This window comes from Vipera ursinii (assembly GCF_947247035.1).
Source record: "Vipera ursinii genome assembly, chromosome: 1".
NCBI lineage: Eukaryota > Metazoa > Chordata > Lepidosauria > Squamata > Viperidae > Vipera > Vipera ursinii.
The window spans coordinates 348,416,602-348,704,959 of NC_139512.1; the positions used below are offsets into that span (position 1 = coordinate 348,416,602).

Sequence of the window (288,358 nt, forward strand, 5' to 3'; positions counted from 1 at the left end):
CCTAAACTCATTCTGATTCAGTGTTTCACAATTTTCCCTCCAGAAATAGTCAGACCTGAAGAACTGAAGTCAGAATTGAAGAAGCTTCCTGGATGAGAAGCGAAAAGTCTTTAAGGAAAAACAGAGAGAGTCCAATTGCCTTTTGAAAAAACACTTTTGGGACAACCGTGATCTGGATGACCAAGAACCTCCATAGAGATTTCGGATGTCCCATTGTTTTAGAAAAAAATACAAGCCAGGAGGGATGGGTACATTTCCTTAATGGGCTACTGGTAGTCCTCAACTTATGACCACAATTGATTCCAACATTTCTGTTGTTAAGTGAAACATTTATTAAGTGAATTTTGCCCCATTTTACGATCTTTCTTGACACAGTTGTTAAGTGAATCACTGCAGTTGTTACATTAGTATTATGGTTGTTGGTATCTGTTCCCCACTGACATGTAAGATGATCTCAAAAAGGTGATCACATGACCTTGGACACTGCAAGCATCCTAAATATGAGCCAGTGGCCAAGCATCGGAATTTTGATCATGTGACCTATGAAGACGCTGCAATGTTAAGTGTAAAAAATGGTCGTACTTTTTTAGTGCCTTAACTCTGAATAGTCATTATATAAACTGTTGTTTAAGTCTAGGAGAGGGGTAGGCAACCTTGGCTCTTTTATGACTCGTGGACTTCAACTCCCAGAATTCCTGAGCCAGCCATGCTGAGGAGAAAGGGAGAGGTTTTCCATGCTGAGCCATGCTGGTTCAGGAATTCTGGGAGTTGAAGTCCACGAGTGATAAAAGAGCCAAGGTTGCCTACCCCTGACTCTAGGACTACCTGTAATGCAACTTTTGGAAAAGGACAGCACCCTTCAGGTCTAGCCTAAATCTTGAAGCAACTATAAACTTGCAACACCAAGCATTTACAATTAGAGTCCTCGACTTACAACAGTTCATTTAGTGACTGTTCAAAGTTACATCACTGAAAAAAGTGACCTGACCGTTTTTCACTTACGACCACTGCAGCATCCCCATGATCATGTGACCAAAATTCAGATGCTTGGCAGCTGGATTGTTCTTATGACAGGTTGCAGTGTCCCAGGGTCATGCGATCCCCTTTTGCGACCTTCTGACAAGCAAAATCAACGGGGAAGCCGGATTCACTTAAACAAGCCTGTTACTAGCTTAACAACTGCAATGAATTACTTAAAAATTATGGCAAGAAAGGTCTGAAATGGGGCAAAATTCATTTAACAATTGTCTCAGTGAGCAACAGAAATTTTGGGCTCAAGTGTGGTCGTAAGTCAAGGACTATCTGTTTCTTGCATCATTAGAAGCATGATTATTATGACTTGTGAACTCTGCTTACTGCAACAGCAAATACTGGATAAATGATTTCTGACGAGATATAAACTGGATGAGATATAAAGCAGATTTCCAGGGTCTCCTTGCAATCTTATTTTTCCTCTTACTGATACTACGTATGTACTGTATATAAATATCACCACAGACCTACTTTCGGAGGAAAATGTCGACTGAATTAGAAATATAGGCCAATTGGAATTCTCCCAGAGTCATAAATCATTCATCAACCTCTTTACTCTTCCAAATAGTTAGCTATTCCTTCCATAGATGCCCCATGTCTGCTACTTGTGCTAGGATTCAAGGCAGACAACGAAAGAAATAAGGAACTGAAAGGTTAATGCATACATTCAGATTAATGCTAATGAAAGTGGCCAGCCTGGCAAACACCTGTACAGATAGTCCTTGACCTACAACAGTTCACTTACTGACCGTTCAAAGCTACGACGGCGTTGGAAAAAGTGACTGATGACCATTTTTCACACTTACGACCGCCGCAGGATCCCCATGATCATGTGATCATAATTCAGCCTCTTGGCAACTAACTCATATTTATGATGTTTGCAGTGTCCCGGGGTCATGTGATCCCCCCCCCTTTTGCCACCGTCTGACAAGCAAAGTCAATGGGGAAGCCAGGTTCACTTAATATCTGGGTTATTAACAACAACTGCAGTGATTCACTTAACAACTGTGGCAAGAAAGGTTATAAAATGGGGCAAAATTCACTTAACAACTGCACCAGAAATTTTAGACTCAATTGTGGTTGTACGTTGAAGACTACCTGTAGTTACATGTCAGGAGCTTTGTTTCAATTAATGTTGTCAGTTGTATTAATATAGACTGGCAACTTTTAGACAAGCTTTGGGGCAGTTCACTATATCTAGGGGCAAAAACATATAGTTTAGAGCCAGCATGCCTGGCTGAGGAATTCTGGGAGTTGAAGTCCACAAGTCATAAAAGGGCCATGTTTGAAGAGCCCTGGTTTAGAGCCACAAGTTTACTATCCCCGTTCTACAGACATGGCCATTCCAGAAGAAATGGATTCTACATCTTAGAGGAGTTTCTATTTTGGTGAGATGGTGAGCCTTAAAAAAGCTACCTGTGTCAGAGAGTTGACGGCTGTGAGTAACCAGGTCACTTAGCTGTTAACTGAAGCAGAGCGATCCGGGTTCTGATGGATGGACCAGCTCAACAGCATCCTGTTTTGTAGAACTTGATGTACCTTTTCATTTTCTCACGGAAAAGTGAATTGTTAAACACAGGGGCTTAAAAGCAATCATATCAGGAAAGCAAGCAACTCAGTCAAATTTTCAAGAGGTATTATGAGCTTGCCTTTCTATTAAAGTCAAAAAAAAATCACATACTAATGAGAACTGCAAAGCTGACAAAAGAAAAATCAGAATCCATAAAGGAGTCCTTAAATATTTGTTAAGAATAACACTGGGAAAAGCTTTGCCCGCTCCCGATCGCTGAGAACATGGAAACTGCACCCAGGACGATAAAATAAATGCTTTAGGAATAACAATCTGCTATAGAAGCTTCCTGGCTAGGCTCTTACAATTTGGCATTATGCAAACCTATCTTTACCTGCAGCAGTTGGAAAGAACCAGGTGGAGGAAATTGAAAAAAATATATGAAACTGTTAATTTAAGAGCAATCAAAATGCTTCAATATGGGGAAAGATGAGGCTGATTTCAGCAGAATTCAATTAGATTCTTTCATTTTGTTTACTTAACACCTCTTCATCTAAAGGGCACAGAAGGCGATTTACAATCGAGCCCTTCCAAGAATAAAATATGCTTTTAAAAAAAGAAAGCAATTACACAGAAGTTTACAAAAAGGCTTCAAGAGATCAAAGTCTATTCTAGGTTTTACGAATGGAGGAGCAGACAGCGCTCACCAGCCATTTTCATTCCTTCCAATGCAAAATAGGTAGTCCTCAATTTATGAAAATTGGGGCCAGAATTTACATTGCTAAGCAAGGTGGATGTTAAGTGAGTCGCAACCGATTTTACACCTTTTTTTTTTACTACGGTTGTTAAGTGAAACACTGCAGCTGTTAAGTGGACTCTGCTGTCATGACATGAATCCGGATTCACCCATTGACTTTGTCCCAAAGTTGCTTTCTTTCTTCAGTCCTCCATTGACTTTGCTTGGCAGAAGCCAACTGGGACGGTGGATATTTTTGAAGTGCCTCCAGGATGCCCCCAAAGGTGCTTTTTTTCTCCAGAAGGCAACTGGATTTTCTTGGGGGGTTTTCTTTGAAAATATTTCGCTTCTCATCCAAGAAGCTTCTTTCAGTTTAGAACCTCTGTTCAAACCACTGACCTAGCACCGATTTAGAGCAGTGCCCCCCCCCAACCTTTTGGGCACCAGGGACTGGTTCCACGGAGGGAGGTTTTTCCACAGACCGGAGGGTGCGTGGTTTTGCGTGCTGCCTGCATCCCGCGGATGGGGCTTTGCTTGCTTGTGCGGACCGGTTGCTGGCGTGTTGCAGACCGGTGGCCTTCCACGGATCGAGAGTTGGGGACCCCTGATTTAGAGTGCCGATGTAACTCAGCTCCACAATAAAAACAACAACAACAACATGACAGTTACACCTAACCTTTCTGCTTGCATATAAACACCAAGCTTTGCCACCAAGGTCTGTCAGTTCCTTATGGTTATGAAACACTATACTCAGAAAAGCGTAGATTTATCATAGAGTCAGAGATTGTCTGACTGTAAAATTATATTGGTACTAAGAAAAGTTGATGTCATTTCCCACCCCAACCCCCTACACTAGAGATGTGAAACTCGCGATGTCACATGACGTCGCGCGATGTATCGGAGCTTTCTCTCCATTGTCGGCAATGGTGTGGATGCGGTTTCCTGATGACGCATCCGGCCCATGGGCCGGCAGTTTGACACCCTTGCTACACAGACACATGTCAAGTGCCGGGAAATCAGGAGATTCCGGCAGTTAAAATGAATATAAAGATTTATTGCAAGCTTTAAGCTCTCTAGAAGAATCTGAACTACTAATGGTCAAGGGAAATTAACAGGAGAGAAGAGTACATAGAATTCAAGGTGGTCTGGATTTACAGTAGATCTCTCTTGAGATCTCTCTTTTTGAAATATATTTTATTGATTTTTTAAAAAAACATAAATCACGTGATAATTGGTGAACAGTGTGTTGTGGGTTACATTTGTAAAACAATCATCAACAATTAATTTCTATAATGCATATTCCACATAATTTCAGTTGATTTCCTCTTTCCCCAAAATATTCTCTTTTGCAAACATTGAGTTAATACAATTCTTATTGTTTTGATAAATAACAATATATAATTTTTCCCCAATCTCTTTTATGACGCATTTGACCCCTCCCTCAGGCTCAGCCTGGTCATCTCCCTACACATACAGAAACACACACACACACACACACACACACACACAGACAGATACATACATATTGTCCCCATTTTTTTTACTTTTTAACCTTTTCCCCTCCCCTTTTTATTGGTATTTTATTTTTTTCTTGAAACTTAATAAATTTGTATAAAAAATGCATAGGCTTAAAAATCATTTGCATGTGTCTAGGGGAGATTTCATAGATTCCCTTTAAGGTAATGTTGATGCGCACAAAATAGTTGAAACGAATTAAGCAACTATAGGCAACTCCAAAATATTTCCCATATTTAATGATACCAGGTTGAAGTTCTGTGAAACCACCCTCACTTTGTTTATATTTTCAAAAAATGCTTATGTGGAAAACTACTGGTAGTTCTCAACTCACGACCCCAATTGGGATCAGAATCTCCGTTGCTAAGCAAACTAATTGTTAAACAATCCTTGCACTTGCAACTGATGAAGCATCCAAATGATCACGATCAAAATTTGGGTGATTGGCAACTGGCGTGGATCCCGGGGCAATTTGTCAACCTTCCCAGTCGGCTTCCAACAAGCAAAGTCCGTGGGGAAGCTGAATTTGCTTAACAACTGCAGTGATTCACTTAACCGTGGCAAAAAAGGTGGTAAAATCAAGCATGACTCACTTAACAACTGCCTCGCTTATTAACAGAAATTCTGGTGCCAATTGTTGTCATAAGTAGAGGATTATTTGTACACATACACAGAGAAAAGATGGAATACCTCTTCTACCATCTCTGCGGGCATCTCTCTCTCTCCCCCTTGCTCTCTCTCTCATGGATTCACATACAAATGTGGGATATGGCAGGGAAAGTATGTGGATAATACAGGTAGTCCTCGACTTATGACTACAACAGAGCCCAACATTTCTATTATTGAGTGAGATGTTTAAGTGAGCGTTGCCCCATTTTACATTTCTTGACACAGTTGTTAAGTGAATCACTGAAGTTGTTAGGTTAGTAATTCAGCTGTTAAGTGAATCTGGGTCTTCCCCATTGACTTTGCTTGTCAGGCGATCGGCACAAGCCCGGGACACTGCAACCGTCATCAATATGAACCAGTTGCCAAGCATCTGAATTTTGATCACATGAGCACGAGGACGCTACAAAGGTTGTAACTGTGCAAGATGAGCGTAAGTCACTTTATTCAGTGCCACTGCAACATTGGACGGTCACTAAATTAATTGTTGTAAGTCGAGGACTATCTGTATGGGGGTGGAGTGGGAGAAATTGCAAGGGGGGAGGGGAGATGTCTATCCAATACACAGCATATCTTTTAGAACAGATTCCAAATTCTTCTCCTTTTGACTAAAAAGGGAAGGCCTCTTTTGAGTCAACCACTGCTGGGACCCGGCAGTGTAAAGCAAAGAAATAATGAACTGGCTCTTCGAAGAACCATCAAAAAACCCGGATTTGTTCATACGCGGAGCTGCATGTTTTTAAAATCTGTTACTGGGTGAATTCACACTCCTGTGGTTAATCTACACAACCTGTTTGATCCTGGAAAGAGCAGGACTTAAACTGCATCGGTAACACAGAATGAGAGGGAAAGGTTTTAGTTTTTGAATGAATGTTGCTGCTCACTCTCTCTCTCTCTCTCCCACCCCCACCCCGCACCGCCCCTCCTGCCCAAAACACACATTCACAGTTGCAAGCAAGACAGTAGCATCTGCGTCATCAAGATCACAGCAACTGATGGGTGGGAGATAACGAAAGAAGATAGAGACAGAATAGTAAGATAAATCCCATAATTGCTCATCACTGTCCTTTTCATAGAAAATGGAGCAGAAAAATGCTTTAGCATCTTTTCTAAAAGATGCATTCGGTAGACATTCTGTTCTACTCTTTGCAACCCTCCCCTCTCCTGACACTGTCCAAGTCTACATAATCACATTTCTGCCAGCTAAAGATAACATTTCCAAATGCACCCAGCGAAATGATGAGAATCTAATGCACCGGTGGGCAATTCAGCCATACAAGATGCAAATGGATTTGGACTAAAAATTCTCCAGTTCGGCCAACCGGTCCTGATGCAAGAAAGATAGTTTTTTTAAAAAAAAAAATCTGAACAGAAGAATTTATTCAAAGTGGCAGCTCACTCCAGATTACCCCAAGCATCTTCCATGTCAAGAACAGGGACATAAATTATTTTGCTACTGCAGATTTGGAACAATAAGGGAAAATGAAAATTTCCTGCAGAGATTGATCGTTAAATTGCAATTTTCCTATTACAGTATAAAGGCTTCTGAAGCAACCACCTCTCAGCTTCTGAAGAGCCATTAATTAAACTCTCTGCTCTCTTAACTGCACCCTGGCACAGGAGCCAAGCATGTAGATGCCTGGCAGTTTAATTTTCTAGGTAAGAAATGACTTTTTCCAGGTGAAAGTAAAAACCACTACTAACCATAAGCATGTAACAGAGACTACAGAATTAAACTATACTAAGCTGATGTTTCTCAACCTTAGCAACTTTAAGATGTATGGACTTCAATTCCCAGAATTGGCTGGCTGGGGAATTCTGGGAATTGAAGTCCACATGTCTTAAAGTTGCCAAGGTTGAGAAGCACCATACTAAGCTTTTCCCCGAGTTTCCAAATGTACATGCTTACAGGCAGCAGTAGCTTTTACCTTCACCTGGAATATAATCTCCAAAATTCCTTGGCTGAGAATGTTGGGCTTTGTAGTCCTGACATACCCTGGAGGGCCCCAGCTACAAAATGGATTTCCAGCCCAATTAAGTGATACCCCTAATGGACTTTGATGGATCTTAGGAAAGCAAGTTTGAACTTGGTTGGTGCTTGGATGGAATACCACCAGGAAATTCCAGTGCTGAGATGCCCTAAAAATAACTTGAAAGGAAGCAGTAACAAATCAAATCATTTCATGCCAAGGAAACTGCATAGATGGATCTCTATGAAATCACCAGGAATTGGGTTCAAGTCAGAATCACGATTTTAGATGATTTTTTAAAAAATAAACTATGCCAAGATTTACAATGATGGGACTAGATGACCTCCAAGGTCCCTTCCAACATCATCATCATCATCATCATCATCATCATCATCATCATAATAATAATATTACTGTAAGATTTTATATGTATGATCCAGAGAACCTTGTTCCTTTGACCCCACAACCATCACACCAGTCCTAGGAAAATATCTATCAGCAACAGGTCCTTTGTGAGGCAATAATATTCTGCATGCCCTCAGAGGCACTGTTTGTATCAGTAGATACAAAGTTGACTGGACCTTATCTGCCCTAGTAGATTAAATATTCTGCCTAGTACAGTATTACATTCACTTCCCTTTCCGAGATCTTATTCATAAACAGTTCCTCTGCATCAGTTGATCCCTTTTGAACAAGACACGACAAGGATTAAACCATAAGTCTTTGGATGAAAAAAGAAACAGCCTTTAATAACAGTAATATGCTGTGTTTGAATTACCTGAAAATGGGGAGGGGGGGGGAAGAGAGACTGCACGATTCCAGAAGCTCTTACTATTAACCACCTGCATACACTTCAAAGGGAACCTGAAACCAGACTGGTTGCCAAGCTGAAGATGGGTAAAATGTGCTTGACTGGGTCACATCATAATCAAACACAGCTTGTGCCAAAGTAAATATGATTAGGAAAAGGGTAAGGGCTCCCCATCTGAATGTTTATCCTCCCTCATCTCACCTGGTTAGACAAGAGAGAGACAAAGGAGTCTCTGAGTTTGTATAGCAAGTATATTTGATCAAAACCAGGCAGAACTACTCAATTCGGGAATGACAAATTCTCCATCTCTCTCTCTCAAAGGTTTTGAAATTTTCCACGGGCTGCAGGTGGCCCGGGGCAGAGATGCCTCTCCACAAGTGATCTTTGTAAAGTTCAATCCTCACCCCCTTTTTGTGCCTGCCTGCACAAAATTCAGCTGTAGGCTCCCAATCTACATGCTGTGACTGGTTTCACCCAATCCACTGGTTCTCTTCAGACACGTCTCAGGGGTCTACCTATTGAATTAACTCATCATTTGGATTCACACAACACTCGGATCCAGGTCCATATATGCCAGACACTAAGCCAGGGAAAGAAAAAGAAAAAAAGAAAAGAAAAGATCAACCTGGAAGCCAGCTCCGTCGTCCGTTTCCGCTGGAACTTACTAGCTCCAGCAGCAGGTTGTGCGAAGGCAGCCACCGAGCCACGGTACAGCCAACTTCATTTCAACTTAGCGTTTGGAATGAGCCCGACCCGAGTGCTTCCTTGGCGGGTTAAAAAAGTCGCTTGCGAGAAGCAGAAACCAAATCGGTACCGGGAGGCAGGCCAAAAAAAAAAAGTCGTGCGAAGGCGAACGCGAAGATTCCCCCCCCCCAGTTCTTTAATTTCTTTTTAAGACCGGAGCAGCGTCCAACTCGTGGGAACGAGCCGCAAGGCGAGGAGACTCTCCCACTTAGCGACTACCTGCAGCCACCGCACAGTCCCCGCAGGATGCCAACCCCAAACTCCCAAATGCAACCCAACCTCGGCAAAAGAGAGAGCGAGAGAGGGGTGTTTGTGTGTGTGTGTGTGTGTGTGTGTGTGTGTGTGTGTGTGTGTGTGTGTGTGTGTGATGGTGATCTGGTTTCTCCTCTTTCCCCCCCCCCGCCTCCTCAAATCGGTTGAAAAATCAAGGCAAGGCAGGGCAAGGCAGGGTGGACCCCCCCACCCCCCAAAAAACCAACTGTACCGGGAGGCAGGCAAAAAAAAAAAGAGTCGTGCGAAGGCGAACGCGAAGATTTCCCCCGCCCCGGTTCTTTAATTTCTTTTTAAGACCGGAGCAGCGTCCAACTCGTGGGAACGAGCCGCAAGGCGAGGAGACTCTCCCACTTAGCGACTACCTGCAGCCACCGCACAGTCCCCGCAGGATGCCAACCCCAAACTCCCAAATGCAACCCAACCTCGGCAAAAGAGAGAGCGAGAGAGGGGTGTTTGTGTGTGTGTGTGTGTGTGTGTGTGTGTGTGTGTGTGTGTGTGTGTGATGGTGATCTGGTTTCTCCTCTTTCCCCCCCCCGCCTCCTCAAATCGGTTGAAAAATCAAGGCAAGGCAGGGCAAGGCAGGGTGGACCCCCCCACCCCCCAAAAAACCAACTGTACCGGGAGGCAGGCAAAAAAAAAAAGAGTCGTGCGAAGGCGAACGCGAAGATTTCCCCCGCCCCGGTTCTTTAATTTCTTTTTAAGACCGGAGCAGCGTCCAACTCGTGGGAACGAGCCGCAAGGCGAGGAGACTCTCCCACTTAGCGACTACCTGCAGCCACCGCACAGTCCCCGCAGGATGCCAACCCCAAACTCCCAAATGCAACCCAACCTCGGCAACAGAGAGAGAGAGAGAGGGGTGTGTGTGTGTGTGTGTGTGATGGTGATCTGGTTTCTCCTCTTCCCCCCCCTCCTCAAATCGGTTGAAAAATCAAGGCAAGGCAGGGCGAGGCAGGGTGGAGCCCCCCACCCACCCACCCACCCAAAAAAAATCCCCACAACCAACTGCCCCACGGCTTCCTTACCTCTTTCTTCACGTTCCAGAGCAATTTTTCCTTCGCGGCATCTTCCGAGCAACTCATGGCGCCGCGGGGGTGGGGGTGGGGGGACCAGGGGATCCGGGGCGATCGGAAGGAGAGCAAGCGAAGAAAGGGCGGCTAAGGCGGAGGCGAAGGCAGGGCGGGGGTCTCCCGCTGGCGCTGCGCTTTGGAGAGCTGGGACCCACCGGCCCCGGAGAGGCGAGCCAGCCAGGCGCCTTCGTCTTCGTCTTCCTCCTCCTCTTCCTCCTCCTCCTCTTCCTCCTCCTGCTGCTTCGCCGCCGCAGCCGCCCTGCGCTCGCTCTTGCAGCGGGCAACCCCTTCAGCCGCTGCCGCTGCAGCCATCTTCCGCGGCCTCCCCCACATTGACGTCACTCCAGCTGGCCCATCCTGGTTTCCCCCCTCCCGGGGGGGGGCAGGAGGAGGGAGGGAGGGAGGGAGGGAGGGAAGCGCCCGGAGAGGGGGGTGGGGGTGGTAATTATCTAGTAACAATACCCTTGTGTGATGGGGAGGGGCGCGCAGGCGGCTGGGAGTGTGTGTGTGTGTGTGGGGGGTGTCTCTTGACTGGGGCAGAAGGCACGGGGGAGGGCATCTGCAGACCGTGGAGAAAGGCAGAGGGCTCCAGAGCATGGACAGAACGCCCGGGGGGCGGGGGGGGTGGGTGTCAAGGTGTCTTGTAATTCTGCAATCCTTGTTACAACAAGGATCCTTCTGTCCTTCTTTGCCCCCCCCCACCCCCACCCCCGCCTCTTGAGTGCATTGGAAGATAGCCCTGCAAAGTAATTAATTAATTAATTAATTAATTAATTAATTTTATTTGTATACCGCCCTTCTCCCGAAGGACTCAGGGCGGTGAACAGGGCAATACATGTTAAAAAAAAAAACAGAATACAAAAATTAAAAAAAAAAGATTAAACAAGTGGCCAGAACTCTTAGATAGATTAAAACGCATTTAAAAGGAATAAAAACCCAACCCCCTCCCATCAGGCCAGGCCAGCTTGTTCAAAGTAGACTTAGAGGGGGCGGGAGTTGTGTTCCAGGTTGTAGGCTCCTGGTTTAGAAGTGCCCCAAGTTCGTCCTACCCGTGTTCTGGGTTCCCACGGGATCGAGGTGTGTTGGCAAACTCGTGGGATTAGTTTGGTGGTTCCCAGAGTGCTGGCCACCCAGACAACCGGACTGTGTAAGATTCTGCCTTTCTCCAGTTCCCGTATATAGGAAGCGTTGGTTTGAATCTACAGATGCGGATGCGGTAAATCAGGGGGTAATCCGGGTTTATGGATGTAAAAAAACCGCGCTAGGTAAGGTAACAGTCGTTTGATTTGCAAAGGCAACCTTTCAACGTTCATTGAGTGAACATGGCTACAAGGAGAGAGAAAGAGAGAGAGGTAAACACTCCAGTGTCAGTTGCAGTCTATCTTATTGATTGCATTGATATTCTACCTTTTCATTTAAGGAGCCAAGGCAGAATGTCAACTTCTTCCCTCCCCTTCTATGGGGCAATAAATATTGTCCCAAACAATTCTGCAGAGATAGGTTGCAGGAAGACAGCAGGATACTTCCTTGGCTGAGACTGGATGTGTCTCTGAATGTATGGTTTAGTAACTTAAGAGATTTGTGTTTTTTAGCAACTACCTTGAAGCTAGCTCCTGCCTGCAAGGAAATGAACAGTTAATTATTTTATCATTTCTTGAACACACATCATACCTGCACCTGTCATTCACTTGCCCAGTGGGTTCTGCATTAAAGCTGTAAAGTTCTCAAATTCAATCTCCAAAAAGTGTTTTATAGATAAGAGTAACGTTTAGCCTGCTGTGCTCTTTGGGGCCATTAAACCAAAATGCCAGACTGTTCTAATGGGTTGTTTTTGTTTTCTTTTAAAGAGGTTTAGAGTATTCGAAAACAGGAATGTTTTATTTCCCTGGGTTGAACGTTGGCCTGCGGATGATAAATTAGAAATATTAGATTTCAGCTGTAATTCAGCTCTCGGCTATAACAGACACAACTCTATGCAAACCTACTCAGCATTGTGGGAGCAAAGCAAACTTTTAGGGAATTAAATTAATTAAACGTTCATTTAGACAAAGTTGGGGATTTTCTCTATCCAGTCTTTCATTTTTGTATCACAAGGCTCATGAAAGCCCAACAAGATAGAAATAGAATATTAATTTAAAAGGACCAAGAAGAATATGGTGATACGCAGGGCTTTTTTTCTCATAGAACGCTCAGAACGGAGTTCCGGCACCTTTTTTGGATGGAACTTTGTAAGGTAGGCAAGGCGGGTTGTATGACATGTGTGAGTTCCAGCACCTTTTTCTTTTACAAAAAAAGCACTGGTGATACGATACTACAAAGGCTAATTTTAAAGAGGGACAGGATTAATATGCTTAATATGGAGGTATCACTGAACAATACCTTGAAAGCTGAAAAACAACAAATATTTTGGGCATGAGTAAAGTAGAGAAATGTGTACCCTTTGAATTGCACTTAGAGAACTCTTGGTGATGAATGTTGGGACACTAGAGCAGGGGTCTTCAAACTTGGCCCTTTTATGACTTGTGGACTTCAACTCCCAGAATACCTCAGCCAGCCTGGCTGAGGAATTATGGGAGTTGAAGTCCACAAGTCATAAAAGGGCCAAGTTTGAAGACCCCTGCACTAGAGGAAGCATTACATGGCTATAATGATTTTGATTTGTGAATATGCAGGTCACTGCATTTTGAATCAGTTGTAGTTTCTGAGTAGTCTTCAAGGGCAGCCCAAGGTAGAATGCATGGCAGAAATCTAGCTTTTTGTTTTATTTGTGTGTGTGTGTGTGTTCTGTTTCTATCATTCTTGTATTTTGTAATTTGGGGCCTTTGTTGTTTGCCACGCAGAGTTCATCAGGACTGGAGCAAACTATAAACATTGCAAAATCAACAAAATAAGTGTAAGTTGTGGGCTGAAATACTACTCCTTTGAAAGTCACCATTGGAGGTATAAATACTGCTGATTGGGGGATTCTGGGAATGGAAGTCTACATATTAAAGTTGCCATAGCTGATAAACACTGATTAGAACCTAGTTAGCCATAGATTAATACTCTTCAGTTCAGACACTACGCTAGATGGCGATTGACTATATAAACATTCTGCTGAAGTGCAAAAGATGTTTGAAGTACCATCTGACCAAATATCCAGGTTTGACCATTTTTACACACACACACACTACAGCACTTTCTTATTGCTACAAAGAAAACCCCATGAAGATGCATGAAACTACTAAACATTGAAGGAGATTTTCATTTAATCAAAAGTATGTCTTTGTGTTAGGAGTCTCAGCTCATGGAGTGGTTTAAAAAAACAACCAGTTTTTCATTAGTTTGATCTTGCCTTGCACAGCAGTCCTGGAATGGCATTCTAACCACTCCATTGCCTGAATAGTAAGCAAGCAAATAAGAAAGGAACAGTCTGGTGTAGTGGTTAAAGTACTGGCTTAGAAAGCAGAGTGTGGGTTCTAGTTCCGCCTTAGGCATGAAAACCAGCTGGGTGATTTTGGGCCAATCACCAGCAGAGTGAGAATTATAATCCCACTTTAGGCTTGAAAACCAGCTGGATGACTTTGGGGCCAATCATCAAGAGACTCAGAGTTCTAATCCCGCTTTAGGCATGAAAGCCAGCTGGGTGACTTTAGGCTAATCACTCTCAGCCCAACTCACCTTGAATTAGTTATAAAAATAATAAAGGTGGGATTAAAAAAAACTAAAAAAAGAAAAAGAAACTCTCATAATTCTTGATCTAGTATCATGGTTAAGATGCTGGCCTGGGAGTGGGGAAGCTCTTCCTCTGGACACAAAAACTATTATAGGAAGCAAATTTTTGCTCCTCTGGACCAGGATTGGTTGATCCTGCAGCTTTGTTGGCTGAGAGCCATATTGGGTATTGGAAGCAGCATTCCAAAAAAAAAAAAAATAGGTGGGACCAGGGCCAAACGGAAATTGATTCAATTAAATGTCGATTGGACTTTAATGAAGATGACATAAATGAAATCCAGGTAGTATTCCCCATGCACACATCATTGTCTCCCTGTGCCCACTTGGATAATTTCCTTGGACGAGCTCCAGAAAGCACCAATAAGTTTCATATCTGGTCAAATAGCTCTGAAGGAGACTAATTTCAGACTTTCCGATAAAGCTCCAATTACTGTTTGACCTGGACCAGGAATTGAATATGAATACAGGTTACAGCAGTTCATTTATGACCGTTACCAATGGCACTGAAAAAAAGTGACTTATGATGGTTTTTCACAATTAGGACATTTGCGACATCCCTATGGTCACGTGATTAAAATTTAGATGCTTAGCAACTGACCCTGATTTATGACGGTTGCAGTGTTCCGGGGTCATATGATACCTTTTGCAACCTTTTGACAAGCAAAATCAATGGGGAAGCCAGATTCACTTAACAATTCAATTCAGTTCAGAATAGTAACTACTTTGCTTAACAACCACTTTGCTTTAGCAAATAACCTTATAACCAAGTAATGTACCAACCGCATTGCTTAACAAAGGATATTCTGGTCTGAATTGTGATCATAAGCCGAAGACTAGTAGATCTGTGCTACAAAACTCTTCAAGGCCAATAGAGGACAGCAAAGAATTTTCAGTCTCTTTGTCGCCATCTACTGACCATCTCAAAGTCTGCATCTGAGATTTTCAGAATGTAGAGCCTAATTGTACCTCTTAGTGGTCACTAAAAAGACACACTTGCAATAAATTTAATCCCAGATTTCTCCCTGTCTTCTTCCAAATCTGCATACAGCCAAAGGAAGTTGGAACCTCTGGCTTGGAAAATTCCAGAAAATCCTGCTGGACAGTCTCAAGAGTGCATTTGATATAGTGCTTGACTTACAACCATTCGTTTAGCAACTGCTCAAAGTTACAACAGCTCTAAAAAAATGTAACTTAAAACCGGTTCTCACATTACGTTCATCACAGAATCACCACGGTCACGTGATTACAATTCAGATGCTTGACAAGCAGCATTATTTATAACAGTTGCAGCACCCTGGGATCACATGATCGCTGTTTGAAACTTCCCCCAGCAGGTTCCAATAAGTAAATTCAATGGGGGGGAGCTCTGTTTGCTTAATGATTGCATAAGTCACCTCACTGCAGCGATTCACTTAACAACTATGAGAAAAAGGTCATAAAATGAGCCTTGGTGGAGCAGTGGGCTAATGCCTCCTTAAGTAACACCAGCTGCCTGCAATTAGTGCAGGTTCGCATCCCACCAGGCTCAAGGTTGACTCAGGCTTCCATCCTTCCCAGGTAGGTAAAATGAGGACCCAGATTGTTGGGGGCAATAAGCCGACTTTGTAATAATGCCGCTTGGGGGGGGGAAGCCCTGATAAGCAGGCATATACATAGAATGAAGGCTATTGCTAAGCACATTGATTTGTGCTTTAGATTGTAAGCCACCCTGAGTCTCCTGAGAAGGGCGGGATATAAATGGGATTTTAAAAAAAAAGGAACCGTGGGGCTGTGGTTTACAGCAGGGGTCCCCAACCAGTGGGCCGCAGCCAATTGGCCACCGGGCAGTCTGACTGGTTGGCTGGTGTGTGCGTATGCATGTGCACACAGCCCCACTCGCGCCAGGATTGTGGTGAGCGTTATGGGTGTTCGCGGCCCCACTTGCATGAACGTTGTGGTGAGCATCACAGGTGTTCGCGGCCCCACTCGCGAGCAATGGATGTTCATGTGCTCGCACACATGCGCATGTATTAACAACCACACACAAAAACATCCCTTCTTTCCCCCCTCCCCCTGCTCTAGGCCGCCCACCCCAAAATGTTGAGGAACTCTGCTTTAGAGTACAGTATTGCAGGCAAACTCTACCCACAGCCTGCAGTTCGATCCTGATGGGGCTCAAGGTTGACTCAGCCTTCCATTCTTCAGAGGTCAGTAAAATGAGGACCCAGGATTGTTGGGGGCAATATGCTGACATTTGTAAACTGCTCAGAAAGTGCTGTAAAGCATTATGTAAGGTGGTATATAAGCTTAAGCACTATTGCTATTGTTAAAAGTTCAGAAGTCAAGGACTACCTGTAGCAGAAGGAATTTCCTGTTGTATTAGGTCAGGGGTCTGCAACCTTGACAGCCAGCTGAGGAATTCTGGGAGCCAAAGTCCACAAGTCTTAATGTTGTCAAGGTTGCAGACCCCTGTGTTAGGGGGTTCCTGTTTTCAAATCAGAACTGTTCTTGCCTGTTTGCAGAGTGATGGAAAGTCTCTTTTGCAATGTGATTGCCTGCACCATCTGTTCTCCAGCAACTTTATCTGAAGCTTGGAAACAAAACCATGGAGCCAGGGAATTTTCAAAGAAGCATTTTGACACTTCTTTTTTCTATGCTATCTAATTACAAGCTGGAAGGAGAGGCATCCAGGGATTAGCAAGCAGGCAGATTTTGAACTTCTACATGTTGCCGCTGAAAAACAACCAAATATTTACTAGTTGGAAGCATTCATGAATATAAAATTAACCAAATAAAAATAAAAATAAACATCCAAAGCAAGAGGAGGGAGGGGGCAAGACAATAGTCTATGAATTGCCTTTTCAAATAGCAAACTCAAGACCTCTAAAAAGATGGTGAGATCGGTGGAAAGTTTAATGAATAAATAAAAACAGAGACTTAGAATTCCTTTTTTGTGTCTGATAGGTGTTAAAAATAAGAAATATTAGTTTACATTAAGGGGGGAAAAGCTTTCCAGAATAAATGCAATTGTATTTAATCAGTGGAACAACCTGCCTCCAGAAGCTGTGAATTCTCCAACACTGGAAGTCTTTAAGAAGAGACTGGACAGCCATTTGTCTGAAATGGTATAAGGTTTCCTGCCTGAGCAAGGGTTGGACTAGATGACCTCCAAGGTCCCTTCCAACATCATCATCATCATTATCATTATTGTTGTTATATTATTTATCTAGGGATCACTCAAAACTCTGTTCCCGCTATTACAATTAAAATTATTTATTTGACCAATGACTTGCCTTCCAGTTCAGACTAAATTCATTAGAATAGAATAGAACATGTTATTTCCACCTAGAATTTGGTCCTTAGCTGATTTTGCAAAAAAAAATGTCATATTTTGTAGCCTCTATATTTTGTTCTGTCATATTATATAATATAGATATGCATTTATATTTTTTTCTGCAAGTGTCCTTGTAATCCTAGTGGACCTTGGAGTCCTAGTGGACAATCACTGGACTATGAGCCAGCAGTGTGCAGCTGCTGCCAAAAAGGCGAATATAATCCTGGGTTGTATAAACAGAGGCATAGAATCACGCGAAGCATTAGTACCACTTTATAAAACCCTAGTGGGACCGCACCTGGAATATGCAGCAAATTTTGGTCACCATGCTACAGAAAAAATGTTGAGACCTTGTGAAAAAGTTCAGAGAAGAGCAACTAAGATAATACAAAGACCTGGAGACTAAAACACATGAAGAACGGTTGCAGGACTTGGGTTTAGCTAGTCTAAAGAAAAGAAGAAATAGGGGTGACATGGTAGCAGTGTTCCAGTATTTGAGGGGCTGCCACAAAGAAGAGGGGAGTCAAAATATTCTCCAAAGCACCAGAGGGCAGGACAAGAAACAATGGTTGGAAACTGACCAAAGAGAGAAGCAACCTGCAATTAAGGAGAAACTTCCTAACAGTGAGGACAATTAACCAGTGGAAGCGCTTGCATCCAGAAATCGTGGGCGCTCCATCACTGGAGGTTTTTAAGAAGAGACTAATGGTATAGGTTCTCCTGCTTGAGCAGGGGGCTAGACTAGAAGACCTCCAAGGTCCCTTCCAGCTCTTTTCTGTTCTAATCATCCACGTTTAATAACATCTGTCTGCATTTCCTAGCTAAGGTTCATTACATACCAGAGGAAACAGGATCTAATCCACAAATTCTACCGTTCCAGGTTAGTCTGTAATATTGGTAATCCCCGACTGACAATCTGAGCCCAAAATTTCCATTGCTAAGCATGACAGTCGTGCTCACGAAAGCGTATGTCTTTTAATAAAATGTGTTACTCAGAAAAGTGGGTGTTTTGCTGCCACACACTAACCCAGTTCTCTTTCTACAGTGGCTTCAGCACACAAATTCACCGCTGCTAATGTACCTCCTGCCCATCCCCCCAAATTAGGTGATTTTGGAGGAAGAACTCATTTGTTAATCGAGTTTTTTTTCCCTAATGGAGCCTGTACAAAATAAGGGCCAGCTGTGCTGAAGGCCCCTGCCTGGAAGCTGACTGGGTTTGCCACGCTGAACCTGCAAGACTTCCTTTGCCATGATTTTAAAGAATGGAGCACTTCTTTTATTTTTAACCCCTTTTTTATTTTTTAATCACTGTTTATTCTTTTAACCACTTTTTATTTTTTAACCGCTTGCAAGCTTTAGGAAGCCACTGCTCTCCCCCAAAATCAATTTATGAAACTTCAAGAAAACTTGTACCTTCGTATGCATGTTTTTTGGGGGGGGGTCAGTTTTATTAATATTCCGCCTTTATTATTTTTGCAAATAACTCAAGGTGGCGAACATATCCAACATACCTTCCTCCTCCTACTTTCCCCACAACAACAACAACAACCCAGTGAGGTGGGTTGGGCTGGGAGAGAATAACTGGCCCAAAGTCACCCAGCTGGATTTCGTGGCTAAGGAATTATGGTTGTAAGATGTGACAGTTGTTAAGCAGGACACCCTGTGATCCTGCCTGATTTTACACCTTTTTTTTTTGCAACGGTCATCAAGCAAGCGCATCAGTTGTTAAGCAAACCAAGCAATTAAGCAAATGCAGTAGTTATTAAATGAATCGATTATATCAAATGGATGTATTTTGCCAGAAACTCAAAATAACCACTGGAGACCAGCAAAACAAAAAAAATGCTCCCAAATCACAGTCATGTGATTGCAGGATACTGCAAACAGCCATAAGTGCAAGTTGGTTGCCAAACACCCAAACATGATCATGTGACTATGGAGGCAGCTGTCGCAACTTCATAGCTAGCTTTGGGAGGACCATCATAACTTCAACAGTTGCTAAGTGACTGGTTGTTAAGTGAGGAGTGTGGATTTTATCCATGGCAATCTGTCCCTAACCTATCCTTTCAAGTCTTCCAATGGTGCACTCATTGCTACCAAAACTCAGTCCACCCACCTTGCTGTTCTTCCACATTTCCCAGCATGAGAGCCTTCTCCAGGGACCTGGGCCTTCACACACTGTGCCTGAAGTAGGATAATTTAAGCCTAGTTATGCATTCCTTGGAGGAGAGCTCTGGGTTAATTGATGATCTGCCGGTTTACCTTGTTGTCAGAATCCATTTATATCATATTCATAAATGGAATGTTTCAAACATATCCCATGGATTCTGCCATCTCCCGAAGAGAAGAGGATAGATGTGTATTGAACCGGCAATAGGCATTTCAAAGGAAAGGAGAAGCCTTTTGAACTGGGGAAACAAAAGGGGGGGCTAGCATCTGGCTTTTGTCACGGTAGACAGCAATAAACAAAAGGGTCCTAACTTCCTTTTTCCCACGAGATGGATGATACGAGAGGAAGGATGGGGGACTGAGCAAATGGGGATTAAGGGGGGGTTAAACCGGGAACTCTTTATAAGGGTTTACATCGTGGAACCATTAAGCCCTGTCTCATTTCCTACAACCAAGCATGTCATAGTAAAGATTCCTTTTGGACTAAAAATTTGACTCCAAGAGTTTTTGTCTTCCTAAGACGTGGTTTGGGGTGGGTCCTGACAATTGTTCCAATTCGCTTCTCTTTTTCCCCCATGGATTTTTCCCCCCCATTTACATCAGGGGTGCCCAACTCCCTCGCCCACCTGCTAGGAACAAGGCCGGGCAAGTGAGCAAAGTCCCATCCACGCATGTGTGGGATCCAAGCAGTGTGCAAAACCACGCTCTCCCCCCCCCCCCGATCTGTGGGAAAACCTCCAGGCCAACAGGCCCCTGGTGTTCAAAAGGCTGGGAGCCTCTGATTTGCATTTTTTTATTTTTGTTTGTTTTTCCCATTTATATTTATTTTAACTATATAAGTCAGAAACGCCAATATTCAGATCATAGCCCATCTTTCTTTGTGTGTGTATAAAGCAAAATTAGATACGTTCTTCATAGATTCAAGTACAAACAGTTAACTCTAAGCCCCATCCTTGATCTGGGGCAGAACTTACCAGACGAGCTTCTGAACCCGACAAAGTGGATATATCCCAAGTTGTGTTTTAAAGCAAACAGGCATCATCTTTGAGCAGCCACGGCATTAACTCTGATCCGCCGGAGGGCAGATTTAGCCATGATTATCCCATCACCACTCCCTTTTAATGTAATTTATCAGCTTCCCTAACCGTGCAAAGCGATCTTTGAAAATGCCAGCGGAACGGAACGTTACTGATGGATAAATGTCAGTAAATATCAGGTGAAGGTTAAACATTCTAGATCTGGCCTGGCATTTATCGAGCCGTGGGTGACATGGAGGTCTAGTCAGGCTGCCCTCTTTTTGACGGCCTTCTTATTTGGGGGGGGGGCAGAAATACTGGACAAATTTGAAGGAACCTAGCCAGAACCAATGGGATAATTCCTCAGATAATAAGGCTCTCCTTAACATGGTGCCATCAGCGATGGTAAGGTTTTCTGCAGCGTGCCAGCTGCTTTGGCTTCTGCGATTGCAGATTTTTGCCTGGCTTGTATTTAGCTATCAGACTGAACAGGAGGAGGAAAGGCAGCAAGCTCCTTCCAAGGTGTTCTAGTCCATGAGGACTAGAAACCTAACAAATCTATTTCAAAGGCAATCGAGTTTCTTAGAGACAACCTTATTTTTTGATGGTTAATATTCTTTAGCTGGATACTAAAGGACTGAATAGTTGTACTTGCTGGGAAAGAGATCTGGAACAGATGAAAATGCAAGAGTATGTTCCTTGATAACTAACCAAAGTATTAGGTGAGTGTCCATCAAAAACTGACGGACGGGGCTAAGGGTACTAGTAGTTCATGTGAGATAATCCAGTGGTGTTTTCAAAAGGCAGCTGGAGAGAAGACAAGATTCAGGCTCCACATGCTTTTGTGGCTTCACTAGCCCCGAGGGGCTTCCACTGTTATGTATGGACCCAGTGAGTGAGAATGTGAGATGCTTCTAATATTGGAATAATAATGCTAAATTCATACCTTCTATTCCAAGTGCGGAGAGAATCAGAGAGTTGGAAGGGACCTCGGAGGTCTTCTAGTCCAACTCCCTGCTCAGGCAGGAAACCAAATGCCAAGCGTAGGCGACCTTGGCTCTTTTATGACTTGTGGACTTCAAGTCCCAGAATTCCTGAACCAGCATGGCTCAGTATGGAAACCTCTCCCTTTCTCCTCAGCATGGCTGGCTCAGGAATTCTGGGAGTTGAAGTCCACGAGTCATAAAAGAGCCAAGGTTGCCTACCCCTGCGGCCTATACCATTCCAGACAAATGGTTGTCCAATCTCTTCCTTTGAAATTCCAGTGTTGGAGCAACCACAACTTCTGGAAGCAAGCTGGTCCACTGATTGTTCCCACTGTCAGGGAATTTCTTTTTAGTTCTAGGTGGCTTCTCTCCTTGATAAAGTTTTCATCCATTGCTTCTTGCCCTGCCCTCAGGCGCTTTGGAGAATAGGCTGGCCCCCTCTTCTCTGTGGCAGCCCCTCAAACATTGGAAGACTGCTGTCATGTCATGCTAGATGGACATTTCCCAGCTTGGCTCCCTATTAAGGAGAACCCCTTGGGATGACAGCCCATCCTGTAAAATCAGGCAGTTTTCATACTGCAAATCCATCACATGAAGCCATGCCATTCAATGGGATCCAGAAGGTGCATCTTCTCAGGCATAGCCCCTGCCCTCTGGACCCAAAAGAGCCCGCAGCCAGCTCTTTTTTTTTTTAGCTTCTTCCAGAGTCATTGGGCTAAAATATGGGAAGGACCCATTGCAGCAAGGGGTGTTTTTTACTATGCCTGTTGTCTCTCTGTTTGATCATCTTTTCCTTTTGTATTAAAAGATGCTTGCTCCTGGGGAGGAAAGCTATGGCAAATCTAGACAGCATACTAAAAAGCAGAGACATCACCCTGCCAACAAACGTGTGTATAGTCAAGGCCATGGTCTTCCCAGTTGCAATGTATGGCAGTGAAAGTTGGACCATAAAAAAGGCTGAGCGCCAAAGAATTGAGGCTTTTGAACTATGGTGCTGGAGAAGACTCGTGCGAGTCCCTTGGACTGCAAGGCGATCAAACCGGTCAGTCCTAGAGGAGATCAACCCTGACTGCTGTTTAGAAGGCCAGATCCTGAAGCTAAGACTCAAATACTTTGGCCACCTAATGAGAAGGAAGGACTCACTGGAGAAGAGCCTAATGCTGGGAAAGGTTGAGGGCAAGAGAAGAAGGGGACGACAGAGAAGGAGGTGGCTGGATGGAGTCACTGAAGCAGTAGGCGTGAGCTTAAATGGACTCCAGAAGATGGTAGAGGACAGGAAGGCCTGGAGGAACGTTGTCCATGGGGTCGCGGTGGGTCGGACACGACTTCGCAGCTAACAACAACAACAAATGCTTTTGCTCACTGTAATGACTTTTAAAGTTTTAATCCATATTAAAGCCTAGGGCCTTGCTGGAGGTCGAGGGGGGTTGACTTACAAATACAATTGTTGGGTTGTGTCTGTTTTTATTGGTTTCAGTTTAGTATTCTATTTTGTAAGCTGCCCTGTGTCGGCTAGAGTGGGCAGGCTATAATTACATTTAATGAAATACTGTAAATCAATACGCAAATCAATCAGTAAATCAGTAAGTATAATTAAGGCCAAGATTATACTTTGATCCATGGTAAAGGGTTATTTGTTTAATTAAATCCGTAGGGCTGCCCAACTCAACTCTTCAGGGACTCTTATACAGGTGGTCTTCAACTTACAACAGTTCATTTAATGACCATTCAAAGTTATAAGGGCACTGAAAAAAGTGACATCACTATTTTCCACAATTATTACCGTTACAGCATCCCCATGTCTGACAGATGTTTGACAACAGACTCACATTTATGACGGCTGCAGTGTCCTGGAGTCAAGTGATCCCCTTTTGCGACCTTCTGGCAAGCAAAGTCACTGGGGAAACCAGATTTGCTTAACAACTGTGTTATTGACAACTGCAGCGATTCACTTAACAAATGTGGCAAGAAATGTCATAAAACGGGGCAAAACTCACTTAACAAATTTTTCACTCAGCAAAATAAATTTGGGCCTCAATTGTGGTTGTAAGTTGAGGACTACCTACCTACATATCCTTTACCGCACATCAAAGCAACTTTTGGAGTTAAAAGGAGCTCCTATTGCCTTTTGAGCAGGTTGCTTTAGACTAGGGGTGTCAAACTGCCAGCCCGCAGGCCGGATGCGTCACGACGAAACCGCGCCCACCCCATTGCCGGCAATGGGGAAAAAGCTCCGATACGTCGCGTGACGTCACATGACGTCACGAGTTTGATGTGCCTGCTTTAGACCTTTAAAACAAAAAACAAGCCCAACGCTGTTTAAGGTTTACAGCATCTCCACGGGCAGAAAATGTATGCATGATGTTCCCTGAGAATTACATTCGGCACAGATGTATTTTGAATTTCTCTTCTGGCAAAATGTACTCTAAAATTATGGTGCAACGATAAAAAGGAAAAGCACGCCTCTAGAAGTTGGCTCAGCCTTTCTAAAATATGTCACAGATATCTCTATCTCAATCAATCTATCTATCTGTATATGCATATATGTATACTACTACTAAGGGACGCGGTGGCTCAGTGGGTTAGGACGCTGAGCTTGTCAGTCGGCAGTTTGACGGGTTGAATCCCGAGTGCTGCGTAACAGAGTGAGCGCCTGTTACTCGTCCCAGCTTCTGCCAACCTAGCAGTTCGAAAGCACGTAAAAATGCAAGTAGAAAAATAGGGACCACTACCATGGGAAGGTAACAGCGTTCCGTGCGCCTTTGGCGTCTAGTCATGCCGGCCACGTGACCACGGAGACGTCCTCCTTTGAAACGGAGATGAGCACCGGCCCCTAGAGTCGGAAACGACTAGCACGCATGTGTGGGGGAACCTTTACCTTTTATACTACTACTACTACTACTACTACTACTACTACTATAATGAAGTTGGAAGGGGCCTTGGAGGTCATCTAGTCCAAACTCCTGCTCAGGCAGGAAACCCTATACCATTTCAGACAAATGGCTGTCCAATCTTTGCTTAAAAACTTCCAGTGTTGGAGCATTCACATATATACGTATATGTATACATATATAGTGTGTCCCGGGTCTCATGATCTCCCTTTGTCACATGATCTCCCTTTGTGACCTTACCAGGTTACTAATTTAACAACTGTAGTGATTAACAACTGTGGCAAGAAAAGTTGTAAAATGGGGCAAAACTCACTTAGCAATATAAATTTTGGGCTCAATTGTGGTCGTAAGTTGAGGACTACCTGTAGCCAATTCTATGGATGACTCCATTTATTAGGAAAAAAATACAGGGGGAACTCTTGTCTCCCTGTTTCTTATGTCCAAACTAATCCACAAAAGTTTTCAACTAGACACAGCTGAAAATTAGTGCTACTCAACACAAAATGTCATTTTATTTGTTCAGTGCTAGGTACAGAGAGAAATCACCATCCAATTTCCAAAATACAAAACTCACAGCACTTGGAGCATCCAGCTTTCTTTCACCCAGCCAGATGCTTATTCTATGCAAAGCTTTTCATTCACAGAAAATCTGTTCCAGCATCTGGAATCAGGTTCCCCTCCAAGTTAAACAGAAAGAGGCTTTAAGATGGAAGGAAGAAGAATTTAAGGCTTCTACTACAGCACCAAGGATTGTCAGCAGGAACCCCCAAGCTCAAAACCTTTTGAATTCAGGGGCACTTGTCTCAGCCACCAGCTTACAGGTAGTCCTTGACTTATAATCATTTGTTTAGTGACCGTTCAGTTACAACGGCACTAAAAAAAAAATGACTTTGAGCCGTTTTCATACTTCTGCCCATTGCAGCATCCCCGTGGTTATATGCTCAAAATTCAGATGCTTGGCAACTGACTCATACTTATGACAGTTGCACTCTCCCAGGGTCATGCAATCACTTTTTCTGACCTGCTGATAAAGTCAGTGGGGGTGCCAGATTCTCTTTACAACCGTCTGCAGTGATTCACTTAACTGTGGCAAGAAAGGTTGTAAAATGGGACAAAACGTACCTTGTCTCGCTTATCAGCAGAAATTGTGGGCTCAATTGTGGTTGTAAATCGAGGACTACCTGTTATCAACCAGGGCTGTGGTTTACCCTGTCTCTTGAACCCTCTTCCTTTTGTCTTTCCCAATGCAACATTCCTCCGTCACCATATAAAAAGTGGATTTTCCCATGGCATCTTTCTACCCCCACGCGATGTACTTGCTCAGCTGATCTGCATACCCCCCCACACACATCCCCCTATTCCATTTTGCAATTAGTGTTCAATCCTCTTGAACCGTATTTGCTTTATGGGTCCCCCCCCCCGGCAGCATCTACTTCTGGGATCTTCCACAATCCTAAACAGACACGATGCCTCTGAAGCTCTCTAAAGGAGGCTGAATGTTCATATGCAGCACAGCTCGGGAAAAATCCCCACCGGCTGAGTCTGCTAAAACCCCAGTTAAATCTGAAAGGTTGCAGAATCTGTACTGGTAGTCTTCAACTTATAATTGTTCACTCAGCGACCACTCAAAGTTACAAGACACCTCCCTGGGGGTACTTATGACCTAGATTTTAAGTTCCGACAGCCAGCTGTCCCTGATCACGTGACCCCATTACATGTCAAAATTGCCATAAACTGTCATTTACTTCTGCTTTTCGTCACAACAAAGGCTGTAAAACCCTGTCGGTTACATGGGTGATCGGATGTAAAACTGCCACAAGTTATGACTGTGATGGGCAGGCTCCACTACAATCGTAAATTGAGGACTACCAGTATGCTGGATCTAAGGGAGAACACTGCCCAGTGCTATAGGCCTTTTCTGAAGTGGATACTCACAGCTAAATGGCCACAGAAATCAGCCTTTGGAATTTCACCTTTCCTAATTAATCCATATGTCTGTGGAGATGCTCAGTCATCCAGTTCATCTTTGTCCCAAAGGTGCTTTTTCAGGAGGCAACTGGACTTTGTTTTTCTTTGAAGATGTTTCGCTTCTCATCCAAGAAGCTTCTTCAACTCTGGCTGGATGGTGGGGGATGGAAGGATTCATATTCCTTGTAGATAGCTGGTCATTTGCATTCTTTTAGGGAGTCGTTGAAGCCGCCTGGAAGTTTGTGTCCTCAAGGTCACCTGAGTGGTGCAAATAAACCTCCAAGTGGCCTCAACGATTCTCTAAAACAGGTGTCTCCACCTGTGGGCCGCAGCCCGGTAATGGGCCGTGGCCTACTGGCCACCAGGCTGCAGGAAAGGCTGGACAGTGTGCGCGCATGGCCAGAGGGCGCAAAAAGGGCGCAAGAATGGGCTGCCGCTGAGCCTCAGGGTGCAAAAATCGGCTGCCACAGTGCTGCAAGGCACAAAAATGGATGCCACCGCGCCGCGGGGCACAGAAACAGATCACCGTCACGCCATAGGGTGCAAAAATGGGCCACCGCCATGCCGTAGCGCGCAGAAACAAAGCGCTGCGCCACGCAAGAACAGGGCAGGGCTAGAGTGTATCATGCGGGTGCTAGCCCCGCCTCATTTGTGGGGCGCGCATGCTTGCGGCCCCGTGTGCACAAGTGTGCACACACACATATAAAATGCTTCCCCCTCCCTTTTCCTCCGGTCCGCTAAACGACAAGGTTGGGGACCTCTGATCTAAAACAATGCAAACGACCAGCCGTCTGCGAGGAATATAAGTCTTTCCATTCCCCCAAAATCCAGTCAGAGCTGAAGAAGCTTCTTGGATGAGAAGCAAAACGTCTTGAAAGAAAAACGAGAAGGTCCAGTTGCCTCTTGAAAAAGCAGCCTTGGGACAATTATTATTATTATTATTATTATTAATTTAATTTGTATACCGCCCTTCTCCCTAGGGACTCAGGGCGGTGAACAGGGCAATACATAAAAATTAGATACATATGTCATGATTTTGGGCCAGGAAATTCTACTGGAGCAGTGTCTAAGGATGACACACACACAGCCCGACTTGAATTCATGAATTCAAGTCTTGCCAGTTGAATTAACGAATTAATCTGCCCGTTTCCTGCTCAAGCTTTCCGTTTTTGCCCCCCCAAAAAAACCTGCTTTTATAAAAGCAGAACGGTCTTTTTCCAGAAAGGTTTGCAGAAAGGCTGGGAGCTGTCCAGTCAATGACCTACTAAGATACAGCATTTTGAGTGGCTTTAATTTTACCACCTTTGGCTATTGTGCCTGCACCAGTAGCATTGTAAGATGAAAAGCTTACTGCAAATTTTAAAAATGTTGCCAGTGTTTCAATCCCACGTGGGAACTACCCAGAATTGCAGAAAGGAAAACGTTTGCCACTTGTCTTCTGCAGGAGGATTGTGTCCAGTTGAGACTGCTTGAGTGAGCTAGATAGAGCTGAAAAGTTTTAGAAAATTACGTTTGGACGGTGGGCTAGGTTTCTAGCTGCTGTGGATATTTAAGTTTTGAAGAAATATTCCAATCGTGGATGCTTTCTCAATGCTCCAAGATTGACTATCTCAATGAGATCTAGTCTCATGCAAGAGAATACAAGATGTAACTCATCTGTGACCAGTATTAACTGGGCTTCTTTTTAAGCAATTCCTTACAATTTTGCTTTTCGGTCTTTTTAGGAACATAGAAGCACCCCATTTTATATTACTATTTTTTCCTCTGGGAAATAGAAATTCTAGCTAGGAGACCACAATTGTGTTTGGAGCAGAAATGTGTCTTAACTGGACCCCCCCCCAAAAGGCACTAAGGGGGATATATCCTTCCCCCCGATACTGAGATATACTGCTGCTGGATAGGGAAGTTCCATTTAGAAGATGACACATTTTTTAGTACTGTGATGTTTTGCTGGTATTCATGATAAACTTTACCCCTAGGCGAAGCAGAAGCCACTGATCTACATCCTGCCAGCCAAAGTTTGTGTCTCAGTTCTGGACATACTACAAAAAAATTGTTTTGACAATCTTTCCTAAATCTCAAATAGTAACACGGTTTTTCTCCCATCTTCCCAGAATTGTTTGAAAAGCCTGACTTCATACAACCGGCTGTTCCACCCCCTGGGACTACAATTCTTAGCCAGCATGATGTAGTGACCAGGAACCAATGGGAGTTGTAATCTACTCATACAGAGATCACCCAGTTGGGAATGATGGCCTAAGGCTCAGGGCAATGCTTCTCAACCTTAGCTACTGTAGAATATGAAGATGTCAGCTCCCAGAATTCCCCAGCCAACATGGCCAGTTGGGGAATTCTGGGAGTGGAAGTCCTCATAACTTATTGAGAAGCACTGGCCTAGGGGGTTGTTGGGATACACCAAACCCCTTTACAATACATCAGCACTTTTATAGAGGTTAGCACTAAGGGGAGAAAAATCCCCAAAGATGCATCCAAGCGTTGAGCACCCCACTTCTAACATCCTACAGCTAGCTAATAAAGAGTTTGCCCAATATTATCCTGTGGGCAATTTTAGACCTCCCACCCATTGTTCTCCACAAATTAGACCAGGGGTGTCAAACTGCCGGCCTGTGGGCCGGATTCGTCATTTGGAAGCTACACCCTCCCCTTTGCCGGCAATGGCAAAACCATCCCGATACGTTGCGCGATGTCATGTGATGTCTGTCGCGAGTTTGACATCTCTGAACTAGACCGTGGGAATCAAAAGGAGGATCATTGGGGGGAAAAAATGTTCTGGAAGAATAATCAAATTCCAGCTTCTCCAGGCCATGTTACCTACCACCGAATGAGCAAGCGTCTCTGTCCGCAGACCTAGGGAATTGGGCCCTTCCCGCTTTTGGTTTGTTTCTTAATTTTCAGCAATCCCCACCTCCGCTCCAGCCTAAAAGGGCAGCCAGATACCAAGTGATCTGCAAGACCCAAAGCTGTTTGCAATACAAGTAGTCCTCCACTTAACCACCACTCATTTAGGGACCGTTTGAAGGCACTGGAAAAAAGTGTCTGTTTTTCACACAACCGTTGCAGCCTCCCGAGTCACGTGATCAAACTTCCGACACTTAGCGATTGGCTCCACACTTATTATGAACGTCCTGCAAAGTCCATGGGGAAGCCAGGTTGACTTAGCAACCGTGTGGCTAACTGAACAGCTGCAGCGATTGACTTAACAACTGTGGCAAGAAAGGTCGTAAAATGGAGCACAAGGCAATGCCAGTCTGGCTTAGCAAACAGGAATTCTGAGCTCTAGTTGTATCAGTGAAGGAGAATAGTTGTAGGTTCCGGGTTGAAAGGAGTCGTCCTTGGTAATCTCTCAGCTGGCTTGTTTTCCTGCAGATGCTTCATTATCCAAACTTTGTCAGCGCTAGTGACTAGTGAACCAGCTCAGAGAGAACCAAGGGCTCAACTGTGGTTGTAAGACGAGGACTGTGTGTACAAGATGCACACCGGCTACATCCCTTCCCTACAAATTTCTCCGCAAACGCATCGGTAAGAATCAGGAACTGGGACAGAGGTTTTTTTTTTTCAGGAGGAAGTTGATTTCCAGTTATTCCTAGCAACATTGCGCCCCGAGGATTCTAGCCGAGGTGGCATCCCGAAGTTCTCTCACTTCTTAGTTATGGCAATTTAAAAAAGGAAAAAAAAATCACATTCTGCTAAAGGAGGAAAAAAAAAGTGTCAGGGCTAGTCAGGGAAAGGGGACCAGCAGCTATATAAAACTGTAGTGTTTCATGGTCGCAATGTAGCGTTTAAGTGTGATTCTTTGGTCTCAGCATCTGGATTTCTGTTTTGAAGCTCGGAGGTCTTCACGAAGAGTCTCGAGGCAGAAGAGGAGCCCGTCAAATTCCACACAAAACCGCCAAGGGGTGGCTTCAAACCCACAAGGTTGCCCCCCCCACCAGCTGTAACTTGGCCTCGGGGAGTAAAAGTTTCACAAACCATATTGCAGTGTGGCTGAAATGCAAGTTGGCCTCCTGGAAGATTTGGGGCCCCAGCGAGGGGACCCCAGTGCTGAAGCTACGTGCCCTCCCCCCCACGTGGAAGGAGGGGCTCCGGTTGGCCCCCGGGGGCCCCTAATGGCCTATCTGCCGGTCATCGTAGGTGCTGTATCGCTTGACGTGAATGCGCCTGACTCGGTCGCGCGGCTCATAGTTGCCGTCCTCGTCTTCTCCGCGGGAGGCCTGGCTCGGATTTTGGCTTGTGGCCTCCAGCAGGGAATTGTCAGGCACCCGCGGAGTCTCGTATAACAGGATGTTAAGTGTTTCCTCGTAAATGCGGGCCTCAGGGAATTCGACCTGGAGGAAGAAGAAGAAGATGAAGCTTTGGAAATCGGAGCAGCAGTTCCATCCTGCCTGCCTCCCCCCCCCCGGACACACACTCATCATTTGTAACCCTAAGATCTCAGAAGAATCAGGGGCCTGAAAGCCATCAAGCTCCCAGCTGGGCCAGCCCTGAGCCCCCACAGGGGCCACTTGTCAGGAAGAAACCAGGTGCCAGGATAGGGTTCAAAAGTACTACAAGTTTATCTCATGCTACCTGAACTACTAACAGTGAAGGCAAACTGGTGCTAGATTAGAGTCAATGGAATTCACAGGCGGCTGGACTTGGGTCTCTTGTTGGGAGCGTAGGGATTCCAAACTGATGACACGTTTGATTCCGCCCTCGGGCTCAGCCTGGTCATCTCCTACATCACCAGAGGTATTTGGGGGAACATATGCGGTGGCTCAGTGGGTTAGGACGCTGAGCTTGTCGATCAGAAGGTTGGTAGTTTGGCGGGTCGAATCCCGAGTGCCGCGTAACAGAGTAAGCACCTGTTACTCGTCCCAGCTTCTGCCAACCTAGCAGTTCGAAAGCACGTAAAAATGCAAGTAGAAAAATAGGGACCACTACGGTGGGAAGGTAACAGCGTTCCGTGCACCTTTGGCGTCTAGTCATGCCGGCCGCATGACCACGGAGACGTCCTCGGACAAGCGCTGGCTCTTCGGCTTTGAAACGGAGATGAGCACCGGCCCCTAGAGTTGGAAACGACTAGCACGCATGTGCGGGGGAACCTTTACCTTTTTATGCACAGATAGATTACTTCCAGTATTGCCCTCTAATTAAGGATGTCCACAGGGGAGGCAGGCAAAAGAATTAAATCAATACAGGTAGTTCTCGACTTACAACCATTAGAGACTTGTTTGAAGTTAAAATGGCGCTGAAAAAAGTGGGTTACACTTATGACTGCGGTGCCATTCCTATGGTCGTATAATTGAAATTCAGACACTTGGCAACTCACTTGCATTTATGATGGTTGCAGTGTCCCAGGGTCATGTAATCGCTCTTTGCTGCGATCTTCTGACAAGCAAAATCAGTGGGCAAGCCAGATTCACTTAACAACTGTGTTACTCACTTAACAACTGCAGTGATTCACTCAGCAACGGTGACAAGAAAGGTCATAATATGGGGCCAAACTCACAATAACCTTGCTTAGCCACAGAAATATTGGGCTCCATTGCGGTCGTAAGTCAAGGGTGACCTGTAAATCCTCAAGATGGCACCTGTGACTTTTTTATGCACTGGATCAGCAACTGGATATAAAATCAAGAATTTTGATAGTTGATCAAGGCTGATTCAACGATAAGAGCAGCTGGGGCACTCAGATAATTTTCATGACATCTGGCGTCCCACCTAGGACCTCGCACGGTAATGTGCGGATGGCCTTGGGGAAAACGTGGGAAAATTGCTGCTTAGGAAACAATCAGACAAGAGAGGCAGGGACTCCAAGGGAGAGAGAGAAACTTAAGGAACGATGCAGCCTGGCAGCAGAAAGCTTCCGCCTTCTGAATTGCAAGTTTGTAGTTAATGCAGCCTTACAATAAAGTAGAATTGCTTCATCTAGTCTGGTTTCCTCTCTGATTTACCTGGAGGGCTGACACGCACCCAGCAAGTAGAGCGAAGAATAGAGCAACACCACTCTATTAGGGCCTCTTGCCAAGGAAAGGAGTGCATTTCTTAATGCGCAACAGCTGGCTGCAGCCTGGCTTAAGAAGCAGCTCTGACCCAGGTTCCCTTTATTGGAAGCAACATCTGACCTCCAGCTCTTGTGTGACATGACTGTCCGTGTAAGAAACCTTGAATCTCTGACCTATGAACCGGGCCGACAACCTGGGTAACCTGAGCTTTGGACTGACATTTCTCCTTGCTCCTATTTGAAAGCAATTCATTCAGGTAAGCATCTGAGAGGTGTTTTGGTTTTTTTTTAAGTTTGCATGCTACAATAGTTTGGCCTTGAATAAACTTGAGAGGTACCATAGCAACCGTCTGCGAGTCAGAAAAGGGGAAGCAGGATCCTGTCTGCGATATCTGGATTTAAGATCTGCTCTCTGCAAAAATTGAGGGTGTGTTCAACCGCAAACCAACAGCAGCCGCAACCGGTAGGCCACATCCTCCGAGAATCTGCCCAGCCTCCTTTCAATCTATCTAAATGGGAGGCCAGCCAAGCTACATCAACTCCAGGTAAAGTTAAAATTTCCTGGTGGATTCCCATCCAACTGAGTCAAGCCTTCTGCCAAACACTCCAACGCCGTCTTCGTTTCAGAGAGGGCCTGACCGTCCGTCCCTCCTATGACATGGATACTGGAGCAGTAAAAAAAAAAAAGCACATTGGAAGAGCCAGGCTCTGACAGATTCTGTCCAAGGATTTTAGAGTCAGTGATTTTATTTTCAGCCCCACCCACTCCAAAACGGCTATTTTAACCGGCTCACCGTGGTGGCCATTTCACAAGTAGGCAGCAGCCACTTGGAGAGCAGGCAGTACAGGCAGTCCTCCACTTACAGCCATTTGTTGGGTGACTATTTGAAGTTACAACGGCACCGGGAAAAGTGACTTAGGACCGGTTTTTCACACTTACGACCGTTGCAGCATCCCCGTGGTCGTATGATCAAAATTCGGACGCTTGGCCACGGGTTCACATTTTTAACACACGTGCAGTGCCCCAAGATCACGTGATCCCCTTTTGCGACCTTCCGACATGCAAAGCCAATGGGGAAGTGAGATTCGCTTAACAACTGTGTTACTAACTTAACCACTGCAGTGATTGCCTGCGGTTCACTTTCTGTGGCAAGAAAGGTGGCAAAAATGGGGGAAAATCATTTAACAAATGCCTCACTTAGGTGAGATTTTTCGACTCGCTTTTTGACTCAGTTGTGGTCGTTTAGTCAAGGACTACCTACACGAGGGTGCTTTTTGCCACACCAAATACATCACTTAACAACTGTCTAGCTTAGCGATGGAAAGTGTGGCCTAAATTGTGGTCTTAAGTCGAGGACCACCTGCTCAAGACTTTCCCAACTTCTGGAAGATGCTTCCCTTAACGATATGTAAAGAACGACCTTGGGATATGCGTGGAAGAAAGGCTGCTTGGAGAACTCTCAGATAAAGGAGGGAGCGAAGGAGCTTCATAACAGGCAGAAAAAGAAACTCAGAACTTCTCAAACCATAAAAAAAGACAGTGGGAGAATCTTACTTTCAGACTTCCAAGATTCTGTTAAGGGAGCCTTAGAACAAAGTAAAATTAGCTCATCTGGCTTTGTGAACTCTCAAGCTTCCTCTTTACGCTACCGTATTTTCCCGAAAATAAGACCTAACCGGAAAATAAGCCCTAATGCGGCTTTTGCAGCAAAAATTAATATAAGACGAGGTCTTATTTTCGGGGAAATACGGGTATGTATTCAAGATGGACAGTGATTAATATTTATATGCGTATGTAAGGGTGTAGGGATATACATATGTCTATATGTGTGTTATGTAGGTGTACTACTACTACTACTACTACTAGTTGGAAGGGACCTAGTCCAACCCCCTGCTCAGGCAAGAAACCCTATACCATTTTGGACAAATGGCTGTCCAGTCTCTTCTTAAAAACTTCCAATGTTGGAGCATTCAGAACTTCTGGAGGCAAGTTGTTCCACTGATTAATTGTTCTGTCAGGAAGTTTCTCCTTAGTTCTAGGTCAGTGATGGCGAACCTTTTAGAGACCGAGTGCCCAAACTGCAATCCAAAACTCACTTATTAATTGCCATGTGCCAGGTGGGACGTGGCCCACTGGGTGGGTGTGGCTGTGGTGGTCATGGCAGACTGTGTGGGTGTGGCCAAAGTGGGCATGGTCACCTCGATGTTGCTCATGGGGAGGGATGCCTGTGGGGACCGGGCAGGGTTGGGGGAGATCCAGAGGGTCTCTGGCAGGTGGGAAAGTGGGCAGGAGGCTCGTCCTGTGGGGTGAGGCGAGGTGAGGCAGGGTGGGGCTGCCATTGCCGCAAGGTAAGGCAAGGCAGGGGCCGGGGCAGCTGCTGCCTGACACCATCGGCCCCTGCACACAGAGGCCAGCGAGCGCATGGGGGCCGACGATGTCCGTCAGCAGCCACAGCCTGCTGGCTCCTCGACCGGCACACTCTGGGGCTCCGCAGCCCGCCACCAGCAGTTCAGAGAAGCTGCCTCTGAGCTGGATATCTGGCCGACAGCTGAGGAGGCGATGCAGTTGGTCGTGCCCAGGAAAAGGAGAGCATACAAGGCCAGGAGGGATGGGATTGGGGTGGGGAGGGAAACCAGCCGAGCCAGGAAGCATCCGGCCACGTGGGACCTCGGGCGGCTGGTTGAAGAGGGACGGGTGCCATCTCCAGGGCACGGCATGTATGCCCACAAAGTGGGCTCTGAGTGCCGCCTCTGGCATGCGTCCCATAGGTTCGCCACCACTGTTCTAGGTTGCTTCTCTCTTTGATTAATTTTCACTCGTTGCTTCTTGTTCTGCCTTCAGGTGCAGGCAACAGAATTTCATTTTTAACGTGTCCCAGTGTGCCCATAGTAAAAAAAATAAATGGCAATAAAGGTTATCTATCTATTAATCCTGAGACAATTCACAGAGGACTGTCAGCCCTGATCTCCGTCCCAGTGCCCGAAATCGCCAATACCTTCGTTTGCTTCTTTTCCGTGGCATAAACAATGGAGGTGCAGCAGACCTCGGCCAGTTTCCGCCCCTGTCCGAAGAAACTCCAGCAGCAGATCTCGTCTCCGATGACGTCCTTGATGAAAAGAACCCTCCTGTTGAATCGCAGCGACAGCTTGTCGAAGAGTTCGATGTTCTTCAGGAGATTGTCATCTGAGTTGCTGGGGCGGGAAAAGAAAAAAAGCAGCAAGACTGGCTTTATTTATTAAACAAAGAAGAAGGGATCAACCTAATCTCCAAAGCTTCTGTGGGCAGGGCAGGCTGCAATGGATGGAAACTAAGAACAGATTGGACAACATTTGTCTGAAATGGTATAGGGTCTCCTGCCTAAGCAGTGGGTTGGTCTAGAAGACCTCCAAGGTCCCTTCCAACTATTCTATTTCTATTCTATTCTATTCTATTCTTATTCCTTATTCTATTCTATTCCTATTCTATTTCTATTCTATTCTATTTCTATTCTATTCTATTTCTATTTCTATTCTATTCTATTCTATTCTATTCGATTCTTATTCCTTATTCGATTCTATTCCTATTCCTATTCTATTTCATTCTATTCTATTCTATTCTATTCTATTCTATTCTATTCTATTCTATTCTGTTCTAATTATCCTATTCTATTATCATTCCATTCTATTCTGTTCTGCTCTATTCTATTTTCTATTCTATTCTATTCTATTCTGTTATTCTATTCTATTCTAATTATCCTATTCTATTCTAATTATTCTATTCTCATTCTATTATTATTCTATTCTGCTCTATTCTATTTTCTATTCTATTCTGTTATCATTCTGTTATCATTCTATTCTATTCTATTCTATTCTATTCTATTCTAATTATCCTATTCTATTATCATTCTATTCTATTCTCATTCCATTCTATTCTGCTCTATTCTATTTTCTATTCTATTCTATTCTATTCTATTCTATTGTTATTCTATTCTAATTATCCTATCCTATTCTAATTATTCTATTCTCATTTTATTCTATTCTATTCTTATTCTATTCTTATTCTATTCTATTCTGTTCTATTCTGTTCTGCTCTATTCTATTTTCTATTCTATTCTATTCTATTCTATTCTGTTCTGTTCTGTTCTGTTCTGCTCTATTCTATTCTATTCTATTCTATTCTATTCTTTTCTATTCTATTCTATTCTATTATTTGTACACTGCCCTACTTGCCATCAAAAGTGACTCTAAGCTGTGGGAGGCTGGAAGGATTCCATATCTCTGCTATCCTCCAGCACCAAAAAGGTTGTGCCAAGGGATGTGTGGCTCCTTCCTAGCTCCAGCAGCTTTGCTGTGCAAGCAGAAGCATCTGGACATCCAGGTGGTCCTCATCTTACAACCACAATTGAGCCCCAAATTTCTGAGGCTTGGCGAGACAGTTGAGTCTTGCCCCATTTTGCGACCTTTCTTGCCACGGTTGTTAAGTGAGTCACTGCAGTTCTTAAGTTAGTAAAACAGCTGTTGAGTGGAGCTGGCTTCCCCGTTGACTTTGCTGGTCAGAGCATCGCAAAAAGTGATCACATGACCCTGGGACACCGCAACCATCCTAAATACAAACCGTCTATCAAGCGGTCAAAGTTTGATCACGTGACCTTGGGGATGCTGCAAGTCGCAAGTACGAAAAATGGCCATAAGTCCCCCCCCTTTTTTTGGGTGCTGTTGAACTTTGAAGCGTCACTAAACAAACAGTCGTAAGCCGAGGAATGCAGAGGCCCTCACGGGCTAAGTGCGCCAAGAGACAGACTCCCTTCACACAGCAGGTGATCGAGCTTCGCCTTTGCTTCTATTGCTGCGGCAACTCCAGCATTCGGCAGAACAGACTGGGGCAAAAGTCACAACTGTTTTGCTTAGCTTCGGAAATTTAGGACTCGTCTGTGTTCGTAAGTCAAGGACTACCAGTAGACAAACTAAAAGTAGCTACTCAGAGGTTGGCATAACAGAACTCCAGCCTCTGGCTCCATTGTTATTCCTGGGAAACATACTCCTGACCCAATAGAAAAGAAAAAAAAAAGATTTGGGGGAGTGGAGGTTGGACTAGATGACCTCCAAGGTCCCTTCCAATAACAACTACTTCTTCTTCTTCTTCATTATTATTATTATTATTATTATTATTATTATTATTATTATTATTATTATTAATAATAATAATTTATTTATTTTGGGAGGTGGGGTCCCAGCAGTTTACCTTGGAGCAAATTCCCCACATTTTAAGCATTCCAAATGTATCCACCAGACCAGGGTGCGAAAAATGGGCTTTCTGGTGAGTAGGACAACAGGAAATTCAATAATGACAAAAAAAAAAAAAGCGAGCCAGGAAAATGTTCACCCAAGTAGCTGCTGGCTGAATGTTTCTGCCTGCAGAGGAAGAGACGGCTCCTTTGGATATGCCTGGCTACCAAGCAGAAAACAGGTGGTCCTTGACTTAAGGCCACAGTTTGGATTGGGACTGCCATCGCTAAGTGATGCGCTTCATTAATTGAGCTGTCCAGCGACTGCACTGATTTTATGAGCTTTCTTGACCTGCTCCTTAAGCCAATCACGTCGTGATCCCATCCCTGAGGGATGGCAGTGAGCGATAATGCTGATTCCAAACTGGCTGGAAATGTTGCAAGCAATGATCGTGTGATCCCAGGGCATTGCAAAAAAATAAAGGCTGGTTGTCAAATGCCCAAATCACGATCAGGTGACTACGGGGACACCGTGGGGCCACTGTCATGGTCACTAAGGGCAAGGACTGGTGGTAAATAAATTTTTTTGTGCCAGCATTGACTTCAAATTACAGGTAGTCCTCGACTTACGACCATTCACTAAATGAATGGTCGTAGGTCAAGGACTACGTGGAATTTAGTCCCACAGTACAGTCCCACACATGGATTACAAAACAGGGGAAATTGTGTCCAAACACCAGTTAATCCTTAGCTCGGTAATTTCTCACGGCTACTGCAGCAATCTTGTTATTTACTTTAAACAACAGTAGCTGCATTTTTTTACTGCTACCATAATTAATAACTTTTTACCTTGTACTTTGACCAGACAATTGTCATGGACAGGTAGATAAGCCACACAATTGAATGCTTTTAAATGTTAGTCAGCGGCAAAATAATCTTGACTGCTGTTTTGAAAGATTGACTATATCTTAAAGCGTCTAGGATCTGCGCCTAGAATTAATTTGTCAAGTTCTGATTGAAGACTCTGAGTACAATTGCTTTGCTATAGTAACAGAACCTTTCTGTTTAATAACTGACTGCTAAGGGGGCTGAATCTGATAAATTCCTATTCTCCCCCCAGACGTCCTTTTGACTTAGAAAATGCAAAAACTATTTTACTGTTAAAATGCACACTTTATATTTTATATTGTAAATTATATCTATTTGCAATAAACGTTACATCCAATGCATGTAACAGGTCGTGTCCTCAAACTTATGACTAAGCCTGTAATTATGGTTGTAAGCCATACTGGTTGTAAACCAAGGTAACCATGTGACCACACCCAATTTTACAAGCCTTTTTGCGGCAGTTGTTAAGCAACTGCCATGGCTGTTCTGTTATATTTGCTACGGAGAGGTTTGGCTCAAAAATGGAAGTAAATACCAGCAATAAATGTCAGAAATCATGCTCATGTGACCATGGGAGGTTGCAAATGGCAGTAAAGGAAGGCTGGTTGCTGAACGCCCCCAAAATGCAGACATGTAACGGGTGTGTGTGTGGCTGTTGGAATTCCAGAACTGGGTCATAAGTACCTTTTCTTAGGTCCATTGTAACGATGAACAGTTGTTAAGAGACCAATCATAAGTGAAGACTATTTTATTATATCCCGTGTGTGTGTGTTACACACATATATACGTATGCATAGACACACAGAGACACACACACATACAGTCATGGCCGAAATTGTTGGCACCCCAGAAATTTTTCCAGAAAATCAAGTATTTCTCACAGAAAAGTATTGCAGGAACACATGTTTTGCTATACACAGGTTTATTCCCTTTGTGTGTATTGGAACACAACAAAAAAAGGGAGGAAAAAAGCAAATTGGACATAATGTCAAACAAAAATCTAAAAATGGGCTGGACAAAATTATGGCCACCCTTAATTTAATATTTGGTTGCACACCCTTTGGAAAAAATAACTGAAATCAGTCGCTTCCTATAACCATCAATAAGCTTCTTACACCTCTCACCCGGAATTTTGGACCACTCTTCCTTTGAAAACTGCTCCAGGTCTCTCTTATTGGAAGGGCGCCTTTTCCCAACAGCAATTTTAAGATCTCTCCACAGGTGTTCAATGGGATTCAGATTTGGACTCATTGCTGGCCACTTCAGAACTCTCCAGCGCTTTCTTGCCATCCATTTCTGGGTGATTTTTGACGTATGTTTGGGGTCATTGTCCTGCTGGAAGACCCAAGATCTCAGACGCAAACCCAGCTTTCTGACCCTGGGCTCTACAGTGCGACCCAAAATCCTTTGGTAATCCTCAGATTTCATGATGCCTTGCACACATTCAAGGCACCCAGTGCCAGAGGCAGCAAAACAACCCCAAAACATCATTGAACCTCCACCATATTTCACTGTAGGTACTGTGTTCTTTTCTTTGTAGGCCTCATTTCGTTTTCGGTAAACAGTAGAATGATGTGCTTTACCAAAAAGCTCTATATTGGTCTCATCTGTCCACAAGACGTTTTCCCAGAAGGATTTTGGCTTACTCAAGTACATTTTGGCAAACTGTAATCTTGCTTTTTTATGTCTCTGTGTCAGCAGTGGGGTCCTCCTGGGTCTCCTGCCATAGCGTTTCATTTCATTTAAATGTCGACGGATAGTTCGCGCTGACACTGATGCTCCCTGAGCCTGCAGGACAGCTTGCATTCCTTTGGAACTTGTTTGGGGCTGCTTATCCACCATCTGGACTATCCTGCATTGCAACCTTTCATCAATTTTTCTCTTCTGTCCACGACCAGGGAGATTCGCTACAGTGCCATGGGTTGCAAACTTCTTGATAATGTTGCACACTGTGGACAAAGGCAAATCTAGATCTCTGGAGATGGACTTGTGACCTTGAGATTGTTGATATTTGTCCACAATTTTGGTTCTCAAGTCCTCAGACAGTTCTCTTCTCCTCTTTCTGTTGTCCATGCTTAGTGTGGCACACACAGACACACAATGCAAAGACTGAAAACCTGGCTTTTCGATCTATCAGGCCTGGACTGAAGGGGTTTTAGCTTTTTAATATTGTTTTATTGTTAGGCTTTAATTAATTTAATTCATTTTAATTTTATATTATCTTTTTATATTGTCTTTTATATGCTGCCCTGTAAACCGCCCTGAGTCCTTCGGGAATAGGGCGGTATAGAAAACTAATTAAATAAATAAATAAGTAAATAAGTGAACTTCTCTCCTTTTTATCTGCTTTCAGGTGTGATTTTTATATTGCCCACACCTGTTACTTGCCCCAGGTGAGTTTAAAGGAGCATCACATGCTTGAAACAATCTTGTTTATCCACAATTTTGAAAGGGTGCCAATAATTTTGTCCAGCCCATTTTTGGAGTTTTGTTTGACATTATGTCCAATTTGCTTTTTTCCCTCCCTTTTTTTGTTGTGTTCCAATACACACAAAGGGAATAAACCTGTGTATAGCAAAACATGTGTTCCTGCAATACTTTTCTGTGAGAAATACTTGATTTTCTGGAAAAATTTCTCGGGTGCCAACAATTTCGGCCATGACACCAAAACCACCACAGCAGGGACCACCAACAAAACTGGGTTTTAATGCTTGGGGGAGGGGAAAGACCAGGTCTGGATAACTTAATGATAAAGAATGAGAAATTAAACAGTGAGAAATTAAACCAGGAACCTGCTGTTTTCTTCTGGCTGAAGGGTATTAATTAAGCGACAAGCTTTGTTGTGCATTCCACACAGTAGACTGAACCAGCATAAAGATTACGTAAATTTCCAGCGAACGTGAAAAACCAAAGTAATTATAACGAATAGGATTTTCTACAGATTTAACAATTGTCCCTTCTTTAAAAATACAGCATAGTGGCAAATTCTGGAGAAGCAATCCCAGACCTTCAAACTTTTTCCTTCTGAATTATAATTATGTAGAGAGATTGGTGGGTTCACATATTCCCTGACATACAACGCGGGTCTATTCAAACAGATATAAGGAATATGTTATCTTTCGGTATCTGTACAGTGTTACAAAGCTTTTAGGTCTGTTTGGGGGTCTTCCTAGATTCGACTGGTGGACTGGACCATCCTACGGCCAGCATTCCAAGCTTTGTCTTTTAAGTTTCACATTAGCACAGAGAAGAGAGGTGTTTACCTTGTATAGGAGTATTTGTTGTTACTTCGGTTATAAAGGAGCTTCACCACTGGCTGAAAAAAAGTGAGAGAAAAGGGGTATCAGTGCAGGCAGAAGATAGAACATCAAACTTTGTGCCGCTGGGTGTCAGCAGCGGCTTGTGGAGACTCATTGCAATGCTCTGGAAGCGGAAGTACTCAAGTGTTGCCAGGTCATTACGGAAACCTGAAACCCCCCATTCCTGACTCAGGTGCTTTGCACAGGCAAGGAGGAGAAAAACAAGCCTTGGAGGTAATCTTGCCAGGCCTCGATTTACGAACACAACTGAGGTCAGAACTTCTGCTATTAAGCAAAGCAGTGATTGAGTGCCACTTCATAGTATGACCTTCTTGCCAGGGTTAAGCAAACCACTGCTGCTGTTAAGTGAGTCACACGGTCATTAAGTGAATCTGGCTCCCCTCACTGCCAAAAGCCAGCTGGGAGAACGATCACATGAGCCGACGACACTGCAGCTGTTTTAGGTACATGCCAGTTGCCAAGCATCTGAATTTTGATCATGTGACCATGGGGAGGCTGCAAAGGTCGTAAGTGTGAAAAAAGCGTGGTCCTAAGTCACTTTTTTCAGTGCTCTTGTAAGCTCGAGCGGTCACTAAGTGAATGGTTATAACTCTGGCAGTCTATTTCTGGAAGCCAGAGACAAATCTGCTGGTAGCTTTATTTGCTTACACCCCGGCAGACAAAGGGAAGGGAACCTGCTCCTTTTCAGATGACCCTGAGATCAGCTTGGTCAATTGTCCTAGTGGACAATCACTTAGATATGAGCCAGCCGTGTGCTGCAGCTGCCAAAAAAGCCAACACAGTGCTGGGCTGCATTAACAGAGGGAATCAAGATCACGTGAAGTATTAATACCACTTTACAATGCCTTGATAAGGCTGCATTTGGAATACTGCATCCAGTTTTGGTCACCATGATGTAAAAAAGATGTTGAGACTCTAGAAAGAGCACAGAGAAGAGCAACAAAGATGATCAGGGGCTAAAACATATAAGGAACGGTTGCTGGAATTGGGTAGGTCTAGTTTAATGATGAGAAGGACAAGGGGGACATGACAGCAGTCTTCCAATATCTCAGGGGCTGCCACAAAGAAGAGGGAGTCAAGCTATTCTCCAAAGCACCTGAAGGCAGGATAAGAATTAATGGATTTGAAACTAATCAAAGAGAGAAGCAACCTAGAAGTAAGGAGAAACTTCCTGACAGTTAGAACAACTAACCAGTGGAACAACCTGCCTCCAGAGGTGGTGAATGCTCCAACACTGGAGGTTTTTAAGAAGAGACTGGACAGCCATTTGCCTGAAATGTTATAGGGTTTCCTCCCTGAGCAGAAGGTTGGACTAGATGACCTCCAAGGTCCCTCCCATCTTTATTATTATCATTAATGGTCAGAGGATGGGAAAACACTCGTCAAACACTGATGGCGAATGCAGATTCCCAAGACATGCATGGACCTTGGCCTCATTCCAAGAAAGCAATTCTGAACTTTCCTTTTGGGCCAGGACAGTTATCCAACCCAGGGAGATTGGAAACCATCTGATCACGAAGTGGGGGTGGGGTGGGGGGGAACAGAAGACAAAAAAGAGAACTGGAAACTGGAATTCTTTCTCGTGGCTTCTATTTCATAAAGGAAGATCTATCCAAAATTTGGTCTTCAACATCAAACAGGACCATTCAAGCATGGCCCATCTGAAGTAGGGGTAGTCCTTGAATTATGACCTACCAGAAAAGACCGAGTTATGACCCAGTTCTGAACTTCTGGGCGCTCAGCAACAAGGTTGCGTTTACAGCTGTTTGCAGCATCCCATAGTGACCGTGGTTTATGACATGTTTGATTGAAAAACAAAGTTACTTCCGGCTTTCAGCAACACCAGGCCATGGCGAACAATGGGTTGGTTTAACCACCACAGCATTCCTTTTACATCCGCTGCATGAAAGGTTGCAAAATCAGGTCGGTCGTGTGACTTACAACATCACAGCATAGGACGGTACACGGTGGGTCCGTTTGGGTGGTATAACTGAGGACTATCTGCAATTCAGCCCAGAAAAAGTTTAACCCTCTAATTCTTTTAAAAGCATATTAAACTCCTTTAGGAGGCCATTTGACATAGATGAGACTCAAAAAGTCTGTACAGCTTTCCACGCTGGGAATTTTTTTTTTTAAAAAAAAGTGCTGTGGAACAGCTCTGTGGCTTCTGCGGAGGGAGGAGACAAAGGCATAGATGCCATCTTGACTTTTTTGCCCTTCACGGGGATGTTCCCGGAGCACCTCCAAATAAACAATGTAACGATGTACTTTATCCTTGCAAACTGTCCAGAGTCACTGAGAGTGAGTTGGAGGAGCATGTAATTTTTTTTGAATGAACGAACGAACGAATGAATTAAAGAATGAAGAAACTAATGAAGGAAGGAAGGAAGGAAGGAAATTATTTCCTATATTGGGGAATCTTAATTGGAGCAGAAAGGGAAGAGGAACAATGGGGAACCCAGTCTACTTTGCACCATTAATTCTATCCACCTCCAACAAAAATCCGAAATCCGGATGGCCCCCGACCTCCGCACCTTCCGGCGAGAATTAAAAACTTACCTGTTCCAGCAGTCCGGCCTGGCCTGATAGCTCTTATTGGGGTCCCAGTTTGTATTTTACTAGTGTTTGTTTTTCATTACGGTTCATTCTGTATGCCTATCTTATTCTGTACACCGCCCTGAGTCCCTCGGGAGAAGGGCGGTTTATAAAAACAAATAAATAAATAAATAAATAAAAATAAATTCCCCCGCATTTATGACTTGCCAAACAGCAGAGTCCAAAAATAATAAGAGTGGTTTTATCTGCCAAAAGCTTGAAAACCTTGAGCTGAAGTGGGCAAACCACAGCGTTCATTCTTCAGATACTTATATCAGCTCTAGGAGGTGTGCAATTCCATGAAAAATGTTGATATTTAAAAGCTTAATGGAGCCTCCTTTTTCCCCCCTCTTCCTCATTCTTAATGAGCCATGACAAAGTTCAAATTCCCAGCCACTGACAAGACAGACCAGGTGGCTGAGACCTTGGCTGGCTTCACACGTGGCGCCAAATCGGGCTTGGTGTGACTCTGGCTTGGGGCAGGCGGTGCTTGCCCTCCACCATTAGATCAAGGACCACACCAAGCTGGAGGTGAAGATCCTTGGGTTAAGAGGTTTTGGGGTTTCTGAAAGGTTGAAATGCTGCTTTAAGTGACGCCTTGTGTCAAGCAATCCTAATAAATCTCCAGGTAGCCCACAACTTACAACCACAATTAGGAGCAGAATTTTAACAAGGCAGTTCAGTTAAGTGATTTTACAACCTTTTTTGTCATGGTTCTTAAATGAATCACTGCAGTTAAGCAAATTTTGCTTTTTAAAGATGATATATTAGAATTAGATAGTTTAGATTAGATAGATATAGATAGACACATAGACAGACAGATACACAGATAGACAGACAGACAGTCCTCAACTTATGACCACAACCGGACCAGATTTTCCACTTGTTAAACAAGGTGGTGGTGGAATGAGTTGCCCCCAATTTTATCAGCTTTCTGCCATGGTTGTTAACTGAAGCACCGCAGTTAAGTGAATCACACGGTCATTAAACAAATACAGTTTCCCCCCTGTGACTTTGCTTGCCGGAAGCTGGCTGGGAAGGTCACAAATGGCAATCACATGATCCCGGGACGCTGCAATTGTCATAAATACAATGCTGGTGCCTGAATTTTCATCCCATGACTGTGGGGCTGCTGCGACATTTCCAAGTGCGGGGACTGGATGCAAAGTCACTTTTTTCAGTGCCGTTGTGGCTTCCAACGGTCACTGCATGAATGGTTGTAAGTCAAGGACTAACAGCTGCATTAAAAAAAGGTCAGCCCACATGCTGAACCTTCTACGTTAGTGTAATGTCTGGATCGGCCCTTTTCGTCTGCTCATTCTCTCCTCGTCCCGTCCCCCCCGCAATACCTTCATGGCGGATTCAATGAGTCTCTCTTCCTCTTTTGGAGACGTGATGACAGGGATATTGCAGAGAGGATAGTAGGTCTCCTTCTTGTCCTGCAAAGAGAATTGCACACATCCGGACAGATTAAAGCAGGTTAGACTGCCACTGCCACTGGAATCCCTTTGTTCTGAACAGCAGAAATGAAGATTTAAGTTAGAAAGCACGTCTGGCTTTTCCTTTTTTGCCAAGGTGTGGAGAGGAGGCTATTGGAGGGCATAATTCATGTCTTAAGCCGGTGCAGAGAATTTTAATTTCTCTCTCTCTCTCACACACACACACATTTTTCAAAGAAGGCGTGAGAATGGCCCAAACAAATATCTGAGGAACCTCTTCAGAATTTTAAGAGAGTGAAGGCTTTAAAGATTGAAAACACAAAAACAGAATGCCTGTGTTAGGCATATGGTGTCAGCCTACAATGTTGGGTTGAAAATATATTAACCGTGATGTTATGTCTTTAAGATGTTAATTGGCCAATGGGTGTGTAAGTGTTCTCATGGCCATAAGAGGGAGCTAGTAACGTAGCTTCTCTCTCTCTCTCTCTGAATTCACTGCTCTCTACTATTACTGTTTTTGCTCTGTTACTGTTATAAACCTGAACTGTGTATTGACCTCTGGACCGGTAAGAAGACTTTGTATTTTGGATTACTTCTTGGACCATTGCTATTGTGTATGACCTGGACTGTGCATTTTTGTTTTTACACCACCTTAAACTACTTTTTGCTTTTACAACTCAGTGTACTCTTGTGTTTACTGTGTGACTCTTACTGCTCCCAGTACCCTTCCTTGTCTGTGCAACTCTTTGGTAGCACAAGGAGACCTCTGCACAACAAATTCCTTAACAGCCTGACATTTTTGTAGTCCATGGGGGGGAGGAGGAGGTTTGAAGCCCTCAAATTCAGACTGGGGGGGGGGAAACACACACAAGGGCCTCCGTCTCTAGAATAATAATCTACATGGGAGACTTCAGTCTGTCCTTACCCAAAGAACTTTAAATACACACTAGTCACCTATCAAGGACCTTTTTCGAGTAGGATTCTTGCCTTGGGCAAAAGGGTTGAGCTGGATGACCTCCAGGGTCCCTTCCTTCTCTTAAGCTTTTACCGTTCAGCGTGTCCAACTCTCTTACCTGCAAGGCAGCTTGACAGAGGTCCACCAAGCCCTGGATGAGGTAATATTTGGCTTCAGCCATCAGTTCCTTGATCTCCTGTCGGTTCTTGGGTAGAGTGACCGTGTTGTCCCGAAGGTAATTTAAGATGGTTCCAAAATGTTTCCCACAGCGGTCGATTAGGATCCAGCCTGGGAAAGAAACAGGAGACCTCGGGTTTTAAGCAAAGCAGGTGGAAAAATATGTAAGAATATTACCCCGCAGAGCTTTCTTTTCCACCTAGAAGACTCGCAGGAATATGAAAACTTGCCTAGTCTTGGGTGGTAATTCCGAGCAGGCCGCAAACAAATCTCAGAAGAGGCCAATTATAACTTTAATTAATTAGATTTACAGGCAGTCCTTGACTCTGGCAAGGAAGGTCATCAAAAAAATGGGGCAAAACTCACTCAATGTCTCACTTAAGCAACAGAAATTTTGGACTCAGTTGTGACTGTAAGCGGAGGACTACCTGTCCCAACGCCAACTAGAACTCAAAGAAAGAGGACAACCAACACAAAGCCGTATGTCCCATTCCCAAACTTTGGAACCAGCGCAGAGGAATGCCTGTGCTGGGAGATCAGAATGGATGCATCAGCCCATTTGGCTCCCACCAGAGGTGATCCACAAACATAACTGATCCTGTTTCCCAATAGAATATTTTACAAGAGCAGCCGGAGACACGTTTGCAAAAATGCAAAACCGTAAAGCCGGAATGTTTTCATTTTATCTTGAAACTAAAGTAAGTGACAAGTCAAGTTTACCACCCTGCTCTAATTATGCTTGCTATTCTAAAACAAATGGACACAAGGCAGGACAGGCGTCCTGAGTGCAAAACTTCTCAGAAAGCAGTACCCAATGTGCAGAGTCTGTTTTTATAGCCACTCAGAACCTCTCCATCATGTCGATTTAACACATGTCCATAAAAACATCTACCGAGGAAGACACATCTCAATTGCAGCCCTTATATATAACTTTTCCTGTTCAATTGTGTCCAATTCTAAGAGACTGCCTGAACAAGTCCCCACAGCTTTCTTGGCAAGGTCTTTCAGAAGCGGCTTGCCATTGTCTCCTTCCTAGGGCAGAGAGAAAGTGACTGGCTCAAGTTTCCCCCGGTTGGCTTTGTGCCTAGGGCAGGACTAGAATTCACGATCTCCTAGTTTCTAGCCCCGTGGTGGCGAACCTGTGGCACGCAGAGCCCTTTCTGTGGGGACGCATGCCGTCGCCCCAATCCTAGGCCTTCAGCTGAGTTTTATAAAACCTTTTTGCTTTAGGCCTCCGCCACCGTGTGCAAAAAAAAAAGGTTCAATCAATCAATTTCAACTTCTCACGGGGAAAGAAAAGATCTCGCAAAGTTGGAACTGATTGAACGAACTTTTTAGTCCTACCCAGTCTGCCGTTACCACCGCAGCCACGCCCACCTAGCACCCGATGATACATAAATGGATTTTGGGTTGCAGTTTGGGCAGTCGGTCTCTAAAAGGTTCGCCATCACTGTTCTAGCCTGATGCCTTAACCCAGCCCTGGAAGAGGTGTGGATTTCAATGAATATTCAGGAAAGGCCCAGCTGCCTTCCTTCTGGCTGACACCAAAGCCCATATTTATCCAATGCAAACATTCCCCTGCAGGTGAGTATAGGTAGTCCTCAACTTACGATGAGAAGTGGGAGCAAAACTTCAGTCACTGTATTGTGGACCTTAAGTGAGCCACACCCCATTTTATGACTATTTTGCTGTGGTTAACGAATCTGGCTTGCCCCACTGACTTTGCTAGTCAGAAGCCCACTGGGGAAGGCCTCAACTGGTGATCATGCGACCAGAAGACGAATGGCCAAGGTCAAAGGTTTCCAGTACTGTCGTAGGTTTGAATGGTTGTTAAACGAATGGTCGTAGGTTGAGGACTTCTTGTAAGGCTCAATGATCCTTGATCTATAACCAGATTAGAAAGGGAGCTGGTGACACGTTTTGAAGAACGGGCTTATAGGCTTTGCAGGTTTCTGTCAGCACCCACCTTCCTTGTCGGAGAGCACCTCCATTCTTCCGCTGAACATGGCTTTCAGCATGGTGTCATGGTGTGTCAACACCTGCACGGTGGTGTAATACAAGGAGCCCCCGACATTGAGCCGCACGTACTTATTGCCAAGAGTGCCGACTTTGGAGCTGCACCTCTTGGGCCGCGCTCCAGAAGCAGGGCAGAGGGTTGTTAAGCAGGTGTCGCCGGACATCTCCTTCTGCAAATAGATGACAACACGGCAGTGGGTGGGCTTGACCGACTCCGCCGTGGTTGGAGGGGAAAACCGTGGGGTCTCCAACTGGATTGAAGAACTGCTCGGAAGCTGCAAGCCCCAGAGCTGAGAGACTCTAAAAGCAGAGGAGAGAGAAAAGAGATTTGTTTAACTTATTGTCGGTTGAAATAACAACAACAACAACAATAATAATAATAAAAGTTGGAAGTCATCTAGTCCAATCCCCTGCTCAGGCAGGAAACCCTATACCAGGGATAGGCAACCTTGGCTGTTTTATGACTCGTGGACTTCAACTCCCAGAATTCCTGAGCCAGCCATGCTGAGGAGAAAGGGAGAGGTTTCCATGCTGAGCGATGCTGGCTCAGGAATTCTGGGAGTTGAAGTCCACGAGTCATAAAAGAGCCAAGGTTGCCTATACCATTTCAGACAAATTGCTGTCTAGTCTCTTCTTTAAAACTTCCAGTGTTAGAGCATTCACAACTTCTGGAGGCAGGTTGTTCCACTGATTAATTGTTTTAACGATCAGGAAATTTCTCCTTAGTTCTAGGTTGCTTCTCTCCTTGACTAGTTTCCATCCATTGCTTCTTGTCCTGCCTTCAGGTGCTTTGGAGAATAGCTTGACTGCCTCTTCTTTGTGGCAGCCCCTGAGATACTGGAACACTGCTATCATGTCCCCCCTCATCCTTCTCTTCATTAAACTACACATACCCAATTCCAGCAACCGTTCCTTATATGTTTTAGCCTCCAGTCCCCTGATCATCTTTGTTGCTCTTCTCTGTACTCTTTCTAGAATCTCGACATCTTTTTTACATCGTGGTGACCAAAACTGGATGCAGTTTTGGGTTGGACTGGGTTCCCACAACACGTTCATAGGCAAAGCCCGTTTTATCAGCCATCTCGTCTGGATCCTGTAACATTCTTCGCCAAAAACTATGAAACCACGTTATAGTTTAGCATGTTGTAAGAAGAGATCAGAAGCATTGCTACAAAAATAGAGCCAGATTTCTGATTATTGAAACCTGAGCATTCTTTATAACTGAGACCCGATGTAGACATTGGCCCATCTCCACGGGAGATCAGGAAAACAACTAGGAGCAGAGCTTTCCTGGTTGAGCTCCAGGTTCCTTTTAGAGCAGGTCAAGCAGTGTTTCCAGGAAATTGTTTTTTAGGATTTTTGAGTAGCTTGTACTGGCAGTCCTCGCTTAACGTCCTGTTGTTTAGTGATCCTTTAAAGTTCTGACGGACTTTCCCACTTACTTACAACCTGATTCTGGAGTTCCGATAGCCACACACACAGCTCCCCATGGTCATGAGTTCACATTTTGGGTGCTTGGCAGCCTGGCTCACCATTACAGCCATTTGCAGCATCCCACAAACACATGACTGCTATTTTTGGTATTTTTTCTGGGTTTCCGGCGTTTACTTCCAGTTTTCAGCAAAAAAAAAAAAAGTCCACTGAAGAAAACAGGTTCGCTTAACCACCACTGCGATACAGGTTGTAAAATTGGGCACGGTCATGTGGTGACTTGCTTAATGACCACCCTGATTTACTGCTGTAATTACGGTTGTTAAGTGGAGGACAACCTGTAAAGCCACAGAGCTGGAGTCATTTGAAATCAGCACAATGATTATTACAATTATTTGTCAGGAACAAATCTTAAAACATTCCGAAATCAGTTAAGTATGAACTGGATGGCAGACTGCCAAGTCTAGCCAATGCGAGACAGCTAATAAGAGTCAACCAACAAAGAAAATTCACAAGCATCTGGATTGTTTAGCAAAATGGGATGAAAACCACAGAGAAAATTGAGGGAAACCGACGCAGGATTCTCCTGAGGAAAAAGAAATTCAATGTACAGGTATAATGTAAGAACAAGTGGTCCTGAACTTATGACTGTTTGAAGTTATGACTTCTCCAGGTAACTTACAATCCACTTTCAAACTTCTGATGGACACACACACACACACACACACACACACCATATGCTAGGCAACCTGTCCTACTTTTACAACCATATACACTACAGCATCCCATGGTCACGTGACTATGATTTACTGTTTTTTCCAGAAACCAGCATTTACTTCCAGCTTCCGGCAAGCACGCCCATTGTTTATACGGGTAGTCCTAGACTTATGACCATAATTGAGCCCCAAATTTCTGTTGCTAAGCAGGACATTTGTTAAGTGACTTTTGCTCCATTTTACGACCTTTCTTGCCAAAGTTTGTAAGTGAATCCCTGTGGTTGTTAAGTTAGTAATATGGTTGTTAAGTGAATCTGCTTTCCTCATTGATTTTGTTTGTCAGAAGGGGATCACATGACCCTGGGACACTGCCACCGTCGTAAGTATGAGTTAGTCACATGGGGCCTGGGGATGCTGCAATGGTCTTAAGTATGAAAAACAGTCGTAAGTCACTTTTTTCAGTACCGCTGTAACTTTGAATGGTGACTAAATGAATTGTTGTATGTGGAGGCCTACCTATAATGGGTTTAGCAACCATCACAAAAAAGGTGGTAAAATCAGGCATGATCACATGGAGTTCTGCTTAACGACTGTCATGACTTATGACTGTAATTCCAGACTCAGTTATGGGAGTAAGTTGTGGACTTACCTGTATAGCATACAATAAGCCCAACTGGGGAACAGTTTATGTGAAAAAGATCTTAGACATTTACAGATCACAAGCTGAACACAGATCAGCAATATCACATACTAAAAAGGATAAATGCAGTTTAAGGCAGTGCCAATAAAAATACATTTTCCATCTTATGGAAAGTATTAGTTTAAAAATATCAAGAGCCGTTCAGACCGTCTTTTAACAATTTGGCCTAAGTCCACTACCTGAGTGGTATCATATAGAGAGTCAACTTCTTTTTCTCCCCGGTTGAAGAATATATAAAAAGGAGATTTAAATAGAAGACAGACACACATATATAATCCCTTGATCAGGCAAATTACCAAAGTTGTGAAGCTTTGAAAAAATAAACACACTAAGTTGATGATGAATTTAATTACGGCAGCGAGACTTTTAGTAGCGCAATATTGGAAGAAGGAAGAACTGCCGACTATAGAAGAATGGACTTTAAAAGTTTCCAATTTGGCGGAAATGGCAAAGATTTCAGCGTACTTGAAAGACCAGTCGCAACAGAGATATATTGTGGAGTGGAGAAGATGGATTGATTAAATCCAGAATAAATATGGGACTAAAAAGTTTCACCTAGCATTTGAATAAGTAATGGATTTATGTGATATATTAATTACTTGTAGTTATTTTAATAAGAGTTAAAGTGCGATAGAATTTAATATTTTATTGTTGTTTGCATATGGTAGATTATGATTGTTTGTATTTTTATACCCTGTATTTAGCTCTGGGAAGTCAGGGAGGGGGGAGGGGGAGGGGAGGGGAGGGAAGAGTTGGGGAGGTTTGGGGAGAGGGGAGGGGGTTGGGAGGGGTTTTGTCTTTTAAAAAATGTACTGTAAAACTTTTCAATAAAAAAAGAAAGAAAAAATAAACACACTTTCTGTTTTCAAGAAACGTTCAAGAGAGGTTCTCATTCAGATTGAAGACAAAGAGGAAGGGGCTTTCCCCCCCTTGTAAATGGCAATTAATCTTTGCTTAAATTTAATGGGATGTCACAATCTAGCCAGTCCATCTAAGAGCGTACCTGAGATACCAAAATGATCTTCAGAAACGAAGGAAAAGTACCTGTTGTTTAAGGCCGTATCCACAACCAAGGCAATCCTAAACTATCTTCTGGATAGGAAACCAAAGTCTAGGGCTCAATCACTGCATTTGAGAGGGGCAGCAGGAAAATGGGACACACAGACACACACACATGGTCCTGCCCTGAAGAATGACGCAATGGGACTGACTCAGCCTCTCTCGAACAATAGGAACATTTCCTTTCCTTCCTCCCCCTTGGACTTTGGTTTTTTTAAAACTTCTTTTTAATTGTCCTTTATAAAAAGTAATAAACTGGAAATACCCAGCGTCACAACCAATTTCTTTTTCCAACAGCACCAGCCCTGAGCTTGTCTCAAGTGCCAACTGGATGGCATTCAGGAAAGATCATGGCAGATCACCAAACTGAAAAAAATGGCCATAAAAACGACCGGATTTGAGCTGCAAAGACGGAGAGATGGGAATGTGGCACTTGTCACTAGTCCTCCACATACAACAGTTCATTTAGTGACCATTCAAAGTTACAATGGCACTGAAAAAAGTGACCTTTTTTTTCCACAATTACAACCTTTGTGGTATCCCCATGGTCATGTAATCAAAATTCAGACGCTTGGCAACTGGTTCATATTTATGACAGTCGCAGTGTCCCGGGGTCATGTGATCACCTTTTGTGATCTTCTGAGAAGCAAAGACCATGGGGAAGCCAGATTCACTTAACAACTGTGTTACTAATTGATCAACTGCAGTGATTCACTTAACAACTGAGGTAAATAAGGCTGTAAACTGGGGCAAAATTCACTTAATAAATGTCTCACTTAACAACATAACTTTGGGGCTCAATTGTGGTCATAAGTTGAGAACTACCTGTACTGACCATGCCAGCCAAGGTTTTATCCACAACTGGAGCCCCCTGGATTCACAGGTAGTCCTCGACTTACAACCATTCTTTTAGCATCCACTTGAAGTTACAACAGTACCAGGAAAAACGACTTATGACTGGTCTTCCCAATTTTGTGTCCTATTTTGATACACTGAGGATGACAGAGTGCGCCACGATCCAATGACTGTCCTGAAGCTACTTGTCTCAATTTGATACAGGTAGTCCTCATTTTGTGATAATTGGGACTGGCAACTTGGTCATTAAATGAAGAAGTTGCTAAGTGAAATATTGTGATTTTGCAATTTTATTTCAATTTTCCTTGGCTTTACAGACCTGCAAAGATCGTCAGTGCGAGGATTGGCCCCAAAGTTACTTTTTCCATCACCATCCTAATTGCAAATAGCGGCGTGTGAGGCAGTCGCTAAGCGAGGACTACCTGCGAGAGAGAATTCTAAGAGGTAGTAAAGGAGTGTTTGTTTCTTCCGTCGCTCAGCCCACAAAAGAGCCACCTCTCCACCAGAGGTCACAAACTCAAGTTTTTGTCCTGGCCATTTTCAGAGCAAAATGCTCCTTTGTCCCTTTCCTTCCCACAGAAAATCCTGCTTCAAGCCTCTGGTGAAAAAAAATTCTAGTTTAATAATTTTGCAACTCCAAAATTGGCTTCAACAGGGAAGGAAGAGCAGCCAGGAAGAGAATTAAACGTTTTATTACATTTTCATCCGGCAACAGATGAGGTCTTCGCCTGCGGCCTAGTTGCAGGACAGCTGAGCGAGAGACGTAGAGCCAAAGACATTCAAATAATTTCTTTGGCTGAGCCCCTTTGGATAGACTTGAATTCAGCTCTCCCCCATCTAAATCCAATGCTTCAGTCTTTCCTTAAGATACGCCATGGCTAAGCATGCTGGGCAGTTCTTGGTCACCAGTCCGTATACGCCATAGATGTAGCTGTCTTCTTCTGTGGCCCCACATGGCAGAAATGGGAGCCATACTGCAGTTTATGCTCTCAGCTTGCTTGCTCTGCAGCTCTTCCAGATCTCATTGCTGAAATTTGGCCTCATTTTTCAAAATTCAGTTACCAATCCTACCTATTCTCCATTTTGAAACTAATAAAATTGGTTCTCCATGCCTGCAAAAAAAGCCATCAATGCGCGCCTTAGCAAGCTACCCTTCTGATGTTTGTATGGTAATTCCTATCAGCAGCAATGGCTCAGCAAGATGGGCCATGTAATCCAAATACACCTGGAAACCCTCAAGTCAACCCTTTCCTTAGTGACTTTGATTCTGCTGTACAAAAACACACACCAAAACACCTCATGAATTTGTCTTCAGTCTCATGGAATATTTTAATAAGCGGTATAACAATTACTTTTCCAGTCCTGTTTTAAACTGGCAGTTTTTACAGGTAGTCTTCATTTAATGACTGCCTCATTTAGCAACTGCAGTTACAGCATTAATGGCAAAACTAACTTGGCAATCAATCCTCACGTTTACAACCTTCACAGGTCTGTAAAGCCAAGGAGAGCAGAAGTGAGGCCATCAAATCATGTTTCACTTAGTAATTGCTTTGCTCAATGACTGAGTTGGTCATCTCAATTCAAGTTGTTAAGTGGACTTCCTGTATAGCAATTTTAGGTTACCATTCACATTGCTGTCTGAACATGCTGGGACTCAGTTCGGAGGAGGGCAGGTTTCAAAAGGGCCAATTACTTTTGTACAGCTCCTGCTCAAGGCTCCTTTTGTTCTATTTAAATTTGATTTTCTGTTCACGCTTTTTCTTTTAGGGCAGGGGTCTTCAAACTTGGCCCTTTTATAACTTGTGGACTTCAACTCCCAGAATTCCTCAGCCAGGGTTTGGACTACAAGTAGTCCTTGACTTATGACCAGTTGCTCTGACAGATCTGATGACCTGGATTCAAAGTTCAGAAGGCCACCCGCTCCCCTGCAGGCATATGACAACCATTGCAAAAAAGGTCAATCATGTGGGTGACCCAATTTATGACTGCAATGGGCAGGTTCCCTTACTGTCATAATTTGAGGACTACCTGTATTTAGATTTCTATCTCACCTTCTTCCAGGTGGCTCCATTCCTTTAATTCCCAAAGAGTTCCCTCAACCCTGCCCGATACCTCTGGCTGAGCTACCCCTTCACTTCCATTGTTGCGTTTGGACTTCAACCCAAGCCTCCCCAGTTCTGATCCAATGCTTTAACCACTACACCATCTTGGCTATATTTACAGAAGGGTACCCAACTTTTTTCAAGCAAAGGAGCATCCTTGCTTCTGAATGCACATTGGGGGCTGTGTACCAAAGCTTTAAGAAAACCAAGACCAAGACCATGGCATCCGGCCCTCTCAATTCCTGGCAAATAGATGGGGAAGAAATGGAGGTAGTGACAGATTTTATTTTCCTAGGCTCCAAGATCACTGGAGATGGGGACTGTAGCCAAGAAATTAAAAGACGCTTGCTCCTCGGGAGGAAAGCCATGGCAAATCTAGACAGCACACTAAAAAGCAGAGACATCATCACCCTGCCAACAAAAGTGCGTATAGTCAAGGCTATGGTCTTCCCAGTTGCAATGTATGGCAGTGAAAGTTGGACCATAAAAAAGGCTGAGCACCAAAGAATTGAAGCGTTTGAACTATGGTGCTGGAGAAGACTCCTGCGAGTCCCTTGGACTGCAAGGCGATCAAACCGGTCAGTCCTAGAGGAGATCAACCCTGACTGCTCTTTAGAAGGCCAGATCCTGAAGTTGAAACTCAAATACTTTGGCCACCTAATGAGAAGGAAGGACTCACTGGAGAAGAGCCTAATGCTGGGAAAGGTTGAGGGCAAGAGAAGAAGGGGATGACAGAGAATGAGGTGGCTGGATGGAGTCACTGAAGCAGTAGGTGTGAGCTTAAATGGACTCCAGAAGATGGTAGAGGACAGGAAGGCCTGGAGGAACGTTGTCCATAGGGTCTCGATGGGTCGGACACGACTTCGCAACTAACAACAACAACCAAAGCTAGCATACTACTACCATATGATTTAGAGCGGTCTCACTTTAAGACTCAGTACATCCAACGTAACAGATATTCAGTAATTTCCCTCTTCAACCTTACTCAAAAGGACTAAGTGGCCCTACCATGATCCCCTCCTGGGTTTGAACTCTGGGCTGCCTTTCAACAGGTGCAGCGTCTCCCCACCTCCAGCCTGCTTAAAACGGCATGTGACTGGACTCCTACCCACCGACGCTGAAAGAGGCTGGGAGTCGTTGGGAGGGAGGGCTATAAATTATACAAATAAATCAAAAGGAAAGGAAAGGAAACTCTTGCACCCAGCCTGCCTTTACTCCCGCTTACCTCGCTTTTATCTCATACCTTTCGTCCTCAAGTACAGAATCAATTTCACTTCCCTTGTCTCTGCCCCAAACGGGCCCTCCCACCCCTGATTCGCCCCGCCAACCGCTGGCTCTTTCTTTACTTGCCTCCGAGCCGTTCCGCGCTACTCCCACACTAGGCCACCAATGGCTCCGCGGGACCCCCGAACGACGGCTAGGCGAAGGAGCGGAACTGACCTCAACCGGCTCCGAGCCACACGCCTCGCCTTCAGCGTCTCAATCCCGGCCAAACAGAGAAGCTCCAAGTTGGGGCTGCGGCAACAGGCTTCCCAATCGCGAGAACTCAAGCCTACAACTCCCGGCAAGCCCCGCGCGCCTGCGTCCATTCCCGATAGATATACGCTGTCGAAGGCCACCAGGACTACATCTCCCGACAAGCCACGGCAACGTCTTTCGCTATCCAGACAGGCACGCGTGCTGAAGCCGGAGCTATCGAGCGCATTCTGGCAGGAAATCATGGCAAAGGTATTAAAAAGAAATCGGTAAAAGCCGTATCGGTTGAGTTTCGACTCCTGTCATTACCAATCAACACGTCTGGATAATATATGGCAATTTTTTTAGGCCAATCGAGATAATAATGTGTAAGATTTCAACTTCTTTAATCTGGGGAAAAACTTTTTTTTTACCCGTGACTCTGTTTATCTTATTCAAAATTGAGCTGATTGGGGCTTGTTCCTGGGTTAAGAAAATATTCAGTTAGGACTCCAGACTTATATTCCTTGACTTGTTATCCAAAACTCGATAGGTTTAAACTACTGATTGAATGAAACCTTTTTTGGATTAACCCGGTCAGGAAAGAAAGTGGGCTTACATGCTTTAACATGCTAAGCTACAAACCAGTTTTATCATGTTGTGCAATTACAACTGCTAGGTTTTCAATTGACCAGGTTATTTGTGTTGTGCGAATTTTGTGATATGCATGTTTTCCTGTTGTGGCTTGAGAAAATGGCTCTATTGATGGGACTGGCACTCATGCTTACAGGGGTACCTGTATATGTCAAGAGCCCCATTTTTTGGCCTTACTGTTAGTTGGTACTCTATTTTGGCTGCTGTGTGGATTTTTTTTTTAATGTTTCTGCTCAGTGGCTTAGGACACTGAGCTTGTCGATCAGATGGTCGGCAGTTTGGCGGGTCGAATCCCGACTGCCGCATAACAGAGTGAGCGCCTGTTACTTGTCCCAGCTTCTGCCAACCTAGCAGTTCGAAAGCATGTAAAAATGCAAGTAGAAAAATAGGGACCACTACGGTGGGAAGGTAACAGCGTTCCGTGCGCCTTTGGCGTCTACTCATGCCAGCCAGATGACCACAGAGACGTCCTCGGACAAGGGCTGGCTCTTCGGCTTTGAAACGGAGATGAGCACCAGCCCCTAGAGTTGGAAACAACTAGCACGCATGTGGGGAACCTTTACCTTTATCTTATTGTTCTACTCTGTTTTAAATTGTTTTAACTGTTTTCTAGTTTTAGCTCCTGGCTGCCACAAGGAAGTGTGGGGGGGCTAATTTATTTACCAAAGCACCTGTAGGCAGGACAAGAAACAATGGATGGATACTAATCAAGGAGAGAAGCAACCTGGAACTAAGGAGAAACTTCCTAACTTTGAGAACAATTAAACAGTGGAATGGCTTGCCTTCGGAAGTTGTGGGTGCCTCCATCACTGGAGGTTTTTAAAAAGAGACTGCACAGCCACTTGCCTAGGGATAGGTAACCTTGGCTCTTTTATGACTTGTGGACTTCACTTCCCAGAATTCCTGAGCCAGCATGGCTGGTTCAGAAATTCTGGGAATTGAAGTCCAAGAGTCATAAAAGAGCCAAGCTTGCCTACCCCTGGTATAGGTTTTCCTGCTTGAGCAGGGGGTTGGACTAGATCAGCGTTTCCCAACCTTAGGAACTTGAAGATGTGTGGACTTCAACTCCCAGAATTCCCCAGCCAGCTATAGCTGGCTGGGGAATTCTGGGAGTTGAAGTCCACGCATCTTCAAGTTCCTAAGGTTGGGAAACGCTGGACTAGATGACCTCCAAGCTCCCTTGGAACTCTGTTACTCTTATACCACTGCTAGCCACCCAGAGTCATTTGGCTGAGATGGGAGGCTGTAGAAATCGAATAGATAAACAAATGAGTTCTGCCTGGGATCTTTGCGGTCGTAGATCGAAAGCCCTTCTCCGACATCGTCCCTCTCGTGCCCTCTCCGCTTCCTTGCGACCCCTACCGTTTCCTACGCTTTGGATTCTTCCCACCGAACTACGGTTCCCAGAATGCCAAGCGAAGCCGGCCCTCTCCTTCCCTCCTACTACGAGCGCATGGGATATGCCGTGTGGGCGGGGCAGAGGCGGCGCTAGCGGCGGCTGTTGCTGTTTCTTCTGTCGCCGTGGCAGCTGAAGGGGGCGGCGAGCTTGGGGCAGCGGGGAAACTTGTGGGGTCCCTGCAGGTAAGTAGGGAGGGCTTCAAGGGGGGGGGGGGAAAGGTGGGAAAGAAAAGGAGGAGGGGGTGGTGGAGGCTGCTTACTTGTATGTCCTAGTTATGGAACCTCCCGATGCAGGAGCAGCCATTAGATGCCAGCTGCAAGGGAGCGATAGTAGAGAATGACGTCGGGTGGCTCCTGGAAACAAAGAATTGTTTTGGGCAAGGTGTAATTGGCTAGGAATTGTGGGTCTCACATCTGGAGGGCATCAGGTTGGTGGGGTGGGGAAGCTGGAAGCACTGGTGTTTCCGGAACGAGAGCCCCGTTTTCCCCCATCTCTCTGATGCAGAGGTCTTCAAACTTGGCCCTTTTATGGTGGGAAGACTTGTGGACTTCAACTCCCAGAATTCCTCAGCCAGCGTGCCTGGCTGAGGAATTGTGGGAATTGAAGTCCACAAGTCATAAAAGGGCCAAGTTTGAAGACCCCTGCTCTGATGGGATGAAGGAAACTCCGTTTTTAAGAGTTTTCCATATTGTCTTCTCCAGTTTATGAAAAATTGCGGATATGAATAGTGAAACACTGTGGAACACCCACCCACCCCCAGGGAATAGCGATCCCCCTTCATCACAATAAATAAAGATTTAAAAATTTACCAGTTTGGGGTATCCCCTTGCCTCAATCCTCCCAACAAAAGGGGGTTTAAGCCCAGGGGAAAAAAAACTGTCTCGCAATATATTCCTTAGTGGTCCAGCTTGTGGTTTTCTCAGCATTAAACATCTGTCGGACCTGCCACAATTTAGAGGCATAAGGTGATAGATCACAACATCACTTTGTTCGTTGCCGGTTGTGTAGGATCACAATCCTCACAAATCAAGCCGCAGTCTTGAGCACATTTACTCTAGAATAAGCTTTGTGGCCAGACTTATTGAGAAAACCCAGAAAAATGGCACTTGCTAGGTTGCAAAAGAAAAGTATTCTTATGAATAATCATCTACATTAGTAAATATTATGAACAGTTATTTCAAAAAAAAGGGGATTAAAAGGGAGTTGGGAGGTATTGCTTGTTTCTTTATTTCCAGGAAGGTTTCTTACTTATTCTTACAAAATATGGAAGAACTCCTAAAATATCCTCATGTCTTGATTTTCAGAGATCTGCTCTTTCCTCCTCTCTGGAGCCAGGCCTTGATGTTTCTCGAACCTGATTCTTTTCTCCAGCCACTCGCAAAGAGTTCGTAATGGCCAAAGACATCCTAGGAGAGGCGGGTCTCCACTTTGATGAGCTGAACAAACTGAGGGTTTTGGATCCAGAGGTGGCCCAACAAACCACAGAGCTGAAAGAGGAATGCAGACTATTTGTAGACAGTAAGTCGTCTTGGCTGATTGCAGGGAGAGCTGTCTCTCCATAGCAGCATGACGTTGGGAGGCCTGGTTCACACAGATGTGGTTAGCAAGGGATAGTTGTGGAGTGACTTGTAACTTAGCCCATCTGGAAGATGCCGAAACTGGCCACATGTTTTAGTTTTCTTTCTGCCTGATCCATGCAGAAATGACTCATTTAGACCAGGACAGAGAAGAAGACCTCTGGGACCTGAGAATGTCATAGCCATTTGGATTTGGGACTAGGATTGAATATGTTCCCACCAACTGCTAACAGGCCCTTTCTGTCTTTCAGCTCTCACTTCTGCAAGTCCTAGCAGCCTGCCCATCAGACATTTGTTTCCCAATTTGAGAAGAGGATGATTCTTCTATGGGCAGGGATAGGGGTTCAGATTGTTGTGACCTGTGGGCCCTGCAAAAATGAGAGTTATCTTAATCTTGATCTCCAAAAGCAAGTTAAAGGGTTTCCTCTTAGGCAGAGCGACTGTTTTTGACAACTGTATGTTTCTGCTTGGATGTGTAGGCCTGTGTGCAGGAGAATATATTTGCGTCTGCACTGGTGGAGATTTATGTCTTTCTAAAAGTCCTTCTTTGACTGGATGAGCAAATTGTCAGAGGCACTTTTCTCTAAAGTGATTCCAAACAAGAGTGATTATTACTCAGCGCTCTAAAAATTATAATAGAAATTGCCATGTTAACTCTATGCTCCCTTGTCTTATGAGCTTGGATGTAAACTTTTTTTTTTACTGATTTCTTCCTTTACAGAAATTGCAGAATTTAAAAAAATAGTGGGCAACCTCATTGAACTTGTAGATCAGCTAGCAAAAGCCACAGAAAATGAGAAGATTAAGGTAAAGGAACATTATAAAGGAATATTTCCCTACATCTGATTTGAAGGACGTTCTCCCTCAATCTTCAGGAAAAAAGTCTTTGATTAGAAAGAGGTGAAAATGTTTTGAATGAAAGTGTTCTCATCCGTGGGCAGACATTCTAAATATCTTTGGACTCAACTGAGCCTCTGCCTTGGCCTAACTTTAAAAAATATTATGGGGGAATACAATTAAAAATGAGAACCTGCCAGATTGTAAATCAGAGGGACCAGCTTACAGCCTGTCTGTCTGATACTTGTGGAATAATGGTAGGCAGCGGTGGCTGGCAGGATTCTATGGGAAGAGGTTGAAGAATACATTTTATGAGTGTGCTTTGAAACCTCCAGGCACCTATCATGGTTTTTCAGGACTTTTGAACAATTACAATTTTGAACAATAACGGTGAGAGGGATCTCAGAGTCCTAGTAGACAATCACTGAAATATGAGCCAGCCGTGTGGTGCAGCTGCCAAAAAAGCCAACACAGTGCTAAGCTGCATTAACAGAGGGATAGAATTAAGATCACGTGAAGTATTAATACCACTTTACAATGCCTTGGTAAGGCCACACTTGGAATACTACATCCAGTTTTGGTCACCACAATAGAGTGCAGAGAAGAGCAACAGAGATGATCAGGGGACTGGAGGCTAAAAGATATAAGGAACGGTTGCTGGAATTGGGTATGTCTAGTTTAATGAAGAGAAGGACAAGGGGAGACATGATAACAGTGTTCCAATATCTCAGGGGCTGCCCCAAAGAAGTGGGAGTCAAGCTATTCTCCAAAGCGCCCAAAGGCAGGACAAAAAGCAACAGATGGAAACTAATCAAAGAGAGAAGCAACCTAGAACTGAGGAGAAACTTCCTGACAGAACAATTAATCAGTGGAACAACCTGCCTCCAGAATCGGTGAATGCTCCAACAGTGGAAGTTTTTAAGAAGAGACTGAACAGCCATTTGTCTGAAATGGTATAAGGTTTCCTGCCTGAGCAGGGGGTTGGACTAGAAGTCCTCAAAAGTCCCTTCCAACTCTATTATTGTTACTTTTTCCCATTTTTTAAAATAAGCACTGCTAGCAAGATAGCTGCTTCCAGATGTGGTATAAGAGTTGTAGTTTGACTTAGGACAGGGGTGTCAAACTGCTGACCCACAGGCCAGTTGCATCATGCAGAGGCCGTGCCCACCCCAGCTCCGGCAATGTGAAAAAAGTCGCAATATGTTGTGACACATCACGTGATGCAGCGAATTTGACACCCGTGACTTAGGATAAGAAGGACCTGATTTTGGTCCCTCTCCCCCAGCTCCAGAAGCTCCTGTTGAGTCAGTCTCTCTCTAGCCAGCCTACCTCACAGGGATGCTGGTGTGAGAGATGAAAATTGAAGGAGTGTGTGCTTAGTACACTGTCTTTGGATCCTGGAGAAAAACCAGATAGAGGTAGTCCTTGATTTACAACTATTTGGTTAGTGATTGTTCAAATTTATAATATAGCATTGAGAAAAGTAACCTTGCAACCCGTCCTCACACTTAACAACTGTCACAGTATCCCCATGGTTATATGATCAAAATTCAGGCACATGTATTTACAATGGTTGCAATGATTATTAAGTGAATTGTGCTTAATTTTATGCCAAAGCGTGCCGGGGTCATATACCAGTAATTGCCATTCACGACTTCCCAGCCAGCATCTGACGAGCAGTGTCAGTGGGGAGAGCTGGATTTGCTTAATGACTCTTGGATTCCCAATTTGCTTAACAACCACATGATTCATTTAACAACTGTAGTGATTAACAACTGCGGCAGTATGTAGGCAGGGATTGTTACTATATGACAACTGGTGTGTTGATACTATAATGGAGATTGCCTAACTTCAATTTCTCTCAATATGACTCACACCCTGGACGGTATCTCTTTACTCTCCTAGGAGATATAGGAATATAGCCAGCCGTACCAACAGGCTGAAAAATAGCTTTTATCCGTGGGCTATTAGGCTTTTAAATGAGACATAATCTTATGCAGAATTGACTTGGGAGGCCGGTATGTGGTGTAGTTGGTTCACATGGTGTGGTGGGATGGAGGGTTTGTTGTCACTGTGTGTTGGGGGGATAGAGCATGGGGGGGGGGGCTCAGCTAATCTCAATGTACACATGTTGTACTTTGACAATAAAGGTTTATTATTATTATTATTATTGTGATCTGTTGCAGCTAATTTGCCTTAAACCAGTGTTTACCAATCTTGGGAACTTTAAGATGTGTGGACTTCAATTCCCAGAATTCCCCAGACAGCAGCATGCAGAGTTCTGGGAGTTGAAGTCCAGAGATCTTAAAGTTCCCAAGATTGGACAGTCCTGGTGTAGCCTTCCTGCTTCAGATTTAGGAGTTTAAAAAGGTCTTTAGTTTTTTATTTCCCCTTTAGTCTTATAAGCTGCCTTGATGTCCTACCTGCATAGAAACAGGAAACATAAATATATTTTAATTAATTACTTTAACACTCCTTTGATGAATTCTATGTTTTAAACTGGTGTATCAGATTTTTAAAAACAAGTTTGATCTCTTTCTGTTTGTGTAGCCCTCCTTTAGAAGAGCAACATTCTAAAACTAAAAACATACTTTTTTTTAAAAAAAGGGAGCCTGTTGTTTGCTTTAAAAAAGTGGTAATTATGATTAAGGACTGGAATTATATGGTTTTTTAAAATAAGAATAACCCATATTAAAAAGGATATATTCCAAAGTACAATTATGTTCTCAAATTACAGCATTATCAAGAAGTAACCCCCTTTGTCCCTGCGAACTAAATGGGATTACTTCTCAAAAATAGCTCTGGGAGATTAATTGATCAACAAGGTGTCTGCTGTTTTTTTAAAAAGGGTTTTACTTTTTAATGTAATCAGTTGTAAAAATTAAAGAGGGCAAGAAGTATTCTGTGTCCTTTGCCATTGTGTATAGGTAATCCTCCCTTAATAATTGCCCTGTTTACAATGGTGCTAAAAAAGATAGAATTATCGCTTGTGTGTATGAGCAGCAGGGCTTTTTTTGTCATAGAACGCTCAGAACGGAGTTCCGGCACCTTTTTTGGATGGAACCTTGTAGGGTAGGCAAGATGGGTTGTATGACATGTGTGAGTTCCGGCACCTTTTTCTTTTACAAAAAAAGCACTGACGAGCAGTATAGCATCTCTCAGTCACTTAATCACCATTACAGTTTGCCCACTGTGTCCTGTACCTAATCTATTGTTTTTCCTTTCTCCCACCCCCTTGCAGAGTGAGTAGATTGGAGAGAAATGGATTAAAAATAGTACATAATAGGGAATATTCTGGGCTGTTTGCATAGCATGCTCACAGTTTCTGGCACCACCACATTGCTTTCGATGTGTATTCCCTATTGTGTGCCTGATTACTCTCTTGTAATCCCTTCCTCTTCAATGAATTAAGTACAAAACATTAATTCCCTTCTTTCTAATTACCCCAGTGCCAGAGTGAGCATTCTAAATTACCGGCAAGTGAGAAAAAGGAAAGCACAGTTGCAGTCACATGATTTCCCATTTAGTGGCCATTTCACTTAACGATGGAGTTGCCCATCCTAATTGTGTCACTAAAGGAGGACTACCTGTAATTAAAAATTGTCAGTTAAAGGTGGTATTCAGTTGGAGCACATCCATAGTACAGTGTCATTGCTTATCAGTGATTGGTAGACATTATTTGACCCATCAGGAGGAAGATGAAGCCCAATAAGGATAAAAACAGCACACTGCCTCCTGGTGGTCACATAATGTATAACTACCACTCAAATATATGCTAAAATAGTGTCCACCCACTTAGAAGGGAGACAAGAAACCCCCAACATGAAGTTTTCCTTATTTTATTTCACCTGCTGGCTGAGGAATTCTGGGAATTGAAGCCCACACATCTTAAAGTGGCTAAGATTGAGTAAAACTGGCCTAGACAGGTATTGTCATTGTGTCATGTGGGCATGGCATATCAACTCTTTCTCTCTGCTCAGTTCATTTAAAGGAGGTCTATACTGTACTATATATACTGTAGATCAGGGGTCTCAAACTCACAACGTGACGCGTCGCGATGTATCACTACTTTTTATTGTCATTGCCGGCAATGGGGTGGGCCCGGTTTTGCTATGATGCATCTTTTTTTTTTAATCCCATTTATATCCCGCCCTTCTCCGAAGACTCAGGGCGGCTTACAATTTAAAGCATCTGGCCCACCCCTGCTGTAGATGCTTACCAATGGATGATCCACAGATGTCTTTAGAGGTGAAGCAGCCCTAATTATTTAGCTCTATTTAAAACAAAAATACTTACTTTTAAAATAAAATAAAATAAAGACTTTTCCTTTTGCAGGCAATTGGGGCCCGTAACTTACTGAAATCCATAGCAAAGCAAAGAGAGGCGCAACAGCAACAACTCCAGGCATTAATCGCCGAGAAGAAGACACAGCTGGAAAGGTTAGAATGGACAAAGGAATTTGCAAATAGGTGCTGAGCTGGCCCTCGTTTTTCTGGCCACAAAAGCTGAAGCTTCAAAAGGTCTGCTGTCCTTTAAAACTTCTGATCCTTATTGTCAGGGAGGGATATTTTCCTTCTGTTCCCAACCTTCCCACCCACCCCAGTGATCTGAAATCATACAAGATTTTGGCAGTCTTGCTCCCCTGTTTGGTGCCGTATCACGAGATTTCTTATCCTATATTAGTGTTGATCAACCTTAGCTGAGGAATTCTGGGAGTTGAAGTCCACTCTTTTAAAGTTGCTGAGGTTGAGAAAAGCTATCCTAGATTCTCCTCTACTTAATTTTTTTTTTCCTATTGGAGTGGAGCAGTCACAAAAGATACTTCTGCAAAGGATGGATGCTGTGTGTTCCCCTTCTGCTGAGTGGTGTTTGCTTCCAAGTAAACCCCAGGAGGATCAAATGGGCCCTGATGGGAAAGGCTAATATAGAGAAGATGAGGTGACGTTTTAAATCCTTCCCTTGGGCTGACGTTCTCCATTTCAACCACAGCTCTGGGAATTCTGGCAGAAGCTTTTCCTAACCTGCTAGGGCTCCAAGTTAGAGAAAGTGGCTTGCTTAATTGCATTATTGTGATAGCTTCGGTTCCCCTCTTTCACCTGAATTGCGGAAATGGGGGAGAAGAGTTGCTTACATGGATGTGGTCACTATCTTGACTCTTTTGATCTTCTCCCTGTGGACACTTTGCTTGCCAGGTGGGAGAAAGCAGGAGTGCATCATAGATTTGCATTTGGGGAGGAGCAGGTTATTTAGCCCTTGAGTGGGGAGACCACACTGAGGCTAGTTAATCACTATTACAGAATTCTTGGTGCTCTCTGAGCTTGGCTGTTTGCTTGCAGATGTTTCATGACCCAACTAGGTAACGCCAGTGTTAATGAGTGTGGGGTTTGCACCCTGTTCAGCCCTCAGTAGACACTTAGAGATAAGCTACATTTACACACCGTTCAAAAGAGACAATAAAAAAAACCTAAAAAGGAAACTAAAAGACCAGAATGCATCCGCCCCAGCTGCCAACCTCCAGATAAGCAGGGATTAACACCAGACAAATAAGCAGAAAACAATACTGTAATCAAAAAGCTAACAAGGAAGAAAAAAATCACACTCCCACCTATGCTGGCAGGACAAGCTACCGTACTATATATAAATAGAGTGCACCAAGGGTTCCGTAGTTCAACCCTGAGCTACATATATTCTATTAGTATCCCAGTTATCTTTGGAGCTTTCTAAAGTGCTTGAATATAAATGTACACCAAATGCCAAATAGCACAGCCTCCTTTTTCCCGCAAAGGGACAATTAATTGCACGGCCTTCCAAATACTCCTAGGACACTTTTCTTCCTCCCTCCCTCCCTCATCTGCCCAGTGCAGCCTGATTGGCCATCCCCTGCATTCATCAGAGAGGGTTCTCCTCCATGTTCTTGGAGCCAGTTGTCACAAAACAGCTGCCAAAGAATTCAAAAGAATGCTGGAGGAGTTTTTACTCCCTAAAGCAGGGGTAGGCAACCTTGGCTCTTTTATGACTCGTGGACTTCAACTCCCAGAATTCCTGAGCCAGCATGGCTCAGCTTGAAAACCTCTCCCTTTCCCCTCAGCATGGCTGGCTCAGGAATTCTGGGAGTTGAAGTCCACGAGTCATAAAAGAGCCAAGGTTGCCTACCCCTGCCCTAAAGTGTTCTGATACAAACACATAGAAGCCATCAGCTTTTCTTCCTGTCCTGACTCTTCTTCCCAGCCGAAAAATCTTCCCCAATTGTTCATTCTTCAAGTTGTCTTCAGCCCAGCCAGCTCACGCTTTGCTTTCCTTGATCCTCAGATACCGAGTTGAGTATCAAACACTCTGCAAAATAGAAGCGGACCAGAATGAATTCATTGATCAGTTTATCTTCCAGAAGTAGACCAAGAACTGATGGCAACCAACAGACCAAGAGAACTTGACCCATTCCTGTTGTTCCAGAGCAGGCAACCTGAACAGGTTGTGGAAGCGTCAACTGAGGATACACCTTGCAAGATCCCCTGTCCAAGCCGGAGAGTTTTCATTGTCCCCAAGCAGCCTGTCCTGTAGTTGGGGACGATGGGAACCGCGGTTTGCAGGGTTCCCAGGGAAGATGTTTTGTGATTGGATACGCTTCCAAAGGAGGAAAAGGAAGGAGCAATTTTTTTTTAAGCAGCTGTTTTGTAATGAGAGTTTCAATCACTAAACTGTATTTCTCACTGGGCTTGTGCCCCTTCCCCACTTTTTAAGAAAATAAAAAAGAGCATGCTTTCCAGGAGCAATTAACTACCCTTGGAAATTCTGCATATCCTATTGCCCTGTATACCGCCCTGAGTCCTTCGGGAGAAGGGCGGTATAGAGATTAAACTATTATTATTATTATTATTATTATTATTATTATTATTATTATTATTATTATTATTATTATTATTATTATTTATTATTATTATTATTATTATTATTATTATTGTTTCACTACTGCACTTACATCAGACTGGTGCTGGATAGAGAGAAGAAAGCACGTCAGAAATTGATGAAACAGAAGCAGTGAGAGAGGAGGAACAGGAGAGGGAGGAGAAAGAGGGAGGCATCTGAATCAGCCTTTTAATCTTCCATCCGTGGGGGGTGTGGCCAAAAAGTCAAGATGGCATGTTCAGGTGGTCCTCGACTTACAACAGTTCATTTAGCGGCCGTTCAAAGTTACAACGGCACTGGAAAAAGTGACCTATGACCGTTTTTCACACAGCTGCTGCGGCGTCCCCCCTTGGTCGCGGGATCAAAATCCGGATGCTTGGCCACCGACTCACATTTATGACACTTTGCACTGTCCAGAGGTCATGCAGTCAGCTTTTGTGACCTCCTGACGAGCAAAGTTATTGGGGAAGCCCCATGTTACTAACTTGTACCTGCAACGATTCACTTAACAAGAAAGGTCATAAAATGGGGCGAAAACTCACTTTAACAAATATTTCAGCAACATAAATTTTGGGCTCAGTTGTCATAAGCGAAGGACTACCTGTAGCCGAAGCCCTGTTTTTTCTGCATGCACATCTGGGTGGGAGGCCGATTCAGAATTGGGAGGCTGGGACAGGATTGCATACCCTTCAAGTCCATCCTCCCTCCGAGTGTTGCCTGGAGACCCATTTTTTCCCCCCCAGAAATGATTGTCCTTTCCTTTTTTGAGAGGGAAGGACTGACCCAGAAGACCCAGGTGGTTTTGTGCCTAAAGGCAGAACTAACTTGTCGTCTCTTCTGATACACTGCAGGGGTGTCAAACTCAATTTCATTGAGGGCCGCATCAGCATTGTGGTTGCCCTCAAGGGGCCGGGTGGGTGTGGCTGGGGTGGGCGTGGCCTACTGGGTGGGCATGGCTACAGTACGTATGGCCTACTGGGTGGGCGTGGGTAGAGTGTATGGCCTACTGGGTGGGCATGGCCAGGCCTACATGGTTTGCATCAAGGGTGCCTATGGGGGGCCGGGCAGGAGTGGGACAGATCTGAGGGTCTCTGGCAGAAGGAGGGTCTCTGGGCCAGGGCCAAGGCAGTGGGGGCCATTCTCCTCACTGTTTCCAAGATGGCTTCGCAGGCCACATGAAACCACTTCACGGGCCGGATCTGGCCCCCGGGCCTTGTGTTTGACATGTCTGTGCTACAGGATTTCCTTTAAACACTATCAGATTCTCATATATTGCACTGAAGGGATTTGTAGGTCCTTTCTCATGCCATATTAAGCTACAGTACAGCTTTGACCTAGTACAGGGGTAGGCAACCTTGGCTCTTTTATGACTCGTGGACTTCAACTCCCAGAATTCCTGAGCCAGCATGGCTAAGCATGGAAACCTCTCCCTTTCCCCTCAGTATGGCTGGCTCAGGAATTCTGGGAGTTGAAGTCCACGAGTCATAAAAGAGCCAAGGTTGCCTACCCCTGACCTAGTAGTTACTGTTTGAAATTGGGCGGGATGGTGGTGGTGGTGGAATTTATATTAGCAAATATAATAACTAGGTTGCGGCATTCCAAATTAAATTGGTTGAAGTGCAAGTAATAAGCTTTTGCAGTCAGGTGGGAAAAACTGATTTCCATATGAGTAGAATAGAGCTGTATACTATAGGTCCTCCCGCCTGAGCAGGGGGCTGGACTAGAAGACCTCCAAGGTCCCTTCCAGCTTCTATTCTATTCTATTCTATTCTATTCTATTCTATTCTATTCTATTCTATTCTATTCTATTCTATTCTATTCTATTCTATTCTATTCTATTCTATTCTATTCTATTCTACTCCTTTCTGCCTCATCCCATATTAAGCTACATTAAAGCTTTGATGAAGTTAAGGTTTGAAATTGGGGTGGGGGTTGTAGAGAAATTTACATTAGCGAATTCCCTTGGAGGAACGTCTAGCTGACCTCTTCTGATTTCCAAAAGCAAAGCTCTGTAGATCTTGATTAGTAATTGGATGGGAGACCACCAGGAGACCTACGAGCAGGAGAGTAGAGCAGGAGAAATATTTCAGGATCCGTAACAATATAACAGAGTTGGAAGGGATCTTGGAGGTCTTCTAGTCCAACCCCCTGCTCAAGCAGGAAAACCTATGCCATTCCAGACATATGGCTGTCCAAACTCTTCTGATGGAGCACCCACAACGTCTGGAGATAAGCTGTTCCACTGATTAATTATTCTTCCTGTCAGGAAATTTTTTCTTAATTCTAGTTACTTCTTGTCCTGCCCTCCAGCACAGGACTTTAGATGAATAAGGTTGCACACGGTTTATTGTTGTTCAATACAGTAAAAGAATTCCTTCATTCCCCATTAAATTCTCAAACTAATTCAAAGCCAGCAAGCTAGCTTTGTTATACGTAACATCTTCCCGCTTCTGCTCTTGTTTTATGCTTATTTTAATGGATTTGTAAAATGTTTTAATTCTTGCTTTTATTGTTCATCATCCAGAGTCACTTGCTGGGAGATGGGGAGCCATAAGCATTTGATAACTAAGTAAAAAAATAAAGCCACAGGGTCTCTTCATGGGGTCACTGACGGTGGATTAACCTTACAGGAGTTTGTTTCCTTTCATGTTGGTTTAAAGGAACCATCCTCAGTTTTAGAGTCCACGTGGCCGGGGAAGCACAAATCATACTCTCAAACCCGTCAGGAGGGAAGTTCCAAAGTAATGTTGGAAAGTATGACTTCACAGAAAAGGGTCGTGGAAGCTTGGAACCCACCGAGCAGAGATAGTCTTCAAGGACTTGGGTTTAAATATGCTTGGGATAAAAATATGTCTTATCATCTGATAAAAATTTAAATAAATAATAAAATATTTAGGAAGGAAGGAAGGAAAAACAGGAAGGCAGGAAAGAAAAAGAAAGTCAGAAAGGAAGGAAGAAAAAGAGGGAGAGAGGGATGGAAGGAAGGAAGGAAAGTGGGAGATAAAGAAAAAGAAAGTAAAGAAAAGAAAAAAAGTCAAAGAACAGACTTGATGCACCGCTGGGTCTTTTGCGATGGTTCCTATGACTCGTCCCGAGGGCTGTGCTGGGTCCCGCAGCGGAGAGGGAAGAGACCCCGGCGGGACCTTTAGCGAAGACCCTTTTTCCCCCCCAACCCCACCCCAAAGATCTCTGCTGGAAGAAGTTGGCGGGGGCAGCGGGCCACAGCCCCTCGGGGAGAGCCACCAGGGAAGGAACAAAGCGACCCTTCCTTCCCACGGACGCGATGGCTGTGGGGCACGTTCTTGAGTGGACCTTCGTCTGCTACTTCCTCGCTCACATCCCGCTCCTTTTTCAATTCGTCGATCTGCACCCGTTGCTGCCTGGAGCTTATCTGCCCTCCGTAAGTAGAGAGGAAGCGCCAAGCTCCGGTGGCTTGTCCAGCCCAAAGAATCGGGGATCCGCTTTGTGCCAGAATCCGGACCTGGGAGTCTCGGTCCTGCCTGAAGAGGCTGAAGAACCGGGATTCTTTGGGGAACGGGGAAAGCTGCGGGGGTCACCAAGCTCTGGATGAGTCTGACTGGGGATGGGAGGATCTAGCACTCCCCTACCTGGGGCCTTCAGGTAGATTCCTGAAGGCAGCGATGGCGAACCTTTTAGAGACCGAGTGCCCAAACTGCAACCCAAAACCCACTTATGTATCGTCGGGTGTCGGGTGGGTGTGGGCCATTGGGTGGGCATGGCCCATTGGGTGGGCATGGCTGCATCTGAAACGGCAGACTGGGTGGACTAAAAAGTTCAATCAATTCCAGCTTTACGAGATCTTTTTTTCCGTGAGAAGTTGAAATAGATTGATTGAAACTTTTTTTTTTATTGCACACGGTGGCAGAGGCCTAAAGTGAAAAGGTTTTATAAAACCCAGCTGAAGGCCTTGAACAGGGGTAGGCAACCTCGGCTCTTTTATGACTCATGGACTTCAACTCCCAGAATTCCTGAGTCAGCTGACTCAGGAATTCTGGGAGTTTATTTATTTAATTAAATTTCTATACCGCCCTATTCCCGAAGGACTCAGGGCGGTTTACAGGGCAGCATAAAATACAATATAAAAATAATATAGAATTAAAATACATTAAATTAATTAAGCCCAATTAAAACAACATTTAAAAAGCTAAAACCCCTTCAGTCCAGGCCTGATAGATCGAAAAACCAGGTTTTCAGGTCCCGGCAAAACGAACGCAGATCGGGGGCGGTCCTAAGTTCCACAGGTAAATCATTCCAGAGGGCAGGCGCGCCCACAGAGAACGCTCTTCCCCTAGGAATAACCCGCCGGCATTCCTTAACCGGCGGTATCCTGAGAAAGCCCTCCCTGTGGGAGCGCACGGGACGAAGGGAGCTTGATGCCGGCAGCAGGTGTTCCCTCAGATAACCCGGACCCAAGCTATTGAAGTCCACGAGTCATAAAAGAGCCGAGGTTGCCTACACCTGGCCTAGGCCATGGCACGCATGCCCACAGAGAGGGCTCTGTGTGCCACCTGTGGCATGCGTGCCATAGGTTCGCCACCACAGCCCTACGGTCTCTGGAGAACATGGAGGCCGCTCTAAGAAGGGGCTTTCCCACCCTCTGGGACTAGGAAGCAAGTGTACTGGAGGCAGGCCGGACTTACGACCACAATGTCTATGGAGATGCTCAGTCATCCAGATCTGCTTTTCCCACAGGTGCTTTTCCAAAGGCAATTAGACTTTCTTGATTTCTTTCCTTGAAAACGTTTCACTTCTCGTTCAAGAAGCTTCTTCAGTTTTGAACTGAAGAAACCTCTTGGACGAGAAGTGAAAGGTGTTCAAGGAAAAAAAAAACCCAAAGAAAGTCCAGTTGCCTTTTGGAAAATAACTTTTGGGGCAACCAGGATTGAATTTCCGTTGCTAATTGAGTCTGTTAAGTGGGTTTTGCCCCATTTTATGCCCTTTCTTGCCACCCTGGTTACGTTAATCTGGCTTCCCCATTGACTTTGCTTGTCAGAAGGTCGCAAAAGGGGATCACATGACCCCGGGAGGCTGCAACCATCACATGATCCAGTTGCCATGTGTCTAGATTTTGATCACATGACTGTGGGGATGCTGCAATGGCAGCAAGTGTGAAAAATTGTCACAAGTCCCTTTTTTCAGTGTTTTTCTAACTTTGAACAGTCACTAAATGAAAGGTTGTAAGACGAGGGCTACCTGTATACTAAAAGCCAAGTTTTGCAAAACCTGGGCTTAATTCCAGCAATCTTGAAGCAAGTTGGGTGTATTGCAACGAAACATCTGGATCAAATGCTATGTAAACACCTTCCCTGCAAGCCCCCAGGCAGCATGGCAACACATCTTAAAGTTGCCAAAGTTGAGAAACATTGGTATAGAACTTGACCTTTTGGAAAGGGAATTTAAAGTGAAGGTCAAAATACTCAAGGTGACAGTTGCAACTATCCAGTCAAGCCCCACTCCCTTTTTTTTTAATTTACATTTATATCCCGCCCTTCTCCGAAGACTCAGGGCGGCTTACAAGCTTAGCAGTAGCCTTCATTCTATGTATATGCCTGCTTGTTAGGGCTTTCACACACACCCCCAAGCGGCATTATTACAAAGTCAGCTTAATTGCCCCCAACAATCTGGGTCCTCATTTTACCTACCTCGGAAGGATGGAAGGCTGAGTCAACCTTGAGCCTGGTGGGATGCGAACCTGCACTAATTGCAGGCAGCTGGTGTTACTTAAGGAGGCATTAGCCCAATGCTCCACCAAGGCTCTTTTTAACTTGCATCCGCCATCTTTACCCTCTCCCTCCAGGATTATTGGCCAGAGATGCTGGAATACCAACTCTGTACCACAGAGAAGAAATATTTCCTAACATAGAAACGACTATTAAACTTCCCCATGGTCTCTTTTCTGAGAGGAGAAGCATCAGCAAATTTTCATCTGGAATTTTTTCCTGCGGTTTAAGAAAGGTGGTGAGGGTAACCCATCAGCTTTCAATTATTCCCACACCGTCTGATGCTCTCTTCACCTCATATTGGTGAAACGACTCCTATTACGAGAAAAGCAGGTTTTATGGCATAACGCTGGTTCAGAGGGGTTTTCTAAGATCCCTCCGGAGAATATTTTCCATCTGACAGGGACACTGAGGCCTAGTCCCTACTCTGCTCCCCTAGGAACACAAACATACACTGTCCTTGATCAAACTGGCACATTTCCCTTCCCAAAGGAGAAGGGCCAAAGGTTTTATTTCTTCTTCTTTTTTTCAACTGGCTTATAAGCAGAGCTGAACAGTACAAAAAACAGCATCACAAGGGAGATTGCTAAGAAAGGAGCGTAAAAAGCAGACAAGATCAGGCGTTCCTGCAGGGTCTGTGGACCCGGGACTTTGGCATTGGAGAAATCAGCAAACAGAATGTGAGTCAGGCAGGCAACCACCATTGTGATTACGTGCGTTGTGTAGATAATTACAGGAGTGCGGATCCACTTGCAGTTCCCTGCATTAAAAAAAAACAGGTTTTTTTTTAATAACTGCAATCCTAGGTCAAAACTCAAGTGCTCATTTCCTAATTTGCATACATATGTAAATATTAGTAGTCCTCGACTTACAACAATTGGGACGAGAATTTCCCTTGCTAACAAGGTGGTTGTTAACCGAGTTAGGTCAGACGGCATCCCTTTACTCTCCTACCATCGGGTAGGAGATATAGGAGTATAGCCAGCCGTACCAACAGGCTGAAGAACAGCGTTTATCCATGGGCTGTTAGGCTTTTGAACGGGAAATAATTTTATAAACTTTATGCATAATTGTCTTGCGAGGCCGGTGTGTTGTGCAATTAGCTCACATGGTGTAATAAGATGGAGGGTTTGTGTCACTGTAAGTTGGGGGTGGAGGCACGAAGGGAGGCTCAGCCAATCTCAATGTATACATGGTTGTACTTTGATAATAAAGGTTCATTCACAATTTTATGATTTTTTTCCCATGGTTGGTAAGCAAAATCACTGCAGTTAAATAAATTACATGGCTGTTAAGTGAATTCAACTTTCCCTATTGACTTTGCTTGTTGGGAAGGTGCAAATGGTAATCACATGACTGCGGGATGCTGTAACAGTTAATAAATACATAAATGCAAAGACTGATCCTAAGTCGCTTTTTGCAATTCCATTGGAACTTAGAACGGTCACTAAACGAATGGTTGTAAGTCAAGGACTACTTCAAATTGTGCCATAAAAAGTTTTTTGTTTTTTCATTATTTCAGAAAAAAATAGATAAGCCTGTCCAGGCTGCCAACACAGCCTGTCCAATCCAGCATGAAAGCTTCGGAGTCCGATGGGTCTCATGAATGCTTCTTGACCTCCAAACTCCATTGGGAAATACCTGCATTCTTCTCTCCAAGAACAATTTATCACGGTTCTGTGCCCACCCCATGCCACGCTCACCTGCTTCACACAAATTTGCACACTTACCTTTCCAGAAGGCGTAAGCAGCAATGGGAAAGAAAAACAGTTCTAGAAAAGCTTCGAAGTAAAGGAAACTCTTGAACCAGGGTTCTGGGCTTGCCATTAACGAATCCTTGAAAGTAGTTTTGTACCAGGTCAATAAATCGGACAGCTTTAGGAACAGAGAAGATGGATGGTTGGTGAGTAAGGAGGAGGAGGAGGGGGCAGCACCTAAATCTTCCATCTATGGTGGGGTGGAGCAATAACATTCAATTGGCATTGCAACTGTGTGATATAAACCCTGCCCCATTTTCATGTTGGTTGGGATACTGACGCAAAGCATGTAGGTAGAACTTGGCACCAGTTGGTGTGGCCAGTTTTGTTAGCATGGGGGGGGGGATTTTTCTTATTTCTCAAACTATGTGATAGGTTCTGATTACAACTTTTGCAGGCCAATAGAAGAGGCCATCTGTTGGTGAAGATGTCCGTCGTGTTCTCTGAGCTTGAGTGTTTGCTTGCAGACATTTTATGACCAGACATGGTAACAGCATCGTGGAGTTTACCCCGTTTATATACAAGAGTTTGCCCTGACGATGTTTGCTTTTCTCCTTGGTAGTTGTTTGTTTAGGGCAGGGGTAGGCAACCTTGGCTCTTCTATGACTTGTGGCCTTCAACTCCCAGAATTCCTGAGTCGGCATGGATGGCTCAGGAATTCTGGGTATTGAAGTCCACAAGTCATAAAAGAGCCAAGGTTGCCTACCCCTGGTTTAGGGTATCAAGTACCTATGCTGAGTGACAAGGAGGGGGCTCCCTCACTAAGGGGCCTAGACACAACTTGAAGGAAACCCTTTTTAGTCTCTATCTCCATTTATGGCCCTCCTGGTCTCTCTCCTATTCCCTCCCCAGCTGTATTGTCAAAGCAGCCTTAAATAGGTCCGTTCTTGCCTTAACAGCAGAGTTCACACTACATATGGTTAATCCTGCCTTCTAGTCTGCTGGTGGCTTTAGCAGTTGCCTGAACCCAACCCATACTGAGTGAATTATGTGAAGCTTGAAAATGGGTTGATTCAGCAGCAACGTGCTTAGACTGTAAGCCGCCCTGAGTCTTCGGAGAAGGGCGGGATATAAATGGGATTAAAATAAAATAAAAACAAAAACGTTCAGTATGTTGGGAGAGCGAGACCCTTGTAATCTCTTCCTGTTGCACAGCCCCCTGCTTGGACCACGTTACTTTTTCTGCCTCTTTCCACCAACTCGTTATTTTCAAAATGAAGATAGAGGCTGTGACTACAGTTCAATTCTTCAAGGGGATCCACCACCTTTTAAGCGTGGACCCACTTGACCCCCAACCTTTTAAGCGTGGACCCACTGCTGTCACAGCCTCTATCTTCATTTTTTTCAGAAGGCCTTACTTGCAAACTCTGACCTTTGGTACATTAGTACAACGTATTTCCCAATCCCAGAGTGTTGAAAGCCTGTCTCAGAACAGCCCCCAATGGTAATCCAGTCAAGCCACATGGCTATTATCCCAGGTCGGAGACGCGCTGGATCCTCCCATCTCTTGTTAGACTCATCCAGAGCTGGATCCTCCCATCTCTTGTTAGACTCATCCAGAGCTAGATGGTCCATGCAGCTCTCCCCACCACCCCCGCCATTCCCCAAATAATCCCGGTTCTTCAGCGTCTTCGAGCAAGTTTTCCGCACTAGATACCGCAAAGGACCCGGTCCCAGATTCTTAAGCGAAGCCGATCCCCGGCGCTTTAGGTTGGAGCAGCCCCACAAGCTCGGCGGTTTCTCCTCTCTACTTACGGCGGAAGGGTAAACTCCAGGCATCAACGCCTGCAAATCGATGAATAAAGTGAGCGGGATGTGAGTGAGGAAGTAGAAGACGAAGGTCCACTCGAGGACGCGCGCCACCGCCATCGCCATCGCCCCTCCGGTGTGAAGTCGAGCTGGCAAGCGCCGGGAACGAACGATCGCTTTCCTCTGCACCCATTGGCTCTCCTTGGAGGGGGTGTGGCCTCTGGCCCAGCTGGCTACGCCCACTTTCCCAGGTTGTCCTTCGGGCCGGTAGGAAAGTTTTCGCCACCTAAATTTCGCCCCTGGATCCAACTGGACATTTTCCCACGTTCCGCCGAGTTTTGCTTTAAGACAGGGGTCTTCAAACTTGGCCCTTTTATGACTTGTGGACTTCAACTCCCAGAATTCCTCAGCCAGCTTTTCTGGGAGTTGAAGTCCACAAGTCATAAAAGGGCCAAGTTTGAAGACCCCTGCTTTAAGACATCAGCAAAGATTAGATGGGGCGGCTGCCGGAGCGGGGGAGGGAGGGAGGGAGGGAGGGGGAAAGCCTCGCGGTCTCTCTTAATCCAAGACTGAAATGGTCTAATAAGGTTTCCTGCCTGAGCAGGGGGCTGGACTAGATGACCTCCAAGGTCCCTTCCAACTTATTATTATTATTGTTAAGACCAGGGGTCTTCAAACTTGATCCTTTTAGGACTTGTGGACTTCAGCTCCCAGAATTCCTCAGCCAGTGTGCTTGGCTGAGGAATTCTGGGAGTTGAAGTCCACAAGTCATAAAAGGGCCAAGTTTGAAGACCCCTGGTTAAGACGGTTCCCAAGCAGAAATCAGGAAAATAGCAAAGCCTCGAGGGATGGAAGGACATCTAAGCAACATTGGGTGGGTCTGCGGTGATGCTTGGCCGAAATTTAATCGTGCCTTGCTTAATCAAAAGTACTCTTAAATAACCTGCGTAGGTTGGGTCCATGCAATCGCGTAGATCCGGGTGGTCCAATCTTGGCAACTTTTAAGACCTTGTGGACTTCAACTGGCAGACTTGGGGCGCCACAGATCTTAAAATTGCCAAAGTTCTGACACTCCGGTGTAGGTTAAAAAAAATGTGGTTTGGCGAGTTTGGGATGTCAGAAATTGACTTGCTCCTCAAAGCTAGTTGTAGATTCCAGAAGGTTGGACAGTGTTTCTCAACCCTAGCAAATGTCTATCTGAGCCAAGGGTCAACCTTGGCAAGTTTAAGAGATATGGACTTCATCTCTTCAGCATGCTGGCTGCAGAATTCTGGGAGTTAAAGTCCACATTTCTTAAACTCGCCAAAACTGGGAAACACTGGGCTTAGATCAGGAGTCTTCAAACTTGGCCCTTTTGACTTGTGGACTTCAAGGCCCAGAATTCCTCAGCCAGGCACACCTGGCTGAGGAATTCTGGGAGTCAAAGTCCACAAGTCATAAAATGTTCAAGTTTGAAGACCCCTGGCTTAGATGATGATGTTTACATTCTAGCCATCAGTTGAATGAATCTTCTTGGTGCAAGAGGCTTAATTGGGTCTCAATACATTACTGTTTTGTTCTTTCGTAGAGGATGCTTTGGAAAAGTCTAGAACATTCTGGATTCTGGAATTCAAACCACATGGAATATAGTGTGCCAAGTGAGCTGTGGCCATGCTGTTGGAGGAGTATCAAATTGGCAAGATTCAGTCTATACGGAAGCGCAATCAGAAAAATAAGATTTTCATCCGCTTTTTAAAATGTGCAAAGTCAACAATTAAGCAGTTGGGACAGCCACATCAGGAAGGTTATGATCAGAGTTCTAGTGCTTCTGTTAAACTCTGAGGCTGCATTATTTTAGAATATTGTAGTTTTGTTTAAATTATGACGGTTGCAGTGTCCTGGGGTCACGTGATTCTGATCTTCTGACATGCAGTCAATGGGAAAGCCAGATTCTCTTAACAAGTATATTACTAACTTAACAACCGCAGTGATTCACTTAACAACTGTGGCAAGGAAGATAGTAAAATGGGGTGTCTTGCTTAGTAACAGAAATTTTGGGTCCAATTGAGGTCGTAAGTCGAGGAATACCTGTAGTTCACATGATTCTCACTTGTCATTATTTAGCCTTACAAGCCAGTATTAGCATTCTACATGTTGCTACGTTAATAGTTTATCAATTGATGAAAGGTTACTGGCTCTACATTTCATAATTGTCCTCATTATTTAACATGCCACTTGCCTCCAGTGTAGCAAAGGGAAATGCCAATGTACTACTGCAGTATTACCTCTAATATGGTACAAATATATCTCTGTAGCTTATCTCCAGCAAAGTGTTGACAATATGTTAACAAGGAAATATCACATGCAGCTGAAAAAGTGTGAATATCACCCATCTCTGAGGTTCAGCCAAAATCTCAACAGTGCAGCAATGAGCTGCTGCAATGAAAAGATAAAATATAAGTCAACATAATCTTCTTTTCTCTTCATTTTGAGACTCAAGACCTTTATAGGAAATATACTCTGAGCCAGGGGTGTCAAACTGCTGGCCTACGGGCCGGAGCGTCACGGAGAAACCGCGCCCATCCCATTTTCGGCAATGGGAAAAAGTTCCAATACGTCACGTGACGTTGCGAGTTTGACATGCCTGCTCTAAGCCATTAATTTTACAGGACTGTTATAAAAGTTTTAAGGAACTACTATTGTTTTGTATGATTATTGCACAAAAATTTTTGAAGACAGCAAAAGATTAGTTTCCTAAATAAATAAAGATGTAAACTGTTGCTCTATGGTAGCCAAAAATCAGAAGGATAAGCTTATGTATTTTAATAAAAATTACTTGGAAAAAGTTTTGAAACTATTATTTTGGGTACAGTGGCAAGAATTCAGCACTTCCTCTCTTAGTTAAAATAAGTATATTTATTGGCTAAACTTTTGCCTCTTTACAAATGAGAGGTCCATGAAGAGGAAAATTTATTCAGGGCTAAACATCCCAGTTCCTTTATTTTATCTTTGAATTTAGCTTCCTGTTCCTTCATCATTCATGTTTATTTCTATGTCTTCTGCTTTGTCTGAATCCCTCTCAAAAGTGTGACGTCCGGCCCTTGAGGCAAGAACCTACTGCCCATGAGTGAAGAAAGTTCTAGAATTCTCACCCCAATTAATATGGAAAACCCAACCGTAGCCTCACTCCTGCAGTTACATTTAATTGCCAACCCTGGAATGTCAGTCATAATGTAAGTAATCAGAAGTTCCAGTTTTTCAACCAGCTCTCTGTGACCCCTCAATGGCCTTCTTTAAATGCAGCTTTATATAACAAATCTCTGGAAGTCCAAATCCCATTATTGAGTTGAATCAGCAAGAAAGTCACACATGCCCCAAATCAGTAGAAGGACAGAAAAACAACAACAAGAAGAACATAGTCACGGAAGTTTGTTTGCTTATTTGTTTCAAATGTCACATTTAATGTTTTCACCACTGTACTTCAAAATCTACATTGTACAAAGTGACCCGCAAGTGTGCCACATTTAACAGACCAACCTCTGAGATTTTACCTTTCATACCAGTGTCTTCATGGGCTCTTTTTACGTTAAAAACACAATTCTCATTCAAGTTCATTGACATGTTGCAGTTGGCTTTGTTTGCTTTAAATTCTCAGGAGCCACACAAAAAAACAAAGATATTTCAGCATCTTTGTTTGAGAAATTCAAAATTTGTCTTCTTTCCCCCAGCAAAATGACTACTTCATTGAAGTTAAAACTTCCAAAAACATAAACTAATAGAATCCAGTTCCAACTCAGATCACCCTTCCTGAAAATACTCTGCTAAATACAGATAACTTACAATAACTTTAACAGTTAATTGTCCATGACAAACACCAAGGTTTCTCTTAATTTTTTAATATCCCAGACCAACATTCAAAAATTCAAGACCATTTGTTATTTCTTTGTACAGTTGGAAAAACAGTCTTCAATTTTTCTTGCCTTTTTTAAATACAAAAGTTGGAAGGGACATTCAAGTTTCAAGTCTCCACACACTGGACTAAAAAAAAAAAAATCAGGTGGAGGTAAACAAGCCATGTTGTATACTTCCAGGAGGTAGAGGCCTTCAATTTGTGTTCATATATATATATACATATGCACAGAATAATTCAGTGTTTGAACAGAACACACACAAAAAGGAATTAGCCAAAAAGTAATAAAAGTTATTTACTACTGTGACATTTTAAGACTTCCACAGCTTTGCCTAATGACACAAATACAATTAACATAATTCCCTATGTGCTTTCCCCCACTATTTTTTTCATTTCTTTTTCATCCAACTGTCCAGTGCAGGATTTTTAAAAAAAGAAATCACCAAGTTTCACAGATCTAAAAATGTGTAAACTACTTTGTCATGCGCACTCTCTTTCTCTCTCTCTCTCTCTCTTTCTCTCCATGGCAATGGATATCAAGATTTATTTTTTTTAAATAGCCCCAAAATGGAATGCGTGCTGGGGCAGAGGGAAGGGAAGGGAAAGGGATGGTTCATGTAAGAAAAAGAGCAGAAAAAGCTTCTAATAAAAATAGATTAAATATATATATTTATATATATTTATTTATAACTCGGGAGGGGTTTAAAGGAAAAGACACTTTTTTCTTCTAGTCAAAACTCATTCTCTCTACTCACAAAATCAGACTGGAAAAACAGCACACAGGCATCACCACTTTGCTAGTGAGAAGCTATGGAGATGGATGCGACCACCAGGTGACGTTGCCCACTCACGCTTGGACACTGCCCTCTGATGAGGCTTTATGATTGGTCATGATTAAGCTTTGTATTCCCTGTTTTGTTTTTCAAGCAAAAGTCCCAATTCTTCAGGAATGGCTCAATATCAAAATAGCTTGTCCTTTTATACAATTTCACTTTTAAAACTGAAGGAAAAAAAACCTGGTTCAATCTTTTTCTTTTTGTTCCGAGCCAAGCAAGATTCACAGCTGCACTACAATTCATAAATTTTTTTTTAAAAAAAGGTGCAACCCTGGATAAAATATATACTTTTTTTTTCTAAAAGCACAACCCCACCTTTGACAGGATTTAAAAGCCTAGTTAACATTTTACTAACTCTTATTTGTATAACATACAAGGATAGTGGTTGTTAATTTAAAACTTCATTAGTAAAAGTACAGTACAAGCATGATTAAATCTCCAGAATTGCAAATCCCAGAATCCAGTGGAAAGCTACATTATGTCTTCAGTAGTATACTGTATCTTCCACTTTCATTCCCAGACCAGTGGAGATGGTGGCATCTCAGATGGCTGAGCAACAGTGGAACTGAAAAGCAATAAACAGAGAAGATCAACTTTCCCTCTCAAGAGGCTGGTGGGGCACAGAGAATGCTAAGAACTCACAAACACACATTTAATCATAAATCCAATTTTTAAAAAAATCACCATAAAACCGGAAGCCCTTCCAACCCAAGAGGATTAGAATTTCTAGCTTGCGAAAGAAAGACTTTTCGGCTTTGACCACAGGGGAGTGAAAGCAGAAGCTTTGGGGAGAATAAGGCATCTTGGGGCAAAGTTAAGGCTCCTCCCACTTTTCCTCCTAAGATTACTGCAATGTGCAGCAATATTTTAGATTACTGCAATGCGTTCTACATGAGGCTTCCCTTGAACAGCATTTGGAAACCGTGCGGGCAGTAAATGATGCTGGATACATGGCACAAGTAACACCACTTCTATAGGAGCTGCATTGGCTACTAGTATGCTCCTGGGTGAAATTCAAAGTCCTGGTTTTCACCTTTAAAGCCCTAACTGGATTACCTGACGGACTGTCTTTTTCAAAGTGTCTCTACCTATCCAGTTGGATTCAACAGACTGGGCACACTGCTGATCCTGTTAGCCAAAGAGGGCTGACTGGCAAAAAAAAAACCTTCTCTGCTGTAGCCCCTGCTTTGTAGAATCCTCTCCCCTCTGAGATTAGAATAGCCCTAACCCTGTAGGCTTTTTTTTTGTAAAGCTTTAAAAACTTGGCTATGTATCTGAGCCTGGGGTTTTGGAACGTGTTAAGGCCCCCGTTTGTTGGTTGGTTAACTATCTTGGCTGCTGTATGGTGTTTTTTTTTTGGTTGGATGTTTTATTCTTTTATTGTTTTTAATAGTTTTAATGGTTTTATACTTTTAGAATTATAAGTCGCCCAGAGTCACTTAGTTGAGATGCAACTATAGAAACTGAATAAATAGTAAATAATTTTTTTTTAAAAAAAACACTAAATTCATGGCTTCGTCATCTCCTGCCAAGATCATGACTACCGTATATACTTGAGTATAAGCCGAATTTTTCAGCCCACTTTTTGGGCTGAAAAATTCCACTTCGGCTTATACTCCAGTCAACAAAAAAAACTTACCGAGGACTTGTGCGCGGCCGAGGCTTTGGTGCTTCCGGGATCGCCCGCACCTCTCCCAAGCCACCGCCGTCCGAGACCTGCCGAAGTTTGGGGAGGTTTGGGGAGGTGCGCGCGCACCTCCCCAAACTCCGCGCCTTGCCTGCCTGCTTCTTTCCGCAGCGGAAAGAAGCAGGCAGGCAGGGCGCGGAGGAACGGAGACTTGCCGACGTTTGGGGAGGTTTGGGCGCCTCCCCAAACCTCGGCAGGTCTCCGTTCCTCCGCGCAGACCTGCCGACGTTTGGGGAGGTTTGGGCGCCTCCCCAAACCTCCCCAAACCTCGGCAGGTCTCCGTTCCTCCTGCCGACCTTTGGGGAGGTTTGGGCGCCTCCCCAAACCTCCCCAAACCTCGGCAGGTCTCCGTTCCTCCGCGCAGACCTGCCGACCTTTGGGGAGGTTTGGGCGCCTCCCCAAACGTCCCCAAACCTCGGCAGGTCTCCGTTCCTGTTTGGGGAGGTTTGGGCGCCTCCCCAAACCTCCCCAAACCTCGGCAGGTCTCCGTTCCTCCGCGCAGACCTGCCGACCTTTGGGGAGGTTTGGGCGCCTCCCCAAACGTCCCCAAACCTCGGCAGGTCTCCGTTCCTGTTTGGGGAGGTTTGGGCGCCTCCCCAAACCTCCCCAAACCTCGGCAGGTCTCCGTTCCTCCGTGCAGACCTGCCGACCTTTGGGGAGGTTTGGGCGCCTCCCCAAACGTCCCCAAACCTCGGCAGGTCTCCGTTCCTGTTTGGGGAGGTTTGGGCGCCTCCCCAAACCTCGGCAGGTCTCCGTTCCTCCGCGCAGACCTGCCGACGTTTGGGGAGGTTTGGGCGCCTCCCCAAACGTCCCCAAACCTCGGCAGGTCTCCGTTCCTGTTTGGGGAGGTTTGGGCGCCTCCCCAAACGTCCCCAAACCTCGGCAGGTCTCCGTTCCTCCGCGCAGACCTGCCGACCTTTGGGGAGGTTTGGGCGCCTCCCCAAACGTCCCCAAACCTCGGCAGGTCTCCGTTCTTCCTGCCGACCTTTGGGGAGGTTTGGGCGCCTCCCCAAACCTCCCCAAACCTCGGCAGGTCTGCGCGGAGGAACGGAGACCTGCCGAGGTTTGGGGAGGTTTGGGGAGGCGCCCAAACCTCCCCAAACAGGAACGGAGACCTGCCGAGGTTTGGGGACGTTTGGGGAGGCGCCCAAACCTCCCCAAAGGTCGGCAGGTCTGCGCGGAGGAACGGAGACCTGCCGAGGTTTGGGGACGTTTGGGGAGGCGCCCAAACCTCCCCAAACAGGAACGGAGACCTGCCGAGGTTTGGGAACGTTTGGGGAGGCGCCCAAACCTCCCCAAAGGTCGGCAGGTCTGCGCGGAGGAACGGAGACCTGCCGAGGTTTGGGGACGTTTGGGGAGGCGCCCAAACCTCCCCAAACAGGAACGGAGACCTGCCGAGGTTTGGGGACGTTTGGGGAGGCGCCCAAACCTCCCCAAACAGGAACGGAGACCTGCCGAGGTTTGGGGACGTTTGGGGAGGCGCCCAAACCTCCCCAAAGGTCGGCAGGTCTGCGCGGAGGAACGGAGACCTGCCGAGGTTTGGGGAGGTTTGGGGAGGCGCCCAAACCTCCCCAAACAGGAACGGAGACCTGCCGAGGTTTGGGGAGGTTTGGGGAGGCGCCCAAACCTCCCCAAAGGTCGGCAGGTCTGCGCGGAGGAACGGAGACCTGCCGAGGTTTGGGGAGGTTTGGGGAGGCGCCCAAAGCTCCCCAAACAGGAACGGAGACCTGCCGAGGTTTGGGGACGTTTGGGGAGGCGCCCAAACCTCCCCAAAGGTCGGCAGGTCTGCGCGGAGGAACGGAGACCTGCCGAGGTTTGGGGACGTTTGGGGAGGCGCCCAAACCTCCCCAAACGTCGGCAGGTCTGCGCGGAGGAACGGAGACCTGCCGAGGTTTGGGGACGTTTGGGGAGGCGCCCAAACCTCCCCAAACAGGAACGGAGACCTGCCGAGGTTTGGGGACGTTTGGGGAGGCGCCCAAACCTCCCCAAAGGTCGGCAGGTCTGCGCGGAGGAACGGAGACCTGCCGAGGTTTGGGGACGTTTGGGGAGGCGCCCAAACCTCCCCAAACAGGAACGGAGACCTGCCGAGGTTTGGGGACGTTTGGGGAGGCGCCCAAACCTCCCCAAAGGTCGGCAGGTCTGCGCGGAGGAACGGAGACCTGCCGAGGTTTGGGGACGTTTGGGGAGGCGCCCAAACCTCCCCAAACAGGAACGGAGACCTGCCGAGGTTTGGGGACGTTTGGGGAGGCGCCCAAACCTCCCCAAAGGTCGGCAGGTCTGCGCGGAGGAACGGAGACCTGCCGAGGTTTGGGGACGTTTGGGGAGGCGCCCAAACCTCCCCAAACAGGAACGGAGACCTGCCGAGGTTTGGGGACGTTTGGGGAGGCGCCCAAACCTCCCCAAAGGTCGGCAGGTCTGCGCGGAGGAACGGAGACCTGCCGAGGTTTGGGGAGGTTTGGGGAGGCGCCCAAACCTCCCCAAACAGGAACGGAGACCTGCCGAGGTTTGGGGAGGTTTGGGGAGGCGCCCAAACCTCCCCAAAGGTCGGCAGGTCTGCGCGGAGGAACGGAGACCTGCCGAGGTTTGGGGACGTTTGGGGAGGCGCCCAAACCTCCCCAAACAGGAACGGAGACCTGCCGAGGTTTGGGGACGTTTGGGGAGGCGCCCAAACCTCCCCAAAGGTCGGCAGGTCTGCGCGGAGGAACGGAGACCTGCCGAGGTTTGGGGAGGTTTGGGGAGGCGCCCAAACCTCCCCAAACAGGAACGGAGACCTGCCGAGGTTTGGGGAGGCGCCCAAACCTCCCCAAACAGGAACGGAGACCTGCCGAGGTTTGGGGAGGTTTGGGGAGGCTCCCAAACCTCCCCAAAGGTCGGCAGGTCTGCGCGGAGGAACGGAGACCTGCAGAGGTTTGGGGAGGTTTGGGGAGGCGCCCAAACCTCCCCAAAGGTCGGCAGGAGGAACGGAGACCTGCCGAGGTTTGGGGAGGCGCCCAAACCTCCCCAAAGGTCGGCAGGTCTGCGCGGAGGAACGGAGACCTGCCGAGGTTTGGGGAGGTTTGGGGAGGCGCCCAAACCTCCCCAAAGGTCGGCAGGAGGAACGGAGACCTGCCGAGGTTTGGGGAGGTTTGGGGAGGCGCCCAAACCTCCCCAAAGGTCGGCAGGAGGAACGGAGACCTGCCGACGAGCCGCGGCTACACAGGGTATTCCTGTGTATTCAGGCTTGCAAAATGGCGGATCGAGCCTCTGCTGGCGGCAGAGGCTTGCAGAACGGCGGATCGGCTTATACTCGAGTCAATAACTTTTTCCAGTTTTTGGGGGTGAAATTGGGGGTCTCGGCTTATACTCGAGTCGGCTTATACTCAAGTATATACGGTAGTTTCTCCCAGGTCTTTTTATTATTTATTTATTATTGGGACTTATATGCCGCCCTATCTCCTGAAGGACTCAGGGCGGCTTACAACAATAAAAACAACAATACAAAAATTAAAAAAGAATTAAATAACAGCCCCCAAATAAATTAACTACATTTAAAAATTAAAACATATTTAAAAACCCATCTTCAATCCAGGTCAGCCTGATGGAAGAGAAAAGTTTTGAGGTCGCGGCGAAAGGACCGGAGGTCCGGGGCCATCCGAAGCTCAAGGGGAAGTTGGTTCCAAAGGGCTGGTGCTCCCACAGAGAAGGCCTTCCCCCTGGGGGTCGCCAGCCGACATTGTCTGGCCAACGGCACCCTGAGGAGGCCCTCCCTGTGTGAGCGCACTGGGCGATGGGAAGTCGTCCCCGGTAGCAGACGGTCCTGCAAGTATCCCGGGCCTAAGCCATGTAGGGCTTTAAAGGTAAGTACCAGCACCTTTTTAATCACAGTTCAGTCCTCTTGTCTCTAATCAAAACTCAGTTTGTCCTCAATTTTTGTGGTTTAGGGCACGTAACGTCATCCATTTTATGTTCTTCTCTTCAGTATCTTTCCATATGTTCTATCTTAGGAAAACTCCCTCATGTCTCTGCCTACATTCTTTTGCTTCCCCCTCAGGAGAGAACTCTGATTTAAAGATTCTAAATTGAACCACTTTGGTTCTCGGTTATTTAAATAATTCTTCCCCCATTGGTTTTGTGAAGCTTTGCGCTTAGAGCTCAACAACAATTAATACTAAATATTATAATTAGGACTATGCCCCGTGTCCTCAGCTATTGTGAAAGGACCAACTGCTGACGGGATAGAGTACTTTAGAGTACACTTCTCTTATGTGTAATTTATTATAAGCCATCTAAATTAAACAAACTGTATTGTTACTTTACTTTCCTATGTTGATTTTTGCCTAAGTTTAAATTTCGACTCTAAACTTTAAGGGGATGAGTGTTTTCCCTTTGCTCACATCAAATTACCATATACAATGCACTATTCAACACCAATGCTGCAGAAGCTTGAATGCTCTTCCTCCCACAACTAGACAGGAGGATAATGGCTTGAATACCAGGCTGTGATCTGCTAAGTGATTGCTGGTTCCATGGGACGAAATAGCCACAATGGAGAATTCTTACTTCTTTATTCATCCAAAGGAGATTACAGACAGACAAAAAATTCCAAGGCAGCAACCTGTTTTAATTCTTTTTGTGCCGCATGTTGACTGCTTTTGGTTAACTTAAAAACTAGCAGTACAAGAGAACATTTGCAACTCAGGATTGTGAGTCCTTAGCGCTCTCTGTGCTTGATTGGTAATGAAACATCTGCAAGAAAACAAACTAGGTAACATCATCAGAACTTGTGGTCTAACATTGATGATGTTATCTGGTTTGGTAATGAAACATCTGCAAGAGAACAATCAAGCTCAGAGAGCACCAAGGATCCCACAAAAATCTATCATTCAAAATGTTAAAGCATTCTTAACAAATCAGGCATGCAGGTAATGTTACTGGAAGGGTCCTTAATTCAAAGAGGATTTTTTAAAAAAAGTTTCACCATTAAGGAAATAAAATGAATATCAGAAGTGATTACATACAGTTACCTAATAAAGCTCTTAAAAGCAGCAGATTGTGGATTGATGCATAAAGGTACTCTATTTCCTTTCTGCTGTTCCAAAATGAACTGATGGATTATTTCTGGAGAAAAAGGAGGAGAAAAACAAAACAAAATCCAAATTCATGCTTTCCAATGCAAATTGTACAAAACAGGATATTGTTTACTAGTGATTTGTGGCGAGGACACATTTTTATAGATTTATATTTAGCCTTTTGTAAATCACTGGGGATTCATTGTGGAGTACGGCATAAAAAATGCTGTAAACAAATTAATACCAACATATATACTGTGCATTTAGGAAATACATCTGCTATAAATTTGCAATAAAATTGTTCACATTCTAACATGTACTAATTCCTCCAGTGGATCCGTTTATTGTAATAAAATGCAAAAAGTTTAATTCACTTCAGGTTGAATTTTCCACAAGGATTGCACAAACTGGCTTTCTACTTCTTTCCTCTCATACCACATGTGTACAAATGATAATTGTCCTATGTTTAACAAAAAACAAAAGTTTTGTTTTGCATATTTATTTATTAGATTCACAACCTGCTTTGTTTTGCAGAATTCATTGTGACATACCTAGTGCTGTGTCCTATTTTCTCCACAGCAACAACCTAGTATGGTTGGTTGGGCTGAAAGAGACTAATCTAAAATATAAACTATTCGCAATCTTCTGTGATTGAAGAATTATGGGGGAAAAATCATTTCATAACTATCTCAAATTTCCCATCTAAAATATTCTTTCCATGCAAATACTGAAGAATGGATGTGCTACCCTTTTCCTGACTTGATGAGATACAAGTGTATTAAGCAAAAAATATGTATAAATATGTATAATGATAGAAATGTTTGTGTGTGTATATATATAATATATATATATCTCCCAAGTGTACATTTTTGGTAAATAATGCAAAGGATGGTATTTCCTAGTTTAAAATACTGACCTTTAACCTGCCGGACAGAACTGAGGTTCTTTTCAAAAGTATCATCAAATTTAGGATTTGTGATGGGTTCAAAATCACTGGTGTAAACTCTTCCAGTAGAAGTTGAAAAACAACATTTGCACATACAGGTGTGATATCGTAAACGCCCTTCGTCGAGATATGGATGAGCTAAGGCATCCTTAGCGGATATTCTTTTGGACTGAATACAGAAAAATACAAAAAATACAAATGATTGTTGCATATAGATTTTAGTTTGTATGTATGTATATGTGTGTATATATATATATATGTGTGTGTGTACACACACACACACACACACACACACACATATATATATAGAGAGAGAGGGGGGGGGAGAATACAAACTCTCGTGATAAATTTTTTCTAACTTTCACGTTTGACAAGTGAAACCATTAGGAGGCAGTGTTCACTTGAAAAAGTCAGCATTGTTGTAACTGCAGTATTTTTTACATGGCACGAGTGTATTTATTTATTTACATACCAGCAAACAGCACTAACCCTATTTACAGGATACGGCACTGATAATGTTTTATTTGCTGTCCCTCTCACCAGTACATGACTCCGAGCGTTGTTGCCATTTCCTTCCACCAAAGTCAATGAGAAAGCTGGCAAGGCTCTCTCCACCAACCTCTCTCTCCTTAACAAGGCTGGAGAAAGACAGTCGGGCTTAGCTATCTGTCAAAACTGGCTCGGCTTTGCTGCACGTGCTACACTCCCTCTGGCCTGCTTCACCAAACTACCCCTTGCTTCCAGTTGTGGTCAACTGCTGTTCAGGCAAATCCAGATCAGCTGAGGTACCTGGCAGATACAGAGGGAGAAGCAGGTATGACAGAAATGGATTCTCCTGTTGCTATTCCAAAAGGGGACTGAACAGTGAGAGAAGAAATAAAGCAGCCTCTTTTTCTACCTGCAGGTGCTGGGCAATTGATATGGAAATGCAATTTGGTGACGCTGCTAGAATTTTTATAGTGTTTTTTCTAACAGGGAGAGAAAGCTTGAAAGGAAGACATGCATTTTAGGAAGGGTGTGAACTGGGTTTCTCAGTCCTAGTTCCTCCTCCTCTCCCCCAATTTAAATCTGATAAACCCATCAGGATAGCAGCTGTATTTCAGAGCAGAACAAAATGTATTATTTTGCCATAGTCTAATGTATTTCAATAAGAAGCTATCCCTGCCTGCCCCAAACCTGTTTTAGATAGAACCAACTATTAAAAAGCCAAAACCTTTGTTGCCATTTTCAGAAATGAAGTTGACAACAGTATTCCTTTGGTCCCTGGCCCCTACAGCACAAATCACCAGCAAAGCTACAGCACGCGCGTGCGCATGCGCGCACACACACACGTGTCATTAAAGCAGTCTGTCTTTTCACAGGTTTCCATGCAAGCCTGGAAAAAAAAATTGGATCCGTTTTAAGAGTAACTGCATGAGTTGACATTAATGATTAGCAGAGAACTGCTGAATTCATGAGAAGGCCAAAGCGCTCTACTGAAATTATTTTTGAAGCACACATAGGCCTATCATCACTTAGAAAACCTTTTTATATTTAAATACTGCTAACTTAGAGGGTGTGATGGCTCAGTGTTTAAAGCGGATGAGCTTATGGACTGGAAAGCTGACAGCCTGGATTCAAGACCCGAATGCTGGGCAACGGAGTGAGCTCCCGTTACTTGCCCAGCTCTTGCCCACCTAGCAGTTTGAAAGCATGCCACTGCGAGTAGATAAATAGGTACCACTTCGGTGGGAAAAGAACAGCACTCTGTGCATGCTGATCGCATGGCCACAGGAATGACCTCGGGCAACACCGGCCACCCCTGGGCTAAGCAACAGAGATCAGCACCACCCTCTAGAGTCGGTCACAACTGGACAGGGGAAAACTTTCCCTTTAACTTAGTGGCAGTTGGATGGGAGTTGGGTCAGTGGCCTAGGGATCTTGATGGTGCTAAGAGCGAGAGCGAAAGCAAAGCAGCGGCTCAGTTGAACTGTTAGGAGGGTAGCTGAGATATATGAATGGATGGAGGGATCCCTAGCCAGGAGACCCCCAGAGGCTGGATTTGGTGGAAGGAAAGGAATGCACTGGAAAGCTTAGGGCAGGTCAGTACATTCAGATGGTAATAGGCATGGGATGTTTTGATGGGTGGGTGGGTTTTTTAGGGGAAGATGCCACCTGGTGTCTGGTACCAGTGTTCTGTTCAGTCCCTCTGGGCAGCACAGTTGAGGACCACCTGTATATTGTTATGCCCTTCTCTTTTAAAAAGATGAGGATTGGCATAACAGGAATTAACTTTGCTGCCTCCTGCATACAAAATATATGCTCTACCTCTTAACTGCGTTACTTCCTGCTCATTCTTGCAATCATGTATTCATGCTGTATTTGAGAAATCCCATCATGATTATCACTGGGGACACTATGTGGAGTCCAGGGAAAACTGGCTGTTAAGAGAACTTTATAATCGCCTGGCAGATCATCTACCATGAGGACCCAGATTTTTGGGGGCAATAAGCTGACTTTGTAAAAATGCCGCTTGGGGTGGTGGTGGCGAAAGCCCTAATAAGCAGGCATATACATAGAATGAAGGCTATTGCTAAGCACATTGATTTGTGCTTCTTAGATTGTAAGCCGCCCTGAGTCTTCGGAGAAGGGCGGGATATAAATGGGATTAAAAAAAAACAAAAAAAAACATGGTAAGTTGTTGAAATGTAAGCAGCCACAGCTTAAAGATACTCATGGAAAAATCAAGTTGTAGGATCTGGTCTTTGGTGGTCTCCAAAAAAATGCTACTGGCAAAAGACTAAAGCTCTGAAAAGGAATGTTTGTGCAAGACTTCTACCAATATGTAACACTTTGTGCAAAGCCTACGGCTGATGTGAATGTAGAAATGTAGTACAGTCTGCCGCACAAATAAAGGCATGGAATTATTCATTATGCTGAATACTGGGGATATAGATAAGAAAGTAGAATTCGGCTTTATAATAAGCCCTTTCTGCCCCAAAGATATAGTTCAGTTCTTCACTAGCTTTAAAACAGCCTTTATTCTGAAACATAAACCTAAGAGAGGCAGGAGAGACGAAGAAGATTCCCAATCTCTTTAAAGAGTTCACATCATCTCTTCCTTCCAGGGAAGGGAAACAGACATGACATTTTCTTTTCTAGATCTGCAGATGAAATGAGAGTTTTCAGAGAAGGAAAACAACTCCTCTCCTCTGAACTGCTCGTCCATGAGTATGGCAAAAGTGAAAGGATTCTCTCATGAGGGAAGATTGCTTAGTGTAATGAATGTTGATGCTTTTCAGCACGGCTGTTCAGAGTAGAAGTCTAAGGCATCTGAGGACAGCATGTTGGAGAAAGCTTCGCCGACAGAGAAAAAGGGAAGTCCAGTGCAAAGGTTTCAACACCAATAAAGAAGGCCTGGCATTCCCGCAAGAATCACAGGATGGGAAGTGAACTTGCTGCAACTTGGCAAGTGGCCACACCGGCAAACCAATGTGACAACACTGTTACCCTGTCAAAGTGACAAGGGATTCATGAGATGGGAGTCATCACACCTCTTCAGAAAATAGAAGCCTTCTTCCCTTTGAGGCCAGCTAGCTGGAAACGAGGACCAACCTGTCTTAAAAGAGATGCAGTTTTTGCTCAATCTTTGTGAGTATCTTAAAAGCGCATTCACTGGAGAAGTGCAGCTAACATTGGGGAGCTCACGAACAAGACCGTAAGAGGACACTGAAAATACAACGTCTCCAAACTCCAATAATGTAGAAGAGCTGAGTCAATTAAAAATCTTCCTTTTGCTACTAAAATAATAGTTCAGGTGTGACACACGCAAAAAGAGGGCTTCCTGTCTTTACTGCAGTAGTCTCTTTTTATTGCCAGAATAATAGGAGGCAAAGTATTGTGAGGCCCACTATATATTCTTACCTATAACCACTTCCTTGTCCCACAGGTCTGGACCTATATATCATCTGCTGTTGTCTATGCTAGTAAAGGTAAAGGTAAAGGTTCCCCCGCACATGCGTGCTAGTCGTTTCCGACTCTAGGGGCCGGTGCTCATCTCCGTTTCAAAGCCGAAGAGCCAGCGCTTGTCTGAGGATGTCTCCGTGGTCACATGGCCAGCATGACTAGACGCCAGAGGCGCACAGAACGCTGTTACCTTCCCACCGTAGTGGTCCTTATTTTTCTACTTGCATTTTTACGTGCCTTCGAACTGCTAGGTTGGCAGAAGCTGGGACGAGTAACAGGCGCTCACTCTGTCACGCAGCACTCGGGATTCGACCCGCCAAACTGCCGACCTTCTGATCGACAAGCTCAGCGTCCTAACCCACTGAGCCACCGTGTCCCTTCCCATCATAGTGGTCCTTATTTTTCTACTTGCATTTTTTACGTGCTTTTGAACTGCTAGGTTGGCAGAAGCTGGGACGAGTAACAGGCGCTCACTCTGTTACGCGGCACTCAGGATTCGACCTGCCAAACTGCCAACCTTCTGATCGACAAGCTCAGCGTCCTAACCCACTGAGCCACAGCGTCCCTATGCTAGTACACAACTGTAATTTTATCTTTCCAATTTTCATTCAGTAGAGCTAGATCTTAAATACTGCTGCAGGGAGACTTCTAATGAAGACAGGATCGGCTAGATTCCTTGAAGGAGTGGGGACAGTATTTATGGTGGAGATTGGAGGCTGGATGGACTGTGGCTGGCGAAATCGCTCCAGAGAAAGGTGAGATCGTCAGATTGCCACAAGTACTCCGCGTAGCTGCTCTTTGTGAGAAGGCTGCGGAAACCAAAGTTTTTTTTCCCCAGTCAGTTTATGAGTCGTGCAGCTGGACTCAAGGGATTCCATCTAAGCCCCCATTTGTAACGTAGCCTATATGGACACAAAGCTTGACCAAGCCTCATTTCTTGATCATTTTTTAAAAATTAATGTCATGCTTTTATCTCATTCACTGGGTGAGCCTCCTTCTTAGTGAAAGACGTTTCAAGTATAAGTTCAACAACTCAGATTTTTTTTAACTTTTTGGAACAGACAGCAGAAAGGTGTTTAGAGTGTTGATTCTGGAAAGTTAAAAACGGGCTAAGAGTCCAGATGGATCTGAAATAAGACTCTGAAATTAATCATAAGAATTAGAATTAATATATAATTGTAAGAATCTTTCCTGTGGGAATTTGCTGTTGGTTAAGATTCTTTAGGAAAAATAATGATTGGATCGTACACTAAAGCGAACTAGAAGAAATGAAAAGATCACAATTAAAGGAGAAGAATACTTAATGAGTCAACATAGAATGGAGCAAAATATTTCAGCGTTGGAATTTTTGAAGAATATTTGTGAACAATGGACACAGAAGTTAATTTTAAGAACGTCTGTCATCATAGATGATGTGTAAGTGATGTTATAGAAAAGGATAATACAGTCCTGAAACTGATTTGAATGTGGATTTAAAAATGACAAGCTACAAGAATGACATGAAAAAAGATAATACACTGCATATACACATTAAACTGGTTGATAATTTAATAATTAAAGGGAACATAAAATTAACAAACAAGAAGAGTGATTTGGATAACTTTTCTATACTGACTCTACAAAAGAAATTTTTTAAAGTTTTGAAGTATTTTCTGAGAAGGGGCAAAGAAAAAAATAAATCAAGTTCTAGGACAGGGGTGTCAAACTGCCAGAGCACGGGCTGGACGCGTCCTCAGGAAACCGTGCCCACCCCTTTGCCGGCGATGGAGAAAAAGCTCTGATATGTCACATGTCTGTTCTAGGACATTATTTGACATACCTATCAATGAGTTCAATATTCCCTTTCAAATTGTATCAAAATACAACTTCTCTGCCAACATGTGTCATTTTGCACATTCACTCAACTGCATTTGCCATTCTGAAGCCTATCAATCATATGTGGACACAATTCCTTTTTTAAAATTTTTCCCCTATCAGTTTGATAGTATCAGGAAATACCAAATAAGGCCAATTCCTTATTCACCCCTAACGTCTGATACTTAAAAAAACACTGGTCCTGATGTGAATTCTTAGGAACACCACTGCACATGTCATCATTTATTCCTCTTCTTTATTTCATATACAGTATAGAGCTCAGGGTTGAATCTAGAGTCTTTGATACTCTCTGAGCTTGGTTGTTTGCTTGCAGCCATGATGATCTTACCTAGTTGAGCAATGACACATACGCAAGCAAATAACCAAGCTCAGACAGCACCAAAGGCTCGACTATTTGTCTTATACCCTCAGCATTGACGACAGAACCAAGAATTCATTAACTTATTCTGCTTTTCTTCTATTTTCTATCTTCCTCTGACACATCTTTGGATATATATTTTTTGCCGTTATTTGCCGTGTTCTTAGCCACGTGCTTCTCAAGTCCGTGATATATATTTTGCTATATTTATCAGCAGGCCTCCCCTTTTTCTATTTTTAAATATATAACACAAAGCATCAACTCACTGGATCGAAGACCAACATCCTACAAAGGAGATGAACGGCTTCATGTGTAGCTTGGCTGGATAATGTATACAGGACAGGAAGGGATGGCTGTGAAAAGAAAAAGCACTGAGCCTCATACGCATAACTGAGATGCCAAAATGCAACGCTGTCTTTTTCTGAACCATAGCTAAAACTGCTGAATACATTCTGCTCAGGGTGGGGTTTTTTGGTTTTTTGTTTTAAATGATTATTTTTTTAAAAAAAAAACTGTTTTGGAAATAAATGAAGAGGACAAGTTAGTCTAGCAAGCTCTTCCAGCAAAACAGGTTAGCTTAAGTCCAGCAAGCATTTCCAGGCGAGCAGATTAAAAATAAAATTTAACTGTTCTAATTTTTGTAAATTTAATCCATTTTATATTTATAACTGTTATATGTTGTTTTATCTTGATATAAGCCAGTCAGAGTCACCTGAACCATGAAACGAGCAGCAAATAAATTCTTAAGAGCCTTGGTGGAGCAGTGGGCTAATGCCTCCTTAAGTAACACCAGCTGCCTGCAATTAGTGCAGGTTCGAGTCCCACCAGGCTCAAGGTTGACTCAGCCTTCCATCCTTCCGAGGTAGGTAAAATGAGGACCCAGATTGTTGGGGGCAATTAAGCTGACTTTGTAATAATGCCGCTTGGGGGGGGGGGGCGAAAGCCCTGACAAGCAGGCATATACATAGAATGAAGGCTATTGCTAAGCACATCTGATTTGTGCTTCTTAGATTGTAAGCCGCCCTGAGTCTTCGGAGAAGGGCGGGATATAAATGGGATTTAAAAAAAAACAACCATAGAGGAGGAACCTGAACCAAAGATAATGAATAGTGGACAGGGGGCCTCTGTCCTTTTCTAGCTGTTTGACCCCATGACACTCCTGGGGAGTAAGTGCATAGACAGATTAAGGCCTTACAGGGCTTGATGAACTTTACATTAGAACCAGAAGAGAGAAAAACATGACCTCCAAAATTCAAAAGGAATGTTCGTAACTAAAAACAGAGCTGACCTCCGTATGCAAATGTAAAATTTGTCTTGCTTCTTTTTGTTAGGAAAAAAAGCAAGCAAATTAAAATATATTGAGCTTAGAAGCCGGTTGTTCTCCATCACTTCCTACACTATTATTTTCTTAGTGTGTGGTGCTTCTAAAAAAAACCCTGCTTTCCTATGCAAATTCGAAAAAAAGGAAAGCCTTATAGATCTAACATGTGCACGGATTGGGGAAAAACCATTAGGAGCAAGAAAGAAACGATTACATAATTTTTCTCCTGTTATTGGCAGATGATTAATTGTTATTGGTACGTGGGAGGAATATGTTATACCTAACCCAGAACCGGCACATATTCCATTTCAAATAAGCAATCAAACTTTTGCCTTATCAATTTATGTAACAATATTAAGAGAAAAGGTTAGATGCTAATCAGCATTACAGGACAGAGTCGAGATTTATAATAGAGTTTCTCGGGATGCTTTCCATGTAAGGACACCATGGCTAATTTCTTACTCAGAATGAATATTACGGAATGATGATAGCAGGACCCCACTATGTTTCAGAAAAACACTACAGTTGTTCTATACCAGTTCTATGTCATATGAAGCTGTGTTAGGCCAAGGCTGTTGATTGTGACTAAGATTACAATAAATCTTTATTCGTACTACTTTTTAAATTGGAAAATCCATCAGCTGATCTTGGGACACTCTGCATGCAGTGATTTAAGGCTACATTTCCAGGAATTGCAAATCTGACCAGCTTATACAAGGTGATTATAACAAGACCTCAGAACAACTCTGAAATAGCATCGAATTTTGAAGGGAAAAAAAAGACTTTCTTTCCATCTCTCATTTCTTGCCCCTCCACTGTATTTCCATATACAAAGTACTCCATTCTGTTAAGAATAACTGAGCAAACCTTGAGTAAAGTTCCACATTTTACCTGTGGCCGTGCTGCACGCACCCAACTCTAAATAGAATTCAAGCTGCAGCAGGAGTTCATAGGCCTCTTCCAACACACCAAAAATCACTTTATTCCTTATACTTTTTTAAAGTTAGGTATACATATATACAGTGAAATTATTTTTATATAATGAAAACAGTATTTTTGCGCTGCAAATATTTTCAATTATTACACATCTGTTGAGAAGAAGTTGTATCAGAACAATGGTTACTCAAACAAAATAGGTGACATCCTAAAATAGATATTACACCTCTATTTTATTATCTCCAGCCATTATATTTGATTTCATACCTTTGGCTGAAACACCCAAAACAGAGATGATAAAAGAAATTGAGGCTATGGGCTAAAATTAGGTCCCTGGTAGCAGCTTTCCAAACTAAGATAAGTAGGTCATTTAAGTCTAATTTAGCCTCATTGTAATTGGTTCATAGGCTGTACTTAATGCCCAGGAATGCAAAAGATCTCTTTTGCTTAGCTTGTTTTTTTAGTATTACCTACAGCAGTTCCACTCTCCTTGGGCCAAAGAGCCACACCTACTCTCTGCATCAAAAATTTAACTTCCATAAAAAACTGAGAGCACGACGTATTAATTTTCAGTTCTGCATAGCTGAGATAAATTGCTTTGTGATTATCCCAGTACGAATCCCAATCTTTTATTGCTCTTAGACTGAAAATTAAAAGTCGTCATCACATAACCAAAAGGCTCTGGCATTACCAAATTCTCCAAATTAGAAAGTAATCACTTTACCTGTTTATGAGGACCCCTGAGTATGTGAGCCTTGGCGCCTTCACAAGCTGTCCTCATTGCTTCCAGTGACGGTGTCCCCAAAAGATCGGTGATCAAATCCAACTGTAGAAATGAAAAAATAAACCAGAACTCCAATTTTATTTTATACTGCGATAACCTCTGCCAATACAAAAGTATGACTACCCTGTCTTGTTTCCTCACTACTTGTAGGTATTCTTTGAAACTGGGCATGTGTGCGTGTGTGTGTGTGCGCGTGCATGCGTGTATAGGTTTTATATACAGGCAGCCCAAAATTTCTGTTGCTAAGCAAGACAGTTGTTAAGTAGGTTTTGCCCCATTTTACAACCTTTCTTATCACAGTTGTTAAGTGAACCACTGCAGTTGTTAAATGAATCTGGCTTCCCCATTGACTCTGCTTGTCAGAAAGTGGCAAAAGGGGATCACAAGACCCCATAACACTGCAACCATCATGAATGCATGCCAAACATCTGAATTTTGATTACGTGACCATGGGGATGCTGCAATGGTCGTTAAGTGTGAAAAACGGTCACAAGTCACTTTTTTCAGTGCCGCTGTAATTTCAAACAGTCACTAAACAAATAGTTGAAAGTCAAAGACTACCTGTGATAGCCTCTGACCTAAGTAATACCACAAGAAGCTTTACCATCTCTTTATACAGCAGCAACAAATGCAATAAAACCACAAAGATAATAGTAAAAGCAGTAGACAAACAAATAATTTTAGATATTATAAAAAACTCAAAAGACCACAACAAACTTCATACTTTATTATGCTTGAAGACAATTTGAAAGCTATAGCTAGTCCAGAATGCAGCCGCAAGACTGGTACACTGACGCACTAGTGACCAACTGACTTCCAAGTGCTAAGGGTCCACCTTCAAAGCCCTTCATGACCCAGGTCAAAATATTTGTAGGCCCATCTCTGCCTATCCAGCAAAACCATGATTGGCGTGCTTCAGATCCTAAGGGGCTGCTCCTCTGTCCTAGTCCTGTTAGATCTCTCAGCGGCTTTTGATACCATCGACCATGGTATCCTACTGCGGTGTCTCAGGGGGTTGGGAGTGGGGGGCACTGTTTTACAGTGCTTCTCCTCGTACCTCCTGGGCCACTCGCAGTCGGTGTTGACGTGAGGGCAGAGGTCCGCCCTGAGGTCTCTCGTTTGTGGAGTTCCTCAGGGGTCGGTTCTCTCTCCCCTCTTGTTCAACATCTACATGAAGCCGCTGGGCGAGCTCATTCGTGGTTTCGGGGTGAGGTATCATCAGTATGCTGATGATACCCAGTTTTTTCTTTCCACCCCGAACCAACCCAGTGATGCCCTCGACGTGATGTCCCGTTGCCTAGAGGCGGTCCGGGTTTGGATGGGGAGAAACAGGCTTCGACTCAATCCCGCCAACACTGAGTGGCTGTGCATACCGGCATCTCGGATGAACCAGTTTTGTCTATCTTTAACTATGGGGGGGGGGTGAGGTGTTACCCCCCGTTGATAGGGCTCGCAACTTGGGCGTCCTCCTGGACTCACGGCTCACCTTGGAAGATCATATAGGAGCCGTGACCAGGGGGGCTTTTGCCCAGGTCCGCCTGGTGCGCCATCTGGACCGAGATGCCCTACGCACAGTCACTCATGCACTCGTGACCTCCCGGTTAGACTACTGCAATGCTCTCTACATGGGGCTGCCCTTGAGGACCACTCGGAGGCTTCAGCTGGTGCAGAATGCGGCCGCGCAAGTTGTGATGGGAGTCTCCCGATACTCCCATGTAACACCTCTCCTCCGCGAGCTGCATTGGCTTCTGGTTGCTCTCCGGGTGAGATTCAAGGTGCTGGTGATGACCTATAAAGCCCTAAATGGCATGGGTCCGGATTATCTTAGGGAGCACCTGCTGCCAGCTTCAATTTCCCATCGTCCTGTGCACTCCCACAGGGAGGGCCTCCTTAGGGTACCGCCAGTCAGTGAGTGGCGGCGGGTGATCCCCAGGGGAAGGGCGTTCTCTGTGGGCGCACCTGCCTTGTGAAACAATCTGCCTGTGGAACTCCGGACCGCCCCCGACCTTCTTTCGTTTTGCCGGGACCTAAAAACTTGGTTATTTGATTTATCTGGCCTGGACTGAGGGGTTTTAATTTTTAAACTTTTAAATTTTTAAACTTTGGGCTACTACTTGTTATTTAATCTTATTTTAATTCTATTTTAACTTTTATTTTGTCTTTTAACTTTGCCCTGTAAACCGCCCTGAGTCCTTCGGGAATAGGGCGGTATATAAAACTAATTAAATAAATAAATAAATAAGCAGTGTCATCTGATGGAACCTAAGAGCTTGTCTTTGGTGTCACTGTGACTGGCTTATGGAACAGCATCTCCCCTCAGGTTCAGATGTGCCCAATTCTGCTGGTCCTCAAAAAGGCGTTGAAGATCCATTTCTCCCCAGGCTCTGAGTCAGAACAGCACACAAAACTTTACAAGTGAGTTGTTTCTGGTGTGTGGTGTGTTTTTTATGGATTTCTATTTCTATTTACTTTTTACGTTTTCCTAAACACTAACTGTTAGCTGCTTAAAACTGCATTCTTAGTGGGCAGCTATATAAACCCTATATAAATAATAAATACATAAAGGCATACAAATGTGTCTACTGAGAAAACTCTGTAGTTTGGCCATTAGCACAGAATAATACAAGTCGCCCTTGACTTACAAGTGTAACTGAATCCAAATGATGGTCAAAAATCAGGCTGCTCGTTAAGCAGGTCATTATGTGACTGATCCGATTTTATGACATTATTAAGTGAATGCTGCAATCATGAAGCGAACCCATCATTTTTTTTGCCAAAACCCAGAGGTAAACACTGGTTTCCGGCCAAAAAAACAAACAAAAAAACAACAACCACAACCCATCATCAATTGCAGTCATGTGACCCTGGGATGCTGCCAATGGCTGTAAATGTAGGCTAGTTGCCAAGTGGCCGAAATGAGATGGGGTGAGGGTGGACATCAGAACTTCAACTTTGGGGTCTGTTGTGACTTCAAATGGTCACTAAGTGAGGACTGTCTACATCTTTTCTATAATGGCCACTTGCCTCTCTCTTAGAAGACAGGATTAATAGAGGAAAGCCGCTGGAGACTACTTAATTGGCAGGCAACCTCCTCTTGTTTATTCTAAATGCCTGCAGAATCCTGACAATTGTAAATTCAAATCCCTGGTCCTTTCAACAAACTGTATTTTCCGAGAAATTTAACGTGACGAGGCCGCAATAGAACGTATGTAGATCAATTTAGGATCGCTAGGATAAATAAAGCTTACATGCGATTCCTATCAAAATATAACAGAAAACTGGAGACAAAAGATCAGTAGTCAGGCACTGAGCTTTGAATCAATGGCTATACGTTGTTAATTGGAATATCCTTTACAAAATCTCTCGGCCTGAGTTTTTGATACGCAGAACGGAAACTGCCTCCCTCACAAAGGGCTTTTGTTTTTTTTGGCAAAGATGAAACATAGAACATGAAACAACATACACATGAGAAATAGTCAAGAAGCATGCAACTAAACCTAGAAAGGTTCTTCAAAACATAAATATCACATGCTGTAACTGAAGCTTATTTATGTAGAGCCCTGGTGTGCTGCTGTCTGATTGTCAGAATCCCCAGACAGAATAGTTGGAGATCCTGACAAATATAAAAAGAGTTGTGCTGAGGAAGTTTTTTTTTAGGGCAACCTAATCAACTGACGCATAGTTACAAAGCCTTCACATCCATGCCCAGCTATAGCCATTTTCCACTCTTAAATCTGACAAAACAAAACAAAACAAAACAGAACAGAACAAAACAAAAGCAGTCTCATTCTCAATTAGACTAAATTACAATTTGTTTTGTTACAATGCAAAACGGTTTGCAACTTCACCCTCAATTTAGAGATCACTGATTATTGTAGGTGTGTCACCGGTGTGTGAGTTGAGCAGCTATATAAACTTGTTTAATCAATAATAATAAATAAATTACTGGGGGTGGGGAGGAAAAGAATAGCTACCAAAGCTGTACAACTCTTATTACCCACCCTATTTAAATATTTTGCAAACAGATTTCAAAATAGCATCTCACTTTTCTAGCTAATTCAAATTTTTAAGAAGCATTTTCAGCATGCTAAAGATAAACCACCCACGTTTGTCCTCGCAATTCCTGGACGAGATGGGTGTTCTTGAGTGGGCTTTTAACTCAACCTCCATTCCCCATCTGTCACCCGAGAACGATGACAATCTACCTCAAAAGGTTGCAGGGGAATTGATCAGATAAGCAAATGCAACTTTGTTCTTCCTGGATAAGAAGTGGGGGGCCCAGAAAGTGTAACAGAAAAAAAGTAAGAGAAACATCTCATGGTTATATGGCTAAAATAATAATTAAACAAACTCATTTAAAGTCATTAGGTCTCTCATGGTTAACCACAATTTCTTGGTATAAAAAGTAAAGATTATGTGTGTGCACGTGCACACACACACACACACACACAAACAGCCACCCTTAAAACCACCAAATATAAAAAATACTTTTCCTTATTCTAGTGCCCCCCGTATGCTGAATGATGACCGGGCACAGGGCTTTTTTTTCTCATAGAACGCTCAGAATGGAGTTCCGGCACCTTTTTGGGATGGAACCTTGTAGGGTAGGCAAGGCGGGTTGTATGACATGTGTGAGTTCCGGCACCTTTTTCTTTTACAAAAAAAGCACTGACCGGGCATGTTGGCAGTTGCAATCCAACCCTTTAGGAGGGAGTAGTTGCCAGATCTATTGCATTAAAAGCAAAGCACCTTTATACCTGCTGAATGGGGCTTTGAGCTTGAAACAATATTCTTCGCCCCAGCAGTTCGGCAAATATACAGCCTATGGACCAGATGTCAATAGCGTTGCTGTAGTGACGGCTTCCCATCAGGATTTCTGGAGCACGATAATACTGAGTAACAACTTCCTGAGTCATATGACGAGATTCATCTAATTCTTCCACCCTGGCTAGGCCAAAATCACAGATCTGCAAAAGTAAAGGTTTGCCAAGTGTTATAAACAGTAAGGGTAGGGAGAAGAATTCTGATATAACATCCTGGTCATCTCTGTCTCTCTATCTCCCTCCCTCCCATCCTAACCCTAACCCTAACCCTAACCACTTGGAGGAACAGGTGGGGCTCATGTGAGATTATGTTCTTCTATACAAAAGAGCCGTCAATCTCTCCAGAGAGAAAATTAGTACCGTGCATCATGAAAATGAATTCTAATCTAGTTCTCGTTGTTTTTAAGATGCAGATTTATTTTCTATGTAATGAGATTCAATCATAAGTGCTCCTAAAGTAAATCCAGTTTGCTGTTTTTAACAGCCAGTCCTTAGCCACATGTAGCAGCAAGCTATTGTATAGTTAATGTTCTCAGAAGTAGCAGTACGAAGAGATTAAAATAATTGTATCATGCTTTAAGCTGGAGTAAACACTCATTTTTTTCCCCCTAGAGTAGCAAAGAGACCAAACTATGCCAACACCACAATTCTAAGCTACTCAGTTAACAAGAAAGAAAAGTCATTGGCTTCAGTCGGAGAGTATTTATTTACAATGAGGGAACATCTCTGGCATTTAAGCACAGTGTCTTTTGTTTACATTAATTATGGGGAGGAGATGAGGAGAAATATAATTCCCCTTCTGCTACTACGGAGCCCAAGTGAAATTGTTTATGCCAGCAGAACACAATCATAGCTGTGAAATATGGCATGTGAGTGGTTAACAACATGTCTCAGAGTTGTAATCATACTGCCAATAATGCATTTGATGAAATCCTGTTTTTAAAACAGGGACAGCTCTTCACCAGTACAAACTCATTAATATTTATGGTTGTTTCATGAGTTATGGTTTTAATGATTAGAATAGATTATAGAAAGAAGAGAGCTATGTTGTAAACATACAATAAGAGGTCAATTTATATTTAAAAACTGCTGTGACGCTACTTGTTTGCATCTTTTTTCTTTCTGTTCTATTTTTCTTTTACTTCTTTTCCATCTATCCGTTTTTTTCTTTTTCTCACTCTATATTAGTTTGTATACATTTTTAATCTTTTAAAAATACTTAATAAAATTGTACAAAAATATATGTGATTATTTCAGAGAAATGCAAAGTACACAGATTTTGTAAATGAGGGGGGACATGATAGCAGTGTTCCAACAACTCAGGGGCGGCCCCAAAGAAGAGGGAGTCAAGCTATTCTCCAAAGCACCTGAGAGCAGGACAAGAAGCAATGGATGGAAACTAGTCAAGGAGAAAAGCAACCTAGAACTAAGGAGAAACTTCCTGACAGTTAGAACAACTAACCAGTGGAACAACCTGCCTCCAGAGGTGGTGAATGCTCCAACACTGGAGGTTTTTAAGAAGAGAATGGGCAGCCATTTGCCTGAAATGGTATAAGGTTTCCTGCCTGAGCAGGGGGTTGGGTTAGATGACCTTCAAGGTTCCTTCCAACTTCTTCTTCTTCTTCTTCATCATCATCATCATTATTATTATTATTATTTTGCAAAAGCAAGTCTTCACACAAATGGCTCAGGAATTCTGGGAGTTGAAGTCCACAAGTCATAAAAGAGCCAAGGTTGCCTATCCCTGGGCTATCTATTTTATACAGGCATTACCAAAATACCTTAAGAACACAGTTGCTGTTCACAAGAAGGTTCCCTGGTTTAATGTCTCGATGCAAAATACCAGCTGAATGTAAGTATTTCAGGCCTAGAAAAAAGCAAAGCAGAACAAAAGTTCAAAATCAGAACAAGCTGTGGCATCAAGTCTATGCCTGCAAACACTGACATATTGGAAGCCAAAATATTATTTGTTTATACCCTCTCTGGTTCAGAAGGATCCTGGAGAAATTTTATCTCTAGGATTGCGAAGAGTCAACACTGATTTGATGGCACGTAATCAATCAGACCCAGAAGGCAGCCAATATTATTTAGTAGTTAAGGCTTTATTTCTCAACCTTGGCAACTTCAAGACATGCAGACTTCCAATTCCCAGAATTCTCTAGATACCATGCTGCCTGGGGAATTCTGGGAGTAGAAGTCGCCATGATTGAGAAACACTGAGCTAAGGTATTGTAGTAGGAGTGGGGAGACAAAGGTTTCAGTCCTTTAGGCCAGGGCTTTTCAATCAGTGGCACGGGTACCACCTGTGGTACATTGGCACCTGGCAGGTGGTATGCGACCATCCTAGAAAAGTGGTAGCGGGGGAGGGGAATGAGCTGAACCAGTGGCAGCACCGCACAAGCCTGAGCGAGAGATGGCTGGAGCTGCAGGGCTGTCAGTGCCAGTCTCCAGCTGGAGCTCGGCGCTGATCCTGGTGCTTCTGAGCCCAGAAGAAGCACCGATCAGTTGGAATGTTGCAGCATCTCCAGGGTCTTGTGATTTACATTCAGATGCTTGGCAACTGATTCATATTTATGACAGTCACAGTGTCCCAGGGTCATGTGAAGTGACCAAAACCTGCTGCAACCACCCAGCACACGGAGGGAATAAAAACCAAACTCCCACCCCACCCAACCGCCAATCCTCAACAGAAATGCTCACAACGATGAAAACCTCAGACAGGAGGAAGAGTGCCGCCGGGCGGGCAGGCAGGTGTCTTGCTCGGCTGTGGCTTGGGGGGTGGTACTTTTTTCAGTGCCATTGTAACTTCGAACAGTCACTAAACGAACTGTTGTAAGTTGAGGACTACCTGTACTTCATCACTTTTTTCCTTTTTTTGGTCATCAAGTTTTTGACACCTGGCTAGGCGACTGGTGGTACATGGATGTTGCCATATCCTAAAAGTGGTACAATGGGTGCAAAGGTTGAAAAGCCCTGCTTTAGGCACAAAAGCCAGCAGGGTGACCTTCGCTGGGTCCCTCCCACTCCGCCCAAATCAGCATCAGGCTTTGCAACAAGCTGGGCAATGAACAAAGGGAAAAAAATCTTTTTGATAAGCTTCATTGTAAGAACTTGGCAAATGGAATCCATACAGAACAACAGTGGGAAGAGGCATAGTTATAGGTTCACTCAAGGAACTTTGGCAGATGAAGGTGGACTTAATCAGTCCAACAGTTTAACCACTGCATGACATCAGACTATTTAAGAAGTATAGTGAATATGCTAAGATTAAGACAAGGGAGACTCGGGTTCAAGTTCAACTTTATTTTTTAAAAATTGGATTAAAAAAACCTTTCCAAACTAAAGAAGCATACATATTATTGTTAATCATGGAGAGAAGCAACCTAGAACTAAGGAGAACTTTCCTGACAGTGAGAACAATCAACCAGTGGAACGGCTTGCATTCAGAAGTTGTGGGTCCTCCATCACTGGAGGATTTTAAAAAGTGACTGGACGACCATTTATCTAAAATGGCATAGGGTTTTCTGCCTAAGCCGGGGGTTGGACTAGAAGATCTCCAAGGTCCCTTCCTATTATTATTATTATTATTATTATTATTATTATTATTATTATTATTAATAATAATAATAATAATAATAATAATAATTTTGTTATTTTATTGTTATATTATTATTAATCATCATCATCATCATCGATCATCGCACAGTCAGCCAGATGTTCAGACTGGATTTGGCATTTTTGTCTACCTACTGAGTCCTTACCAAGGACCTGGGATAGGCAGATGTGGATGTTTGATGGTATTACAGATATCGTCGCAGGATAGAAGCAGTTCCTGGTAAGGCCGCCTTTTGTAATTTACTAATGGCGAATTTGTCAATGCCAATGGTGTTCAAGTGGTGCTCCAGTTGTTTTGGGATTTCACCCACGGCGCCTATTACTTTTGGTACCACCCTTGCTTGCCTTTGCCACAGTCTTTCTATTTCTATTTGTAGGTCTTTGTATTTTGTTATCTTCTCCAATTCTTTCTCGTCTATTCTGTTGTCTCCAGGCACTGCCACATCAACTATCCAGACTTTTTTGTCTTTCTTATTATGTAAAACTTTTATTCATAAAACATGAAACTCAGTCAACTGAACACTCAAATTGACTGGCACTAATGGTTGACACGGGTTGCTGCCAGCATCCTAGGTATCAACCAGGTATCTCCTTAAAATGTAAGATGTTCCGAGTAGCGCAGTTTTTTGTAGCTTTGCTGGAGTTATTGCAGGAAGCTGCAATTTCTTGATGTATTTTGCGAAATACATCAAGAAATTGCAGCTTCGCAAAATACATCATTATATTATTATTATTATTATTATTATTATTATTATTATTATTATTATTATTATTATTATTATTATTATTATTCCTCCAAGGTCCCTTCCAATTCTGTTATTTTGTTATGTATATAATTTTTCCATTGTAAATAGCATTCATATTATTCATATTGTTATTATTATTCACTATACTCTTAACATTAGAAAAGCAATACAGTATGAGTAATCTAGAAATTACTTTGCAGTTGAAAAGGTTTTTAAAAGAGTGCTTACTTGCAGGGAAACCTTTACTTTATTTTAATTTATGCGGCTCCCCTCCTCCTGCTGTTTCAATGCAGGTAGCTGTCAACTTACAACCATTCCTTTAGCGGCACTGAAAAAAATGACACACAACTGCTTCTTGCACTTAGGACTGTCAGAGCATCCCCTCACTCATGTGATCAAAATTCAAGCACTTAGCAACTGGCACGAATTTACAATGGCTGCAGCATCCTGGGGTCATGTGATCACCATTTCCAACCTTTCCTGTTGACTTCTGACAAGCAAAGTCAACAGGGAAGTTGGATTTCTTTAAAGATCACATGATTCTCCTGTGCCAATTCCCCTCCCCCAATTTTATCGGAAGGCCCACAAATTGGCTTCTAGTAAAATATTCATATTACATGATCAGCAGTGGGGAAATGCATTTTACATATTGCAGTGGGGTTCCAATATATTTATTCCACGTTAAAAATCTAAAGTAAATTACCTCTTAAAATCTGGTAAAGAAAAACTTTGACGTGATCTGAGCTGAGTGGCTGAGGAGAGACGATAATCTTATGGAGATCACTCTGCATCAGTTCTGTAACAACATATCTTTAATTGTATTCATTAAGGAAAATACAAGACAGAAAGTGGATCAGATAACTTCAGTTCCTGCAACACACAAGAGACATCACAATAACCGCTCCTTTTCATTTCACTTAATCTGTAGGTATTTGAATGTTACAGAACCAGAAATGATTTGGACAGTTGCTAAGAATTATTTTAATCATAAGGCCCCGCTCTTTACCTCTAAGCCATTTTTTTATATTAGAAGACCATAAAAAAAAAAACTCTTTGCGCCTGAGGCAGTAAATCTCTTTTTCTTGTCAGTTTACACATCACCCGTTTTTTCAAAAGTTGCACTTTTTTTCTTTCAGATTGGCAATTTTACATGAGAAACAAGACCAGGTCCCAGTGATAGACCTGGACTGACAGGAAATCGAAATCATACCAGAGAACCCATCCACTTCTCACATGCAACATTAAGACAGGAATGCAAGTTAAAGAGGCACCTTGGGAAAGCGCAATTGCTCTCCTGTCTGCTCACTTGAGTTATAACTGCTTAGATGATTACATGATTTTTCTACTGTCTCCAATAAAGTCTTTCAATATAACTGAAAGGGGAGATCAAGATGTTGAGCTGGGCTCCACCTCCTGCATCAAGGCAATTGCCAAGCAAGATATCTGATGTATGATCTTGGTTGTTGACAACAGTCTGGGAGGACACGGAGCCTGAAGCAAAACCAGTGTATCTTGATTTTCAAGTATCAAGCTGTGCTTTCAGCATTGGAAGATTCTAGGAACAAGCAGTAAGTGAAGAAAATAATCCTAAGCTTAAGGAAGAAAAGACAAGAGTTAAGAGTTGCAAGGACAACATAAACGGAGCTGGATCAGGGGATGGGACCCTGGCGTGCAAAGATGGTGAAGGCGATGACAGCATCTTTTTAATACTGGCTCCTCTGAGATGGAATGGAATAGAACACAGGGGAGGGGAGGCTACAAAAACATTCCTTTTTGCCATCTTTTAGGAACTGCGATTTTGCCTTTTCAAAACAGGCAACGTACAGCCACACTGATTTTATTTAGGAAACAAGAGATTTTACATTTTAAAAAGAAAATATGGATTGGGAGAATAAATTTAACACAGACACGTAGATACACACAAGAACCTGTGACCCGTTGGGCCATCATTTCAAAGCTCGTTCCTTACCTAAATAGAGAAACCGAATGAGCACAGGTGAGCAAAACAAAAAATCAGTGGGAGCGGAGATGACTTCTGACTTCTGTTTTTTTTAAAATTACATTTATATCCCGCCCTTCTCCGAAGACTCAGGGCGGCTTTTACAAACTTAGCAGTAGCCTTCATTCTGTGTATATGCCTGCTTATTAGGGCTTTCACACACACCCCAAGCGGCATTATTACAAAGTCAGCTTAATTGCCCCCAACAATCTGGGTCCTCATTTTACCTACCTCGGAAGGATGGAAGGCTGAGTCAACCTTGAGCCTGGTGGGACTCGAACCTGCACTAATTGCAGGCAGCTGGTGTTACTTAAGGAGGCATCAGCCCACTGCTCCACCAAGGCTCTTTTGGTTGGCTTCTCCATTGAGTTTTTTTGTGGGATGTGGGCAGTGAGCATCAGAAAGCGAGCTTGCTTGCTTGCTTGCTTGCTTCCTTCCCCTTTCCTTTTCTTTCTCCATTCTCTACCTCCCTTACTTCTTTCCTCCTCCTTCCTCCTTTCCTTTCCTCCCTCCCTCCTACTTCCTTCCTTCCTCACCCACCCTTCCTCTTCCCAGCAGGCAGGTAAGTGGCTGCTGCCAGGTGGGAGAGAGAGAAAGCGAGGGAGTATGGTGGGAGGACAGAAGGGCTGACACTCCCAGAAGCTGTCAGGGAACATTGAAAATGAGGATCATGGCTGACTGAAGCAGTCACAATTTCCCACATTTCATTCCCTTGGGAGTAATGGGGTCCCGGCATTCTATAAGTTAGCCCATTTGATATACTTAGTTGAAACAGTCTTGCCCTGTGATGCACCGTTTCACCCAGTTATAGATTACAGATACAAGAGTGTGTGTGTGTGTGTGTGTGTGTGTGTGTGTGTGTGTGAGAGAGAGAGAGAGAGAGAGAGAGAGAGAGAGAGAGAGAGAGAGAGAGAGAGAGAGAGAGAGAGAGAGAGCTGCTGCTGCTGTCTTTTTTTTTAAAGTCCACTTATACACTTGCCCATTTCACAACTGTGACTCTGGGTGGCTAACTATTTCTTGTTATACTAGCTGTATATTTTATTTATTCCTTTCTGTTTCTCAAATCTTTTCGTAAGTGGGTTGTAAAGATATATTTACAGTGAGGGGTAAACTGAGAAGTATATTCCAATGTTTTAATTGTATTTGTTCTAGAAATAGCAGAGAGAAACAATAATCACAACCAAGATTTAAGGCAGAGGGAGTAACATGCTGTCTTCTGCCATGAAGAAAGTGGTAACTTCAATCCTTGATTGTGGGTTCAGAAGTATATGCACGTATGAGCCTAATGGGTCCACAGCTTTGACACAGATATGCCATGCGGGTGGCTAATTATTCCTTGTGTATATCTGCATCTGAGTGGAAGACATTAATCTGAGCAAGTAATCCAAACAATATATATATATATATGCCAAAGAAAAGGCAAATTTAGAGAAAAAAATAAACTTTGACACTTTACTGTCCAAAGCCCATTTTTGTTTGCCTGACCTCGGCCAAATATGCCTGTATTTCAAAAGCTGCAAAAGAGCATTTCAAAAGTATTTGCATCATGTCCATATAATAATCGAGCTGTTGCTTTTATAGCTAATTCCAGTTCTGTAGGTCATCTCTTTTATGCCATGTTATGGGATGGTAAAAACATGGTCCCAGCTGGGGGGGTCAGAGACCCTTAAAAAGTAGCAGCTCCCACCTCCCATTTATCAGCCAGACAAAGAACAGCTTCTGGGAGCTTCCTTTTTTTTTAACCCTGCAGGAAATAACACACAACCCTAAGAATTGATTCCCCTGGGACTGCAAAAGGGAAGACAAGCATAGAAATGTTTCGCCTTAGCCAGGGCACGGTGTGATCTTGCAATACAAGTGCGCAAAAGTTTATATATATATATATTTTGAGGATCATTTGGCCAAAAACAGGGAAGAGATCAGAGTGAATGGCCTGAAGGATGAGTGGCTACCAAAGCAACTTAAGAGAGTCGGTGGAGACTCTCAGTCATCCAGGTCATCGTTGTCTCAAGGATGGTTTTCAAACAGCAACTGGACTGTTGTTGTTTTTTTGGAGGAAGAAGAAGATGTTTCGCTTCTTATCAAAGACGTTTCATCAGTTGTGATTGGATGGGGGTGGGGTACCTATCCTTCCATGCCCCCTCCATCCAGTCACAACTGATGAAGGATGAGAAGCAAAATGTCGTCTTCTTCTTCTTCCTCAAAAAACAGTCCAGTTGCCTTTTGAAAAATCACCTTTGAAACTTAAGAAACTGTTTCAGGCAAGCCCCTCTCCAGTTTACCTGAAAGTAAAAGAGAAGGAAGGAAGGATTTGTAAGATAAAAGTAATACTGGCTTAGGTGGCATTGCTTTTTTTTAGCCTGGTCTGCCTTCAAGGTCATTCACTCTCCCCTTTACAATACAGGTCTAAATCAGTTAAAAATCACTTTTTTCCTAGGCCATTGTAACTTTGAATGGTCACTAAATGGAACGGTTGTAAGCCAAGGACTACCCGTAATTTGTTCTTTCAAACCAAGAGCCATCAATCACACGACCCCTGACTTTCCTTCTACCCGTAGCTCTTAAAACTGGGCTGCTGCTTAGAGCAGGGCTTTTCAACCTTTTCACCCATTGTACCACTTTTAGGATATGGCAACATCCGAGTACCACCAGTCGCCCAGCAAGGTGTCAAAAACTTGATGACACCCCCCCCCAAAAAAGGAAAAAAGCGATGAAGTATGAAGTCATCAAGTTTTTGACACCTTGCTAGGTGATTGGTGGTACTCAGATATTTTAGGATATTGCTATATCCTAAAAGTAGTATAACTTACAACAGTTTGCTTAGCGACTGTTATAAGCGCCAAGATCAGCGCCAGGCTTCAGCTGATCAGCGCTTCTTCGGGGCTCAGCAGAAACGCAAGGATCAGCGCCGGGCTCCAAATGATCAGAAGCGCCAGGATCAGCTGGAGCCCAGCGGTGATCCTGGTGCTTCTGCTGAGCCCCGACAGCCCCGAAGAAGCACTGATCCTGGCGCTTCCGCTGAGCCCTGACAGCCCTGCAGCTCCAGCCGTCTCTCGCTCAGGCTTGTGCGGTGCTGATGCTGCTTCAGCTCATTCCCCTCCCAAACTACCGCTTCTCTAGGATGGTTGTGTACCACCTGCCAGGTGCCAATGTACCACCGGTGGTTCCTGTACCATAGGTTGAAAAGCCCTGGCTTAGAGCATAATCTGCCCTCCAAAAAGTTTCCTGAAACATTTAGAGATTCTGTACAGAGCATTCTAGTCCCTTATAGAGGTTGTGTTAAGCTCTGAGGGAAAGGAATCAATTACACCCAAATGTGCACAAACAACTTTTGCTACAGCTTGAAATCAGTTTTAAATGCAATCTGGGCAAACTCCATTAAAATAAGATCACTACAAATACCTCGACTTGTGACTGTTTAACGACTGATCAGAGTTATAATGGCCTCTTTAAAAAGGGACTTAAGGCCTGTCTTCACAACTCACGACCATCGTGCCACCCGTGGTCATGTGACTGCCATTTGAATGCTTGGCAACCGGCTCGCAGTTATGACCCATTGCAGCATCCTGCAGTCACATGATTGCAATTAGGCCCTAACAAAGAAAAAAACCTCAATAGGGAAAATGGATTCACTTAACGATCACATGATTAATTTAATGACCATGGTGATTTGCTTAACAATCACCATGAAACTGGTTATAAAATCAGGTCCAACTCCACTTATGACCGCAACATTTTTATGATGGAAATTCAGGTTTCACTTGTTGATTATTAAGGGCTAACTGTAGACACACTTTCCATTTCAAACTGCAACGTGGGTTACTTTTCCGCTCCTCCCCACCCACACAGGAGCAGTATTTCATCCTTTCTACACTCAACTGGCTGAAAAAACTCCGAAGCATTGTTATTTGGGGATTTTTCTCATTATGGCCCAAAGAGCTGGACTCGACAGATTATTGTACAAAGCCAGCAATGCCCTACCTACCAATAGTGGTGACCAAGTTGTGATAGCAATATGCAAACCGCCCCCCACCCCAGGATTACAGGCAAAAACTATTAATGACATCGTTGGAAACAAGAGTGGAGGACAGCTCTTCTTTCTATGTCCTTCTTATGAGTTTGGTAGAGACCTTCATATGTTTTTGTAAGACCTCCTTATTTTCTCCAGTGTTTTAGTAAAGCCTGATGGAGGGGGGAAAAATTCATAAATTTGTAGAAAGCTTATTTTTAAAGTATAACTAGATTTCACATTTAGAATCGCAGCTTAAAGCAGCAATTCAGGCCCAGGGTCCAATTCCCTACTTAGTGTAGGAATCCAAATAATCCAGTTCCCCAAATGGTTATCTAATCCTGGGGTCCCCAACCCCCGGTCTGTGGACCGATACCAGGCCGCGGCATGCCAGGAACCGGGCCGCACGAACAAGCGAAGCCCCATCTGCGGAACTGCAGGCAGCACACAAAACCACGCCCCCTCCGGTCCACAGGGAAAAGCCTCTCTCCGTGTAACCGGTCCCTGGTGCCCAAAAGGTTGGGGACCTCTGATCTAATCCCTGCTTCCAGTGATAGAAAAATCGGCACCTTCTTGCTAATTGCTTCCACTGATGAACTGTTCTTACCCATTAGCAAGCTTTTCCTAACAACTCAGACTGAAACCTGCCTTCCTGTGACCTATATTCTAGAACACTACAGCATAGGTTTTGACTTCCTTCTATCTGATATTCTGTCGGATACTTGAAATGTTTAACCATCACGTCTCTGTTTTTCAAGCTTCTTCAGTCTTTCCTAGCTTTTGTCATATGATCCTCACTAGTTTCTTGGAACAAGGATGCCTGCTTCTCCTAACAGTCTATTTTTTTAATTTGTAATATTAGTGTTTGATGGTTGTTAGTATGTTTCTTCTTCTTTTCTTTATTTTGTATTTTAACTTTGGAAATAAAATTAAAAATGTTTGCAAAAAAAAAAAAGTCTTCTCTACTGCAATCGGTATAGATTTTTCATCCCACCTAAACAAGGTGAGGAAAACATGCAGAGAATAGTGTCAAAAATTATTTTCAACCCCTTTCCAATGGCCATAGGATAGGTGTATAGCAGACATGTCAAACTGGCGACATGACGTGACGTCGCGCAACGTTTTTGGGACATTTTTGCCATTGGCTTCCACATGACGCATTTGGCCCGCGGGTCTGACACCCCTGGTATATAGTATCTTCAGTAAAATTGATGTCTGTATATATGTGTGTGTCAACACTTCAGAAGATAGGCTGACGATCCAGATGGATCTCGACAGACTTGAACACTGGGCCCTATCTAACAAAATACATTTAGGCAAGTGTTTTACACTTACTTGGCTCAATAACAGTAACTATGAGAGGGATCTTGGAGTCCTAGTGCCATGCCTCCACAGAACCGGTCCCTGGTGTGGTTTCGTGTACTGCCTGCATCTAGTGGGTGGGGCTTCACTTGTCTGCGTAGCCTGGTTGTTGGTATGCCGCAGCCCAGTGCCAGTCCATGGACTGGGGGTTGGGGACCCTTATCCTAGTGGACAATCACTTAAACATGAGCCAGCAGTGTGAGGCAGCAGTCAAAAAAGCCAATGCCATCCTAGGCTGCATTAACAGAGGGATCACACAAAGTATTAATACCCCTTTATAAAGCCTTAGTAAGACCACTGCATCCAGTTTTGATTGCCACATTATAAAAAAAATGTTGAGAGCCTGGAAAGAGTGTAGAAAAGAGCAACAAAGATGATTAGGGGCCTGAAGGCTAAAGCATATGAAGAACGGTTGCAGGAATTGGGTATGTCTAGTCCAGACATGTCAAACACAAGGTCCAGGGGCCGGATCCGGCCCACGAAGTGGCTTCATGTGGCCCGCGAAGCCATCCTGGAAACAGTGAGGGAACGGCCCCCACTGCCTTGACCCTGGCCCAGAGACCCTCCTTCTGCCAGAGACCCTCAGATCTGTCCCACTCCTGCCCAGGCCCCTATAGGCACCCTTTATGCGAACGATGTAGAGTTGGCCACACCCACCCAGTAGGCCATGCCCACCCTGGCCATACCCACCCGGCCCCCTGAGGGCAACCGCAATGCTGATGCGGCCCTCAATGAAATTGAGTTTGACACCCCTGGTCTAGTCTAGTAAAAATAATGACATGACTGCAGTGTTCCAATGTCTATGGGGCTGCCACAAAGAAGAGTGGGTCAATCTATTCTCCAAAGCACCTGAAAGCAGGACAAGAAGCAATGGATAGAAACTAATCAAAGAGAGAAGCAACCTAAAACTAAGGAGAAATTTCCTAACCGTGAAAACTATTAACCAGTGGAACAGCTTGCCTTCAGAAATTGCGGATGCTCTATCACTGCAGATTTTTAAGAAGAAACTGGACAGCTACTTGTCTATAATGGTATAGGGTCTGGACTGAATGAGGGTTGGACTAGAAGAGCACCAAGGTCCCTTCCAACTCTTTATTCTGTTATTATTTGCCCCTTGTGTTGCATCTGTGTGTTTGCATATGCTTTGTATCATGAGACAAGGATGGTATGTGGCTTAGAATGAATGAGTCAGCAACATCCCAAGTCTCTGACCAAATGCTTCTACCATAGGGATGCATTGGAGGATTTTTTTTAATGTACGTTAGTTTTTCTTTGCAGCCCCCAGCTGCAGAGAAACATATTTTTTTAAACTTGATATTTCTTTCTTCCCAATGCCAATTTTGGCCTGATCATATTCTTTTTCATAGAGTTATACTGCTGCCTGCCTGGAGTCCCAAGCCTCTTTGTTTCATTTCACTTAGAACATAGATGGCGAACCTTTTAGAGACCGAGTGCCCAAACCGCAACCCAAAATCCACCTATTTATCACAAAGTGCCAGGGCCACATCAGCATTGTGGTGCCCTGGGGGGGGGGGCAGGGAGACGCTTCTGAGTGCCACCTCTGGCCAGCTCCTGCTCCAAGCGGTGGTGGTGGCCTAATGGACCTGCTGTTGGCGGCAGTGGCGTGCGTGCCAACAGAGAGGGCTCTGAGTGCCACCTCTGGCACGCGTGCTATAGGTTCGCCACCAATGACATAGAATAACAGAGTTGGAAGGAAACTTGGAGGTCGTTTAGTCCAGCCCCCTGCTTAAGCAGAAGACCCTATACCATTTCAGACAAACTTGTACCATCTCTTTTTGAAACCCTCCAGTGATGGAGCACCCGTAACATCTGAAGGCAAGCTATTCCATTGGTTGATTGCTCTCACTGTTAGATTTAGGTTGCTTCTCTCCTTCTTATAAGTCGTAACAACTTATAACAAGGTTATAAGTTTATAACCTTATTATATAAAGTTTATAGGGACACGGTGGCTCAGTGGGTTAGGATGCTGAGCTTGTCAATCAGAAGGTCGGCAGTTTGGCGGGTCGAATCCCGAGTGCCGCGTAACAGAGTGAGCGCCTGTTACTTGTCCCAGCTTCTGCCAACCTAGCAGTTCGAAAGCACGTAAAAATGCAAGTAGAAAAATAGGGACCACTACAGTGGGAAGGTAACAGCGTTCTGTGCGCCTTTGGCGTCTAGTCATGCCGGCCACATGACCACGGAGACGTCCTCTTCGGCTTTGAAATGGAGATGAGCACCGGCCCCTAGAGTCGGAAACAACTAGCACGCATGTGCGGGGGAACCTTTACCTTTAAGGTTATAACTTGCACAGAAAGAATGAAAGTTTCCATGTATTCCATGCATTTACTTCTGGAACAGGGATTGCAATGCACTAGTCTGTACTTCACTGGGCACATGAAACTTCCTTGTTTGGCTCTCCCACCTAAATCCTCCCCATCTTCAGTCCCAAACAAGATACCTCCCAGATGTCTCAACTAGTTGCCATGCCAACTAAAGCATCTTAAATGAAATAAGGTCCTGGAATGGCCTCTGCATTGCTCTGGGTCTGCTGTGCTTTACAAAAAAGTGTTTCAGAAGGACTCAGAGGTGCTATTAGCTTGAAGAGCGAATATCTTTTGATTGTCTCTGGACAATTTAACAAGGGCCTAGAAACAAGAGCGAAAGCAGACTTTCCTTGGAGCTTCACCACTCTAGCAGAATTTTAAATCAGCTGGCATCTGGGTAGGTCAAACGTGGTGATGAGTTCTCTCCTCATCTTACTCGCAATAAAGGTATAATTAAACAATATAATAAAAAGCAGGTTTCAGTGGATGCCCTGCCTTTCGACACTTAACTCCAATTCTTATTAACTCCAATTCTTATTACGGCAAGAGGTTGCTCTGGTTACAACACCTTCAAATCAAACAGCACCTCCTCGGCAGAAAATACTGACAGTAATAATTAGCAAATCGCTGCATAAAATTAGAGCCACGAAATAGCAATTTACTTCAGAACAACAGTAGCAGGGGACAATAGCAGACCTTTAATTTGTGCTGACTCAGAAGCCAAAGAAGTCAACGGGCTGTGCCACACTGACAAAGCAACCAAAAGTGCAAGTCTAAGTATTGTTTCACAATTCCCTTTGCTGCAAATGAAGAATTCAGAAATATCTGCTACAGTTTCTCCCCTGGAGGAAAAAAAAAGCATTTTTTTTTTTTACAAGTAAGCAGCTGGATTTACAACATTCTGTTTTGCTCCCTGCAACTTCGTTTGTTTGTTTATGTAGTTTCACAGCAATGTCTATTCCAAAATATTCCCCAAATCCCAAAAATCAGGTTGGGTTTCAGTTGAGTTTGGTGACTGGGTTTCAGTTGAGATGTAATATGGTCGACATTTTTCCTTACTGATTAAAATTTGGTACATAATGAATTATCCATCAGGAAAATAGAGGCAAAATAAAACATGGTCATGAAGATAAAAGATTCCTCTGTATATTTTTTTTAGCCAACCCTGGCATTACAAAGTCCTTCAGCTGTGGTTTGTTGCACTTTTGATCAAATTTGTATAAGTGGCCCGTGCTTAATTACTACTTGTTCAGCGATTATTTGAACATACTCTTGACTGAAATTTACTGTAGGACTGGTCCTCAAAGGTGGGCTGTTGCAATGTTTCCACGGTCACCATTTGCAATGTTTGCTTCTGGCTTTTGACAAGCTGTCAGTGGGGAAACTCATACAAGATCCCCAATAGCAACCAAGTGATGTCGTGCATAATGATTGCGTGAGATTCACGTAATAACAGAAACTAGAAGTGCTGTTGCCAAACAGCGTGGTCATGAGACGTCACACTTAACAATTGTCTTGTTTAGCAACAGAATTTCTGGTCCCAGTTGCAGTCCTAAGTCAAGAACTACCTATATGTTGTTTTATTGCTGGTGCTGGTTTCAGTGGTGTTATATTTTACTCCTTTGCATGTTCTGCACTTAGAAGTAAGTACACACTACATAAGAATTACTAATTGATGATGATTTATGCACGGGATGATTTATGCACAGTCACTCACGCGCTCGTGACCTCTCGTCTAGACTACTGTAACGCTCTCTACATGGGGCTTCCCTTGAGGACCACCCGGAGGCTCCAACTGGTACAGAATGCAGCCGCGAGAGTTGTGTTGGGAGTCTCCCGATACTCCCATGTCACACCTCTGCTCCGTGAGCTGCATTGGTTGCCAGTTGTCTTCCGGGTGAGATTCAAGGTGCTAGTAATGGTGTTTAAAGCCCTACATGGCAGGGGTCCGGAGTACCTTAGGGAACACCTGCTGCCGGGGTCTACTTCCCTCCGCCCTGTGCGTTCCCACAGAGAGGGTCTCCTCAGGGTGCCACCGGTCAGAGAATGTCGACTGGTGGCCCCCAGGGGGAGATCCTTCTCTGTGGGCGCCCCGGAGCTATGGAATCAGTTACCGGTTGAGCTCCGTACGGCGCCCGATCTTCGCTCCTTTCGGCGCGACCTGAAAACATACTTGTTCGAGCAAGCCGGCCTGGCCTGAGGGGGGATTAGTGGGGTCTTTTTACTATTTTTATTGGGGTTTTTACCATGTATTAATTGTATTTTTAATCGGGCATGTATTCAATTATCTTTTATTTTTTGTAAATCTCTGTGTTTTATTCTTGCTCTGTACACCGCCCTGAGTCCTTCGGGAGAAGGGCGGTATAGAAATATTAATAAATTAAATTAAATTAAATTAATTGGGCTTGGACCTTTGATTACTTACTTCAGGATGAGCTTGTGCTGTCCAGCTCAATTCCTTAACATTCCAGTCTTTAAAAAACAGAAATAATTTCAGAAAGGCCATATGAGCATAAACAACGTGCATAAACATCAGAGCATAAAGGCACTGCTCACTAGGCAAAAAGCTGAGAATTATGGTATTATCCTGGTGATTGGGTCAGTGCTGAACTGTGTGCTATTTATGTGAAACTCAGAAATGATACGATTCAGGCAATTTTAAGAGTATCTATGTTACTTGACTTGAGGAATCAGACAAACTAGATGGAATTCTCGGAGGGACAATATCTCTGCTCATCATTAGAACATGTGTCATCTATTTGATTTCTGTTTGTAAAAAAGAATTATCAAAGCACAAAATATCACTTCATATCATAGCATTTTCCCAAAGAACTGCTCAGATCTTTAAATGAGTTCTGTAACAGGTGCACAATTTTGCTTGGCCAAGGATCATACCAGTTTTTTAACAGTAGGTTGGAGGCTGTACTGAAACATCACACAGTCTTAAGACTTTGTGGGAGTATGTCAAAGTACTAATAATATTGCTACTTTTAATTATTTAACACACTTCTCCATGGACACACACGAAATTACAATGACACCCACTTCTGAGTTGATTCTCACTTCTAAGTTGATTCTAAAGAAACTCACAAATATATGAGCAAAGTTTATCCCTGACTTTTTTCCCCCAAGTGTAAGAATGCAACCAATAAAAATAGTATTATGTATAAACTGATTTCAGTTTAAGAGGTTACAAATCTCCAACTTAAATCAAAATAGTTTGAAGTCACAACGATATTCAGGCCCTGAAAGCCTTGCGAGTGGCCCTTAAGAGATTTCTAAAAGTTGCTATCAAATTGCTGTTTCTGAATGACAGCAGCGGAACATACATACAACTAAGGAGTAATCATATCAAATGTATTTAAGATTACTTTGATGAATATGTAAACAACATGAAATAAAATTTAGGTTTTATTAGGACCTCAATTAGCTACTTGGGGGCCTTGTATGGGCCTTGTCACGTCCTCTTAAATGTAAAAGAAGAAAATGATTGAACATATCTGGGGATTGACAGCCAATGTGATGCAGAGTTTAAGGTTTGGGCCTAGGTAACCAGGTTGAAGACCCAGTCTTCAGTACCTTAAGTCACAAACATTCACTGCTTAACTTTGGATGGGTTCTTTCTCTACCTTGATCATTGAGCCGGATTATTTATTTATTTATTTATTTATTTATTTATTTATTTATTTATTTATTTATTTTTATATGCTGCCCTATTCCCGAAGAACTCAGGGCGGTTTACAGGGCAAAATTTAAAAGACAATATAAAAGCTAAAATAGAAATAGAATTAAAATGAATTAAATTAATTAATAGACCAACAAATTAAAACAAAGTTTAAAAACTTAAAACCCCTCAGTCCAGGCCAGAAAGATCAAAGAACCAGGTTTATCCTTGCTTGGCCAACAAAGAATTCTATTCCTATTCCTATTCCTATTCTGTTCTGTTCTGTCCTATTCTAGGGAAGAAAACAGAGAAGACCTTGAGTTCCTGGAGAAAAGGTAGGACAGAAATCTAAGATAAACAGATGATGATTGTAGAAGTGGATTAACTCAAGGGCAATAAAAGAAATGAAAATAAAATACAGAACTAGCTTCCACAACCATGGAAGATAAATTGCTAGAGCCTTTGTGGTGGAATTAAGGGGTTTTCTGAGACAGGAGAAATGTGTAAAAAAAGGTAATATAATTGGAGTTGTGCTTTAATTCAAAGCTTTGCATCAAAGTTTCAAAACCAAAAATGTATCATAATAAATGTAGTTCAGACATTAATTACTGCACATATAGCACAGCTGTAAAACCTGGCTGTTTTTTTTTATGCAAACCATACATCTTCCTTTTTTTTCCTAGAAGCTGTAGGGCTGGCTGATTAAGATTCACTTTCTAACCAGGCAATGTTATTTCAGCCACGCTAATTTTTCAAGCATGTTTATTTATCCCCATTTGTATCTTGCTGTATAGTCAACTAGGTGAGCTCAAAAATTCACTACTAGAGCACTTTAGTGATTACATTTAAAAAAAATACTGCAATGGCGTCATTCTCCAGTCTTGATCAGATATGGCAAGCTAAATTTTTAGATGCATTTTCCTATCTACATCTCTTCTATCTACATTTATGCATTAATTTAAATTTGCAACAACCATTTACTTTTTGGAATAGAATACATTGGTTCCAGATCACTGGGCTCCAGGTGCTGTAAAATCCCTGTTCAATCTCCTGGAAGTTAAGCTCTACCTGCCCACCACCTTCTACCTAAAATCAGATAGGGAGGCAGAATAGACTAAAAGTGTACTACAACAGTACCTCAGTTACTATGCTAGCTACCAACAGAACAACAGAGCTCAACTTCTACTGTTCAGAGAATTTCCCTACAATAAGTCTGTGACATATTAATAATAATAATAATATATAAAGTTGGAAGGGACCTTGGAGGTCATCTAGTCCAACCCCCTGCTCAGGCAGGAAACCCTATACCATTTCAGGCAAATGGCTGTCCAGTCTCTTCTTAAAAACCTCCAGTGTTGGAGCATTCACCACTTCTGGAGGCAGGTTGTTCCACTGGTTAATTGTTCTAACTGTCAGGAAGTTTCTCCTTAGTTCTAGGTTGCTTCTCTCCTTGACTAGTTTCCATCCGTTGCTTCTTGTCCTGCTTTCAGGTGCTTTGGAGAATAGCTTGACTCCCTCTTCTTTGTGGCAGCCCCTGAGATACTGGAAGACTGCTGTCATGTCACCCCTCACCCTTCTCTTCATTAAACTACACATACCCAATTCCAGCAACCGTTCCCTATATGTTTTAGCCTCCAGTCCCCTGATCATCTTGGTTGCTCTTCTCTGTACCCTTTCTTGACCTAGTCTCTGGTAAGCTGTCTCCTTCTGATTACGGACTGAAGGACTCAGCTTATAACTCCTCTTTAGCCTCCAGGAAGCTGTCGTGTACATGCATACAATTCCTACTCCACTCAAGTTGTCTCTCCCATCTACACTTGTACTTGCTGTTTCTCCAGCCGCATTTTCCTGACACCTTCTCAAGCCTCATTGCAAATGTACCACTTCAGCTGCCTGTATCAATACTCTTCGTCACCTTGCTTCCCCATTGCTGCATTTACTACAAAGCCCCCGTGCCATCTCCTAGCACCTTTGCAAGTCCCCATTTAACAACTGCCACATTTAGTGACGGTTTGTAGTTACAGTGGTGATAAAAAAAAATAACTCTGTGACCAACCCTAAGCTTTATGACCTTTGCAGGTCTGTAATGCAAAGGAAAGCTGAAATAAAATAATAAGCACAGCCAGTTTCACGTAGCTATCGCTTCACTTAATGACCAAGTAGTTGGTCCCAATTATGGTCACGAAATTTGTGTTTGCAAAGATTCAAACTCAAATGATTAATACATGTTTATAACGGTGTGTGTGGGGGAAACAGTTTTACATCAATGGCAGTGACTTTTTCTGTCTTGTTAGTTTAGTTCAATGATATGAATAGCAAAAAGTCATAAATATGCGAGTGTCTCTATGAAATTATTTTCATCTGGCTGCCCCTTTCCTTCCATTAAAAAAATAGTACTTATACAGTACAATACAGGGAGTGCAGAATTATTAGGCAAGTGGTATTTTTGAGGATTAATTTTATTATTGAACAACAACCATGTTCTCAATGAACCCAAAAAACTCATTAATATCAAAGCTGAATATTTTTGGAAGTAGTTTTTAGTTTGTTTTTAGTTATAGCTATTTTAGGGGGATATCTGTGTGTGCAGGTGACTATTACTGTGCATAATTATTAGGCAACTTAACAAAAAACAAATATATACCCATTTCAATTATTTATTTTTACCAGTGAAACCAATATAACATCTCAACATTCACAAATATACATTTCTGACATTCAAAAACATAACAAAAACAAATCAGTGACCAATATAGCCACCTTTCTTTGCAAGGACACTCAAAAGCCTGCCATCCATGGATTCTGTCAGTGTTTTGATCTGTTCACCATCAACATTGCGTGCAGCAGCAACCACAGCCTCCCAGACACTGTTCAGAGAGGTGTACTGTTTTCCCTCCTTGTAAATCTCACATTTGATGATGGACCACAGGTTCTCAATGGGGTTCAGATCAGGTGAACAAGGAGGCCATGTCATTAGATTTCCTGCTTTTATACCCTTTCTTGCCAGCCACGCTGTGGAGTACTTGGACGCGTGTGATGGAGCATTGTCCTGCATGAAAATCATGTTTTTCTTGAAGGATGCAGACTTCTTCCTGTACCACTGCTTGAAGAAGGTGTCTTCCAGAAACTGGCAGTAGGACTGGGAGTTGAGCTTGACTCCATCCTCAACCCGAAAAGGCCCCACAAGCTCATCTTTGATGATACCAGCCCAAACCAGTACTCCACCTCCACCTTGCTGGCGTCTGAGTCGGACTGGAGCTCTCTGCCCTTTACCAATCCAGCCACGGGCCCATCCATCTGGCCCATCAAGACTCACTCTCATTTCATCAGTCCATAAAACCTTAGAAAAATCAGTCTTGAGATATTTCTTGGCCCAGTCTTGACGTTTCAGCTTGTGTGTCTTGTTCAGTGGTGGTCGTCTTTCAGCCTTTCTTACCTTGGCCATGTCTCTGAGTATTGCACACCTTGTGCTTTTGGGCACTCCAGTGATGTTGCAGCTCTGAAATATGGCCAAACTGGTGGCAAGTGGCATCTTGGCAGCTGCACGCTTGACTTTTCTCAGTTCATGGGCAGTTATTTTGCGCCTTGGTTTCTCCACACGCTTCTTGCGACCCTGTTGACTATTTTGAATGAAACGCTTGATTGTTCGATGATCACGCTTCAGAAGCTTTGCAATTTTAAGAGTGCTGCATCCCTCTGCAAGATATCTCACTATTTTTGACTTTTCTGAGCCTGTCAAGTCCTTCTTTTGACCCATTTTGCAAAAGGAAAGGAAGTTGCCTAATAATTATGCACACCTGATACAGGGTGTTGATGTCATTAGACCACACCCCTACTTATTACAGAGATGCACATCACCTAATATGCTTAATTGGTAGTAGGCTTTCGAGCCTATACAGCTTGGAGTAAGACAACATGCATAAAGAGGATGATGTGGTCAAAATACTCATTTGCCTAATAATTCTGCACTCCCTGTACTCTACAGGTAAACATTTGTGACAACATCAGCTTTATTTGTTTGCCTCAGGCAGAAATTTATTTTAAGTGGGAATAGCCATTTTGTGGAGCTTGTACACAGTTTTATAAAGCCCCTGAGAAGCAAATCAACGATTATGCGAAAAGTATCAGCATAAAAAATCAACTGGATCCAACAAACAAGACATTGCATACTCCTTTTAATAGGAAATTCCGGCCTCTGCCTTTGTTTTTTTTCTTTCAGTATGACATTTCTACCATTCTTTGGACAAGCTACATTACAGTGACAGAGATCAAAATAGCTCAGTAATTGTATGTACTGGAGGTTTTCAGGCTCTATGGATGGCTACATTTTAATTAAACTATACATATGGACATCATATTTAGTCGTGGGAGTAAATACTTCAGTGCAGAAAGGGCAATAAGCAAAAGGAAAGGAAAGTGGATTTTACGCTGCTCGTCACTGCTGACTATAAGGGGTGGTGGTGCTTTATCTCCATTTCGAGGCCATGAGCCAGGCTGTCTGAAGACACATTTGCATGATCAGGTGCCTAGCATGACACTGTGGAGTGCTGTTGCCTCTCCGTTGAAGTGCTACCTATTTATCTATTCGCATTTGCATGCTTTTGAACTGCTAGGTCAGACATGTCAAACACAAGGCCCGGGGGCCAGATCCGGCCCACGAAGCCATCCTGGAAACAGTGAGGGAACGGCCCCCACTGCCTTGGCTCTTGCCCAGAGACCCTCCTTCTGCCAGAGACCCTCAGATCTGCCCCACTCCTGCCCAGGCCCCCATAGGCACCCTTGATGCAAACAATGTAGAGCTGGCCACGCCCACCCAGTAGGCCATATGCACTCTAGCCACACCCAGCCAGTAGGCCACACCCACCCTGGCCATACCCACCCGGCCCCTTGAGGGCAACCGCAATGCTGATGCGGCCCTCAATGAAATTGAGTTTGACACCCCTGTGCTAGGTGGACAGGAGCTAGGCCAGGGGTAGGCAACCTTGGTTCTTTTATGATTCGTGGACTTCAACTCCCAGAATTCCTGAGCCAGCATGGCTCTGTATGGAGGCCTTTCCCTTTCTCCTCAGCATAGCTGGCTCAGGAATTCTGGGAGTTGAAGTCCACGAGTCATAAAAGAGCCAAGGTTGCCTACCCCTGAGCTAGGCGAAGAGGGGAGTTCACCTCGCTGCACAATGCTCAGGTCATGAACCCGGGCTGTCAGCTTTCTAGCTGACAGTGTTTTAACTCTAGAGCTATTGTACCACCCACTTGTACAACTTTCTTCAGAAAGAACAGAGGTCTCCAAATGTCTATCAAATACAAAAGTTGCTTTTTTCCAATAAAAAAAATAACACTTTCACATGTTAAAACAAACTATGCTCATGCAGTACATTCAGTACATGGGAGGGGGCAAAATTCACTCTTAACTTTGGTTCCTTTCATTTCTTCACTTCTAATTGTTTTTTTATACTTCGTATAAACCTTGGACTGTGTTTTTTGTACCTTTCTCTAAATATTTCTATATGTATGTCCCTTTTGTTTTTAGAAAGCAATTTTCCTTTTGAGCATTATTTCCCTGATCTATTTTTCCATGTGTCTTTTTCCAGTGCAGGTATGTATTACATAAATAGAAGTGAGATTGCAGAGTTCATACTGCTTTAAAAGTAAATAAAGTTCAGATTAAAATGAGAATAAGTCTCTTTCTCTCATCCGTCTTTTTAAATTTCCCTCCAGAATCTAGAAAGACAGAGAGCACAAATAGCAATGTATTTAGCCATTACAGTACAAAGGTCTCCAAACACGCTTTTTCAATCTAGCTATGAGGCATTTTGTCACTGAGTGTTCTTAATGTTCAAATTTTTCTAAAAACTTTTGTTTTGCTATAAAATGAATCTATAAAATTAGCTCTAAATATAGCAACAGATTAACTAGATGAATATAAGATGGCTGTTGTCATTTAGATTTTTAAGCTGATAAACTCTAAGAGGAACAAACAAATCTTATTTAAATCACTGTCCTTGGTTGAGTGGTGTACCCCTAGATCTGAAACACATAAAAAGAAATAATAGCAAGTTCAGATTTACTGAGATGCTAGGGTTTTTAAAAAAGAAGAAAAGCTAAAGAATTAGTATTATTCAGTTCTGCATTAAAATGTTTTGAATGAACACCAAGAAAGAAAAGGTTATTTAAGTATAATGATAACACCTGATAATTCATTAATTGCGTACCTGCTATATGACTATGTTCTTAGACACACTTTAACTAGAGGAAGACTGAATAAAAGTGCAGAGTCTTCAACACTAGATATCCATGAGTCTTTTATGTTATATAATATTTACATTATGCCAGATGTCAAACTCGTGACGTCACGTGACGTTGTACAATGTATCGGAGCTTTTTCTCCATTGCCGGCAATGGGGTGGGTGCGGTTTCCTGATGACATGTCCGGCCCGCGGGCCGGCAGTTTGACACCCCTGTATTATGGCAACAGCTCTTTAAAACTTCAATTTTAAGACTTAAGAATCAAATAGCTGCAATTTAGCAAACTATGGCTGATTGTGAATTACCTGGGGCCAGTTTAAAAAGAATTAATATTTATTATGAGCCGGGGTGGCGCAGTGGTTAGAATGCAGATTTGCAGGCTGACTCTTCCCACTGCCAGGAGTTTGATCTTAACCGGCTCAAGGTTGACTCAGCCTTCCCATCCTTCCAAGGTTGGTAAAATGAGGACCCAGATTGTTCGGGGCAATATGCTGACTCTGTAAACCACTTAGAGAGGACTGTAAAGTACTATGAAGTGGGGTATATAAGTCTAAGTGCTATTGCTACTGCTACTATTTCGTTTGTCTGGTTGACTTAACATTTTTTCCCCAAAAGCAGAATACAATTTACCTAATATTTTGTCCTCCATTTTTTCTATCATCCTTGAGATACAAGGTACTAAAACAGAATGCGTGTTCCAAAGTCTCTCAGGGGGCTTCCATGGCTGAGGATGGACATGGTTCTCCTTGGTCCAGGTCCACTAACTCAGTTATTAAGCCATGCTGGTGTAATAATATTTATGAAAAATAAATCAGATCAATATTTTGACGTTATTCTGGCAACAGAGCCTCTATTTTTCCTCAATCCTCTCAACTCAAAAGCGGAAAGGAATATAAATTGGGAAAAGCCACAAAAGGGGAAACCCTTTCTTGAAAGTTTAGAACCCAACTGAATTGATATAATCCTGGCCATAATCTAAAGCAGAAGCATTCTGAAGCACTGAAATGAGTTACTAGTGAAATCCCTAAAGCTAATCTGTGTACCCGCATTTCTAGATCAAAGTTGTACATTGATTGAGAGGAGAGAAATAACATTTCTGGCAATGTAGAAGCTATGGGCATGAGGAAATAAATTTCATATTGTTTATACCATATGAACAATGTTATAGATAGTCCTCGACTTACAACCACAATTGATCCCAAAATTTTTGTTGCTAAGTGAGACAGTTAAGGCAACTTTGCCCCATTTTACAATCTTTCTTGCCACAGTTCTTAAGTGAATCACTGCAGCTGATAAATTAGTAACACGGTTTAAGTGAACCAATCTTCCCTACTGACTTTGCTTGTCTTAAGGTCGCAAAAGGTGACCACATGACCCAAGGACACGGCAACTGTCATAAATATGAGCCAGTTGCCAAGCATTCGAATTTTGATCATGTGACGATAGGGATGCTGCAACAAATGTAAGTGTGAAACCTGGTCCTAAGTCACTTTTTTTGTAACTTTTGTAACAGTTCACTAAATGAACTGTTGTAAATCGAGGACTACCTGTATAAAATTGTTATATATAGAAATATATACTATACATTTCTTATGCTTTAACATAAAATGCAGCGCTGAACTAAAAAGACATTCAAACTGTTCTGACATATTTATGACTTTTGAGGGACAATCCTCACAGCCCTCATAATTCTCCCTGCCTTCCTGCAGAATTTTACCTGCATTTTTTTGAGTGCAATGAGATTTAAACTATAGGACAGCTGTTTTTGTTTTATATAAGCAAAGGGCAGGTGCAAAACGTTTGTTTCTCATATCTCTAATCTAGATCAAAGGTTATCCTAAGCAAGAGTGCAGCAATTTACAAGGAAGCAAGGGCACACGATCTTTCTGCAATGAGGATGGGAATACATAAGGATACCTGGGAATATATTTCAGAATTTAATATTATATAAATGAAAATTGAATCCTAATCTTAAAAACATTCCAGTTTTTTATATATTTTACAGGATTTTTTTAGGGTCCTTCAAAATTTCCATGGGACAAAAGTCCAGGGTTAGGGCTGTAGCAGCTTCATACTCTGTGTTATTTAATAAAATAAATAAATACTATATTCTGGCATTGAAAGAAACTTACAAATAACCTGAATGTGCATTTCAAGACATGCCTGTAACAATCCTCTCCAACATCTATGTGTACACATCAAATTGCTATATGAGCATTTGCACATTGGAAGTCATTAATTTGCAGTCATTTTCCAAATACTTTTCACCACGATTGAAAGATAAATCTGGGAGAAAATCTTGAAGCTGGTTGACATATTCAATTCTTGTAATAATAATCATAAATTTCTATACATGCCCTCCAATTCCTTCTTTCAGCAGCTGATTCTTATAACAATGTTTTTATAGATGGTCTATAACAGCTGGCCTCCATATCACCTTTCCAGATGCTGAGGATCAAGACGAAAAGTCCAAAATCTGCAGGTAATTTTACAAACTAGAATTAATTACACCTACCTCAATGAAATTATTTATTTAACATTTAGGATACATTTCTTCAAAGTAGTCGATGTGTGGTGGCTGGAGTATGTCGAGAGCGGAGAGTACCTAGGAAATAAGATGGAAGCTGATTTATTACCAAAGCCTCATTTTACAGAAGGAAAAGAATGAACAAAGGATAAATATCTTCAGTTTTCAACTATATCTTTGATGGTGGGAAGGGTGATATCAACTGGAAACCTGAGACAGAAATTCACCAATGGAAAGAGCAATGCTGATTTTTTATCATAGCAGATTCAAGGATTTAATAAAGTCAAGGTTTAGAGTCCAAAAAAATAATAATCATCATACAACCAGCTACGTTTATTTAGTTATTTATTATAGTATCTAATACATTATTTATTATAGGATATTAAATGTATTATCATGTATTATCAAATATATTATCTAATATAATAAATAATTAAATTTTTTCAAATGAAATGCTCAGTTGAATGCACAAGATCAAAGACTGCTGAAGCAAATTAGTTAACTTTCAGATAAACCCTCAGAACAATTCAGGTAAAACTCCACATTTGTTTGTCTGTCTGTCTGTTTGTTTGTTCATTCATTCATAAAATTTATTGGCTGCCCTAATTTATTTATTCATTTAACTATCCAGGACAACAAATTAAACATTTCAGTGTTCAAAAAGTATAGGTTACAAGTAATAATGGTCCTTAAAGTAATCTGAAATAAAATGCTTTAAGGCTTTAAAAATTAGAACCACCCTTTTGAATTGGTCTCAGAGACACACTAGGAAACACAGCTGGCATTAATATTTATATCTTATGAGTCAACAAAATAAGCTCCAGAACTGACAGTCTGATCAATGAGTAGGCAATCCAATATTTTGCATCCCTACATGGTAGCATTGACAATAGTATACTGGGACATTTTTTTTATTTCTGGTATGATACGAGAGTACCACATAAAATATTAGATACATCCACTCCATACTGAAAAACCTGAACAGGTGGAATTCATTTCTGAATTTTTTGAATTTCAACTGCTTCACGCTTTTTATATTATAACACTAGTGAAAATTAATTAAAATTCGTCATTAGGCAATCGTGATAAGATAGAGTCAGCTGCTAAAGAAATCTCTGATTGCTGGTTAGACTATGTACAGTATATGAGAGATGGAACATTTTGCTTGATTTTTTTTTAAAATTCCATTTATATCCCGCCCTTCTCCGAAGACTCAGGGCGGCTTACAAGCTTAGCAGTAGCCTTCATTCTATGTATATGCCTGCTTATTAGGGCTTTCACACACACCCCAAGCGGCATTATTACAAAGTCAGCTTAATTGCCCCCAACAATCTGGGTCCTCATTTTACCTACCTCGGAAGGATGGAAGGCTGAGTCAACCTTGAGCCTGGTGGGACTCGAACCTGCACTAATTGCAGGCAGCTGGTGTTACTTAAGGAGGCATTAGCCCACTGTTCCACCAAGGCTCTTGGGAGGATAGTGCTCAAAAAGAGGGCCTAACTATGATGTCATTCCAACTGTCTTTCTCACAATAATCTCTGAATATTGCTGATATCCTGTATTCAAGTAAATAATAAGTAACTAATTCAGATGGACTTTTGAACTGATTGTATTTGGAATTGATTATATTTGGAATTCTGAATTCACAATTGGTGCTTACCCTTGTTTTGCAGGCATTCCTGTTCCCTAATAACAACTTGCTGAATTTCAAGATCTGACATCATTACTTTAAAAAAGAATTGTTGTGTTTCGGCATTGGTATACCTTTTTTTAAAATTAACTATTTCTAGATTTGGGGCAGAAAGATCCAAAATCTTTTTTCTTTCTTATGGCTGGGCTTGGTAGAAGGAATAAGAAGTTTCCTAATCAGGAGATTCAGACTGACTGATTGTAACCTACTGTAATCATTTTTTTGCTAGGGAATTCACAGAAGGAGTTTTCTGTTGAGTTACAAGCTGGAAGAACAGTTAAGGAAACAGTAGTCTGAAACATATGTAGACTACCAGATTGCCTTTTCAGCACTCCTTCCAAAATGTACATTAAAATATCCCACTTATTACAAAGTAATAAATAATAAGAACAGTTGCTCTGGCTTAACCTCTCTCTGCAAAGTGGAGGAAATCCTTACAAGGAAAGCATATGCAACGAAGAAAAACTTTTTTTTTTGATTTAGCAGAAATGTGTTTTGATTCCAGTGTCTGCAGTACGTTTAATTTCTCAAGACATTGTGTCTTAGTTCTTTAATCACTGCAGCTTTTATATTTCAATTTGTATAATCTGTTTTACTGGGTTGCTTCACCTGTAACTACCTGGTTTTCCACCAGCTGGAGTTTATAGTTGGTTTTGACAGTGTTGCTATCTCTACAAACTATGTCTATTTATGGTAGACTTTCTTATTGATAGTGCCAGAAAATAGCATAGATTCCATACTTGGACTGGCTGTGTTAGGTGACAGCTGTCATGAAAGAGATGACCACCACATGACTGATTAGTTTTAAAAAGAAATGAAATATCCCCTGGCATGAGGTCCAGATGAAATTCCCAAAGAAAGGAGAGAAAATGTGAAAAAGCATAACAATACACTAGAGTAGGAATAATGAATTCTGTACACACATACATACATTGGTGGTAAAATTGGGCCCTGTCGCGTAGTGACCTGTATTATGACTGCCACGACTTACAACGGTAATTACCAGGTTCATGGAGATTCTCAGTCATCCAAGTCATGGTTGTCCCAAAGGTGATTTTTCAGGAGGCAAAGGGGATAGGACAACTTTACCGCATTAAAGGGACGATGGACAGGGTCATGTACCGTCAAATCTTGGGTGAGAACCTCCTTCCCTCAGCCAGGGCATTGGAAATGGGTCGTGGATGGGTATTCAAGCATGACAATGACCGAAAACACACAGGAAGGCAACAAAGGAGTGGCTGAAGAAGAAGCACATTAAGGTCCTGGAGTGGCCTAGCCATACCTTAATCCCATAGAAAATCTGTAGACGGAGCTGAAGGTTCGAGCTGCCAAACATCAGCCTTGAAACCTTAATGACTTGGAGAGGATCTAAAAAGAGAAGTGGGACAAAATCCCTCCTGAGATGTGTGCAAACCTGGTGGCCAACTACAAGAAATCTCTGACTTCTGTGATTGCCAACAAGGGTTTTGCCACCAAGTACTAAGTCATGTTTTGCAAAGGGGGTCAAATACTTTTCACTCATTAAAATGCAAATCAATTTATAACTTTTTTGAAATGCATTTTTCTGGACTTTTTTGTTGTTGTTATTCTGTCTCTCACTGTTAAAATAAACCTACCATTAAAATTATAGCCTGATCATTTCTTTGTCATTGGGCAAACGTACAAAATCAGCAGGGGATCAAATATTTTATTCCCTCACTGTATGCACTTTGGGATGAATACCTTCATATTTAATCATTTTTTAACTTTTGTAATTCTGTGTTTTTTATTCTTGCCCTGTTCACCGCCCTGAGTCCTTCGGGAGAAGGGCGGTATAGAAATATTAATAAATTAAATTAAATATGGTGCAGGAGTATAAATGGATTTCCAGAAAACATTGCAGACTACAGGAATCATTTGCGCTTTAGTTTGAGATGCAGATAACACAGACTCATCCCCAACAGCCTGTGCCTGTCTTCAACAATGAAGGCACACAGGGCAGAAAACATTCTGCAGCCAAGAAGGCTCCAGACCCATTTGCACTACCCAGGTGACCCTGAGGACACAGGTAAACCTCCAAATGGCCTGAACGACTCTCTGAAAGAGTGCAAATGACGAGCTGTCTGCAAGGAATATAAGTCCTCCCATTCCCCGCCATCTAGTCAGAGCTGAAGAAGCTTCTTGGATGAGAAGTGAAACATCTTCAAAGAAAAACAAGAAAGTCCAGTGGCCTCCTGAAAAAGCACCTTTGGGACAATTGCCAGGTTCAATTACAGTAGGGTTACCTATGTTAATATTTTATTAATATTATTTTATTTCGGGAGTGGCATGTTGGCCAGAACTACTTATTCCATGGTGGCACAGCGATTAGAATACAGTATTGCAGGCTAACTCTGCCCACAGCCTGGAGTTCGATCCTGACCAGCTCAAGGTTGGCTCATCCTCCATCTTTCCAAGGTTGGTAAAATGAGGACCCAGATTATTGGGGGCAATATGCTGACTCTATAAACTGCCCAGAGAATTCTGTAAAGCACTATGGGGCAGTATATAATTCTAAGTGCTCCTGCTCTTGCTAGTTAGCCACTTGACAACCATTCACAAATGAAACTTGTACTTTCCCAATATCTATTCTTATTCTAAAGTGGGCCAAGCCAGAACTGTAAGTACCGCACTTAAAAATATTCAATAACCTTGTCAAAATCCAACTGAGTAAAATCACTAACTATATTTTAGTTGTATTTTACAAAGAAAGGTTTTTCCTTATTTAGAATATATCATAGTTGGTTTCTTAAAACGATATTAGGATACTTTGTGATTTTTGTTTATGTTTATGTTTATGTTTTATTTGATTTCTATACCGCCCTTCTCCCTAGGGACTCAGGGCGGTTCACAGGGCATATATAAATAACGGTACAAAAGTTAAAAAGAAATTAAATCAATGCCCAGTTAAAACAAAATAAAATACTAAAAACACCAAATTTAAAACCCATAATCCCCCATCAGGCCAGACCAGCTAATTCAAATAAGTGGGTCTTCAACCCGCGACGAAAGGTTCGGAGGTCTGATGCCATCCGGCAGTTGGTTCCATAATGCCGGAGCGCCCACAGAGAAGGCCCTCCCCCTGGGGGCCACCAGTCGGCATTCCCTGACCGGAGGCACCCTGAGGAGGCCCTCTCTGTGGGCACGTACTGGGCGGAGGGAAGTTGACGCCGGCAGCAGGTGGTCCCTGAGGTAACCCGGACCCATGCCATGTAAGGACTTGAAGATCATAACCAAGACCTTGAACCTCACCCGGAAGACAACTGGTAGCCAATGCAGCTCGCGGAGCAAAGGTGTAACATGGGAGTACCGGGAAACTCCCAAGACAACTCTCGCGGCCGCATTCTGCACCAGTTGGAGTCTTCAAGGGAAGCCCCATGTAGAGAGCATTACAGTAGTCAAGGCGAGAGGTCACGAGCGCATGAGTGACCGTACACAAGGCATCCCGGTCCAGATAGGGCCGCAACTGGCGCACCAGGCGAACCTGGGCGAAAGCCCCCCAAGTCCCGGCCACTATATGATCTTCCAGGGTAAGCCGTGAATCTAGGAGGACTCCCAAGTTGCAAGCTCTATCCACGGGGGGTAAGAGCTCACCCCCCATTGAAAGAGATGGAACATTTTGAATGTCCCGGGATGCCGGAATGTACAGCCACTCAGTCTTGTCAGGGTTGAGTTTACCACAAAATAGCTATATAACATATTATTGAATTATTTAAGTCTTTCTAATATAAAAAAAAGCCTTTATCTTCCTAGTTTAGAAGAACATAGTAATTTTTTAATTTGCCAAAAATGCACATGATACAAGCATCATGATCCTATCATGTTTCTCAGTCTGCTTGTTTTATAAATTTCTGCGTGAACTTATCAGAACTGATAAGAGAGGCAGGCAACATTCCAGATTTCTCAAATCCTGTTCTTGAAAAATTAACAGACAAGTACAGAGACTGAAAGATAACTGAGTATTGAACAGAACTTCACCAGAAGTAATTATACTTGTTTCTTTTAAAAAACCAGCGTCTTTGGGACTACTGTAATGTAAAACATTTATTTAACAAAACAGAAAAAATATATTCATTGCCAAGTTAAAACCACACAAGCCAAGTTCTGTAAATTTGTACAAGAAATAAACCAAGACTGGAACAAATGCCTTCTTCTAATCACCATGTTATTCACTGGAGCATCTGTCCTCTTCTTACTCTGGTTGTTAGTTATGACTTTTATATTCTCTTTCCTTTAATATGTTAAAGGAATATAATATTAATATGATTAATATTAATTATTCATTATTTAATAGTACTTCATTAAGTATTTAATATTATTAAATTATTTAATATTAATGACTAATTAATATTAAAGGGATATAATATTGCTATAATTAATATCTTCCTTAAATAACAACAACAACAACAACAACAACAACAACAATAATAATAATAATAATAATAATAATAATAATAATAATAATAATAATAATTTTAATTTGTATACCGTCCTTCTCCCGAAGGAATCAGGGCGGTGAACAGGGCAATACATAAAAACAAGATACAAAAATTAAAAATTATTAAAAAGTAATTAAACAACAGTGCCCGTAAAATTAATACAGATTAAAAGTTAAGATCCATTTATAAAATCCAACCCCGTCCCATCAGGCCAGGCCAGCTTGTTCAAAGAGATGGGTTTTAAGATCGCACCGGAAGGAGCGGAGATCGGGCGCCATCCGGAGCTCGACCGAAAGATGGTTCCATAGATCCGGTGCACCCACAGAGAACGCCCTCCCCCTGGGGGCCACCAGTCGGCATTCTTTGACCGGTGGCACCCTGAGGAGGCCCTCTATGAAGAACAGTTGCAGGAATTGGATATGTCCAGTTTAGGAAAAAGAAGGACTAAGAATGATATGATAACAGTGTTCTGATAGTTGAAAAGCTGCCACAAAGATGATGGAGGCAAGCTATTTTCCAAAGCACTGAAGGCAAGACAAGAATCAGTGGATGGAAAGTAATCAAGGAGAGAAGCAACCTGGAACTAACGAGAAATTTCCTAAGAGTGAGAACAATCAACTAGTGGAATGGTTTGCCTACAAAAGTTGTAGGTGCTCCATCAGTGGAGGCTTTCAAGAAGAGACTGGACAGCTTTTTGAGCAGGGGGTTGGACTAGACGACCTCTAAGATCCCTTCCAACTCTGTTATTCTATGTTCTAAGATCTAATGTTTAGGATAGCATATATGGGTCATGTCACATTAACTTGTACAATATTCTTATGAGATAGGTTGGATTGAGAACAATCATCCAATGAGTTCCATGCTAAAGTGGTGACACAGAAGGAGGTCACAACACAACACTATAAGTGCAGTTACATCACTCCAATTTATAATTTATAAACTGTACTTGTCTGCTGATTTTTCAAGAACAGGACTTGAGTAATCTAGAACGTTGCCTGCCTCTCTATCAGTTCTGATAAATTGATGCAGAAATCACAAATCATACTGTGACAACAGTGCTGGTTAAAGGAGGAATCAATATGATTCCGGAATTGTCAAATGTTCTTTAGGAAGCCTGAATAGTAGCTACATTAGCATTTAGATCTATATTGTCCTGTTGTCACAAAGAGAAAAAAACTGGATTTTTATGCAAACAAGTTCTATATAAAAGAGAAAAGAAGTGTAATCCATATATAGCCCTCATTTTAAAAAAGAAAAACAAAAACTTTTCTGCTGCTAAAAGAGTTCATTTAATATACAATTTCACTGATTTTGAAACCTCAGTAAGCCAAAGCTTATAGTAATAACTTTAGAACTGTAATAAAAAAAATGTATCTCTGTTAAACGTTAAGGCCAGATAACCTCTAGCATCCTGTTGTCTTTTCATGGTTTTACTCTGAGACCAACTTCAAAGAATAATCCTCCGGCAAATGTCAAAACTGACATGCATCTGCAATGTTTAGAATCTGATCATTTCAAACCATCACTAATCGGAGACAGAGATGGGAGGTCGTGAATACAAATACACATTTAAGCTACCTCTTTCATTCTTCATTACAATGCTTGCATAGTAAGTATTCAAAGTTGTTTTCATCAGTTCTTTATACATTCCCCAGAGCCATTAACATACCAGCACATCAGGTTTCTGGAGTCCAAATATGACTATAAATTAACAGCCCTGAAGAAAATGAGTTATGCCGGGGTTTTTTTAATAGCACACATGGCATGACTGCCTTAATTCTGCTCCAAATTTCAGTGAACAACAATCTGAATCAGCTTTAAAGAAACAAAGAAAGTACAACACATTGTATTTGGAATTATTTCTTTCTTGGATTTGTTGCAGAAAATATTGCCATTAATAAGAATTAAAAGTTCACATACATTCTTAGTCCTTACAAAATTAATGGAATTAATTAATGGAATTAGCCAGTCTGTAATGCTAAAGCTGCAGGATAAAGCTTCCTTTAGGCCTCTTTTGAGTTTATAGCTTAAGTCAGACCTGAACTAGCCTTCCTGTCTCAGTTCTCACAATCGGAAAAGCTGTACTAGAGGTATATCAACTCTTTACTGTTCACCTCAAAAAGACTTAATCCTGGCTTTCAAATGAAATACTTGCACAGGATCATATTTTTAGATTCTTGCAAATATTTTGCCAAAAAGGGAAAAAAAGGGGAAGGGATTAGGTTATATCACAATTTTATGCTGGGGGAATTCTGGAATGAATAACTTGAATCTCATCTTTGGGATGAAATCTGCTTGATTCTTAACCTACTCTGATTTAGATGCCTGAAGGATGTCTGCATTACATCACATCAGCCCCCTTCCTTTTAGAGCTTTTCTTAGGTACATTGTTTTTAAAAGGGATGCGGTGGCTCAGTGGGTTAGGATGCTGAGCTTGTCGATCAGAAGGTCGACAGTTTAGCGGGTCGAATCCCGAGTGCCGCGTAACAAACTGAGCACCTATTACTCGTCCCAGCTTCTGCCAACCTAGCAGTTCAAAAGCACGTAAAAATGCAAGTAGAAAAATTAGGGACCACTACGGTGGGAAGGTAACAGCGTTCCGTGCGCCTTTGGCGTCTAGTCATGCCGGCCACATGACCACGGAGACATCCTCAGACAAACAGAGATGAGCACCAGCCCCTAGAGTTGGAAACGACTAGCACGCATGTGCAGGGGAACCTTTACTTTTTTAGGTATATTGTTTACCCTTCCATAACACTATTTATGTTTTGTCATTAAACTAAATTATAATCTGGCATTATGAACAGCCACACTATTGCTGTACCTGGCATGAGGTGTATTAGGAGATAAAGACTGACGTCTTCTTTCATTAATTCATTCTGCCAAAGCCTCTTGATCTAGAATTGCATCTTAACTATAATTAGTTTAAGCAAAAACAAATTCAGTATTTATGTGTACAGTGGCTTTGGGTAGTGAACAATCATAAAAACAATTAAAACAGTTAAAACATGATACAAAAAAGAAATTAAATACAAATGGCTGCCAAGCACTATTATAATCCAACAGTATCAATATAACCAGGAAATGGAGCCCTCCACATAATCAGGACCCTAGGCCCAAGCACACAGCCAGGTCTTCAATGCCTTCCAAAAGATTAGCAGAATTGGGTCCATCCTAATCTCTGGAGGGAGAATGTCTCAGAAGGTGGGGTTATGGCAGAGAATGCACTCCTCCAGGTCCCCACCAGCCAACGTTCTTTGACTGATGGGATCTACAACATGCCCAGCCCGCTGGACCAGGTTGGATATGTAGAAAGAGCTTGGAGAAGATGGTCCTTCAAGTAATCCAGTCCCAACCCATGAGGTGTTTTAAAGCTTCAGCAGCTTGAATTGCACCCGAAAACAGACTGGCAACCAATGTAGCCCCGAAGCAGTGGTATCACATGTGATGAATAGCTAACACCATTTATAATCCATACAGCTGAAGCTTCTGAATGCTCCTCAAGACCAGCCCCATGTAGACCATGTAGAGGTAGTCCAAGTGGGAGGTCATGAAGGCATGAGTGACAGTGAGAAGAACCTCTCAGTTCAGAAATGGGTGCAACTGGCACACAAACTGAAGGTGTGCAAAGGGCTTCTTAGCCACCTGCTTTTCCAGCAGGAGACCTGAATCCAAGAGGACACCCAGATTTTGCATCAGATCCATCTGAGGCAGTGCTTCCCCCATCCAGGAATAGAAGCAGAAAAAAATTAGTATTGGAAGGCCCAAGCACTCAAAGTCATCAGTCTTACTTAGGTTGAGCCTAAGCTCATTGTGCCCTATTCAGACCCCTGGTCTCCAGGGCTGTTCACAAGGATATCCACAGTATCATTCAGGCAACCCAGGGTGGAAATGTAAAGCTGGGTTTTTCATCGGCATATTAGTGATGCCTCATCCCAAACTGTCAGGTCACCTTACTCAGTGGCCATATGTAGATGTTAAATTAACAGGAAGAGAGAACTGAGCCTTGTAGTAGCCTACAAACTAGGGGCCGTGGGCTGGATCTCTGTCTTCTTTGTCAGCACCGACTGGAACTGATGCCAGAGGAAGGAAGAAAAACCAGCATGATATTGTGCCTCCTATCCCCAACTCCTGAAGCTGGTACTGAAGAATCAATGGTATTGAGGGCTGCTGAGAGGTCAAAATGAGCAAGGACAGATGCACTACTCCCATCCCATTCCCAACAGAGATCATCCAAGAATGTGAACAATGCTGTTTCAGTCCCAAATCTTGGCTTGAACCCAGACTGAAAAGCTCCAGCTAATTCAGTTCATCCAAGGCCCTTTGAAGCTGCCATGTATTCACTTTCTCTACAACCCTTCCCTTAAAAAGAGAAGGTTGGAGACTTGGATGAAACCTGTTGAGATTAGTGGAACTGAGTAATGGCCCCTTGAGGAGGGGGCACATCGCCACCTTCCTAAGAGCTAGCAGGATCACCCTTTCTTAAAGAGGAATTAAATTAAACCCAATCACATGTACATCTATAATCAAGCTATATAGTCTCAGCTTGAAGCTTATTTGAAACTAACTTCACTTAATATTTTTTAGTCTCTCCAGACACATGACAAACTGTGGTTAATTTGAAGCAGAAAGGAAAGCTTTCAAAATTCTTTGGGATGCTTGGGAAGAGGAAGGGAAGAGGAGCACATGAGGTTCACTGCAGTTCATTCCTTTCAGGCACAAAGAATAAGCTATGGCTTAGCCTTAGGGCAGGGGTAGGCAACCTCGGCTCTTTTATGACTCATGGACTTCAACTCCCAGAATTCCTGAGTCAGCTATGCTATGCTGACTCAGGAATTCTGGGAGTTGAAGTCCATGAGTCATAAAAGAGCCGAGGTTGCCTACCCCTGCCTTAGGGCAACATGCAAACACACAATTGATTCTCTACTGTCCTAAAAAGAATCAGCTCAGATATAATGTGTCATTTTTATACATTTCCTTGGGGAATTGGCTGTTTATCTTAAGGGAACGGGTGTATTGCAACATACAAAGCTGATTCAACTGGTTTTAGATTTAGATTTTAGGTGTCTCCATAGTTCTAAAAAAGCTTTGTTTCCACTGATAACAGATGTAATTTATTCAGAAATTGTCTCTCTTTCTACAAATATTCGTAACATTTTAGAGTAACCTCTGGTTAGAATGCCAAAAAAATATGATGAAAATATATGAGCCACTCACATTGTCATGCTTAAAAAAACACAACATCTTCAATTCACGGAAGACCCTTTTGCAAGAGACCAGATTTTGGAAGACGTTGGGCATCTTTTTGAGTGCAACCCTCTTTCCATCTCGTGGATCTGTTACTGACCTACAGGGAAATAAGAATAAATATAAATTTTATTTTAAGCAACTTACGTCCTTACAAAGAGAAAAGACAGATGAAAGCATTTCCTAAATAAATCCATACATTAAGAGGCAGACAGGACTCCTGAATGAGTCTCACTGCTTTTTATTGCTTCCATTAAAAGAATTCCAATTGTGCTTCGGATATATCACTAACCTATATGTTATTCAGCTACATAATTTCTGTATACTCAGACCCTTCAGTCATGTGTTAATAAAACACTTTGCCTCCAGTGTCCAATGTTCTTTTTTCTCCCATGAATAAATGGCAGTATCTGATACATATTGTATTGGTCCTGGGATGCTTCCCCAGTGAATCCATTTTCCTCAATGAATATTTTTTTGCTGGAAACAGGAAGTAAACACCAGTTTCTGGCAAACAACGTTGTAAACTGCAGTCATGTGACCTCTGGGATGTTGCAAAGAGCGGTAAATACAGGCTGGTTTCCAAGTGCCCGAAGTGCGATCACCTGGCTGTGGGAGGACAGAATTTCGAATATGGGTCATAGGTAGCCTGGGAAGGTCTGTACATAATTTTGGATTACTGGGGTACAGGATAGGAAGACACATATGAAGAAGGACTTGAATTTGGCTAGTCTAGAGAAAAGAAGGACTAGGGGGGACATGAGAGCAGTATTCCAGCATTTGAGAGGCTGCCACAAAGATGAGGGGGTCAACTTATTTTCCAAAGCACCAGAAGGCAGGACAAGAAACAATGGATGGAAACTAATCAAGGAGAGAAGCAACCTGGAATTAAGAAAAAACTTCCTAACAGCGAGGACAATTAACTAGTGGAACGGCTTGCCATCGGAAGTTGTGGGTGCTCCATCACATAAGAGACTGGACATTCACTTGTCCCGAAATAGTACGGGGTCTCCTACTTGAGCAGGGTGTTGGGACTAGAAGACCTCCAAGGACCCTTCCAGCATTATTCTGATTGAACATTTCATGTATCGTGGTATTTCCTGATACTTAGCCTCCTCTGCTGTAAAAACTGTTGAATTTTACTATCTAAGAATGTCAACACTGTCAAATGATAACAGATGTTGCTGCTTAATCTGATGACATAGACATCTCTCACTGGTTATCCAAGACCCATATAAAATAGCCATGGAACATTGAAACAGACTATCTTTGCTAGAATATAAGAAACTACTTCATACTAAAGCTAAATTTGTTGGTCTACCAGGTCTCAATACTTTTAAAAATATTGTTTTAAAGTAAACAAATAATTAAAAATTATAAAAATACAGGTCTGTATTAAATAATGATTATACAGTGAAGAAAAAAACCCAATTACATACATAAATTAGCTGAGCACAAAACACCCTAACATAAAAATCTATACAATGAAATGACAGATAATAGCATATGAAAGACCGTATATAAAATTAAGCGTATCAATTGTTAAGCTTAGCATTAAATCTAGACTATACAGCAACATGCTATGCCACATTTTAATTCATCCAGAATATTATTATTTTTTTAAAAAAAAATCTGTGTTCTAAAAAAAAAAGATAACATTCATATTCTAGATCCATTTCTTTAAATCAGAAGGGTGGTTTTCTTTGCATAATATAGGATTATCCTCTTTGCCAAACCAAGGTAGAGTCAAAGTCCTTCATGAGATGACAAAGGATATCAGGTTTCAATACCATTTATGCTGCCAGTAATTAGCTGTTCCAACTTTCAAACAGAAATTGTTCTTAACCCTACCTTAACTGAATCCCTCTCTGAATTGAACCCAGACCTAATGCATAATGCATGTTCTAGCACAGACATGTCAAACTCATGACGTCCCGTGATGTCGCGCGACGTATTGGAGCTTTTTTCCCCCATTGCCGGCAATGGGGTGGGCACAGTTTCTTGGTGACGCATCCGGCCTGTGGGCCGGCAGTTTGACACCCCTGTTCTAGCAGGAGCCAAGAAGGAAAAAAATTAATAGTACTTCAAAAATATCATTTCCAAAACAAGGATAAGGTTAAGCTTTTATCAGCAAGCATACTTATCAGCAAGCATACTAACTAAAAGTCTTCATGTACAGGTTGTACTCAGGATTACTTCAAAAATACAGGTAGGCCTCACTTACATCCTTTCATTTAGTGACCAGTTGAAGTTACAATGGCACTGAAAAAATGACTTATGATAAATTTTTCACACTTATGACTGTTGCAATGTCCCAGGGTCATGTGATCACCTTTTGCCACCTTCTGACAAAGAAAGTCAGTGGGGAAGCCAGATTCACTTAAGAACCATGTGACTAGCTGTTCTTGGAGGAAGCTGATTATCTAGACCCGTACCAATCGGGCTTCAGGCCTGGGTACAGCACAGAGACGGCATTGGTCAAGCTGGTGAATGATCTCTTGCGGGCTCAGGACAGGGGTTGTTCTTCTGTCCTAGTCCTATTAGACCTCTCAGCGGCTTTCGATACCATCGACCATGGTATCCTGCTGCGGCGCCTCAGGGGGTTGGGAGTGGGAGGCACAGTTCTTCAGTGGTTCTCCTCCTACCTTCTGGGGTGTTCGCAGTCGGTGTTGGCAGGAGGGCAGAGGTCGACCTTGAGGCCCCTTGTTTGTGGAGTTCCTCAGGGGTCGGTCCTCTCGCCTCTCCTGTTCAACATCTACATGAAGCCTCTGGGTGAGATCATCAGTATGCTGATGATACCCAGCTTTTTATTTCAACCCCAAACCACGCCAGTGATGCCCTCGACGTGATGTCCCGTTGCCTGGTGGCGGTCCGGGTCTGGATGGGGAGGAACAGGCTTCAGCTCAACCCTGACAAGACTGAGTGGCTGTGCGTGTTGGCATCCCGGGAAACGCAGAATTTTCCATCTCTTAATATGGGGGTGAGTTATTACCCCTCGTAGATCGGGCTCGCAACTTGGGGGTCCTTCTAGACTCACAGCTCTCCTTAGATCATATAGGAGCTGTGACTAGGGGGGCCTTCACCCAGGTTTGCCTGGTGCGCCAGTTGCAGCCCTATCTAGACCGGGATGCCTTGCGTACAGTCACTCATGCGCTCATGACCTCTCGTTTGGACTACTGCAACACTCTCTACATGGGGCTGCCCTTGAGGACCACTCGGAGGCTTCAACTGGTGCAGAATGCAGCCGCGCGAGTTGTGTTGGGGGTCTCCTGATACTCCCATGTTACACCTCTGCTCCGTGAGCTGCATTGGGTGCCAGTTGCCCTCCGGGTGAGATTCAAGGTGCTGGTAATGACCTATAAAGCCCTACATGGCATGGGTCCAGACTACCTACGGCAGCACCTGCTGCCGGCGTCAACTTCCCTCCGTCCAGTGCGCTCCCACAGAGAGGGCCTCCTCAGGGTGCCTCCGATCAGAGAATGTCGATTGGTGGCCCCCAGGGGGAGGGCGTTCTCTGTGGGCACGCCAGACCTTTGGAACCGCTTGCCGGTTGAACTCCGGATGGCTCCCGACCTGCGCTCCTTCCGGCGTGATTTAAAACCTTATTTATTTGAACAATCTGGCCTGGTCTGATGGGTTAGGGTTTGGATTTAGTTTTAACACAGTTTTATTATTGTATTATATTGGGCATAATTATTTAATCCTTTTTAACCTCTTTTTTAACTTTTGTATTTATATTTTGATATTTATTGCCCTGTACACCGCCCTGAGTCCTTCGGGAGAAGGGCGGTATAAAAATTTAATAATAATAATAATAATAATAATAATAATAATAATAATAATAATAATAACTCATTTAACAACAGTCTTGCTTAACAATGGAATTTTTGGGCCCAGTTGTGGTCATAAGTTGAGGACTACCTGTATGACTGCAAACACTACTGTGGCATATAAACATTTATTTTATTCTAAAAACTGAGCAACAGCCTCCCTGAAACTATCAGAACTATTTCTTCATTAATTTAAATTGTGGTACAGAATGTAATAGTGCCACGTAATAGTTTCTGAAAATTTCAAAAATTCCACCATAAATGATAGCTCAGTCATTGAAGGACAAATATCTGTAGTTTCTCAGCGTGGAGTAATTTTTCCTTGTGTAAATAAACTTATCATGATCTGTAAAGTCTGTTAGAATAACTCAGTATATCCCAGTCACTGAGTATTGCTTAACATTAAACATTTTTAAAAAAGTTATTCTTTTAAGTTCTATCTTGTCTTTTTAGAGCTTGGAAAAGCATAAAAGCAAAAACAAATATGGTTCAACCTATGGATGAAACAGATCAAAATATTGGCCTGCAATTTGTCTATTAAACACCACTCAGAAAGCAAAATTTCACTTAATTATTCATACAAGGGCTAGCCTAGCTGGATACCTAGCGATTCAACCCTAATGAAAGTGAATGGCAGTGTGGTAATTTCACAGCATGTGGAGTTTGTTCTCTCTTAACTGGGGGTAACAGCTGCTTTAGTTCAGCACAAATAGTACCAGAAATCAGAGATAAGTGCTGAAGACTGTTACACAGGAATGCTTTCCTTTCCTTTGTTGATGAAAAGGCTGGCTGTGCTGAACTCTTCAGCTTGTTGTCCCCCCCACCCCTCAATCTGTATGAGCTAATGAGTTACAGCTGGTAAAGATAACAGCTAGTTTTGACTGTAGGTGCCTCATTTTTAAAAGAGATAATTCTAACATATTTGAACAAAACCAGTTTTTAGAGAGAGTTAAAATCTACTTTACGAAGCAAACCATATTGTAGTACCAAGATCCTTGTTACAGGCTTTTGGGGGGGGGGGAATGTGGATTAACAGGACAATTATTTTTGACTTTGCTTAGTACATATCTGCATGAAAAATTAATTTGTGCAGAGCCCAAGGGACAAAAAAGAAACATGATACTTGAAATGCTAATTGGTTTACTCTGGTACGAGCTTTTGTAGGCAACTGGCTGCATCATCAGATGTTTCCTAAATCTGACCAAACACACAATGCCCTGTGGAAGTTCAGGTTACATGACTATTTATATATCTTCAATTAGCATTTTATAGATTGAGATCAAAGAGTCTAAGCCCATTCCTAGCAGAGTTTGTACTGTCAGTGAAAACAATTAAAGGGAAAAAGGGAAATTATATGTGCCATATTTATTTACACTGAGAAGCCACCCCAAATGTGAAAAAGTATTTGTCAAAATGGAATATTGATTTATTTACTAAATTTGAATTAAGGTTAAGCTCAAATTCAAAGATTGTGAGAGGGCGAAAATTCACTGTATATTATCTTTACTCTCTATGCATCCTTTTATATCCCTCTTTCATGTCTCCACTTAATCACTGTCAAAACAATGAAGACCCAACTGTCATAGCCTTTCTTCATCAGAGATTGTTGTTGTTGTTGTTAGTTGCGAAGTAGTGTTCGACCCATCGCAACCCCATGGACAACGTTCCTCCAGGCCTTCCTGTCCTCTACCATCTTCTGGAGTCCATTTAAGCTCACGCCTACTGCTACAGTCACTCCATCCAGCCACCTCATTCTCTGTCGTCCCCTTCTTCTCTTGCCCCCAATCTTTCCCAGCATTAGGCTCTTCTCCAGGGAGTCCTTCCTTCTCGTTAGGTGGCCAAAGTATTTGAGTTTCAACTTCAGGATCTGGCCAGGGTTGATCTCCTCTAGGACTGACTGGTTTGATTGCCTTGCAGTCCAAGGGACTCGCAGGAGTCTTCTCCAGCACCATAGTTCAAAGGCTTCAATTCTTTGGTGCTCAGCCTTTCTTATGGTCCAACTTTCACAGTCATACATTGCAACTGGGAAGACCATAGCCTTGACTGTACGTACTTTTGTTGGCAGGGTGACGTCTCTGCTTTTTAGTGTGGTGTCTACAATTGCCGGGGCTTTCCTCCCGAGGAGCAAGCGTCTTTTAATTTCTTGGCTGCAGTCGCCGTCTGCGGTGATCTTGGAGCCCAGGAAAATAAAATCTGTCACTACCTCCATTTCTTCCCCATCTATTTGCCAGGAATTGAGAGGGCCGGATGCCATGATCTTGGTTTTCTTAATGTTTAGTTTCAACCCAACTTTTGCACTCTCCTTCTTTACTCGCAACAAGAAGCTCTTTATTATCATCAGAGATACGGGTCCCTTAACATTTTGGTTGCTCTATTTTGCATCTTTTCTATGACTATCACATAGTACTTTAAGGGTGAAGGTTTGTTCTCTGAGCTTGTGGGTTGCTTTCCGAATGTTTCATTACCAGGCTAGGTAACATCTTCAGAGTTTAGGGAATGTTGAACTCCGCTGAAGATGTTACCTAGCCTGGTAATGAAATGTTTGGAAACCAACCCATAAACTCGGAGAACGAACCTTCACCCTCATCCTACACCTGAGCTACAGATATTCCCCACTGTTGCATAGTACTTTAAAATGTGGCCAGAATTATACACAATGATAGAATTGTGCCATAGATTTGTATAATGTTATTATCACTGGCTCTGTTAGTATTATATTAGCAGTTCTATTTTCAAATCCCTCCATAAAGATTTTCCTTTCTTACAGCAGCTGCATAATGCACTAAGACTTCAAAGACCCATTTCCTAGTCAATCACTGCCAAATCCAGATCCTATATACCACTTTGGTAGGGGAATGCATGCGGAGCAGAGGGAGGAAGGGGGTACCCAACTAGCAAGCAGTTTAGCAGAATATCCCTGGCAATCAGTGACACTGTGGATGTCATAGTAGATTGGCCTTCGCATCCAATTGAGATCCTATTTAAATATGTAGCCTGCATTTATTGTGAATATGATTCAGTTTGCTCTTATTTGAATTGTTATAGGTTCTTTTCTGGATAGTATATACAGAAACAGGAGAGCAAGCATGTTTGTTTTACTTGCAAATATTTATAGAATATTTATTTATAGAATACTTATTCCTATACCTGTATAGGAGTAAGTCAAAATCAAGCTTAGCTCTTAAAAAAAGTAATTGTCCTAATTTTATCAGACTCCAGTCCATCTTATTCCTGCTTAATTTCTAGACATTTTTCCTATTATCCTATTTATTCAGAGAGTGTTTAAATATATTTCTTTGTATACAATAATCTTCCTCCCTGTCCCAGCTATATCAATCTGTTTTTCTCCCTGTAGATTTCTTTTGTAGTTGTGTTTGCTGGATTATTCCCTCCACCTCTGTCAAACTGCTTATTTTCTATTCTTTGCTATTGTAACGGCAGTTTTTCTTCTAACCATAATGTTTGTAACTACCTTTTTTCTACCTACTAATTCCCTGATATTCCAGCAGCTCTTACCTGTGTTTCATTGTCTTCTTCCCTCGGCTTTCTACTCATAACCAAAATTGTAGTGTCCAAACACGACGCCCCTCCCCCCAGAAGTTCCCACAATAAGCTTCTGTCTGAGCTCTTCTTTATCACTTAAATGGCTAGCAGGGAGGCACAGAAAAATCAGAGATTTAAGTAGACTGGTTGCTTTATCCAAAGGAGAGGTCAAGTTAATTTTGCATAATTTACTCTTGATAAATCCATGCCGATTCCTTCCATGTAAATGTTATTATTTTCTAAATCAGCAGCCCCCAAACTCTTGGGCACCAGGGACCAGTTTTGTGGAAAGAGATTATGCCACAGACCGGAGGGAGCGTGGTTTTGTGTGCTGCCTGCATCCTGTGGATGGGGCTTTGCTTCTCTGTGTGGCCCAGTTTCTGGTATGCCATGAACTGGTGCCAGTCCATGGACTGGGGGTTGGGGACCCCTGTTCTAAATATTCCCAGGTTGCTTAATAATGGTTCAGAGTTATGCCCAGCACTGAGATCAAGCTAAATGTAGTTAGCCTGGACCTCTTCTTTCTCCCATTTTTGAAGATAGTTGTTATTCAATCTTATGTATACCATGCTCGTTCTCCATGACTCCTCCAAGTTCACAAAAAGAGACCCCCCAAGATGTCCCAAAGATGCTTCTTCAAAAGGCAACTGGACTTTATTTTTCCTTGAAGATATTTTGCTTCTCATCCAAGAAGCTTCTTCAGTTCTTTCAAGCAAAGTCAATGAAGTAAGCCAGAGTTGCTTAACGACTGCATGATTCACTAAACAACTGCAGTAATTCACTTAAGTGTAGCAAAAAGTCATAAAATGGGGCACAACTCATTTAACTGCCTTGCTTAGCAACAGAAATTTTGGGCTTAGTTGTGGCTGTAAGTTGAGGACTACCTGTAATCTTCAGACAACACAATGGTCAGATTCTTGAGCAGTTTTGGTTTTGTGTGTCTACCGTTAGTTCTGACCATGTGCAACTCAGACAATCTTGGCAGACTGCCACCCCTGGTATATGGTTCTTAGCAAGTTTCTACATCTGTTTTACTAAGCTGAACAGAAACCACCTGACCTTGCCTGAACTTGTAATTAAAAATTCAATGACTTGACCTTGTGACTCCACAGATCATAGAATTGCAGGATTGGAAGAGGCCATTTAGGACACAAAGTTCAGGATGCAAATTAAAGCATCCATGACAGATGGCTGTTTAATCCTTGCTTGAATATATACAGTGAACTGGAGCCCATTGCGTCTGTTTGATGGGTTACAATGTCAAAATTATTTTTTTCCAACATTCAGTTGGAATCTTCTTTTCTTGTAACTTAAATCTTGCATTTTGTGACACACACACCCCAGCCCCCATTAAACAACAGAGAAAAGGTCCTGACCTTTTTCACTGTTAACATTCTTTCAAGCATTTGAAGGATACTATCATAGACTTCTAAGTTTTTCCCCCCCCCGGAGCTAAACATACCCAGTTCCTTCATCTTTCAGTCCCCAGATCATATGCAGTCCTATTTCAGAAGTTCTCCCAATGTGATCTTTTCTAAAATGAGGTGCCCCAAAATGAGCACAGAGGGTCTTAACAAAATAGAATGGAACTATTATGTAAAAATAACCTCTTTTCACTTGAATGTCTAAATAAGCAATCCAAGATTAATCTCCATTGTGCAAAAGCCCGCACATGAAAATGAATGGAATGGAATAGAATAAAGGTAAAGGTTCCCCCACACATGCGGTGCTAGTCGTTTCCGACTCTAGGGGCCACTGCTCATCTCCGTTTCAAAGCCAAAGAGCCAGCGCTTGTCCGAGGACGTCTCCGTGGTCATGTGGCCGGCATGACTAGATGCCAAAGGTGCATGGAACGCTGTTACCTTCCCACTGTAGTGGTCCCTATTTTTCTACTTGCATTTTATGTGCTTTCGAACTGCTAGGTTGGCAGAAGCTGGGACGAGTAACAAGCACTCACTCTGCTACGCGGCACTCAGGATTTGACCCGCTAAACTGTCGATCTTCTGATCGACAAGCTCAGCATCCTAACCCACTGAGCCACCGCGTCCCTTTTTAGAATAGAATAGAATAGAATAGAATAGAATAGAATAGAATAGAATAGAATAGGAACAGAAGCGAAGCGAAGCGAAGCTGGAAGGGACCTTGGAGGTCTTCTAGTCTAGCCCCCTGCTCAAGCAGGAGAACTTATACCACTTCAGACAAGTGACTGTCTAGACAAGTCTCTTCTTAAAAACCTCCAGTGATGGAGTCCCCATGATTTCTGGAGGCAAGCTGTTCTACTGGTTAATTGTCCTCACTGTCAGGAAGTTTCTCCTTAATTCCAGGTTGTTTCTCTCTTTGATCAGTTTCCAACCATTGTCTCTCTTTTTTTAAAAAAAGTTTTTTATTGATTTTTTTCCCATACATTCATTAGTATTTATTCAACAAACGTGCTGTCTGAGTTTACATTCGCTAATACATATTTAGTTCCGTCTTGCCACCCCCCGCCGTGGGTGTGTGGAACCAATTAAATGGTACCGCCCCAGACGCTTAATGGATCCCCAGAGGTTCCAGGCGGCGCTGGGGTCCCCACCTGCCTCCCTTGCTCACAGCTCGGCAGATGCCTTAGTGGAAGCCTGGGAAAGGACGGCCACTGAGGCTCTTGACCGAGTTGTACCCCTGCGAGTTGTACCCCTGCGGCCCCTGACCCGGTGCAGATCCCGTCGAGCTCCATGGTTCTCTGCGGAGCTCCGGGAGATGAAGCGTCGGAGACGGGGCCTAGAGAGCGGTTGGAGATCCAGCCGATCCGAATCCGACCGATTGCGACTAAGAGCCTACATTAGGTCTTATCTTGCTGCGATAAGGGAGGCGAGGTCTAACCACTTCGCCACCCTTATCGCGTCCGCAGATAATCGCCCAGCCGCCCTGTTTAGGGTGACTCGCTCCCTCCTGAATCAGGAGGTGAGGGAGGATCCCTTGCAGGGTCATGCCGAGGAGTTTAACCAACATCTGTCGGACAAAATCGCTTGGATTCGGACCGGTCTGGACTCTGACTGGGCAGAGTCTGACGATCAGGACACGGGCGGTCTTGTCGATATCACCTGGGAGGAGTTTGATTCTGTGACTCCGGAGGAAGTGGACAGGATCATGGGGAGGCTGAGCACCACCACATGTTTATTGGACCCGTGCCCTTCCTGGCTGGTCTATGCAGCCCGGGAGAGGACACGCAGCTGGTTCCAGGCAGTTATATCGGCTTCTTTGAACGAGGGTAGCTTCCCCGCCGTCTTGAAAGAGGCGGTGGTGAGGCCCCTCCTCAAGAAGCCTGCCTTGGACCCAGCTGTATTGAACAACTTCCGTCCTGTCTCCAACCTTCGCTTTCTTGCGAAGGTTGTTGAGAGTGTGGTGGCACATCAGCTCCCTCTGGTCCTGGATGAAGCGGATTATCTAGACCCGTACCAATCGGGTTTCAGGCCCGGGCACAGCACGGAGACGGCATTGGTCGCGCTGGTGAATGATCTCTGGAGGGCTCGGGACAGGGGACATTCCTCTGTTCTAGTCCTATTAGACCTCTCAGTGGCTTTCGATACCATCAACCATGGTATCTTGCTGCGGCGTCTCAGGGGATTGGGAGTGGGAGGCACGGTCTTACAGTGGTTCTCCTCCTATCTCCAGGGATGTTCGCAGTCGGTGTTGGCAGGAGGGCAGAGGTCGACCGCGAGGTCTCTCGTTTGTGGAGTTCCTCAGAGGTCGGTCCTCTCGCCTCTCCTGTTCAACATCTATATGAAACCGCTGGGTGAGATCATTCGTGGTTTTGGAGTTGGGTATCATCAGTATGCTGATGATACCCAGCTTTTCCTTTCGACCCCAAACCACCCCAGTGATGCCCTCAACGTGATGTCCCGTTGCCTGGAGGCGGTTCGGGTCTGGATGGGGAGGAACAGACTTCAACTCAACCCCGACAAGACTGAGTGGCTTTGCATACCTTCATCCCGGGTTTATTCGGACATTCCACCTCTTGCTATGGGGGGTGAACTATTACCCCCCGTAGATAGGGCTCGCAACTTGGGAGTCCTCCTAGATTCACGGCTCACCTTGGAAGACCATATAGGAGCTGTGACTGCGGGGGCTTTCGCCCAGGTTCGCCTGGTGCGCCAGTTGCGGCCCTATCTAAGCAGGGATGATTTATGCACGGTCACTCATGCGCTCGTGACCTCTCGTCTGGACTACTGGAACGCTCTCTACATGGGGCTGCCCTTGAGGACCACCCGGAAGCTCCAGCTGGTGCAGAATGCAGCCGCGAGAGTTGTGTTGGGAGTCTCCCGATACTCCCACGTTACACCTTTGCTCCGTGAGCTGCATTGGTTACCAGTTGCCTTCTGGGTGAGATTCAAGGTACTAGTAATGGTGTTCAAAGCCCTACATGGCAGGGGGCCGGAGTACCTCAGGGAACACCTGCTGCCGGCATCAATCTCCCTGCGCCCTGTGCGTTCCCACAGAGAGGGTCTCCTCAGGGTGCCACCGATCAGAGAATGTCGATTGGTGGCCCCCAGGGGGAGATCCTTCTCTGTGGGCGCTCCAGAACTATGGAATCAGTTACCGGTAGAGCTCCGGATGGCGCCCGATCTTCGCTCCTTTCGTCGCGATCTCAAGACGTTTTTGTTTGTACAAGCCGGCCTAGCCTGATGGGGGATTGGTGGGGTTTTTTATTCTTGTATTCTTAATATTATCTTTGGGGTTTTATAATTGTAACATATCAATTGTTTTAAAATTGGGCAATTATTTAATTTCCTTTTAATATTTGTAACTTTGTATTTTATTCTTGCCCTGTGAACCGCCCTGAGTCCTCAGGGAGAAGGGCGGTATAGAAATATTATTAAATTAAATTAAATTAAATTAAAGTTCCTAATCCTTTATTCTTTCCTCTAGCCATTGATAAAATAAGTCCCAAGTTTGATAATATTCCGTTTCTTCTTTTTCTTTCAGTCTCAGAATGTCTATCCATCTCTGCACATTCTAATATTTTTTTAATTATTTCTTCATCTGATGGTATTCCTTCATTTTTCCAATATTGGGCAATTATAATTCTTGCCACTGTTGTAACATGCAAAGTCAAATATATGCTTTGTTTACCACTCTTTTCTGGCATTGTACCTAATAAAAAAAAGTTCAGGTTTAAAATCTACATGTTCTCCCAACATCTTTTCTAGCCAGGCGTGTATCTTTTTCCAGTAACTCTTCCAACCATTGTTTCTCATCCTTCCCTCTGGTCCTTTGGCGAATAACGTGACCCCCTCTTCTTTGTGGCAGCCCCTCAAGTACTGGAATACTGCTATCATGTTCCCCTATCTTTTCTTTATACCAGCCAAACCCAAGTCCCGCAGCTGTTCTTCATATGTTTTAGTTTAGTTTAGTTTAGTTTAGTTTTATTGTATTTGTATACCGCCCTTCTCCAGAAGGACTCAGGGCGGTGAACAGGGCATACATAAAAATACAGGATACAAAAATTAAAAAGAATTAAATAGTAGCCCAATTTTGCTAAAACAGTCGATAACAATATAAAAATGCCCATTAAAACCCCAACATATCCCCATCAGGCCAGGCCGGCTTGTTCAAATAGATGGGTCTTCAGACAGCGTCGGAAGGAGCAAAGGTCAGGTGCCATCCGGAGCTCGACCGGCAGCTGATTCCATAAAGCCGGAGCGCCCACAGAGAAGGCCCTCCCCCTGGGGGCCACCAGCCGGCATTCTCTGACCGGAGGCACCCTGAGGAGGCCCTCTCTGTGGGAACGCACAGGGAGGAGGGAAGTTGACGCCGGCAGCAGGTGGTCCCCGAGGTACTCCAGACCCATGCCATGTAGGGCCTTAAAAACCATTACCAAAACCTTGAATCTCACCCGGAAGACAACTGGCAACCAATGCAGCTCGCGGAGCAAAGGTGTAACATGGGAGTACCGGGAGACTCCCAAGACAACTCTTGCGGCTGCATTCTGTACCAGCTGAAGCCTCCGAGTGGTCTTCAAGGGAAGCCCCATGTAGAGAGCATTGCAGTAGTCCAGACGAGAGGTCACGAGCGCATGAGTTTTAGTCTCCAGGCCTTTGATTATCTTAGTTGCTCTTCTCTGAATTTTTCCCAAACTCTTAACATCTTTTTTTGTGATATGGTGACCAACATTGGCTGCAGTATTCCAGGTGTGGTCTTACTAGGGTTTTATAAAGCAGTACTAATACTTCATGTGATCTTGATTCTATGCCTCTATTTATACAACCCAGGATTGTATTAACTTTTTTGGCTGCTGCTGCACACTGCTGGCTCATAGTCAAGTGATCGTCCACTAGGACTCCAAGGTCCCTCTCACAGTTACTGTTTTTGAGCCAGGTCTCACCCAGTCTGTACTTAGACCTTCGATTTTTCCTACCTAAATGTAAAACTTTGCTTTTCTCCACACTGAAACTCATTTTGTTGGATAGGGCCTATTGTTCAAGTTTGTCAGGATCTTTTTGGATCCTGAGTTTGTCTTCTGGGGTGCTGGCTACTCCTGCCAGTTTGGTGTCATCTGCAAATTTGATGAGTTTTCCCTTCAATTCCCTCATCTAAGTCATTGATGAAGATACTGAAGAGTACTGTGGATGTGGTACCATTGAGGACTACTCGTTTAGTTCAGTTTGCCAGCCAGCTACAGATCCATCTGGTGGTGATGTTGTCTATTCCACCTTTTTCTAGCTTACCAAAGAGTAGGCTGTGGTCTACTTTATCAAATGCCTTATTGAAATCTAAGTATACTATGTCTACAGCATTTCGCTGGTCTACTAGGTTAGTCACTTTATTGAAGAATGGAATAAGATTGGTTTGCCATGATCTGTTTTTAATGAACCCATGCTGGCTACTAGTTATAAATTTGTTTGCTTCTAGTTGTTCACAGATTTTTTTATTATCTTTTCTAGGATCTTCCCAGGTATTGAGTTTAAACTGATTGGTCTACAGTTTCCTGGGTCTGTTTTTCCCTTTCTTGAAGATGGGAACCACATCAGCCCTTTTCCATTCCTAGGTACTTCCACAGTGCTCCAGGATTTATGAAAGATGTGGTGTAATAGTTGTGAGGTAACAGCTCACAACAGCTCCTTCAGAACTCTGGGATGTAATCTGTTGGGTCCCTGTGATTTATACTCATCAAGGTCGGATAGGTGTTCTCTTACCATTTTCTTATTTTAATTTTTGCTTCTAGTCTGTCCTTTGCAGTAGTTTTTTTTTTTTGGTATGTTGGGCTATAGTTTCTTTTTGTGTGAAGACTGATGCAAAGTATGAGTTAAGCAGTTCTGCTTTCTCCCTGTTGCCTGTTATTTCCTTGCCATCTTCTCTCTTTAGTGGACCTACAGTTTCTTTGACTTTTTTTCTTGTTAATGTGTTGGAAGAAACTTTTTTTTATTACTCTTGATTTCTGTTGCAAGTCTTTGTTTGTTCTGAGCCTTTGCTTTCCTGACTTCATCTTTGCATGTTAATTGGCCTTAGTTATGTGCTCCTCTTTCCATTTTTTGTATTTGTCCTTTTTGTTTTTCAGTTTGCCAGAGAGATCTTTGTGCAGCCATGCTGGTTTCTTCTTGAATTTCTTGTTTTTCTTTTTCAGTGGTATTGTGCTGGTCTGGGCTTTTATGATCACATTTTTCAGGGTTTCCCATGCTTCTTGGGTTGTTTTCCCCTTTAGAATTTTCATCAATGGGATCTTTCCTAGATTCTCTCTGAGTTTGTTAAAGTCATCTCTTTTGAAGTTTAAGATATTGGTTGGATTGTTTTATTTTTTTAATGAATTTTTATTTCTTTTTTAAATATATATTCAATTTTATTTTCCCATTTCTTCCACAAACAAGTCAACAAATATATCGCCATACATAAATACATACACGTAAGTTTGGGTGCTGTTCGTCCATTTCCCCTTTCACTGTATCCACCCTCCTTCTCTCTCTTCCCTCTTCTCTACTTTCTTTCTCCCTTTCCTACTTCCCTCTTTTTCCTCTCCCCCTCCCGTTTCTCCACACTTCTACTCCTCTTTCCCTCCAACCTTCCTACTTCCTTCCCCCTCCTCTACCCTCTCTCCTCTCCTTTCTTCCCTCCCATTCCTCTTCTGATACAATTCAGGGGTGATGTCCGAGCAGCTCCTCTCCTTGGATTTTCAATGTCTATATTAGGTATGATAATATCCTTATCTCATTTTTCTTCCATCTAAATTAGTGTTAGCTGTCTTTTAAGCATATTCTCTTTTTCACCCACTCATAAAATTTTCCCCAAATTTCATAATACTGTGACTCTGTCTTATCTTTAATTATCATTGTTAATCTATTCATTTCCGCACATTCCATTATTTTCCTGATCACCTCTTCTTCTGGAGGAGCTTTCAGTGCCTTCCAGTTTTGTGCAAACACAATCTTAGCTGCAGTGGTTATATGAATAATCAAATATGTGTTCTCTTTGCTATATTTCTCTGGTAAAATACCCAACAGAAATATTTCTGGTCTTAATTCTATACGTTGTTGTATCATGTTTTCTATCCATGATTTGATTATGTTCCAATAGGTTTTACCTTCTGCACACGTCCATCACATATGATAGAAAGAGCCTGGTATTTGATGGCATTTCCAACATTTCATAGATCTGTCCTTAAACATTTTAGCTAGTCTTTCTGGAGACATATACCATCTGTAGAACATCTTGTACATATTTTCTTTATACAACGTCGCCATTGTCAGTTTATAGTTTCTTTCCCACAATTGCTGCCATCTATCTAATTCAATCGTATATCCAAAATTTCTTGACCATTTTATCATTGACTCCTTAACTTGCTCCTCCTCTAATTCCCTATATAATAAGTAGCTATACATTTTTAAAATCCATTTTTCTTCAGTTCCCATATTTTATCTAACTCTGTTCTCCCCAAATTAAAACCATCTATTTTAGCATCTTTTTCATATCTAGATTGTATTTTTTTTAATCCCATTTATATCCCGCCCTTCTCCGAAGACTCAGGGTGGCTTACAATTTAAAGCACAAATCAATGTGCTTAGCACATTTGCATTCTCATGTACCAATCCATCTTTATTCCTTGTTCCTCTAATTGTTGTTTGGTTTTCAGCTTCCCCATATCTGTTAGTAGGTCTTTATATCTTATAATGTTTCCCTTATTAAACATATTGGGCTGTATTAACGCTTCCATCGTTGAGAGCCAATCTGGAATCCTGAAGTAATGCTTCCTCTTTATTTTCTCCCAAACCATCAATAAAGAATTCCTGATATGATGTCTCTGGAAATAGCTGTGTATTCTATTTTTCCCATACCATATGAATGCATGCCATTAAATCATGTCCCTCTAATGTCAATAATCTAGTATTCTTCAGTAAAATCCATTCTCTCATCCATGACATTACTGCAGCCTGGTAATATAATTCCCAATTAGGTAAGCTAAACCCACCTCTGAGTCTTGCATCCTGTAACATTTTTATATTAATCCTTGCCCTTTTTCCCCTGCCAAATATATTTCAAAATTATTTTATTTAGCCCCTCAAAATATTTCTTTTCCAATCTTATTGGTATTGTTGAAAACAAAAACAACAATCGTGGTAATATATTCATTTTGATTATTGCAATCCTGCCCATTAACGATAGTTGTACCTTTTTCCATTTATCCAAATCTACTTCGATTTGTCTTTTCAATTTCTAATAGTTGTCTTCTTTAATTGTTGTACATCTTGCTGTCAGGTGAATCCCCAGATATTTTACCTTCTTTACAATCTGTATCTGTAACTTTCCCATCAATTCTTTTTTTTTGTTTTTCAGTAATATTTTTCACTAACATTTTTGTTTTATCTTTATTAATCTTCAAACCTGCTACCTCACCATATTTTTCTATTTGTTCTATTAATACAGGTCCTGTCTCTAGTGGCTCCTCCAAGATAAATATTAAATCATCTGTGAAAGCTCGTAGCTTATATTCTTCTCTCTTAACTTTCATACCTTTTATATACTTATTCTGTCTTATAGTTCAATTTAGTATCTCTAGTGTCAGTGCAAACAATAATGGGGATAAAGGGCATCCCTGCCTTGTTCCCTTCATAATGTTAATCTTTTCAGTCATATCTCCATTAATCATTATTTTGGCTATTTGCTTATTGTAAATTGCTTTAATTACATTCATAAATTTCTCCCCAAAATCCATAATCGGTAGTTGTCTTATCATGAATTGCCAATTCACATTGTCGACTGCTTTCTGCGCATCCAAAAACATCAATGCCGTCTGTTTTTCGGGATGTGTTTCATAATATTCTAATGTGTTTAATATAATTCGCATATTGTCTCTAATCTGTATTTTGGGCAGGAACCCATTTTGATCCATATGTATAAATTCCTTTAGGAACTTTTAAAGCCTTTCAGCCATGATTGATGCAAATATTTTATAGTCCACATTCAGTAAGGAAATCGGTCTATAGTTCTTTATTTTCTGTATTTCCATTTCTTCCTTTGGTATCAGGGTAATAAGTGCTTTCAAACATGAATCTGGTATCTTAGCTTCAGAGAGGAGTTCATTATAGAATTCCAGCATTACATTGCCTAACAGTTCCTGCAATGTTCTATATAGTTCCGCTGGTAGCCCATCTGGTCCTAGTGTTCTGCCATTCTTTTGTTTTTTAATTGCTTCTGTTAATTCCATCATTGTTATTTTCTCTTCTAGTAGCTTTTTAAATTTCTCTGGTACTTTAGGTATCTCTGTTTTTTCCAAGAATTGTTTTATCCTATCATCTGAAACTACTTGTTGCTTACATAAATTCTCATAATATTCCCAAGCTATTTTTTTCTTTTCTTCATTCCGGTGTTGTAAAGTCCCCTCGGCATCTTCCAGTTGTTTAATCCATCTCTTCTCTTTCTCCTTTTAATTTTATATGTCAACCATCTCCCTGGTTTGTTTGCATGTTCAAAAAGGATTTGTGTGGCTGCCTTTATTTTCCTTGCCACCTGTTCATTTTCTATTAAGTTCATTTTATGCTTGTTCAACTCCATTAAATTTTTTATCTTTTGGTTTTGTATATCTTTCTGTAATTCTTTCTCAAGAGTCTTATATTCTTCCTCCAGTTTTTCTCTAATTTGTCTTTTCTGTTTATTCTTTTTCCCCATATAAGATATAGCAAGTCCTGGACTTCCGGTGGCTCCGCGGCGACGGAGGGAGCCTTCCCGGGCTGCCCGCGGCTCAGCTGGTGCTTTTTCGCCCGCTGTTCGGGCGAATCTGAAGCCCCCTCCTCGGGAGAAGAGGAGGGGGTGAGCCCCCAGGTGGGGGTTGAGTTCTCCGGGGCCGCCTGAGCTTGGAGCTTGGGCGGCCGAAGGATTGAACTCCCCCGTAGCCTGGGCTGCTCCCAGCTGACCAGCGTCTCTGCTCCGGACTTTATGGAGCAGAGCCAGGCGTCTGCGACCATCCCTGCTTGAAGGAGAGACTATGAAAGGGAAAGAGCAGGCAGAGCAGTACAAGAGGGAAAGATGAAGAGATGAAGAAGATTTTATTTTACTCTCAAGCTTGATGGACTTTGTTTAAAACTTAAAGTGAAAGTGCGTCACAATTGTAAGTAAAAGATGGCGGCTAAACCTCCCCCTAGAACTTTTCGGAGTGCTGGAAATTCTCCGGTGCAACAACAATCATTGCTGCAGGCGTTGCATTCTCCTGATGTATTGACATCGAAGGATCTTGAAAAACATACCCAGTTAATTTTGGAGTCAATGGGTGTTAAATTTCTACAGATGGAGGAGAAATTGGAGAAATTGGAGCAGAGAATGGAAGAAAGGATGGAACAGAAACTTAGAGAAATGAAGGTAGACATTTTGTCCTCAGTGCAAAAAGTTGCTAAATGTGTGGAGGTGCTGGATGATCAAGTGCAAGACTTGATTCAAAAGAATGCTTTATTAGAAGCAAAAGTATTGGAAATTGAAGATTTAAAAGACAAAATTGACAGTGAACAGAGCTTGGCCCAATTTTACCAGATGCAGTTTGCTGTGAGAATTAGAGGCCTAAAAGAGGATATTAAGGAAGATTTAAAGCAGCTGGTTTCTGAGGCTTTTGAGGGAGTATTGAACCATCCAGCATCTGAATTAAAACAAGGTATGGACAAAGTGTTCCGTGTGAATTCGTGGATTGCTAAACAGAGAAAGTTGCCTAGAGATGTGGTGGTTTATTTTGTAAAAAGGGAAATTAGAGATGAAGTTATACAAGCTGCCTACGATACCAAAGTTGTGATTGCTGGTCAACAAGTTTTGGTTTTAAAAGAAATTCCTCCAAAGATTTTAAAGAGAAGGAAGGATTTTATATTTCTTGTGCAAGAGCTCAAGCAAAGAGATATAAGGTTCAGATGGGAGATCCCAGTTGGGTTGAGCTTCATGTATGATGGCAAAAGATACTGTTTGAGTAATGTGAAGCAAGCGCATGATTTTTATAATAATGTCTTGGAAGTAACCCCATCAACACTTCTGGAAGCTGCAGAGGGATCTGGAGAAGGAGAACATCAAGAGGATGAAGATGCACAGATAGACGAGAAGGGTACAGGAGGAGTTCAAGCTGCAACTCTTTTGGATGATCTTAGAGAACAGAGGGTGACGCGTGCTGCCTTAAAACGCTCAAAAAAGAAAAAAAAATAAGACCAGTAGAAATCTATGGAACTTCCACAAAATATTTATAGCTAAGTGGTAGTTGTGTTTTTAAAAAAAAAAAAGTTTTGGGATGCTATGTATGGTAATAGATTTTTTTTTTAATTTGGAATTAATGGACAACTTACTACAGAGGAAGAGGAAGAAAGTTTTGTGGGTTAATGTGGGTTAATTTGTGTAAGAACTATTTATTAATGTGCAAATGAGAATATGTTAAGGTAATAGTGAATTGTGGAAGAACATAGATGGGAATGATGCTAGTTTTCTTTTATTTTAGTTTTTTATATATATTTAGTATTATTAAGGATTGGTTTACTATATACAAGCTAGAGAGTGATGGATTTTAGAGTTTATAATTGTTAGTATATGATTGTTTATGATTGCCTTTTAGATATATACCTTGTATTTTGCTCTGGGAAGTCGGGGGGGGAGGGGGGAGAAGGGGAAGTGGAGGGGGGGAGGTAGGGGAGGGAGGAGGGGGAGGGGGGGAGATAGGGGGGAGGTAGGGAGGGGAGGAGGGAGGGGTAAGGGGGGTTTTTTTAAAGGAAAATTGTATTTTATAAAACTTTTCAATAAAAAAAAAAAAAAGATATAGCAAGTCCTCTCATGTACGCTTTCGCCGTATCCCAGACATTTTGAAGTGAGGTATCTTCTGTTTTGTTTTCCTTGAAGAAGAAAGTCATTTCTTTTTCCATATATTGCTGGAAGTCTTTTTCATTCAATACAGTTTTATTTAATATCCATCTTGTTCTTTTTTTTTTGTCCCTTCCATGCAATTGTGACTGGGTTGTGGTCCGCCCATGTGCTTGTTTCTATGTTTATATTTTGTGTACTTGTAAATAAGTCTATTGATGTCCATAACATATCTATTCTCGACCAGGACAGGTGTCTGTTAGAAAAGAATGTATATTGCTTCTTTTCCGGATATTTTTCTCTCCAAACATCTAGTATATTTAATTCGTCCACCATATTATGAAAAGATTTTGGAAGTGTTTCTCCTTAGGGTCTCTTTTTTTTTTTTTGTCGTATTATAATCCAACCTGGCCTTTACAATAGCACTGAAATCTCCAATCATACATATGCTTTTGAATTCCAATTCTATTATTTTCTGGTGTAATTTTGAATAGAAATTTTCTTGGTTTTCATTTGGGGTGTAAATTGCTACCAATAAAGTTTTTTTACAATTCATAATTACTTCCACCATTAAAATTCGCCCTTCTTCATCTGAATATAACAATGTAGTTTGTATTGCTTTTTGAATATATAATACCACACCTCTTTTACTCTGATCTGCAAGTGAGGTATATAATTCTTTTGTTTTCTATTGCTAGTGTTTGCATTATGTTAAATTCCAGTGTGACGTGGTCACTTTCACCCAAGGTTCTGGCAATTTCAATTCCCTCTATTGCTTCTTCTCTTATTAGTAAGGATTAAGTCCAGTATAGCTTTATGTCTAGTTCCCATCTCCACTTTGGGGTGACAAAGTTGTCGGCTAGGTTGGTTAGGAATCTGTTTGATCTCCCGCTCCCTGCAGAGTTTGTCTCCCAGTTGATACCTGGATAGTTGAAGTCTCCTATTACTACTGTGGTATGCTTCCTACATAATCAAAATCGGCCATTTGATCATTCTTACATTTCCAACATTTGACCTTTTAAAGATAACACAGAGTTGAAACTATATCCTTTTTTAAAAGGACACACATTATCTGTTGTCTATTTGGCGAATATACTATTATACAAGTGACTACCTGTATAATGATGTGTTTCAAGCAAGCATGTCTTAGAAAACAAGGAAATATTCGTGCTGTTACCTCTAACAAACTTGATTGCCAGATTTTAAAAAAGAAAAAAAAAGATTAATCAACTGATGTTAAAAGCCATGTTAAGTAACACTGAATCAAAACTGGCAATTTAGTATAATTCATGAGAAATTGCTAACTCTAATTGAACCATTAGCCAGAAACTATTAATATACTTCAATACAAATGAAATAACACTTTGCAACAACATGGGACAATTACTGAACAAAGTCCATGTCACTTCCAAGAAACAAGCACATATTTGAGAACAGCAATTTCCCTTTCTCTTTCAATATAAGTAGTGCTCTCACAGGTGGCTAGGACAATTTTTATTGCTATTTTCCCCTCTATTATAAGGCTGGAAAACAAACTCTATTCATATCTGCCCATTAGTAACAAAGGATGCTATAACCCAGTGATGGCAAACCTTTTAGAGACCGAGTGCCCAAACTGCAACCCAAAACCCACTTATGTATTATCAGGTGCTGGGTGGGCGTGGTCCATTGCGTGGGCGTGGCTGCGGTGGTAACGGCAGACTGGGTGGGACTAAAAAGTTCAATCAATCAATTCCAACTTTGCAAGATCTTTTTTTTCCCCGCGAGAAGTTGAAATTGATTGATTGATTGAACCTTTTTTTTTTTGCACACGGCGGCAGAGGCATAAGTAAAAAGGTTCTATAAAACCCAGCTGAAGACCTAGGACTGGAGTGACGGCACGCGTGCCCACAGAGAGGGCTCTGCATGCCACCTGTGGCACGCGTGCCATAGGTTCACCACCACGGCTATAACTAAATAAAACTAAGCAAAGCTACTACAATAGCTAGACAAGGGAGACCTTGGTTTTGTGGAATATCTGACAGTTCTTGATCTAGGACCAGTCTCTTAGTGACCATTCAGTGTTACAATGGATCTTCCCAGGGCTACAACCCGATTCACACTTCTGCATTTTGAGCAATCAGCAACCAGTCCACATTTGCACCCTTCTGCAGCATTTGCAATCTCATGACCATGATTAATCATGTTTTATGCTGGAAACCAGCATTTACTTCCAGGATCATGTGATCTCAATTGGTGATCTATCGAGAGGGCTCCTGAAAAGTGAAGCCAATGGTGGAAGCAGGTTTGGCTTAATGACTGCAGTGTCTCACTTGATGACCACATGATTTGCTTTTCATCTCCCTCAGCTACTCTGTCAATGGGGGGAGGGGACAGGATCCAGAAGAGGCAGAGGTCGCATCCAAAGCCTTGGCCACCTTTCTATTCCAAGCAGCATTTAAGGCTTCAGTTGGACCACGCAGCCAAATAGCAAGAACAATCCCCAGCTCCCTCTGAAACCCCTCTGCGTCCATCAGTCGCCAGGATGGACCGATCTAGTTTACCAAGTCTCTCTTCAGTGGCAGAGGTGCTAGAGAAATCCATGGAAATCCAGATCTCATCTGAGCATGACAAGAGAATCACTGAGAGTTCCCCCAATTGCAAATTACATAGCTCATTGCCAGGAATTCAATCCTGACTGGCTCAAGGCTGACTCAGCCTTCCATACTTTCAAGGTCGGTAAAATGAGGACCCAGATTGTTGGGGGGAAATAGGCTGACTCTGTAAACAGCTTAGAGAATGTTGTAAAGCACTGTGAAGTGATATGTAAGCCTGTATGTCATATTGCTATTGCTACTGCTAATAGTTAACAATTTATCCTTGGGACCCAATAGGGTTATGTTTGGAGGGTTTTTTTTTTAATCTTGTAAGCTACCCAGAGTCACTTGTATGAAATGGGCACTATATAAATGATAAAAATACATACATAGGGGAAAAGTCATAGCTTATTACTACGTTGCTTACAGACAATTACTAAGCTAGATTGTGCAACAGTGTATGAGGTATGGAAGCTTCCTAGCTGTATATATATAATATAAACTTGGGGGGGGGGAGATCTGAGCATGATCCAAAATGTACAGAGACAGATAAAACAACTGGCAGAAGGAAAAAGATCAGTATTTGAGTCCATGCGCATAGAGTTGTTATATCTGAAAACTAAACTGGGATCTTTAAAATACCTTCAGGATTTCGAGTATTTTTCAAATTTTAAAAGTAAAATTCTAATATTTAGATATAAAACATCTCAAGAATCAAAAATGTCATAGACTATCATACCAAAAATGAAAGCAGATTTTAATTCTTTTTTTAGTATATAGTATGCTCATAAGGGACGCGGTGGCTCAGTGGGTTAGGACGCTGAGCTTGTCGATCGGAAGGTCGGCAGTTTGGCGGGTCGAATCCCGAGTGCCGCGTAACAGAGTGAGCACCTGTTACTCGTCCCAGCTTCTGCCAACCTAGCAGTTCGAAAGCACGTAAAAAATGCAAGTAGAAAAATAGGGACCACTACGGTGGGAAGGTAACAGCGTTCCATGCGCCTTTGGCGTCTAGTCATGCCGGCCACATGACCACGGAGTCGTCCTTGGACAAGCGCTGGCTCTTCGGCTTTGAAACGGAGATGAGCACCGGCCCCTAGAGTTGGAAATGACTAGCACGCATGTGCGGGGGAACCTTTACCTTTATGCTCATAAGGAGAAACATTGGATTTGCAAGCAAAAAAGATCTGCTTATCCACTGCCATGGCCAGTTTAGATTCTATTTTAGCAGCAGTTAATCTGCCCGTTTCAATCAAATGCTTTAAAATTCCATAAAGTTTGACATATATTTAATTTCAAGGGGCAAAGTAACAAAAAGGCTAAATATCACTTTCCCCCTGCCATAAAGCACTCTTATGTAGACAGTTGACAAGGAAAGAGAAGCTATCTGTTATCCCTATATATAGCTGAACTACTCTTCTGCTTCTTAATAATAAATATATGGAGACTTTGAAAAGTATCTCTCAGCTATTAAACACATACTACAAGGAGTTACTCAGTCACAAACAGATGAAAGTGACCATCCTCCAAGAGAATATATACTGTATATACACATACACACATACATATACAGTGTTCATGTGATGGTAACAGTTTCCATATTTTCAGCATATTTTCATGTATCAGAGAGGAAAGTGTAAGTACAGTTGACAGTATGGATACCTTATTTTGTGTTTCCCTGAAAGAGTGTGTCTCTGTGTGTGTGTGTGTGCGCGCGTGTGTGCGTGCGCGCTTACAGGGAAACTCAAAATAAGGTTCCCATCCTGTCAACTGTATTTACACTTTCCTCTCTGATATATGAAATGAAGTGTGCTGAAAATATGGAAATTGTTATCATCACATGAACACTACTAACCAGCTTGTCCACCAGATGATACTTTTCATGACAGAATAATGTAGGAAGGGTACCAGTCCAACACTTGATATCATTTGGTGTCCTTATTCCCCTATCTAGACCTCTGCAACTTCCTTATGGTTCTCTAATAGCCTACAGCATATGCAACATTAAATCAAGGGTGGAAAATGAAAAAGTAAGGTAGCTGAACCAAAAGTGTTTTTTTCAAAAGGCAACTGGACTTTGTTTTTGTTTTTTTTCTCGAAGACATTTAGTTTCTCATCCAAGAAGCTTCTTCAGCTTTAGCCTGGATGACTGAGAATATCCATAGACATAAGGTAGCTGAAGCTATTGGAGATAAAACCAGTTCATGTGCATAATCAAAAAATTGACAGACTGGGTCCAACATTACACGTTACTCTGTTCACAGTGAATCCATGACATGCTGTATACTATTAAATTTAAAGTAAGACCCAAGGTCTGTTTAACAGATTTAGAAACAATTAAAACAGTACCACTTGTACTAAGACTGAATGGGGAAAAAAATCAATACTGGTTCTATATTAGGCAGCAGATGTAAGAAGAAGTGGTCCTATTGAAGGTTAAATAACAAAATGGTCAAAATATTATTAGCTGGGTAGGTGGTGGAGCTTCTCAGTCTTCTGGAGTGTTTTAATCTGCCTTCTCGGGAAGGATTCTGAAGTGGTTCAGGAGTTTTGGGGCATCATGGGCTTGATCCAACTTGTTTTGGGAACAACTCATAGCTGTGGTCACATTTTTTTCCCCTCTCAGGATAATAGCAATATAATCTGGATATTTATTTATATCCTGCATTGATTATTTTTATAAATAACTCAAGATGGCAAACATATTAATGCTTCTTCCTCCTATTTTTCTCACAACAATAACCTTGTGAGGTGAGTTGGGCTGAGAGAATGATTGTCCCACTTAGCTAGTTTTCGTCTCTAAGATATGACTAGAACTCAATTTCCTGGTTTCCAGCTTGTGCCTTGACCACTAGACCAAACTGGATCTCAACATCATTATGAATCCCCTGCCACAGTCAGATCATTGTTAACCCCTGGATTCTTTCAGCTCCTATTCATTGCAGGGTAAAATAACATTCGTTGCAGGATAAAATAACCTATTGAGAGACAGGTTTTGTTCAGACTTCAACCTTCCCTTTTTGATTTGATTTACAACTCCAGATAACCCTAAAGCAGGGGTACCAACCTTGGCTCTTTTATGACTCGTGGAAGTCTACGAGTCATAAAAGAGCCAAGGTTGCCTACCCCTGCCCTAAAAGGAAGCAGATTGACTGGATCACTTCTAATTGGATTTTAGATCAGGCTATACGAGTGAGACAAAATCAATAGCATTTGTAAATGACCTCTGGCAAGACTGAGATGAGGGCAGTGCATCACTCCTATCCCTTGATATCTCACCAGCTTTCGCTACTATCAATTATAATGGAAACCCAAATAGTCCACCATTGAAAAACAGCCAGCATTTGCCTTTTATGTTCTTTGATGAAGAAAAAAAATGTAATTTGTCTTTATAATCCTGCATATGTTTAGATTATCCAAAAACTAACATAAAAGAGTAAGCTATCCAGTCACGAATATCCCAAATAAATTTATGAAAGCGTAGAAGTGTCCCAGGTCCTAAATGAAAGAGAATAAGTGATTTTACTTAAGATTATTGCTATTCTCCAAAGAGCACTTTCCAATCTCTATTCAGCTTTGTTAGGATGCTGCATCCTGGGTGACTATGGCAGCAAAGTGAGCCACAGGATGAAGATCTATCCATCACTCAGCTCAGAATCAGCAGGGGTGCTTTTTGAAGCCACTGCAGAAGCCTGAAAAAAGGTTTTCATTTATTATGCATCTATTGTGGCTGTGGATAAGAGATAAGAGACTAAGAGGATTTAACCTAAAAATAACTTTTGAAAATAGACATAGATATGAGATAAAAACTAAACACGTATCTGTAAACATAAAAGAACGAATGTGGAAACACTATAAACCACAAGAGTTGAAATGACAAATTCATACAAGCCACAGCATACATATATTGTGTTCTTTTCAGGAGTTCCTATGCCAGACTAGATTTTAAAAATAGCCACTGTATTGTTCTCTAGGGCCTGTTTTTCCTTTTCTTTTGCAAATATCCAGTGGTTTTCTGGTTTCTGTTATCTTTGTCTAATATATTATTCCATTTCATTTTTGGGTATTTTTTCCATTACAAAATGGTGCTCTAAGGGGTTAACAGTTAAACACTAGATGAAATTAAAAATTATAAGTAAAAACGTAAGAACAATTTACTGAAGTACATCAATATGGTTATAAACTGTAATATAATCTATAATTTAGGATCTCTTTCAGCAATTATCTCATTAGAACCTAGACACCAGAGTAGTCAAACATAGTGTTATATTATTATAATATAATTAACAGGGTGCAAAATTCTGAACTATACACAATAAATGATCATAGACTTTTTCCAGAGCTTCTTATACAACCTGCAAAGACAAAAAAAAAAAGAACATCTGCAGGATTATAAAATGATTTCACTTTGGCAGTGAGGTGAGAGATAATCAGCTTGCCATGTAAATAACAATTTGCCTAGAATTTTGTGGTAAGCAAGAATTTCACCCAGGAAATCACTTATGTTATTTCAGGAATACAGTTACTTCAGGCTTTGGGAATGGTATTCAGGAAGGCATGAAATCACAAGAAGGAAATAAATTGCTTAAATGTGAAGCAGCTGGTCAATTGCAGATTTTAATCTTCTATTTTGTTTTTCCACTGCACTGTATCTGGTATTTTGGTCTTTAACCATAAATAAATAAAAACTCTCCAAAATCAGTGCTTCCACAGGTTCTTCCATTAATTGTTAGACACAAACAGTACATCTTGAATCTCCAGACACACAATGCTACATTCAGAAACTTGCTTTAAAGACGTAACATGACTACAGGAAGTCCTTGAATTATGACCACTCGTTAAGTGATGGAAACAATTTTGCTTTAGAGCAGTGGTCCCCAATCTTTCCAGCTTGGCTACCCAGTGGGGGGTGGACAGGGAATGGTTCTGTGTGAATGACAGATGTGAGAGTAAACAGCTCCATTTGAACAAGTGGGTGTGCGCACCCATTGCTCATGCAAATGGAGCTGCGTGCACATGCATGCTCGCCAACCACTTGCATGGCCTATTCTGCAGCCCAGTTCCAAATGGGCTGCAGCCCGGTAGTGGGTCATGGACCAGGGGTTGGGGACCCCTGCCTTAGGGTGCAAAGTGTTCCAGAGGAGGGGATCCCCAACTCAGAATGTGTATTTCTAAGCATTTTCCTGCTAACCCTTCATTATGATTGGTGAGGCTCTTAATATAGACTCTGCTCACATGTATCAGAAGGCAAATTCTACTTGGGAGTAGACAGTCTCAGAGATATCTAGGCCCTAAGCCATACAGATTTCATAGGTGCTATTTAGCACCTTGCAAATAAAACAGATACAACTCCTGCAGTAGATGTGTTATCTAAGAATAATAGTCCCTCACTTCTTTTATCAGAAGGATAGCCACATTTTGCACTAGCTGAAATTTATGCATGGTCTCTAAAGGCAGCTGCATGTAAAACAAATTAGAGTAACAGAGATGTGAGGTGACAAGTGTATGAGTGACTATTGTTACATTTGGTATTGTCCTGGAATCAGCTGGTTTCTGAATAAGCGACTACTCTGTTTTGCCTGGGCTGACAATAAGCCTGCAGTCCTAGGCAGATAAAACAGCTTCCAAACACTGGATCAATACTTCCACCATACTTTCTGTTTGGCCTTGGTAGTAGATATATATAACTGAATATTATCTGCATAAAATTCTGTCTCTCTATATGGATATTTTCCAATGCTCCATGTAGATATTAATAAATGGGATAAAGCAGCGGTCCCCAACCCCCGGTCCGTGGACCAGTACCAGGCCATGGCATGCCAGCAACTGGTCTGCCCAAACAAGGAAAGCCCCATCCACAAGATGCAGGCAGCACACAAAACCACGCCCCCTCTGGTCTGCAGAAAAACCTGTCTCAATGTAACCGGTTCCTGGTGCCCAAAAGGTTGGGGACCTCTGGGATAAAGGACTGAGACGCAGAACATCCCATATTAAGAGTATTTTTAGGTTCAAGCTTACTCACAATTATTGACTGTAATTATCCACTACTAAATGAACCCTCCAATCTCCAACCCTTGCAGGTAATCCAGAAGGAAGCAACAATCAGTTATATCAAATGACACCGAATGTCCAGTTTCAGGACAGATTTGCCCCCTCTCTCCCACCCCATCATACAGAAGTTTGATTGCAAAAGGTTTGGGTTTCGTTTGTGCAATTACAAGCAGCAGGCAAGGCATATTTGCAATCACACATAGTTATGAGTAGGCCCAAATCCTTGGAAACTTGCTTGTAAAAGATTTCCGGTAATGGCAACCAACAGGCAAAAATGTTATTGAGGCTGCAGCATTGAAGAGAAATGATGAGCCAGTCCAGGTTCAAAGAATTTTCTAATGGGAATCCTTGCCTCACAAGGAGCTGCAGGAAATCTTCTCAGCTCTGCCTTTCACTCAGCCCTTAAGACTGGGAAAAGATCCTTGATCAGACCCTTCATGTCTATGGCCTCCAGCTATTCCATATGCTTTGCAGACAAATACGCTTCGGGTGTCTTCATGTTGCTTTCTGAGACAGGCTGCTGCTCTACAGGATCATCTGAAGCTGGTCCTGACACTGAGAAATCCAGCAGCTCAAAGAGCATCGCACTTTCCATGCAAACCCTAGCTCATCCATGACAGCATTCAATGTGTCTTCTGTATCAAGCCCAGATTTAATCTTGACAGAGAAGCTTCCTGGTAATCCACTTCTTATAGAGCTATTTGGAGCTGCTATCCTACCACCTTCTCAGTAATCTTTCCCAAGATAGGGAGGTTGGAGAAAGCGTTAAGAAAGGTAATCCTTGACATACATTTAACAACCGTTCACAGTCAAAACAGCCTCCTTGGAACGGGTGCCCATAAAGCACTACCAGCATTGTAAAACGCCATGCTGGTTCAAGCCACATGATCACATTTTGAGCATTTGCAACCTGTTCGCATATACGATCGGTTACCAAAATGTCCTGTAATCGTGAGCCGTGGTGGCATGGTGGTTAGAAGTCAATATTGCAGGCAAATTCTGCCAACTGCCAACAGTTCGATTTGGCTCGAGATTGACTCAGCCTTCCATCCTTCCGCTAAAATGAGGACCCAGATTATTGGGGGGCAATATGCTGATTCTGTAAACTGCTTAGAGCGGGCTGTATAGCACTGTGAAGTGATGTACAAATCTAAGTGCTATTGCTCTCATGTGATTGTCAATTGCAATCTTCTCTGCTGGCTTCCTCTGGAATTCAATGGGAAAGGTTGAAAGTGAAAGGGACACTGGATTTGAGGTCAGATCCTCCTGCACGAAGGGAGGAGAAATCACTTGAGGTCCTGAAGAAACAGACGGTGAAAATGCTAGTGAACACCAGCATTCTGAGCCTTTCAGAAATATTTTACATTTCCACTCCCCCGCCCCCAGAGGTAAATGCTAGTGAATTGTCAGCGCTTCAGCTCCTATGAAGGAGAAAACACTAGGCAAATGGCAGCATTCTGAGCCTCCTAGGACTATCGCATTTACTAGTATTTTTGCCAGATTTGAGATCTGTGCCTCCAGTGCCCCAAGGGATTTACCCTCCATAGGGGAAGGCTTGTACTAGCTAGAGGAGCAAAGATCAAGTTTAAAGCTGGTGGTACTCATTTCACAAATAGCCTCCAAGTCACTGACATCCATAGATTCAAATACACTCCAAATTTGGTCTAGTGGTTAAGTCACTAGACTAGAAACCAGGAGACTGTGAAAGCCAGCTGAGTGACCTTAGACCAGTCAGTCTCTCTCAGCCCGATTCACCTCAGGGTTGTTACTGTAGGGAAAATAGGAGGAAAAGTATGTTTGCTGTCTCGAGCTATTTACAAAAATAATGAAATGGCATATAAATGTATTAATGAACGAATCCCATTGCAAGATATCACGCCAGATTCTCTCTACGTCTTTTAATTCCACAAAACTTCCAAACATCGCAGCAGTCAATTAATAGTTCTTTCAGGCTATCCCTCTTTAACAGGAGATGGGTCACTTTAAAAAGTGTTGCTAGCCTTAAATGTTGCCCTTTTGCAATCAATTCCCTCTTGGAAAAGATACTTGAGGAAGTAGTGGCTAGTCAGAATTACGAATTCTTGGGAGGATTCTCTGAACCATTCCAGTTGGGTTCAAGACTGTTTTGGCATCAAAACTGCGGTAGTCAGCTTGTCAGATGATCTGCATTAGGGGAAAACACAACTACTGTATGCTGATCTTCCTAGTTCATCTGGCTCTTTTTTGTTCTCTATGGGATGTCCTTGTCAGCGTGACTTGTTACTAGATGTTCTAAGGCAGGGGTCCCCAACCCCTGGGCCACGGACCGGTACTGGAATGGTTCCTCTATGCAGTATCTGACTACAGATAATCCTCAACTTGCAACAGTTAGTGACTGTTCAATTTCTGAAAAGGTGACTTATGACCGTTTTTCACACTTATATCCACTGCAGCATCACCATGGTAACATGATCAAAATTCAGATGCTTGGCAACTGATTCATATTTACGACAGTTGCAGTGTCCTGCGACCTTCTTATAAGCAAAGTCAAAGGGGAAACCAGATTCGCTTAACAAACTGTGTTACTAACTAACCAACTGCAGTGATTCACTCACTATGGCAAGAAAAGAAGTCAAATGGGACAAAACCTCACTTAACAAATGTTTCACTTAGCAACAGAAATTTTGGGCTCAATTATGGTCATATGTTGAGGACTACCTCTATGAAATATTCAAAAGCTTAAAAATAGTGAAATAAGCTATTCAATTTGTAACAGATCAATTGGCATGGTGATTCTATTTATTCACTACATCTGATAGCTACCAAGAAAAGTAATGGAGAAGTGGAGGAGGACAAGTTACATGTTAAACAGAACATGGGACAATATTCTGTTGTTTATATCCTTTTTAAAAATTTATTAAAACAATCGTGTTCATACCATTCATGTATTCAATGTACCTTACAATGGAAAAGTGAAAGTAACTATAATATAGAAAACACACAAAAAAATGAAAATTTTGTCAGTCCGGGAAACCTTTGTTTTCAAAGAATTTCAAGAGAAGTGACAAAATAACAATGATTCTGTTCCAAAAGGTAAGCCTTTCCATAGTCTCATGATCTCAACTGTTTTTCTAACTTAACAACTACAGTGATTCAATCAATCAGAACAGAGCTGGAAGGGACCTTGGAGATCTTCTAGTTCAACCCACTGCTCAGGCGGGAGACTCTATACCAGGGCTGTCAAACTCAATTTCATTGAGGGCCGCATCAGCATTGCGGTTGCCCTCAGGGGGCCGGGTGGGTAAGGCCAGGGTGGGCATGGCCTACTGGGTGGGCGTGGCTAGAGTGCGTATGGCCTACTGGGTGGGCATGGCCAGCTCTACATCGTTCGCATCAAGGGTGCCTATGGGGGCCTGGGCAGGAGAGGGACAGATCTGAGGGTCTCTGGCAGGAGGAGGGTCTCTGGGCCAGGGCCAAGACAGTGGGGGCCGTTCCCTCCCTGTTTCCAAGATGGCTTCGCAGGCCACATGAAACCACTTCGCGGGCCGGATCTGGCCCCCGGGCCTTGTGTTTGACATGTCTGCTCTATACCATTTCAGACAAGTGGCTGTCCAATCTTTTCTTAAAAATCTACAGAGATTCTCAGTCATCCAAGTCATCCAAGTACACTCCAAAGTTAAAGCTAGAGACTAAACCAAGGTGAGTCCTGTCAGTTTCAAGAGATAAAAGTCAGAGAACTAAAATCAGGTCCAAATAACAAAACGGCCTGTCAAACCTTTAGGTACAACTGTAACAAGTCTCACAAACAATATACACAGTTGTTTTTGTTAGATGTTTTGTGCCAGCCATTGGCAGTTCCCCAAAAAGGTCATCAGATGGGAGCAAAGAGGCTTCTTCGCTTCCACTGATGAGCCAAGGGTCTCAGACCCGGCAGCCCCATTGGCGAGAGATTTTTATGGTCAGGGAGGGACCAAGACCCCCCATAAATACCTCTGCACGAGGGGCTGCTCTTTGTGCTAGTTCTAACTCTGCTTCTACCTCTACTCCTAGCTCTTAGTCCTTCTCTTGTTTTAGTTATGTAATGCTAGCTTGTTTTATTTTATTTCTTTCTCACATGCAGGCATGAATGCTTTCATGCCAAGTATCTCTTTCTCTTTGATCTATCATTGAATAAAGCTAATATGATTGCATCTCTGCGTGATGCCTTCACTTGGAAGCACCTTTAACGATTCATCGTGAGATCACCTCACAGTTTTCAAACAAAAAACAACTCTGTACTCTACTACAAACAGTAGCTCTTTGCTGTGATTCAGTTACTACTCATTAAGTCTGAGCTGGATGTCTATGGAGGTTCTCAGTCATCCAGATCATGGTTGTCCCAAAGGTGCTTTTTCAAGAGGCAAAGGACTTTCTTGTTTTTCTTTGAAGACGTTTCGCTTCTCATCCAAGAAGCTTCTTCAGCTCTGACTGGATGGTGGGGAATGGAAGGATGTATATTCCTTGCAGACAGCTGGTCATTTTCATTCTTTTAGACAGTCCTTGAGGCCACTTGGGGGATTGTCTGTGTCCCCAGGGTCACCTGAGTAGTGCAAATGGAGGTGGAGCCTTCTTGGAACTGCTAAAAGGATTGTGTTGTGGAGCTGTGCTTTCTGCAGAATGTTTTCTGCCCTGTGTCCCTTCATTGTTGAACACAGAAGTAGGCTGTTGGGGATGACTCTGTGTTGTCTGCATCGCAAACTGAAGAGCAAATGGTTCCTGTAGTATCTGTGGAGTTTCTCAATCATCCAGGTCCCCCTGAAGGGACAAAGGGCAGAAACTATCCTGCAGAAAGCAGAATTTTCAAACTGTGATATAATTGCCATTACTGAAACATGGTGGGAGGAAACTCATGACTGGAATGTACTGATGGAAGGATACAAACTATTCAAAAATAAACAAATCTAACAAAAGAGGAGGTGGAGTTGCATTACATATGAAAGATCACTACATCTCTACAGAAAAACACAAAACCTAGGATGAAAACCTCTTAAAAGTCCATATGGGTCAATATATAAAAGGAAAAAAGAATGACATTGCTAAGGGCGTATACTACAAGCCCCCCAACCAAGCAGAAGAAATAGATGAACTTTTTTGCTACACAACTAACAAACGTATGTAGGAAATATACCATAGTAGTAATGGGAGACTAATTACCCTGATATCAACTGGCAGACAAACTCTGGAGCAAGTGGGAGATCAAACAATTTCCTAACTTTTTAGGAATAACTTTTTTATCCAAAAGGTAGAGGAGAACTAGAGGAAAAACTATACTGGATCTAATTCTTACTAATACAGAAGAAGTGATAGAGGGAGTTGAAATTGCTGGAACCTTGGGCGAGAGTGACCACGTCGTACTGGAATTCAATATAATGCAAACACAAGCAATAGAACATTATCCAGCCAGTGTCTTAAACTTTAAAAGAGCTGATTTTAACAAACTCAGAGAGAACCTAAGCAAAATTCCATGGATGAAAACCCTAAAGGGGAAAACAACTCAAGAATCATGGGAAACTCTGAAAAATATGATCACAAAAGCCCAGTCTGAAAAAGAAAAACAAGAAATCCAAGAAGAAACCAGCATGGTTGCACAAATTTCTCTCTGATAAACTGAAAGACAAAAAGGACAAGTACAAAAAATGGAAAGACGGACACATAACTAAGGCAGAGTACCAGCAGATAGCCCGAATCTGCAAAGATGAAGTCAGGAAACCAAAGGCTCAGAATGAACAAAGCCTTGCAACAAGAGTCAAAGATAATTTAAAAAATAGTTTCTTTCAACATATAAATAACAAGAAAAAAAGTGAACGAAACAGGAGGTCCACTTAAGAGACAAGATGGCAAGGAAGTAACAGGTAGTAGAGAGAAAGCAGAGCTGCTTAACTCATTCTTTGCATCAGTTTTCACAGAAAAAGACACTATAGCCAGTGGTGGGATTCAGCCAGTTCGCACCACTTCGGCAGAACCGGTAGCTAATTTTTTGTTGTCTAGGCCCAGAATGGACTTCCGGAAGCAGCATCCACACAGAGAACCGGTTGTTCACATATTTGAATCCCACCACTGACTATAGCCTGGGGTAGGCAACCTTGGCTCTTTTATGACTCATGGACTACAGCTCAGGAATTCTGGGAGTTGAAATCCACGAGTCATAAAAGAGTCAAAGTTGCCTACCCCTGCTATAGCCCAACCTACCAAAAACCTAACTGTAAAAGACAGACTAGAAATAAAAATTAAAATAAGTAAGAAAATAGTTAAAAGTAAAGGTAAAGGTTCCCCCGCACATGCGTGCTAGTTGTTTCCGACTCTAGGGGCCGGTGCTCATCTCTGTTTCAAAGCCAAAGAGCCAGCGCTTGTCCGAGGACGTCTCCATGGTCATGTGGCCGGCATGACTAGACGCCAAAGGCGCACGGAATGCCTATTCTCTACATAGTTAGAGAACACCTATTTGATCTAAGAGCCTAAGAGCCTAATGCTGGGAAAGATTAAGGGCAAGAGAAGAAAGGGACGACAGAGAATGAGGTGGCTAGATGGAGTCACTGAAGCAGTAGGCGTGAGCTTAAATGAACTCCAGAAGATGGTAGAGGACAGGAAGGCCTCGAGGAATGTTGTCCATGGGGTCACGATGGATCACACACGACTTCACAACTAACGACAACAACAATTTTATCTTGATGAATATAAATCATGGGGACCTGACAGATTACATCTTAAGAGTTCTGAAGGAGCTGGCAGATGTTATCTCAGAACCATTGTATCATATCTTTCAAAAATCTTGGAACAGAGGGAAATTACCTGAGGATTGGAAAAGAGCTGATGTGGTTCCCATCTTCAAGAAAGGGGGGAAAAACAGACTCAGGAAACTAAAGACCAATCAGCCTATCGTCAATAACTGGGAAGATACTGGAAAAGATAGTCAAAAAACAAATCTGCAAACATCTAGAAACAAATAGTTATAACTAGTAGCCGGCACGGGTTTGTTAAAAACAGATCATGCCAAACCAATCTCATATCATTCTTTGACAAAGTGACTAAATTAGCAGACCAGCGAAATGCTGTGGACATAGTATATTTAGACTTCAGCAAGGTATCTGACAAAGTAGACCACAAGCTACTTCTTGGTAAACCAAAAAAAATGTGCCTCTGTTTATACAACCAAGGATTGTATTAGCTTTTTTCGGCTGCTGTCACAGACTGCTGGCTCATGTTTAAGTGATCATCCACTAGGACTCCAAGATCCCTCTCACAGTTACTGTTTTTGAGCCAGGTTTTGCCTAATCTGAACTTGTACCTTTGGCTTTTCCTCCCTAAGTCTAAATCCTTGGTTGTATAAACAGAGACACAAAATCAAAATCACTTTATAAAGACTTACTAAGACCACACCTCAAATACTTCATTCAGTTTTGCTCACCACATTACAAAAAAGATGTTCAGACTTTGTGCAAAGAAGAGCAACTAAGATGATTAAAGGCCTGGAGCAGGTGTAGGCAACCTCGGCTCTTTTATGACTCATAACTTCAACTCCCAGAATTCCTGAGTCAGCATAGCTAACTCAGGAATTCTGAGAGTTGAAGTCCATGAGTCATAAAAGAGCCGAGGTTGCCTACCCCTGGCCTGGAGACTAAAACATATGAAGAACGGTTGCAGGACTAGGGGACATGATAGCAGTGTTCCAGTATTTGAGGGATTGCCACAAAAAGGTGGTGGTCAACTTATTTTCCAAAGCACCAGAAGGCAAGGCAAGAAACAATGGATGGAAACTTATCAAGGAGAGAAGCAACATGGAATTAAGGAGAACATTCCTAAGAGTGAGAACTATTAACCAGTGGAATAGCTTGCCTTCAGAAGTTGTGGGTGCTTCATCACTGGAGGTTATTAAGAAGAGACTGGACAGTCACCTGTTTGAAATGGTAGGGTCTCCTGCTTGAGCAGGGAGTTGGACTAGAAGACCCCCAAGGTCCCTTCCAGCTCTATTCTGATTGATCTTGTAAGCACATGAATTCACCAAATGTTCCTATGAACAGCTTCTATTAATCGTAATACAAAGGAGATGCAGTTTTCTTTGCATAGCTTTCCCAAATAGCATTTAAGTTAACTTTATGAAAAGTTACCATTCCTAAATTGTCATCTTATGGCCCCCAACTCAATCCAGGCTAAAGTATATTCTCTTATGGGCAGGGATAAAAATCTCAGATCATGGATTGCTTTTATTCTGGATCTACAGCAGTGATGGCAAACCTTTTACAGAGCAAGTGCCTGAACTGCAACCCAAACCCCACTTATGTATTATTGCGTGCCGGGTGGGCGTGGCCCATTGGGTGAGTGTGGCCCATTGGGTGGGCATGGCTGCAGTGGTAACGGCAGACTGGGTGGGACTAAAAAGTTCAATGCATCAATTCCAACTTTGCGAGATCTTTTTTTTTCCCCCCGCAAGAAGTTGAAATTGATTGATTGAACCTTTTTTTTGCACACAACAGCAGAGGCCTAAAGCGAAAAGGTTTTCTAAAACCCAGCTGAAGGCCTAGGACTGGGGTGATGGCCTGCGTGCCCACAGAGATGGCTCTGCGTGCCACCTGTGGCACGCATGCCATAGGTTCGCCACCACGAATCTAGAGCATCATGGGTCATAACACTGCTTATTCAAGAAATAGCAATTTATTATCTATAGGCTGATCTTTGAAAGAGTACTGCATATATACTATGTCAACCTTTATCCAGTTCACAAACTGGAGTGCTCTCCAGTGACAGATTCTGAATTCGAAAACACCTTTGTATTTGGCAAGTATAAAACTCTTTAGTGTTGTTTTAATTTCCTCTAATCATTCTCACAAAAGGTTGAAGACTTTTTGTGCTTCACACTTTCTAGTGAGCAACAAAGACAAAGATCTCTCACAGTGAGCATAAATGCACAATTTTCTCCCAGCCAGTGTTCCCAAGTTTTAAGCTGATCACATTGCCTCAAACACTAAATTATTTCCTATCAGAGTAAAAAGTATTATCTGCTAGAAGGGAAATGTCCAGGAGAATGGTGCTTTCTTATCAAACTCATTTCAGTAAGGGTATGATTGTATCCGCTCCGATTCCAGCAACAGTTTACATAATAGGATCAAGAGAAGGAAAATGAGACAAGGGTAAGTGAGATTGTAACAATGGCCCACCAACTTAAAGAGATAAAGATTGCCTTCAGATGACAGAGTTCTGAAGGAGCTGGCAGATGTTATTTCAGAACCATTGTACTATATCTTTAAAAAAAATCTTGGGGAACTACCAGAGGATTGGAAAAGAGCTGATGTGGTTCCCATCTTTAAAAAAAATGGGGGGGGAACAAACCGTCACTTATCTGAAATGGTATAGGATCTCCTGCTTGAGCAGGGGGCGGGACTAGAAGACCTCCAGGGTCCCTTCCAGCTCTACTCTATTCCGCTTCTGACTTTGGGCAGCAGGTTCGTGACATTGTCTAGGCAACATTTCAAAAGTGATTTACTATTGCGGCCTTCCTAGAGAGCTCAGAGAAAGCGACTAGCCCAAAATTATTCAGTTGGCTTCCAAGTTTAAAGCAGGACTAGAACTCAGGTCTCTAGAACACTCCACTTTTCTGGCCAGTGCCTTAGCTACTGGACCAAACCGATAACTTTACATGATTAAATAGCACATAGGGCTAGTTTCAGTAGACTAGGTAAGATTACTAAAAGTGGAGATTGAGTAACTTTGAAAAGGATTCAGGAACTTCTATATGCGATTTAAATAGGCATTTAGAATAACTGAAAATATCTGCATCACTTGTAAACTTAATGGTTCAGACCAGGCATCTTGAAGACTGCCTTTTCCAACCTGATAGCTGTTGAGTTAGATTATTCATGAAAATGCTTCCACCTTCTGAGATAAAATGTATGACATCCAGGACAAGAACTTTTCTGGATAACGCCTTGAGTTGGGGACTATCCTTTCAAAATACTTCTGTCTTCCATTCTGTTTTTATCTGTTTATTTTTGTAGATTCTACCTACTAAAATTGCATTGGTAACAGTTTTGATGACATTGTTAAAGTTCATTGGAAAATTCTCATTTTCACTATATACTTTTTCATTTCTTGGCCACTACCTTATATTATATTTGTAATACAGATAATTACCTCTACCAATAATATTTTGAAATCCAACTGTTGGAAATCTGAGGCGGATTAAATACAAAGTGTCTAGTCTAGACTCCTTAGTGTTTATTTGGGGTGACAAATGAGGATATGGCTCCCAGGAGGTTCAGCTGACTGCCATGCTAACAACAAAATATCTAACTGGTAATTATATAAGGCAGTCCTGTGCTACAATTGTTCTCTATCCCTCTCATATCTAAAACACCATTTAATATTTTAAAATGTTGTTCTGTTAGTGGAAATAATTTTGCATTACTGTTTAAACTGTGGGAATAATATTCAAGGATAGTGGACTCTGCCTTCCTGCTTATCATAGTTTTTTATGCAACTCCAATTATTCTGTATCAAGATTCCAAGATTGAGAAAAACATAATTAGAAAAGCCTAACAATCAAAAAAGATACTAAAGTAACTGGTTATTGAGTCTAGCTCCTCCAACAATGTTAATTTTGTTAACTCAGCCTCCCATCCTTCCGAGGTAGGTAAAATGAGGACCCAGACTGTTGGGGGCAATAAGCTGACTTTGTAATAATGCCGCTTGGGGGGGGAAGCCCTAATAAGCAGGCATATACATAGAATGATGATGATGATGATGATGATGATGATGATGATGATAATGATGATGATAACTTTATTGTCACTTTGAATGTACACCAATCGGCATACATCAAAATGAAATTTTGTTGCATGAAGGCTATTGCTAAGCACATTGGTTTGTGCTTAAATTGTAAGCCGCCCTGAGTCTTCGGAGATGGGATTAAATGGGATTAAAATGAAAAAAATAATAATTATTATTTACTTTGCCTTTTTCAGAATAACAGAATAACAGAGTTGGAAGGCACCTTGGAGGTCTTCTAGTCCAACCCCTTGCTCAGGTAGGAAGCCCTATACCATTTCAGACAAATCTTCTCCAATCTTATTCCATTTCTTAAATCTGGAATACTCAAGCTGTACAATTCAAAGTCATCTGATATTTTATTCCATATTTTCCATACTGAGATTCAACAATCATTCCACGGAGCAGTTTTGTATGTAGAGATCAACAGATTTGGTATCACTAATGCTTTCAGAATTTTACTTTTGTTATCACTACTTTATCATAGAATCAGAGTTGGAAAGGACATAAGAGGCTATCAAATCCAATCCCCCGCACACTGCAGGCTTCATAACACCATCCCTGCCATAATTATCCAGCCTTCATTTGAAAACTTCCAGTGAACAGGAACAGTAATTTGTTCCACTGACTGACAGCTCTTACTGTCAAGAGGTTCTTCCTCATGTCTAATCGGTTTCTATATCCTTGAAATTTTATCTCATTAATTCTAATCTTACCCTCTGGAGCAAGCGAGAATATGTCCAATGTGAATATCCTTCAAGATAAGTTATCATCCCGCCCCCACCGCCCCTCAATTACCATCCTGGTAGTCCTTCTCTGGATTTGTTCCAGTTTATCAGTGTCTTCTTTAAACTGGAGTGCACAGAATTGAAGCTGGTACAAGTAATCCTGCAGTAGATGACCAGCTGAACCTGAGGGTGGGGTCAAATGCACCATCAGTTTGGAATCGCTATGCTCCCACAAGAGGCCTAAGTCCAGGCCCCGCTGAATTCCATTAACGCTTATCTAGCACCAATTTGCCTTGACCAATAGTAGATCAGATTCTTGTGTATAGGTAGCATGTAATAAACTTGAAGTGCCTGACAGTCCTCAAGTGACAATGGTAATGGAATCTGTCCACCATGGTTTTTAACTTATAACTGTTGTAAAGCTGGTCAGTCACGTAACTAATCTGATTTTATGACTTTTGCAGTAGTCATTAAGTGAATCTGTAGTTATTAAGTGAGCACCGTAGTCATTACGGAAACCAATAATTTTGGTTAAAAACTGATTTGCCAAAAACTGCCAGTTTCAGCAAGAATGTTGCAAAACATGGTCATGTGACTGTAGAACGCTACAAACTACTGTAAATGCAACCCAGCTGCTAAACACCCCAGGGTGGTCAAGTGGCCACAGGGGGTCAAAGAACAGTAAAACCTGAAAATTCATGCCAAATGTACCCCCTGAGGTAGGTCTGTTGGGTCTTCAAACAGTTGTTAGCAACTGGCCATTAAGTCAAGACCACTCCGTTTAACATCAATACCTGGGAAGATCCTAGAAAAGATAATCAAAAAATAGATCTGTGAACAATTAGAAGCAAAGTTACAACTAGTAGCCAGCAGAGGTTTGTTTAAAAACAGATCATGCCAAACCAATATTAATTCATTCTTTGATAAAGTGACTAAACCAGTAGACCAGCGAAATACTGTGGACGTAGTATACTTAAGACTTCAGTAAGGCATTTGATAAAGTAGACCACAACCTACTCCTTGGTAAGCTAGAAAAAGGTGGAATAGACAACGTCACCACCAGATGGATCTGTAGCTGGCTGGCAAACTGTGCTTAATGAGTAGTCCTCAATGGCACTACATCCACATGGAGAGAAGTAATCAGTGGAGTACCAGAAGTTCTCGTCTTAGGTCCAGTACTCTTCAATATCTTCATAAATGACTTAGATGAAGGAACTAAAGGGGAAATCATCAAATTTGCAGATGACACCAAACTGGTAGGAGTAGCCAACAAACACCCCAGAAGACAAACTCAGGATCCAAAAAGATCTTGACAAACTTCAACAATGGGCCCTATCCAACAAAATGAGTTTCAATGTGGAAAAAAGCAAAGTTTTACATTTAGGCAGGAAAAAATCAAAGGTACAAGTACAGATTGGGCAAGACCTGTTCTGTTCTACTCTACTCTATTCTTATTCCATTCCATTCCATACATCTTGTCAGGTCTGCTGGCACCTCACTGATATCGTGCCATCAAAGACTGGGGGGAGCATGGGGGGATGAACAAATGAGCAATAAATCTGTGTTGGTACGTGATGGGGAATTGGCAGGGGGAAAATGACAGCTTGACAAAGAACAGAGAAGCTCAGAACCAGTAGGTGCCAGCACTCAAGGCCATGCACCCTGAGCAGGAATGTGGATTACCCCAAACATCTCATCTTTGTCAAAACACCTAGGCGGATCTTCATTGGCTGAAGATGAACTGCCCATGGGGGGAGGGCTGGGATGAGGGGAGACATTCTGTATCTTCTTAGCATGGGTAATTTAGTTCTAGCCTGACTTTACTGCAGCCAGCACCTTTTAAAAAGAACCTTTCACTTCAGCCAAATGGAGTCAAGGGTGTTTCTTTCCTAAGGGATCAGATTGGGGAAGGGCTGACATCTCTATACGCCGCGGAGTGAAGGCTGAGCAAGTCAGAGAAGAGCAAGCTATGAGGACAGTGACAGACACTCACAGATACAGAACTTTTATTATACACATTAGAAAACTATGTTACATTACCTTTCAACATAATCGCCATTCAAATTGAGGCACTTATCAGAACGTCTTACAAGGTTTGAAATTTCTTAGTAGTAGTCTCTTGGAGCCAAATCTGGGCTATGGGGTGTGTGTGATCAAAAACATCCCAACGGAACTGCTTTGAAACTTCTTGGGTGCATCTAGCGGTATGCGGGCGAGCATTATCGTGAACCAATACCACACTGGAAGTCAGCATGCCCTAACACTTATTATGGATGGCTGGTCTGAGTTTTCGTAATGTTTCACACTAGACTTCTGAGCTGACGGTTGAACCACGCTCCATTAACTTCACTAGCAGTACTCCTTTGGCATCTTTACATATGGTGGGATTTTCTGTGGCACCACTTCCAGTGTGGTGTTGGTTCCCACAATTACTTCCCACAACTACACTACTCTTGAGGCTCTTCAAGATTTCACTGGTCGTTTTTTTACAGTTGCATTGCACCATTTGGACCTGCTGAGCTTGTGATCCACCCAAGTCTTTCTCATATGGGTTGTTTCTGAGCCAGATTTCCTCATAATTATAATATGATCGGGTACAAACAGTGAGGGTCGGCTCTGCTTTGTCCACCCCCCTGAAGCTTTGCACCGGCATGCCACAGGGCTGTGTGCTTAGCCCCTACCTCTACTCTTTATACACTTATGATTGTGTATCATCTGACCCATCCACTGCAATAATCAAGTTCGCAGATGATACAACTGTGGTGGGTCTTATTACAGGTGGGGATGAGACAGCATACAGGGCGGAGGTACAAAAACTATCCATATGGTGTAGTAACAACAACTTGCACCTAAACATCGGCAAGACGAAAGAGATGGTGTTAGACTTCCGGAGAAAAAAGGAGGAACCTGCCCCACTTTACATCGGAGAGAACTGCGTAGAGAGAGTTTCCTCCTTTAAATTTCTGGGAGTCTACCTCTGTGAAGATCTGACCTGGAAAGAAACTCAGGTGGCTAGAAAGGCCCAACAGAGGCTTCACTTTCTTAGGGTCTTGCGGAAGAACAGGGTAGAACAACAGCTAATGACCCTCTTTTACCGGTCTACCATAGAGAGCGTCCTCTCGTATGGTATTGTGGTTTGGTATGTTGGTCTGACAGCCGCGGATAGGAAAGTATTACAGAGGGTAGTGAGCACAGCACAAGACATTGTGGGCTGTTCCCTGACACCACTGGATGACCTCGCCAGGGCTCGTTGCCTTGAAAGAGTGAGGAAGATTCTCAGGGATGACTCACACCCTGGACGGCATCTCTTTACTCTCCTACCATCCGGTAGGAGATATAGGAATATAGCCAGCCGTACCAACAGGCTGAAAAATAGCTTTTATCCGTGGGCTGTTAGGCTTTTAAATGGGACATAATCTTATGCAGAATTGACTTGGGAGGCCGGTGTGTGGTGTAGTGGGTTCACATGGTGTGGTGGGATGGAGGGTTTGTTGTCACTGTGTGTTGGGGGGAGAGAGCACGGGGGGGAGGCTCAGCTAATCTCAATGTACACATGTTGTACTTTGACAATAAAAGGTTTATTATATAAACTGAATAAACTGAACAATAAATATATGCCTATGGAACATATGGCAAAAAAGAATAACCCAATAGCCATTTATAAAAATAACCCTATTATCTTAGCCATTAATTGCAATAATAATAGTATATTATTACTCAAATGTGCACATGCTCACAAAAGCCTTTCTAAAAAAGGAATAAACTTTATTTAATGGATGCTATTATTTCTTTTGGGAAAAAAATACCTATTTCTTCTTTCAAACATGATATTATTTGTTTAAAAAATAATTTAATAAACACATACACACAAATGAAAGAAAATCCTGAAATGATTTGCCCACAAAGATTACTATCCTTTCTGAGAAGTTGTCTACTGGTAGCGTTTCTTCAGCTTTGTAAACTGTTAAAGCATCAATACTTACTTCTTAAGAAGAATAGTTTCTGATGCAGTTTATAAAATCAAGTCCCCTGGATCTAGCCTTATACAGACAACACTGAAATAAGTAGTGGAAAAGAAAAAAAACCCCTAGATAACTAATTGTTAATAATCTACAAATCCATAATTACCAGTAATGACACTGATGTAGTCCTTTAAGGCAGACAGAAATTGTTGATATTGTTACTATGAGTACCTTTGATGGAAAATGCTCAAACAGAAAATGACTACTACTCTGCTGACTTAGTCTATCAGCCTTAAGACCTAGCTCTCCACAATTTATGTGTTAAGAAAGGATTGACAGATTATCAGCAAATAAAACTAGCAATGAAACTAGAACTTCATCAAAATGAATGGAAATTCTGGTTTTACTTTTCCTGCATTCGTTCATTTACAAAATGTTGTGCTAGCTACAATGAATTATAGAGGCTAGAATAGAGTCAACTAGCCTTGCAGGTATCAGGGACTGGTTCAATGGAGTTTTTTTCCACAGAGGGGACGTGGTTTCATGTGCTGCCTGCATCCTGTGAATGGGGGCTTCGCTTGTTTGCACAGACCAGTTTCTGGCATGCTGCGGACTAGTGCTGGTCCACGGACCGGGGGTTGGTGACCCCTAAACTAGCCTATTCAAGAAATCTTCATGAGTATATTTATTTTATTTATTTTAATTCCATTTATATCCCGCCCTTCTCCGAAGACTCAGGGCGGCTTACAAGCTTAGCAGTAGCCTTCATTCTATGTATATGCCTGCTTATTAGGGCTTTCACACACACCCCAAGCGGCATTATTACAAAGTCAGCTTAATTGCCCCCAACAATCTGGGTCCTCATTTTACCTACCTCGGAAGGATGGAAGGCTGAGTCAACCTTGAGCCTGGTGGGACTCGAACCTGCACTAATTGCAGGCAGCTGGTGTTACTTAAGGAGGCATTAGCCCACTGCTCCACCATTATAGCACACTATAATGGATTTCTTCAACCCCCAATTTTATTTTTATTTTCTGCCCAAAGCTTACTGATCCTTGACTCTTTTTTTGCGTCTCTTGACATTTCCAATATTGTGGAGCCACCGTCTTTCATTGTTCTATCTGGCTCAGCCACAGTGTTGTCTACTCCTATCTATCTCATAAGGGCATTGTTTTCAAACTACCGTTATTTATTATCTGCTAGGTCTCAACATTTCACTTCTACTTTAATTGTTGATCATTGAGCAAGACACTTGAGCAGAGTGTCTGTTTCAATTTTGTGAAATGCAAGGAAGAAAGAATTTTCTATTAAAAAAAGGAAAAAGTCTCATAGCATGTAACTAAAATGAACAAAGTGATAGAAATATACTGGCAGATAGATGACTTAAATGGTCAATTCCTTGTTAAGGAACATGTACACATTTTTACAAAAGAAACATGAGACACAATAGCCATCAGTCTGTTCTTGCTATAAAATGCAAAAGGAAAATCCTAAAATAATTGCAAGAAGATGCTTAAAAAGATTAAGCAACCACTCACTCATATTCACTCCACTTAAGACACTATTGTGGAAAAAAATTAAGAAAGAAGTTACAACAGCTAAAAACTAAATTAATCTGATATCACCAAAGGTAAATAAAATAAGAACTTTCTGTTCTACTAGCTTAAGACACTAGTCACATTTGAGTATCATGTTAAAACATGATGTACTAACTGTTCTAAGGCTTAGGAACATTAGTAGCATTCACTTCTGCATTTAGTTTATCAAGTTTTTGTCATCCCATCCAGACTAAGAATCACAGTTAATCTAAACTACCTTTTATAAAACAAAATATTTTGATCTCTCATGATTTTAAAACATTACATACTACACCACCCCACACACACAAACTCATTTATTTGCTTACACATATAATTACTTAATATCAATAACCTAAGATATGCAGATGATACCACTCTAATGGCAGAAAGTGAAGAGAAACTAAAGAGCCTCCTGTTACTAGTGAAGAAGGAGAGTGCAAAAGTTGGGTTGAAACTAAACATTAGGAAAACCAAGATCATGGCATCTGGCCCTCTTAATTCCTAGCAAATAGATGGGGAAGAAATGGAGGTAGTGACAGATTTTATTTTCCTGGGCTCCAAGATCACTGCAGATGGGGACTGCAGCCAAGAAATTAAAAGACGCTTGCTCCTTGGGAGGGAAGCCATGGCAAATCTAGACAGCACACTAAAAAGCAGAGACATCACCCTGTCAACAAAAGTGCGTATAGTCAAGGCTATGGTCTTCCCAGTTGCAATGTATGGCAGTGAAAGTTGGACCATAAGAAAGGCTGAGCACCAAAGAATTGAAGCCTTTGAACTATGGTGCTGGAGAAGACTCCTGCGAGTCCCTTGGACTGCAAGGCGATCAAACCGGTCAGTCCTAGAGGAGATCAACCCTGACTGCTCCTTAGAAGGCCAGATCCTGAAGCTAAAACTCAAATACTTTGGCCACCTAATGAGAAGGAAGGACTCACTGGAGAAGAGCCTCATGCTGGGAAAAGTTGAGGGCAAGAGAAGAAGGGGATGACAGAGAATGAGGTGGCTGGATGGAGTAACTGAAGCAGTAGGCGTGAGCCTAAATGGACTCCAGAAGATAGTAGAAGATAGGAAGGCCTGGAGGAACGTTGTCCATGGGATTGCGATGGGTCAGACATGACTTTGCAGCTAACAACAACAACAATAGATTACATGAAAGCAGCAGACTCCAATGGTATAAAAAATACTAATATACATACACCTGTCGTATAAAGCAATAAACAATACAGTATAATAATGCAGTATAAAATAATATAATACTCTTTTCACATATATACGTATGTACAAAGAAAGATGTTTTCAAGTATTGTTTCTAAGGGCACATGGAGGGTTTTTTAAATTAAAATCTGAAAACTGGTCTACAATGTTAGCTAATAATGAAATGAAAAGACAATCCAAATGAAAGTGGCATTCTTTTTAAGTTTGTCTAAACCTAAAATTTCATTACAAGTAGCTCTTGCTTAACTAACTTAACTGGGACAGGGACTTCACCACTAGATGAAGTAATCATTAATGAGAAATTATGTGACTGCCACATAACTGTTTTCCATCTGGAAAACTTTCAGCTTTTGTTTGCCTCCTAAACAACCCCCCCCCCAATCCTTTGGTGCCTGCTTACTTCTTGTACATAATGAAAGCAATGCACTCACACTGCAGCCTGAGACTGGCAGCTGTGATCATGGTACACAAACAGGTTACTCTCTTGAAATTCTTTATCTCCAATCTCTCTGCTCTGAAGGGGGGGGGGGAAGAGAAGCAAGCAATTTCTGTAGGCAATCTCTCTTTTACTTAGTCCTTTCCTGCAGCTGGTATGATCAGATTGCTTTTTATATGTAGAACACAGTAATACCACTTATACTTTGCAGTGTAGTGAACATTTTAAATAGCATTAAACTTTTTTCATTCATTCAGAGATACCCATAATAGTATCAAGTTACACAGTGCTTTTATTTCACCTTATTTATTTTTATGATGTACATTGCCCAGAGTCACTTGAGATGGTCAGCAACAGAAATCAAATAAATGAATAATATCTTTTTCCCATGACTCACCAAGTATAGATTCTTTAAATCATCATCTTAGTTAGCTATTATATGCAAACCTTCAGTTTCAGAAAAACAACCATAAAATAATCCCCAAATTCTGCGTAAAGGAAATACATAAGGAAAAAAATATAACCACAAATAAAAATCATATATGTTGTGTAAAAGACATAATGTACTACCGCAGAGAAGCTATTCTATTTAAGCAATACTTTAAGGAAACATGCTAGGTTATTAGTTATAGTGTAATAATTTCTACAACGTTACAGTTGAGCAGAACTCTGGGTAAAATAGCACCCTGGAAAAGAAGCAAAAAGGATTGTTAAAATATAGTTTCAGAAACCACAGGGTGCTTCATTTAGAGAAGTGCTCTAATAATGTTACTGAAGACAATTAGGGAGATAGTAAACTCTAGGCAGTACCTTCAACCATCACACAACACTATTGTAGATCTTTGAAGAACTATGGCCAAGCTGCAGTGGGATTACTTTTAATAAATGACAGTTGAAATTTATACATGAAGTAGGAAGGAAGTAGGAAGAGTGTAGGCCTACTGCAAATTTATTTATTTATTTATTTATTTATTTATTTATTTATTTATTTATTTATTTATTTATTTATTTAATTTTTATACCACCCTATTCCCGTAGGACTCAGGGCGGTTTACAGGGCAGTTAAAACCATGAAATACAACATTTAAAATCAATTAAAACAATTAATTAAATTCAAGCCCCAAAAGTAAACCTAAAACCCAATTAAAATTAAAAACCCCTCAGTCCGGGCCAAACAGCTCAAAGAGCCAAGCTTTCAGGTCCCGGCGAAATGAGCGAAGGTCGGGGGCAGTCCTAAGTTCCGTAGGTAGTTGGTTCCATAGGACAGGCGCACCCACAGAGAATGCCCTTCCCCTGGGAATAACCCGTCGGCATTCATTAACCGGCGGTACCGAGAAGGCCCTCCCTGTGGGAGCGCACAGGACGATGGGAAGATGATGCCGGCAGCAGGTGTTCCCTTAGATAGTCCGGACCCAAGCCATTTAGGGCTTTATAGGTCATTATCAGCACCTTGAATCTCACCCAGAGGGCAACCGGAAGCCAATGCAGCTCGCGGAGAAGAGGTGTTACAAGGGAGTATCGGGAAGCTCCCATCACAACTTGCACGGCTGCATTCTGCACCAGTTGAAGCCTCCGAGTGGTCCTCAAGGTCAGCCCCATGTAGAGGGCATTGCAGTAGTCTAACCGCGAGGTCATGAGCGCATGAGTGACTGTGTGTAGGGTATCTCGGTCCAGATAGGGGCGCAACTGGTGCACTTTGGCAGTTTTTATAAAATGCATTCAACATACTTTTCTTCAAATTTCTGGTTACTGGCAAAGAATAGCTTATCTGAAATTTAAAATAAAATATTGAAAGTGGACACAACACAGAGAACATTAAGCAATTTAAGTTAATTTTAAAGATGGTAAACACATACACTCCTCTGTGTTAAGTTAAATACACCCAGCATAACCTATCTGCATGCTGAACTCATGTATCTCCATAATTTCTGAATATTAACTAAATTGGTCCCTGCTCCAACTGTCAGTTGTTTGCAACAAAAATGTTCTCACACATTCTTTATATATCCTGTTGTACTTTGAAAACTGGAAGAATAACTTAACAGTCAAAGGCAAAAACAGGTCTGAGTTATAATTAGACATCTGGGACCTAGAAGCTACTATTTCCCCAGCTATTTTTTTTTCTTCTGAACTGTTCTAGAGGCAAATAAATGTTACAATCCAGGGATTTCTGTTTGATCTCTAGCAGTGTAGCCATATAAGCAACTAGAAATAAACTTCTCCAAACACCAAAAAGAGCTGTACATAAAAGGAAAGAGTTCTAATTAATATGCCACACCACAAACATTACATTGCAATTTACAATTATTGACTCTAAACCATAATTTAAACTTAACTATAAATAACCAGCCGAACAATACCCATCCAGAAGTTCTCCCACCTCCAAAACTTAGAATTACTTTCAATATACGTCTTATAAAACAGAATTTACTGGAACTGTCAAAACTGAAAAATGTCTAAGGAACATTAATATTTTAAAAATATGTCCCATATTAAGCTGATATTAACAGAAATGCACATTTTCATATAAATGAGTTAAGCAACTTGCAATGCACACCACACTTCAAAGGTAACCTTCACTCACATCTCACTCAGCTGCCAACTGGAGTCTTCCAGGGTTTTTTTTCAACTGCAGATAGCATTAAAAAAACCTTTTAGGCTGTTCTAATCATTCCCTGGGAGCATGGGAATCATTACCATTGAATTTAAAAAATTCAGAACTAAAACCAAAGAAGATTGTTACAAGAAATCCAGGTCAAACCAGACTTTTGGGAAGAAAGGCGAGAAAATTAAAGCGAATTCTCATCAATAACGTGTTTTTTGAAAAACGGTTCTTTCAGGAAGCTTCAAATCGGAAGCCATTTTTTGTTTATTTCTCCTTCTAGCAAACGCTTCCCATTAATTTTTTCCCATTTGCTTTATAAACCAAAGAATGTAATTACTCTATCTTTTATATGACGGGATTTATTTACCTCTCATTTTTACAAGAAAAAAAAAAGAGAACAAGGGAAAGAATAAAGGAAAAATTGACACAGAAATACAATATCTGTAAGTGGAAAAAGGAGTTACTGAAACTTCTTAGTGTTCAGTATGTTGTTGATTAAAAAACTAACCATTAAAATAAAGTACACTGAATTATTTTAATAAGAGGATTTGAATAAAAGAATTCTTAATGCAGTATTGTTATCCATGACATTATCATGCCTAAGAAGGTCTGATCTGAACTAATGATAAACCAGTTCAAATCAAAAGACTGATTTATGACAAAGAAAGTATACTGTTTACATAGTCCAATTAATGCTCTGTTTGCTGCTTTCCTGTCAGTAGCGCAGCTAAATAAAAATGGAAATTCTATCCACTGTTTATTATTATATTACAATCAGAATCTATATCTTGCTGTTCCTTGATTCTTCATTCTATTTCCTTATAAGAGCTAGAAATTACAAATCCTGCTTCAGTCTTAAAACAAACATCAATGGAAGTTCCCTAGTTTATCTACTTTTTGGCAGAAATGAACCAAAGTTAATAAACTTGCACACACCAGCATGTCTGCCAATTTTTAATAATCCAGTATTTTAATGTTTACACTGCTTTTCCTTTTTTCTTCCTTATATGATTTCCTATATTCTTTTAGATGTGTTTGTATCAGCATTACTTCTTTCTTTCATACTAATCATAACCACAATAAACACTTTTAAACATCTAGCATAGAAACTATTCCAACTTACAGTCACTGGAACCAACCCAGATTGGATTCTGCAACATTATCCTGGGACACATATATTTGCCTTCAGTTGCGATATTCCAGCTTATTACAACATCTGGATTGATCCATAATCTTTACACTATCATTTATTTTCATAGTAACATGGCTGAAGCCATAAAATAAAAGTTTGGAGGTCTTAACTCTCCTCTTTCAGAGGTTTTCATACATTCTGGCATGCCTTCCTGCCTTGATATAGCTGCTTGGTGGTTATCACTGTTACTATTTCTTAGGAAATGCTTTTACCTAGTGTCCTCCTCTTAAAACTGGTGTGTGAGAATGATAGAACACCCTCAGCCTTTGACTTTATTTATGAATAAAAAGGGGAAAATGAAAAAAAAGTTTCTTCAAATTCCATAGCCACCTCCTAGAGACTATAACTTTAGAGAGTTAGTTCAGTAGGACAAGATATAATTTAAAACTGAAATTATTCAAAATAAGAAAAATGACATTTCAAAATTCCTTTTAAGTAGATACATATCAGAAGCAAACAATGATGGAAGTAAAAAATATTGATTGCTACGTAAAATTCAGATAAACAGAAGCCTTGGTCAAGTTAGAATGTACTGTTCAAGAAGCATCTAACTAATCAGCTTTCTTTGCAGAAATGTTTTTAACATGTGTCTGTAGTAGACTACTACATACTTTTACTTGCTTAAAAGGAACAATAAATATTTTTGGCCTTCCACTACAACATAGGTCTGCCGCATGCGGCTCTTTCAGCCGTCACCTGCGGCTCCCAGTCCTCTGCCATGTGCAGTCCAAAAAAAAAAAAAGTGGGACTAAAAAAGTTCAACCAATCAATTCAAATATGTAGGGTAGGTGCATATCTCGCCTTGGCTCCATTCTTCAGTCAAAGCCAGTTCTGCACATGCGTGCATGTACGCGCATGCGCACACATTTTTTTGCAGCTCCCAGTTTTTCCTTTTGTGAGGGAACTGGTTCCGAGTGGCTCTTTCACTGTTTCAGGTTGCTGACCCCTGCACTACAATAAGATTTGGGAACAGCCCATGATGGAATGTTAGAATGGAAATTACAAAAATCAAAAAGTCATTCGTTTCTGTTCTTTTATTTGCTGAAATGCAAAATATCATATCATTTGTATAGACTTGACTTTTTTCTTAAATCCAAACTAAGTATTGAGAAATGTATGGCATCCCTCCAAAAAGAATGTTCCAGATTTATTCTTGTTCCAGATTTGTTCTTGTCATACACAATATAAAGAACATTAGCCACTTTGGCCAATAAGAGCAGAGGATATTGCTGAGTTAAATATTTCCGTCATACAAATATTAAGGCTACACATTTACATTCTAGTATTTGATGTAAGTCCATGAGTTTGCATGATGATGCTGTTAACCAAAATGTGTCATGTCTCTCGCCTGTTGAGGTCCATTCTCTCAGTATACAGGTAGCCCTGAGTTAGTTACAAATTCAAGGCAATTGCCTAACTCAATTCAACAGTAAAAAAAAAGACAGTCTCAATCATTTTATTTTCCACTTTAATCAGTAAGTCTAAATCTAGCCCATTCTTTAGATTAGACATAAAGGCAAAAAGAAAAAGTTATGCTACTGACCAATTGCTCTATTTTTCGTTATAGCAAAAGTTTTCTGAGGCTATTTGAGCCTGGTGGTTATAGTTAAAGAATACTCTGGCGTGACTATTTTTGAAACAAATATTAATTTTAAGACATCTTCTGAGCAGTTCTTGTAGAAAATAAAGCTTTCTCAATGACCACAGATAGCAGTTATTTAGTACAGTTGCTAGAATAAAAAAGCATGAGCTCCAGTCAACCATATAATAGGTAGAAGCTAACTGCTCAGCAGATGCGTTAATCTTTAGCAAATAGATTTCATTCCTTATTCATCTCCTTATTAGAGGCTACAGGAAAATTCCAGATGTTACTGTGTTCAGAATAAAAATTCCAGATATGTAGTACATTAAGAATTTTCATTCTGCTTAGTATTAATAGATGAAGACAGCATCATGCAATTCAGCCTCTAAATTATATGAAATGCTGATAATATTTAGAATTAGAATTCAATGTTATTATTTTTCATTTAGAGAGCATGTAATTTGCTACTATGCACATATGGGTAATCTAACATTTGCAACTGTATCAGTTTTAGTATTTAAATTAACACTGGTTTTTACAAATCTTCCAGGTAGGCAAGGAGCCTATCTGTCATGTTCCCTTGGAGAAGGCCTGACCATTTCAGTCCTCTAAGGCTAAATTGGTCTAGCAGCCATACATGGTGATTTTCTAGACGCTTGACAACTTTCTTTTTTCATTTCCAATTAGTCAGTACAAATGAGATTTTTATCAAGCCCACTTATTGAGTAAAGCTGCATTTTAGATATTCTTTCCCACAAGATTAAAATCAATTAATTTCTAAAAAATAAATGCAACCTAATCTCTATCTCTACATTCATGTTACTGAATTTTAGACCAAATGTTATTTGGGCATGGATGCTGAGACATGCAGATCCAGAATTTTAGGGCACTTTCTGAAATAAAACACCTAGTTCAGTTATAAACCCACAAACAATAGTAAAAAGAATAAGGAACTATATCAGAATAAGAATAAGGAACTTTACTGTAAGGCCAAAATGAGAAATGCATATATAAATAGATTCCAGAACACCTTTCAGGAACCAGCGAATCAGAAGTTAGCATTTAAAAACATTCGAATTCAGCAGTCAAACCTGACATTCTAGCTGTAGGAACTGTAACTCCCCTTTTTCAAAGAAATGGACTTTTACCATTAGATTAGAATTCCATCAATCAATATTGGAATTCTCAGAGATTCTAAAGTTCTACAAGATTGAGGATGTTGTAACCTGCTGTTTCACATTTCAGAACTTTTAATACTTTTACCAAAAGGAGGTCCTTTTTCCACAGGGGAAAAATAACCTTTGAAATACTTTGTATTAAAAAAAATCAATTTCCATAATTTAACCCGAGATGTGCTGATTGATCAACTCCTTTTCAGCCTCCTGCATTTTCTCCCTGCCCTCCAGAATAAACAAAATTATTTAAAATATTTATATTTTTCATTCTACCAGGATCTTAGGGCATAGAAAATGAATAGATTGCATCCTTATCAAAACCATTAAAGCCCTTGAAAAATAATTCTGAACCATTTAACCATTTAAAAACTCACAAAAAATTAACTGCTAAGCAATTTTTGTGGGATTTTATGCCAAAGAGCAATGAAACAAATAACACATCAGCCTCTATAAAAAGGTAAAGGTTCCCCTGCACATGCGTGCTAGTCGTTTCTGACTCTAGAGGCCGGTGCTCATCTCCATTTCAAAGCCGAAGAGCCAGCGCTTGTCCGAGGACATCTCCGTGGTCATGTGGCCGGCATGACTAGACGCCAAAGGCGCACGGAACGCTGTTACTTTCCCACCGTAGTGGTCCCTATTTTTCTACTTGCATTTTTACGTGCTTTCGAACTGCTAGGTTGGCAGAAGCTGGGACGAGTAACAGGCGCTCACTCTTGTTACACGGCACTCGGGATTCGACCTGCCAAACTGCCGACCTTCTGATCGACAAGCTCAGCGTCCTAAAATACCAATGCTAAAAAAATATCTTTTTTGTCACCATTGTAATTTGGATTTACCGTTCCTCCAGGAAGCACAGCGTTTATATTGGGAATCAACTTTCATTTTATCCCCTCAATAACCCTCTTAAGGTAGGATGGACTAAGAGAGGATAAGACTGGCCCAAACTCACTGTGTTTCCTTGACTCAAGTAAACTTGAATCTGGGTCCAAAACCATAACTGCTTATTAAAGAATAATGGAAAACAAGTGCCTTTCACTTTGTAATTACACTAGAAGCTTGGAATTTAGAATAAATGTATTCTTCTAATATTCTTATTTTAATAAATTGCATTCTTCTAAATTTATACCTAAATAATGTGAAACAAAGTTCCTAGACTTACAGACAGATATACCCCCCTCCGCAAAAGCTTAATACCAAATAAAATGCCACCAATCATAATGGCAGACCAAATATTTTGTCCTGCAATGTAAGATGTGAATTCAGAGCCTTCCCTAGAATCTTCTTCATACCTATGATCGATGTAGGCAAGAACTATTCAAAAATAAGCATGTGTATTACGAACACAGTTCCTTTACTGCAGAGCATGTACACTAACAGTACATATAGACATCTGTTCCAAGAGGCCTTTGAAATGGCAATTCAATTCATCCTGTTAATTTTTTTACTCACTAGTTAACTCCTGTAAGTAATTCCCAACATATTAACACGACCTCCTTCCCTAGAAGTCACATATTAGGGCTGTGCAATAATCTGGACTTGTATGGGAAAAAAGAGATTTAAAACCTGAGGGTACCAGGTAGTTATATCATCCTGTCAGCACTCCTTAATGAAACTGTTTTTCCCCCTCAGATCATCTGAGAAATAACATGTGTGATTTAAGGAGGTACTGATATTGTGAGATGCATGCCCACAAAACCTCTGGATTATTCTCCCCCTCCCCTTAACCCTTGTTCACCCAATAGCCCAATCACATTATTGTTATGAATAGTGAAAACCTTTTGTAATTTAATTCTTTCAAAGTGAAAATTTTATTTGAAAGTTGTATAGGTATATGTTTCCAATTCTTAAAGCGGCAAAGGTGTCGTTTTTTTTCCTTAGAAACAAACTACCTCAATTGTAGTTTGAGGCCATCACCTGTCCACATTAGAAGCACAAAGGCATTAGCACAACACAAGAGTGTTACCATAACAAGACAAAGATATGTAAATAGACTTGAGAAAATAACTGATTATGTTTTTCCAATCAAGAAAGCAGAGATAGTAGATCCCATTAATCTCTAGTGTTTCAATTACTATCAGCTCCAAAATAAAATTTGGGTAACTTCCTAAAACAAGGTCCACAATTAAAATTTCCTAGACAGGAAGTTTAGCCAATATAGTTAAATGCTTGCCATCACAGTGAATCAAGATTAAAAGCTCAAATGAATGGAAAAAGCTCAGCTGAAATATCCCCGTGATATATTTGTGTTTAGCCTACATTGTGATGATATGATACCATGAGTCAAATTCGATTATGTCAAATTAAGATGTTTTGTCATCTTCTATGTAATTTTAGCTGCAAGGAGAGGGGGCTAGGTAACAGTTGCCATTATATTTTAAGACAAAAATGTACAGCAGGACTACTCAGTATTTTTAGACAAAACAAAAGTCCAGGCTACATGGACAATGAACAAAAATCTTAGAAGAAAAAGGAAGCCTTTCAAATCACATTAGTAGAACTGACATCTACACTGGTTATTTGGACATAAAATGCTGCAGCAACTAGTTAGGCTCAGTCCCAATTAAAGTTCTTTTTTATTCAATTTCTTACAGCTAACACAAATTTATTTCTAACATTTACTTTTTAAAACATATTTATGCTTTCTCAGCTTTAGGTTCCATGCTATGTATTTATTGCAATGTGCGGATCCATGATAGCAGAGAGAATTAAAGACATATGGAAAAGAGGAGGAAGTAACAAAATCATGGAAGCTTGGAAGACCTAGTTTGGTTAAATGATTAAGGCACTGGGCTAAAAATCAGGAGACAGCAAGTTCTAGTCCCGCCTTAGCCATAAAAACCAGATGGGTGACATTGGGCCAGTCACTCTCTCGGCCCAACCCATCTCACATAGTTGTTGCTAGAAAGGAAAACAGGAAGAAGGTGTACTGGAGATAAGTTATTTGTAAAAAAATAAAAATAAAGGCAGGATATAAACAAACAAGAGAAGGGAGAAGATGAAAAACAGGGAGAATGGGAAGCCATTGGGATGATCATGACTAGAATGACCACCGTAAAACCACAGGCATTCAAACAATTCTGAATAGGATGGGGGTGCGATGGGAGATTCCAGCAAGAGATTAGTGAATCTGGGAGGAATAAAGAACTGATACTTGAAAGTATCCCCTTGGATGTTTGGGAGGGCCCTGGTTGTACAGCAACTGGGGAGGCACATGTGAGGCTGGAAGTTGAAGTAAGATGGAAATATAATAGGAGGCAGTTACAAGTTACAGTTACAGCTAAAATACAATCACTGAGCGCTTTGGCCTCAGGCTACTGCTTCTAAATGTCAAGGCTTTCCATAATAAATCTATCTCATCTCCAAGTTTGGAATGAGAGGGCAGAAGTGGTATTGCATGAACTGTTTTTCCTATCCTCACCTGGTTTTGGGTGCTACATTAGTTATCACTCTGCAGATAGTCCTCAAGTTACCATCATTCATTTAACTATCAAACAACCATAATAATTAATCATTAGCCCGCCAACCTTTACAAGATACTAGCAATGTATTAGAAAAAAAACCTGGTTTAGAGGGTTACACAAAATTTAACAGTTCAGAAAAGTGCCTGTGGCAGGGAGATTAAAGGCCATGATAGTTGGTAATATAATCCGGTCAAAAGGAGTAAGAAGGAGCTGCAGATGGTCTTTTGACTGGTTTATCATAAAGAGGTCATTACAGAGAAGTTATTTTTGCAGCGTATCTACGGAGCTCTAAAAATTACAGTACTTATCATGCAGCATTTATGCTGTTCAAAATCACATTGACACTATGTCAGAATAGTAATTCAAAAACAATGTATGTGGAAATCTTTTTAAATTGCATGTTACTAAGATATGTAGGGATGAGGGGATGGTAACACACCCTTAGAACACATTTTGTTAGTAAAAGAGTAATAATTCAAGTTTAAATTTGACATAGCTAAACCTGTTTTATATTTTACTCAGCATCATAGGGTAAGCACATATAAACTGGGTGTACGAGTCAGGGAAAAGAAAGAAAATCAGTAGCTACTATTCAGTCTCAATGCTCACTGGATTAATCTTGTCTATTCCTTCAGTCTAAACTAAAACTATCTCAAATATTGCAAAGGAAAAAAATCACACAGAGGAAGACCAGGATAGCAATGCAAACACTATTGTAGTATACAGATAATCAGTTACCTTCACTTTAAAAATTATACTAACTTCTCTCTTATGAAATACATCCAATCATGATTAGCTATTGCTTTGAACTGTATGTGCAGATATCAAATCAACTCCTACGATCAAAGCAGAGTTAAGCCAGTCTTCCAAAAGTAAAACATTTATTTAGATTTTCAGATTATAAAAAATAACAATGTCCCATCAGGTTAGGTTAAAATCTTCAAATGTTAAATCCAAAAGTTTATAAATTTATAAATCAAAATATCTGGGAAAAATCAGCAAAATATTAGGCAATGTATTAGTTCACTAATGATTATTTTTATTTATTTTATTTTAATTTAATTCCATTTATATCCCGCCCTTCTCCGAAGACTCAGGGCGGCTTACAAGCTTAGCAGTAGCCTTCATTCTATGTATATACCTGCTTATTAGGGCTTTCACACACACCCCAAGCGGCATTATTACAAAGTCAGCTTAATTGCCCCCAACAATCTGGGTCCTCAACAATCTGGATTAATTATGGGACATTAATTCATAAACCTAAATGGGGAAAAATCAAATTATTACTAGCTGGCAGTAAAAATATAACAAATAAGCAAGTCCCCCAACAGTTTACTCTGAAGCAATATACCATATTCAAGTCTCTAAGGTACAAATAGCAGAATATCTCTTTGTATAATACAGATCTACAAAATCACTGGTTCCTTCTTCCGTCCTGCCAACATTATTGAATCCTTCTTTTTCACTTTGGGATAGTAAAATCCTAGCCCCCTACCAAATTTCCATTTGACCACAATCATCCCAAAATGGCAACATAATATTCTGCCATTGTGAAGTATTGTATTTATGAAGTATTCATGATTATTACTATAAATACTGAATTACTGTAAGTTTTAACATAATGTTCTAGGACAGAGTTCTCCAAAGTGATCAATATCAATCCTCAAGGGTCAATGGAACAATGGAAGTAGTCAATAAATGGTTGGGGTCAAAAGGGGGCCAGTAAATGGCTGGGAGTCAGTGGGGTGGGGGGTTAGATAAATGATGAAAGGTTATTTAGGCTCATTAATATTTTGGGGTCACTATGTAGTATTGTGCCAATCAAGGGAAAATACAAAATCCTGGCCATCTAGGTATATGACATACTGTGGTTCCACGTACTCCAGAAAACCATCTGCTTGCTGTGGTCCTTCAAAAAGTAAAAATGTTAGGTGTGGCCTATCTTACTGAACTCATTTTATTTTTATTTTTTTTACTTTATTTCCTTTGACTTCCTCTCTCCACTGCTCATTAGTTCCTGAATAATAATTTGCGCTACGGGTTGCTTTGTTTTACTTCCTCTAGCTAACACATCTAGTTTACTCTCTAATCCCCCTCCAATTTATTTTTATGATCCTTTGCCCCCCCCAATAAATCTCTGCTATACCAATAATTTTTCCTTAATTGATAATATCTAGCAAGCAGAATCATTCCAAAATATCACACCAGCCAGTTATAAAAAGTTCAATTAATTGTTTTTATTTTTTTGTTTAAAGAATTGTGAGTGGCAAAAATAGTCCCCACCACCATGTAACTTTTCTCTATGTTGAAGTCTGATTTCTTCCCCTCTGTTACCTATTTCTCCTCTTTTAACAGCAGTGGTGTCAGTTTTCACTGATAATAAAACCAATGCCACTACCAACTGAAACACAATACCAATACTTTTAATATGTTCTCCTGTTTGTCAGAGCTGGAGTTATATATTTCTATGAATGTCAGCCAGATATCCACAGATATCTCTGTGCATTCACCTTTCTTGACATAAACAGCTTTGTTTTTAGAAAAAATATTTCAGCTCAGGGGACTTTGCAAAATTGATTCTAATTGCTACTTCGGCACACACAAAAGACTTATGGTCCCTCCAAAGCAGTGAACAACAGTTTTACAAGGGACTTCAAAGAGATAAAGATTACACACAAAAGACAAGTTGCACTAGAAGGCACGATTAAGCAATGAATGGCTTGCCTAATGTGTTTGGTGATTCTACAAGTATTCCCCCTTATATATTTAGGTACTTTTATATGGCAGGTCCCAATATATATTGCCATTATTATTCAGTAGCCCAGCAGATGAAAACTGTATTCAGCATTATTTCTCAGTCAGACCGAGAAAAAAAATTTCTCTATTCAATCTACATTAGTGCTAATATTACTCTAAACACTTTAAAATGTTACAAGAAGTATCAAGTCCTAATCTACAACTTTTTTTATCCTCACAATTTGTTTACCTATCCCATTTCTACCAATGCAATAGTGCTTATATTTCTCAAAGAACTTCTGTGCAACATTGTACATCAAATCAAAAGCACAGCAGTCACATACGATTGTTCAGCAGAAGCTCAACAAAAATCCTAGTGGAGCTTACAAAACTCATTCACCACATAGGCACACAATAAACTGCTTATATTCTAAAATACTTTGGGGAAAAACATGAGGGAAAGTCAGCTCCCCAGAGAAGGAAATATTAAAAGGGCAGAAAAATATATTTCCTAAAAAGAAATGGAAGAACCAGGAAAGCATGCCTAGTTTCCTTAATAGTCTCACAGTCTCCTTCCCCACAAGCAGAAAACCAGTTCTATAGGCATGCAAATGTGAACCATCAAGAAGGTTGGAGCTAGAAGCTTAGGAAGACAAAGGCCTAACATCTACATACTCCAGCCCCAGGAAAGCAGGGGCTGGGACATACCCACAACCATCAAGAATCCTAGAAGGGCACACCTGGACTCAGGTCAGGATATGTGACACAGGAAATAGCCTCAAACAGGAACAGGAAATAACTCCAAACAATAGAGTCCAGGGGGTATAAAAACCCACTACCCACATGTGCTCAGTCCTTTTTTTCCTGGATCCATCTTGCTGTCTGACTTTCCTCTGCAATAAACTGTAACCCTCTTCCCAAAGCAGTCTCCATGTTGTTTCTCCCCGGCTTGGATGGAACCACGATGAAGACTTTTCTTCCGACAAACACATACTTGAGGAACCATCGCATCCCTATGGGACTGGCCCGCCCAGCCCATGCCAGCAGAGGAGGCATGCTGTGGACTCTGTCGGTCAGGGAATTCCTGCCGACAGGGTCCAGGAGAGGAGCCTTCTCTGCCATGCCTCCTGCCCTCTGGAACATGAGGTCTGCTCCCACCCGCCTGACCTTCTGTAAGGGCCTGAAGACGTGGCTCTGCCAATTGGTTTGGGGGCCTTAATGGGGGAGTTTCACCTTGGAGATGGTTGATGGACCAACAGCAGATCCCTCTTCCCCCTCTGCATGTCCTGATTCCTCCCTCACCAACTTTCTGCCATCATTTGTATTTTTATTATTATATTATTATAATATATTATAGTCCTCGACGTATTATTATTACAGTCCTCGACGTACAACCACAACTGAGCCCAAAATTTCTGTTGTTAAGTGAGATATTTGTTAAGTGAGTTTTGCCCCATTTTATGATCTTTCTGGCTTCATTTGTTAAGGGAGTCACTGCACTTGATAAGTTAGTAACCTGGGTTGTTAAGTGAATCTGGCTTCTCCCTTAACTTTGCTTGTCAGAAGGTCGCAAAAGGGGATCACAGCAACCTTGGGATACAGCAACAACGGCTATAAATATGAACCAGTGGCCAAGCATTTGAAGTTTGATCACATGATCATGGCGATGCTGCAAATGTCGTAACTGGAAAAACGGTCATAACTCACTTTTTTCAGTGCCGTTGTAACTTTGAACAGTCACTAAATGAACTATTGTAAGTCAAAGGACTACCTGTATATGTGTTTGTATGGTTTAGTTGCTTTTAAAGTTAAGTCACCCATTGCACTGAGATGGATGGTAAACAAATTTAATAAATAAAAAAATATTGCTGATCTCCACTGTATTGCACAACTAGACATTTGTCATCTCAGAAGAAATATCAATGATGCCAAGCCTGCCTAAAACATTCTTAAGTACTGCAATTTAATTTTCAAATAATGTGGCATTCAGATCCTTAGATGAGATATTGCTGTGGGCAAAAAATGTATAAGTGATTATGTTTAAAACAATAGGTTATTTATGGGGGAAAAACTCACAATGGAAACATGGAGTACAAGATCTAGTTGACACATCCTTTCATCCCATTAGTTTAAAATTATTTGAGTGTCACAGTCTGATGCTTACTATATATGCTCTTCAATATACTATGGCATGTTTAAATAAAAGTGTTCTTTTTAACTTGCTTATTTTATCCTGAGAACAAGCTCTTTCTCACTATTTGTGTTTGAGGAGAAAAAGAAAATGTATTGCAAAACTAAATCCCATAGACATATATATATATATATATATATATATATATATATATATATATATATATATATATATATATATATATATATATGTAAAGGTAAAGGTTCCCCCGCACATGCGTGCTAATCGTTTCCGACTCTAGGGGCCGGTGCTCATCTCCGTTTCCAAGCCGAAGAGCCAGCGCTTGTCTGAGGACGTCTCCGTGGTCATGTGGCCGGCATGACTAGATGCCAAAGGCACACGGAACGCTGTTACCTTCTCACCGGAGTGGTCCCTATTTTTCTAATTGCATTTTTACGTGCTTTCGAACTGCTAGGTTGGCATAAGCTGGGACAAGTAACAGGCGCTCACTCTGCTACGCGGCACTCGGGATTCGACCCGCCAAACTGCCGACCTTCCGATCGACAAGTTCAGCGTCCTAACCTATATATATATATATATATATATATATTTAAAGTACCATTTACATTATTTTGCCCTTTTTGTTTTGTAATCTCATTTTCTATTAATAATCCCAAAATAAAGTAGTATTATCAGTTTAAATCATCTTGCCCAAAGCATTAATTCAGAACAGCATGCAGCACGATTGAAACAAGTTAAGCCACATTTAATAGGTGAATAATCTACTATGGAAAATTTAGTACATTATTGAATTGTGAATTGCACAAATATCGTTCCTGTTTTGAACCAAGATGGGAAAACAATTTCCCACCGCTCTTTGAAAATAAGAGAAGGTACTATGTAACTACGACATTTGTGCTATTCAATAATTCTTAAGCTCAGTAGAAAATGCAGAGACAACCTTTAATAACCACTATATTAACATCATGTTGAAGCTTCTTCTACTTCCTATGGCCCTCTTATATTGCTTACACTAGATTATATTTCAGTAGTAATATCTGGACTGATCTTATTTGTACAAGGTCAGCACAATTCTAAATCTCAAAACAAAACACTGAAAATTGTCTAGAGTCCAGCAACAGCTCTTACACTACAGCACTTGGACTGAAACACGTTAAGTCAATAGCTCATAAAGGCAGCATTGTTAACATAAACTATCTCCAATCAATTGCTACCAAGGTCATAGTAGAAATAGTAGCTGTAGCAATGAGATATCCTTTCTTTATAACTTTCTTAAATTTATTGGGAGAAGATCAGTGCACTGCATTTCATCCCCCAAAAGGTTCTTTTTAAAACCAGCTGTTGATCAGAATTCCACATTTGTGGGAGTAGGGGACGGGGTAATAAAAATGATTCAATCAAGTATATTAACAAGGAGACCAATTTAAACAATTTCATCTTAGTGTATATTCAGTGCAAATGGCAGAGAAGGAAAAAAGTATAAGAATTAACCTAAAATAAAATAATCCATATTTGAAATATAAATAACTCATGGAGAGCTAATTTTGGTTCTCAATACAGTTACAATCTGTTCAGCTATAACATTTGCAGAGAAGAGTTGAAACAAATATTGGATCACTTCTGTGTGTAATGCCAACATGCAATTACACAGACACAAACAATATTAAGACCTGCAAATGCTATGCTAGAACAAAACAACCAGGTTAGTCATGAGGCTGACCTGTACAAATATTTTCCAAACGCTGACTCATTCATAAAGATTTGTCTGTAACCCCTGGAATGAAACGTGGAGGTGGGGGAATTAGAAGAATTAAATATAATTTCCTCAGTTTTTAAACATTTGAACTAAAAATACATTTACATGAGTATTAACAAATCAACTTATCATCTGTGAGTACAACCAATACAGTTTATACAAATGTGACTGGGATTAAACACTGCACTGAGCCATAATGAGATTTGATTTTGATTTAACTAAACATGTAAACCCAGCCAACTGCAATTTATGACAAATCATAGTTAAGTAAAATTTGCAAAAAGAGAAAAATTCCTTCACATTATTTATATTAATTTAATGTTCTTTATTCATAAACAAAAATGTTTAAGCAGCTTACAATTAATCCAAATATTCAAATTAATTCAAATGTTTAAAAGAATTAATGATTGGGGTTTGAAAGTTCCTAGAAATGTCATGGTATTTTGAACTGGGTCCTCGTTGAATCGTTTTAATAGTTAAGAAGTAGCAATTCCCTTAGGCCAGGGGTGTCAAACTGCCGGTCTGCGGGCCAATTGCATCATATGGAGGCCACGCCCACCCCAGCTCTGGCAATGCAAAAAAAGTCGTGATACGTCATGACACGTCATGTGACGTGGCGAGTTTGACACCTGTGCCTTAGGCTATCAATTGATTCCTTCTAAGATGACATGAAATGAAGACTTTTCCAATGACTTTATCAATATAGGGAAATAATTTACCTACATGAGGCAAGAAGGGAAAATTCACACCAAATTTCTGTATTATTTAAGCAAAAATCCACAAATGGGCAAGCAATTTCAGTTAGGTCACATTTATAGGAAATAGTAAGTTTCTGGTTTCTCTGTACTGCAAACTGAAGAAAGTCAAAACTTGTAAAGAATATAAGCAGGACATTTATTTTGGAACACCAGAATAGACTCAAAGCAATGAGATAAAAATAATGAGTAATTTTTGAAAATTTAGGTTCACTGTATTCACTAGTTTATCATATGCTCACTAAGGAACTGGGTTGCTTGCCCCAGGCATTCCCACAATTTCCCTCCAAGCAACAAACAGATCAAGCTGACACAGTCATTCATGAAATCACACTGCTTTGGCATTAAATGCTCCAGACAACAAAAGGACTTGCTACATTATCATACAAACATAAGAATCTTCTACATACAGACATTTGGCGTAGTTATTTCATTTTGAAATAGTATTTTATAAAATTAAAAGTGTGCACTTAGTAATCAAACACAGGATTACATGCGGCCATGATCTGTGAAAACATCACTGTCATTCTCTGAAGAGATCTGAAAGGTTTTACTATAACTGTCAGATAATATATTTTCTTCAAAGAATGTCTGCTTTGTTTTCTGTGTTAAAATATAATTACACATGTAATAATTACATTTCTCCAAAACCATAGTTGCTAGTATTATATTCTTTACTCAATTGATTAACAGAATAACAGAACTGGAAGGGACCTTGGAGGTCTTCTAGTCCAACCCCCTGCTCAGGCAGGAAACACTATACCAGGGGTGTCAAACTTGCAACGTCACCTGACTTGGGCTTTTTGATTCATACTGCTAAGCTTGTAAGCCGCCCTGAGTCTTCGGAGAAGGGCGGAATATAAATGGAATTAAAATTAAAAAAAAAATACAATACAATCACTCAGCTCCTCTTTCCTATTCCTGTTTGTTTTTCATTTTTTTATTACATTCCTTATCTTCCTGATTGAAAATAGAAGACTGTATTTTTCAGTTATTCCAGAGAGGCCCAAGACTGTCAGGTACTTAATAAAACAGGAGGGAATATTAACAATATTATATTTTTCTTAGGTATCACAGTTGATTATCATAGCTAATATTTTGTCTCAAAATACTGGTTACATAAATCAAAGATTCTTTATTTGAAACACTAAATTCTAACCTTTTTTGTTTGTGTCTTTGAGTCAACGTTAATTCCTGGCGATTACCTGGATTAATTCTTTCAGTTCTCCTGGCAAAATTTTCAGAAGTGCTCTGCTATTGCCCTCTTTCTAGAATTGACAAAAAGTGACTGGCCTAGTTCACCCAGCTAGGTTCATGCCTAAGACTGGACTAAATTCATAATCTCAGTTTCCAGGCTAGTCCGTTAACCACTACTGTACATCAAACTGGCTCTCTTAGTTTTGGCTCCTGGTGACTGCTCCCTGCAGTTGTTTTGCGGCAGTATTGGTTTTATTTATTTTATTTTATTTTATTTTTATACCGCCCTTCTCCCGAAGGACTCAGGGCGGTGTACAGGGCAATACAATAAAATACAATATATAAAAATTAAAAAGATATTAAATACAATAGCCCAATTTAATAAATTACAAAACGTTAAAAAAACCCCAAACCCATCAGACCAGGCCGGCTTGTTCAAATAAATATGTTTTTAGGTCACGTCGGAAGGAGCGAAGGTCGGGAGCCGTCCGGAGCTCCACCGGTAAACGGTTCCACAGGTCTGGCGTGCCCACAGAGAATGCCCTCCCCCTGGGGGCCGCCAGTCGACACTCTTTCACCGACGGCACCCTAAGAGGCCCTCTCTGTGGGAGCGCACTGGACGAAGGGAAGTTGATGCCGGCAGCAGATGTTCTCATAAGTAACCCAGACCCATGCCATTTAGGGCTTTATAGGTCATAACCAGCACCTTGAATCTTACCCGGAGGGCAACTGGAAGCCAATGCAGCTCACAGAGTAGAGGTGTTACATGGGAGTATCGGGAAACTCCCACCACCAAACTCCCATCACTTTTCTCTAAGGGTGAGAAAAGTGATTTGGCCCAAGATCACTCAACTTTGTGACCAACAAAGAACCAGAACTCACCATCTGGTAGTTTCTAGTCTTGATGTTTTAATCACTACACCAAATTGGCACTTTGCTACTGAAAACCTGGGCATATATATTTCTTTTAAACCCTAAACTGTAAAAAAATTAGAAATTATTCTGAAGGGAAATAATCTCAAGCAGTGGGCTTTTTAAATCAAGTGGTTCTGGTGTTTTAAAAAAAAACTTTACCCAAAAGATGTTTTCATATACAGCATTCCCATAGTGTTTCTGTGCTTAAATAACTGAAATGTGGTGTTACATCCACCACGAGAATCTTGACTAGGCCAGTGAATAATGGAATCTGCTGTGGAATCAAGTATCTATAGATAATATTAATTAGAAACAGACAACATATATAACTCTAAATATTGGTAACTGAAAACCTCAGCCACCATATTAAATAGTGAGGGATAATGAAAGTTTTATTTTATCAACATGTGAAGGGTCTTGGTAAGATAAGATTTGAAAAAATTTTATTTTCACTTTATTTAGAAAGTGGGTATCTAGTTCTTTTCAGATAAGCCAATCAACTTTTGTAACTTTTCCAGCACTTTTTTTGTTTCTTTTAACACTTTTTAGAATTATTGCCTTTTAAATTATTCATGTAGTACGGAATATCTACAGTTAGTTGCAATTTATGGCACCCAATATAAAATAGCATGAAGCATCAACTGTCCTTTCCAGTGCAAAAACAAGAGGTAGTAAATTTGAGCCAATGTACTGTATTTCTGACATCTTAAACAGAGCAGAGACACAAACTAAACCCAGTCAAAACTACTTGTTTTTTCCCCCCCAATTCAGTATAGTAGGGTGTTCAACCCTTGAAAAGCCCATTGATTGCATTACAATGTGAACTCTGCCTATGCTAGAATACCACTCAAGGACCCATTATTTTACCAGCACTAATGGAGAAAAAGGACACACTGGCCTAATTTGATAGCAGTGAACATTCTGCTCTGGAGTCAGCTTCAACTGCAACTACATATTATTTCTCACACACAGCTGATTTTCTAGCACAGAGAGTATTAAAATCTTAGGCATCCTTTATCTTACTAAGTTTCAAAATTGAAATCCAGTCTTAAAAGTGTTGTGTCCCTAAAAAATTTAAAGAATGACAAGTTTAAAATTAGAAATTTATTTTTAAACTTGTAGAATAATATGAAAAGGAAAAGATAAGGAATGTAGATACTGACACACTCACTTCACTGAAATAAGACTCCTTTCGTAGGACTTAAGCAAGAACTTTTGCGCATAAAGTCTATGCCCCTGAAACAGTAATATATACATATTAAATACTCATTTGCTCTTGGCTCTGCTGGTATAAGAACACGTAAAGAGGGTCAACTGTAATATATTAATGTTTTACTAAGGATTAAATTTTAGCAGCAAAAATTCCAGAAGCGTTAGGTATACTTGTTCTGCATTGTTTTAAACTATGGTTTAGAAAGATAGGTTATGCAAATATCTGCTTTACATTGTTTGAGTATTTTTAATAGAAAAGTAGGATAAAACATTCTAAATCACTTTTAAAGTAAATTGAACTGGAAATGTATTAAAGATATTAAATGTCTAATGTTAAACTTCTTCTAATTTATGTTATTTTCCTAAATGTATTTTTATTTTCTTAACTAAATTTTTTCACTAAATTCATGGCTGCCCAATTAAACAATGCGAGATAGTATACAAAAAAATAACTCAAAAAAAAACCCACATAATGTTAAAACATATACAATATATAAACGTATATGCGAGATGCAAAATATAAAATGGTGATCAGCACCATAATTTTTAAAAAGAACAATCATAAGGGAACTCCACTCAACTAGCCCCAAACAATTGGGGAAAGTCTTATCCGTAGAGTTGTGGACTATCATACAGAGATCGTTCCAGAGAAGAGGGGCAGCCATTCAAAAGGCACCCTTTTTAGATCCCATAAGTGGCAAGATCTAAAAAAAAGGAGACCAGGAACATTCCTTTCTAGTGGGGCAGATAGATGTTCTTGGGTTAAGATAGACCAAAGCAACCGAGTCCTATTTTCTGTAGGGTTTTAAAGGTAATAATCAGTACCTTGAATTGCAACCAAAGCCTACGTTGCACAAGTATAATATAATTACCCACGCTGCTGCATTCTGGACCAATTGATGCTTCTAGATGGTCTTCAGGGGCAGCCACACATATTGCATGTTGCAGAGTTCAAATGAGAAGTGATTAAGGCATGAGTCTTGACCATGAGCAGGGCTTCACATCCCAGGAATCAGCACAACTGGGGAACAAGATGCAGCTATGGAAAGCCCCCCTCCCCTGGCCACTGCTGCCACCTGTTCTTTGAGTCCAAGAAAAAAAACACACACTGTGCAGGTCTGAATGGCACGGGTCCATTCATCAGGGACCAAATATAAAAATAACATTTGCAACTTTCTTTGCCAGCTTCCGACAAAGTCAATGGGGAAACTGGCAGGAAATTGCAAATGGTGATCATGTGAGGTCTTTGCTTAATGAGCTATGGTGCTTTGCTTAATAATGGTAACTGGGAGTGCCAGAATTGTCATTGTTAAGTGGCTCGGTCACAGGATGTTCCCCTTTACAACCACATTGCTTAGCAACAATAATTCCAGTCCTAATTGCCATTGTCAACTAAGGACTATCCTAGATGACTGAAAAGTGTAAGTTCTGAGGTTTCTAGAAGTAAATCAAAGCATGGGTAGACCCTAAATGTTTTATCTACCAAAGAATTATCCTTTAAAGTGCTATTCTCAAAGTGCATCTTAGGAATAAGAAATCTGCTTAAACTTCTGCCTGTTGTGACATGGCCACAAACTGTAATAGTCAATCCTTTTAAATTTTTGCTTGCTCCATCAGAAGGCAATTCACTAGTATTATCAGGAGCATCATACTCTCCAGAAAACACAAATCTTCCAAGGTTTCTTAGTGCTGAGCACTATGAAGCAGTACTGCACCCAGCACACAATACTTTAACTGTTTTGCCATTCCCAAGAAAAAAGTGTATTTATCACAGCAGAATCCAAAGAAAACTGGCTCTTCAGCAACCAAGATAATACCATACTGAAAACAATTTCACTTCAATGGCTTCTTGGAAGGATTTCACAAATGCTACAAGTATTTCACCCATTCCAAATTCCTGAGGATTCTTCTTTTTAATAAACATAATTAAACATAGTGAATATCAGCCTGCTCCATTTAAAAAAAAAGATTCTACGGTAGAATTTCCAACCAACGAAGCCTCAAGTAAATTGGTGTAGACATTAGTAAAAATATTGTTAATATTCCTATTTTTATACCAAAAAAGATCTCCATTTTTTAACATGGAGTCCCTGCGGATTTTATTCTGCTAGTCATTGGTGATTATACGGGATGGTGCTCATCTCTGTTTCAAGGTCATTGAGCCAGCGTTGTCTGAAGACATTTCCACGGTCATGTGACATCACGAAGTGCTGTTACCTTCCCACCAAAGTGGTACCTATTAATCTACTCGCATTTGCATGTTTTTGAACTGCTAGGTGGTGAAGAATTGGGATGAGGACGGGAGCTCACCCCATCACATGGCACTCAGGTCTCAAACCTGAGCTGCCGGCTTTCCAGCCAACAAGCCCAGCATCTTAACTGCTGAGCCACCGTGCCACCTTTTTTTAAAAAAAATGACTGTTATAAATTGAAAAGTGGCAAACTGCACTTGCTTGTTTTTTGTTTTAGCTTATTCTGAAATACACAAAATGAAACTGATTTATGCTTCTGTAAACAACTGTGCATTTTTCATACTGTATACAACTACAATAATCAGTTTCTCATTATTTCCCCAACAATCAGATTCAGCCACAAGGGAAGCAACATTGCCTATAATAGCAAAACCAAGACAATACTCTGGAAACACACTCAGTTGACCAGCAAGAGTCAACTATATGCGAAAAACTGCCAAAACATTAACAGCTTAAGATTGATACACAACATCAGTGAACTGGAAAAACAGTGTGTGCAACAAAAGATCCAATATTAACACCAGCCACTCAACTACAGCACAGAAGACTACAACAGAAGTGCCAACACTAATCCTACCCAGGGAGTCTTCAAAATGGAACCTTCCTTATTGCTTTTGAGAATGTAAAAAAATGGCAGCAATCTTTTTTTCAAATTTTTACCTTAACCTTTTTCAAAGTTCATTAAAACAAACTAAGCATCAGTAATTGAAAATTTTAGCCTCCTTAATATAGGATGGATTTAAACAAAACCACACCACAGCAGTGTATAATTCTGTAATTATCTAAAATCATTCAATAATATCATACAAATATAAATATTACACGGCTGTTGGATTCAAAACAAATGCTCAATAATTCAGATTTATTTTCCTACATACTCCATCAAAGGATAATGGAAAGTCCACAGGCATCATTATGAGAACTTTCCAATGGGTCCTAACAAGCAACTCTTATATACAGGCATATGATTTCAAATGTTGAAAACAATATATAACAATCACAACTAGTAATCACTGATAACTCTACATTTGTGGAAGATAATATTATGGTCAACAACAGCAGGATTGTTGGTGTTGAGTATGGTGTCTTGAAAATCAAGTTGTAAGTCTAATCAATAAATAATACATTTTAAAACTATGACTCTGAACAATCTAATTTAATTTGAAATTTAATTTAACTAACAATAGATAAAATCTGAACAGAGTTCAGGATATCCCATATACATGAGATATACATTATCCCAGTGAAATTATATTCAACTCCACAGAAACATAACATTTTCTGAAGTAGATTTAGCCTGTATTTATGCCACAGTGTAAATATTCCAATACTGAAAAAGTAGCTCTTATAAGTGGCTTAATAAAGTGAAAAATAAAACTATTATATTTGCCATGCTTAAATTTTAACAAACTTGTGGCACTTTGAAAAACGAAAACCTCAGACCCATTTTACAAGCTTTCAGTCCCCTATAGATTACTTCAAAGATACACCACACATCTTTGTTAGAGATATAAAACCAATCCTGAACACAAAGTCCAATTCTCATGAAGGTGGTAAAATGTGCACCAGGGTTTTACCATCTCAGACTGCAGCTGAGGACTCACATGACTGAATGGTAAATGTCACAAAGAACAATCCTGAACCTACTTGCAAATATGTCATTTCTCTAAATGTAGAACTAATCCTTTCAGCATACAACCTCTGAGTTCATATTTTAAAGCTGAGACACAGTATTCTTTAAACTAAAAAGAGCAGTGTTTGTTTATATATGACTATGTTGGCAAAATTAATATAATAAATCTGGATTATATGGAGAAAAAGAAAACTTTCTATATTTATCTATTTTAAACCTGATGACCAAAGATCAAGCAAACAAAGTAGGTAGAAAGAGATTTAAATAGATCCATCTGATAAAGTGGACATGATGCATGAAAGCACATGTGAAAATAAATGTGTTAGTCTCTAAAAAGTTACAAGGCTCTTTATGTTGACTTTGCTACAATGGGGTTTGCACAGATACCTCTCTAGTAACTTTTAAAAATGTTTATAATTAGACATTTTATATTTTCTGTACAGTAATTTTTAAAATCATACTTTAAATTAACAGATTTTATAAGTTATTGCCTTTAAGTTTTTTTAAAACTATTGAATTTGTATCCTAATAAATTTGTTTTGCTAAAATATTCTCAATGTGAATATATAACATACCAATCATTTTAAACTGCCCTCTAGCAAGCCAAAGCATCTGGATTAAAAATAATGCAAGCATCTTTTTCAACAGAGAGGAACCAAAAACAGCAAAGACCTAGAAAACTAAAATATATAAAATTTACCAAAGTTCACTTTCACAGCATTTAATAAACATGTATAGATCTGAGGGTAGCATAAAATAAACCAAGTAAGATAAATTTTGGAAGAGAGTGACAATCTATTTTAATTTTAAAATTCTCTCTTAATTTCAGGAGGATATAAGCAGCAAAGCAAATACATTGGACAAAATTTTCATTTGTGATGTGGGAAAATTCACAAATTGAAAAGCAATGCATTTATTTAAGTTTTTTAAATGATGAAACCTGTTTAAGCAATACATTTGCATATTTTCAGTCACCAATCTAATTTAAAACCAACTATGCTTTAGCTGTCAAAACCACTCTGTTCCAAAGCACTCAATTACAATACATATTAATCCAGTGAATCACAGCATTAATATATGCAATGGTTTTAGTTCAGCACTGTCATAGCATGACAACTAAAGCAAGCAAAGCATTTCTTAAAGGACAAAAGGCATTTTTTGCTGAATCAAGAATTGTTATTTTGGTAGTATCAGAATACAAAATAAAAAAGGAAAGCTTTTTTGGAATCACTACTGGGCCACTGAAAAGCTCGTCAGCTGTCTAATTTCTGACTGTTTTAAATAAAAATGAACATTTATTCATGCACATATGGCTTCATGTCTCAATATAGGAAAACAAGTTAAAATATGTATTCCTATAAAAGATAAAAAGGAAACATTTTATAAAAAAAATCTAAATGCCTTTTTGGTTAATACTTGGTATAATAAACAAAATGTGAGGGAAGTGACATAAATAACTTTTTTTTCTTTAAAACATATATCTATTATGAGGGGTAGGCCAAGCAAGCAGAGAACTATTAAATCCTGAAATTCGTACAAATGTGATAAAAATACATTCCTTTTACAGAGTACATGCAGGTTGTGCCATGGTGACAGGATCATATCCAACCCAAACAGGATGGAATAATCCATTGGGTGAGGCATAAAGTACTGAGATCACAAATTAAGAGTATACATTATGTGCTATTGCAGTGGAAATGCAGGCTCCAATCACCTGCCAAGACCAAAGTCCAAAATATATTGTTTCCTATACCTCAGCTAGTCACTAAATAAAATAAAAAAAAGAAATAAGTTCAGCTGTTTTTATTTGTAATTAAAAACAGATGTATGAAATGCTAATTTTTCTATGATAAAAGCTGCAGGAATAGTATAGCTTGATTTTATAAACATAAGACTTTTCTAAAATAAAATGTTTTTTTTTAAATGTAACCATGCAGCATTCAACTTGAAGTAATGTTGCAAGGTAGGCAGTAATCTTATATAGATAAGATATCCATAACGAACCATGATGACTTCAAAATGACAAGTGTTGCATGATACATAATTAGACAAGTCACTAAGTTATGAACTATTCTGATGTGATAGGTACAGTATGTTAAATCATATTATTTGTATAAAGACATCATCACAGTATACACTTGTCATCACCCCCTCCCCCCCATAAATATATTATTTTGCTTCAATAAGCTACATGCCACCGAATTCAGTGGGACTTCTATATAAACTGAGACTCAAAGGATGACACTATTAAGCTAAAGTTACAGTACTGAAAAAGTTTTGGCAAGTCAACTTCCAAGCATACAGACATGGGTAACATGCTCCTGGAAGACAAAAATTACCAGCTTCCAACCTTCAAACTGGAAAAATGTTTAGGGACCTCCTTCAAAAATATTGGTCAATCAAAAACAGTTAAATCCTTACGGGGTGCCAATGTTGGTGTCACTGGAAAATATCATAAAATTAGTCATTTTGATATATGTTATATTAATAGAAAGATTTAATTTGCCTTCATTATATTGCTTTAAAAATATTAAAGATACATTCAAACTGAAGTTTTCTATATCACGTCCCTTAGCTAGCCTTATAATACAACAGGTCTGCAGGGGAACCTGTTGAAAAATCAAGCACTCCAGTCTGAATTACAATATATTTTGCTGTGGCTTAGAAACAACTAGTCTACAAGAGCTTTGCTCCCTTTACTCACCAGACAACACCAAAGGCTCCATATCCAATAGGCCTGTCTGGTTCAATATCCAGTTGTTGTTGTGAATGATGAGTATGCTGATGATGGTGCGCTTTAACTGCAGCTGCTGCTGCAGCTTGTACCTGAGCTGGGGCTGCTGCTGCTGGTCCAGGTGCTTGACCTGGTGCCGGGGATGGAAAATATGGCTGCTGCTGCCCCGGATTTAACATGGCGGCAGCAGCTGCTGCTGCTGCTGCAGCTGCCGCCGCTGAAGAACTATGTTGCTGTACAGGATGTACTGCGGCTGCAGAACCGGAGTGCAAATGGTGTTGAGAATGGTGATGGTGATGGAGATGAGGAGGGGGAAGGTGAGGAAGGTGATGGTGGTGATGGTGGTGGTGACCTGCTGCTGCTGCAGATGTACCGCCATTGTAAGCCGCCATCATTTTTGCGCTGACTGTAGCACTACAAAGAGACATTCAAATGATGCCCTCTGATTGGATAACAACTGGGTCAAGCTGTCATTTGGCCACAAAAATGAAGTTTACTACACTTCCATAAACAAGTTGCCCACCTTCAAAAACATGGAGCTCAACAGGCCTTTATGTCTTCATCAATTGAGAAAATGGAGGCTTGTATATGTGCGTATGAGCATGCAATAAACCCCCTTACCCCAAGATGGCTGGTGCAGTTGGTACTAAAATGCCATACCTCCTCCACTTCTTCTGGGCCAGTCTTGAAATTTCAACTCAATCCCCCTCCCCTCCAAAAAAAGGATGCAAGTTCACCCCCCTAAAAAATGTTAGGAGTACTGACAAACCCACCCCTTCCATTCCCACATCCTTTTCATTTATCTTGTCAAAACATGTAGGATGCCGAAGGCCTTCTACAGCTTTCCTCCTTTCTGCTCTGGATATACATCCATCTACCTTTTATATTAAATTTGAAAATACATGAACAACTTCCACAGGATTGAACAGGTCAAGGGACATCAAGTAAGCAGAAATGAAAGTTTCCAAGAGTAATAAGGGGAAGAAAATTAGGAAAGAATGGAAGACTGAGACTGACAAATATGAAGGGGGGGAAAACAGAACAAAGGAAGTAAACTGAAAATTTAAAATTTGGAAGTGAAATAAGGCTATTTAAATTATCAGTAAAGAACAATGTTACAAAAAATTGATAGAGAAGATTAAGGGAGGAGCTAGTGGCAGAAAATAGAACAATGAAAGACCAAGAGAGAAAACAAGACTGCAAAAAGGAATGTAAAGCAATCAGGCAAAAGTATGACTTTTAAAAAAAGTTATTGTAAAGAATAAAGAACATATAGGAAAAAGAAGGAAACTACAGAAAAACAAGGAAAATGGATTTGAAATGAATGGATTTTAAATATTTAAAAGTAATAGAATGAAGTGGCAAAAAAGAGGCCAAATTCTACAAGACAACCTTGCAAAAGTGAAAGGAAAGAAATATAAGTAAAAACTGTTAAGCAATTGAAAAAAATATGGGAAATATCAAAGAAAAAACGGGGAAACAGAACACTTTAAAAAGGAGAGAACATTAAAGGGTGCAAAAATATAAGAGGAAATAATTTCTTGCTTTAAGAAAAAAAAGTATGGGAAGCAAAAGCATAGATACAGACAGTGTACTAAACATAGATGAACAGCATACTTAATGGTCGAAAAGAGAAACTTTTTTTAAAGCAAATGGAAAAGCCTGCTGTCCGGGTATGTGTAAAAATAGGCAATAAATATCAAAATGGGAAACAGAAGCGGAGGAAAAGGAAAACGCGGTCTTGAATTAAAGGTGAAGAAGACCGATAAGAAGGAAAAAAAAAAGGCAAGGGGAGTTGAAATTTTCTGAAAAAAAATCTAGAGGAGGATTTGAAGTGCAGGAGATACTCTTTGTACGTGAAAAGGGTCGGGAGAGTAGCATGAAAACTGGAAGAGAGAATGAATGGAAAGCCAAGAAGGTAGCAATGAGAGAAGAAAAGAAACTGACAGTGCTAGGGGGGAAAAAAAAACAGGTGACAGAAAGGAAGGAATGGGATGGACGAGAGAGAGAGAAAGGGGTGACAAGAAAAGCCAGCAGAAAGAGGAAGCACCCAGGGACGCTCCTGAGACTCCTCAGCCCAGTCACCCAGTCCCTCCCCCGAGCCTTTTTTCCTAGACCCCTCTCCTTTGCTAGGTGGGCGCTCTTGCCTGACAGCCTGACCCAGTGCTTGTAGAAGAGAGAAGAAAAAAGGCGAGGCGAGGCGAGCGCGGGGGTGATGGAGGGGAGGGAAAGGGGGGGACGGGCGGGCGCGGGAAAGGCGGTCGGTGAAAGTAGCAGCGCGCTGCCTTCGTCACCGGTGGCGTCTCCAGACCCCCCCCCCCACGGCGGAGAAGCCACAGGCGGGATGAGGATGGAGATGGAGGAGGGAAGAAAAGGGCGGGGGGAGCGCCTCAGCTGGGTCCCTCCTGAGGGGGGGCGCGGGAGGGATGAGGAGAGAGGCGGGCGGGCGGGCGGGGGGTCACTCAGGGCCCACAGCGCCGCCCCACGTAGTCGCAGACGGCGCCCCCCCCCACGCCTCCTCCACTGGCAGCCGTGGCCGCCTCCTCGTCTTCCTCCGTCGTCCCCTCCGGCCGCCGCGACTCCTCGTCGCCGCCGCCACCTCCTTCTCCTCACGGGAGCCCCAGAGCGGAGCGTAGAGCGAAAGAGCGGCGGGGACGCGCATGCGCGCGCCCCGCCGCCCTTCGCTTAACTCTCCCCCCCCCACCACCTCGCCTTTCCCATCACTCGGACGGCGCGCGCGGCATTCGCGCTTGGGGCGCGCGCGCGCGCATCCTCCTCCTCCTCCTCCTCCCCCCCCACCTCTGTCCTTCCAACCAATCAGAACCATCGCTTGGAAGGCTGCGCCGGAGCCGTCTCGTCCAATCCCAACGAAGCGGTTCAACCCACACGGCGGGACTCGCCTTCGACGGCTCTCAGTGCTCGAAAAGGATCAAAGGCGAGGGGTGGGGAAAGAGCCTCCGCCTTCCAGCCAATGGAACACGCCCTTCGCCGTTCTCGGTCCCACCCTCCACGTTCTTTTTGCCAACGAGACCCCGCGAGACTCTCTCACCTCACGCAACCCTCACCTAGATTTTTAGTTCGCGGAATGCAAAAGGAGGAAGTTGGGCGGGCCGCTGAAGACTGATTGGTTGGTCCCGCCTCGATTTGAAGGTTGATAACCAATCAGAAAATGGAGACTCTGTGACCGAGACCAATAGGGGCTCGGAAATGTTTTATTTTATTTTAATATCTCGGGCACGAAGAGTCGAGCCCCTGCCACGGGCTTCGTTTTAAAGGGACCCAGAATTAAATTAAATAAATAAGGGAGCGCCTCTACGTGACTCTGAGTCTAGCCAATCGCAGAAATAAGAGGCGGGGTCAGCCGAGGACATTGCCGCCACGGTGGGAAAAGCGGAGCCGGGATTCCTTGGCCGGTTTCGCTTGCGCATTGGCGGTTGACGAGGAGGGGCGTGGCTGAGCGGGAGCTGTGAAGACAGGCTCGGCAAGGAGGAGGATCTCAATGAGGAAGAAACTTAGAGCAGTGTTTTTTAAACTTTTTCTCTCAGGACCCTTCCCGCTCTTAAAAATTGTGGAGGACCCGAAAAGAGCTTTTATTTATATGTGTTATGCTTATTGATAAACTGGGAACTACTCGTGAACTGGAAAAGAGCTATTGTAGGTCACATCTTCGAAAAAGGGGGGGAAAACAGACCCAGGAAACTACAAAGCAATTAGTTTAACAATACCTGGGAAGATCCTAGAAAAAATAATCAAAAAATCAGATCTGTGAACAACTAGAAGCAAACAAAATCATAACCAGAAGTCAACACAGGTTTGTTAAAAACAGATCATGCCAAACCAATCTGATTTCATTCTTTGACAAAGTGGCTAAATTAGTAGACCAGTGAAATTCTCCGGACATAGTATATATTTAGACTTCAGCAAGGCATTTGACAAAGTAGACCACAATCTACTTGGTAAGCTAGAAAAATGTGGGATAGACAATATCACCACCAGATGGATTTGTAGCTGACTGAAAAACCATACTCAACGAGTAGTCCTTACTGGTGCTACATCCACGTGGAGAGAAGTAAGCAGTGGGATACCACAAGGCTTCCGTCTTAGACCCCGTAGTCTTCGATATCTTCAAAAATGAGTTAGATGGGGGAATAGAAGGGGAACTCATGAAATGTGCACACAACACTAAACTGACAGGAATATTTAATACCCTAGAAAATAGGCTCAAGATCCAGATGGATCTCAACAGACTTGAACATGCAGCCCTATCTAACAAAATTGGGTTGTATCTGCCCTCAGTGTGAAAGGGATTGCCACTCTCGAATTGGCCTTTTTAGCCACATCAGATGCTGCTTTAGGACCTCTTTCCAGAGCACGATACCATAGTGCAGGGGTGTCAAACTCAATTTCATTGAGGGCCGCATCAGCATTGCGGTTGCCCTCAGGGGGCCAGGTGGGTATGGCCAAGGTGGGCATGGCCTACTGGGTGGGCGTGGCAAGAGTGCGTATGGCCTACTGGGTGGGCGTGGCCAGCTCTACATCGTTCGCATCAAGGGTGCCTATGGGGGCCTGGGCAGGAGTGGGACAGATCTGAGGGTCTCTGGCAGAAGGAGGGTCTCTGGGCCAGGGCCAAGGCAGCGGGGCCCGTTCCCTCACTGTTTCCAGGATGGCTTCGTGGGCCGTATGAAACCACTTCGCGGGCCGGATCGGGCCCCCGGGCCTTGTGTTTGACATGTCTGCCATAGTGTCTCGAGACTGAAGGATGCCAATGATCTAACAAAATTAAATTCAATGTAGAAAAAAACACTTAGGCAGGAAGAACCAAATGTATAGGTACAGATTAGGTGAAACCTGGCTCAGAAACAGTAACTGTGAGAGGGCCTTAGAGTCCTAGTAGCCAATCACTTAAACATGAGCCAGCAGTCTATGGCAGCAGCAAAAAAAAAAAAAAACAACCAATGAAATCCTAGGTTGCATTAACAGGGATAGAATCAAGGTCACACGAATTAGTACTGCTTTATAAAGCCTTGGTAAGATCACGCTTCACTGCACCCAGTTTTGATCACCATATTACAAAAAAGATGTTGAGAGGCTGGAAACAGTGCAGAAAAGAGCAACAAAGATGATTAAGGGCTCGGAGCCTACAGGAATCGGGTATGCCTAGTGAAAAAGACTAGGGGAGACATGATAGCAATGTTCCAATATTTGACGGGCTGCCACAAAAGAAGAGGCGGTCAACCTATTTTCCAAAGCACTAGAAGACAAGATGAGAAACAATGGATGGAAACTGATGAAGGAGAAAGCAGTCTAGAACTAAGGAGAAATTTCCTAACAATGAGAGCATTTAACCAGTAGAATGACTTGCCTTCAGATGTTGTGGGTGCTTCATCAGTGGAGGCTTTTAAGAAGAGACTGGACAGCCACTTGTCTGAAATGGTTTAGGATCTCTTGCTGATGTCAGGCTGATTGGTCTGTAGTTTTCTGGACTGGGGTTTTTGTTTTGTTTTTTCTTTTTTGAAGATGGGAACCACATCAGCTGTTTTCTAGTATTCTGGTAGTTCCCTGGTGTTTGAGGATCTTTGAAAGGTATGGTTCAGTGGTTCCAGAGATCACATCTGGCAGCTCCTTCAGAACTCTGGGATATAATCCGTTATGTCCCAGTGATTTGAACTTGTCTAGAGGGGATAGGTGTTCCCTTACTGTTTTCTTGCTTATTTTAATTTATATTCCTAGCAGGGCTTTTTTTGTCATAGAATGCTCAGAACGGAGTTCCGGCACCTTTTTTGGATGGAACCTTGTAGGGTAGGCAAGACGGGTTGTATGACGTGTGTGAGTTCCGGCACCTTTTTCTTTTACAAAAAAAGCACTGATTCCTAGTCTGTTTTTTACAGTTAGGTTTTTGGTAGATTGGGCTGCATTTATTTTTTGTGTGAAGAAGGATGCCAAGAATGAATTAAGCAGCTCTGCTTTCTCTTTATTGCCCGTTATTTCCTTGCCGCCTTTCCCATTTGCGAACCAATTGTTTCCTTGATGTTTCCATGTTTTTTATATGTTGGAAAGAAACTTTTTTTCTTATTTTTGATATTAGTTGCAGGTCTTACCTCAATCTGAATCTTAGCTTTCCTGACTTAATCTTTGCAAGTTCAGGCTATTTGTAAAGGTGTGTACAGTATGCAATTTGATTTTAAAAGAAAAAAAATGCAGTTTATATTGGAAAGTTAAAAGAGTACAGTTGTGCCTCATTGGCATAACAAAGGATAGGGCTGCTTCCCAACAGGAAATGCTGAACAGGAACCTGAGATTCACTGAAAGGGGGATTCCACTTCTTCTTGCAGGAAATCTCAACCTGCTTTTTAGGAGATGCTAGATGTTTTGTGTTTAGCTCCTTCTGCCTTAAAAATTCACCCCTGTCCTTCCTGTAGATGGTAATATTGTAATATTTCTGAATTCAGTAAATTACCTATGATGGTATCTTAACTGAAACAAAAGAATGGCAGGACAGCGAGGCTGCAGATGTTCTTGTTTTTGGGCACTGGGGCTGTCATTTCCCCACTCTGCATCAGCTAAAACAAAGCAGCAATCGCACTGAGGCCCTCACTACTATCTGGTATATATCCCAAGAAAATAATATATATTCATTCCTGTTGAGTCGAGGGTAGGCAAAGGGGAAGAATAGTGAGGAGAGATCAAAATGAAATGCAAGAATTGGAATTAATTTCATAACGAACGATCTATAATATTGCATAGCATCAGCCAGCCATTGTTGTGGTGATGAGAAGCCCGTCTGTCCTCATTATTGTTGTATCACCATTGTAATATTTGAAAGGGCATTTGCTACGGATGCTTCAAATCCCTGGTGAGGATTGATTGATTATGTGCCATCAAGTTGTTTTCGACTCCTAGCGACAGCATAGATTTTTCTCCATTCCCTTGTGAGGGAATGCCCATAAAAATTGGCTGGATTTACACTTGGTTCACTGCCCTAATGCAATTTGCATGGCTTTAGTTTCCTCTCTTAAACCTAAGAAGGATACTGTATCAGATCAAGTTCTAACCAGCACCTTCTTCCCTGAAGTGTTTTGCAAAGGCATATAAGTAGCAAGGCAAAAAAATTAAGAGACAAGAGAAAGAAACACAACTGCAACTACTTTCCATCCAATCCACGCCATATCTCTACATGCAAGAATGGCGAATATCTGTAGCTCGAGTGTAGGAGGAGGCCAAAGGTTCGTTCTCCCAGCTTATGGGTTGGTTTCTGAACATTTTGTTACCAGGCTAGGTAACATCTTCAGCGGAGTTTGTGATGTCCCCAAGACCCATCACAAGCCTCTCATTGATGACTCATACCTGACCCATCGCAGGACCCTCACTCGACACACCCACACCTGAAGCCCTTACAAACAGAACACTGACAATGACATCCCTTAAACCAGGGGTGGGCAACCTCGGCTCTTTTATGACTCATGGACTTCAACTCCCAGAATTCAGCTGACTCAGGAATTCTGGGAGTTGAAGTCCATGAGTCATAAAAGAGCCGAGGTTGCCTACCCCTGCCCTGAACTCTGCTGAAGATGTTATCTAGCCTGGTAATGAACCATTCGGAAGCCCACCCACAAGCTCGGAGAATGAACCTTCACCCTCGTATCTCTACATACAGGTAGTCCTCGACATACGACCACAATTGTGCCCAAAATTTCCATTGTCAAGCAAGGCAGTCGTTAAGTAAATTTTGCCCCATTTTATGACCTTTTTTGCCATAGTTGTTAAGGGAATTACTGCAGTTGTTAAGAGAATCATGCGGTTATGAGGTAAATCTGGCTCCCCTCCCCCTTGACTTTGCTTGTCAGAAGCTGGCTGCCAAGGTTACAGATGGCGATCACATGACCCTGGGATAGTGCAACTGTCAGAAATACATGTCAGTTGTCAAGCACCTCAGTTTTGATCACGTGACCATGGGGATGCTGCTATGGTTGAAGTGTGAAAAACAGTCTTAAGTCACTTTTTTCAGTGCCATTGTAACTTCAAACGGTCACTAAATCAATGATTGTAAGTTGAGGATTGTCTGTATACTTGCTTCCAGCCTATTCATGACGGCTTCATACATTGCCTTTTTCCCCCGAAACTTCTCTGTTGTCAAGATTTTATCTACCACAATTTGCATGATCTCCTTTTTCCTCCCTAATGTTACCAGGCTAGGTAACATCTTCAGCGGAGTTTGTGATGTCCCCAAGACCCATCCTTCCTTCCTTCCTGTTTATCTGTTTAATTTTCCTTCAGTTCAGATCTCATTTATTGTCTTGATATAGTCCAAGCCCCTCATTCTTCATCCTATTATTCTTGGCTCCCTGTTTTGTTCAACAAGCACTCATTTTCCTCATTATTTTTCTACCACCATTTTGCATGTCGAAAACTATCTCCATCCATTCCTCATATTTTAATGAAATTTCTACTGAGGTTCCTTGCTCTCATTTTTTTGCTATTTTTGCATAGCTTGAGCATGTTCTGTCCATTTTCCCTGACAAACAGAACATTTGATTTTGGAGGCATTATTTTTTTCAGAGTTATATTCCTTGTTGCACATTCAGATTCTCATCAAGAACATATAGCATCTGCATAAAAAGTACATTTATTTTCACCTCTGCAGCCAATATTTCTCTACTGTTCATCCATCATAAGCATTCCTTATAGATTTAGCCATAAAGCACTAAGCAACAACTCTCAATTGACAGAAAACTTTCTATAATGCCAGCCTCTTCATTTTATCTCTTCTTTGATTCAATAGTCATACCAAAATTTTTCTCATATTCACACATTTCTCAGTGACATGCTGTACTAAAGAGCAAAAATTGGGACTGTGTGTCCTTTGCCTTAGCAAAACATCACACTGATGATAGTCCCAAATTTTGCACAGTTACCTCTTATGCCCTCTCAATCAGCGTTCTGCCAGTCATATCTAGCAAACAGATCCTTCTATAGATTTTATTCCTGCTGTCTTCCCAAATGACTGAAAGGAAATAATAGTATTCTTCCAATTGCATCCAGGTTTTAACGTTTTCATGTACACTGCAGCCTTACAACTTTTGAACATTCATACAGGATTTATGACTTTCTTTTCACCCCGGAGCTACACCTGACCAAAAAGGCATTGTGGGGGGGGGGGAAGAGGGGAGTTGGGAGAATCCAACCAGCTGAATTTTGATCACATGACTGGATAACACTGTGATGATCATAACTTTGTTAAATCCCCTTTTTTTCAGCAGTCATAACTTTGAATAGTCGTTGAACAAATGGTCCTAAATTGAGGACTACCTGTACAACTTAGATATAAATTCATATATCACCTCTGGAGGACTTTCATTTGCAGAAAGTGATATATTCAGTGAATGTTTTTTTAAAAATAAAATAATAGAGTTTCAAAATGAGCTTTATGCATTCATTTTGCTTACTTTGATATTGGCAATTGATAATATAAATTGTGAACTGAATTTATAATAGCATTTGTTGCTCAATAGTAGTAACTGTGAGAGGGATCTTGGAGTCTTAGTAGACAATCACTTTAATATGAGCCAGCAGTGTGCTGCAGCTGCCAAAAAAGCCAACACAGTGCTAGGCTGCATTAACAGAGGGATAGAATCAAGATCAAGTGAAGTACTAATACCACTTTACAATGCTTTGGTAAGGCCACACCTGGAATACTGCATCCAGTTTTGGTCACCACGATGTAAAAAAGATGTCGAGACTCTAGAAAGGGTACAGAGAAGAGCAACCAAGATGATTAGGGGGCTGGAGGCTAAAACATATAGGGAACGGTTGCTGGAATTGGGTATGGAAGAGAAGGGCGAGGGGTGACATGATAGCAGTGTTCCAATATCTCAGGGGTTGCCACAAAGAAGAGGGAGTCAAGCTATTCTCCAAAGCACCTGAAAGCAGGACAAGAAGCAACGGATGGAAACTAGTCAAGGAGAGAAGCAACCTAGAACTAAGGAGAAACTTCCTGACAGTTAGAACAATTAACCAGTGGAACAACCTGCCTCCAGAGGTGGTGAATGCTCCAACACTGGAAGTTTTTAAGAAGAGACTGGACAGCCATTTGCCTGAAATGGTATAGGGTTTCCTGCCTGAGCAGGGGGTTGGACTAGATGACCTCCAAGGTCCCTTCCAACTTTATATTATTATTATTATTATTATTATTATTATTATTATTATTATTATTATTATTATTATTATTATTATTATTATTTCATCAGACTGTGTTTGAGGATTTGGGTCATCTGACTTTTCAGCTGATGTTCTATTTGCCCTGGATTCTAAGTCGGTTGGTGGAACAGAACCATCCAGTCAGAGCTGAAGAAGCTTCTTTGATGAGAAGCAAAACATCTTCAAAGAAAAACAAGAAAGTTCAGTTGCCCTGTGAAAAAAAAGCACCTTTGGGACAACCATGACCTGAATGACTGAGAATCTTCATTGTTTTATTAGGGAGCTGAAGAAAAAGAGGAAAGCAAAGTTGTTCGGAAGACATCTAGATTCCTAGGCTGTTGCCATTTTTCAAATCCAGCCATTTAGAACCTTAACCGAACATAGCATGGAAGAAGAAACAGTGTTTGCTTAGTGTTTTGAAGTATTAAAAAGGCTTTAACAGCATTATAATTCTTATCCTGAGTGGATTTCCTGTTTTTAAAGCCCCAAATATTAGATTACAGCGCTCATCATACCTATTCACCATGTCCCATGGCCTGTGATGATGGGGTGTGTGTGTGTGTGACATGCAACATTGTTGGAAAAAAAGATGTTTTAAGAGAGTAGAGGCCATAAAGATGAGATCAGAGAGAGCCAGCTGGTGAGGAATTTTGGGAGTTGCAATCCACATATTTTAAGTTGCCAAGGTTGAGAAACATTGATCTATATATGACTAAGTCATATTTATGTAAGCTCCAACAAAGGACAGAATCTTCCATTGCTAAATACCCTTGGTGGAGCAGTGGGCTAATGCCTTCTGAAGTAACACCAGCTGCCTGCAATTAGTGCAGGTTCACATCCCACCAGGCTCAAGGTTGACTCAGCCTTCCATCCTTCCAAGGTAGGTAAAATGAGGACCCAGATTGTTGGGGGCAATAAGCTGACTTTGTAATAATGCCGCTGGGGGGGGGGGGCGAAAGCCCTAATAAGCAGGCATATACATAGAATGAAGGCTGTTGCTAAGCACATTGTGTTTTAGATTGTAAGCCGCCCTGAGTCTTCGGAGAAGGGTGGGATATAAATGGGATTAAAATAAAAATAAATAAATAAATAAATAAATAAATAAATAGCTTCCACAATGAAGACATTTCTCCTGGTGTTTAGTTGTTGAGGGTGATGAATTAGATTTCACTGAGGGGCTAAAGCTATTCCTCTTCCCCCATCAATTGAGCAGCCTGAACGTCATGGGGCAGAGAACAAGGTGTAGCTGACATCTCTCTGTAACATCATTTTAAGACCTACCTTCTAATGTTAGAGGAGACTATAAAGAACCATTGCTCTCAGTGGATTTTCCTCCCCTTTCACAGAGAGATTTGCTTTGTCTACCCGAAATCAGGAAATTCAGGTAACTGTTGACTTAACTACCAGAATTGAGTCCAGAATTACAGTCGTACCGTATTTTCCGGCATATAAGACGACCCCCGACTTTTAAGAAGATTTTTAAGGTTTTTCGTCTTATACGCCGGAAAATACTTACATGCCAGTTGCCAAGTGTCTGACACAAGCCCGATTCAGCCCCATCTGATGCAGATGATGCCAAGCCTCCCTTTTGAAGCACAAAGGGGCTTTTCCTTCCACCCACCCATTTGAGAGCACATTTGCAGACGGAGCAGCCGCGCGTCTGGAGCCAAGCCCCGCCCAGGAGGCGGTCAGCCAGGTGGGCTCAGAAGACGCACTGGAGAGGCGGGCTTGGGGCGGCCATGCCGAGGCCGGCTGGCGAGGGCCGCTGCGTGGTCTGCGGGCGAGAGGGGCGCCAGGCCTGCCAGAAGTCCCCGGAAGTTCCTGGAGCTTGGAACGGCCTGGTGGCGGGCGGGCACTCCCTCCCCAGGGGGGATGCAGGGGAGGCGTCCTGCGGGGGGGCAGTGCAACCACCCCACCAGCACCTGGGGTCCAGCTCCACCCCACGGAAGGTGGCTCTTGGGCCCCTGCGGGGAAGAGGGGCTGCTGGGGGGGCTCTTGCCTTCGAGCTTTGGCCGGGAGGACGCCTCTCAGCCCAGGAGGCTCTTCTCAGGGGAGGGCGCGGGGGACACGCAAAAGGGGCCGTTTCACCTGAGGGCTCCTAGGCCTTGTGGGGGGCGGCGAGGGGGCAACTTTTGCCAATTGCACCTGCGCATACAAGACCCGCAAAGGCGAGAGCGGAGGGCCGCCCTGCCCTCCCTGTCCGTCGCAGAGGAGGTGAAGGCCCGACTGGCCCCGCCAGCCCTCCCGCTGCTCCCGCGCTTCTGCCGGCCCCCGAGGCGCAGCGTTTCCCGGGCGGCAGGCAGCACTGGAGGGCAGCCGCCACCCCGCCACGGCCGGTGCCCCTCCTGCTTCCCCCCAGGCCTTGAACTTCTCCCATTGGGCACAGGGCGGGGCAGCTCCACCCGCCGCCTCTCACTGTCGGCCGAGGCGCACTCGGCCCGGGCTCCCAGTCCCTCTTCCCGGCCGGCTTCCCGCCCTGCCCCTCATGGAGCTGGACTGGGTGTGCAGCCTCTCGGTGTGGCTGCTTTTCCTGGGCAGCCTGGCGGTGCGGCTCCTGCGCTTGGACCTGTTGCTGAGCCGGCGGCTGCTGCTGCGCATGGGGCTGCTGGCCGTCCTGCAGGTGCTGGGCCAGGCCGTCCTGCCGCTGCCCCTCAGCGCCGCGCTCACGGCGGCTGCCTGCTGGCTCGTCTCGGCCAGCACCGCCCGACAGAAGTGCATCCCCGTGGGGGGGAGAGCGGTGCTGGTGACAGGTGAGTCCGGCAGGTGCAAGGCCCTCCCCTCAGGCCAAGAGTCGATGGGCAGCGCCGCCTTCACGTGGGGAGAGCTGCCCGACGCTCCCGCCTAGCTGTGTCCCGGAGCCGCGCCGGAGATAGCTCGGTTGCGCGGGGCGGCCCGGCTTTGCAAGAACGGGGACGCTCGACTGATTTATGTTTTTTTTCCAGCGTATAAGACGACCCGGCGTATAAGACAACCCCCCAACTTTTGAGAAGATTTTCATGGGTTAAAAAGTCATCTTATACGCCGGAAAATACGGTAAGTTTTGCTGGTTGTTAAACAGGTCATTTTGTACTTTAAAACTTGCAAGAATCTGTTAATGTAGCCTTAACTGCAGCTTTGGCTGAGAAACTGGACACCCTAGACCTAGACCAAGCCAAGCCCAGGCCATTAGCGGGCACATAGACATCAGCAACATCTACATACTGTTCAAAAGAGACAATCAACAAGCCCAAAAGGAGACCAAGACCAGAATACCTCCTCGCCAACAATCAACACGCAGATGAGCAGAGATTAACACCAAGAATTAACATTAGACCAACAGTCAAGCAGTAAACAATACTCAAATCAAGGAACTGCCAAAGTAGTAAACAGCAGCCTAATCAAGAAAATGTCAAAAGAGTTCCCACCAACACTGATAGGGCAAGCTACTAGAATATAAATTGAGAGCAAACCCTGCTCACTACTAACACTGATAATGTTATCCAGTTTGGGTATGAAATGTGTACAAGAAAACAACCAAGCTCAGGGAGGACCTCTCATTTCAGCTCTGAGCTACAAATATTCTTCTCTAATGTAGCCTTATAATAAAGTTGAATTAGTTCATCTAGTCCTGTTTTCCTGTATGGTTTATCGGGGAGGGCCGACATCAATCTTGCAAGGACAAGCTTCCCGCTGGCCACTTTTAATGGGTCTGTGACAATTTGCCAGGGCCAACTCATTGCTGCAGGACAAGTCATTGCAGGACAAGAGTTTATACTAGTATCAGAGAAACAGTGGAATAGAATCATTAAAAGCATGCAAAAGGAGGGACAGAATGAAATGTGAATGGCAAAAATTTATATATATATATATATATATATATATATATATATATATATATATATATATGTATATATATATATATATATATATATATATATATTCGTAGATTTTCATGGGTACAGGTATGTAGGTCTTGGCGTATTCGGGTCTTTTCCTGTGTAAGATTGAGAGTGTCTTGGCGACGTTTCGACGAGGTCCCACTTGTCATCTTCAGGCTGGTGTCTTCGGCTTTGCTCGCACAAGCACGAAGCTGAAGACACCAGCCTGAAGATGACAAGTGGGACCTCGTCGAAATGTCGCCAAGTTGGACCTGGAAACAAACTGATAACCAATGTAACTTGCCCAGCAGAGGAATAACGTGTACCAGAAACACACATAACTGCACCACTGCATGTTGAACCAGCTGATGTTTCCAGATAATCTGCAAGGGCAGTCCCATGTAGAGTGTATTGCAATAGTCCAACTGGGAGGTAATCATGACATGAGTGATCCTGGTAGGACTCTTGTGAATACAAGTTTTAAAGAAAGAAGTGGGGGTCATAAGGATCTGCAAAGTTTAAGTCACTTCTTTTCACCTCTTAAAATTCCCCTTCTCCCAAGCTTTAAAAACACTTCCGGTGGCGGCGCGGCGCCGAAGACAGCCTTCCCGGGCTGCCCGCGGCTCAGCTGTTTGTTTTTTCGCCCGAAACAGCGCCGATCAGCTGTTCGGGCGAAATTGAAGCCCCCTCCTCGGGAGAAGAGGAGGGGGTGAGGCCCCAGGTAGGGGTAGAGTTCTCCGGGGCCGCCTGAGCTTGGAGCTTGGGCGGCTGAAGGATTGAACTCCCCCGAAGCCTGGGTTGCTCCCAGCTGGCGTCTCTGCTCCGAACTTCTTGGAGCAGAGCCAGGCGTCTGCGAACCATCCCTGCCTGAAGAAAGGACTATGATTTAAAGGAGCAGGCAGAGCGGTACAAGAGGAAAAGGTGAAGAGGATTATTTTACTATACTCTCGAGCTTGTTGGACTTTTTAAACTTTAAGTGAAAGTGCGTCATAATTGAGGACTAAAAGATGGCGGCGAAACCTCCCCCTAAAACTCTTCGGAGTGGTGGATCCTCGCCGGTGCAACAATCATCACTACAGGCGTTGCACCCTCCTGAAGCGCTGACATCGAAGGATTTGCGAGATGCTTTGGATAAACATGCCCAGGTACTTTTGGAATCAATTAATCAATCAATTGCTGATAAATTTGCACAGATGGAGGAGAAATTGGAGAAATTGGAGGAGAGAATGGAAGAGAGGATGGAACAGAAGTTCAGCGTGATGAAGGTAGACATTTTGTCTTCAGTGCATAAAGTGGCGGAATGTGTGGAAGAATTAGATGAAAAAATGGATGATCTGGCTCAAAGGAATGCTATATTAGAAGTAAAAGCACGGGAGAATGAAAATGCAAGAGACAAAGTGGAAAGGGAGTTAAGCCTAGCCCAATATTACCAGATGCAGTTTGCTGTCAGAATCAGAGGTTTAAAAGAGAATATTAAAGAAGATTTAAAGCAGCTGATCTCTGAGGCTCTCGAAGTGGTATTAAACCAGCCAGCATCTGAAATAAGAGCAGCTATGGATAAAGTGTTTCGGGTGAATTCATGGATTGCCAGACAGAGAAAGTTGCCTAGAGATGTGGTGGTTTATTTTGCAAAAAGAGAAATTAGAGATCAAGTTATACAAGCTGCCTATGATGCTAAAGTGGTGATTGCTGAACAAGAAGTCTTGGTTTTAAAAGAAATCCCTCCAAGGATTTTAAGGGGAAGGAAGGACTATACATTTCTCGTGCATGAGCTTAAGCAAAGAGATATAAGATTCAGATGGGAGATTCCAGATGGGCTGATGGTGATGCATGAAGGTAAAAGGTATCGGCTGATTACTGTGAAGCAAGCGCGTGATTTCTACAATAATGTCTTAAAAGCAACCCCATTAACACTTCTGGAAGCTGGAAAGGGATCTGGAGAAGGAGAACATCAAGAGGATGAAACAGAGGAAAGTGGTGCTGGAGGAGATCAAGCTACAATTTCTTTGGATGATCCTAGAGAGCAAAGAGTAACGCGTGCTGCTTTAAAACGAGCAAAGAAAATAAAAGAACAAGATCAGCAAAAGTCTTCAGATTCTTCACAACGTACATATAGTCAAGCTGTGGGAGGAGCACGGCCTAAAGAAGTTAGTCCTATCAAAGCTGTGGTCCAAGAGCTTTTGGAGGATATGCATGGCAACTAAATTTCTAACCTGGAATGTTAATGGACTAAATTCACCGCAGAAGAGGAAGAAAGTTTTTCAATATTTAAAACAATTTAAGATAGATGTTATATGTCTGCAAGAAACGCATATTAGAGTTTTGGATCAAAAGCACTTACTGAACTCGAGGCTGGGTACGCAATTTGTTGCTTCTGCAGAGAATAAGAAAAATGGAGTGGTTGTTTATGTTAAAAGTGCCTTAACAGCAGACTTAATTGAAGCAGATAAGCATGGAAGATATGTTATGATTGAGCTGTTGTTAGAAGGTAAAAAGACGCTTTTAGTTGGATTATATGCACCTAACCAACAACAAGCTGACTTTTTTAGCTTACTTCACACAAAGCTTACCCAGTTGGATTATAAATATTTTATTTTTATGGGGGACTGGAATGGTGTTTTGGATGTACAGTTGGATAAGGCTGGAGCTTTTAAGCACATTCCAAGTCATGCTAGATTGCCTAAATCTTTTTTTGAAATGAAGGACGACCTGGAATTGCGAGTTATTTGGCGTGAGAGACACTTGCAGGAGAAGGATTATACTTTTTATTCTGACAGACACCAATCTTTTTCGAGGATTGATTTTATTTTGTTGACTAATGATTTTTTTTTGAGAACTAAAAAGGTGAAGATTTGTGCAAGAACTATCTCTGACCACAGTCCAGTTTGGTTGGAGATTGATAAGGAGAAAAGAGATAGGCGCTCGTGGCGCATAAATGAGAATTTGTTTAGAAATCAGAGAAATGTGGAAGAATGCAAACAGCGGATGAAGGATTTTTTTGAGATTAATATGAATAAGGGTACCTCTATGGATATGGTTTGGGATGCTAGCAAGGCCTATATGAGAGGGGTGTTGATATATATGAATAATAGACATAGACGTGCAGTGGAAACTAGAAGGAAAGAACTGGAGAATGAAATAAAGGAAAAAGAAAAGGCTTTGATTTTGAACCCAGAGGATGTGAAGATCAAGGAGGCTATTAGACTGCTAAGAGGACAATTTGATAAGTTAATGGCTGATCAAGTGGCGACCAATCTGCGGTTTGCTAGGCATAATACTTTTTGCAACGCTAATAAACCAGGCAGATGGTTAGCTTATAGACTGAGGAAAAAACAAAGGACCTCTAATATAGATAAGATTGAGTATAAAGGAAGGGTTGTGTTTCAACAGAATCTTATTAAGGATGCTTTTGTGGATTTTTATTCGAAATTATATACTAAAGAGGAAATTAATGCAAAAGATATTGATATATACTTGGAGAATGCTAGCATCCCGGTTCTTACGCAAGTACAAAAAGAGGGGATTAATCAACTGATTACAGAAGAAGAAATTTTTACAGCAATTAAGGAACTGAAGGTGGATAAAGCACCAGGCACGGATGGCTTGACTGCGGCCTATTATAAAAATTTACAATTAGAGATGATAAAACCGTTAAAGGAACTGTTTCAGACAATTCAGAGGGGGGGAAAGGTGCCACCGTCTTGGAGAACAGCTTTTATCTCTTTGATTCCGAAGGAAGACCAGGATGCTACTCAAGTTAAAAATTACAGACCGATATCGCTTTTAAATACAGATTATAAGATATTTGCTAAGGTTTTGGCTAATAGACTGATGAGGGTTCTGCAACAGGTGATTCATGGGGATCAAACGGGGTTTATTAGTGGTAGGCAAATGAAAAATAATGTGAGACATATAGTTGATGTGTTAGAGTTTTTGGAAAGGCACAACCAGATCTCTGCAGCGCTAATCTTTTTAGATGCTGAAAAGGCCTTTGATCAATTGAATTGGCAATTTTTGTTGAAAGTTTTAGATAAAATGGATTTTGGGGAAAAATTTTTACAACCGATTAGGGCATTATATCAAAAACAAACTGCCCTAATCATAGTTAACAATAGCCTGACAGCAGCATGTAATATTGAGAAGGGCACAAGGCAAGGGTGTCCGTTATCGCCCTTGTTATTTGTGTTAACATTAGAGATACTATTGGTTAAGATTCGGAACTCGGAAAAAATTAAGGGGATACAAGTTGGAGATCAGGACTATAGATTGAGAGCATTTGCAGATGATCTGGTTGTTACAGTGACCCAGCCAGAGAACTCTGTTGTGGACCTGATGGAGATAATAACACAATATGGGAAGGTTTCTGGATTTAAAGTAAATACACAGAAAACTAAAATTTTGGCTAGAAATATGACAGTTTCACAGAAGGCTCTCTTAGAAGGATTAACTGGATTTGAGATTGTTAAAAGGGTTAAATATCTGGGGGTGATATTGTCACCCTCTAATACAAAGCTATATAAAAATAATTATGAAAAACTATGGGGGAAAATTCAAAAAGAATTGGAGAGTTGGCAAAAATTGCAATTGTCTTTGTTGGGACGGATTGCAGCAGTGAAAATGAATGTCCTGCCCAAATTTTTATTTTTATTTCAAATGATACCAATTCTTAAGAAAGATTCTAACTTGGAGGAATGGCAGCATGGTATCAATAAATTTGTGTGGGCAGGGAAAAAGCCACGAGTTAAACTTAAGATTATGCAGGATACTCGTGAGAGAGGTGGCCTTAAATTGCCTAATTTTAAATTATATTATAAAGCTGCTGCATTAGTAGGAATAAGCGATTGGATTAATTTGACGCAACTGAGGTTATTAAATCTTGAGGGCCATGATTTGTTGTTTGGCTGGCATGCATATTTGTTGTATGATAAGAAGGTAGATACTGTGTTTAGGATGCATATTTTAAGACAGGCATTGCTGAGAGTTTGGAAGAAGTATAGACATAAGTTAAGCAGCAAGATACCATTGTGGGCAATTCCAAAACACGCAATAGAAAATATACATGCTGGTTTCAAACATAATGTGACTACGTACAAGGAAATTTTAAGCCTGGAAAGGAATGTATGGTGTTTGAAATCATATAGCCTCTTGCGAGAAGAGAAGGTCGTTCAAACTTGGTTTCAATATATTCAATTACGGGCCAGGTGGAAAGAAGACCAGAAAAATGGATTTACAATGACTGGTGAAAATTTGATAAAGCAAATTAGAAATCAGGGACCAGCACATCTTAAACGGATATATCTTGCATTGATAGAGATTGACTCAGAAACAGAGCTTGTTAAGGATTGTATGATAAAATGGGCCCAAAACATCCAGGAAGTTATTACAATGGACACGTGGGAAAAGATTTGGGTGAGGAATGTAAAATTTACTCAAGCTCAAAATCTAAGAGAGAACTTTTACAAAATGTTTTATAGATGGCATTTAGATCCTAAAAAGCTTGCAAGTATGTATCCGAATTATCAGCCGAAATGTTGGAGGTGTGGTGATGAAGATGCAACATATTTTCACATATGGTGGACATGTAAGAAGGTTAAGGCTTTTTGGATAAAAGTCTGGTGGAATATGCAGAAGATTTTTAAACAGAGGATAAAGTTTTGTCCGCAACTTTTTTTGTTGGGAATAATTGCAGACGCTACAGTTGTGGACACCAAGCTGATGTTGAACTTAATTACGGCGGCAAGACTTTTGATAGGCCAATATTGGAAGAAAGAGGAACTGCCGACCATAGAAGAGTGGACTTTAAAGGTTTCCGACCTGGCAGAGATGGCGAAGATTTCGGCCTGTTTGAAAGATCATTCGCAAGAACGTTATATTATGGAATGGAGAAAATGGATTGAGTTTATCCAGAACAAGTATAGGGTTAAGAAGTTTTATGTAGCATTCGAATAAGTCTTCTTTCGTTTTTTTTCTTTTTCTATTCTAGTTTTTTATATATATTTAATATTGCTAAGGTGTGTTTTATCCTATATAAGCTAGAGAGTGATGGATTTTAGAATTTATAGTTGTTAGTATATGGTTGTTTATGATTGCCTTTTTATATATATATACCTTGTATTTAGCTCTGGGAAGTTGGGGGGGGAGGGGGGGGTGGAGGGAGGGGGGGAGGGGGGGAGGTTGGGGGGAGGTAGGGGGGGAGTAGGGAGGGGGAAGGGGGGTTTTTTAAAAGGAAAACTGTATTTTAAAACTTTTCAATAAAAAAAACACTAAAAAAATGAAGGACATTTTAGACTCATACAATTTGAGGGATCCTGGACCACAGAATAGGCAGCTGCAGGCTACTGTGGCACTTTTCCTACCCCCCAGCTTATTGTGATTTAATTTATCATTTGCTAATGCTCCAGTCTCTTCTTCTGGTTCCAATTCGAATTGATAGTTATCAAATTTAAAGTCATAAACAGCTCAGCTCTAAGGCCTTTGCTGCAAGTTTCATTCTACCCTGGGGGTTCTTTTAGGATGGGCGGCAACTATCGCCCCTTTACGACCTGTGGACTTCAACTCCCAGAATTCCTGAGCCATCTTATTGTGTTGTATGAACCAGGCCCTCCCTCCCTTAGTTTCCCTATCCTTGAACAATCCTTTGTCACAATATAATTTTTACTGAGTTAAACAATATCTACGTTTTTCCTCCACTTCTCTTCTCAGTCCTCATCCTGGTTCCCCCCAGTTCATCAGTGTCATTCCTAGAATGGGGATATCTGGAAGCGGACCTCTTTGAGATAATAGGACAATTTTGTCACCAGGCATCTGATGATCTGACTATGGAGACTACGGAAGGAAATGGCTTTATTTTCCTAACTGAACCCCTGATTTACTGCCTGGCCTTTAACAAGCAGCCCCATCTGCTCAGCTGTGGGATGAAGATAAGGCTGTTTGAGTTGATACACCTACAGCATGAGGGATGTTGGATAAAAAGTACAGCCAAAAAAAAGAGAGACTGTAACTGCAGGGAACGCAGTTTTCTTTCCTCTCCACTCCCATCATTTGAGCTTCTGCTGTGACAGCCTCTATTTTAATACATGCCTCAGCTGAATGGATTGAAAACCAGGTTTGTGTAGTGGTTAAGGCATCAGGCTAGGAACCAGGAGACTCTTGAGTTCTAATCCCATTTTATGCACAAAGGCAGCTGGATGATTTGGACCAATCACGAGGGGATGGTGAGTTCTAGTTCCAGTTTAGGCATGAAGGAAAGTGGGTGACTTTGGGCCTATCACCAGGAGATGGTGAGTTATAGTTCTACCTTAGGCACAAAGGCAGCTGGGTGACTTTGGGACAATCACCAGGAGATGGTGAGTTCTAGTTCCAGTTCAGGCATGAAGGCAAGTGGGTGACTTTGGGCCAATCACCAGGAGTTCCTCCTTAGGCATGAAGGCAAGTGGGTGACTTTGGGCCTATCACCAGGAGATGGTGAGTTATAGTTCCACCTTAGGCATAAAAGCTGGCTGGGTGACTTTGGGTCAAGCACCAGGGGATGGTGAGTTCTAGTTCCACCTTAGGCACGAAGGCAGCTGGGTGACTTTGGGCCAATCACCAGGAGTTCCTCCTTAGGCATGAAAGCTAGCTGGGCAATAGCTGTAAGTGCGAAAATGATCATAAATCACTTTCCACAGTGTTGTAACTTTGAATGGTCACAAAACGAATGGTTGTAAATCAAGGACTAACTAAACAAGGAGTCAGCAAAATGTTTATAATGTTCTTTGGATATTTGAATTTATGAGTGCTGGCTATCATAGTGCTAAGGAAAAAGATTGGAAAGGCATATCTAGCAGTGGAATTCAGATATTTGAAGACATGGCAATAACAGGCCCAAATACAGAAGCTAAATTATTACCTCCTTTCCTAATGTTGAAATCAAGCTACCCGAATAAATCTCAGCCTGTAAATACTGTCTCTTTTTATGCTTTTAAAAATATGTGTTATTACTCCCCGTACAAATGCATAAGCAATCAGTGGTGGAAAAATAATAGCCTCGCAGAAATGAAAAAGGGGAAAGAGATGGGTGCAGATGCTGGGAGAATGCGAAAGGAATCTAAAAGCAAATGATTTTGTTACAGCAAATAACAGATGTGAGGTTGGGGAAGAGGTAGTTGGTAGCAGATGTGTTGCTTTTCATGCAAAAAAAAAGATTTAAAAAAAAGGACGTGCCTTAAAAAACATTGACAAATTACTCTGCTTTTCAGTTCTCTCAGAATGATGCCAGTGTATCATTTTGCTTTTATAAGTTTTCTTCATTCCATAATCATTTCTTGTCCACCTTTTTTAAAAAAAAAAGCAGGAAGGGCAAAACATGGAAGAATCAGGATTCCCCCCCCCCCCCGAAAAAAAATACAAGTCCTATTATATGATGCATGTTTAAGGGCTTGATCCCCTGCCACCTCTGAGAATAAAATGCTTCTCAATCTTCCACGGTTTTCCACTAGAAGGAAATACACAGTCATTAGGATCGCAGGTCACAGGTGAGATGCAAGTAATGAACATTACAGGAAATTCTTGACTAACAACTCCAAGTGGGACCAGAAAGTCCATTGCTAAACCAGATGCTTGTTAACAGAGTTGTGCCTGATGTTACAAACTCTTTTGCCATTAAGCCAATCTGGCTTCCCTCATTGACTTTGCTTGTCAGAAGCTGGCTGGCAAGGATGCAAATGGCCATCATGTGACCCCAGGACCCTGCAATGGTTCTAAATCAGGGGTCCCCAACACCCAGTCCATGGACCGGCACCGGGCCTCAGCATGCCAGCAACTCGTCGTCACAAACAAGCAAAGCCCCATCTGTGGGATGCAGGCAGCACACAAAACCACGCCCCCTCCGGTCCAGTCCGGTTCTCCACAGAACCGGTCCCTGGTGCCCAAAAGTTTGGGGACCCCTGTTCTGAATATATGCCAGTTGCCCAAATAAAAGATAAATACTATATAATGTCAAGTAGACTTTGACATAATCCATTAAGGTAAGTTATTACTGTCCCATTAAAGATGAATAGATCTAATCTAGTCACCAATATAATTAAGCACAAATCTGCAGATTTACTTATCACAACCTTTGACTGGTATAGGAATAGCAATAGCACTTGGACTTATATGGCGCTTCATAGTGCTTTACAGCCCTCTCTAAGCAGTTTACAGAGTCAGCACATTGTCCCCAGCAATCTGGCGCCTCATTTTACCGACCTCAGAAGGATGGAAGGCTGAGAGTCGGCCTAGAGCCGGTGAGAATCGAACTGCTGACTGGGGGCTGAGTCAGCCTGCAATGCTGCATTCTAACCACTGCACCACCATGGCTCTTAATGCAGTATAGTAAACTACAGGTTTACAGCAGTTCATTTCCAACATTCAAAGTTACAACAGAACTGAAAATTTGGTCGGAAACAATTGTAAGTCACTTTTTTCATTGCCATTGTAACTTCCCTTAACAACTGCCTGATTTGCTTAACCCCAGTGGCAAAAAAGTTAGTAAAATCAGGCACAATTCACTTAGCCTTCACATTGCTCAGCAAGGGAAATTCTGCTCCCAATTCCAGCTGTAAGTCAAGGGCTAGCTGTATTTACTAGTCATAATTACTCATCTTAAACATGCAGATTCTGCTGCAGCTATTTATGGTTCAGGTCACTGTTTGACTAGCCAATTCTTCCAGAAATTAACAAACCTTTCTCCACCCAGTGATGGGATTGAGTCAGATTTCCAGATGAGCCTTTAATACTGAATGATGCTACTAAGATTGCAAACTGATCTGGCATGTTACACTGGGCACAACTATTCCCAGCCTGATTTCCTTCAGATCAACTGGACTAAACTTCCTGACATATTCTAGGTTTCTGCAAAAGCAGAGAAGAGAGTAGCAAACTTTCCCAGGCACACTTAACCTTAGGGAATGAAAAACAGCAGTGATAACATGGCAGGAGAAGAAAATCTTTATTTTTCAATCAGGGATTCTGAGTGGGGGTCAGTCTCTCCCTGAAGGAGGAAGTCTGATTTGGGGGGTAGGGGTGGTTTCCTGTTGGACTTAAAGCTTCCGCTACCACAGGAGGAGGTCTGTAATGACAGTGATTCACACCCCTAATCACCTCACAGTTAGATTATTAACACTCTACATGTGGCTGCCTTTGAAGAGAACTCAGGAGCTACAGTCTGGCCAGAATCTGATAGCTCATTTGATTAGCCAGCAGGAGCAAATTTAGCAGTGTGGCCTCAATGCTACAGGATCTGCACTGGTTATTGGTCTTCCTTCAGGTCCAATTCCAAAAGTGGTAGTTATCAACTTTAAAGTCATAAATGGCTCAGTTCCCAATTGCTCACAGGTCTGTCTCTCTCTCTCCCACCCCCCCAAGTTTCAATCTGCCCTGGGGGTTCTTCTATGGTGGGTGGGCAGCTATGGCCCCTTTATGACCAATGGACTTGAATACCATGGATGGCTTAGGAATTCTGGGAGTTGAAGTCCACAGGTTGTAAAGAGCCCTTAGTTGCCCAACCTTGTTCTAGGAAGAAGAGGCCCACTAGGCAGGCCAAACTAGGAAACCAACTCAACAGGAACATTAAACCTACTTTTGTTGACATTGGCTATAACAGGGGTCTGGGAGTTGAAGAATTCTGGGAGTTGAAGTCCACACGTCTTAAAGTTGCCAAGTTTGAAGACCACTGGGCTATAACAACAGAATCTTGCAACACTAATTGTGCTGGATCTCTTTCTCTTTCTTATATAGGTAGTCCTCGACTTACAAACATTTGTTTAATGACCAAAGATACAATTGCACTCCAAAAAGTGACTTATGACTGCTTTTCACACTTATGACTGTTGTAGCATCCCTGTGGTCATGTGATCAAAATTCAAACACTTGGCAACTGGTTCACATTTATGATGGTTGGATGGTCCCGGGATCACGTGATCCCCTTTTGTGACCTGTGACAGGAAAGGTTGTAAAATGGAGCAAAACCCGTTTAACAACTGTCTTGCTTAGCAATGGAAATTTGGAGCTGAGTTGTGGTTGTAAGTCGAGGACTACCTGTAATTCAGCGGATCAGGGGAGAGTCACTTTGAATCTTACCTGAATTTCTGGACTTAAAAATGCTTCAGTCCCTTTTGCTTAGGTAGCGGTTCCTGCAGGCAGGTAGTCCTCAACTTATGACCACAATTGGGACCAGAATTTTGATTTCTAAGTAAAACTATTGTTAAATGAATCATGCCTAATTTTAGGACCTTATTTGCCCTGGTTGTTAAGCGAATCACTGCAGTTAAGGAAATCTCATAGCTGTTAAGTGAATTCAGCTTCCCCCATGGACTCTGCTTGTCAGAAGCCATCTGGGAATGTGGCAGGTGGCAATCATGTGATCCTGGGATGTCGCAACCATCATAAATACATGACGGTTGCCAAGCGCCCAAATTTTGATCATGTGACCATGCAGATGCTGTGGCGGTTATAAGTGCGAGGACCTGTCGTGAGTCGATTTTTTTCAGTGCCATTGTGATTTTGAACAGTTGCTAAATAAATGATTCTAAGCTGAAGACTCCCTGTATATCCATCAGGGTCATCTTCCTTACTCCATACAAATGCTGAGAGACCCCGCCCTACACACAACATCCTTACTCCACGGGAAGAAAGATCGGGGGCTTAGTGAGGCTCCTCTGTGGCTGCCACCCCTACTCTGGAATTCCTTGCCTCCTGGAATAGGGGGTGCCCTAAATTATGAATGAAAAAAAGAACTAGGGGTGTCATGATAGCAGTGTTCCAATATCTCAAAGAGGTTGCCCCAAAGAAGAGGGAGTCAAGCTATTCTCCAAAGCCCCTGAAGGCAGGACAAGAAGCAACGGAGGGAAACTCACCAAAGAGAGAAGCAACCTGGAACTAAGGAGAAACTTCCTGACAGTTAGAACAATTAACCAGTGGAACTACCTGCCTCCAACACTGGAAGTTTTTAAGAAGAGATTGGACAGCCCTTTGTTTGAAATGGTGTAAGGTTTCCTGCCTGTTATTCTGTTATTCTTGACCTTCCAGAAAATACATGCTTTTTTGTTGAACAAGATATTTGGATGTGAATTGTTTCTGGATTTTTAGATTTTTTTTAATGTTATCCAATTCAAAGGAATGTAAACCATGCCAAACTCTGTCAGCAGAGTAATTCTCTTTGAAATATAATGATAATGAATCCATACTTGCTATGTGGGGGGGAGAAGTCAACAAAATAAAGTGCAGGTCTAAAATGGGGCAGATCTGGAAGCTGCAGAGAAGATCTGGATGATTGTGGAGAAAAAAAATCCAGAAGGAAACAGAAGGTACCAAACCACCACCTATATGAGCCCTGATGACACAGTGCTTTGAAAGCAGTATGGCAGGCTGCTGACTGCCAGCAGTTCGATCCTGACCAGCTCAAAGTTGACTCAGCTTTCTGTTGTGTATGTAAATAGTTGCAAACAAGGAAAATAGTAGATTGTAATAAAGCAGGGTTTAGAGTGGGAGATTCAGGTGCAATCATTGGTTGCAATAAACAAGAAGCGGGAAAATAGACTCCGATGATTGGTTACAGTTCAAACAGTTCCACTATAAAAGGTTGCAACATTTGACAGTTGACAGTTGACCTTGTGTATTCAATAAACTCGTTCATTGTTAAACCACTCTGAGTCCTCGTCTATCAGAACCAAACAATTGGCGACGAAGGTGGGATAGACAGAAGACCAGAGAATTGGCGGAATTGTCGCGCAAAGGCGGCAAATTCGAAAACGTGTCACAGTCAACCGAGCGGCCGCGGCGGAATAAGAAAAATTCTCCGAATGGCGCAAATTGGGTCATTGAAGGAATTCGACCCAAACTTCCCCGAGGATTGGGAAGAATACATCGGACAAGTCGAAGGGTTCCTGCTAGTGAACGGAATCACAGACGACCGGAAAAAGGCGGCAGCATTATTGATGATTTGCGGCACACCGGTCTATCGAATCGCTGTCGGATTGTGTCAACCGCAACCGGTCTCAAGCGTGCCTTATGCCGACCTCCTAGCCAAACTAAAGGTCCACTTTACACCTAGGAGATCCGAACTCTTCTGGCGGCGCATCTTTGAGAAAAGGAACCAGAGACCGGGAGAATCCATACAAAAATTTGTCGCTGCCGTCAGGGAAGCCGCAGTACGATGTAAATACGACAATTTAGAAATAAGAATTCGGGACCGAATAGTACTGGGCTTGCGTGACGAGCAGTTACAAAACAGAATAATCGCCAAACCCACCGGCGATCTGCAGGAAGTGATCGATGAACTTTTAACGTACGAATCCACCGGGTATCGCGACCCCCCCCCGCAGTAGCATGGCAGCGTCGTCCGAGATCAACCAAGAGGGCTATGTGGACTGCGGGGAGGTGGACCAGCAGTGGGAAGAAGATATTGCTGAAGTCTCCAGGCGATTCGGGAAATTGGCGCCAAGACCACCCAGAAGCGAGGGGCCTGAACCTAACCGCCGTCAACAACCCGCAACTCCGCAAAGACAAGCGACAGGGGCACAACGACCATGGAGGGACACCGCAACCAGACCGCGCGACAACGACAACCAGAACCGGTGTGGCAGCTGCGGAGGCAACCATCCCCGCGCCTCTTGCTGATTCCGTACCGCAAAGTGCAGGGCGTGTGGAAAGACCGGCCACATCCAGGCCATCTGTAGGAGCCGTGCTCGCGACAACCGCCTTCACGAAGTCGATGTGTGGCCCGAAGGTAAGGTAACCCCTTACTTTAGTGGCAAAGAGACCCCTAGACCCTGGGTTAAAATTCCAAATCTAGGGGAGGTGGCGCGTGTCAACTGCAGGAGAAATGGGAAAAATAGCAATTTTCCAGAAGGAAAATTAAAAATCATAGTCCATCTGCAAGGGGTTCCTTGCAGAATGGAAATAGACTCAGGGGCTTCAGTGTCAATAATTTCCAGTGAAACCCTTGAGAGGATTGAACAAATAAGTGGAAGAAAAATTCCACTTAGTTCAACAAAAATTCAATTAACTGACTTTCAAAAAAGCCCAATAAAAATAAAAGGGAAGATTAGCCTTAGTGTTAAATTTAAGGGATTTAAGGGGTTTTTAGATTTAATAGTTACTGAGGGACATAGGACTAGTCTAATTGGCCTTAACTGGTTCCCTGCCCTGGGCATTTGGATCGGGTGAATAAATTCAGTAATTAAAAAGAAGACCCTCGAATCAGTCTGCAATGAATTTGCAGACGTATTCGATGGATCTCTCGGTAAATACAAAGGGCCCCCAATTAAATTTAATCTAGACCCCTCAGTAAAACCTATCAGGCTTAAGGCCCGAAGGGTACCTTTCGCCCTGAAGGAAAAAATCGAGGCCGAGCTCGACAGGCTTGTAGGCCAAGGAGTATTAGAACCTGTTGAGGGTGGTTTGTGGGAAACGCCGATTGTCACACCCCTCAAACCCAATGGGGATGTGAGAATCTGCGCTGACTACAAAGCCACCCTGAACATTGGAATGAAAAAACATGCTTACCCGGTCCCGACGGTGAAGCAGGTCCTCGCCACGATCCAGGACGGCGCCATGTTTGCCAAGCTAGACTTGGCGCATGCGTACTTACAATTGACTGTTTCTGAAGAGGCTGCAGAAGCACAGACGATTGTTACCCACAAGGGGGCGTTCCGAGTCCACAGACTGCAATTTGGTATTGCAGCAGCTCCAGGCATCTTTCAAGAAGTGATGGAGAGGACCTTAAAGGGCATACCTGGTGTATGCCCTTACTTTGATGATGTCTTGATAGCTGGAAAAAATGAGGAAATGTTAGTAGAGCGGCTGGAACAGGTATTGGGCAGATTTAGGAGGGCTGGATTGAAACTAAAAAAGGAAAAATGTTGCATAGGGGTTAAGTCCACTGATTTTTTGGGGTTCAGGATAGACAAAAATGGAATCCATCCTACCCCTGACAAAATTAAAGCAATTAAATGGGCTCCTGAACCAAGGAACAAGGCTGAACTACAAGCCTTCCTTGGCTTAGTAAACTTCTACCATACGTTTGTGCCACACAAGGCTGCCATTGCAGAACCCCTCCACAGACTCTTAGATAAAAAGGCTCCTTGGCAGTGGCTGAACAAACATAAAGTTAGTTTCCAAACTTTAAAGGACATTCTTTCCAGCCAATCAACTGTAACCCACTTTATAGAAAATAAACCAATTTACCTAGCGTGCGATGCTTCACCTTATGGTGTAGGGGCTGTGATCAGCCACTTAGACAACCAAGGGATACAAAGACCAATCGCATATTATTCCCGGACACTAACCAAAGCAGAGCGGAATTATGCTCAGATAGACAGGGAAGCATTAGCAATTGTGGCAGGAGTAAAAAAGTTCCATGACTACCTTTATGGTAGGAACTTTACCATACTGACTGACCACAAACCCCTGTTGGGACTGTTTACCACGGATAAACAGACTCCCCAAATCATGTCACCCAGAATGCTGAGGTGGTCCATTTTCCTCTCAGCATACTCATTTTCTCTCCAATACAGACCGGGCAAGGACATGGGACATGCTGACGCCCTTAGCAGACTGCCATTAAACATCACTGAGGAAGACCCTGCCCCTGTGGGACAAATAATGTCCCTACAGGACATTCCTGACTGGCCTTTAACCGCTAAAGATATAGCTGTGTCAACAAATAGTGACCATACTTTAAAGAGAGTAATGGCCTGGGTCCTGAGTGGGTGGCCAAATGCCAACCCGGATGCCAAGTACATTCCCTATTTTAGAAGGAAAGATGAACTGTCAGTTCATTTGGGATGCTTACTGTGGGGAAACCGTGTAGTTATTCCTGGAATCCACAGACCAGCTATTTTATCAGAATTACATGAAGGACACCCAGGAATAGTACGTATGAAGGCGTTGGCTAGGAGCCACTTGTGGTGGCCAGGACTGGACCACGACATTGAGGAATGTGTTGCCAATTGTCATTTGTGCCAACGTTCTAGGCCAGAACACCAACACATTCGTACGCATAAGTGGGAGTTAGCTAGAAATCCGTGGTCCAGGATTCATATTGACTTTGCTGGACCTTTCCAAGGGTTAACATTTCTGGTAGTGGTAGACAGCTTCTCTAGATGGCTAGAGGTAGTACCAGTCAGTTCATTGACTTCAGGTAGGACAATACAGGTATTAAGGGGCCTCTTTGCCACTCATGGGTTACCGGATGTAATTGTGTCAGATAATGGGCCACAATTCACCTCTGTTGAATTCCAGGATTTCCTCAAGGCCAACTCGATTAAACACAAGACATCAGCACCCTTCCACCCATCCACCAACGGCTTGGCTGAACGAAATGTGAGGACCACGAAAGACGCCTTAAAAAGAATCATTCGGGGTGACTGGCATCAAAGACTGGCCGAATTCTTGCTGACCCAACATACGACCCCATGTACTGCTACCGGCAAAAGTCCAGCTGAAATGAGGTGGGGAAGGAGACTAACCACCAAATTGGACAGATTACACCCTGACAGACTTCTACCAAGTGCTGAACTGGACATTCCAAATAGAACATTTAAAGTGGGGGATTTAATCTGGGCCAGGAACTATGCACAAGGGGACAAATGGATCCCAGGGGTGGTTACTGAAATATTAGGTCCCCTGTCGTACACTATTGAGGGGGAAGAGAATAGGATCAGCAAAAGACACATAGATCAGCTGAGAAAGAGAACTAGTGGATGTTTGCCAGTAGAAGGGGATCAAAGTATATTTGGGGGGAACAGTACATCCAGGTTCAGTGATAACAATATGCCAGATAGTGAGGTAGAAGAAAGGCAAAATAACCCATCCCCTGGTAACCAACAACAACAATTTAGTCAACAACAACAATTTAGTCAAATTGACTGGGAAGTACCCCTGCGGAGTAGGCCAGTGACCGCTGATCTTCAAACACAAACAAATACACAAAACAGCAACAGGGAAACATCAGAGTCTGGTAGCCAAGAGCCCAGGTCCAACAGAGACAATCAGCCAAGCAGACAATCAGAAAGAGGGGTCCCGAGCAGCCAGAGCAATAGATACCCTTCTAGAATCCATAGGCCACCAAAATATTTAAAGGATTTTGTACATAAATAACAACAACTGGGGGGTAAGGGGTGTTGTGTATGTAAATAGTTGCAAACAAGGAAAATAGTAGATTGCAATAATGCAGGGTTTAGAGCGGGAGATTCAGGTGCAATCATTGGTTGCAATAAACAAGAAGCGGGAAAATAGACTCCGATGATTGGTTACAGTTCAAACAGTTCCACTATAAAAGGTTGCAACATTTGACAGTTGACAGTTGACCTTGTGTATTCAATAAACTCGTTCATTGTTAAACCACTCTGAGTCCTCGTCTATCAGAACCAAACACTTTCCATCCTTCTAAGGTTGTTAAAATGAGGACCCAGATTGTTGGGGGCAATAGGCTGACTCTGTAAACCGCTTAGAGAAGGCTGTAAAGCACTGTGAAGCTGTATATAAGTCTAAGACTAGTGCTATTGCTATTGCTATTATGATGATGATGATAACTTTATTGTCACTTTGAATGTACACCAATCGGCATACATCAAAATGAAATTTCGTTGCATACAGCTCTGAAAGGGTCACCACCTCCGATATATACTCCTTGTTCGGCTCAAGTTTCAGAACGCCCATTTTAGTCTCTAGGGAGTGAATGATGGCAAACAGGACAGATGGAAATGGGGCTCCATGTGGATTAGCCCTCAAATTCACTTGTATTCTGACAACCTCGCCTTCTTTCCTTTTTCTGATCCTGACTCTTCCACCCTTTCCTTAAAGAGGCCTTGCTTCTTTTCCCCCCTGGAGCACGCTGCCACCTCCACCACCTCCTCCAAAAGCCTCTCTCTCTTCCTCTGGGCCTGCCGACAGCCTCATCCAGTTCCTTCGCTCCATAAGCTCCAGGTCCTCTCCTCCTCTGCCTCCTCTGGAAACAGCCCTGATTTGCAATACAATCCATCACTGGGCCAGCAGTCAGATCTTGCTGCTGGCAGAACAAATTCAAACAGCGCCAACGACTTTTAACGGTCTCACCAACAGTTCCAAAACAACTACAAACTCGCCAGGCCAGCAAAGATTGTTGGTCGTATGTCGTATGTTACCTTAGTTCCACCATGTTGCTCAAACACATTAAAATCTTCCTGATCATGTGGCCTATAGCCCTTGCTATCCCTCCCAAAACTATTCGCCTTCAAGAGCCAATGCAGCCGCAGCCATTCCAGGCGCCGCCATCTTAGAACTTATCCCCTTCAGTTCATGCCACCCTGCATCCAGAAAAAGCATCCTTGCCTCTCCTTCCCAGGGCAAACTGACAGCTTGAAGGCAAGGCAGAAACACACATACAGAAGCAATACACATTTGTACTTACCCCGATTACGCCCTCCAACAAATACCCACAGGCACACCCACAGAGAAACCTTGTGGACACTCTGATTAGTCCCAGGGGAGATACACCCAGAGTTGTGACATGCTACTTCAAAATTTACCCGCCTCCTGCAGTCTCTACTGGCAAAGGGCTGGAAAAATTCAAGTAGCTCTGTGTTAGGAGAACTCCCCAACGTTTTTGGCAGTTGAGATGTTGCCGTATATTTAACTTTAGGTAAAGGTAAATTTATTTATGAATTTATTAAGAAAATTTATATGGCCACCCAATGCTGGCTCCAGGCAGCTTACAGCAATAAAATTTAAATGTTTGCTCTACATTTTGAGGTGTACTTGTAAGTTGGCTCGCTTTGTATAAAGAAGGCAAGGTGCATGCAGAGAGTCCTCGACCACAATTGAGCCCAAAATTTATGTTGCTAAGTGAAACATTTGTTAAGTGAATTTTGCCCCATTTTACGACCTTTCTTGCCCTGGTTGTTAAGTGAATCACTGCAGCTATTAGTAACACAGTTAAGTGAATCTGGCTTCCCCATTGAGTTTGCTTGTCAGAAGGTTGAAAAAGCCGATCACATGACCCCAGGACATTGCAACTGTCATAAATGTGAGTTAGTTGCCAGGCGTCTGAATTTTGATCAATTGAGTGTAGAGATGCTGTAATGGTTGTAAGTGTGGAAAAATGGTTATAAGTTACTTTTTTCAGTGCTATTGTAACTTTGAACAATCACTAAATGAACTGTTGTAAGCTTAGGACTACCTGTATAGCCACCTAGGCAGCTTACATAAATAAAATTTAGATTTTTGCTGTACATTCTGTGGTGTTCTTGTAAGCTGCCTTGTGTTGTATGAAGAAGCCAAGGTGCATATTTGCCTATAATTAGAATACAGGTAGTCCTTGACTTAGGACCACAAATGGGAGCAGAATTTCCATTGCTAAGCAAGACAGTTGTTAAGTGATTCATGCCTGATTTTACAGCCTTTTTTTGTCATGGATTTTAAGCAGGTCACTTCTGCTATTCAGTCACTAGGATGATGGTTAAGAAAACCCACCTTTCCCCATTCACTTTGCTTCTCTGGGTAGGTCACAAATGGCGATCACAAGACCCCCAAGACACTTCAAACATCATACGCAGGTACTAGGTGGCAAGCGCCAAAATGCCATTTAATTATGTGACTGTGGAAATGCTGCAACAGTGGTAAGTGTGAGGGTCAGTCGTAAGTCTGGGCTATTGTAACTTCAAACGGTCGCTAAAGAAATGGTTGTAAGTCAACGATTACTTGTAAAAGATAACTAAATGCAATGTTCCGTTTCACGCTTTGTTCTTCAAAACACAAGATTTTAGCATTGAGCATTAGACAAAATTCAGCATAGCAATAGCAAAACCACTTAGACTTATATACCACTTTACCAGTGGCGTAGCGTGGGGGGTGCAGGGGGGGCCGGCCGCACCGGGCGCAACATCTGGGGGGGGCGCGCTCGCACTGAGCTGCTCAGGGAGCCCCAAGGGCTGCACAGAGTTGGCTTGGCTCCGCTCTCGAGCTGCTCTTTCTTGCAAAGCGAAATGAGTCCGGCAGGTGAGATGGGCGGCCACATAAACTGAATAAAATAAATAGAAGCGGCCAACTCTCCGCCCAGGCTCAGGCCAACCGCAAGCGCCCCGCAGGTGCCCCGGCAGGCTTGGCCGAGCGAAGACGGACCCGCTGGCCGGCCGGCCTAGCTTCGTGCGCATGCGTGGCTTTATTTAGCGGGGCTCACGTGCGAGCTTGAATGCAGCGGCTCTTGCAGGTCGGAGCCCCGCCCAGCCACCCTCGAGAGGGACCCGGAAGCATCCCGCATGCGCGCGACTCTTCTTGGAAAGTCTACACCGCTGCGGGGTGCGTCTTTTCAGCAGTGCCGTGACGTCACCGCCCACCCGCCCCTCTATTTCCGCTTCCGGTTGCCTTGCCCTGGGTGCTGACAACCCACGCTACGCCACTGCACTTTACAACCCTCTCTAAGCAGTTTACAGAGTCAGCATCTTGCCCCCAACAATTTTGGTCCTTATTTTACTGATCTCGGAAGGATGGAAGGCTGAGTCAACCTTGAGCTGGTCAGGATCGAACTGCAGAACTTCTGGCAGCCAGCAATCAGCAGAAGAAGCCTGCAGTACTGCATTGTTACCACTGCACCATGACGGCTCATAACTTGCAGGAAAATGGCTGTCAGGAAGTTAGCCTTGGCTCAGGGGGCTGCACAAGGCAGAGTCATCAAAGTCAAGATGGCAGCTGGAATGGGTGATTTCCCAACAAAAGCAGGCAGAGCTTCAATTATATCATCCTGACTGCCGTATTGATGTTTTGGACCTGACTCTGTGGCTGCTCTCCTTAGGCCTCATATCAGCCTATTGCTCAAGATTTCACTTTACTTATGTGTAGGCAATCTGGCTGTGACATCTGTCTCTTTATCTGCTTGTTATATTTATACCCTAATTTTTCCCAGGAGTCCAGAACAGCAGATGTTTCTTCTTCCCAGACACGAGAGACTGACTTGCTTCACACATTGCACTAAATCATGATTCATTTTGCCACTGAGTTACCAAAAGATACAAAACTACAGTTTGCAAGGGAAGACTTTTGCAGGAGGAAATCGCTTTTGGACTTTATGCTTGAAAAAAAAAACACCCGAAACTTTAATTTTTAGGTTTTGATAATTAGAATACTCTGTTGTTACAGAAATGGTTTGTACTTACTAAAATACCTAAAGCAAAAAAATTAAAGTTGCAACAGTACTTTTTCATTCTACTGCACTGAAAATAGTCGGAAGTCACCGCTTTTTTTTTCTTTTCTCCTTTTTTGCATCCCCTTCCCTTCTCCCACATTTCCCTATTTCTTGATCATCTTGATTTTCATTTCTATTTTATATTATAATTTTTTTAAACAAAACTGTAAAAAATGACTTTTGCAGAGAAGCATGATTTCCATTTAGCCTTCTTCCACTAATACTTGTTAAAACAATAGTATTATTGATATTTTCATCGGGTTAATTTATTTAGAACAATAAGGTTGAAAAGTGAGTCATCAAACGTAATGATTGAGTTCATACAACCTGCTAAATCACGCTCAAATAAACCTCCCTGTGGCAAATAGAAGGGTTCCACAGAGGAGATGCAAAATGTAAGGTAGAATTGAAGCTGTGTTGCTTTTTACATGTGCTGTGACATGCATGAAAAAGGATGCAACTTCAGTCATGCTGCTACAGCTGCTATCTTTTTTTACACACACACACACACACACACACACACACACACTCCCCCCCACCCTGCAGACACCTGTGGAAGTGGCCTTGTGTGTTTGTGTCAACTTCGTCAGTAAATTGCATGTCTCACTGAATATCTGACCATTTAGCCTTCAGTCAGAATGGCACAATGTTGTAACTATGCACATTTTTCTTTTTCTGTTTACAGTGTGAACATATCAAAAGTACATTGCTGCTATGATCAAAGAAGTGAAAGATTCAGGTTAGCTGAGGTTCTTTTTGCTTCTGTCTATCCGTCTATCTATCTGAACAGTCACTAAACACCTGATCCATAGAAGTAAAGATAATAATAATAATAAGTTGGAAGGGATCTTGGAGGTCATCTAGTCCAACCCCCTGCTCAGGCAGGAAACCCTACACCATTTCAGACAAGTCGCTGGCCAGTCTCTTCTTAAAAACTTCCAGTGTTGGAGCATTCACCACTTCTGGAGACAGGTTGTTCCACGGGTTAATTGTTCTAACTGTCAGGAAGTTTCTCCTTAGTTCTAGGTTGCTTCTCTCCTTGACTAGTTTCCATCCATTGCTTCTTGTCCTGCCTTCAGGTGCTTTGGAGAATAGCTTGACTCCCTCTTCTTTGTGGCAGCCCTGAGATATTGGAACACTGCTATCATGTCATCTACCACAATAGATGGGATCCAATGTGCAGACTATGCAGAGAGGCTTGAGAAACAGGCTGACACATAGTGGCATAGTGTAAAATGCAGGCAGGAACAGCATGCACTGAATAGCACAACCAAGAAGCTAGCATTGTGTACAGGAGCATTTACAAAGAATATGGGCTAGACCAGGGCTTTTCAACCAGTGGTACGGGTACCACCTGTGGTACATTGGCACCTGGCAGGTGGTATGCGACCATCCTAGAAAAGTGGTAGCGGGGGAGGGGAATGAGCTGAACCGGTGGCAGCACCGCACAAGCCTGAGTGAGAGATGGCTGGAGCTGCAGGGCTGTCGGGGCTCAGCGGAAGCGCCAGGCTCCAGCTGGAGCTCAGTGCTGATCCTGGTGCTTCTGAGCCCAGAAGAAGCGCCATTCAGCTGGAATGTTGCAGCATCTCCAGGGTCTTGTGATTTACATTCAGATGCTTGGCAACTGATTCATACTTATGACGGTCACAGTGTCCCAGGGTCATGTGAAGTGACCAAAACCTGCTGCAACCACCCAGCAGAGGGGGGGAAATAAAAACCAAACACACACACCCCGCTGCCAATCCTCAGTAGAAATGCTCACAACAGTGAAAACCTCAGACAGGAGGAAGAGCGCCACCAGGTGGGCAGGCAGGTGTCTTGCTCGGCTGTGGCTTGGGGGGTACTTTTTTCAGTGCCATTGTAACTTCGAACAGTCACTAAGCGAACTGTTGTAAGTCGAGGACTATCTGTACTTTTTTTCCTTTTTTGGGGGGGTCATCAAGTTTTTGACACCTTGCTAGGCAACTGGTGGTACTCGGATGTTGCCATATCCTAAAAGTGGCACAGTGGGTGCAAAGGTTTAAAAGCCCTGGGCTAGACCCTCCTAAGTTCAGATCAGAGATTCCATAGAAGGTCATGGAGAATAAGAAAGCTAAGTTCCTGTGGGATTTCCAGATCCAGATAGACAGGTAGGAACTAACTAGTTAATCAGAAATTGTGGTGGAAGACAAGAATGAGAAGATAGTGATGGTGGTAGAAGTAGTAGAGTCAAGTGACAGCAACATCAGGAAGGAGGAGGAGAAGCTGGAGAAGGACCAGGACCCAAAGGAGGAATTAGAAAAAATGTGGAAAGTAAAGGCCAACATGATCCCAGTGGTGGTAGTCCCAGTGAACAGTCACTTAAATATGAGCCAGCATTGTGTGGCAGCAGCCAAAAAGGCCAATGCAATCCTAGGTTGCATTAATAGAGGGACAGAATCAAGATCATGTGATGTTTTAGTACCACTTTATAAAGCCTTAGTAAGACCACACTTTAGAATACTGCATCCAGTTTTGGTCACCATATTATAAAAAAGATATTGAGATTCTGGAAAGAGGGCAGAAAAGAGCAACAAAAATGATTAGGGGGCTGGAGGCTAAAACATATGAAGAATGGTTGCAGGAATTGGGTTTGTCTAATAAAAAGAAGGATTGTTGTTGTTGTTAGCTGCAAAGTCATGTCCGACCCATCGCGACCCCATGGACAACGTTCCTCCAGGCCTTCCTGTCCTCTACCATCTTCTGGAGTCCATTTAAGCTCACGCCTACTGCTTCAGTGACTCCATCCAGCCACCTCGTTCTCTGTCGTCCCCTTCTTCTCTTGCCCTCAATCTTTCCCAGCATTAGGCTCTTCTCCAGGGAGTCCTTCCTTCTCATTAGGTGGCCAAAGTATTTGAGTTTTAGCTTCAGGATCTGGCCTTCTAAAGAGCAGTCAGGGTTGATCTCCTCTAGGACTGATCGGTTTGATCGCCTTGCAGTCCAAGGGACTCGCAGGAGTCTTCTCCAGCACCATAGTTCAAAGGCCTCAATTCTTTGGCGCTCAGCCTTTCTTATGGTCCAACTTTCACTGCCATACATTGCAACTGGGAAGACCATAGCCTTGACTATACGCACTTTTGTTGATAGGGTGATGTCTCTGCTTTTTAGTATGCTGTCTAGATTTGCCATGGCTTTCCTCCCGAGGAGCAAGCGTCTTTTAATTTCTTGGCTACAGTCCCCATCTGCAGTGATCTTGGAGCCCACGAAAATAAAATCTGTCACTACCTCCATTTCTTCCCCATCTATTTGCCAGGAATTGAGAGGGCCGGATGCCATGATCTTGGTTTTCTTAATGTTAAGTTTCAACCCACGTTTTGCACTCTCCTTCTTCACCTGCAACAAGAGGCTCTTTAGTTCCTCTTCACTTTCTGCCATTAGAGTGGTATCATCTGCATATCTTAGGTTGTTGATGTTTCTTCCGGCAATCTTAATTCCAACTTTTGATTCATCTAGCCCTGCCTTTCTCATGATGTGCTCTGCATATAAGTTAAATAGGCAAGGTGACAGTATACAGCCTTGCCGGACTCCTTTCCCAATTTTGAACCAATCAGTGGTTCCGTGTCCAGTTCTCACTGTTGCTTCTTGGCCCGCATATAGGTTTCTCAAGAGACAAATAAGATGGTCTGGTATGCCCATCTCTTTAAGAACTTGCCACAGTTTGTTATGATCCACACAATCAAAGGCTTTAGCATAGTCAATGAAAAGAAGGATTAGGGAGTGACATGAGTGTTCCAATATTTGAGGCGTTGCCACAAAGAAGAGGGAGTCAGCTTAATTTCCAAAGCACCAGAAGGCAAAATAAGAAACAGTGGACAGAAACTAATTAAGGAGAGAAGCAACCTGGAACTTAAAGAGAAATTTCCTAGCAGTGAGAATTAACCAGAAGAACGACTTGCCTCCAGAAGTTATGAGTGCTCCATCACTGGAGGTTTTTAAGAAGAGATTAGACAACCATTTGTCTGAAAGGGGTCTCCTGTTTGAGCAGGGAGTGGACTAGAAGACCTCCAAGGTCCCTTCCAATTCTGTTATTCTGCTGCTGTTTAGGAAAGCAAGAAACTTGCAGGAGAATGTTGCATTGGCTCACTATAATACATTTGAACTTTTCCCATTATTTACTTATTTGTGTGAGTGAAGTGTGCAAAGCCACAAACCAGTTGGCATCTGCACTTTTTTATTCTCATGCTTTTATTTATTGCCTCCAAAGAACTGTACCTCGCAGAAGAGTGGAACAGCCTTTGGTGATAACGGCAATCTAGCTGCCGCCACCCTTAGTATGTGGCAGATGGTTTTAGAGACAATCCTCAAGAGCCAGGATTATAAATCGAGCAACTGTAAAACAGGCCTCCATAATTGCTGTTCACACACTGGACTTGGAAGCCTTGTCCTTCTTCTGCTACTGTGGTATCTTTCAATCATTTTAATAAAGGGGGAATATTTCATCACTGTTTTGAAATATTTTCTGGCCAAGGAGGGAACCTGCCCTATCAGTCCTGATAAATGATTGACATGAAGGAAGAGAGGGAGGGAGGGAGGGAGGGAGGGAGGGAGAAAGGAAGGAAGGAAGGAAGGAAGGAAGGAAGGAAGGAAGGAAGGAAGGAAGGAAGGAAGGAAGGATGGATGATGACTATGGGGGGAGGGAGGAATTGTATTTACATGCTATTTTCATCGTTCTGAGGCATGTAGCCCATCATTCAAGAAGAACAGAAAATTCACAGCAGTGCTATCAGGTCAGATAATAAATCAAGGAAGACTTTTGGCCACGGTTATACAGTCATAATAGGAAATAGAGACTTTGAAAGTTCTGGTTTCCTTTCAGCACATACTGTAGCCTGGAACAACGAGTTATCTTGTGCTCTAACAGATCCCATTCAGTGCTTGAGGTTGAGGAAATCAGCATGATCTGGCTTTGCAAATATGTGATAACATCTGCCTTTTGATCTGATATAAAGCCTGCTTACCTGCTTATTCAGGAGAAAAATTGCAGTGCTGTTGGCACAGGCGGTGAAACCGCCTGCAAATTCTTGGATTTCTATCAGCAACTTAATTTTCGTTAGGCCCAAGCCACTTTGGAAGTGAAGTGAATCAGACATGTCAGGATATCTTCAACTGCACGTAGACCTTGAACAAAAGCCTAGTTCAGGCCATACATTAAGGCTTCATTAATGCAATTCAATACTGGTTGCTGATACCAACAGCAATAGCAATAGCAATAGCACTTAGACTTACATCCTGCTCCATAGTGCTTTCCTGCACTCTCTGAGTGGTTTACAGAGTCAGCATTATTGCCCCCAACAATCTGGGTCCTCCTTTTACTGACCTCTGAAGGATGGAAGGCAGAGTCAACATTGAGCTGGTCAGGAGCGAGCTCTTAGCTGTGGGCAGAATTAGCCTGTAATACTGCATTCTGATCACTATGCCACTACAGCTCTTATAACAGAACAAAATATTTGTAACTCAGGGTGAAACTGTTGAGTTCCTTGGTACTCTTTGAGTTGGTTATTTTCTTGCAGATGTTTCGTAACCCAACTAGGTAACATCTTCAGTGCTAGAAGGAAGCACGGTTCGCTCTCCATTTATATACGGTGGTTTGCCCTATGCGTGTTGGTGAGAGTGTTGGTTTCTTCTTGATAGTTATCTGGAGTCACCCTAACTCTTCCTAGAATTAAAGGCTCAATTGAGTGATTAAAGAAAAACCAACATCTTCTCAGACATTAATTGCAACCCACTTCTGTATTACTGCCAGAAAGAAAACATAGGTGCATCCATGAAGACAACAGGAATTAAGCTTAACTCAAGGAAGATTTTAGTTGTTGTTTTTTAATTAGGAGATATTTTGCTTGAAAGAACAACATAGGGATAAATTGTCATGGAGAAGATCTATCTATGTGGTCACTGGGAGTCAAAAATGATTTGATGGCACATCAATCAATCAATTTTGCTTGATAAAGGGAAAAAAACTGTAGAACAGTATAGGATGATAAACTGAAAATGAGTCTACAGCATAATATGGCTGCAGGAATTGAAATATACTGCAGTTTGCAAATCATGTCACATAATATTTTATTTATTTATAATTAGATTTCTATACCGCCCTATTCCCGAAGGACTCAGGGCGGTTTACAGGGCAAGGTTAAAACAGTTAAAGCAGTACAAAAATTAAGATAAAATTAAGATTAAAATAGGATTAAATAACAATAGCCCAAATATAAAATTTAAATTTAAAAATTTAAAAATTTAAAACCCCTCAGTCCAGGCCAGATAAATCAAATAACCAGGTTTTTAGGTCCCGGCGAAACAAACGAAGGTTGGGGGTGGTCCGGAGTTCCACAGGCAGGTCGTTCCACAGGGCAGGCGCACCCACAGAGAACACCCTACCCCTAGGGATCACCCACCGGCACTCAGTGACCAGCGGCACCCTAAGGCACCCTCCCTGTGGTAGCGCACAGGACGATGGGAGATTGATGCTGGCAGCAGGTGCTCCCTAAGATAACCCGGACCCATGCCATTTAGGGCTTTATAGGTCATCACCAGAGAGTTGATTTGGTTTAGTGGTTAAGGCATAAGGCTAAAAACCAGGAGATGAGGAGTTCTAGTTCCTTCTTAGGCATGAAAAGCTGGTTGGGTGACTTTGGGCCAATCACCAGGAAACTGTGAGTTCTAGTTTTGGCTTAGTCATGAAAACCAGCTGTGTGGCTTTGAGCCGGTCACCAGGAGATTGTGAATTCTAGTTCTGCCTATGAGATGAGATTGGTTTGGCATGTCAAAAACAGATCATGCCAAACCAATCTCATCTCATTCTTCGATAAAGTGACTAAGCTAGTAGACCAGCGAAACTCGGTGGACATAGTATACTTGGACTTCAGTAAGGCATTTGATAAAGTAGACCAGAACCTACTCCTTGGTAAACTAAGAAAAGGTGGGATAGACAACATCACTACCAGATGGATCTGTAACTGGCTAACAAACTGTACTCAACGAGTAGTCCTCAATGGCACTACATTCACATGGAGAGAAGTAAGCAGTGGGGTATCACAAGGTTCCATCGTAGGCCCAGTACTCTTCAATATCTTCCTCAATGACTTAGATGAGAGAATAGAAGGGGAACTCATCAAATTCACAGTTGAAAACTAGCAGGAATAGCCAACACCCCAGAAGACAAACACAGGATCCAAAAAGATCTTGACCAACTTGAACAATGGGCCCTATCCAACAAAATGAGTTTCAATGTGGAGAAAAGCAAAGTTTTACATTTAGGCAAAGGTACAAGTACAGATTGGGCAAGACCTGGCTCAAAAACAGTAACTGTGAGAGGGACCTTGGAGTCCTAGTGGACGATCATTTGACTATGAGCCAGCAGTGTGCTGCAGCTGCCAAAAAAGCTAACAAATTCCTGGGTTGTAAAAAAAAGAGGCCTAGAATCAAGATCACGAGAAGTACTAATACCCCTTTATAAAACCCTAGTCAGACCACACCTGGAATACTGCAGGCAATTTTGGTCACCATGCTACAAAAAAGATGTTGAGACCTTGGAAAAAATTCAGAGAAGAGCAGCTAAGATGATCAAAGGCCTGGAGACTAAAACATACGAAGAATGACTGTGGGACTTGGATTTGGCTACTCTAAAGAAAAGAAGAAATAGGGGAAACATGATAGCAGTGTTCCAGTACTTGAGGGGCTGCCACAAGATAGAGGGGGTCACGTTATTCACCAAAGCACCAGATGGAAGGACGAGAAACTGAGGGAAGTCAGCTCCCCAGAGAAGGAAATATTAAAAGGGCAGAAAAATATATTTCCTAAAAAGAAATTGAAGAACCAGGAAAGCATGTCCAGTTTTCTTAATAGTCTCAGGTCTCCTGTCCCCCAAGCAGAAAACCAGTTCTATAGACATGCAAATGTGAGCCATGAAGAAGGTTGGAACTAGACGCTTAGGAAAGACAAAGACATACCCCAGCCACAGGGAAGCAGGGGCTGGGACATACCCACAACCAGCAAGATTCCTAGAGGGGCCCACCTGGACTAAGAACAAACAGGAAATAGCCCCAAACAGGAACCAGAAATAACTCCAAACAATAGAGTCCAGGGGGTATAAAAACCCACTACCCACATGTGGTCAGTCCTTTTTTCTGGATCCATCTTCCTGTCTGGCTTTCCGTAACCCTCTTCCTAAAGCAGTCGTCATGTTGTTTATTCCCGGCTTGGATGGAACCATGATGAAGACTTTTCTTCCAACAAAACAATGATTGGAAACTGATCAAAGAGAGAAGCAACCTGGAATTAAGGAGAAACTTCCTGACAGTGAGGACAATTAATCAGTGGAACAGCTTGCTTCCGGAAATCGTGGGTACTCCATCACTGGAGATTTTTAAGAGGAGACTGGACATCCACCTATCTGAGACGATCTAGGTTCTCCTGCTTGAGCAGGGGGCTGGACTAGAAGTCCTCCAAGGTCCCTTCCAATTCTATTCTATTCTATTCTATTCTATTCTATTCTATTCTATTCTATTCTATTCTATTCTATTCTATTCTATTCTATTCTATTCTATTCTATTCTATTCTATTCTATTCTATTCTATGAAAGCCGCTTGGGTGATTTTGGGCCAGTCACTTTCAGCCCAGCCCACCCCACAAAGTTGCTCTGGGGAAAATAGGAGGAGGACGGTGTACTAGTTCAGTTTTGCCACCTTGAGTTGTTTAGAAAAATAATAAAGGTGGTATAAAAAGTAAACAAAATAATTGTTCAACTTTATTCTACTTTGGTCAGATTCCACCAAGCCAAACTGGAACAGACTGAGAGAAAGATAATGAAGACGGTTAAGGGACTAGAAATTAAATCGTATGAAAAGTTGAAGGCCTTTTTTTTCCCTCTTCAAACTTGGCAAACTTTAAAATCAGTGGAGGTCAGTCCCTAGAATTCTCCAGCCAGAAGACTGAAAGGCATGGAATTTCAAGAATTAGGGGGGGGGGGGCGAATGAGAATTGTTCTCTAACCCCCCTGGCAAGCCTGAAGTCAAATTAAGGATAGGCAGATTCAAGTTGGACCTTTGGTCCAAAGCAAGAAAAATGAATCTTTTTTCAGTCCTAGCTGGTAAAGGATGTGTTTTATAACCCCAACATCACACCTTTAAGTTCCTCAAAACCCAATTCATTCAAAAGAAGGTTGTGTTTTCCCAGGCAATCTGATGTGCAAGTTAAGTGCCTCTAAAATCTTCTATCGCCAAGCTCCATAAACTTTGCAAACTGCAGAATTCCCATTGATCTTTCACTGCCTTCCAATTTCATTGCTCCCCGCCCCTCCGCTCTCCCCCTACCCCAGTGGGATTTGCCACTGAGGTAAGAACTCCAGTTAATTGAATGGTACCGCAGTGTTGGGTTTTTATAGTATTTCCTTAAAATAGTTTCTCTCTCCCTTGAGGGCCATCACTAGTTATACCAAGAAAACATCTTCTTCATCGTGTCTTTTCTGCCAAAAACAAAAAAAACACCCTTTATGGTGTGGAAAGATGATAGATCTATCTATAAACATGTTTGAATATCATCATTTGCAAGGTGAAATATAACGTGGCTTTGCAAAAACTGAGTTCATATCAAACAGGGTTCCTGAACTGAAACCTCTGGAGCAATAACTTTGTCATTCTTATCAACTCAAAGTTAGGTATCATATTTGCAGGTCCATGTGAGAATGTAAAATACTTTCTCTCCCTTTTCTAATCTCTCCAGCTGAATTTATGTTGACTCATTCAACCCAAACAAAAACTCCATGGATTAATTCAACTCAAATAAATATCCAGATATTACGCTAAGCCATGCTTTGAATGGTTTGCAGAAGAAATCATAATTGAATTTCTTAACATATAACAGAGTTGGAAGGGACCTTGCAGGTCTTCTACTGCAACCCCCTGCTCAGCCAAGAAACTCCATACCATTTCAGATAAATGATTGTCCAGTCTCTTTAAAACTTCCTGTTTTGGACCATGCACAACTTTTAAGGGCAAGCCATTCCCACTGGTTAATTGTTCTCACTATTAGGAAATTTCTCCTTAGTTCTAGGTTGGTTCCCTGCTTGATTAGCTTCCATCCATTGTTTCTTGTCCTGCCCGGGTGATATTATTATTATTATTATTATTATTATTATTATTATTATTATTATTATTATTATTAATTTAATTTGTATACCGCCCTTCTCCCGAGGGACTCAGGGCGGTGAACAGGGCAATACATAAAAACTAGATACAAAAATTAAAATTATTAAAACATGATTAAACAATGCCCATAAATTAATACAAATTTAAAATTAAAGTCATTTATAAAAATCCCACCCCGTCCCATCAGGTGAGCTCACCAAAAGCCAGAGACTGAATGACTGAAAAGTTGCACTCGCTGAAAAAAAAGGATATCTGGAACGTATGAATAATGATTGTGCAATACTGCATATCCAAACACAAGATGTTCCAAGCCAAAATGTGAATGTATTTTGGAACATACCATTCTTGTACTCCTAGTATCGTAGCACAGTCATAATCCAAGAAACCGTAACAACTAACCAGATTACAAGGAGTCCTCGACGTACGAGCACAACTGAGCCCCAATTTTTTGTTGCTGAGTGAGACATTTGTTAAGTGAGTTTTGCCCCACTTTAGCACCTTTCTTGCCCTAGTTGTTAAGTGAATCACTGCAGCTGTTAAATTAGTAACACAATTGTTAAGTGAATCTGGCTTCCCCCATTGACTCTGCTTGTCGGAAGGTTGCAAAAGGGGATCACATGACCACATAAATGAGTGAGTCAGTTGCCTAGCATCTGAATTTTGATCACGTGACCATAGGGATGATGCAATGGTCAAAATGTGAAAAATGGTCAAATCGCTTTTTTTCAGTGTTGTAGTAACCTCGAATGGTCGCTAAATGAACTGTTGTAAGTCGAGGACCAACTGTAGCAGATGAGTGACCACTTAAAGACCGATGAATGGTGTTAAGGGCACCAACAATTCATTTGAGGTATAGAATATAGGGTTCTTTATTGGCCACGTGTGGTTGGACAGATGAGGAATTTGTCTCTGGTGCGCAAGCTCTCAGTGTACATATTGTACAAGTAATAGTAATGAATCATGATCATATACGACATGAAAATACATTCATCATAAATCGTGAAATACATCACTTCATCATAAATCATAGGATGCAACACTTAGTGATAGTCATAGGATATTAGCTAAGCAACAACAAATCATACTAAGAAGATAAGGATAGGTAATAGGAGAGAGGAGAATAATAGTAATACAGCTTTACTAAGTAGTGTGAAGGTAATGTAGGAGTTAGTTGTTAAGCAGAGTGCTGCTAAAAAAAAAGAACTGGAGAGAAGAGAAGTTTGAAGTTCCATCTTCCATTCCATGAAAGGTCATCTCAGATATCTCTCTAAACACATCCACACACCCTTTTGCTGCTTCGCTACCCACAAGAAGGTTTCATTGACAGGTATGGACTTAATAAGTGATTGAGTGGATGTGAGATGCTTCTGTTGTTCAAATAAAGCTTTGAAAAAACTACTGGAAGTTGGAAATTCAGGCTTACAGAGGAAAAATAAATAGTGTGTAATCAGATTGGGATATGGTATCTCAACTCAAATCTTTCCCAACAAAGATCAGCACCCTGGCCAGCTCCTTGCCACTAAGGGAGATCGTATCTCGATGCAGAACTGAGGGTATCTGAAGCTTTATATAAACTACCCAACGCTACATTGTGGTTTACTTCTTATCAATATATGGAAAAGGTTGAAAGACCATAGAGTCAAGTCCGGAAGACCTGACCAGGAAAAGTCCTGGTTCATATATAAGGCCGCTCAAGGAAGGGACTTGCAAGGAGCATAGAAAGAGAGCTGTTGCTTCAGTGGTGGTTAGCTTCTGAGCAACTTTACACGTAGGAAAACTAGTCCAATCAGGAACCAGAATAACAACAGTGTGACCTTGGAGGTCTCTTAGTCCAACTTCCTGCTCAAGCAGGAAACCCTACACCATTTCAGACAAATGGTTGTCCAATCTCTTCTTAAAAATCTCCAGTGTTGGAGAATCTCTAACTTCTGGAGGTAAGTTGTTCCACTGATTAATTGTTCTCACTGTCAGGAAATTTCTCCTTAGTTCTAGGTTGTTTCTCGCTGGTCTGTAACCAGCTTGGCTACAGACCAATCTGAAATCAGGACACTTGGTGATAAAGACAGGAGAATCCCTGCTCAGTTGCCTGTGATTTGCATAGCAGTTTGATCTGATGATCAAGGTACCAGGTTAGAAACCAGGAGATTGTAAAGTCTAGTTCCACTTTAGGCAGGAAAGCCAGCTAGGTGACTGTGGGCTAATCACTCTTTCTCAGCCCCACCCATATCACAGGGTTGTTGTTGTCGGGGAAAATAGGAGGAGGAAGAAGCATTGGGTATGTTCGCCATTTCAGTGACTAATAAAAATAATAAAGGCAGGATAAAAATAAATGACTAATAAAGAGCAGGCCACTTTGCCTCTGTAGATGCCAGCCACAGTTGGTGAAAGGTCAGGGAAGCTATTGTTTAGACCAGAGGTCTCCAACCTTGGCAACTTTAAGAATTGCGGACTTCAACTCCCAGAATTCCTCAGCCAGCCATGCTGAGGAGAAAGGGAAAGGTTTCCATGCTGAGCCATGCTGGCTGAGGAATTCTGGGAGTTGAAGTCCACGAGTCTTAAAGTTGCCAAGGTTGGAGACCCCTGGTTTAGACCATTGTCACTAAACCCTGAAGCTCAACACTGCCCGATTTCTAAATTAGCATTAGGCCCATAATCCATAGCCTTTTCTTCTCATAAGCATGCTGCACCGATGGCAGATGGACATTGCAATTTGAATTTTGGATTTACTTTGACCTGAAGTTTTAAGGGATGAGGGATAAAGAGCCGTGGTGGGCAGTGGTTAGAATGCAGTATTGCAGACTAACTCTGCCCACTGCCAGGAGATCAATCCTGACCGGCTCAAGGTTGACTTAGCCTTCTATCCTTCCGAGGTCAGTAAAATGAGGACCCAGATTGTTGCGGGCAAGAGGCTGACTCTGTAAACTGCTTAGAGAGGTCCATAAAGTGGTATAAGAGAGCATTGGTGGAGCAGTGGGCTAATGCCTCCTTAAGTAACACCAGCTGCCTGCAATTAGTGCAGGTTCGCATCCCAAGGTTGACTCAGCCTTCCATCCTTCCGAGGTAGGTAAAATGAGGACCCAGATTGTTGGGGGCAATTAAGCTGACTTTGTAATAATGCCGCTTGGGGTGTGTGTGAAAGCCCTAATAAGCAGGCATATACATAGAATGAAGGCTACTGCTAAGCTTGTAAGCCGCCCTGAGTCTTCGGAGAAGGGCGGGATATAAATGGAATTTAAATAAATAAATAAATAAATAAATAAATAAATAAATAAATAAATAAATAAATATGTCTAAGTGCTATTGTCAGGGCTATCTAGAGCAGCACAGTGAGATAATTGCGGAACGGTGGTTCATCCAATGTTGTCGCCATCTTGAAAGAGCTACTCCTCAAAGGCTGATCTTAGGAGGGCTGTCAGTGCTCTCCAATGTCATTCGATCCCTCCCTTGGCACGGATGCACACAAAAGACAGTGTGTGAATCTTGCAGACTCAGGATGGATATGTCCCCTAGCAGGAAGCAGGAAGGTCAAGACAACAACTGCACTTTGTGGGACATTGTTTCATAGCAAAAATGCATGTGTGTACAGAAAAGGAAAGGTAATTTAATCTGGCTCCCAAAGGATATTAAAAAAAAAGAAAAATCTAAGTGAAGAGTCTCATGTTTCAGCTTCCTCCTTGGATATAATGAAAGCTCCTTCTCTCCCCCCCAATTGGAATAGGAGAGAGAGAGGGAGAGAGAGGGAGGGAGGGAGAGGGAAAGAGAGAGAGATCAAAAGCTTGAATTTGGAACAGTCAGTTTTTCAGGATGACATCTACAATAGAATGAGATCTGTAGAAAACCGTCAATGCTCTTTCAGAATCAGTTTTGTATTATTTTGATTTTTCTGCATATATGGCCCTCTCTCCCTGTTACAACCAGTTAGGAAAACATCATTCATTGCAGGCAGTCAAGCACTCTGGAGTATCTAGCAAGGTTCTGGCTAACATTTCTTTCCCTTGAGATTAAACAAAACCGTCCCAAAAGTTTAAAACTTCCCTACATCTCTTGAGAATAGTATGACAGATGCATGCTTAAATAGCAAACTACTAACTAGAATTCTGCAACAACTTTGTTCCTTATGCCACCCGTCTTGTAAATTTGCAGGATTCTTTTTTTTTGCCATGTATTATGTACACATTTGAACTAGACTGTGATGTTTCTTGGTGTCATATCTCTGTGTGTATGTGGGTATATGCACAATTGGGTGGGGTTGAGAGAGAGAGAGAGAGCTGAATGCAACACAATTTCATTTTAATGTATGCTGATTAGTGTACATTTAAAGTGGCAATAAAGTTTTCATTCCACTATTCTAAAATGAGAGGCAAATTTAGTTCCTTCTTTCACATGGCAATTGGTCATCCTCTAAACCCAAGCTGCAAATGTACAGATGGCCCGCTAGAAAGACAAATTCTTCCTATATTTTAATTTTGTACATCAAAAATAATTTTTTATAGGTAAAGGTAAAGGTTCCCCCGCACATGCGTGCTAGTCGTTTCCGACTCTAGGGGCCGGTGCTCATCTCCGTTTCAAAGCCGAAGAGCCAGCGTTTGTCTGAGGACGTCTCTGTGGTCATGTGGCCGGCATGACTAGACACCAAAGTGCACGGAACGCTGTTACCTTCCCACCGTAGTGGTCCCTATTTTTCTACTTGCATTTTTACATGCTTTCGAACTGCTAGGTTGGCAGAAGCTGGGACGAGTAACAGGCGCTCACTCTGTTACGCGGCACTCGGGATTCGACCCACCAAACTGCCGACCTTCTCATTGACAAGCTCAGCATCCTAACCCACTGAGCCACTGCGTCCCTGATAATTTTTTATACCTGTGTCCAATTTCCTTGGACTTAATTTCATTGGAGGCAAATGCATCTACTCCAGTTGACTCCTAAGCTTGGTGCCAGAACACCCCCTTGCCTCTAGTTTATATATTTAATTATTTATTTAGAGGATTTATATGATCGCCCACCCACTCTCAATGACACTGCACAGTTACTGCCGTACACACAAATAGAAAAGTGCAGCTAATATATTTTCCTTCCTTCCTTCCTTCCTTCCTTCCTTCCTTCCTTCCTTCCTTCCTTCCTTCCTTCTTTCCTTCCTTCCTTCCTTCCTTCCTTCCTTCCTTCCTTCCTTCCTTCCTTCCTTCCTTCCTTCCTTCCCTTCCCTTCCCTTCCCTTCCCTTCCCTTCCCTTCATGTTCACTAATCCCGCAGGAGAGCTGAGAAATAACCCACTTCTTTTTCATTTTGTTTTTTTTAAAACATATGAAATTTACTAGAGTTCTGCCAGTTTCTCTTCTAAATGAAGAACTGACAAACACTTTAAAAAAAATCCAATCCTTAAAGGATGCCCAAGCGATTGAGACTTATTTTCCTAACACAGGAAGGAGGGGTAAAGAAGCAGAGGAAACCAGTAATCAGGTGACTTGTCAAACATGGTCTGAACAGACCATCAGATCATCATCATGGAGAATGAAGTACATGAAGGGGTTGAAATCCGGGAAGGCGGTTTTACACAGGCAGGCGGCTAAGCCTGCCATGCAGAAGAGCACAACTGCAAAGGTGTGAGTTGAATCTGCCAATGCCCTGCAACTTTCTTGCTTCTGGCTGAAATGTTCAGCTTATAATCTCAACCTTCCATTTAGCAATTGCCAGACTGCCCAAATCAAGTTAAAAAAGAAAAAAAGAAAGGCTACTGGATCTGGACAGCAAAAACCTAGATGACCATTAGAGGGCAATAAAAATCCTTTCTCTTTTCCCTGCCCTCTAGTGGTTATATGGGGGGGGGGTTGCAGCAGAGAATATAGAAAACATTTCTCATTCCTCCTCTTGAATACTGTAATTGCAGGAAAGCAGAACCCACCACCCATTGAGAAGAGGCCAAGAAGGACTGTTAAGGAACTCGTGCTGTGGGAAAGCTTTTCTGAAAATTTCTCTGCAACGTTTGGCTTCCCTACTGTTTGCATCCTGTAATTCTACAAGCGAGGAGGTTTGAAGGCGATTCAGAAGCGCATAATGGAAGGAAGGAGAGGGGGTGCCTGGGAGAAATTGGACTAACAAAAAAGCAGCTCCAGCGGCAAGAAACAAGAGCATCTTACCACAAGGGGTGTTACGCCGTGATGTCCCTTACAGTGTTAATTCAGCCTGGGACTGAATTAGCCAATTGACAGACTTGAGTGTGTGTGGATTAATTGGATAGGTCTGTCCTAAGCATCCCTGCCTGAATATCCTTATCAAGATCCTGCTTGATTGTAGACAGCAGGAGACGCAGTTTGGGTCTCTTTGATGCCTGCCTCTTTCAAGGAAGAATCACATGTTCTTTATCTATATGCAAATGCAGTCCCAGCTTTCTGATGAGAGCATCATTATACAGCCATTTATTCCAGAAGCAGCACAATTAGCAGATTACACACACACACACACACACACACACACACACACAGCCTGCCCAATTTCTTGTCTATTGAGTTTTGCTTGGGAAGTTATTTGGTGCTCAGTGAAAAGCTGTTTAAGTCAGGAAGGAGGGAAGTCCTCTCACGAGGACGTGGCATGAAGACAGATTATTATGCATTTGGCATAGAAGTCAGAATAACAGAGTTGCAAGGGACCTTGGAGGTCTTCTAGGACAGGGCTTTTTAACTTTTTCACCCATTGTACCACTTTTAGGGTATGGCAACATCCAAGTACCACCTAGCAAGGTGTCAAAAACTTGATGACCAAAAAAACAAAAAAGGAAAAAAGTGATGAAGTACAGGTAGTCCTCGACTTACAACAGTTTGTTTAGTGACTGTTCGAAGTTACAATGGCACTGAAAAAGTGCCCCCCAAGCCACAGCCGAGCAAGACACTTGCCTGCCTGCCTGGAGGCGCTCTTCCTTCTGTCTGAGGTTTTCATTGGATTGGTAGCAGGGGTGGGGTGAGGAATGTTTGGTTTTTATTCCTCCCATCTGCCTGGTGGTTGTAGCACGTTTTGGTCACTTCACATGACCCTGGGACACTGTGACCGCCATAAATATGAATCAGTTGCCAAGCATCAGAATGTAATTCACAAGACTCTGGAGATGCTGCAATGTTCCAGCTGATCGGTGCTTCTTTTGGGCTCAGCAGACGTGCCGGGATCAGCGCTGAGCTCCAGCTGGAGCCTGACACTGATCCTGGTGCTTCTGCTGAGCCCTGACAGCCCTACAGCTCCAGCCATCTCTCGCTCAGGCTTGTGCGGTGCTACCACTGGTTCAGCTCATTCCCCTCCCCCGCTACTTTTCTAGGATGGCCACGTACCACCTGCTAGGTGCTAATGTACCACAGGTGGTACCTGTACCACTGGTTGTAAAGCCCTGTTCTAGTATCTAGTACTCCAACCCCCTGCTCAAACAGGAGACCCTATATCATTGCAACCAAGTGGCTGTCCAGTTTCTTCTTGGAAATCTCCAATGATGGAGGCACCCACAATGTCTGAAGGGAAAGCCATTCCAATAATTAATTGCTCCGTCAGGAAATTTCTCCTTAGCTCTCTGTTGGTTCTCTCCTTGATTAGTTTCCATCCATTGTTTCTTGTCCTGCCTTCAGATGCTTTGGAGAATAGGTTGACTCCCTCTTCTTTGTGGCAGCCCCTCAAGTATTGGAAGACTGCTGTCAGGTCACCCTTTAAGTTCTTCTTCTCACTAAATTAGACAAACCCAATTCCTTCCACCCTTCTTCATATGTTTTATGTCAACGCTGCTAACACTGGATGTTCTTGCTTTGGCAACCGATGGTAATGTAGCCATCTTTTCTCTTTCGCTTTTAGAGTTAGATGATGCTGGGAGGGGGGATGTGGATGAGAGTCCAGTTAGTCATAACAACAATAACTCAGCCGTGGGAATCAAGGTTATTGCGCCCAGAGCTGATAAAAGATTTGGCAGGCTGGAGAGCTGGGGAGAAAGCCGGTGCTTCTCGCTAATTGGGGAATGTGATTTATGACTGTTAAATTAGAGAAGGGAATTGTGCTTTGATACTTTGTGCGGGGGTGGGGGTGGGATTCAGTTCTTGGCTTTAATATGTAGTGCCGATGCTTTGTTTCTCCAATAAAAGATTCTTTAAGGTAAACAATGCCTTGAAGTTCTTTCAAAGAATTTCATCTGTCAGAACCATGACATTTTAACCTCCAGCCCCCTAATCATCTTTGTTGATGTTTTTCAAGGCTTTGTTGCCCAATTGCCAAGGCTAATGTTAGAAATGACAGATTTAGGAAAAGATCCCTCCTCCCAATTATGTTCCCTATCGCCTATATTCCTCTCATGGGGCATTTGGGGGAATGTGTGTGATAATTCGTCCCAGTCCAATAAAAATACAGGAGACGGTTATATGCCCAACCACTCTAAGCAATTTTTTTAAGCGTTGAAAAGTCATACTAGTTCTCCATGCAGAGAAGGGCTATAAGGTTCTACTCTGATGTTTCTCAACCTTGCAATGTTTAGATATGTGGACTTCAACTCCCAGAATTGCATGGCTCTATTGCATGGCTGCGAGGAATTTTCATGTTTTTGCTTGTTTAGGAAGTAACCACATACCGGTAATTAATCATAACTAAGCTTGATAAATCAATTCTGCTTCAAGGCATGTTGCAATGCACCATCTATCTGTTTCAAGAAATCATTTTTAAGCTGAACTCTAAGATGTCATGTTCCTAATTCCTTCAACATCAAAAAAAAGTCTGTCAAGATGGATCATAGTTGGCCAGCATCCCATTCATAGGGCTGCCTATCTGTCCAAAAAACTCTAGGTTTTTGTTTTTTGACAGACAAACACATAAAATGAAGACATTCTATTAAGCCAGGTAAAACCACTTTGAGACTCAGTAAAATCAGGAAATTATCCATCCCATACGCACATACCTGAATCCCCATAACTAGAGCCAGTTTGGTCTAGCGGGGAAGGCACCAGGCTAAAAAGCAGGAGACTGTGAATTCAAGTGCTGCCAGTAGACACGAAATGCAGCTAAGTGACTTTGGCCCAATCACCCTCTCTAAGTCCAACTCACCTCACAGGGTTGTTGCGAGGAAAACAGGAGGTGGAAAATGTGTTGGATATATTTTCCGCCTTAAGGTTGACTGTAAAACTAATACAGGTGGAATGTAAACAAACAAACAACAACTCCCCCCCAGTCTTGGTGCCTGGGGGGAAGACACAAGTCTTCATCGCCTTCTGGAATGTCAACAGGGGTGGAGGTGTCCATATTTTGCAGAGAGGCTGTTCCACAAGACAGGGACCGTGGTAGAAAAAGCATAAAGTCTGGGACCCACCAGGTGGCATTCTTCACTAAACATTCCCACTTGGCTAGATCTGGTGGGATGGGTGGAAATACCAGAAAAAAGCAGCTTTGCAAGTAAGCTGGTCCAATGCTCCTTAAAGCTTAAAGGGCTCTTGAACCTCAGCATTCCTCTCACATACATACATACATACATCCTGCTTCTGAATTCCAACCTCAGATTCCGCTCCTATTTGGCCAGGCAAGCACAAAACTCCAAAAGAGCGTCTGGGATTTCCACTCAGTTTTCCTTATACATAAAAGGGACAATTACTTCTCTTTATTCACCAAAACCAGCGTGTTTCAGGTTTGTTGCTCATTAACCCACCAGGTTTGTATTAACTGCAGCAGCAGGTTCTCCATTAACTGCACAGCGGCTATTAGCTGTACCAAAATAGCTTTTGCTAGAGGATAAACTGGGTGTGGCAACGCACAAAAAAAACACTGCCAAAGCATATAGGGAGAAAGGAGGGCTGTTCAGCAATAAAGGACAAGTGTTTCTTTGGCATGGCATTCAGTCACTGGCATTCAGAAGCAAAAGGATCACCAAGCAGCAGGGCACGGAAGGAAGCAACTAAAGGTGGTTAAAAGCAAAAGTTAAAAGTGCAAGGAAGAGCAACTAAGATGATTAAGGGCCTGGAAACAAAAAACATATGAAGAACAGTTGCAGGAATTGGGTATGGCTAGACTAGTGAAAAGAAGGACTAGGGGTGATATGCTAGCACTATTCCAGTATTTGAGGGGTTGCCACAAAGAGGAGGGGGTCAACTTATTTACCGAAGCACCTGTAGGCAGGACAAGAAACAATGGGTGGAAAATAATCAACGAGAGAAGCAACCTGGAATTAAGGAGAATCTTCCTAACAGTGAAGACAATTAAGCAGTGGAATGGCTTGCCTTCAGAAGTTGTGGGTGCTTCATCACTGGAGGTTTTTAAGAAAAGAGTGGACAACCACCTATCTAAAATGGTATAGGGTCTCCTGCTTGAGCAGGGGGTTCGACTAGAAGACCTCCAAGGTCCCTTCCAGCTCTGTTCTGTTGTGATTCTCATATCTTTTTCTTACAAGCAGTCCTCAACTTACAACTGGCCTGTTAGCGACTGTTTGAAGTTATGCCAGACCCCAGATTTGAAGGTACTTAAGACCCAGATTTGATGTTCTGATGCCCCCAGTCAGGTGATTGCATTTTTGGGAGTCTGCAATTACAGCCATTTGCAGCATCCTACGATCACATGACCATGGTTTATGACATTTTTGCCAGAAACCACTGTCTACTTCTGGTTTCCTGCAAAAAAAATTGCCTTTGTGGACAATGAGTTCAGTTAACAACCACAGTGTTTGTTTAGTGACCACCGGAAAAGGCACAAAATCAAGTACAGTCATGTGATGACCTGCTGAATGACCAGCATGTCTTTCAACTGTAATCCTGTAGTCAGGTATGGTTATAAGCCGAGGACTACCTGTAGTTATATAATAAATAAATAAATATGAGGAGGAGGATGACGATGATGATGGAAAATGAGGAAAACAAAGTGTAGCGGCAAGCAATCAGCAGCTGCATTTTTTTAAGGCTGATGGATAGGACAGGCACAATCGGTCTTTCATTTATTTCATTTCATTTATTAAATTTATATACCGCCCTTCTCCCGAAGGACTCAGGGCGGTGAACAGGGCATATATAAATAGAAAATACAAAAATTAAAAGAGAATTAAATAATTGCCCAGATAAAACAGTAACATTATAAAACCCATTAAAAACCCTAACATTCCCCCATCAGGCCAGGCCAGCTTGTTCAAATAAATGGGTCTTCAGACAGCGCCGGAAGGAGCGAAGGTCCGGTGCCGTCCGGAGCTCAACCGGCAGTTGGTTCCATAAAGCCGGAGCGCCCACAGAGAAGGCCCTCCCCCTGGGGGCCACCAGCCAGCATTCTCTGACCGGAGGCACCCTGAGGAGGCCCTCTCTGTGGGAACGCACAGGGCGGAGGGAAGTTGACGCCGGCAGCAGGTGGTCCCCGAGGTACTCCGAGGTACTTTCCTAGTGCTGTCCAATTGTCAGGAGATTAAGAGCTGACTTTAGTGAAGGTGTGACCAAGCCATGAAGGGCAGTCATAGACAGGACGCTGAAGACTGTGCAGTGTCTCCAGACATTGAAGGAAAAGGTGAGAAAGAAAGTTAAAATAGCCCTGTCTTGATTTTGTTCAGTATAAGATGGTCAAAGAAAAACTAGGATAGGTTTCGAGATTCTCTGATTGTATCCTTCATCAATCAAGTAGCATTCCTAGAATGGAGTCCATATAATGTTTCTTGACCTGGCTAACCTCAGAGGGATGATAATAGCATAATCTCCCAACAGCCCTTGACTTCATGGCAGATTAATCTTTCCTGATCTCATCTGATCTGAATTCCTTGGCAGATGGGTAGGACTGGCAGAGTTCCTGGGAACTAGAGTCCACCCATCATCTTAGAGTTGCTAAGATTGAGAAACACTGCTCTATGCTATTTCTTGAACCTTTCTTCTACCAAAAGTACTACTACAAAAGACAAAATAGAAACAAAAAATAAGAAAATGGTAAGAGAACACCTATCCGACATTGACAAATATAAATTCCCGGGACCCGACAGATTACATCCCAGAGTTCTGAAGGAGCTGGCAGATGTTATCTCGGAATCATTGCACTATATCTTTCCAAAATCCTGGAGACACCAAGGAAGTACCTGGGGATTGAAAAAGGGATGATGTGGTTCCCATCTTCAGGAAAGGGGGGAAAAATGGACCCAGGAAACTACAGACCAATCAGTTTAACATCAGTTTGGAAAAAATTCAGAGAAGAGCAACTAAGATGATCAAAGGCCTGGAGACTAAAACATACAAAGAATGGCTACGGGACTTGGATTTGGCTACTCTAAAGAAAAGAAGTAATAGGGGAGGCATGATAGCAGTATTCCAATATTTGGGGGGCTGCCACAAAGAAGAGAGGGTCACGTTATTCTCCAAAGCACCAGAGGGCAGGACGAGAAACAATGGTTGGAAACTGACCAAAGAGAGAAGCAACCTGGAATTAAGGAGAAACTTCCTGACAGTGAGGACAAGTAACCAGTGGAACAGCTTGCCTCCAGATATTGTGGGCGCTCCATCACTGGAGATTTTTAAAGAAGAGACTAAGATAGGTTATCCTGCTTGAGCAGGGGGCTGGACTAGAAGACCTCCAAGGACCCTTACAACTCTATTCTATTCTATTCTATTCTATTCTATTCTATTCTATTCTATTCTATTCTATTCTATTCTATTCTATTCTATTCTATTCTATTCTATTCTATTCTATTCTATTCAGATGAACTTCAATTTACCCACCAGAGGGCGCACTTTCGCTGCCTTACGTCTCTCTTCGCTGGTTGCTCACAATGTTGAGATAGGAAAGATATAATTACTTTATTTGAAGTTTTTTTCGAAATTACAAAGGTCCACAGCAGATAAAGTGGAATGTGAGAATTTTGTTTTTAATCTGACTGAGCAGGAGGTGTAATATTGTTAACTTTTCCTCATCTCCCTTTTCCCCCCCTTTGTGAGCAATGTTTCCCAACCTTAGCCATGTAAAGATTTGTGGACTTCAATAGGGTACCCTGGGAGTTGAAATCCACATATCTTAAAATGGCTAAAATTGGGGAACACTGGCTTAGAATCTGAGGTTTGGACTGGATAAAACAAAACAGAAAATAACAACAGTGACACTTCTTGCTCTTTTACTTTTAAAATTATAATCTGACCCACCCTCTATTTTTGAGTAATCTTATTCAACCCTGGCAACTTGAAGACGTGTGGACTTCAATTCCTGGCATTGCCCAGATAGCATGAGGAATGATGGGGAGAAGGGTTGCTCTAGTTCAGGGGTAGGCAACCTCGGCTCTTTTATGACTCATGGACTTCAACTCCCAGAATTCCTGAGTCAGCTATGTCATAAAAGAGCCGAGGTTGCCTAGCTCTGCTCTAGTTTATTCTTATCTCTATGTTAATTCTTAGCTCTATGTTATCCAAAGAGCACTTTGCGAGGGTCTGCGCATGCGTCCTGAGGAAGCTGGGTAAGAGGATTTGCAAAGGTTGCATCTGTAGACAAGGAGCTGCAGTGCGCGGGGGTCGTTTGAGGAGTGGGCGTAGGGCATGAATTGGGAGGAATGCATGCTGGAGAAAGGCAGAGAATTAAATTGCGATCTCAAATGCCCTGGAGTCTGCTATGCGGTCGGGCCCTGTAAAAAGTGGCATTTTCCTAAGCTGAGTGGGGAATTCTTATTCAGTAATTCTCTGTTGCTCAAATTAGGTTTTGTTTTTTTTAAGAAAGATATTTAGTTTTAAACTGCTTAACATGTTGTGGCCTTGTCGCTTCACATTACATGGTGGTATTTCCACCTGAAATCCTTCCAAGAGCTCATGAAGATTGGGGGGGGGGAAGGGGGGAAGAAATGGCCAAAGTCATAGGATTGGGGCCAAGAAGGTTTTTTTTTTTAAGAAAAGGGGGGGTGCCTGCAAACCGACCATATTTATCTTCGCCATAAAGACTAGGATTGAAGGGTGGAACCGAGCAGATTTCCAAGAGGCCGAAAAGTTGCTACTTGTTTTAAAATTCGGAACTCCATTTGAAGTAAAAATGTTAAATGTCAGAAGAATAATTTGATATCAAACTTCCCACATTAGTATGAGAAGACAAGCATAGGCAAGAAAGTACCCGTGTGGAAATGCATGGGTGCAAAACTGGTCCTCCCTCCGATACAGTCCTTGACTTACAATCGTTCGTTGAGTGAAGTTACAAAGGTGCTGAAAAAAAGTGACTTACGACTGTTTTTCACCCAACAATTGCAGCATCCCCAAGGTCATGTGATCAAAATTAAGATGCTTGGCACCTGGCTCATATGTACGACAGTGTCCTGGGGTCGTGTGATCACCTTTGGCGACCCTCTGACAGCAGAGTTAATGGGGAAGCTAGCTTCGCTTAATAACCATGTTACTAATGTTGAAAGAAAAATCTTCAACAGGGTCCAGTCCAAACCGGGAATAAATAAAATGGAGACTGCTTTAGAAAGAAGGTTGTCATTTATTAAAGAGCAGAGCCAGACAGAAATGTGGCTCTGGGAAAGCTGACCCATGTTATTGGGAGTGGTGGGTTTTTATACCTTCTTGGGCTTTTGTGTTTGGAGTTGTTCCTGTGGCATGAACTTTGACCTGAGTCTGAGTGTGCCTTTCTAGTATTCTAATGGTGCTGGGTTAATCCTATTATGTCATAAAGGTCATGTCTTGCTTCCTTGGGGCTGTGGCTGATGACTATGTCCTGTGTTGGGTTTTTTGGGTGAGAGGTTGTTGATTCTAGGGATCTTCGTCTTTCTAATCCCATTAGCTCTAAGCTTCCTGGCTCCAGTCCTTCTGAAAGGATTATCACATCTGCATTTCTACAGACCTGGCCTCTTCTTCAGGCAGAGACTGGGTGGGTGGGTGGGGTTTCCTGCCTAAGATTTTCCATTGCTTCTTTGGTGAAATATATTCTGTCCTTTTTAATATCCCCCCGAAATATTTCTTTCTCTGGGCAGGCTGACTTCCCACACTAACGTAAGAACAGCAGTGATCCACTTAACATCTATGGCCAGTGGTCATAAAATGGGACAAAACTCACTTAACAGTTACCTTGTTTAGCAGCAGAAATTTGGGGCTCAATTATTGTAAGTCGAGGAGTACCTATAAAGCTAACAGGAGCAAACAGGCTATTTTGGGAACTGAAATTCAGTCCTTGGTCTTCTCAAAACCTTTTTTTAAAAAAGTTCACGCTACTTTAGATAATTCCCCCAGGTACATTAATTGTCCTTGTCTTTACATAAGGTTGCTTCCTACTCCTCTTTAACTCAGCACAGTGAGTCACTTAGAAAGAAAAGGGAGGCAGCCCACAGATTTGAGCTGTGATTCCAAAGTGAGAAAAAGTGTCATCTGCATGGTAGAATCAAGTTTTGTGTGTAGGACACATAAATTAGGTAGTTAAACTGGCAGAACTGGGACTTGCAGCCAATCAGATGAACAGCAGGGACAAAAAAAATGTTCCAGTTCAGAGTTCCTTTAGAAAAATAGATTTATAAGTTTGCTTAATAAATAATCAGTTAAGGAGATATCACCCATCCACAAAACACACCCACATCCTTACCTTTGCGCTCTAGGTGTATTTGCTGCATGACTTTTAATACAATTAAAATTTAGAGATGTAACAGGCTGGAACAAATGAGTAGTAAATCAGAGCTGGTTTTAGATAATTGTCCCTCCAAATTGTGCCTGGCCTTGTCTTACTAATTAATTTATTAATATATTTTTACTGCCATATTTCCCAAGAACATGTGGATCAACCTTGTTAAAGTATTACAATAACATCAATCAGTGCATTAAAAAAGAGCTCGGCAGTATACGAATTGGTGTCCAGCAGCAGGATGCTGAGACCCAGATGCCTTCTAAATGGCCCCATTTTCAGATCTCCCTGAAACTCAGAGAGCAAAGGTGCCATTCATATCTCCAGCTAGAGGTTATTCCAAAGCAGGAGTCTTCAAACTTGACCCTTTTATGACTTGTGGACTTCAACTCCCAGAATTCCTCAGCCAGCTTGCCTGGCTGAGGAATTCTGGGAGTTGAAGTCCACAAGTCATAAAAGGGCTGAGTTTGAAGACCCCTGTTCCAAAGGATGGCTTGAAGTCCACCAGTCATAAAAGGGCTGAGTTTGAAGACCCCTGTTCCAAAGGATGGCTGGGAGTTGAAGTCCACCAGTCATAAAAGGGCTGGGCTTGAAGACCCCTATTCCAAAGGATGGGTTTTGGTCTTGAAAATCCCCAAATCTGGGAGGGAAGAAAACTGTGGCATGTCCACATAGATAGTTTATTCCTTCGTGCCATCACTCTGTTAAACACCTAATTCCCACAGCACTGTCTTATGCTTAAAGTTATTTACCCATGTAGTAGGGCTGTATTGCTGGTATCCTTCTCATCTTCTCACCTTCTCCTATTATAATGATTTATCATTTGTTGTTTATATCTTATCATTTATGATTATGTCTCACAATTTATTGTCTATGACTTATCACTCTGGCTTTTGTATGTACACTGAGAGCTTATGCACTGGAGACAAATTCCTTGTGTGCCCAGTCACACCTGGCCAATAAAGAATATTCCAATATGAGTGGAATCCCTTTCAAGTCAACAGACCTGCAGGTACTCTACCTGAGTGCCAAGACATGTGGGGTTTCAGAGGTCAATACCACTGTGACTTTGCAAGAGCTCAGGACTGGTTATCAATCCATCAATTGCCAATCTGCCCCCCACCCATAAAGGGTGGGGTAGACTTTACTAAAGGAAGAAAGCTGCGAGAAAATAGAGAATGCTTGGCCAGTCACCCTTAAATTGGATCTTTTTGTTGTATTCTGTTTACCAGAATGACAAGGGGAAGGTGAGAGAGTCCAGGAGAGACTGGTATGAATGCCTTAGGACAGGAGTCCCCAACCCCTGGTCCGTGGACCAGTACCGGTTTGCAGCATGCCACACAAATAAGCAAAGCCCCATCCGTGGGATGCAGGCAACACACAAAAACACGCCCCCTCCGGTCCACGGAAAAACCTCTCTCCACGTAACCGGTCCCTGGTGCCCAAAAGGCTGGGGGCCTCTGCCTTAGGAAATTGCTCTTTGACTTAAACAGAATCTGAACTGCAGAAAGAAATGCTTCTTGTTTATAGGCTAATTAAAGAGAAAATCCGCAAGGAGGATTGTGAGTGTGCTGCTTGTTGAGTCATTTCCTGAAAACCGCACAGCTCTCCTGACTAACCAGACTTGGGAGCTTTTTGGCAGCTGACGCAAGGACCCACAACACGGGGGTTGCCTGCGAGCAGCAGTTTGTACCAGTGAATGTGTGGGCTGCTTCATTGGGTTTCAAGTGCAGTTTCTGAGGTCCTCCACTTACAACCGTTCATTTACTGACCATTGGATGTTACAACGGCACAGAAAAAAGTGACATGGCCGGTTTTCACACGCCTGTTGCAGCAGCCCCATGGTCACGTGAGCAAAATAGGAATGCTTGGCAACTGACCCATATTTATGACGGATGCAGTGTCCCGGAGTCATGTGATCCCCCTTTGCGACCTTCTGACAAACCAAGTCAATGGGGAAGCCAGTTTCATTTAACAACCGTGTTACTAATTTAACAGGTGCAGTGCTTCACTTAACAAGTGTGGCTTGTTAACATAGAAGGGTTGTAAAATGGGGCAAAACTCACTAACAACTGTCTCACTTAGCAACAGAAACGTGGAGCTCAATTGTCGTAATTTGAGTACTACCTGTATTGTGCATTTGTGTGTCATGGGCTAATTTGGCCTATTGCCCTTGCTACAGAATCTGCTAAAATGGGATTCTGGCTCTGTTTAAAAATTATCATTAACAAAATGCTTGTCACCTTTCCAATGTCATCTGCACCACTGTTGAAAAGCCCTTGGAATAACATCCTGTTGTTTAAACATAATCCCATTTCTTCAGCTGTGAGTCCCTGGTTCAACATCTCTCTTCTTGGAACTTTCCAGACTAGAAAACCAAAGTCATGCAAGCTGCTGTAACTTTTATTACAACTATAGGTAAAGGTAAAGGTTCCCCCGCACATGCGTGCTAGTCGTTTCTGACTCTAGGGGCCGGTGCTCATCTCCGTTTCAAAGCCGAAGAGCCAGCGCTTGTCCGAGGACGTCTCCGTGGTCATGTGGCCGGCATGACTAGACGCCAAAGGCGCACGGAACGCTGTTACCTTCCCACCGTAGTGGTCCCTATTTTTCTACTTGCATTTTTACGTGCTTTCGAACTGATAGGTTGGCAGAAGCTGGGACGAGTAACAGGCGCTCACTCTGTTATGCGGCACTCGGGATTCGACCCACCAAACTGCTGGCTCAGGAATTCTGGGAGTTGAAGTCCACGAGTCATAAAAGACCCAAGGTTGCCTACCCCTGATCTACACCTTCTCTGTTGCAGGCATTGGGGTTCCTCGTGCAACCTGGGCAGTCTAGAAAGTGGCTCAGCTTCATCGTGCTGTCTTCTCTCTTTCCACAGTTGATTGTGGAGGATGATGGCTCCTCTCCCAGGGGTAGAATTGGTGAAGACCCCTTTACAGCTGTACCGCTACCTGCTCCGTTGCTGCAGGGTCCTTCCTGAAAAAAACCTCCAGGATCATTACAAGCACACAATCCGACAGGTATGCTGGGTGCCTTTTGATTGTTGGAGAGGACAGAATTTCACCCTTCACTTTTCTTTTTTGTTTGATTAGAACATTCCCTCAATTGTCTACTCATGGAGGAGAGAAATAAAAACCAGACAAATAAATTAACTTCAAAAGAAGGCTAAAACTATTTTCATTGAGATTGCTTTTAATAATCGTACCTTGCAAACCTGACTGTGCTGTGCCTCCCTTCCTTCTTATATGTCTAGTAAATCAGGAAGGTGTTTATGTGAGCCATTTCCAAATAGCACCTTGTTTCCGAGGCTTAAACAAAGTTTCACTCTTTCTTTATTCTTTACATAAGGTTAGGGTTAGGGAAGGAAAAAAAAAACTCCCAGTTGTTGTTTTGGCCATCACAAACAACTTCTGTTGTCAGTTGTCTTTCTTCTTTTCACTTGGGGCTGATTGGCTATGGTGTGGTCCCTCCTGGCTTTGTGTGGTTATGTAGATTTGCACATGGCTGGATGGAAGGCAGCAACAGCTGATCTCTCTCTCTCTCTCTCTCTCTCTCTCTCTCTCTCTCTCTCTCTCTCTCTCTCTCTCTCTCTCTCTCTCTCTCCCTCCCTCTCTCCCTCCCTGTCTCTCTCTCTCTCCCTCCCTCCCTCTCTCTCTCTCTCTCTCTCTCTCACACACACACACACACACACACTCAGAAGGATCTGTACTTGTCTCTGTCATCTTAACCTCTTTGCTTCTCTGATAGCATCTAACAGCCATCTGTTGCTTCCCAGGGTGACTTGTCCCTGATGCTCAGAAAAGCAATGCAGTAGGACCAATGGTTTTTCAAAATTGATTATTTGATGACATGGGTAGGCTCTGCCTGGCTTACAGAATGAGAAATGCAATATGGATACCTTAAAAACGGTGGGGGGAAGTCTAGAAAAAGCACCACACAGTCTAACAGACCAAACATCCCTTGAGAGGGTCATCACTGCTTTTGCCAAGGCCTAGAACATGGGTATCCATCCTTGGCAACTTTTTAGACTTGTGGACATGCTGGCTGGGGAATTCTGGGAGTTGAAGGGGACTGGAAGCTGAAACATACAAGGAACGGTTGCTGGTATTGTGTATGTCTAGTCTAATGAAAAGAAGGACTAGGGGTGACATGATAGCAGTCTTCCAATATTTCAAGGGTTTCCACAAAGAAGAGGGGGTCAACCTGAAGGCATTACAACAAGCAACGGATGGAAACTAATCAAAGAGAGAAGCAACTGAGAACTAAGGAGAAATTTCCTGACAGTTAGAACAACCAACCAGTGGAACAACTTGCCTCCAGAAGTTGTGAATGCTCCAACACTGGAAGTTTTTAAGAAGAGACTGTCCATCTCACCAATAAGGTTTCTGTCTGAATTGTCTAAGTCAGGGGTAGGCAACCTTGGCTCTTTTATGACTCATGGACTTCAACTCCCAGAATTCCTGAGTCAGCTGAGGTTGCCTACCTCTGGTCTAAGTAAATATCCTTCACTTCTCCCATCACCAATTGTACAAGCCATTGCCTGCTACTTTACTAACCCGTGGTAGCGATGATTTATTTATATAATTGTTTATTTACAGAGTTTCAAAGTTCATGCTGATGAAGACAGTCCTGAGAGGATCCAGCAAATTATCAAAAGGGCCATTCAAGATGCTGACTGGGTGATGGACAAAGTAAGCGGTCTGCATCCCATCATTTTTGCCAGATGTTCAAAGGAGTTGTTCTCCAGCAAGTTTATATGGATTCAGCTGGCTGGACAACAGCAGTTGAATAGCTGACTCCTAACACTTAAAATCTGGGTTAGTTCCAAGGAGGGTGACAGCTGCATTTAGGTAAATGAGAAACACTGCTGTGAATGCTCAGCCATAAGGATCAGGGATTCAAGTATTTTTTATTAGTTTATCAAACTATCAAATGCAGAAACACAAAGAAAAATGAAAGTAATGGAAGAATAGGTAAGGAAAACGGGGAGAGAAAAAAGTGTAAAGGGGAAAAGAAAAAGAAAAACAGTTGACTTCCAACTCCTTTTGGCACAGTAGGATAAGGTAATACCATAAAACCTTAACTTTTTACTTTTACATAATAATATACACTAGCCGCTTCTATAACAGCAATCCTATCTAATCAGCAAAACCCAAAATCAAAGTTTGTTTGTTTTTCCCCTCCTCAAGCACAAAGTCCAAAAAGCAGTTTCCAAGTAGAACCCATATTAATTGTATTATTTTCTTTAATCAAAGCAGGCAATTTAGCCATCTCCGCTAATTCCATCAACTTCTGCAGCCATCTAATCCATTGTGGGAATCAAAGTATCCTTCTGTTTTTGTGCATAAAGTATTCTTGCTGCTGTCAGCACCGATCATATCAAAGTTGCATTTTTTTCCACCCAAGTTCTTTATCCATTAAGCTCGGCCATAAGGATAAAGCTGTTGCATCAGGACGGAGGGTATCTATGGAGATTCTCAGTCATCCAGGTCATGGTTGTCCCAAATGTGCTTTTTCAAAAGGCAACTGGACTTCGGAAGAACTGAAGAAGTTTCTGGGATAAGAAACGAAACGTCTTCAAGGAAAAACGAAGAAAATCCAGCTGCCTTTTGAAAAAAAGTTACCTTTGGGACAGGATGGAGGGTGTTTACCTGAAGCTTCCCCTCTTGAATTGAATGGAATCTCTCATCTCCCCAAAAAAGATTTGAAACTTGGAACATTGGAATTTCCATCCAAGGAGTCCTTTCCTGATGATTTTCAGCAAAGGCAAAAAAAAACACACAAAAAAACCACCACACCACACACCTGCCCCGTTATAAAGACCTTTGCTGACTCACCTTTTTATTAAATGACCTCAGCTTTTGTGAGGAAAAAGTGCTACGCGACTGAGTGTGGGCTACTGTAAAGTAACATGACTTTCCTCCTCCGAAACCCATCCCTAAACGGGGTATGGGGAGCAAGGGTCTTCCCTAGCATTTGTGCAACAGGCTGGATGGGGTTGAAAGCCTGTGTTTAGGCCTCCTGCTGGCCTAAGCTGGAAGCTCCTGGAGATGTGGGCTCCACGACGTCCATTTTGCCTCCAAAGAGGAAAGCTGATCGAGAAAAACATTAGACATCTGCTGTCCCAAAGGTGCTTTTCTCAAAAGGTGACTGGACTTTCTTTGCTTTTCCTTGAAGACATTTTGCTTCTCATCCAAGAAGCTTCTTCTATTCTGACTCATTTCCCCCCACACACGCACACGCACGCACCACACACCTTTCTGTCAGAACTGAAGAAGCTTCTCAGATGAGAAACAAAGCATCTTCAAGTTAAAAAAAAATGAAGCCCAGTTGTCTTTTGAAAAAGCATCTTTGGGACAACCATGAGCTGGATGGCTGAGGATCTCCGTAGACATCAGAAAGCTGCTGTTGGGTGATCCACCGTTGCTTCTAAGGGAAATGCCACTTCAGGGACAGGATAGCGGCCTCGTGGACAAGAGATCCCTGATCTCTGCCCTAACTGATCCTCTTCCAAACTGGGTCATGATGTCAGCAATCTAGTGTTACCACCAGACCGTGGGAGTGCGTTCTGCAAACCATTGTCACCAATCAGTATTCTCAAGTTGAGAAACTTTCCGCCATCTGTCCGGTGATTATGATTATATTAAGATTTTAAGCAACTTCTTAAACCACTTCTGCCCTATGTTCTACTTCCTCATAAGAGGTGTTCTCCTAATTTTATCTCGGGGCCCACATCTGCAGCCCTGTCTTGAAGTCACTGAGAAGTTATATATACAAAGGTATATCACACACTCGTGACCTCTCGTCTTGACTACTGCAACGCTCTCTACATGGGGCTACCCTTGAAGACCACTCGGAGGCTCCAACTGGTACAGAATGCAGCCGCGAGAGTTGTGTTGGGAGTTTCCCAACACTCCCATGTCACACCTCTGCTCCGCGAGCTGCATTGGCTTCCAGTTGTCTTCCGGGTGAGATTCAAGGTGTTAGTAATGACCTACAAAGCCCTACATGGCATGGGTCCGGAATACCTTGGGGAGCACCTGCGGCCGGCGTCAACTTCCCTCCGCCCAGTACGCTCCTACAGAGAGGGCCTCCTCAGGTCAAAGAATGCCGACTGGTGGCCCCCAGGGGGAGGGCGTTCTCTGTGGGCGCACCGGATTTATGGAACCATCTTCTGGTCGAGCTCTGGATGGCGCCTGATCTCCGCTCCTTCCGGCGCGATCTTAAAACCTACCTTTTTGAACAAGCTGGCCTGGCCTGATGGGATGGGGTTGGGTTTTATTAATTGATCTTAACTTTTTAATCTGTATTAATTTATTACGGGCATTGCTGTTTAATTACTTTTTAATTTTTGTATCTTGTTTTTCATTATGTATTGCCCTGTTCACCGCCCTGAGTCCTTCGGGAGAAGGGCGGTATACAAATTAAATTAATAAATAAATAAAATAATAAATATTTCTTCATTTCAGTAGAAGCTGTCTAGCACACCCCTCAAACCTCATAACACTTTGTTTCCAAAGAAGAATCAAAGAGAAGGGGTTTTCAGATCATCTAGCCCAAGTGCCTACTCAGTGCAGGATCTGCTACAGAATATATAGATTTATTCTTCCGTTGATAGATGTGACCACCCAATTGCAAGATTGACTGGGCAACCTGCAATTTGAAGAAACACGAAAACAAGGAATTCAAAATAAAATATTGTCTAGAATAATATAGCAAACCTTTGTAACATACAAAACAATAGGTTGATGGGGTAACAGAAGTAACCGTAACTGAACCAACCCAGAACAAAGAAACACATATTTCATTCAAGGCTCTTACGTTCTGTATAGCAGTGTTTCACAATCTTAGGATGTGTGTCCCAAAGATGCTTTTTCACGAGGCAAATGGACTTCCTTATTTTTCTTTAAAGAAGTTTTGCTTCTCATCCAAGAAGCTTCTTGGATGAGAAGTGAAACGTCTTCAAAGAAAAACAAGGAAGTCCAATTGCCTTGCGAAAAAGCATCTTTGGGATAACTATGACCTGGATGACTGAGAATCTCCATAGACCAGGGGTCTTCAACCTTGGCCCTTATATGACTTGTGGACTTCAACTCCCAGAATTCATCAGCCTGGGAGTTGAAGTCCACAAGTCATAAAAGGGCCAAGTTTGAAGACCTCTGCCATAGACACTTAGGATGTGTGGACTTGAAATCCCAGAATTCCTCAGCCAGCTGGCTGGGGAATTTTAAGAGCTGAAGCCCATTCATCTTAAAGTTGTTGAGGTGGAGAAACACTGCTATATAGACTCATCTCACGATCTGGCCCAATGTTTGGGGGAAGAGCCAGGTTTTAGAACCTTGTGAAAGGACAGAAAGATCAGGCCCATCAGAACCTCAGGGGAATGATATTACATAGGGCAGATCCTGCAACAGGGAAGGATCTTAAGGCAGAATCTGCCAGAGCAGTGTTTCTCAACCTTGGCAGCTTTAAGACGTGTGGACTTCAACTCCCAGAATTACCCAGCCAGTTGTGCTGGCTGGGGAATTCTGGAAGTTGAAGTCCACACGTCTTAAAGCTGCCAAGGTTGAGAAACACTGTGCCAGAGCATTCGTGCAGATGATGTTTCACCCTCTGCTTGAAGCTTTCAACAAAGCAGCAACAAAACATGTACCAAGAGAAGACAATATGTGTAGCTCAGGGTAAACAGTGGAGTCCTCAATGCTCTCTGAGCTTGTTTGTTTGCTTGCAGACATTTCATTACCCAACTGGGAAATGATGATGTTACCTAGCTGGGTAGTGAAATGTGTACAAGAAAACAACAACCAAGCTCAGAGAGCACCAAGGACCCCCACAATAAAGCATGTGCTTGTTATCCAACATGCTGTGCTTCACATGGGCTGTATTGGGATCACAATTCCAGCTGAGTTGGCTTTCTTTTGATCAGTTGTCATAGGGGGTAAAATGGCACATGGATGACAGAAGGACCAACGGGTGCCAGAGTTCTCACACAATGAAAACTAACGTAATAGTAAATAGGAAGATTGCCAAAACAGGACAGATGAAAACAAGCTCAGTTCAAGTGATGTTGCTAAGCAGCTGTTACGTTGGGTTGTGGACTGGGAGAAGACAGGACTTCTTTAAGGAGTTGCTAACAGATCCTTCAGATATTTATTTATTTATTTTTATTTTTATTCCATTTATATCCCGCCCTTCTCCGAAGACTCAGGGTGGCTTACAAGCTTAGCAGTAGCCTTCATTCTATGTATATGCCTGCTTATTAGGGCTTTCACACATACACCCCAAGTGGCATTATTACAAAGTCAGCTTAATTGCCCCCAACAATCTGGGTCTTTGAATGTACAGGTGGTTTGAATGTACAGGTGGTCTTTGAATGTACAGGTGGTTCTCAACTTACAGTCATTCGCTTCGTGACTGTTCGAAGATTCAACAGCACTGAAAAAAGTGCTATGACTGTTTTTCCTACAACTCTGACAGCATTCCCGTGGTCACATGATCCGAATTCAGAACGCTTGGCCACAGGCATGTAGTTATGACGGTTGCAGTGTCCTGGGGTCAGGTGATCACCTTTTGTGACCCCTTCTGACAAGCAAAGTTAATGGAGGAAGCTACATTCACTTCGCAACCCTGTTACTAACTTAACAACGATGGTGATTCACTTAACAACTCTAGCAAGAAAAGTCACAAAATGAGACAAAGCTCACTTAATAACTGTCTTACTTAGCAGCAGAAATGTTGGGCTCAGTTGTGCCTAAGTCGACGATTACCTGTATAGTCCACTCCATCTTTCCCCCTTCAAATCCAAATTGTTGCATTGTACTGTTGAGCAGTTTATGAATATAACAAGCTTTATAACTGA

The 288,358-nt window shown here is 42.3% G+C and overlaps 6 protein-coding genes across 14 annotated transcripts in view; 2 read left to right on the forward strand and 4 right to left on the reverse strand.

Annotated features, from left to right (window-relative positions):
• The window catches only part of SGSM2 (small G protein signaling modulator 2), a 136,401-nt gene extending 125,891 nt beyond the window's left edge, over window positions 1-10,510 (reverse strand). For 5 of the 6 annotated variants that reach the window (XM_083379680.1, XM_083379677.1, XM_083379679.1 and 2 more), the window contains exon 1: window positions 10,280-10,510. In XM_083379680.1, coding sequence (XP_083235806.1) covers window positions 10,280-10,336 — 57 coding nt within the window. In that variant the 5' untranslated portion in view covers window positions 10,337-10,510. Of the gene's footprint in view, window positions 1-8,865; window positions 9,065-10,279 lie in introns of those variants that run through there. The other variant, XM_083379676.1, reaches the window with a different exon arrangement.
• Window positions 10,511-27,428: 16,918 nt separating this feature from the next.
• TNFAIP1 (TNF alpha induced protein 1) lies at window positions 27,429-57,368 on the reverse strand. The gene is made up of 7 exons (XM_083350766.1): window positions 57,283-57,368; window positions 48,930-49,279; window positions 46,905-47,074; window positions 45,742-45,831; window positions 41,741-41,793; window positions 35,382-35,577; window positions 27,429-30,727 (listed from the first exon to the last, which is right to left on the reverse strand). The coding sequence occupies exons 2-7, from the start codon at window positions 49,141-49,143 to the stop codon at window positions 30,506-30,508; spliced, it is 945 nt and encodes a 314-aa protein (XP_083206892.1). The 5' UTR covers window positions 49,144-49,279; window positions 57,283-57,368; the 3' UTR covers window positions 27,429-30,505.
• Window positions 57,369-59,146: 1,778 nt separating this feature from the next.
• Window positions 59,147-68,634, forward strand: IFT20 (intraflagellar transport 20). 2 transcript variants are annotated; one of them, XM_083353002.1, is made up of 5 exons: window positions 59,147-59,532; window positions 60,655-60,868; window positions 61,649-61,734; window positions 66,100-66,284; window positions 68,074-68,634. In XM_083353002.1, the coding sequence occupies exons 2-4, from the start codon at window positions 60,742-60,744 to the stop codon at window positions 66,238-66,240; spliced, it is 354 nt and encodes a 117-aa protein (XP_083209128.1). In that variant the 5' UTR covers window positions 59,147-59,532; window positions 60,655-60,741; the 3' UTR covers window positions 66,241-66,284; window positions 68,074-68,634. The 2 variants fall into 2 exon arrangements, with proteins under 2 accessions (XP_083209128.1, XP_083209127.1); XM_083353001.1 differs by having other exon boundaries at window positions 59,158-59,532; window positions 66,100-66,203.
• A 6,245-nt stretch (window positions 68,635-74,879) lies between these two features.
• TMEM97 (transmembrane protein 97) lies at window positions 74,880-78,055 on the reverse strand. The gene is made up of 3 exons (XM_083354252.1): window positions 77,921-78,055; window positions 76,139-76,283; window positions 74,880-75,168 (listed from the first exon to the last, which is right to left on the reverse strand). The coding sequence occupies exons 1-3, from the start codon at window positions 78,038-78,040 to the stop codon at window positions 74,918-74,920; spliced, it is 516 nt and encodes a 171-aa protein (XP_083210378.1). The 5' UTR covers window positions 78,041-78,055; the 3' UTR covers window positions 74,880-74,917.
• A 3,272-nt stretch (window positions 78,056-81,327) lies between these two features.
• NLK (nemo like kinase) lies at window positions 81,328-220,189 on the reverse strand. Of its 2 annotated transcripts, none has more exons than XM_083379758.1 (11): window positions 217,548-220,189; window positions 142,216-142,345; window positions 130,874-130,929; window positions 109,427-109,533; window positions 106,144-106,229; window positions 104,297-104,506; window positions 99,480-99,581; window positions 96,765-96,851; window positions 90,291-90,489; window positions 89,330-89,423; window positions 81,328-83,204 (listed from the first exon to the last, which is right to left on the reverse strand). In XM_083379758.1, exons 1-11 carry the CDS (start codon window positions 218,003-218,005, stop codon window positions 83,150-83,152), a joined length of 1,584 nt encoding a protein of 527 aa, XP_083235884.1. In that variant the 5' UTR covers window positions 218,006-220,189; the 3' UTR covers window positions 81,328-83,149. The 2 variants fall into 2 exon arrangements, with proteins under 2 accessions (XP_083235884.1, XP_083235885.1); XM_083379759.1 differs by having other exon boundaries at window positions 89,324-89,423.
• Window positions 220,190-276,337: 56,148 nt separating this feature from the next.
• Window positions 276,338-288,358, forward strand: part of LYRM9 (LYR motif containing 9) — a 13,394-nt gene continuing 1,373 nt past the window's right edge. Inside the window, exons 1-3 of one of the 2 annotated variants that reach the window (XM_083349357.1) lie at window positions 276,338-276,361; window positions 281,378-281,519; window positions 283,098-283,190. In XM_083349357.1, the coding sequence (XP_083205483.1) occupies window positions 281,391-281,519; window positions 283,098-283,190 (222 nt within the window). In that variant the 5' untranslated portion in view covers window positions 276,338-276,361; window positions 281,378-281,390. Of the gene's footprint in view, window positions 276,362-281,377; window positions 281,520-283,097; window positions 283,544-288,358 lie in introns of those variants that run through there. The other variant, XM_083349356.1, reaches the window with a different exon arrangement.

Bases quoted from the DNA above. Each gene is read 5' to 3' on its own strand.
- TNFAIP1 (XM_083350766.1), bottom strand. From the start codon at position 49,143: ATGTCCGGCGACACCTGCTTAACAACCCTCTGCCCTGCTTCTGGAGCG. The intron at 45,832-46,904 runs GTAAGAGAGTTG...TTCTCTTTGCAG, and splicing joins TCTGTCAAGCTGCCTTGCAG to GACAAGAAGGAGACCTACTA. The intron at 30,728-35,381 runs GTATTGGCGATT...TTCTTCCTCCAG, and splicing joins CGGAAAAGAAGCAAACGAAG to GTCGAATTCCCTGAGGCCCG.
- IFT20 (XM_083353001.1), top strand. From the start codon at position 60,742: ATGGCCAAAGACATCCTAGGAGAGGCGGGTCTCCACTTTGATGAGCTG. The intron at 60,869-61,648 runs GTAAGTCGTCTT...CTTCCTTTACAG, and splicing joins ATGCAGACTATTTGTAGACA to AAATTGCAGAATTTAAAAAA. The intron at 66,204-68,073 runs GTTAGAATGGAC...CTTGATCCTCAG, and splicing joins AAGAAGACACAGCTGGAAAG to ATACCGAGTTGAGTATCAAA.
- TMEM97 (XM_083354252.1), bottom strand. From the start codon at position 78,040: ATGGCGATGGCGGTGGCGCGCGTCCTCGAGTGGACCTTCGTCTTCTAC. The intron at 76,284-77,920 runs GTAAGTAGAGAG...CTGTTCCTAAAG, and splicing joins CTGGAGTTTACCCTTCCGCC to CTGTCCGATTTATTGACCTG. The intron at 75,169-76,138 runs GTAAGTGTGCAA...TTTTTAATGCAG, and splicing joins TGCTTACGCCTTCTGGAAAG to GGAACTGCAAGTGGATCCGC.
- NLK (XM_083379758.1), bottom strand. From the start codon at position 218,005: ATGTCTCTTTGTAGTGCTACAGTCAGCGCAAAAATGATGGCGGCTTAC. The intron at 99,582-104,296 runs GTATAAAGGTGC...TCATTTCTACAG, and splicing joins CTCAAAGCCCCATTCAGCAG to TTGGATTTGATCACCGATCT. The intron at 90,490-96,764 runs GTGAGTTGATGC...TTCTGTATTCAG, and splicing joins GGATGTTGGTCTTCGATCCA to TCCAAAAGAATATCCGCTAA.